At 38.4% G+C, this 288,358-nt stretch overlaps 4 protein-coding genes and 3 long non-coding RNA genes across 19 annotated transcripts in view; 5 read left to right on the top strand and 2 right to left on the bottom strand.

The window, feature by feature from the left end:
- The window catches only part of SOX6 (SRY-box transcription factor 6), a 363,778-nt gene extending 298,147 nt beyond the window's left edge, over window positions 1-65,631 (bottom strand). For 4 of the 5 annotated variants that reach the window (XM_058421042.1, XM_058421046.1, XM_058421045.1 and 1 more), the window contains exons 1-2: window positions 65,488-65,631; window positions 15,982-16,052 (exon numbers count right to left, since the gene is read on the bottom strand). The gene's annotated coding sequence lies outside the window, so the exon portion shown is untranslated. Of the gene's footprint in view, window positions 1-4,968; window positions 5,040-15,981; window positions 16,053-65,487 lie in introns of those variants that run through there. The other variant, XM_058421043.1, reaches the window with a different exon arrangement.
- Window positions 65,632-66,688: 1,057 nt separating this feature from the next.
- LOC120754383 (uncharacterized) lies at window positions 66,689-71,035 on the top strand. Its single transcript, XR_005701413.1, has 3 exons — window positions 66,689-66,750; window positions 67,152-67,205; window positions 70,174-71,035. It is a non-coding gene; the product is annotated as an uncharacterized LOC120754383 (long non-coding RNA).
- An 11,782-nt stretch (window positions 71,036-82,817) lies between these two features.
- Window positions 82,818-88,234, top strand: LOC120754482 (uncharacterized). The gene is made up of 3 exons (XR_005701453.2): window positions 82,818-83,156; window positions 85,888-86,163; window positions 88,160-88,234. It is a non-coding gene; the product is annotated as an uncharacterized LOC120754482 (long non-coding RNA).
- Window positions 88,235-103,702: 15,468 nt separating this feature from the next.
- Window positions 103,703-109,263, top strand: C6H11orf58 (chromosome 6 C11orf58 homolog). The gene is given in 6 exon segments (XM_040067204.1): window positions 103,703-103,808; window positions 103,993-104,073; window positions 105,317-105,377; window positions 106,856-106,965; window positions 107,741-107,839; window positions 107,841-109,263. Coding segments are annotated over 6 exon segments (522 nt in total). The 5' UTR covers window positions 103,703-103,748; the 3' UTR covers window positions 107,952-109,263.
- Window positions 109,264-119,379: 10,116 nt separating this feature from the next.
- Window positions 119,380-119,946, top strand: LOC120754224 (uncharacterized). The gene has a single exon (XM_040067577.1). The coding sequence runs from the start codon at window positions 119,380-119,382 to the stop codon at window positions 119,944-119,946; it is 567 nt and encodes a 188-aa protein (XP_039923511.1).
- Window positions 119,947-128,568: 8,622 nt separating this feature from the next.
- PLEKHA7 (pleckstrin homology domain containing A7) lies at window positions 128,569-275,445 on the bottom strand. 9 transcript variants are annotated; one of them, XM_040066014.2, is made up of 27 exons: window positions 275,332-275,445; window positions 275,151-275,227; window positions 274,964-275,021; window positions 190,539-190,622; window positions 183,140-183,251; window positions 177,337-177,441; window positions 175,503-175,575; window positions 174,148-174,248; window positions 167,672-167,850; window positions 165,355-165,843; window positions 159,629-160,145; window positions 157,517-157,603; window positions 155,216-155,269; window positions 150,857-150,925; window positions 150,612-150,692; window positions 149,665-149,814; window positions 148,556-148,657; window positions 145,062-145,170; window positions 143,931-144,169; window positions 143,344-143,532; window positions 142,953-143,070; window positions 142,017-142,096; window positions 141,423-141,623; window positions 138,179-138,331; window positions 135,524-135,657; window positions 134,566-134,708; window positions 128,569-130,034 (listed from the first exon to the last, which is right to left on the bottom strand). In XM_040066014.2, the coding sequence occupies exons 1-27, from the start codon at window positions 275,412-275,414 to the stop codon at window positions 130,012-130,014; spliced, it is 3,810 nt and encodes a 1,269-aa protein (XP_039921948.1). In that variant the 5' UTR covers window positions 275,415-275,445; the 3' UTR covers window positions 128,569-130,011. The 9 variants fall into 9 exon arrangements, with proteins under 9 accessions (XP_039921948.1, XP_039921944.1, XP_039921945.1 ...); XM_040066010.2 differs by lacking the exon at window positions 128,569-130,034 and adding an exon at window positions 131,155-131,379; XM_040066011.2 differs by lacking the exon at window positions 128,569-130,034 and adding an exon at window positions 131,155-131,379 and having other exon boundaries at window positions 143,934-144,169.
- LOC131378572 (uncharacterized) lies at window positions 232,496-240,675 on the top strand. The gene is made up of 4 exons (XR_009207917.1): window positions 232,496-232,591; window positions 234,244-234,316; window positions 235,689-235,838; window positions 240,662-240,675. It is a non-coding gene; the product is annotated as an uncharacterized LOC131378572 (long non-coding RNA).
- Window positions 275,446-288,358: the final 12,913 nt, after the last annotated feature.

Below are 288,358 nucleotides of genomic sequence, written 5' to 3'. Positions count from 1 at the left end.
GAAACTTTAGCTGGAAAGAATTAAGGAGTGGCCTTTTCAGTCATCATTTTACTAATGCATGGAACAGATACTAATTTCTCCTACTGGCAGAGTTGGGTTGCTTTCAGGAAGCGATTTTAACACAGGAAAAGTCCACTATGGATGATTAAAAAATGGGCAAGAATATGTGCATGTTCCAGTAGCACATGGGGACAAATAGTCCCAAGAATGCTCAGATGATATTTGACATTTCCAGCACAGAAAACAGACTGCATTATATTTAAAGATAAGAACCAGGATGACATGTCTAAGCTTCCAGAGCTCTTCATGTTACTTTCTCACTTAGCTTCTAGTATCCATCCAGAATTAACCTTAAGGGTTTCCTTGTACAAGTGTAAAAATAGGAGAAAGAAAGAACATCAGCATATTTGATCCCATGACACCACTGACACTTTACCAATTTTATGAGATGAATAAATGAAAAGGGTGACTTCAGAAAAGTCACTTTGATATAGTTTAGAGGTAAAAAGCTAAACTTAGATTAGGCAAATCAAAATAATTCTATTGAACTTGTACTGGCAATACCAAACACCCCAGGAGTGGCTAATTCATCTGTTTGTTGAATACAGATGTATCCTGCTGGGGAAAAAAAAAAAAAAAAAAAAAAAAAAAAAAAAAAAAAAAAAAAAGGAAAAAGGCAACCTAACTTATAATTTCTGTGTCTTTGACCAGTGTCAATATAAGATGCAAGAGAGGATTTTCTCAAAACTCTGTATATGAGTTTCCATTCCAGTCCTGACTGGGAACTCTGATAAAGCTATCACTTCCCTCCTTTTAAATGATCTAAAATTAGCATTATTTAAAAAAAAAAAAATATTGGAAGATATGCAGATATCATGATAATGGTAGCAACAGTAGGTACTCAGAGATTGTTATCAAGAAAGTTAAATAGGCTTATTGACAATTACATAAGTTCTTTTCAGAGTTTGTCATCTCACACAGGAGAAATTACGGGGTGGAGATGTGGAAAAAATACAAAATACCAGAATCTAAGGGGGAAAGGGAGCTCATTGTCTCATTGTCCTCACAAATCAAAATTTGAAATAACACTTAGTTTTAGAGCTCCCTTTTTTTTCTCCTGCAAAGTGAGTATTATTCATAACTATCTGAAACCTACCAGGTCAATGTGAGATATAGTCAACAGAGAGCAACAGAGAAAGACATTTTGGAGGGACACCATTTGCTGCATGTTCTTCAGTTTTAGCTTAAGCCAGTTTGATCTTCATTCCTCTCTCTACTGGGTATTCAGAGAGCCAGAATTGGGTTTTATTATTCCAGAAAGCCACACATCTACTATGTATGGCAGAAATTTAATCTTAATGGATCCCACAGCAATTTCATCAAGATACTAAATAAGAGCAAGGGAAAGCATAGGGTTGCCAAGCACTACAGATGAGTGCTCTGGGACCAAAGAACTACTCATCCACTGTGTGTCATGAGCTTTTCAACATACTTCCATCTTTCCCTGGGATTAGCTGAAGAATGGAAAGGAGAGTTTGGCAACCAAATATATGCCTCTGCTTAGAGAGAACTAAGCAGAATGAGGACGGATTACTTCCCTTATTTCATGGGCAGGAAAAATCATTCATCAGAATGACAAATGCAGTACCTTTATAGGCTCACAGCCATTCTCTGAGCAATTCAGTGGCGCTATTGTGAACCCACTGCTCCTTTCCAGTTAATCTGCTTTAAAAACTCCAACTGCTGAGGACACCAATAATAATGCTTTTAGTAATAACCAAACATGCACCTAGAGGAGCCCTCCAATGTCTAAACAGAGGCTACAAGAAAGCCAACAAGGAATTTTTTACAGGGGCATGTAGTGGTAGTACACAGGGGAATGACTTTAAACTGAAAAAGGAGAGGTGTAGATTAGATGTTAGGAAGAAATTCCGCTATGAGGGTGGTGAGGCACTGGAACAGGTTGCCCAAGAAGCTGTGGATGCCCCATCCTTGATAGTGTTCAAGGCCAGGCTGGATGGGGCTCAGAGCAACCTGGTCAAATGGAAGGTGTCCCTGCCTATGGCAGGGTGTTGGAATGAATTCATCCTAAAGTCCCTTCCAACCCAGGCCATTCTGTGATTTGAATACCTTAAGGTATAAGTAGGTTGACTCAAGCTCTAAAAGAGGGGAATGGCACAGAAGGCCCTGAACTCCGGTTTGTGTTTGTAGGACTACCAACATGAATGGATCAGACAGTTAAAAAATGGATTGTGTCATGGGGCTCCTGAAACAATGAATGACCAGAACTAAAGAGTAAGCAGGAGTAAAAAGGAATTCTTATGTTTGCATTGAGAGCTACAAACAATTCAAAGGCTCAGTCAGGTACAAAGCATGTAAAAAAAAAACCTCATGTGGAAATATCGGGATATTTCCCAATATGCTGTTGGGTCAGGGATGTTTTTCCAGTTGAGACAGAAGGGCAGGAGGGGAGTGTTGGCATTCAAATTTACAAAAACATTGAACCTTATGATCTTTGTTGCCATATTAAACTGCAACTTTAGTAACTTCTCTGAGAATTTTTTTGTGTTAGAACACTGTAGATTAATAGGATGCCCAAACTAATCTGGGAGTCTAGAAACAGGACTAAGTGGATATTCTCAAAAGACTGTGTTTCAGTAGACCTCTCACGCACTGGAGCTTGGATAGGAATATAATGACTACTCCACTTCATCATCTAATATCTGTTAAAGACATTTAAATACTTCCTTAGTAATATTACTTCCTCTGGTTACAACAACTGCAGACTGAGACGTCCTGGGAAAATATTCTCTTATCTATAGAGCCTCTGTTTTTCTGTTACTATGAAACTTCTGTCCTTCATTAACATTCAAATCACCTTCGTTCTGTGCAGCTGGTGGTGAGGCACTTCACTTTTTTTGTCCTAGCAGTGATATAGCAGAACCTTTAACCAAGGACAGGATGTGTCTGGGATCACCTTTAAAGTTTGTAAACTCCTAGGTTTTTTAGAATCTTGACAGCAAAATGGTCCAGGAAATAGCTGTAGTTAAGAATCATCCTATTCCTTCTTTTCTCCCTGTTTTTAGAACGGTTGTTTCAAATAATCTGGCCTTAAACACTGCATAAGGGGCTATTTCACAAGGTTGTTCTGGTAAGACAAGTATTTGCTTTCTTTTAAAAAGAAGTCTCAGAAAAATGCTGCTTTCCCTAATACCAGACAACCTCCCCTTCCACTCACAAAAATACCAAAAATTGTAATCCTACATCTTTGGGACAGCAGAATTCAACACTTCTTTCAGCTTTGTTAGGCTTAGAAAGTGGTTTTGCAAATACACTTTTGCAACACTAACAAAGAAATCTTTGGTCAAATTTGGCAGAGAAATTAGAAAGCAAGTTTAACTCAGCTAAGTAATCTAATTTTCACTGTAAAGAGCTAAAGGCTAAAAGTATAAGATCCCTTTAGTAATATAACTTATACCTTCCCTGGACAGAATTACATATTTGTAACCTATTTTAGTGACTTTTCATGTGCATTACTGAAAGGGTAAAAATACTTGTCTTAATGGCTCTAGCCAATTATTTGGGAACTCCTAACCTGAAGGTTAGGAGTTTTTGAGCATTATGAACAATGAATGCTAAATTGTAAAGACAAAGTTTATTATATTTATTATAAATATATTAAGTAATGTTTTAGTCTGCAGCTGGATAAAACACAAAATATTTCTAAATCTTGGAACTTATATTCTACTACTTATATCTATGTTCTGTCACCAGTGCATCTTAATTTAATAAGTTAACTCTTAATTGTCAGTTCTAATTTTGAACTGCAAGAACAATCCTCTTTTATTCTGTTTAGTTTGTAAAACTGCATTTTCCCCTATAGTTATTAACTGTGATTATATTAACAATGAATGGTCAATTACTTTTTACATCCCTGCTGTTTTTCAGTTTATAGAATTAGTGTAACAAATTAATAGCAGAAGGAACTTATTTTGGTACTCAATTTTATAGTTACTACTCTGGAGTAAAACAAAACCTTTAATTGAATCAGAAGCAGCCATTTTAAAAAGATATCTTATTTTTCTTTTTAATATTTTTGTTTGATTATGACATTCATTTGTCATATTCTCAAAATGTATTAAGGCTCCAATGTAATTAACTTACCAAATATGACCTAAAAAACCTGTCACATTTTGAAAGAAACATCAAACTACTGTGTTCAAGGTAGCGAAACCATTTCTTTGATGAACACTAAATGCTCTATTGTGCTAGATGGGAAATGTATGAACATATCTTACAACAACAACAACAAAACACATAGCTGTACAGATTCAATATTCTCTAAAATTATGATTGGCTGAAGAGGATATTTCTACAACTAGAGCTTAGTCTGAAAATAAGCCTTTGGCATATATTTATTGAAAAATGGTTAAAAGGAAAGAAACATGTATAATTTCTATAATAAGTAGAACATGGAGAATCATGTACTATTTAAAAGGAGTAAGATATTTCCTTGTGAATGTGGGTAGCTTGAGAGTTATTAACGTGTCAATAGTTTTAAACTGTCCCTACTGAATGGCAATACAAGTAGTAGCAGTTCTTACTACAACTACTGTACTTATAATTGTAATAATTGAAAGCAGTGTTACAGCTATTTGTGGCTAATCTCTCTTTTGGGCCCCAGAATTTGCCATCCCTTCTAAAATTAGAGTTAAAAAAAATTATAAAATTATCAAAGTTAAGAAAGGAAACAAGGATGAAATGAGCGGCTCAGAGCCATAAAACCAGGAGCAATAACTGCAGGTCAACCCGCCTGGACACAAACATTGAATGACCTTGAAGGGTTTGCATTTCCTTAGTTCATGAAAACTTATGAAAAATATCCTCCCTCTGCACCCAGACTGGAAAGAATCTAAATAGCCACCAAGGAGAATGTCTAGGAAAAATATATTGGAGCATGGTACTTACCCCAGAGACTGGAGACTGGCACTAACTCTCAAGGAGAAACAAGTGCATGGAAGCTGATCCCTCCCATCTTTACCAAGTTAAACCACCAAATCAGTCTCGAGGATATGGCCTTCCTTCCATTTGCAGGTGCTGCTTCCCTGAATGCTAATGTCGATCACATGTGCTTACAAAGCAAAGAAAAATCCCCTACATTTCATTGGGCTGGACAGAGCAATATTTCAAAAAGCAGCTGTTGTTGGTAGCGTTCAAGTTCATTGGCAATCCTTATAAAACCACCCCCCAAACACATACTCTGTCTCATCTCATGTGAAGAAGGCTTTTCTCTAAAGAGTATTGAATCACTTTAATGTAGATTCTAATGCTGCCTTACTCCGCTTTCAAGGCAGCCAGTAAATTCAGCTTTACTACAGTATTATAAAGATGTGAAAGAACTGTAACAGCATCTAAAAATGAGCTGTTGCCACTATACTGTTCAGTTTAGAAAACTCTAAACAGAATACTGATGAAAAATGTTAATGATAGTTTGCTGAGTTGCCAAGAGAAATGAGACAAGACAATTCACTATATGTTTGTTATAAAATGTAAATTATAACATCCTAAAGAATCTGCCACAACTCAAAGAAGGACTAAAAGGAAGATCTAAACAACACTTTATTTCAGTAATTTAATTTTTAAAAAGAGCTATCCAGCAGCCATACTTACCTAATCAGTACAATCACAGCAAAGACCTCAGTAGTCACAGGATTTTAATCCCTGTGAAGTTCTGTCTATTGCAATGAAATATATCAAAGTACTTAAAGCACCTTGCTGAATTAAGGCCTTAATCACATATGTATATACCCCTGAGCAGTTTGCATTAGATCACCAATACAATCTCAATAGACTGGATAAGTAGGGAAATTCAAAATGCTCTAAAAGTGTCAAGGGAAGTTTAGGTTGGATATCAGGAAAAGGTTCTTCTCCCAGAAGGATGGCACTGGAACAGTTCCCGAGGGCAGTGGTCACAGCACTGAGCCTACCAGAGCTCAAGAAGCATTTGGACAATGCTCTCAGGAACATGGTGTGGGTGTGATTTGTCCTGTTCAGGGCCAAGAGTGGGACTCAGTGATCCTTGTGGGTCCCTTCTAATTCAGGATATTCTATATATGATTCTGTGTGAAATGTGAGAAATGCACCCTGAGCCTGTGATCCTTTAGTTTTGAGGCAGTGCCTTGTCTCCTTTATCACACCCATGTCTCTGACCCTGAGTTTCAAGACTGAAAATGAATACTGTCTTTCTTCAGTAGTGATAATGAAATTATTTTACAGCCCCATCCCTTCCCCAGACTCTGTAAACTAATTCCATGGCATGACTTCAGTCCTACAACTCACAAATGGCACAGAAGGTACAGAGGAAAGGCAGAAAGGAGAGGCACTGTATCCCCTGGCATCTCTGCATGGCAGCTGGTGAGACAAAACAAAAAAAAAATCAGATCACTGCCTAGAGAGTCTATTGGCAACTCTCAGTTGCATCTGGGAACAATGAACCCATCAAAGCTAACTACACACTGTTAATATCCCTACCTAATCCAGGCAACAGGAAAGAAAAGCACAAAGTACCCTAGCAAATCCTACAACCTTCCAACTCACTCATATCTTCATTTTCCTGAGTCTGGTAAGCATATAAACAATTATTGCAGCAGTGTCCCCAGTGCTGCCATAAACATCAACTGGGGCCAGGTTGGAGGTGAGGGTGTATTCACTGCTGCCAGAAGGTATTTATTCCATAGTCAAAAAAAATACAGGAGGCCCCATTTCATGCTTCCACCTCACTGGTCTAGGAAGAAATTAATGGAGTGCAGAACCTCCCTACCGTGATATACTTGGGTCTGGGAAACATGTTTCTGAGGGCTGGATTATGATTTTTGAGATGAAGAATTTTCAAGCTATTGGGTTCTAAGCCGGCACAGTCTTAAGCTTGCAGCTATTGGCATGTTTGACATTTTAAACTATGAAATACCAACCTATTTTGAAATTGTCCAAATCATTAGTTGTGGAATTTTCCTAGCACTTCATGAATACCACTGTTAATTGGGCAATTAACTCGAAACTACAGAATATGCTGTGATGGCATGATATGATATAAGCCATGTAAAAGAAGGAACAGCCAAGCAACTCAGTATGTTGAAAGATATTAATGAAGTGGCAAAATCTGCCAGAAAAATAATAATGGGTGATTTTAACTACCCCAATATTAACTGGTTGAATAACACATCTGTACATGGTTTGGAGAAGCAGATACTATAAATGGCTTCCTTTTGGAGCAGCTCTTTCTGGAGCACAGAGGAGGAGGAGTTCCACGCAGTTATTAATTTGTGTATGTGTTTGTGTAGAAAGCAAGCATGGGTGTTCTGCTAAGCAACAATGGCCATGGGACAATGAGTTTGAATCTCAATGATGAAGTATTTCAAGTGGTAACCAAATAGTTAATGGCAGGTGGGTGGGTGAGGGAAAACCCATGAACAGCAGACATCTCAAAGGGATGGCTGTTTTGGAGGAATGAAGGAGTTTATTCACACACAAAAACAAAACACCAGAATTGAAAAGAGAAGGGAGGAAAATATATTTTAAAAAAAGGCTAGGTTAGCATGTTTCTGCAGTGAAGTACAAGAATCTGAGCAGTCTTTAAAAACAACTCTCTTTGAATATGTGAACTCTGCCTAAATGTTTGAAACAGTGCACAACACTGATTATTGTTACAACTTACTGCTCAATATTGCACAAAATGAAACAAAACCATAATGCAAACTGTGGCAATGAGATTGTATAAATTCAGTTTAAAAAATTACAGAAATTATATAATTATTCAAGTTGACCAGTGAGTAGGACATATATATGTTATCTAATGTGCAAATCTGGAATCAGGAGTAAGAGCATACAGGTCTTCCAACTGTTTTGAGGAATTCAGCGAAAAAGATAATTGAATGTGTGTGGTTATGTTCTCTCATCGTCCTCTAAAAGTTACAATTATGTGCATAGAAAAACATCTTTAAAAACAAGGCATCAAAAACCAACTAACAGAAAAATTATACACAAGCATGATGATCATAATAGTCATCTCCCAGGTGGGATTATTTAGGCATGGGGCTGCCAAGGATCAGAAATGCAGCTTGTTTCTTTGTTTCTTTATCACATTTCAAGACCCAAAAGTTTAAGAATATATTAGGTTGCCATATTGATTCAGAAAATCTTGGAGTGGACAGCAACCAGTATCTGATATTTCTGAGGTGAGTGAATATACCAGAGTTTGTGTCAGGCAAATCTTTGGGCAAATGGTCCCTTTCAACACAAATATATATTTATCAACACAGATATACTTCTAGGCTTTAGTAAACACTGTAAGGAAATCTACGGACTCTTTGCTATGGCGGGGTGCTGCCTTAATGCACAATCAATTAAAAGGTTAATAAACTGGCAATGTTAAAAAGTTGCCCAAGTAAGATAGGATCAGAGTTCTAACTGCTCTTTAGTGGATATAGGGCGTGGGGGAGTTTCAATACAGTTGTAGGGTAAATGGCTTTTTAAGAATTAAAATTAAAATCTGTATCTTGATTTGGAGGAGGAAATGTTCCATAAAATTAAGACTTCCTAAAAATGTTTTAAAAATATTGAGTTAAGAAGCTGCAAACTGACATGAAACCTTGTGGTGACAAATAAGAACTTGTATCTGAGAAAGAAAAATTTCAGCTATTTAATTTCACTGCTGGATTTTACACAAACTATAATCACTTGGTAAAGGTGGAACAAAGAACCACAATGTCAAGAGTACAAACAAACCCTAAAGACATACAAAGGAAAATGTCCTATTTTAAACAAATTGATAGTGTGTGTTCTGTTAAGGTAGGGCACTGTAGTCTAAAATATCTCTCTGAAATACAGGTGAAGCAAGAATGAATTAATGGATATCACAGAATTTTTTAGTAAACCAGGTAAAATCTGGAACATTTTCACTTCTCTCTGAAAGGCAAAGGGCTGCTTGATGTGATGGTCATAAAAACGCTGCTGAAATAGATTCAAGAATTAATATCATACACTTTGAAATTAACGACATTTCTGATCCCCTGTGCCTGCTGTAGAAACCCCTCACAAGTTTTAGGTAGTTAGTTATGAGGGTTGAGGGGGAAAACTTTTACTTCACTTTCACCTTACTAAGCTTGGCTTCAGATTCCTGAGATTTACTCTGATCAGTTCAGCAGATCTAACCGTAGCTGTGTCACATCAGTGACCAACTATTTTTTAAAAAAATGTTATATTCCAACTAGTAAAGCATTTGAGTAGAAAAGATATACTAAAGTAAGAATTTTCTATACACAGCCAATTTGCTAGCTACTTATTCTTCTTCACCCTGCTGCCCTACAAGACTTTAGGTCTTTTGCAAGACCATGTGGCTCAGCTCCTGGAAACAAGAACTTCAAGGGAAGTTTTACACTCTGTGAATTGTTTCATTGGGAACGGCTGAAGTGAGTGAAAAAACTCATGTAACCTGCTTTGTTTTAGCATTGGAGAATCGGATTAATTACTCCCTGGGGCTTTTTGGATCCTGTAGGGAGCATCTTTGAGACCAAGTTTCAGAGCCAGGATTATATTTACACAAGTAAGTGTAGCCTTTGAATATTTTATGATGCACACTACTGAACCCATCACATGCATGTATTAAGAACAGAAGCTGCTCGCACTTACTTCAAATTGATTTTGTTCAATGTTTTGTTAATGTAGACACACAAAAATATCAATTCCTCATCACTGTGCATGAACTTAAACTACTAAAAGAAAAAAATTAACATTTTTGCATTATTTGTATTTTAATTATTAATGGAAAATATGGCCAAGAAGAAAAAAAAAATTTATTTTTTAATGCACTTATTTTTAAAACTGATCTTTATACTTTATCTTATTTTTAATATCTTAAAGTAACATTTTTAATGTGGGCTTCACTTTGATCAGCTCTTTTTATTTAACTTTAGAAATGTGAGTGTTTTACAGCACAGTATTTATCAATTCTTTTATTTAGCTATTAACACTTATTTTTCACCTTCAGCAGACCATTATCTGATTTCTATCAAGTCAGGCTTTGGTATATACCAAAGATCTTGATACATCTAGCAAGCAGTTAACCTCTCACCCTGCTCTCTCTTGTAACTGTGATTATGATGAATGAGTGGTTAGTTTTAAGCAATTCTGTTTTATGTCAATAAACGAATCAAACAGCCATTGGTATATGAGCATTAGGAAGACAGAGAGAAAATTAAGCTGTCTGTGGGCACCTTATAACCCTCACCCTTTTTAAGTAATATGATTTCAAAGTTAATGCTGACATCAACTGTTGGTATCTTTCATACTGTAGAATAACATGTTCTTTGTCTTATTTACGTAAAATGAGAAATACTGTGTATAATTTATTATTCACTGCATGGCTTACAGAAAGTTCTCTTTACAGCTTTCCTGAGATACCGCATTGTAGTTATTAAATTACCAGAAACTTTGGGTTTGTGATGAACAACCATTTCTTCCAGAAATATTTGGTCTCTGTAAATGCTGATCCCTTGCTGAAAACTTGTCCAGGTATGGACTCGTGCAAGTACTTTGCTTCCACATTCTGAATTGGGCTTCTTAACAGAAATACTTCCTATTCCACTCTCCCAAATATTGCATGCAGGTTCAAGAGCATATAGAATTGTTTGGATGAGGATTTGCATTTCATTGCTTAGCACTTTTGCAAAGGAGTTTTTAGACAGCAGATGGATCTAGTGCATTGCACAGATCTCATCCAGCACACATATGGAGCAGCAGCAGAGCGAGGAAGCCCCACTTAGATACAGAGCATGACAACTCTTTGAAAAAGAAAAAGCATTTCTAGCAGCAGCTTCACTAAATGGTTCAACTTCATCAGAAAGTAAGCAAAGACAACGTGTGGCCCCTGTCTTTGTGCAATGTGTCAGGAGCTGGTTGGATTGTGCTCTTGCCCACACTGGTGTAGTCATTCCCATAACTGCTGAAGAGTCTTATAACCTGAAACCCCTTGGGTTTATGTGAATTAAAACTCTTATTTTGTGTATATTCCATTGTGCCATACATTTCATTCTTCATGAAGAACTGAAGGAGATTTCTGTGCTATGCTAAATATCAAAATCCCAAAAGTAGTGTAAGTGCACTATTTGTTTATGGTAAGAAAAATTGTCTAAAATGAATACAATACTTTCACAATACAAGTATTCTGTGTACCCATTTATTTGTTTACTTATTACCAAGAAACAGGCTGCATGGTCAATAGGGAAGCAGCCAAAATATCTGCTGCATTCGGAAGGTAAACGGAAACTCAGATAAGAGCAGGTTTCTGTGCCAACATCAGGCACAGAGCTATTCTATTAGAATTAAAAGTCCCTAGGTGACCTCCCACAACAACACAGCTTGACAGAGAACCACACAAGGGAGTCCATCAGACATCCCAGCTGGAAGTACAGGCTGGGGAGAGAGAACTTCAGATACTGAAAAACAAACAGAACTTTTGGTATTTGAGTTCTGTCCTGTTCCTAGCAGAGGGTTGGACCAGCCACCTTTCCCTCCCCTTGAGTCCTTTCCCCACACCTTCGTCTCTTCAGGTACAACTATAAAGCTCCAAATGGATGCAACAATGCATCTATCAGATCCTCAATGGCAAATGTGTTTGGGCACCAGGTTTTAGCTGAGTATAAAGAAATGTTTTTCCTGCTTCCCTTTTCTTTCTACTCAACTTACTGTCTCTTAAGAACATCTAAAATATATATATTTAGGAAATTATTCTCAGACAAAAAAATTCTTCAAGGCAGATGTCTTCTTTTTTATTTATTTACACCACATGTTATATACTGGAAATTTGTTTCCTACTAGAAAATTTGTGTGTTGCAACCCTTACAAAAAACCAGCAAGATACAGTTCCACTAAAAAAACAGCTTATATTCTCCATTTATAAAATAAACCCAGGAAAATAGAACTTCAAATTGCTGACAGTCTAGTTAAATCATGGTTCGATGAGATTATTTTACATTAGCATGTCAGCAGGAAAGGAGGCAGAGGAGGATAAAGGCCTCTGATACCTCCAGCACACACATGCCAAAAAAGGTATGGATTTTGCAGCAAACAAGTCAAGCATCACTTTGCTGTCTTAATTAGAACTTTGAAACACTCAGCTCTTTATAGAAAGAGGTATGTGATAAGCTGGCAAACATCTCCTTGACCAAAATGCTGATTAAGAGCCCTGTCTTGTGAAGAGAAAAATGGAGATCAACTTTTTGAGACTTGGGTTCAGTATATCATTTTTGTGGAAAACAGAGACCATATATTTTCCCAAATATATTAACTGTAATTCAGTAGAACATCACATTACCAATGAAACTCATCAGGTAACAGTAGCAAAGACATATGTCATTTGCTCCAAATAAGCTGCGCTTTCTTTGACTTTGTTATACAAATATTCACAATTAAATAATTTTCTCCTTTTAAACAAGCTGATATAAATACAAAGCACAAATCTGTATGGCCAGATGCTCATGGTGTAAATAGAGTCCAAATCAAACAACAACAAAAGGATAGATGTTGCCTTAAAAATGAGATTGGGGAAAAATATTAAATATTGAGTTTGAAGCAAAGCATGCTTCTGTTGATATGCTGGTTAGAGTAAGTGTTTGAAAAGATAAAATTTACCTATCCACAATGTCAGTTTGTTGTGTCATAATGTGTGTGTATGTGTGTGTTCCCTAAGTGTTTCTGGTTCTGTTCTCAAATCTTCTTAAAATAAAAATCCCACTGTTCATTTTTAAAGAAAATTGATATTATTCCCAAATACAATGATATTTTTTCACCATGTTTTCAACACAGGTTTTTTACTGTAGATCTCAAGACACTGAAGTTTCATGAGCTTTAACACCCCTCATTTCAGGTTTTATTTTTCTCACTCTGTCACTACTTTCACATAGTAACAAGATGTATCTACTTGCTGATGTACAAGCAAAATTGTGTTTCAATGCTGTGTTATTAAATGACACTTATTTTGTCATTTATATCTTTAAATAACTATTGCAGCTTACTACTGAACAAACATACTTAAGAAGAACAATTAAATAAATTAAACCACATTCTTGGGGGGGGGGGGGGAAGTAACCTTTAGTTAGGACAATTACCCTGTGGGCATAAAACAAAAGCACAAATGTCACATTTTCCATGAAATTTACTTTTGCATGAATCATCAATCCTGTTTTCCCCTGAACAAAACTAGCCAAATATGACAAAAAATTCCCAAAGTTGCCTGAACCGGATGATCCAAGTAATTACATGTTACAGCAGAATGCATCTATGACAAAACTTTCAAAAATTTGAGGAAAAAGTTATTATAGCCCCTGGTTGAAATAGCTTTGGTATAGACCTATAGCAGCATTTAGCTGATCTTGCTGTATTCCCATATAAAAATATGCACAGTTTCAAAGATTAATCTTCCCAGCGCTGATCTGCACTCCTTCCCTTTGGAGTACAGATCAAACAAACATGCTATAAAAACATGTCCAAATATTATAGCATAACATGAAAAAGGTATATACTTCTCATTAGCATTTTTTAAATGCTGCTTAGAATTTATTCTCAAAACTCCTTATACAAGCAAACTTCTTTTCCTCCATGCCAACCCCCAAAGCTCCCATCTCCTCCTTTGCTTGGGGTCTATTTGTTCAACCTCAGGCCCCAGTCCCAAGTCCATTAGCTTCTGCGGTGAGCTCATGTGCATAAGTACCTGCAGAAATCAAGTCTTTCAGTGGAAAGGTACCTCAGGTCACAATCTGTCCTATTAGTCTATTTTATCAGTCTCATTTATGACACTGTACATAGCCCTGTTACTGCATAGGAAGACTCTGTATCTGCCTAACCCATGTACAGAATATTTGTAAGTTTGAGGAGGTACGACAGAGATGATTTAAGAAGACATAAACCTGTATTACTGTAGAAGCTGTCCTTCAATCTTTTTCTCAGTATGTGAGGAAAGACAGAGCTGAATCCATCAGTTGTACCTCCTACGTTTTATTTTATTTTCAGTTTATGTGAACTTAAGGTTAGCATATGTTTCTAGATATATAGTGCTAAACACTAAAATGAGTCGTTTAAGCAGAGAGGAACAGTCAGCATGGTGTTGGCTTCTCCAGATATTCATGTCACTGTGACTGAAGTCTGGGTTGCAGAGGACGCCAATCACAGACCAGGCTGTGGCTCATCATTTCATGCAGCCATCAACTCAGCTTTGTTGCTCAGGCTGCTGAACCACGTCCCACCTCTCTTGGTCACGATATGTCAAGCATCTCAGCTGTACGAACAACCTTTCCTGCAACAGCCAGCGTGCAGTCGTGTGATCAAAACACACCATACCTCTCATGGAAGTTTAAATACTTACTTGACTGACCTAAACACAAGGATCATTTTCAAAGTACTTTTTTACGTCACTTTTGTTTACTGCAGTTCTTTGTTTTTGTCAGCTGAAAAGAGCAGGACTCGGACCAGCAGTCCACAATACAATTACTAAAGCCCTTTTTATGTTTGTAATACCACATGAACATGAACTGAACAATACTTACAACTTCTCACTCAATTAGCTTCGTACACAAAAATTTCACTGTGAAACTATCACTGAATTTATTCCATCGCTTTCCTTGGAAAGTGTGCTCTACATTGAGGTATAAATTGACCTACTCTTTGTATAGATTAATATATTAGTATTTTCATTTACAAAAGAGAAAAATGAAGAAAAGGAATTAATTGCTTAAAAAAAAAAAAAAGCAGTAGCAAAGCCAGAAAGAATATAACAAATTCCTCACTCTCACTTCAGTAATCACTTTATATTGCCTTCTCAGAACAAGTTTTTAGTGGTAATACTTGGTTTTAAACTGTTTATCTTATTTGATAATATTTTCTTTTGCTCTGACTGAGAATGTTCATTAAAAAATGCTGACCTGTAAATGAAAGAAAGTGCAAATAGAACAGCAAAACCACATGTGAAAATGAACATTTGTAGGGAGGAAGGGTTGGTACAAATTGAAAACATTTCCATATTGAGAGGAGAACCAGCCATATTTTTTCCCTGATGAATGCAGTTTTGTGAACATCTTTTTCCACAAACGATTGAATAAATATTTATTCATAAACTATATTTGTGACTTAAGAGAACAAGCTGCATAAATTGGTTTCATTTATACTTTATCACACATGAGGTATTGCAATAATTTATCTCATACTGAGTCTAGGGCCCATTAGATTTTCCTTATTATACTTGACTAAAGCTGAAGAACATCCAAACAGCAATTCTGAAAGCTTTCTGTTGGTTTCACGAATAACTGTCTTCCTCCCAGGTCCTCTCCTCTGGCTTTCCCTTTCTCAAAGCATTTCTGTTTAGGTGTAGTCCCATTTAAGGTATTTGAACTCAAGCAGACTCTCAAACATGTTCCTGAGCTGTGGTATCAATGAGCATGGTTTTGCTGAAACCAGATTTCTCCAAGGGCTATAAAAATGTATTCCTAGTTCAGCAGATGCTGGTTATCCTAGTGTTTCCTCAATAACACCAGACAGCATTTCCTCTAAAAGTCCTGTCTGTCTTCAGTCACGGCCTCAATTCTATTCCAGAAATGATTTTCATTGCAAAAACATGACACAGTGGTGTCGTTAGCGAGTGCCACCATTGATGTGCTACTGTAAGCTGTTTTCCCATCATTGTTATTACTATGAAAACCAAAATAAAGCTTGAAATAATAATATTTACTGCTAATTCAGTATTTGTAGCTCGTCTGAGCAGAAGAAGCATAAGTTGGTAGCAAAAAAAATCTAGCAAAATTTTAAAAGTAGTGAGGTGAAATTCTTGCTAAATGAACATGTGATACAACAGTGACATTTCAAAATTGCTTCCATTCCCCATGACAAAAGAGTATTAGAAGGATGCACATAACAGGGAAAAGAATAAATACTTACAAATACACAAAAAAATCAGCCCCAGCTCCCAGAAATCACTGGTAAGTTGCTTTTGAATTCATGAAACTGACCTGAAAATATAAAAGGAAAAAAAAAAAAAAAAAAAAAAAAAAAAAAAAAAAAAAAAAAAAAAAAAAAAAGTTGAAACAAAAGAAAGTCCAGAATGTTACTTTTTTATTATTATAACATAGTTATGATTTTTAACCGTGAAGTGAATAAAACAGAACACAAGAGTGTAGTCACGCTTTCAGCCAAGTAATTTACACAGAATTTGTTTCCAGGAAGCCAGTACCAAGAGAAACAATTATTTCATTGTTCTGCATCTCACACCATAGCAACCCAGTCCATTACGGCTTCTAAGAACTGTCATAAATGCAAGCATGGTTATCTTTTAATAAAGAAAATAGCTGTGAGGGGGTTTCTGGCTTGGGGATTTTTCTTTTTCTTATGTTCTCAAGTGTTACAGAACATTTATTACTTTTTTTTTTTTAATTTAATTAGTTTGTTTACAGCATTTTCCAGCTTACCTGGTGTAAAATTATCATTTAGGTCACTTAATTGGAAGCCATCTAAGGCAAAATTTATACAAAGAAGAAAGACTAACAATTTTGTTCTCTTATGGTCTAGATCCCAGTTAGAAGCTTAGCCTAAGTACAATGCAGTCACTATAAGGCATGATTAAATCCAACATTCTTTTTCCTGCATACCCCTCAGTTCTAGTTGGAAAGGTAACAGATGCAACTCAAACCCACAGAGCTTGCCTTATAAAATTCTTTAACTAGCACAATGACTCACTTTATGCCTCTAAATATCCATGGTTTCCTCTCTCCAGAACCCTCATGCATTAGAAGGTAGTTCAGTAGTTTATTTTTATTGTTTGGTCTACATACAGCACATTTTTAGTTCTTAGGAAAACAAAGAAACTTTGTTGCACAGCCCTTGTTTTCTTTCCAAAATGTGAGGATGGATATGAGTAACATTAAACTGCAAATAGTAATGGAGCCTGGGCAACTAGTTTAGATCAAAACCTTTTTGTTCTGTGGGAGTTATCTGATTAATTTGCAGCTCATAAAACAGTGGGTGCAAGCTCAGTTTAAAAACATGTAACTATATTTAGAGATGAAATTGTCGTTTTTGTTAGCCCCCAGTAATCTTTAAGAAACACCTTCCCACAACATTTCTGTATCCTAAAGTGCACCAGCCAGTACTGCACAGTGCCTAGAGACAAGGAGAGAATACCAAACTTATCTTGATGCAGAATATCCTCCTTATTTCATACACCCACCCTGAAGTGCATATTATTCATTCCAACCAAGCCCTCCCCCGTCCTGAAAGTATACATTTAATTGTGTCTTCTCTCCTGTAATACCAACAGAGTCAACAAATCTCATTTGCTCTACCAATGCAGTGTTGTTATTATATATTTTAAAAGCAAGTCTGAATCTCATTATCAGCTGATTTATGCCATTAGTGTGCTTTGGAGCCACCAATTAAACAAGGACAGTGGTTCATAAGGTCACAGTTAATTAATCTGAAAGTATAAATACACTTTAATGCACACCACCTCATGTTGAGAATTTAGGAACAAAACACCAAACCTTTATTCTGTGCAAGCAATTAGGGGGAAAGGTTAAACATACAAAATTTCAAACTTAGCTTTAGCACTGTGGTAATCTACCAGGGAAAAAGTTCAGTTTGGTAGAAAACCCAGCAGAACACTGTATATGTGAAGCCTTAATCCTTACAGCAACAGTGCAAGTGAGGGAGAAGGCAGAACAGGGCTAAGTGTACCCAGTGATCCCCAGGAAAAGAAGGCTTGTTTCTCAGATAACACCTCAGAACTGTGAATCAGCTGCAGGCTTATCCATTATGGAGCTGGGCAGGGTGGGGGAAAAAAGCCCAACCCTGAAGAGCCCAGTCTGTTCAAAATACACTCATCAGAGCTGGGGTGTCTGTTGCTTTTAGCAGACAGTACCAAACTGACTTTTCATTCAACCATTTTCCCTTAGTGAATTAAATAAAATAATATTATCAAGGAAGGGTTCAATAATACCCATAGTCTCTCAACACAAGCAGAGTGCAAGGAAAATGCTGAAAACAGTCTAGTCTGTCAGAAACAGTTATTCACAGTGACATTTCAAATATGAGGTATCTAGAGTTTGCATGGAAGAAAATACCTTTTTCTTACTGCCTGGGCTCATTTTACATTGCACAGTTCTCTGCTCAAAAGAAAGACAACATAGCTAACACACAGACACATGAAAATTAACCACATGACCTAACTAGATGAAGCAGTTGCTAATTACATTTTCTTCTCTTACACCTGTATTCCTATATTCTATAGCCTCCATCACTTTTAATTTTTTTAGACTTTCAAGCACTTTTTCCCTGAACTGAAAATAAAGCCTATTTTCTTATCCGCAGATAAAACTTTCTGTCCATCAAATACTAACATCACAACATTAATAAAAATTTATTGTATTAGCTCAAATCATTTACATTTTCACTTAAGATGTTTCTAGTTGAACTCCAGGTGACCACACAGGTGAAGAGCTGTTGCATAACCATATACAAGGGCAAAGTTGTCTCCAAAGTATTCTGTAGTTTTAATTGGTACAAATCCCACCAGATTTTCACTCAGAAATTTCACTCAGATATTTTTCAGTTTAATTGCTTTCAAACTGTTCTGAATTCCTGCAATTTCTGCATGTTTAGAAGATTGCTACCATCCTTATTAAAGACTTACTCTCTCAATACTGCTATGAAAGGGGGATATAAAGCTCTAAGAGCAATTTACACTCCGATTTCTGGCACCTTTACTAAAGAGTGAGTAAAAGTAACCACTTCTCTGTGGTCTGACTAAGAATAATACACAGCCATCCAACAATTTAACAGAATCCTTCAAAATAGCTCAATTTTCAAAAAGCTAAGCTTTGGCTTGTCTTGCAAGCACATGTTGACAACACCAGGAATAAAACAGATTGTGAACACCACTAAATGACAGTAGGACTCTGTTTATCCTATGAGTTATGAACCAAAGAAAATTCCATAAAAAGCCAAATATCAGTTATAAAATTGTCATCTCTTAACCCAGTCAGCTCTTAATAATTCCCATAGGTCTCAGTCTTTGGGGAAAAAAAAAACCCATCAGTTTTGGAAAGCAGAAAAAAAATTACTCATTTTAAATAATCCGTAATTAAAATATTCTGATTCGTCTAAGATAGAGCCTCTACAGGTAGCCTGTATTTTCTGTGCACAGTTAGCAGTGAGCAAGAAGGAATCCTGGAAGCAAAAAATGGAAGCAGTCATTTAGTAAAAAGCATGGCATCATATTATATCATTTGAGAATGTGGCCTATCATTGTGGGCTGCTGGGACTAAAATATGTATCATTTAAAAACTGTTAAAAAACTATTTTCAGAATTACAGCATGATGTGAAATGAGAAGAAGAAATAATACAGAAATGGAACTACACATTTAGGGCCTGAATCACACAGCAATTTCACACCCTTAAATGTGTATTAGTTCACAATTAAAGTATCATTAATGACCTGTGTCTAGACACAATCCCAAAAATGAAGGAGGAAGTAGGCTGATTGTAATGAAAACCTTTATACTGGATTTCTAAAAATCTTCCTTAATTCAGGTAAAAGACACTTTTTTAAGATGTTTATATGAAAAATGTTTTACTTACACACAGAATATTCTTCATAAATGATCATTTCGAAACAGGAAGCAAACACAGCAATTAACCACTACAAGCAAATTCCTGCTAGCTTCCCTTTGTTTCACTTCTGTTCAAACACTCAATGATTGTATTTTACTGCCTTTGCAGGCTTGTTTCTTGATATCTTTATCCATTAAAAAAAAAAAAAAAAATCCCCAAGCCAATAAATAAAGAAAAAATCCAACCAAACCAAAGTAACTACGATATTGTTTCCCTATCACTTTTCATTTTGAAATAGTCCTTAAAATAGTGATCTTCATTTGGATTTCTGTACTCCCTTACAGACATTGCAGTCAAGTGATGCCTCAAAGAAGGACTCAGAGCATGCCACCTGTTCCACAAGTGATCATTTTAAAACACAGGTTGCATTACGATGAGGTAAGAACAACACCACAGTGCATACAGCGTAAAAATTGGTCTTCAAAGCTCTGTAGTCAGTTGCTGCTTTGGTTGCAGATTTTCTGCTCAAACTTCAGCAGAAGTTTCTTTGTGCTTCTTAGTTCCTTATACACAAAAAGGAGCCAGTATGTCTTTCATCTGTAGCAGAGGTTCTTTACGATTCTATACCCCAGAAGCTGTGATGTCATTATTACAGACACAATGCTCAAAAGAAGTACCTAAAATAGGCTGCATCTCTACAGTTTTGCAGGGAGATATGAGCCCACTCTGCCTACACTTGGAAATGACTGGCTGCAAACCCACTCTAATACAGTTTAGCTCTGGTTAGCACCCACATAAACAACATGACTTCCAGTTTAGAGCAACTTCACATCTGCTAACAAAAAACATGTCAACAAACACATACAGTGATGGTGTTTCTGTAAACTACCTCTTAAAAAAACAAACCCCATAAACATTACCACTTTTGCCAAATTCCACAGACTTCCTGTCTTTCCCAAAAGGGTGTCACTCAGTAGTGGCACATTACCTGGTGGTGTTACATTATATAACTGGCTATTAAAGCTCCTTATCATCTCTTCTCTAACAAATAATTGTGTTAAATATCTTCAACAGGCTATTCAGGAAGGTTTCTCTGCTGTCAGCTTGCAGATTTATAAAGCATCCAATCATTACATGACGTGAACATAGAATACAAAATATATGTAGTATTACTTCATAGCATAGCATCAGCTGAAGTCTAAAAAGAATTTTCATGAAAAAGAGTATTCCACATCTCCAACAACTAATTTAAATGTATTATTACATCTGCCACTAAAATTACACTTGAAAACACAAAAACATCCAATTCACTGTGCAGATTAAAGAAACACCTAAATATGCATTTATTCTCTCATATAAGAGGCAGGGTGCTAGCATTCCAGATCTGATAAGCTCTGTGTGCATACTTTTGAGTAGATAAGAACCACAAGACATACACCACGCTGCTTGGAACGCTGAAGGGAGAGGAGGAACTCCAGTTATAACTCATCGGCTGCAGACAGCAAAAGCCTCCTCTGCTGCCCAGGGAAAGGTGGTAAATGCTGCTGGCTCCCTGCTCCCACATCAAGGGACTCAAATTTCCCTAGAGTTCCTGCACCAGCCCACTGCCACTCATGCGGTGTGCTGGGACACAAAAACCACCTCTGAACTTCTGGTGAGCTACATGGCGTTTTCACAGCCACAGGCTGGGTCATTCCCAATCAATACGACTGGATTACAGAAAACAGAGAAAGCTTTCACAACGGGCCTGTTTATATAGCATTTACATGTGCAGATCCATGTGCTGAAGGCACTACAAGGTAAATTAAGCCCTGAAGGAAAAATTATAGCATTATAAGCCCCAGGTAGTATGACCGAGATTCAATCATAAGAAACCCTTGCAGTATATGGTGCTGTTAGAGGGACGTAACGAGTACAGAGAGAGCTCTACAGCCAACCCAAACCGCATTCCCAGGGTTACTCTCTACACCTGGAGAAACCATGGGCTGAAGAAGACACGTGGCTTGGAAGTGACACCAAGGGCCACTCTATAGAGACTCACTTTTGTAACGACCCTGTGGAAATCAACCATTCAAGACCGAAAGGGCAGCATTGGCATTGACCTACATTATAATATCTGGCCTTTTTTTTCCTCTTCTCTCTCCCTCTCTCTCTCTGGGTCTCAAATATACTCTCATCATGTGAAATGATAGTTTTTTAATCTCTTCCTACTGGCATACAGGGACTTGTAATAATAGCAGGGTCTCCTGGCACAACTGTAATGGAGTCTCATAAGGGTCCTCTAGATGCAACTTTAACACAAAATAATAACATTTTTATTCACTATATAATACTAGCTTTATGCAACAACATGCATACCAGTTAGCTTATCAATTGGATGTAATTTTTCTTGCCAAATTGTACTAAAATTTGCAATATTTTCAGTAGTTTTTGGCTCCCTTTATCTTTTAAATATATAATGTGTCCGATTCCCTTCTCTTTCATATGTAGACCAATGTTTAAAAAAATTTTGCTGAAGAATTGGCTTACTATGTTTAAAAGAGGGTGTGCTCTTTCAGCTAGTCATAAGATTGAAACCAACAGTATAAAAAGTATAAAATACTATTCAAATTGTATTTCACCATGAAGCCAAGTCTCTTTAATGAGCTTCATAAGCTCTGAATTGGACTAAACTGAAATTCCGTTATACAACAGAATGGAATTGCATTGACTTGTGATACAAATCAACTGTTTATATTCACCTATTTATCCTCCATTTTTTAATATCTATTACCTCTACATATTTTTATATTTTATGTATAATCCATGACCTCTTCTAAGCAAAAAGAGAAGGTCTTTCTGGGAAGAAAAATACAAACAAATTCCTAAGTGTATTTTCCTTGCCCAACAAAGCATCAAGAATTATGTAGAGTTGAGAATACACAGAGTTGAAACTTAGCTTGGGAGGCTTCGAGTCACTGAACATCCTTCAGTACCTGATGCTGTCGCACTCAGGCCAGAGAAAGGGTTTAGGATATATCTTCATCAGGTTCTTTGACTGCAGTTTGCCTTAAACACCTACTCAACTGCACTTGTGCTACATTTACCAGATGCAAACTCCTTGGTACATTTTTTTTTTTTATAGTGCAACACCTACATAGGCATAGACAAGGCTTGGAATAGTAACAGGAAACTAAAGCCCTTGAGCAAAGATTTATTATATCTAGAGAGAGAGAGAGAGAGTTGGGGGGTAGGGGGAGTGATAATTCTGAAAGCCCAGTTTTACCATTTTACCACTATTTCCAAGAGCTGAAAATGGTAAGATAGCTGAAATGTTTAGCTGATAATTTAGAAGTATCAACAATAATACTAGTGCACGGGAACACATCACCATATTCAAGATTCCAGCATAATTATCCCACATAGCACATGGATTTGATGGTTCCCTGACAATTGGAGATTCAACTTGCCCTGACTGTGGTGTACTTAAACAACAACAACAACAACAACAACAACAACAAGACAAACAGAACAGAAAAAGGGAAAAGGAGATAAGTCAGCTGTACACAAACTAAATTTTTCTATTTTGTAATATGACAGTATAAGTGTGCCATTTGTTCCCATTGAAATTAATATTAATAGAGACAAAATATTGGGGTTCTCTATTCTCTACTGGAGAGTCCCATGTAACTTAAGGTAAGATTTTTCAAAGCTAATTAAGTAGGACATAAAAATCAATTAGAAGGCCTTAAGAATGGCTGCCTTCAGGTCTACTTCCCAGGATTCCTTGAGGGACAAAACCTTACTACATATCTCAGAATTCTCTTTCCCTGAAACCCTGAAACATAGTAATTATAACTAAAATCCTTTTTTTTAGTTAGTCATACACTAACTTCCCCTCTCAGCTCTCATTTTTAAAATTCATTTATCCTTACTCTATAATCAGAGAAAAGGAAGTCCAGGTTCTCTAATTTTCATTTTATTTTAGGAAAATAAGTAAATAAAATTTCTTTCTTCCAGGATCCATTCAATTAGGATCCCACCTTCATATGCATCCTCTGTGGGAAAACTGTTCCCAAGTATGTGGCACAGAGCACTCCAGCAAGGATATTGCTTTGTATTCTGCCCAAAGGACCTTTCTATTTGTGATTATCTACAATTAAGTCCTAAGGATAATTAACTCCCACCTGCTGGACAAATAGATCACATCCAAAAAAAAAAAAAAAAAAAAATCATCACATTATCTCATCAAGTCCTCAAAATAAAAACCTTTTGGCCTCCTTTCATTTTCTCCTAAAGGATGGCTAAGTCATTGGTTAAAAACGCAAGAAAAAAAATGTGTTGATTAAGGAAAGAGTACAGAAATTTGAAACATAAATTTGCCTTTAAAGGTAAAACTATCTGTTTGATAATATTTCACCCCTTGGAGACTTTACCAGGTGTAGCCTTAGTTTCTTTGGATTTTTCACTTATGACATCTCTGTCAAAACCTGAACTGACATTTTGACAAATACTTGTTTTCCATCATCTAAAGATTTGGATTTCCTATTGTTTCTGCAAAATTCACCTCTGCAAGATATTTTGAAACTAGAACTATGTTCACCACAGATAGAAATTCTTGCAGGCAACACTGCCCATCAAAAAAAGATGACTCCTTACTCCAATTTATTTTAAGCACAATCCTGGGTGTTAAAGTTAAAGAGGTTAAAATGCTAAAGCATTATTTTTTATAAGTCAAAAAAGATCAGGGTTTTGTTCATAGTGTTTTTTTTTGTGGTTTTTTTTTTTGTTTTGTTTTTGTTTTTGTTTTTGTTTTTGTTTTTTTTTACTCTTAATAGGAAACATATATTATTAAATTCAGAGTCAGAGTTACCTTGCACTTTAGGACAGAATGTCCCAAGCCACAAATTTTAAGGCAAGTTTGGGGGAAGGGTTGAGTTTCTCATGTGCCTAAAATGATTTAGATAGTCATAGCCTTTTTAGATAGTCATATAAAACTATATCTCCAGGCATTTACCGGCATTGCTTGACATCTCTGAGCCCCAGGCTATCTGCACCTGCCCTCAGCAAGATACTGACAGGCAGCTATGGAAAACTAATGGCTAGAAGAGTGGTTACTAGGTGCTTTGTATGTGATATTTCAAAAATATAAGTGGAATACTGATCTTAATTTTTTTAAAAAAACCCACAAAAATTAAAAAAAAATAATTTGCACTCAAGAAGTTGGTGAACCTAGAAGTTTCACCAAATTAACTCATCAACCTGACATGTCTCATTACAAGATCTTATCACTGCTTTAACTAAACAAAAGAAAGGAAGGAAGAAAAGAAAAATATACAGATAATAAATTACATCTCTCTAAAAAGAAAGTTCTATGGGAAGGACTTAAAATGTGTTTCTGTCTTGTGCTATAATGAAGCTGGTCCTGCTGTGGAATTTTATGGTGGTGTTTTATCCGTTTTCTTTTTAACAAACACCAGAGTGAACATTAGAGCAACATCCATCAGAAATCATTAGGGCACAAGTTATAACTATTCCCTGGCACCCATGAAGTATGTAGGTTTTCTTCTGTTTTATTCTTTATTATTATTGTAAAATTTTCCAGATCCTCTATTTTACTTTGACTCGATGCACTTTGCTTCTTTGAGCTAGAAATTTCCCTCTTTCTAGGTGACCCTGCCCTGTTTTTCTGGCATTTGAACCCTTTAGAATGCACTGCAAAGTTAACCACTTCTGTATGAGTAACCTTATAAGAAAAATTTCTGGGGTATCAAGAAAAGAGAAAATGTTGAAATTCTATTTTCAAGAACCAAGATCGTGCTCTTAGAAGATATCTCTGACTTTTAATCCCTATTCATCTCTTCCTTATTCTCCTTTCTCTTCATTAAAGAAACTGTAAAGTGCTAGTTTGAGTTCCAGTGGTCACATTTACACTTTCAGTTATTTTATTGCTGACTACTCCTTGATTCCAAATAACTTAATCCACATTCTTTCCAGCTAAGGGCGTCAGGGTGATGCTGAGGATCAAATTATGTCCAAGATCCCATTGTTCTCATTGGTGTGTAAATTGTCACAGAGAGACTGAAAAGTCTACAGTTCTCAGAGGACAGGAAATTTCAAAATATCTGCAGACACACTATTCAGTGTGAATAAATGTGGTCCCTCAAAGAAATAGAGCAAACCCTAGGGATTCCTCTGAATTCACAGGGAAGCGTGGCTATTTTGGGGACACAGGGTTAAAACCTCCTGTACTTGTTTTATCACAATAAATATTTTAATGCATCTGGGATTTTGGCCTTTATTCTTTCATCCCAAAGAGGGAATGAACTCTTAGAAATTTCTAGAACCTGACTGAATTATAATTACTGGGCAATTCACTGCAAAGTCAGAAATTACTATTGTTAATCACCACAAGAATATATTTTGCACCTATATAAAACTTCCAAAAGAAATTTTAAAGTACCTTACAAGAAGATAAATATTTGAAAATACTAGAGTTGGGTGACATTTTCCTCTGCATAGAGTGCCAACATAAAGCTTGTGGAACTTTCAAGCCATCATTTGAAGACCTAGGAACACACATTTCTATTTCTGGTGCCCTATAGTAGGTGAAATAACAAGTCAGCTCCTTGAAAATCGTAGAATAAGATTCTACTTAATGAGATCAGAAACAGCAGAATCCCAATCTAAGCCGTGTAGAGCTTTGCAAAACTCAGTAAAAAAATACTATTAAAATATTTTAAAAGTTTTAAGTTTAAAAAAATTGTATTACTTTCAAAAGTCAGATGAATCCTCTGTTTAACCATGCTGACTCTGGTTCTGAGATGAACTCATCACAAGTTGCTTAAGTTCACGTACAAAAATTAACAGACAATTACATAAAAAGTTTGGAAGGTGGCTCAATGCAAATAAGAGAGTCTCCCATCAATCATATATGATACTCTATTGATATCTCTCCCTACATGGAAAAGCAGCTGTGCTCTGTAGCAAGTCCCAACAATTTTAAAAACCTGACTCCTTCAGACAAAATAAGATGGTCTGAAAGTATAACCAGTTAGGCCCTTCCAGTTTTACTTGCTGTTATGTGGCAACATCAGTTGCAGGATTCTCACATTCTAGTGAATTGAAATTTTACAGCACTTCAAAGATACAGTCTGATCCTACAGAAGCCAAAGTACTTGCATGGGGTGAGTGATGGGTGCGCTTGGCCTCATTAGCCCAAATATGCCTCATCCGAGATGTATTTCAACAAGTTGACCCTCTAATCACACTGCAGTTAATGGTGAAACTTTCCATTATTTCAGCGACATTAACAACCAGAGTTTCAGGCAAGGGTAATAGTATTCCTGTGTAAAAACTGGGAGCAAATGTTACCATCACTAGGACTTAGCAAATATATACAAATGCAGAAAGAAAAAAAAAATGCACATGCAGAACATTTCATTCAAATACATACAAAGCCCCCTGTGATTACAACACACAAGTTACTGCTATGCTGTTACCACCCTTGAATGGAAGGTATTAAAATTAAAAGCCAAATTTTAACACTACAGAAACAAATCAATCAACACTTCCAGCCTGAATGGACTCACTTTATGAAATCAAGCAACATTGCAGGAGTTAAAACGTGTGCTATGTGATCTGCTATTTAATCTTTTCATTTCTTTGCTCTAAATGTGGCCTGTCCAAATTCCTCCAATAGGAAAATTTTCTAAAGGAACAGACCACTCTTGAGCCATTTCAGACTAGATGTGGAAAATAAACAACACTGCTATACACCTGAACCCAAAATGTAGGATATATTGATATTGTAGGAGAGCTACACATTAGCAGCACACCATGAAAACTGGGCATGCTGGGAAAATATCAAACTATTCAAACAAAAACAGTATTATTCATAACATAGTTTTTCCACTTTGGAAACATAACTTGGCACCATCTCTATTAGGCCCAAGTATTTTGAACTTCAGATACTCCTACAGAGAAGCTAAGTGAGTTTTATTCAGCTATATGCAAAGAAATATAGTTATTTCTTTTCTGTCTCTGAAAAGAACTTGTCCACTCCAGTAAAAAGTATGCTGCTAGAGAGGTTGGTAATTAAGCTTTTGGAGTTTGTCATCCATTAAAACTTGATGATCCCATCCAAAGTGCTTCATCATCAGAACCATCTGGTGCTCTTTCTGCACAATTACCAAAATACAGAACATATTTTGACTTGGCACTTGCATTTGGTAGACACTTTAGTCATTTTATAAGCAACAAGGCAGCATCTTGCCAAAGCAGGGCCTCAAAAGGAATTTCAACACACCAGAATCTGATTTCTATCCTAGGAAGTTCAAGGGTGGAAAGAAGGAATGTCTTCACCTTTGGCTGATGTCCTCACCTTCACAAGCAAGATAGCTCTTACCAAACTCATTTCTCTGCATTACCTCCATATGTTGATTATTCAAAGCATTATCTAGGCTATCTAGGCTAAAGTGAACTGCCTCTAGTTTGGAAATCACTTACTTTGAAGATTCTTGGCTCTGAAATCAAACAAATGATCCACCAGAAATCAAATTATTAGAAGTAAAAGGAACCAAAGGCACTTCACAATGATACTCTGAAGAACACTATCAAGAATATTTCACATTAGACTCTCCTACCACTTTTTCTTCAGTGTCTGCACATACTGCAATAGTATGAGCACAGCTCTAAATGTAGGAAAGCCTGAAAAACAATGGGAGAACTAGGGAATGAGGACTAATCTTGAATGATACTAGACTTCTTTTTTGGCTCTTAGTTTCCAAGATTTTCTACAAAAAAGAATACATGATGAGAACACTTCCAAAAGCATTAATAAGTGTCTTTTGCAGATTGCCTTTAATTGATTTTAGTCATCTCTGCCAGAAAAATTTGTAACAGAAGCTGAAAATTTCTATGCAGTAGTGATGTTATTCGCAGCTTTCTCTGGACAGCATTGATAACATGAAAAACAAAAATCAGAGAACTCAATACTGCAGTGATTCTCAAATCTAAACATTTCAGTTACTCTTCATAATTCTGAGGTCTGAGTAGGTCTACATTTAATGTCCCTCACCTACAAGCATCCCATAAGCAAGAATACAAAATGAGGCAAACCTATTGGAACATATACTCTAAGGAATTTACTTTATATATTACCTCTGGTGAAAATAAATGCTCCTCCAAAGAATTCTGTTTATTGAACATACAATTTTTAAACTGCTTGGCATCAAAATGGGTCAGCTGGTCCCCAAGTAGTGAATATATGAAAAAACCCAAACAAGTAGACATTTTTAAACAAGGCAGCATAGAAATACATCCCAAGTGCCAACTACAAGTTCCAGAGCAAACAAATAAGTGTTGTACTAGATGGCTTGGAAACCAGAAAAAAATATATACACTAGAAAACACAGGATTTCAAATATAGTGTTGATACCAGAACATGGATTTACATCCGTCAAAGTTTTCACACATATAAATTGGGAAGCTAAAGAAATAGAAATGACAGATAAAAGGTGGATAATTAACAGGTAAGAGGATAAAATATTGAATAATTTTACACACAGAAAACTGGGAAAAAAAAATCATGAAAAAAGTAGTAAAAAAATTCCTAAGAAATTTAGATTGAAATTAAAGCTATTATTGCAAGTAACATTGAGAGGATAGTCCCTGAACAAAACAACATCCTGATGGAAAAAGTTCCATGAAATTACAATAGCAAAATGCAAAAAAAGAGATGTATAAAATATGTAATCACACAAAAATATATCTGCACAAGAGTATAAGTGAGAAATTAGAAACAGTCAATTTGGTGAAGAGATCTATGGGCGCACAAGGCAATCTGAGGCATCACAATCACATTCATCCTTATTAGACAAGCCATCAGACAGCAAAACATAAAATATGAGCAAGTAAATAAACATTTGACTACATAGAGTGTCATCCTCTTTGGGTGACACTCCAAAGAGTCTATATCTCCCTCTTGGCAAAAACAAACTGCACATTACATCCTTATTTTTATACAGGATCTCGGAGCAGATTTCCTATCATCAGAGATTTAAAAAACAAATAGAGCTTATTTATTTCCCATAGCTTTTTTCCCTTTTAATTTTATCACAGCCAACAATATTGTAACAAGTAGAAAATTGCCATCAAGTCATAGATACATATTTTTTGAGTGCCAGCATGATTTTCTTAAGTCTCTACCAACATGTGAAAAGATCAAAAGTATTTACTTTCAGGAAGACTAATCAGATTACTGCTACCTTACAAAAGCATTATGGGGTATTCCTGTTATTCCAACTTTTTCATCATAACGACGTACCAATCACAATGTGGTGATAATAATACACCAACCCCAAAAGGACCAATCCAATCAAAATGCATAACAAGAGAGAAATCATTCAACTTACACCCTAGAATTATGAGCAACTGCTACAACATCAGAAAAAACTCTGCAGGGAAAGATGCTGGTGCTTTCAGGCCAGTGGAATTAATATTTGGTTTTAAATTTCACAGCATCTAGGAAAGGCCAAACCCAATAAAGCAGAATCACCAGTGTGTTACTTCAGTTTTCTTATTTCTCAGAAAGAGTGGAGCCTCATTTGCTTTGATACACAGTAATTAGATATAGAGTCTACATTAAAAAAAGAGACAACCTAATATCTCCCCCTCACTTTAAAAGTAAAACAAAAAAAAAACATAAACGATAGATCCTTACTTTACCTATTCTAATAAAACTAGCAGTTTACTATTTATAAAAGTGACAAATTCTGGCATATTTTTGATCCAAATTCTGTATAAGCAATGACATGAGATAGTAGTAGACCTAATTTCCTTCAACATATTGAGTTTGAGTTTCCAGTTTTAAAAAATGGACATTTTTTGCTAAGCAGATGAGCTCACCATGAGTCCAGTGCATCATTGTTCCTACAATTATGTTCTAATGCAACTGAGAAGCTGGTGAATATAAACAGAGCAAGATATTTCATCTGGCCCAATTCTTGCCTACCCAAGTAGGAACAAGACCAGCAGAGATTTCCCAAGTCCCTTCCATGCACAAATATATTCATTTCTATATGCTTTGGCCTTCAAAACTGTGAATCAGAAACCAGGATCAGACCAGAAATAACTGCAGTCTGCTTTTCACAGAAACACAGTTTTCTTGTTATGCCTTGCTATAGTTATCTATCTTGTAATGTTATTCTTGTCACATCCTAAAAGTCTGCATCACTTTTTTTTTTTTCTTTGGGATGAATTATGCCTTCAGCTGCAAACCTGGAGTCCCAACAGAAGCCACAGTGGTTGTTCACTGTACCGGGAAAAACAAAACTTGCACCTCCATTTAATCATCTCCTACTTACTAACAGACTTTTATAGGAATATAATACACACAGTTTACATCGTGATTTAAGAATTAAAAACTAATCACATGTAAAATTGGGCCATTCAAGAAATAACTGCCAAGTAAGTTGGAATTAGAGCTGTATATGAACCACTCAATGCTTGCACTTGCGCCATTGAACTGGAAAAGCTCAGTAAGCCAGCAAGGCTTAGGTAGAGAAGCTGGCACTCCAGCAGCATCCACAATCCCCTCTGCTTTAAACAATTAAAACAATCCTGCCATTTAATGGCAAGGAGCAGGGAAGGAGGAAAGAAGAAACGAAGGATAAGGAAAAAAATCCTTAGCAGCATAACCCACAAGGATCAATTTTTTTCAGGGTCTGGTCAAAAATTATTCCATACTGTTTAATTCTGAAAGCAAGTTCCTCCTAATAATTAATTACAATACAAAATTATGTGGGATAAAATAACAGTTTTTTCTAATCTGTTAAAAAAAAAAGAAAAAGCAGAAGTCTGCTAGTAAAAATATATATTTATTCTATTCTAATATGTGTTTCTCAACTTCCCATGTACTTATTAGCAAGCACTTTCATCATTGTCTGGCTGAAAAAGTCTGTATTGAACAAACAATGTTATTTTTCGCCGAACTCAGTAGTGATATTTTCCTGGAATTTAAACTGCAAATCAGTCACATGACAAAATAATTTAAAATATCAATTGATCCATATATGATCAGGTTACAGCCAGGCATATTAGTCTTAGCAAAATACTGTGTTGCTCATACTCTGGCATCAGCAGTCTTTATTTTTCTAGCTACTTGGCTGCCAGTTAGAATGAAATTTTCATCGGTTCTTTTGATGAACAGCAGATATAAAAGCTGAGCTTTATCATCTATGACAGGCCAACTGCTTTTGAGGCTATTATTTTAGTTAACAGACAGTATAACTTCAAATTATAAGACATGTTTATATACATATATTTACATTCACAGCCAGCCAGATGCATACGGAGTACTCCTGAACTGAGAGATATAAAAATGAGAACATATCTGCTTACCTTTCTTCAACTTTTAAAATCCTATGGAAGTCTATAAATTTGGGGGTGAGAGTGGGGGTGTCTAAAAGGGGATTGTCCCTTTCTCTTTTTTTTCCCCTCCTTTTTATTAACAGAAATCCTGCCATACCAATACACTTTTGGCTAGACTATTGCATACAAAATTCCCCTTTGGATTTCAGATACTGTTTCTAATACAGAACAAATATGACAGATGAACAGAAGTCTGTTCCTGTGGAACAGTGGAAGACAATGTAGAGAAACAGGGACACGGGGAATCCTGAATATGCAAAAGGAAAAAATATCCAAGTCTTTCAAGGAATAGAAATCTGAAATCAAATTATACATAACTTAACCAAACTGCAGCAGCTATTTAAGGGTACTTAAAATGAATCTGCTCTTAAAGTAGTTACTAATTCTATAAGACTCCATCTTGAGATGACCCTGATTTTTCTAAAGATGGTGCCAAAAACTTGTTCAACAGAGTCTCGAGTTCAGCTCTAAAAACAAAAGCACACACAGCTGCTTTTGCATTGAAAATGTTGACATTTCATAGCTTGTGAACTGCTGGAAATATACTGAACAAATTCCTTGAACTTTAACACTAGGTAATAGGTATAACGAACAATCAACCACTATCAAATTAATTCAAGCAATTTTAGCATAGCTTTAAAGAGAGAAAAATGTACCCTCTTATAAAAGGAGAGGAAACAAACAAACAAACAAACAAACAAACAAACAACAACAACAAAAAATATAACTGACACTAAAAATAAACTGGGTTATACAATAAGCCTAAGAAATAACAACATATAGTAGTATATTTGGCCTGCTTTAGGCCCATATCAAATTTTCATCCTCTAAAAAATGAATGGAAATTCACACATTCAGGCAGAGATAACATCTATATATTTTTTCACAGACACAGATATATGGAATACAGTATCTAAATATCTGTTTAATTATGAAGGAGAGAGCAAAGGGTACTTAACAAATCGGAGAGATCGAAATCTTATTGAAAGACCCTGTTCTTCGTGGAAATCTGGAGTAGCCAGATGCTGCTGCATAAATGGATTAGCTGTTTGTGTATGCTACACATTGGGGATGGTCTGGCAGAGTAACAGGGCTGGTAGGGCCACAGCCCTAATGAGAGGCCATGACTGAGGACCTGCAGCTTTGGTAGCTAGCAAAGACATAGAGCTCCTGCATAGATTGCAAGAGACACAACCCAGTCCATCCTCTGATCCTGTTCTTGCCAGGAATGCCATGGAAATTCATTTATACAGTTCCTGGCAAGACAACTCTTATTTGCAAAGCAAATCTGCACCAACATTGCTGCTGGGAAGAGTTGGAATTATGTGCAGGTGATGAATTTGACTTTCCATCCTAAATTGCACTCAACTGTGACTTGTGACAGTGAGGTACCTGAAAGAATTACTCAACAAACCAAGCTGAAAGAGCAAGTCAGTCACCTCACCCCTATGCAAACAGATGAGAGTTATCCACACATATGGAAGATGCACCAGAACTCCAAGTTAATAGCTTCACAAGGCACCTCTGATTCTGTCTATCATTACCCAAAGCTGTACCACAGCTGTCTTTTAATGCCTAACTTGAAAGACATCTGAAACCTCCTTAATTTACACAGCACATCATGAGTACTCAAATAACCAGGAAAAGAAGTATTTTCACAGTAAAACACCACAAATATCAAGCCAGGTGATGTTTGAAATCAAAACACTGATGCTTACTCTTTCAGTCCCAATAAAACGAAAGATAAAATTGCTGATAGTAGTCCAACACAGAAGTGCTTTATTTTCAGACTTAAAGTATGCAAGACTTCTCTTGCAAGTAGAACTTGCGAATATTGCCACATAAAAACTGCAAATAGAACACTTGTGAATTATGAAGGTCCTTCCTTTTTAAACAAATTTAGAAAATGTAATCATCCTTCACAGGTGAGATATTCTGTTTATTCTACGGAGAATCATTTCAGTCTAAATTAAACTCTTCAAATGTTTTTGATGATTGCAATAAGGACACAACAGGGAAAAGATCTGGGAAGAGAATAACGTGTTAGATGCATGGCTGAAAGAAATATTTCTAGTATAAGAAAACCATCAGTGCTTTTTAACCAAATAACAGTATTATTTTTTCAAAGCAGAAAAACTAATCCTGCTTATCTGTCCTAAATAAAAATGCCAATCTGCACTCTCTTTTTGAATTATCTTCAAATTGTAGTGAGCATATCAAAGAAAAATTAAACATATAGATCTTTTCAGCATTCAAAAAATCCCACCAGTGGTACAAAAATACCTTCCAAACACCAGTGTCAGAAAACCCTGCCCATTCACCATATAAAAATGAGGTCTTTTTGGTGTCTTGACCTTAAGCAACTAGACACAGGGCAGAGTGAAAATTACTTGTTTGCTAATAATCTAAGACATAAGTCCTGCTACAGATTGCTTAGAATTTATGCAATTCAGAACATAAATCAGATTATGATAAGACAAGTAAAGACAAAGAGCAAAGAAATATGTTAAAAATGCAATATATGGCATTCTCTGTGTATTCTGACCCTAACCTCACACTTTAAAAACAGAAAGAACATAACCAAATAGATACCTAAAAAAACTTGTGGAAAGAATTGTTTCATATATTCCTCTCTTCCAGGCTGTATTTACACTCATACTTGTTTAACAGTGTGATTAAGAACAGTACTGCCAGCAGACATGGAAAATTCTAATATGAAGTCACAAAACTACAGCATTACCAAAACACACGTGCAAGACGTCCTACTACATATTTGAGGACGTTTTTGTAGTATATGACATGCTTGCCAGTTCATTACTTTAATTTTCTCAACAGTAAATGTTTTTATAAGAGAAATCTCAAAAGAATAACCAGGAATCCTAAAATACAAGTGACTTAAAAGCTGTGTGAGACATCCTATAACCCGCCTCTTCAAACTATATAACTTGATCATCCTGTTGCTAGCACTCTTATTTCCAAGGAATGCTCAGTGATCCTTCACACATTGCTCAAGGTGAACTGTAGTAAAGCTCAGTTTGTCAAGTGCCTACTGCAAGAATCATTTGTCCTCCTTAAGGACATTTGTCTTCTGTAGCAATGCACCTCCTAGAGGCTTCTTGCACACACCAAGCAGACAACAAATGGACTCAAGAAGGAGAAGGCCAAGAGAAGTTCATTTCACCTCCCTGGAGGATGTTTCCATGGAGACTCTTTACAAAAGCCAATGGAACTCCAGACTACACCATTTGCACTTTCAGCCTCCTCTGCAATGAAAAAGTCTCACTGAAACCAAATTGTTTCTGCTATTGGAGTTGCAACAGGCACACTGACAGAGATCAGATTCAGACACACACAGTTTTTGCATGGCTCAGTCTGCTGCTGGTCCCAAGAATTTTGCCAGGTTTATGGACGAGATCTGAGGTGTAATATACAGTGTGGTCCCTGCCATCTTCATTGTAGTAAGATAATGGGGAATGCAAGATATGAGCCTGTTGTCAGACTCAGAGCAGAAGAGCTGAGCTGCAGCTTAGGCTTAGACCCTTAAGAAAAGAGAAGAAACTGAGGAAAAGGACCTGGGGTGTCGTTCTTGCTAGTGGGTTACTTTGGGATGTGGAGATTTTGGAAGATAGGTAGTCCAGCCTCCATAAGGGTCACAGGTGTAAGGTTACCATTGTACATAATGAGGCAATAAGAAGCTTATTACGTGCCCTCGTAATCAAGGACTTGTTCCAAAGCCTCTTTAAGTCAATAGGAATCTTTCTATTGACTTCAAAAGGGCTTTTGATCAAGCCCTGCCTACTTAGTAGGATACCTCTCTCCATATGTCATAACTAAGCATTTGCTGTCAGGAGAGACTCAAACTGACAGGCTCATGGAGCAACACAAAGGTGCTGCTGAGAGGACACTTTCATTTAAAGACATTTGACCCCCTTTTGTAACTTCGGCCAGCTGCGGATCTTCAGTACCTGGGACATTTACTGGATAAGAAGAGAAAAATAATCATGGACTTGAAGGAAGAGGTAGCACTGAGAGATCTCCTATGTTCATTTGATCTAATTTTTCTTGATGTATGTAGAGCCACAAGAATATTGCAGCAGAGACTATTGCCACAGAATGGACACACACATTTCTTAATCCAAACAAAAGAAACAGAGGAATTACCAAGTTCCCACTAATACACATAATACATTATTCACATCCTTCCCTGATCATTAGGCAGTATCACATAATAATCATTTATATAGTTCCATACTTCTACATACATATTAGTTCTGAAAATGCATACTGTGTGGCCACACTGTAACTTGTCACTGACAGACATTGTGGAAATCCCCCTTATTTCATGGATCATTGATCCAATGTGTAAATCCTTCTTCGCTTGCAAGCCATTGACCAGATAAGCCATAAGGGCTCCAAAGGGAAAGAGCCTTTCTGGTCTGTCAAGCAAATTCAGCAATAGCACATGTACTTCAAACCCACATGTGAAAACCTCCTTGAAATTAGGGTCCTGATCCTGCAAATCCTTATCCCATTACCTAGAAGCCATCCCAATGAAACCCTCATACATTTATCATGCACTCCACTCTAGAAAAAGATCACTGTGTTACTCAGGTTAAACATTTGTATTCAGAATCAAGACCCAAATACAACCTGAAAAATTATGTCTAGAACAAATCAGCCCTTTAAGGTTTTCCACTCAAAATAAATACTATGCATTACGTGAAACAGGGAAAAAAAGTGTAATTTTTTTAATTAAAAAGTGGGAAAAGTTGCATCTATATATACTGACCTTTTAAATTTATGTACTCTTGCAACTTTCAAAAGAGCTAATTGGACTTTCCCACGATCTTTGATACTATTAAAAATCACATATTTTAAGCCAGTTCTGCAGATTTACAACTATAATTCAGCAGCTGAATGCCTTTGAAAACATATCTGCTAGTAACACAGGCAATGCTCTTACAATAATATTTTGCCTTGAAAGCAGTTTGTTAGATAACCTATATTTTTCCTAATTTCAGTTCTGAGGCAAATGCAAATTCAAAGTACAGAAACACAAATGTTGTTTTCTGTGGTGCTGGCACACTGCTACTTTCCAGATCACCCTAACATGAGGTAACTATTATCGATTGTGAAAGCACAACAGGTGGGTCACATGAAAGGTCACATTAGTTTTGTTCACAGGGCCAAACAGAAGGTTTTCATTATCCTTAATAAAAACAGAAGCAAGTAATAAAATATATCATTGCAATAACATATCTCTCCATTCATATGCAATAACCTCATACATTAGATCCTACCATTTCAAAATACTGTTGTTGGCTCCAACAGCATGATTATTTTTGTGGTTGCTACTTAAAAAAATAATATTATAAATCATTGTTTGACTTGCAAATTTCCACACTGTTCTTTTGAACTGCTTTTTGAAATGTTTTTCTGGACAAAACTCCCAAAAGCATGAGCTCGCTTAGAAATATTAAGTACTCTAAGTGGTCAATAAGGCAACGAAGATTTTTAGTAATTCCTGTCATTCATGTAACAGCAAATCATGGTTTCTAGAAGTAGTCAGGCACCCTGTTCAAATCCTGATGGTAAGTTATAGTAGACTCAGGTGTGGTGTAAAAAAGTCAGAGCATATCAGATCTTTTCACAAGAGTCTTCAGTACAAATGGAGTAGCCAGCTCTGTTCTGCTTGTGACACATGTTGATGTACACAAACACATCTGTGAACCAGCACGGACAGCAAAGGTTCACAGATCAAAGTCAATGTAACATATTGCTGCACCTACTGAAAGCAGATTTCATTTTTGTCACATGGGTATCTCACATGGATATCTTCCATTCTAAATATATTTCAGTGCAAATTCTAGAAGGCCTGCATTTAAAACATCAGTTAGTCACATTTAGCATCTGTATAAGAGCAAATGGTTTATGTTTTCTGTTTAAATATACATTTTTAACTTAAATTTCACTTTTATTTCTTTTTAAATGATGCCTAAATATTTCTAGGCAGAGTACACGGGCTTTTTTTCTCCTGCTTTTTCCTAATTTCACTATTCTCCAACACCTTTTTTTGCTGCTGTGCATCCCCACCACATGATGAATATGACTGGATAGTACATAAAATTGAAACAAAAAAATATAAAATAATTTGTATTTGCCTAAAACATTATTTCCCAAAATAGCGTGGGATATAGGCAGCAGTATTAACAGTCTGGTGCCTCCCCATGATACATACTGCAGCAACAAAGAGACGGCCTGCTCCCAAAAGCAGCAACTTGTTATCAGAGAGCAACATGTGTTATTGGAAACAGTAAATGTATGGAACAATGTATGGATATCTGCACACAAAAAATACCGCTGGGAGAATGACTTTAGAGTCTGGTTCCAAAAAAGTGAGCGGCTTATCAGTCTGTCACCCAGCTGTACAAAGCTCATCCCTGGGGCATGTTGTGTCTGCAGAGTGCCCGGCATTCCGGCAGTGCAGGGCCTCCCTCCCCACAGCCCCCAAGTTGGAGAACAATTCCTTTCTTTTCAGAGCCACACCTGCTGCCACTTCTGACCAACTATTCTGTCACATGCTTCCTTAAGAGGTTTTCAAAATCTTTCTCACGATTCGAAAATACAGAGCCGCAACTTCACACTATTTCACGCCTTTCCTCCTCCCCCATCGCAGCTTGATGTGCTAATATTAAAAATCCTAGAACATAAATCAGTAAGTATATTTCCATGTCGGGTGAGACAAGGGTGCAGAGCATCTCAAGCATTTTAGGTCGGGGAAAAATTCTCCTCAGTTACCGTCTATCTGATACAGACACGCTGTGTGGTATTCTCCAGTTTACAGGCGGTGCTAAAACATTTCTCTTTTAAAAGTAGTGGCAGGTAAATAATTAAGATCTGAAAAAAAATGCATCTTGAAAGCATAGTTCGTCCAAACAGAATGTGTTTTATTATCTTTCTGCTTAAGCTGAAAATTTCAAGGAGTTACTGGATTTATTCCAATCAATTTAGATAGCTAAATTTATATTTCATTTTTTGCTTGCATTTCTGTGTGCAATGTACAGAAAGCATTTTTCAAAAAGAAATATAATTCAAAATAAAACAAAAAAAAAACCTCTTGTGATTGTATCTCTGAATTTTAGAAAAAATTAGTATTTTTTGGCAAATCAAAACTGATTAAGTTTGGCTACCTCCCATATCCTAGGAAATTGTGAAGCTAAAGGAAGCTATGTAGCAGCCTTTATGTAACAAAAGCTTACTGTAGAAAATTTTAAAAAATTGAAGGAAAATTTTCAGTGTCAATAACATGATTTACATGATTGATTTACAAGAAGTCAGTAACTTCTGGACAGTGTTTTGAATGACTTACAATATTTACAATTCAGCTATTCCTATATCTTTCATGGTATCAACACACTAAATTGAACATTTAGCTTAACCACGGCTCCTATCAAAACATTATATGTGTTATAGACAAATTGGAGACCAGCTTACAATCAGGGATGGTCCCCCATGGACATGGAGTATTCCTCTGGGAATCCATGAGTGACCAGCTTTGTTAGAAGTCCGTAGCAAATTAAAGATTTTGCTATGGTAGGACTGGCACCCATGGGAGCCATTTCTAAAACGTAACTGTTAAAGCAGCTCAAACAGGAGCACCTAAAGCAGGATTCCTAATCCTAAATTAATATTGTAGACATTGAGTCAAAGGTGGTTGGATTTTGGAGGCTCTTGGCAAACATCTCTGATTCCAGCAGCTTTCAGAAGTCTATCACACCTACACTTTGAAGTGTTGGAGTGAATCATAACTCTAACTTTAGACTTTCCTACTGAAAACATTATCCCAGCGTCCACATGATCATGCATTTGGTCAGTGGTTGGGCTTGATCTTGCAGGTCTTTTCCAACCTTACTGATTCTATGATTTTAGTAAGACTTCCCTAAACAGAATTCGTAGCATATGATTGTTTGTCCCCCTCTGAGACCTTCCCTGATCAATACATATCATGGCAGTCTCATTTCTGCCACCATTCCAACCTCCCCTAACTTCATACAGGAGTTTACACTTTCCTGTATTTAGCGTGTTTCTGATCTGACACTAATTGGCTTTTTTGGCTTAGCTTTGAATCAAGCTACTGCCTAACAATAAACCTAGCACTTCCTTCAGGATCAGACAAATGTGCATACATCCATGCAGATATTTCTGATGTATATATACCCCTTTGTAGGGAGAAAGGCAAGCTCGCTCCAAAAATATATGAAAACAGATGACAGGCACCTGTTGCACTCAGTCCTCCTGTAGCATATAAGACACAGACTGGAGTGCTTCTGTATTGCTGCTATTTGTCTGCCCACATCACACTGAAAGCTACAGGCATGAATGGTTAGTTTCAGAAATAACATTATTTTACATCTAACAAAGGGAACTGGCAGTTTAGACTAAAATTTCCAAAAGGTCATGAAAGCCTGGAAGAAAGCCAATGCATTCCACACTCCAAAATTGCAAAGCCCTTCTAACAAATATATCCTCCTCTCTCTCACTTAAGCGTTGTTCTTAGGTCTCCAGTACATTTCTTCAAAAGCAGTGAAAATATATGCTAACACAACAACTTTTTCCAGCTGGGAAAACCATCTATGAGACCAATTCAGCAGGTTAACCTTTTAATTTTACTTGTTTGATTAACACGTAGTATCTACAACCTTGATAGCAGTCATGTGCTATTAATTAATTTCACTAATTCAGGTAGCATTTCCATCGACTTGAGGAAATTTCAGACTTTGGTCAGTATAAGAAATTATATTACATCCTGTGGATGATGAAAAAAAGGAAGGAAAAATCTTTGTACCTACCGAATTGAGCTGTTGTGATTTCAAATCAGTTGTTCTGCACGTACGGATATAATGACAGGAAAAAAAGTAATTATAATTAGGTGTCTATTTTGATTTTTCTCTTCATAGTATCCGTACTGAATGTCATTTGATTTTAACAAACTCTAAAGTCATTTCAGGCAGGCACTGTATATCCTTGCTGCTACCGGTCTACTTGGAGTCTGTAGCTTATTTCTATGAAATTTTCATATGCAAGCATCTAAACACTTTTATTACTTAAAAAGAGAATACTTAAAGAGTAAATTGGTAATCTAGAAAGGAAAAACAAATCTGATCTGAGCAATGTATTAACAACTGTTTTCAAGGGATGTAAACAGAGAAAAAAGAAAGAAAAAGAAGGAGGGGGAAGAAAAATAAAGACAGAAAAATAGAAATCAGAGGGGGGAGGAACAATTAACAGTCTGATTTGACAACTGGAGCTACACTACAGTTGAAGCCCCCAAAAAAGTTTTTTGTGACTTTAACGGGACTCCATTGCGCGCCTAAGAGACTGTAACTATAAAAAGGACATTCATTAGGATTTAATCCTTCATTTTCAACAGAAATCTTCACTGAAATTAAATTTCTTCAGCTAAGACGCCCAATTTGCTACTCTTACTTGCCTGGAAATTTTCACTAACAACAACTTCATTGGCAGTGGAATAAAGCTACTCTCACACTCTCTCATTATCAAGAAACTGATAAATCATATAAAATGATAATTCTTATCAGGGAATATTCACACCATGTCAGATATCTTGTGCAAATGCCTAAATGAGGAGCTAAGGCTTTTCATACAGTTACCAACGTTCTCAGAATCGTAAAAGCAACATGAATAAGAGGCCTTTCTCTATTCTGCATAAAGGGGCTTGAAGTTAAACTCTCCATACTACACAGAGAACATTTTCATTTGGAAGACAAAAAGTTTCTCCAGGGGGAAAGAAAAAGATATCTCAGGTTAAATGGATGGAATATTTATACACAAAGAAAATCCAACACATGAACAGAGTTCAGGAGGTGTCTAGGAATTACACTTCAAGAGAAGTCAGACTTGGCAGTTTCAGTAAGTTTTAAATGCAGATTTTCATCACAGGGTGTTCTGATTAATACTGAAGATTCATCACTGGAGAAAAAAGTTAGGTAAAGGAAATTAATTCAATACTGATTAAACAGATTCTGATAATAAAACCATCAACACAAGGAATGTTTTCCCAGAGATAACAGTAAGAGTCAAAGAAGTCTGTGGATCATTTAATAATATACTAAAGGTGATTTTAAAAATATATAGGGATTGCAATAATGAAGAAATATTTTTATTATTAACTGTGGAGTGTTTTATTAACTTCAATTTGTTATGGTAGTACAAATGGGAAAAATATGTTTTTTTAGCCACTGTATTTCAATAGTACCTAAATAGTAACAAAGCAGTATGGCCTCTTATTGGAAATACAAGCTAGTTTTAATTTTGTGGGCATACAAAATGCCATAATTTGTAATCCTGTACCAGGCTTTCTGCCATCTGAACCCAGAAATTAATTTAAAATTTCAGAGCTAGTACCCCTGAAGGGAGCACTGGAGCTTCCATTTGACACTTCTGTATTTCTGCATTCTTCTCAAGACCACAAAACCACCCCACAGTAACCTGGGATATCTGTAAACAATCCATCTTTATGTGGACACGAAAATTAAAATTAAGAAGGTAATATTATCTTCATATCAAGGCAAATTTCAATGCCACCAGTTTTATAAGTGGAGGCCATTCACACAAAACTGTTTCAGAATCACAGCCTTAGAAATTGTGAAGTTTATTTTAAAAATGTTAATATGGCAAGATGTAAACTTACTCCCTATCTCCCTGCTCTGTTTGTTCAAGTTAAAGATTTTGCTTCTGTTCCTACCATAATCCCTCCTTAAATGCATAATATCACAAGATTTCTAATCCATGAGAGACTTCCATGGCAGTAATAGTGCATCTCAAGTGCTGGACTTGCATTAGTTAAAAGGCAAAAGCATTTACAGCATAATTTTTCTTCCTACCCCACCTTCAGTCTGATATCACCTTCATTTATTCTTTCAGACCAAGCCAATCACTTCCTAAATGCTACACCTCATTTTCTTCTCTAGGCAGTTTCCAAGAGTCCCTGCATTGAAGGAGCTGTGGAACAACACTGAGGACTCAGACTGAACATCCTCAGCAACTGAATATTTGCTGTCTGCTGACATCACAGTAAGGAAGATTCTACCTCAAGCCTCCTGGGTGAAAAAATAATTTTGGATTAGAAATCCTGAGCAGAAAATTGCAAGAATCCTTTTTGAGTTCATGTCCTGTATTCTTCTCTCTTTACGAAACACAGATTATCTGACATACAAGTTTCCTTCTCCAATTGTCCTGTCTATCCTAACAAAGAAAATAAAGTTGGCTCAGTGTTTTTCTGATCTCCTTGTCTCAGTGCTGTCTATCCCAGTCCCAGAGAAAAAGCAGTTGGAGTAACCCTAACCTACTTCTCTCTACTACTTTTTTACATGGGCACCAATTAAAATATTGAATCTGTGAGTTAAACAGGAGGTGTCTCATTCAACATCAATAACAATCACACATAGCTGAAAGTTAAAATACATCTCTTTTAAAAAAAAATAGTTTTTTAATATCAGCAAGCGTGTTAATTGTAGTAAAATGAACAATACTGAAATTGTTTGAAGACAGAATTAAATTTAATGAAATTCACAAACAAACCCCTTTTAGAAAGTAACAACAGTTTTTTGAACATTAAAGAGAAACTCATTATATCAAGACAACTCCAATGTAAAAGGCAAACCGACTTCAATCACTGCATATCTGCATGTTAATGAACTTGCTGTGTGCAGCAGGGACTGAACAGAGTAAGTAATGGGAAGACTGTCTTAAAGCATACAGTACACTTTAAAAAAAAAACCCATCACCTTTAATCAATGAAACACATTTTCATTCGTACCTTAATAGAAACTGAAATGATTTCAAACGTAACACAAAGGGAAGATGATACTTGGTAAAGGTTTCTTTAAGACATAACATTTCTTGCACATTCTTTCAGCATTCACATGCTGTCAGCATCACTGTGGCAAAGACTTTCAAGTTTCAGCAGATACCGCCTAGTACAAAGTCTTTGTCATAATAATTTCATTGCAGCCCCCTGATCAAACATCTAGACAAATCTGAGACTGAAAAGTGAGAGCTAACCAGTGACCTTTGATTAGAACCACAAGCACCAGTTTTAATAAAATGCCTCATTCATTGCCTTCCACTGCCAACAAGGAAGGTGTGTTTGAGCCTGAAAAATGTAGTCAATATACCATTTACACCCATATAATGATTCCTATTATTCACAGTTAGAATTTGTGACTGTAGCAAGTGAAACATAGACATCTTAAAATAGCTAAATGAAAACACACTGACAACATTCTACCTTTAAAATATATTCAGGAGCCTGCCTCTGCCTTTCTGTTGCCGGCTGCTGGCTTTCATGTCTTGCTGATCATATTGTAATAGGCTTGGCTTTTTCCCCCCACAAGCCTTCTTTTACACAATGTTTGGTTTGTTACAATTTCTCAAAAAATCTATGGCTGTTGGCAAAGTCCAATTTTAAGGGGCCTTTAAATTTGTACTTCACTTAAGAAACAGTGTCCCATTCAAATATACGTTTATAAAGCTGCCTTTTTGTATATTATACATGAATATTTATATATTAAATTTTGAAAATTCAAATTGTTTTTGGAACTGAACTTCCCATCTAACTTTGAGGGAAGGTTGTAAAAAGACCTAACAAACTTTGCAGTTGGTCAACACATGTTTTTGCTCAAAAGCATCCAAGTTGCTGGTCTCTAATACAGAAATGCAAGGAAATACAATTAAAATCCATTTCACATATTTGTGCATGTCAGGCAAGAGGACAGAAAGGGGGTCTTATCACATTTATTTCCCACTTGAAAAGCGAAAGTCTTAAGAAGGGTAATAAATATTCAAATGACTTTGCACCACTGAGCTACCATATCAAGCTAATGATCTGTAGTCTGGAGCTCTATAAAAAGAAAGCTTACTGCCTGCCGTCACCTAGAGGTGTTGCTGTAAACACTGTGGGGGGATATTCTCCTCTCAGTGTGTGTGCATGTAACTACATTTAATGTTGTTTTCAAGACAGAATATATTGCTGAGTTGTAAAACAGAAAGACGGGATGAAACGCACGCAGGAAAAGAAAGCGAGGACAAGACTAATTGGAAGAAAGTTGCTGGAGATTTAATTCAGCTTCATTCTTCGCCGTGCTCTGAAGGAGCGGGTTTGTATTTCAGGCCCCACTTGCACAGCCACAAACAGGAAAGATACAGATGTTCAGTCATACACAGGGTGGGAGCTCATGGCTGCGTAACTAAGAGCAAGAGGAGCAAACTCCACAGCCTGCCAGAGCCTGCTGCAATCTTGAATTCACTGTAACAGAACTACTGAGGCACTAAAGCTGAACGACCCACTGCATAAAGCAACAGACCCCTTCAGGCAGGAAGAGGAATAAATGGCAGATTTTTCATGAACACTGCATCCTCCCTAGAGCATGGATCAAGCAGGCTTGTGGTCCATCAAAAGCCATGGAGAAAAGGAGCTCCGAGTATATTAAAGAACCATTTCTAATCACATATCTAAAGGTACATAAAGTCTTATCTTTATTAAAAAAAATCGCATAAGAAGGAGAGATGGTCTGCCATTTAAGCATAGGCCTGGAAATGAGCCATATCTTCCAAATTCAAACTCTGGCTAGGACCCAAACCATCTTGAAACCTTCCTGCTTCAGTTTCCCAACTGGAAAAGTGAGAATAAACATACTTGCCTATGGTATTTCTCTCTCAAGAGTGGAGGAATAATTAAACACAGGGTACTAGTACCTTGTCTATTTGGAAGCTCCAACGCCCCTTATCACCTCTAAACAAATGTAAAAGACAGACTGCAATTGTGCATCTTCTCTCTTGCATTCACTGTCTTAACACACAAGAGAGCTTAATCATGGTTACATAGATTATTGAGGCTGTCCAGAGAAAAAGAGAGACCGAAAGAAAACTGCATGGAAAAGGCCTACAGAATCAAAAGTAAAGATCCCCCAAGGTCCATATTTACTTTCCTCTGAGTCTTACTCTTATAAAAGCACTAACCTTCTTCTAAACCTGGAGGAAAATGCCTGTCATTAGAAACCCTCGGGTTTCTCTCACTAAAGCCAGCACATGACAAGTAACCTGGAACTGGCTACCAAGAGAGAGTGAAACAGGGTTTTTTTCTCCCAATAGGGTGACATAAGCCAGGTTTTTACTGTCTCTGCTTTTTGTTTTTATAGATTGCATGGCAAGCCATGCTGGCCCAAAGGTGGATGGATAGTGGTGCCTTCTTGTCTAACATATATTCTAAGCTTTCCCAGTTCTTTGGACTTTTAAATCAGCTGGAAGAGACAAAGTTCTGTTCAATTATAAAAATAATATATTATCAGATAGCAACTTTTGACCTATCATGATTCCATCAGGTTTACTCAGCAGACATTCAAACTCTAAGACTGGAATGACCCACATTTTCTCCCATACACACAGAAAAGTTCTGTTCAGCCTCTGTAATGAATGATGGTGTACACAGCCCCTCACAGCTTCCTTCCAGGGCCTCAGGACCTGCCTATAGTATCTCTAGCACTGCTGGCATCTCCAAAAATGGTCCATTCTCCACTGACTTTTTATTTCTGGCAAACAGCCCTGAAACAAAACTGTGAGAAAGGAAGTGAGTCCTGACTTTGTGAACGCAGGTAAGATGCTCCAAAAGAATGGGAAGCTAAGACATCTAAGACTTCTGTTGCATCTAAAGGACCATTGTGACACTAAAAAAAAAAAAAAAAAAAAAAAAAAAAAAAAAAAAAAAAAAAAAAAAAAAAAGGGGGGGAAAGGAACCTTGCTATCTTTCATTTGAAGGATAAAAATATCTCCCCATCAGTATTTTAATTGTAACTCATGAGGTTTGTTTGTCTTCCAAAAGCTACCTTCTGAACAGTCCAAGCACACAAGTCCAGCTCATGCACAACAGACATTCAAACATCTCACAGCTCCAGAATCTGGCTCAAGGAATTTGATTCTGTTTACACTCAAAGCCCAAGTGACCCCTGGATATATAATACAGGTTTAAAATCCTGATTCATTATCTATTTACCAAAGCAAAACTGAATGGCTGAGAGAAGAAACTTTATCACTTTCTACTGATACTCCCCTGATTGTATTTATACATTTTAAACATGCAAGAAGAGACAAAGACAACTTCTCAAAAATGTTTTAAGTGCTCTGGAGTCTAATAAAAGCTAGAGAAATCTAGAGCTATCTATCTGAAGCTGCCAAGGAATACTGTCTTACTGTCTATGTGTGTACACCCTATACCTTTAATGACTTGGCAATTCTCTTTCATTCTATAACAAAAAAAAGCTACTGCTAGACTGACCTATCAGAAGGCCAGATTTCCTAGCATTTGTTATAGGGGTTCTGCACAGCCATAGATTTTAAAATACCTTTTAGATTAAGAACAGAAATAGCCTTTGTTTCCTCTAGATAATTTAAAAAATGCTTAATATCCATTCACACACTAGATATTTTTTCAACTTTTCAATTACAGCTAACCAAATATAATTACTGCTGTAATACAATATAATACTACTGTTTGTTTCTTTCCTAGAACTGCCTGGAATTACATGACTATTGCCACCAAAATGGAGCAAAGCAGACTGTTAAGCATTAGCTCTAAGTGGTAACATGATCTATTTAGTGACACACTTATCAAGTCAGTTCTGCTGCTGTTTATTTAAATAGAAATTGAAATATTAACTGTTCAACAAACTCCAGGCATTCTGGGCAGGAAATTGAGAGGACTCTAGACCTTGCTATATGGAGAGAATTTTTGACAAGCCTTCCCTAAACAGTTTCCTATTGTGAAGTACAGTAACATCTCTAATAGTTAAGAGAAAAAAAAAAAAAAAATATATATATATATACCATAACAAAGCTGGAAGAAGAAAAATGTACTCAGGGCAGACACAGTGCAGACACATCCACATAATGATGCTTTCCAGGGTAACAGTCCTTAAGCTCTGCAATTACAGCCAAAGTGAAAGGATACTCTATCCAAAATCGTAAAAGTCAAATGGATTCCTGATAGTACACACTGTTCATTAAAAATCTGTTTTAAAACACAGCGTTACATCACGGAGAAATCTACCTACAATCTTGAGCTCTTGAGGGCATTAGAACTACTCAACAAATACTTTAGCCACAGTAGACCTGATTTTGTCATGTACCTTTACAATCACTTAAAAAATTCTCTGAAAGATACAGTTTCCTAGCCACATTTTATTTTAATATATCTATATATACACTTTAAATGTTGTGATTTGAGATCATAGAGCTAAAGGATAATTTTGTATTCCACTGTTGCCACCTGTCAGCAAGTATTTCCTAAGAGTAGTGCCACTGTTCCCAGAGCTTCACACATCCATACAAAGGGCTGAGTTTTTATTCTAAACTATCTGGCTCTGAATGTTCAGCCGTAAAGATTTTGATTTGCTGATAAGAGTGTTGCAATGCAGCAAAACCAAAGGAGAAGTCAAGCAACGTTATCTAAATAAACTAAAATCATCATGCCTGATCAAATCTACCGTACAGCCAGCTTTGGACAATCAGCATAGCACAAATAGCATATTCTACTTCAAGATAAACTTCAAAATTCACCCTGCAAGCTTTCAGTGAATAGAACAATCCCAAAATAATCAAATTACCTGAGCAAGAACTTCATAATCATACACAAAGATTTCAGAGAAAGAAAGAAAGAAAGAAAGAAAGAAAGAAAGAAAGAAAGAAAGAAAGAAAGAAAGAAAGAAAGAAAGAAAGAAAGAAAGAAAGAAAGAAAGAAAGAAAGAAAGAAAGAAAGAAAGAAAGAAAGAAAGAAAGAAAGAAAGAAAGAAAGAAAGAAAGAAAGAAAGAGGTACATTCTTTATGTATTTTTTCTCATGCCTGAAAGTATTAAATAGCAAAAATTACACTGGTGTCTTGTGTCTTATGACTAAACAGTATCATTCTACTTTTAGTTGTGGTGATTTTTGGGGTTTTTTTTCCCACTGGGAATGTATTACTCTATTGTACACATTTTCATTTTTAATGGATGATTCACTTGCTTGATACTAAAGGGAAGAAATGCCTTAGTAACGTAATCAAAAATATGCAGGCATGTGTTTCCAAAATTAATTTTGATATTTCCTGTCACTGAACTTGCCTCATCAGAGCATAATAGTAATTTTATAGTTGTATCAACGCTGATTTCACCACATAAGAATCTACAGGAATATTTGAAGTTACGCATGTTCAAGTTTTTTTTTTTTTCTGTCCTGAACAGCTACACAGTTTCAAATTCCTATCATCTTCCCAGTAAGTCACACAGAAATTGGATTCAAAATTTCCAAAGGGCAATAGTTGATATTGCAATCTATGTGCAGCTACAGCTCCTCTCTTATAAAAGGATGGAAGTCTAAGTGACCACTATTAAGCATTTGCTCACCATTTAAATTGCTTTCCTACTATTTAAAATGCGTATCTCAATCCTTTTAAGTAATTAAGCAATCAGAAAAAAAGAAAGAATTTGGGCTATTACAGTTATTGTTCAATGGTTAATTTATATAAGCACTGCAGGGGCTATACTGAACACCTATTTTATAAAAGACCTTTCCCTCCTGTTTCACACAACATTTTTCAGAAAATAAGCAGTTGCACAAAAATGTTAACATATGGCAGTATTTTCAGAACTGCTATAGAAATTAAAGGCAATAAAAATTGCCTTGGACAAGAAAGGACAAATAGGCCAAACCAAATAATTGTTCTTGCAGCTTTCTTTAACCACTAAGTCCATTTTATATGCAGTTTCCGATCTCTCATATTAAATCTGATCATATATATTTAATTCCATTCTTAAAAATTTCAGCAGACAACTTCAGTGCTAACCTACAACTGCCCTGTCAGAAAATCTTTGATGTCACAGCATAATAGCTCCTGAAAGAACAGCACTAATACTTAATGTAACATGAAACCAGGGCCCTGCAGTGGGGCTGTCTGCTGTCAGGAACAAACAGTTTCACTGCTGTTCCCCAGAAGTGACAAGATTGAGAACTAACAGGGCAGCACCTCCTCAGTGCTACAGGAGACCTGTGCACCAGAGTCACTGGCAAATCACACAGAGCAACATTACTAAATTACAAACAAACAAAAAACCACACTAAATAAAATGTCCAGCACTGCAGCCATAGATGTTCTCTTCAACTCTTGCAAATACAGTTGATGTGAAGATGAATTATTTCCATGCCACAAATGATAAAAGAGAAATCTCTTTTATGTGGAATTTCTTTACATTTCATGCTTGTAAATAAAGATCCTTGTGCTACGCTCTGCATCTTAAATTCTTTTCCAGAATTTATTGTTTTCTCTCTATGATCTTTAGATCTCTTGAGGTTTTGAACTGAAATTTTAAGACTGGAAGTATTGATAGTTGGCCTTCAACAGAAAACAGAAGACACTTTCCTCTGTTGGTAATGCAGGTGCTCACAGGTCCACCTATGAACTTATTATCCGATTTCTGACTAATGAAAACCATTGCACCCATTGTCAGAGAGCATTGGAAAGATCAGATTCCAAAATCTTGTGTGCACCCTGTTCTGAATGGCACCAAATATCTCTTGCACAGTGCCCCTTTCCACGGAGCTAAAGGGTCCCAGAGGAGGGATGAGATATTCACAGAATCAAGTCCCATATGTGTCTGCTTTGTGCTCCGTATTTTTATGTCTTTCAAAACGTTTTTAAGATTCACATGTAACATTGCTTTAGGTTAACATGTATTACTATACATGAGAGTACCAGGCTTCCATGTAAATCAGTTCCATTGCTGGATTTATTTTCTCTCTTGGAAAGCTGACTAGTTTATTTTATAAACTAGCAATAGCTGTATTTTTAAAGTTTATAAAACCTGGCCTCTGGCTAACTTGTAAACATAGGATATATTATCCTTTTGTTTGTAAAGCTTAATCCTACAACTGTCAAGCTGAATAAACCTTTAGAATAATAGCAAAAATATTTAAAAAATAGTAATCACTAACAGAAAATTGAACTCAGATTGAGATAAAAATATCAGTGGCACAAGTTTTTGACACATTTGGCACTACTCGTAGAACCGGGAACACTTTTACCTTTTAAATTTCTTAAAAGCCTTCTTGGGCTATTTGATTTTAAAAGTCATAAGGTGATAAATGTTTTTAAAAGTATCTATGCTTCACCCTCCTCCTTCAACGAATCTCTGGTAGCTGGCAAAAAAAAAAAAAAAAATCATAGTGGTTTAAGTGTGTAGGACTTTATTGACACTGAATTGGAAATCATGTTCTTCTGGTGGATTCAGAGCACATGTCCATACAGCAGCATTAAATTTATCTGCTCATATATTTGCAACTCTTAGCATTTGCTCCCAGAACACGCTTAAACACACTAACCACGGTGCAAACACTGAGCTAGAGACATTCTTTATACCTTGTAGTCGCAGCTGATTGCACAAGAGGAAAGAAGGGGACTGTGAGTAAAGTAACATGTCAGTAATCACGGTCTGTGGCAGCATCAAAACAATCGATAACGTCGGGTTCTCCTCCCTCGCCCTGAGCGCTGGCGCTCACTGCTCCCCGGGCTGCATCAGAGGCGTGTGCTGTTCCTCCCCCTAGAAGTGCTACCAGAACTGCTCTCCCTGCTAGAACTGGCTGTCCTTCCTCTCAGACACTCCATGGTTTGAGCTGTGGTTTCAGCTAGTTCCCTTCGCCGCACAGTGACATTGCCTTTGAAGCAATCACACAGTCATTTACTGCACCTCAGCTGAGAGGCAGGAAAGAGGAGCTAAACGTATGATTTCTTCTGTCCCTCCAGCTAGACGTGCAACAACATGCCTGTCTATACTCTAATCTAGGCTATATAAATACTTTACCTCAGCTATTTTAAAGATAGAGCATAAAAAGAAAGACAAACAATCAAGATTTAAGCTAGCACTTAACTGTAGCCCTATTCCATCCTGGTGGGAGCAAGCAAAATCTCTTACAGACAATGAAAGTCTTTTCCCTCAGAGATTTGAAAAGATCAAGGTTTGTTCCTGCTGAGGAGAAATGGCATCCATCACCTTTGCTGGAGACATCTGGGATTTTCCCCCAGCTTCCTTTCTTTTTTTCTTAATTCGGTTTGTTCAATTGAGCTTTTGTGATGCTTGGTCAGGGGTTTGGGGAATAATGGATAAATATTTATTTAAAATTCATATATAATTGACAGCAATGGCAATCATACAGTTACAGAAAAAGATTCTCTGGCTTCTTTAACACTACTGAGGTCATGCCAAGATTATGCTTCTTAACAGAACAGGTGAGAGGAGGAGAAGGAAAACAATTAGAACCATTACCTTACATGGCCAAGACATTTTGAGTCAAGACCAACTATCTGACAGTACTGCCTAGAGATCTCAGCTCAGATAAAACGCACTGCTAATAAATGTCTGAAGAATGCTTATTTGGAACAAGTTTGAAAAATGGTAGTAGGAAGCAGAGAGACCTTGGAAACAGAAAAGTCAATATAAACAAATAATTTCTTTTTGGAATTTTATATACTAACAGGAGACAGGCATTATTAATTTCTGCAGATAAACAATAATAGTTCAAACAAAGAAGAAGCAAAATCTGGGTCAAATGTTGGTCTCCTGATCAAAAATCTTAGTAATTTCACATTAAATATAAGTTGATTATAAAGAACATATTTATTTAGCATCAGCAATTATGTAAAATGAGCCATTCCCTCTGGAGATTATCCATAGCTTTCTAGACAAAACAAGCCCCAGAAGTTTTTAATCCTCACCATGTTGCGGGCTGACCATTAAACAAAGGAGCAGGTCAGTGAGGAAATTCATAAGCCAAAAAAATATATAAACCACCACTAGTGAATAAGGATTCAGCCCTCCAAAGTGCTAAGCGTGTTGGCCCCAATCCAGTTAAATACTTAACAACATGCTGAATTTTAAGCACATACATAGTCTCATTCCCACTGAGATTATTCCTGGGCTTTAAAGCTCACCATGTGCTTGTATAGTTTTTTGAACTAGGACCAGAGTACTTGGTATCTTCAAGGACCTGAAACCTTGAATCTTAGGAGCTGGACTTGGAAGAACTCAGGCATGAGTTTTCTACCTGTCTTAGTCAATAACTCTGAATTTCATTCTAAAGATGTGAACCATGCAGAAATTGTGAATTCAGAATTTGACACCCCTAAATAAATAAATAAATGCATACATACATAAATATATATTTTCCCCTAGGTCTAGACAAAGAACCAGAACTCATCAACTCCTCTGTCTGAGAAAACACATGTTCCACTGAGTTCAGTTGTAAGAATCAATACAGGAAATAAATGCCAGCTCTCTAACTCGCCATTGCTTTTTATTTTAATACAAAAATGGTGAGAAGAGGCAAACGGCTCTTCACACTTTTGATTGTAGTCATTGTGGCTCCAACACCAGAGAACTGACAGCCTGTGGCTGTCAATGGCTTCTGGCAAATGAAAATCTCTTTACCCAGCAATTGCCTTCACCACAACTCTGGAATTCACCATGAGGAGAGGGAGGCCCAAGTGTGACACTGAGTATGCTTTTGGACAAGCAAAATACCAGAAAAGCAAAATGCAAATAAATTAATTTTGCACATCAAACACATCATGGCTAATATTAAACAGTCTTTTATCTGCATGCAAAAAGGGTTGCTTGTTTAATGTTCTGCCTTTTTTTTTTTTTTTAATTTCAGGGCCCTATTCATTGCAAAAAAAAAGGGGGGGGGGGGGGAAGTAGCCCTGAAATATCAAATATCTTTAAATACAAGTAAAGTCATTTTATTAGAATCTGAACTTTTGAAAAGCTTTCTAAGATCCTGACACATTAATCAAGTGAGTACTTGCACAGAGAAACTTAGAGAGAATAGAATGAACCACAAGCACCTTTATGTCAGAAACAAAATTTAAAACAAATTGTGGAAGGCTATTTTGTGCAGTGGCTGCTGTGCCTCATTTGGACAACTGCATTACACTGTGGCATAGAAATGAAATAGTGAACATGCATAACCAGTCATAGAGAGATCCTAAAATAATCAGACAGTCGGCTGCAACGATCTAGCAGCTTTAACTAGATGGAACACTGCTGTGTAGATCCATTTGCCGGTCCCCGGCATTCACCAAGAAAAAGCATTAATATGCTCCATGGCATTTTTTACGTGCTTAAGAATTCCAATGAAGCCACAGTAATGAATGATTTTGCTAACCCTGGGCACCCATAGAAGAAACATTGAGGATATACGGATCCTCCTCTGGAATTGTTAGTGGCTCAATGTTTCTCGTGATAAAGCTTCACATTTCTTGTGTTTTTGGACTAGCTCTCTGCTTGTTACCTCTGAATCTCAGTTACTGAAACATGGGCCCATCCCAGCCTACCACACACAGCTGGAAGGCTGCAGGCCATGGTCCAGTTCTTCTAAAAGAACTGTCTGCCACAGGAAGTCCAAAACAACTTCTTGCTAAAAGTACAATGACTGTGCTATTTTCCAGAAAGCTGAGAATATAGAAAAACTCTTTCCCTTTTACATAAAACAATATTCACAGTTCTGGAGGTTGTACATCCCAGTTATCAACAGCTGTTCAATCATTACTCCCCCTCTAACCTCAATTAATAACTCATTTGATTGTGAGTGACAAAAGTACTGATTTTGATATTGCTATCCTCAGCTCTTGGAAAGTGGAAGAGCCTAAACAAAGAAGGAGAATAAAGTAATTAGGTATTCCTTGAAAGGCTGCAACCACATATCCTAGGGTTTTTTCCTGTCTGTCTGCTTCTCATCCTATCCCCTTTCTTTCTTTTTTTGCCTCCCATTCAAGTATTCTCCATCCCTTCCCATCCCCAGAAACTACTTCAGACTCTAAAATACCTATTTAATTTCTGCTTTGCTTTTAGCTAGTCTCAAAACCTCATCACCAACAAGATCAAAAGGATACAAAATAAAATCTCATTTCACATCCAACATTCAGACCACAGACTGGCATGCAAGTGTATTGGGATTACTAATTTACACTGATCATCTAGAATCTGCTAATCCTTTCAAAAATATTTGCTATCGACCAGCTATCAGAATGATCAGTAAAACACAAAAATGTTTACAATTCATGCTAACCATTCACAGACTGATCGTATACGTAATATTTATGTACGCTCCTAAAAAACACTGATATGCCCAAACTGATCCACTCAAACCTTTCCCAGAGACCTACATTTTCTTAGACAGCAAGGACAGATAACTTGCATCCCAAAGAATTTGCTGTGAATAACTTGATGAGCAACAGAAAACGAATGTAGAGTCCAGTCTTGAATACCATAAGCACTAAAGGGACTTCTTCAACCTCTATATGTCATCTTCTTTAAAAGACAGCATTACACCACCTATATAGAGAAGTTTTAAAAAATCACATATATCAAGCTGTATCATACCATGTCACTACAGAAAATCTCTATTCATGTTCAACAGGAATATGAGCAGTACAGTTGCTGTTCAGTTCAATTATATATGCATTCACTCACTCTTCCCTCCCATGTTTGTCCTTTCATAGCCCTTCCCCTCCTCTTCCTCTCCCTTTGTTTTTTCATCCCCTTCTTTCTCCCACACACTTTCAAGAAGGCCCAATTCAGCGCAGTGTGGCATCAGCAGAGACCAGCAACAGCTGCCGTTCTAGCTACAACAGTGAGTGTATTTAAAAAAAAAAAAAAAAATCAAGGGACAGCTTTAAAGTTTGGGAGAGCTGTTCAAACTGAATATGTAATAACTCTACTGAGGATTTGGACTTTAGCTCTGCTCAATAGGGGTGCTTCATTACCTACTTGTGGGAATGTCACTTGTCTGTGGTGAGGTCACAGCCTCCTGATTCTGTATGTGCTGTTTAGCCCAGTCAGCTGAAAACAAACTAGTAGATGCCACCCTGATTTGCATCCAGCTACTATTGATACTAAAGGGACAACATGCGGAAGACAGGAAGTATGATGTGGGAGCCACACTTCACCAGTGTGAGGGGAAACGAGCTTTCACCTTCTTTATCAAATCACCCCAAGCAGAATTACTGAAATAGAAAAGCCTTCCACAGCAGGAACACGGCAATCAGAACCAGTTTGGGAATACATTTGGCTCTTACTGGTTTATTGGCTATAGTAAGCATTTCTGTGCAACTTTGACTGGGGTGGAGGCAGGATTCATCAGAAAGTAAAAGCAGCAACAGCTTAAACCTTGATGTTTGCATTTCTAATGGAAATCGCCCATACAAGCGGTTCAGCAAAACAGTTTCCTCCTGCTCCTTTGGGGTTGGGTTATGTTACACTCATATTGTGAAAAAGTGAATTCAACCTGTCCAAGGAAAAACACAAACATCCACATTTTCTCTTCTTGAAACGACTATAAAACACTCACAGCACTCAAAGTCTTTCACTTTTACACCATTGTGATGAGTTTGTGTTTGTAATTTGACGCCATTCCGTTGCAGAGCACTGTGCAAAATGTTGCACACTGTGCACTGTGCAAATTGATTTGAAAGGTGCTTTCAAATCAACCTTTAGCGGGCACACCCATGCAGCCCGTAAAACACATGGCAGCGTGGCTGCAGTAAAATACACACCGGTGTAGCTGCACTGCCACTGCTAATCAGAGCTTTTGTTACATTCTTAAACATCACAGATTGAACCATTCTTGTCTAGAGGGGGTAGAGAAGTTAAAAATAATGAGATTTTCACTGACTGAAGAAAACCACAAACTAGGAGAGAAGACTCTTTAGACCAGCAAGGAAAGAAAAGCCTTTTGGCTTTCACCAAAGGTCGAGGGAAGATCTTTGAAGCAGGGAAAAAAGGCCCACTGAACTGCATGGATAAGCAGCAGACTTGGCTCCTTAAAGTCCAGGTTGAGCATTGAGAGTAAGCAGAGAGACATGAGAATGAGGATATGCTTTGTCTTACTTATTTTTCTAGAGCATTATGTGGCAATACCTTTCTTGCTTGGTTTCTTCTCTTTCACATTTTTCCATCTCACTGCTCTTCTCTAAACTGACTCCTCACAGTCCCATCCTCACTGTAGCCATCGTCCCATCCTAGCACCAGTCTACTGCCTTCTAGCTCATGAAATCAAGGTGAAAAGCAATTATCTCGTCAAAAAATTGTTAGATCATGTCTAACTTGCTCTGAAATAAATGAAGATTCCGTTGTTACTTCCAAAGAGAAACACCATGGACACCATAATTTCTATTGCAAAGAATGGGTAGCATAATGGGAACTAGGGCCTATAGAAGGCAACCAGAAATCATGAAAGGATTTTCCTGAAATTCATCTTTGACCTTTTGGTTAAGCAATGAGAGTAGATACAAACAGCAGAATGCAAGAATGCATGCATGTCAATCAGAGGTGAATACACAATTTCACTCATAGGGACTACCATAACAAAATCACTACTAAATATATGTGGAAACACAACTACTTAGGGACATTAAAAAAATGTCATGCACATATCTACATATATTTGTACTAAAGCTTGAATAAAGTATATTCCCACTGCAGTGGCCTAAATGAATCCCTTAGCAGAAGAAAAATATGAAAGGACCTACAAGAAGTTAATCTGCCCTCAGCAGATCAGGTCTGAATGAAAGAAAGGGGGGGGGGAAAAAAAAAAAAAAAAAAAAAAAAAAAAAAACAAAAAAAACACAGCCACAGTCCCCAGTTACAGGAAGCTGGCAAGCCAGCAGGCAGAATTCCCACATGCTGCATGATATACTGCACCAGAAGACCTGCTGGAGATAGATATGAAGATAGATACGGAGGGACAACTGGTCTAACATGTAGTTTCTATGAGGTGAATTCCTGTTAATATCATCCTAAAGCCATAAAAAAAAAATCATGTAAGCAAACCTGATTCCACAAAACCTCTCATGATTGACACAAAATTATTCTCTACAGTTAATCCAATGCAAACAGGGCCTTGACATGCCAGTCCCACCCTCACACAGTCACAAAAAGTTCTTTCCATTGAACCCAGAAGGAACTGCATCCTGGCCTAAGGAATGTGACTGTAGTAAGAATAAAAAGGTACCCTCCTGCTTAAGTAAACAGAGTTACACTGGTTTATACCAGCTGAGAATCCGTCAAATACCAAATTATATCAAAATAGTCCTCTAAAATAGCTCAGCTTTCAAATTCCATATACGTCAAATCCTTCAAAAAGCTCATTCTAATAACAATAAGCCAGTCAGACTGGCTTATATGACACCGCTCTTCTCCAGAAAGCCCCCAGAATCTGAGTCCTCATCTAGTTCCACCTATTACTTCAACAGGTGGATCTGGGTCCTTCTGAGGTAAAATGTTGTGACTGTCCTTAGCGCAACTACTGCACTGAGGAAAGGAAGTGAGGATTCATCGAGCCAGTTAAAACTGTAAGAATGTAGATGGGCAACTCTATCCCATCTTAGCTGGAATTAGGTCATGACATTGAGGTTAACCCTCCACTTCTGCAAAAATACCATGGGTTTTCACTAACCACAAATGGTCAGGATCTTGGTGGAACAAGCCCATCAGCAGCAATCTCACAAATGTCAGGAGCAGCAAAGCAGTCTCTGAAAGGGTGGGATTCCATGGATGCATCCATCAATCATCACTTAAAACTGGACAAAACTACACATGGTTCCAAGATTTCTGCAATAGAATCCCAGTCCAAACATCTGTTTAGGCACAAAAACTTCCTAAAAGCTTCACCTCACTAGTTCTGGAGCATTAATGGAAAGAGCCTCTGTGGAACGAGCATCTCTGAGTAATGAAGAGGAAACTCGCAGAAACTCTTTGCCTCCTCCGCACTGGGACCCTGACCAACACAGTTTATGAAGTAAACAATTCAACAGCAGCCCTTCCGGAACAGCTCAGGGTGATCCACTCAGGAATTAAAGTCACATTTATTCCAGAAAAGAGTTTCCAGATAGGGAGCACCCTGCAGTATTTTATGTCAATTTTCCCACAACGGCAGGTCCTTGGAGTAATGTATAAACTCTCCTTATGCTGTGTAACAGTTAGTTGGAATTAATAAACACATATTGTTTCATTAAAAATATTATGTTCCAGCACATGCATTTAATTTGCCGTAAAGTATAGTATGTAAGAAATCACACCATTTGCAATAAATCTGAAAAGATATTAGCATTTTTGTTTCTAATACAAGATATTTTATGCAAGTCGTAAAATTTCAGTGGTATATGGAAGGGGTCTTAGCAAAATACACAAAAAAATATTACTATAAACAAGCCATCATTCTGGTAAGAGGAAATACAAACAACCAGAATAAAAATAGTTGATGCACAAAAGCCATAATGAGGGGGTTGCTCAAAAAATAACTTCTACTTTGAATGGTTTGGATGAAATACAAATTATCCACAGAAAAGTGTGGACTGGCATAAATGTTTGTACAAAATTATAAGTATATTTCTAGAAGTATGCAAGAGACAACTGACTGCCTGCATGCTGCACAAGGTCCCAACAACGCTCTGCGTAAGTGCTAGTGCACAGAGTCCAAACCACTGCATTTTAATTACTATGCAGCCTCAGATATATTGCCTTTGATATGGAAATGTTCTTGTTCTCTCATCTTCACATACGGTCTCATGCACAGAAATCTTTATCTGATTCATAAAAAATAAACTAGAATCCAATCTCAACACCTGACCTCAGTGCTTAGAAGTTTTTTACTAAGCATGGTGTCACTATAAAAAGAATGGGTAATACTGGTGTAAAGTTAGATATTTGGAGCAATGATATGAAGGATTTGCAGTTAGGAATCAAATCAATACTGCATCTCTGAGGTTTTAGAGTTTCCTATTGCCTTTTGTCAGTCTACCAGTGACTGGAGACACAATTGACTACACCTCTCTGTCTAGCTCAAGAAGAAAGAAAAAATATTCAAATGACATCCTGTCTTGCCACCGATGAAGAGATGCAACTCAGCCACTTGCTGAGTGGAATAGGTTCTGAAATCTAATAAATCACTAACATCAAACTTTTCACCTTTTTTGTTTTTCTAAATTTGGCTGCTACATTCTTGAACATATTTTAAAGGTATGCAGTACAAAATTTGCACAAGAAGAAGCAAAACATTTCCCAAGCTTTACTTCAACAAAGAGGTAAAATAAACATAAAAATACTTAAAATACAAACCCAGTACTTTCCTGTATCTTATATTAATATATACTGCCCATAAAAAGGCTAAAAATTTTGCTTTGACAAATTCTACTTGTCACTCTGAAAAAACATCACATATTCAGACCTATTTAGGTAATTCTTCTAGCTCTATAGAATTACATTCCCTTTTTCTAAAGAATATGATCTCTGTAAGCTCTCTATAGATGATAATGGGCCATCTGTAAATCATTTTGTTGCAAGTTATCTGGTTTTTATCACTGCTAGTACCTGTCTGTCCCTGATATGATACCCTTAAGCACATTAACTAGATGGAATGTTTTGCCTGACTTAAAAAAACCCTATTGATCCATTCTGAACTATAAATTAATTACTCTGATTCACCTAGCTTAACGATATACCTAATTTTAGCTTATTCTTTCCAATTCACAAGAATTCAAGAAATATTTGATTGAACTAATTTCCAAGCAATGATTTTCAGATCTGGGATGCTGGATTTTTTCTTCTTAATTTAAGAAGACAAAACAGTAAACATAAAACTGATATGAGTATTTTAAAATATACAAGAGAAGGAGAGAAACGTCTGTGTACTGATTCTTGTTTCTTTGAGAGAAAATCCATTTTTCAGGTTCCTGTTGTACTAATTGAAAGAGAATTATTTAAAACTTCACTGAATACTTGAATATACGATGGGTATCTGTAGCCGTTTCACGAGTTCCAAAGAACTCTAGACTTTCTGAAAGACAGTAAACTAAAAATTGGCAGGAAATCTCTTACAATGATGTCACAAATATTTGTAGTTGCCACAGAACACTGTTTTAAAAGAATACCTACTTCTGTGCTGAAAAGGCTTTGGGAACATGTAATTATGCAGTTTTATCACTGCAGAAATGGGCTGCTTTCCAGCAAATACGTCTATCAGATCTCTCTCTTCTGTGCAGAACTACATTTAAATAAATATACACATATTTCAGACAGACCTCACACCAGTCCAGTACACGACCTTACTAATGAAAGGATTTTATGGTGTTCTGTTATTTTCATAATATAATGTAAAGGCCTGCAATGACACATGTATAGATACATACTGTGGGAGAATCATGTGTCTAAAAAACTCCAAATGGCTCATACAAAAGAAAATTCAGTTTCTGTGGTTTGGTAATTAAGTCCCCTAAAAGTTCCCATTCTTGCTGTTCTACCTGAGGAAAAATAGAAAGTTGTGTAAATAAAAATTACACAAAAAGCCACGGAAAGAGATGAACAGAAACCAGCTTGCTACAGTACAAACCTGAAATGTGCACCTCTGCGTGTTTTGCTGCTACTTGACGAGTTCTATGTGAAACTAGCGAACACATCACACAGCAGCACTTCTCTCCCGGGATCTGACACCATGCAGAAATGTCTCTGCCTCTGTAATTTAACATACTAACTGAAATGTTTTTAAATGACATCACTGTATCACTGCAGTTGACATAGTTCACATTTACCCAAACACCCCTATTTACACAACTTTTGAAAACTTTAGCCATTACACTCAAGGTCTGCCAGACCAGCTCACTGATCTCTAAAGTGACACTGTGGAAAAAAGGAAATATACAACATCCCATTGTATGGGATGGAAAGCAAAGTGCATCCTGGTTTCTCTTGCTGAAGTAATTTTTGTTCAGGAAGTAAATAAATAAACAAACAAATAAATAAACAAATAAATAAATAGACTGAAGCTTTTGGAGTGTGATCTATACACTTCCAAGGGTGAAACTAACACAAGTGTAAAAGATTGATGGATATGCTTCCTGAAGGGGCATCTCCCAAGGTGATCACAGTGTTTAGCAGAACATTAGAAACATTCTAATGCCAACCGAGGGGGGGGGGGGGGGGGGGGGGGGGGGGAATGCGGAATTATTGCTGTCATCATGCAAAGCTCCGGCCTTTATTGCCACAAGATATTTCAAGGCCTTCAAGAACTGCAGGGATATGTGCACAAGATATTTCAAGGCCTTCAAGAACTGCAGGGATATGTGGATACTTTGGACTAAAAATACGATCAAAGATGCAAAAACCATGTCCAAAGAGGGTTTTTTTTCCTGTTGAGCAGCAGTTTGGCAGGAAATGACCATGAACAGTTGTTGGCCCCATATTAAAAACCACTGGCAAGGGAACAAGCACTGGCAGCTCCCACTTGTGAACAGAATCAAGCTGACAAGTGAAGGCAACTAACTTTGGACATCAGCTAGTATTTTCTGCAAGTGTTTTCTACTGGTAAGGCACTTGTGGCCTTACCAGTGAAACCGATGGGCTCCACTTCCTCTCCTGTTGCTTTCCCCGGTGTAAACACAAAAAAAAAAAAAAAAAAAAAAAAAAAAAAAAAAAAAAAAAAAAAAAAAAAAAAAAAAAAAAAGGCAGCAGTTACGTAAGTTGAGTGGAGAGTCGGAGAGTCGGGAACGTGCAGGGAGAGACAGCCATCTGTCTCGCTCTCTTTATGCTGTGTTATACACATGGCACTGGCTTGCACCCTGCCATCTAGCCGAGAAGGAAACTGAGGGAGCGCTGAGGCAGCCCAGTTCAGCCTCCCAGCAGAACCCAGACGGAGAACTGAATTGCAGGGAGGAAGGAGGAAATAATGCGTTTAGCAGAGGATGCGAGACCGCCGACCGAAGGGCCTCTTACGCGCTCATCGCTGAATGAATTAAAGTTCCCGGGGAGGAGGGAGGGGGAAGCGGGGCGAGGGACACGAGAAGCGTGGCAGCAGGGAAGGGCCCGGGAGCCGCCAGCCGGGACAAGGCGGGCACACGCCGGCGGCCGGAGCCCTGAGGGGGCGCGGAGACCGGGGGCTGCGGGGGCCGGCCCGCCCCCGGGGATGGCTGTGGGGCTGGGCGCTGCAGCCCGGGGTCCCGGGACAGGGCCGGGCCGGGCCAGGCTGGGCTGCCCCGCCGGGCCTGGCCCCGGCCCCGGCCCCGGCCCCGGCCCCGCGCCCCCTCCCCCGGCTGCGGGCGCCCGGCGCGGCCCGGGAAGCGGCCTGGAGAGCGGCGCTGGGAGCGATGCCCAGGGCTCACCTTCCCCTCCCCCCGGAGAAGCGCGCTTCAAAATGGTTTTGCAGGCGAGGCTGGCCAGGCTGCGCTCGGTACAGGGCTTCCAAGAGCAGTGCCTGGGTTGGTTTCCGTATATTCTTTGGCTTTTAATAGCTAGCTGAGGGAAAAAAAGAAAGCATTATTGTTTTCTTTCTTTCCTTCTCTCATTGCCTATTCTAAATTTGACTCCAAAGTTTAAGCAGTTGAATTGGCTAATTCTGAATACAGTCTATTGAGAGACCAGACACAGCAGTATATCCCTGTATAGCAATAGATACAATGTGCTGAATTGGCAGTCTAATTATAAATGTGGCATTTGGACCTCCTTTCAGACCCAGTGCCACCTTACCTTATGAGGGAACTTCAACTACAGCAACTGTTCAAAACAAAATGCCATTACAGGATCAGCTTCACCCAACACTGGAACCAGCCAGGGGATTGTTTTACAAACAGCCTTTCTCACTTAACACAAGAATGTATTATAAGGAAAAGTTATGGATAGTGCAGAGTCTGAAGAAAACGCATATGTAGTTTCTGCCAGGTGTCGAGCTACTTCAAACTGCAACATACTCCAGATGACCTCATTATTTTCTTTTAAATGTACTCACTATAAATAATTATTCCTTAGTTTTATAGAATGAGCTGCTAGGTACGCTCGCTGTTTATATTCCAACCGTAGTGTGCATGTAATGTCATGATCACAAAAACCCACAAAATATCCTGGCTCAGAACAAAAACCTGCAATAAGATCTTGCCAAAGAATCATGGGGTGCTGAAAAAAAGTTTTTTAAAGGGTCTTTTCCAGGGAAATATTTGTATATAATGGCAGGCTACATGCACATATCTCACATTCATTCTTATTATTTACTTTATGGTATTATAATGGCTTAATTAAATGAGTGGGCACAAGCACGTCAATAAAACAAGTCAAGTCAAGTCGAAGTCTCAAAACAGGTTTCAAAATTGCTCCATTACACGAATACAGAAAGGGAAATTCGTTAATTTTTGGACTTCAAACAGTTTGAGGACTGGATAGAACAGTTATCCTGTCCTCACGATCAGCACTGAAGATGGAAATGACAAAAAATATTAAGATGAGGGTAAAAGAAAGCAGTAGGAATAAAGTGCTGGGTCGGGTGCCGAGAGCTATTTAAATTTGCTTAATAAACATATACCTTATCTACAAACAGCAGGCGAAGATATATTACTTTATCACAGAAAGTTTCACCTCTCTGTTTTTGGGAAACACCCCTAGGACAGCAGTAATCTGCCGTCCCCAGGCTCCCACCGGGCTGCCTTTCCCTGCGGCCCCCCTTCCCCCCACCCCGGCCATTCAGACACAACACTAATTGTCCTTTCACGATGCCACTTTCACTCCTTCCCGTCCTTTCACAAATAACAAAACCGCAGCAAGCCCCACGGTGAGACGGCCCGCAGGAAGCGGAGACAGCGCTGGGCTGGACAGGAGGGGTGCCTGCGAGTGACCTCGGGTCCCTGGCCGCACGGCTCGGGCCGCGGCCGGGGGTGCCGGTCCGGGGACACTCTCTGGCGGCTGGGCTGGCGCTGCACGCCTGCAGGTACCTGCTCGCATCACGCCTATCTGCTCTCCCTCTCCCCGACCGACACCCAGCCGCGACCCCGCCGCCGGTACACGCGTGCATGCATTACACGAGCGGGCAGCGCCGGTGACCGCTCCTCCCCGGAGCAGGGCAAGCCGCAGAGGCACACTCATTAGCTCCCACTGATGATTCCTTTCAGGATCATGAATGGAACAATTGTCAAAAACTGCGGGAAAAAAAAACAAGCCCCGAGACTATTATATACAGACGCAGCTTGTGTGCGCGCATGTGACAGTTGCAGGCAACCCAGATTTGGCCATAAACTCTTCAGCGTTATCCGAGATAAAACATCAGATTGCTTGTACGGTAAACGAGGCTTCTTATTCCCAATTAAAAAAAAAATAAAAAAAAAAAAAATAAAAAGCTTCTAAGGTAGTGAAACCCAGGAAAAGAACAAGCTCTCCGCAAGACACACCTTGCCTCGCTCGTATCCTGCAGCACCGCCTGTAAACAGCCGCGCTAGCTTGTTGCAACTGCCACTATTTTATTTTAAAAGAAAAATAACAGTAATAATAGTAAGTGAAATACTTCCTGAAAACTTACTTTGCATTTAGTTTAGGCACTATTCTTTTTTTCAGCTCGCAAAGGAAGCCGTTTTGTCCAGGTTAGGTATTGTCTACTTATGGATCAGCCTCTGGCTAAGGGTTTATTTTAATTTATGGCTTATGCATTCTTTTAAGGTCGATTTGCATGACCTCCGGCAAAGAGCTAAGGCAGCAAGAAATCCCAAGTCGACTGTTGCCACAAAGCGGCACGCATCGCCCCTTCCCCGGGTGTAAACAGAGCTCTCTGATGATGGACTGCCTCCTTCCCCACTCCCTGTGTATCACGAATTAGGGCGCGATATCGATTTTAAAGTTTTCGGTATAACTTTATCCAAAGGCTCTGCTGGGAGATAAGGCGGCGGCGGCGGCTCCTCGGGACAGCGCCGCGCCGTGGCCGAGCGCGGCACGGTCGCCGCCGCTCCCGCAGCTTTGTGTGCTCCCCGCAGCCGTCCCCGGCCAACTTCAAAGCGCTCACCCACCTCAAACTTAGCGCAGAACACACAAGCACCGCTAAACTCCCTTCGCCTTCCTCCATCCCGCGTCTCTCGGGGTTATCCGCCAGGAGAAACCCACGCGAGCACTTCGGAGCAATGACAGCGGCGCTCCGCTCTCAAAGATTTATTTCGGATTTTATTTTTCCTCTCTTTCTCTCTTTCTCCCTCTCGTGTTAGTTCCTTACGTACAATATCTTCCCGCACCATGTGTTCGCCTGCCGTGGGTGATCTTAAAATACAACGCTGATCTGTCACTACATTTTAAAATAAACTCTACTCGGGAAGGATGAGAAAGTGTTGTGATTTCAAGGTACTGGGGTGCCTTAACGTCTCGGAAACCTCGGGATTCAAACAGCCCCGGAAACTCGCACGGGGACGAGATTATAACTACTTTTCCCTAAAGAGAAGGAAAAACACACACACACACGCACACACACACGCACACACACACACCAAAAAAAAAAAAAAAAAACAAAAAAAAAACCCAAACAAACAAAAAAACCCAACTCGTGATACTCGTGATATAAAAGTAAATAATCGTGCAGGGGGAGGCGGAGGAAGGGGTGAATTCAGCAATGTTAAAAGCTAAACAACAGTTCTATCTCCGGACGCTGCTGCTTCACTCAATTGCAACTAATAACCCATTAAAGACAGCGCAGGGGGAACCGAATTCTCTCCTGCAAAGCGACATAAATCCAGCGAAAGCCCATTAAACCACCGCCACCGCCACCAAGCCACGCAGCACTACACACCACAGCAAACAACAGGTATACAACACAATAGGGCTGGTTTTCCTGGTTACCTCCTCGGGATCCAGTGTGGCACAAAGCACTGGGAGAGCCTCCTTTTTTTTTTTTTTTTTGCAACGCGCTTCGGTAATTTTCATTAAAAAAAAAAAAAAAAAAAAAAAAAAAAAAAAAAAGAGAGAGAGAGAGAGAAAAAGGGAAGGGGGTGAAGGCGGAGGAGGGAGGGGAGGAGAATAAATGGGTAATAATTCGGCAAAATAAAATAAAATAACAAAATAAAATAAAATAACTAGAGTCTGCTGGTGTTTCTCCGGGCCATGGATGTGCAGGATCCCGATCGTTAGAAGTTTGCGGATGGGTTGCCTGGAGATTTGGTTACAATCAGGTTCATTTTTTTTTTTTTTTTCCCCTCCTGAAACAAGTGAAGGCGATGGTTACTGCTGTCAATCTTGGCAATCAATGTGAGCGGCCATGTCGTAAGTATTCAAAGCATTTCCCGTCGTGCAACATCAGAAAGTGAGTGGCCAGGGCATTGATCTGAGGAAGGCAAAAGGAGGCAGGGCTCCCCCGCCCAGACAGCACAGGCAAGATGAGACAACACAGGGAGAGAGAGGAGGGAGAGGGGAAGGGAGGGAGAGAGAGAGAGAAAGAGAGAGAGGCTGGGAGCGAGCGGGGAGAGCAACAACTGCGGAGAAAGTGAGCACAAAACAGAAAGTGAAATCGGCGCGGGCTGCCAGCCTCATCCCCGCGCAGCTATCACCACTCACAGGGCCATTAGACACATGAAACCCTACACCGCTCTGCTCCCGCTAATGACCACTGATTGCCCGGAGTGGTGAGGAAAGGTACTAGAAAGTTACCGGGGAGGGGGTGCGAGGGCGGGGCGGGGGCCGGAAAAGGAGGAGGGGGAGCGGGGGGGTCCCGGGGGAGCCGGTTCGCGGGGCCGGGGCGGCGCGGGGGGGGCCGTGCCACACGGGGCCGGCCCGCCCTCCGCCCTCCCTCCGCCCGCCGCGCTGCCTGGGGACACACGCGCCGGGAGAGTCCCGCCGGCTCGCGGGACACGCCAGAAAAATAAAATTACAAGGGGAAGGAAAAAAAAAAAAAATTAAAAAAAAAAAAAAAGGCTGGAGAAAGACGATGTGCAGGAGGAGGGAAGGGCTGGCGGCGTGGGGAGGGAACGGGGCGACGAGAGGGAAGCACTCAGCAAGCGCTTAGTGACAGCTGATAAATGGGTTTCTGAAGAGCCCGATCCCAAAGCACAGCCGGGAGGGGGAAAAAAATAATAAAAAATTAAAGAAAAAAAAAAAAGTGGGGGGAGATGAAATGGAAAGTATAAATTACACCAGAGATGGGAGTCCAGCTACAGGGACCCAGGGGAGAGGAAGGGGAGAGAAGGCACTCAGAGTCCACAAACTATTTAGTGATGGATTCAGCAGAAAGGTGAGAAGTGAGTGCAGTGAAAAGGTTATGGCCGGAGAGGAAAAACTGATTTAGGACGGACTCGAGCTGAAGTTGGGATTCTCGTGGCGACGACGAGAAATTTTAGCAGCGGCAATATATAAATATCCCTCTCTCTGCCTACCAAAAGGCAACAGATAAGGACTGGAATATCAGCTTGAATACCAATTTAGGAACTCACGCTCTCTTGGAAGTGCTAATTGGGGATGGGGAGGGTGAGGGGGGGATCTGGGAGAAAGAAGGGAAAACTATAAGGAGCTGAGGAGAAAAATCAACCAGTGGCAGAGTGCTGCAAAACCCAAGAAAGTCTCCCTGCTGTATTTTTGCATTCCAAAGGTAAACATAAAAGAGTCTTTCAAACTGTCAGGGGCCGCAGTTCAGGTGGGCAAACAGCGCTGCACAGCGAACGTCTCCCTCTTTTGATATTATTCACACCTAGGCTAAACTGTTGTTAAGATGGGAGTGCGGAAAGCAACCCAAAGCCCACAAAATGAGAGAGAGAGAGAGAGAAGTTGTTGATTCATCTCTGTATTTTTGGCACTTTCTCCCCATTTTCCAGAAGGCGCCTGGAACAGTTAGTAACAGACAAACTTTTAATTTTAAAATAGCTTCATAACTTATAGAGGCCAAAAAGACGAGGAGAGAGCCTGATTTCTCTTTCCTTTTCTCTCAAGTAGAAATTTACACACTAGGTTAGACCCAGAAGCACACTCAGCCCCTCTGCGAATGAACCTGGCTTCAGCAGGATGTGATGAAAATTGAGCATTAACGCGATGGCACAGGACAGATATGACCTGGCTCTGATTCATTTTGTTAACAAGCTGTAAAACTAGACACACTGCTGGTGTCATGCATGCTGCATCCTCTGCCTTTGCTATCCGAGGTGCTATTGCCCCTCTCAAGCCGAGTTCAGGGAAAAGGAGTTGTAAGTCAGAACCTCCTGGAATAGTGGACCTGATTTTTACAATATTTTTGGCAATTCCACTACAATGAAAGGAGTAACCAAGTCCTATCCGGCAAGTAGCAAGCACCTTGAAATAGAACTTTGTAATTATCTAGTAAAGCTTTATCATCAAATTAGCTGGATGAGGGCATAGTAGCTAATTTCCATGCATTCTTTAAATTCTTATAAAAGAGACTAAAAAGGTGAAATTCAGAGATGAGGGGGAATTGCGTGATTGTAAATACTGAATTTGTATTCACCTGCATTCGCCTAATTCAAAGTATTCACCTTGCCGCAGTTACCCTGTGTATGGAATTAACAGCAGTAAATAGCTGCCTTTCGGGATACTGCTCTGTCCTTTTTAATCTTTAATTATAAGAATTCCCGTGATTGGTCACTAAGGCTTTCCTTGTAACACATTTAAACCTGCTGCAAGTAAAGGACATACCTTGTGTAGCTTTGGCGCGCAAAAGATTTAAAAAAAAAATAAAATAAAATAAAAAAATTAAAATGAGCTATGTAAAAAAAAAAAAAAAAAAATCAACGTAAATCAGAATACAAGGAGGAATAGTCTGCCTCAGCCTGCAACTCTAGTAATTTGTTACTGGAAGTTTTTTCTTCCAAGAAACAGAAAGGAAAAAACAACCCAAGCACTCCTCAAATGTGCGCCTTATTAAATACGAAGAGAGAATGGGACAAGAGATAATTAAAGCATCAGATAAATCTAACCGCCCACCTAGCTCCAAATCGGGCGAGCATCCCGCTGTACTCCCGAAATTCCGGTGCGGAGAATGACACTGGGTTCGGGCAGGACACGGCAGGGATGCGGCCACGCTCCCATGTGGAGCGCAAGGAACGCTCTCCAGCTTGTTGCTTCTCCTGTGTGATCAATTAAGTTTACAGATGTAACTCACAGTGCCGGAGAGCGGCAACTTCTCGGCGGCAGGGAAAGAGGATTCCTTGGGCATTGTATGCAAATGTGCGTGTGTGTGTGTGTGCGCGCTGCACGGGGATAATTGTGATTCCCTCTTTGTTTGCATAAGTGAACACCCGCCGTGAGGAACCCTATACACGTCCCGAGAAAAAAGAAAACGCTTTCACTTGGAGTGTTACCCCACGTGTAGAAACCGCGTTTGGAATTGCTGCCCTTGCTTTGGCTGCAGGAAGGCTAAAGGCAGGCAGATGTTGAGGAGGGATGCTGACCTGCTGGGGCTCCCTGCACAGGGAAGAGACCGCAGGCGCTCACATCACGTCAGGGCACTTACCTGTGCACAGCTGTCACGGCTTTTTGCGCCGTGTGTCTCACTAAATGCGTTAAAGTAAAGCAGTATTCAACAAGCGAGGCAACCTGTATGTGTGCTAAGTCGTAGGTACCGCATCTTTAACCTGAGCAGTAAACCTGCAACTCCTGGAGAGTTGGCGAAACAGTCCCAGAAGTTTTGGATTCAAAGGGCAAGAAATTTCACTTTAAAAGCCATTCACCCACTTCTAAGCTGCCTTCTCACCCCAGTTAATGCCGAACACTTAAGAGGCATGTTTATAAATTCCCTGTGCGGACACTGTCCGACAATGAAGGCTTGTTATAGATGTTCAGAGAAACTTTTGCGAAATAATCAACAACATCTGAGAGAAAGCTAAAGGAAAATAAGTTAAAGCCTGATAATCCGATTGGGGAAAAGTTTTGTTAAGACTAGATAGAAGCAAATTGCTGTACGTTTCTTCAAAAGCAAACCCATCAGCTGATACGAGTTCTCCTAGAACAAGAACCTCTGGCGAATTTCTCCAAAATTAGGCGACGTTTGAATTTTATAACACTCAGAGCTAAAGATCCGCCTGAAAACAAAAACTCTGAATTCCTTACAGCGTCATCTGCCAACAAAATGTATTGTCTTGGCAGAAAGAGGATCAAGGAGATTTTAATTTCATTTTAAACTGTGCATCATCTTGATAGCAAAGGAAAAAGCCGCAGCAACAATCTCCCCGCTCCACGCCCCCGCCGTTAAAAAAAAAAAAAAAAAAAAAAAAAAAAAAAAAAAAGGGGGGGGGGGGGGAAGAAGAGAGAACTGGAAAAACCACATAAACTTTTACAAAGAAAATAAAAGCAAGTTCGACATGAAAACCCCTTCCTGTCTCGGAAAGTTCATTTTAAAGGTCCCCTCTGTAAATCTAAAGTGCAAACACCAGGCTAAGGTAGTGAGTGGCTGGAATTTGCATGCTGATAAGAGAAGGCTGTTGTACTTACAGTGACAGAGGGCAGGCTGCGGAAGAAAAGCTGTTTGTGTTAGCCTGAGAGTCACCCAGGGCTGCAATGAGAGGAGAAGAGAGGAGTGGGAGTGCCAAGCTGGATACACCTTCACCGCATCTCATCACATCTGCCAGCCTCTCTCTCCCTCTCTCTTTCATTTCCACATTCCCTTTGTTCCTGAAAAAAAAATCTACACGTCACATCAGTCCCCAGATGCAGTCTACACCAAAGAAAAAAAAAAAAAAAAAAAAATGAATAATTCAATCAAAGTGTGCATAGTCTCTAAGGCAATAAATCCATTGCACTTAAAGAAACGAAGGGTAATTACCGCTATAGAATTAGAATAAGGCCAGAGCGCGCAGGGATCCCAGGGTCTGTAAACTCCACGGTCAAATAAAGTTTCATTTATTTAATATTTTGACAACCCCAGTGCAAACTAAAGGGGAGGATCAGAACTTATTCCGGTTGGGTTTGAGAACGCTTGAAGTGAATGTTATAAAAGGAGAGCGCCCGTGGTCTGTGACAAACACAATGCAGGGGAGTAGAAGTGTTTCACTGCATCACCTCCAGGGTCCGTTCCCCCCTCCCTAATGAAGAGCAGACCACACTCCCACTTCCACCGGCTCCTGCTGCTCGCTGCAAGTGCAGCGGGGATCGCTGGCAGCCAGCAGCCGCCTTACCTGCTCCCGAGCGCCAGCACAGCCTGACAAAAAACTCAGGGGAACCGGCAATTTTGTTCCACGCTCTGGCGGAGAGAAGCCTCGGGGGATTTGCACCGGCAAGGATTGCCTCGGAACGGTGCCCCTGACTCGCGGATGTGTGCGGGGCTGAGGCGGGGGACTGTCCGCCGGGGGCGGGGGGAGCCCGGCGGGAGCGGAGCCCGGCGGGGCGGGTGCGGCGGCGCTGCCGGAGCGCGGTGACGGACCGGCCGGGGCGGGAGGCAGGAGACGCGCTGCTCCTGCTCCTGCTCCTGCCTCGCAGGCTGCTCCCTCGGCTCGCAGGTAAGATGACTCTACATCGTGTTTGTCCCCCCGCGGGTACCCCGCGTACCAGGGGCGCGCTGCTGGGCTAACGAAGGCGGCGGCTCGGGGCTGCGGCTCAGCTCCTTGTGCCCGAACCGAGCCGGAACTTAACATCGGCATCTGCTGCTTTACACTCTCCATCACGCTCTTCGCAAACTTCTCGTGGGGGGCTGGGGGAGGAGTGAGACGGAGAGGGGGAGGGGGAAACTAACCCCAGGTGAGACCGCGCTCTTCAGATGCCGCAGACGCTCGCTCCGACGTCGCCGGGCTCTGCGCCGACCGGGGAAGCTGAAACGCCTTCCGCCGGCGCGGAGCATCGCGCACCTCCCGTCCCTGTGCCGCTGTAGCAGCGGTTTGATTTCCCGGAGACATTACCGGCGCTGTTATTCCAGCGCAGGCGGAGCGGAGCGCGCTCCCGGCCGCCCGTGCCCGGGCCCGTCCATGTGCTTACCGCGCCACCGTGAGGCGGCCGCGGGCCCCGCACCGAGAGCCCGCCGCGCTCCCGGGGCGGCCGAAAGTGCCGCTGCCGCGGGGACCCCGCGCAGGGCGGACGGGGGATCGGGCTCCGCCGCGGGCGGTCCGCAGCGCCCAGGACTCCGGGACAGTGCATGCTACTGCCTCCCGCCCGCTCACACGGGCCGGAGAAAGACGGGGAGAATTTAAGGAAGATTGAGGATGATGGGAATACACAAAGCTAAAGCGTCACACCGGTGTTTTCCTTAACCCCCTGCCCCGATACTTTCTCCCTCCTTTGCCTGTCTCGCCGTCGCTGGGCGCTCCCCAGAGGACTGGGGTGAGCAGGGCAGAGCACATCCCGGCCCGCTCCTCCCGCCGGCACCGCTCCCTGTAAATCCCCTCCGAACCCCCTGCTGGAAGGCAGCGTCCCCTCGTAGCGTCTGCCAGGGAGCACTGCTGGCTCCTCTGTCCATCCTCTTTCCGCCCCCTTCCCGGGCCAAAATCAGGCCAGTTACACTGCCCAGGCTTTCCTAGAAGATTTTCCCTCTCCAGTCTTTTAGTTGATTTCAAGTTAGAGGCTTTGGTTGTATTTATATTAATGGAAGGGAATAGAAAAAAATAAAAATAAAAAGGAAGTGCTGTCAGCACTCATGGACAGTACCTGGGGTGACACTGCTAAAAGCTGTGGACAAGGCCCAGCACAATGACTTTCTTAGACATGCTTCAAGCACAAAAAAGCACACAGCTATGGAAAGGGATCTACTGCAGGAGACAGATCTTTTTATATAGGGGCACAGCACATCACTTACCTCTCACAGCACATCACTTACCTCTTTAACCCAGAAGGGAGTTCCTCTCAGGAGACTTTTAGCAGCTGGTGGAAAGCATCCCAGTTACTGGAAAGCATCCATCATGTCAGGACATCCTGGCATCCAGAAAAGCACTGGCAAGGTGGAAGTCCTCTTAACTCCTACCTACTAGTTGCACTGGCACAGTAAGCTCCACACATGTACCATGAGAACTCTAGTAACAAGCTCCAAAAATTAGCAATTAGATTAAGCTGTGATTAGGTCTTTAAGATTGGATACCTGATGCTTTTCATGCGTGGAGTAAAAGCAGAAAACCATTAGCGTGACAATGGAAGGTGCAGATATTTCTACTGAAATGCATCTGCTGCTCCTAATCTGGGAATTTCACCTAAAGACTGGATTTGCCTGTTTTTCAGCTCCCATCTCTGTAGAACAGGATGACCATAAAACACAGCTAACATACAAAAACACAGCTCAACATTCACAGTGATTTTAAATGTACTTTTTCAGAAGCAACCCAAAGCCATGGCAGAGATGTTTAAAGCAATCATCACAGTCAATACAAAGGCATCTCTTCCTTGAGCATGCACCTGTGTAGCCTCACATACTACACCAATTTTTCCAGCTTCAGCTGGGAATACCAGAGCTTGTCGCAGGAATGAGCGGGGACAAGAGGGTCTGTGTCAGGTAGAGCTATAACCCCACACACATTCGAGGGGCTGGGAGGGGACTCATGCTATAGAATCCCCTTACAGCCCCACAGCAACTCTATTTTATATTCCATCTTAGACTAAGCTCTAGGTTAGTAGTGTAAACATGGAAGTTGCTGAGTGTCTTCCCCTAGAATCTCAGTGGCAGACAAGCCCTTGCTAAAGCATGATGCCTGCAAACCCCTATTCAGCATGCCACCATGCTTTTATTTTCTCACTGGCTATGTCCCATTCTGACAGCACATGCTGGAATTCAACAGAGCATGTATGGGCTTTCTATTGTAACACTGCAATTATCCCATCAGTTTTTGTTTCATACCCACCCCCCTCAAATAAAAAATAACCCCACAAGCAAAGCACAATTTTCAAAGACCCTGACTGAACTATTGTGCTACAAACATATACTGAGTAAAAAAAAAAAAAAAAAAAATCCAAACAAACAAACAAAAAGACCCAAATAAAACCAAGGGAAAATATCAAAAAACAACCACAACCCTGAAGGTTAGAATAAATAAAAAAAGTTGTCTTTGACCTGGAGACTGGCCCACACTGCAAATAAATGCTTTACCACTTAGTCACTTGTGCATACCACATTTACAGAAATAAAAGGAATCCTCAAGATAGGGCAACAATTTTGTATTTCATATTACTACCACTGTGCACTTATAAATTGCATTGGTTTCAAGATATTCTTTTGGATTTGTGACAATATGGCCTAATTTTGTAGGCTCGTATCACTGCCAGTTGTTTCATCCAGAAGCTCAAGTCCAGTGCATGTGAAGTACATGCTTCTTATAAAGAGACTCAAAATGATGACGCTGCAAAGGATTAATAGTTTAGAAAATACCAAGACAAGAGGTTAAAATGTCTACAAAGATATTTTGGGGTAGGGAGTTGTTTCAAGCTGTCCAATTTTATTTGGAGCTTGTAAATATCATGGCATACCCCACACCATGTCCTCCCTCCTCTTCAAGCGCTTCACATTTTCTTACCCAAAAACTTCTTGCAACCAAGTTGACTAAGAAGCAAATCACTGTATAAATCTTTCAAAACATGTTTAAATATAGCTTAGTAAACTGGGAATGTTGGGCAGAAACTGCTGAAAGCATTCATACTGGTAAAACTGAAATGCGATGTGATCTCAATGTATTCAAACATTCAATTATATGAAACGTTTTTCCAGTGTAATATCAGATTTAAGACTGAAGTGAAGCAAATGTGGTTTGACTATTTCAGAATCTTCCTAAGACAAATGACTGAAAGATCAAGGTGTTTTATTTCCTATTTGGATCAATGATCAATAAGTCTTATACATGAGAATCACACATTTTGAGTAAGAATACACATTTCTTCAATAAGTACAAGTTAAAATGAATAAAATTACTATGTTTAGAGAGCAAAGCTCACTATTTTTTAAGTCATTGCAATCTATATTATTATGAAGTAACTTGGAAAAGGCATCTTACATTGGTCCTAAATTTTTTACTCAAGTAAAACACCCATTGATTCCAATGTGAGTGTTGCCTGAGTAATAGAGTTCCCTGTCAAACTGTTAAAATCAGCTAACTTCTAAAAGCCTTTAGATTGATGGAATAACGTGATTATACTAAAGGTATGTATTTAATATGGAAAAAAAAATCAAGTTACCAGGCAAAGCCTTTTCACTTTTCACATTTACAATAAAACTAGGCAGTAATATAAGCAAATATTTTTAGGGGGTTTATAACTCTGTGCCTAGTCATGAAGATGCTTAAGCTTGTGATTTTATTTATGTAAGTCATGCCAGCAAATCAGTACTCTCATGTCACAAGCATTTGAGGTTTAGCATCTAGGACAATAGAAATAGCAATAACCTGGCTTTAAATATTCCGCTTAGCAAAACAACACTGCTTTTTGCCGTGGATTGCACTGTAAGAGTTACTTTGGAATGTCGTGTTTAAAAGTTTGTGAGTGATGATATACATTCCCTTTGTTTTTAGTGAATAAGCCTTTCATCAACATAATGTAGCAGAGTTAGATTTTAAAAAGGTTCTCATAGAAAGCCAGAATTCCTTCAGAGAAAACCAATATCAGACAAACAAAAAATACTGACATACACCTTTTCCCTATATTTTTTTAATGAAGTATTGAAAATTTGATTCTAATAAGAATATTAAGTAAACAAATGTTAGCTCTACTGAGTGCTATTAGCATAGTTGAAATAGTAGTTTATAAATTTTTGAGAGCATCAGCATCATGATATGGTTGTCATAGAAACTACAACAATATGTCATTTCAATTAATTTTACGTGCAGTGATGCTGAGTTCCGTGTTACAATTCTTTTAGGAAGTTCTAGAAGTAAATATTGAATAGCAGGAATAAAAACATTAATGGTAATGGTATTACTTAATTAACAAAACAGGGAGAAATCTAAATTATTCTAAAATAATGATTGTGCTGGAGGAATTAGTTAAGCAGACTTTGACTTCAAAACACCAAAATTAAAAGACGAAAGCTACGGAGACATTCAAACTCTAAGTGAAAAAAATATATTTTCCCAAATGAAACAGATTTGAAAAAGGAAAAAAAAAAAAAAGTAAAAAAAATTATTCCTGTCTACGAAGTATAAAACATGCAATGGTTTTAAATCATCAATGTTCCTTTTGTGTGTGCAAGAAGCAAAAAGTCAAATGTTACAAATCCAAGACCATAATACAAGATTTTTAAAAAAGCTTTAAAGGTAGGAAATGTAACATGAATAGATTTATTTTTCCTGTATAATGCAGCTACTGTGTGTTATGAGTGCTGCCTTAAGTAAATCATAGCCAGACACACTCAACTGACATTAATGACTTGATTATTAGAACAGAAAAGCTAACCAAAATCAAGGCAATGTTTCTAAAAAAATAATTGTATTGTAGTGTGATTTTTTTATTTATTATTTTTATGTTATGTATGAACATATACTTCTGTTTTCTTACTGCATATGTATGATATGATACCTGACCTGATAGTTTATATATGAAAGAAAACACTGAGCAGATTGTAATGAGAAAAAAAAATTAGATTTTCAACACATTTTATACAGCAATCAATAATTCCATAGTATATTTTGTTTAATTTACTGAGTTGCCACACAGACTAGAATGTGCAAGACCTTTCAAACTGAGATGTGAAATGAACTGTTTGTAAGTAAATAAAAGCTATCGATATATATATATATTAAAAAAAAAAAAAAAAAAAAGGCGCCCCCAGCCTACGGAAGCTATCCACAGTGAGAAAGGAGAAGCATCTAGAGCTCTCCTTTCTGATAGGATTAAGGAATGCTACAAAAGAAGCATTTAAATCTCCAGTTTTCCCTGAAAATTAACAATGAAAAGCAGATGTTTACAAAGCTATTTTACATGCTCATTTATAAGATGCTAAAAGATGGTTTGTGGATGGTAAGAAGGAAGAGCTGGATAACTGCTTGTCTGGTGTATATTTAAAAGCATTTTCATTGGCTCAGTTATTGTTAATAATGAAAGAAACATTTTGTGCTGTATAGCTGTGACTATAGAAAACTGCCGTCGTAAAGTCCTCAACAAACTCTTAAGATGCAATTTACGAAGATAATAATAACACAGAATTATTTCACTTCTCTGAATGCTACACATTTGCATACCAGGACTGTGTACAATATACTCATAATGCACATTCATAACAACAAGAACTTCTTAACATTGCAACCGCACAAGATCTGTGCATTAAAAATCTACAGTTCCAAGTTTTCCTTTTTGGTGGGAAACCATTTGTATAAACCAGATGCTCTGCATCTACTCAGAGAAAGCTCACGTTTAGCTCTACACCTTTATTGAATGGGATCATGTGAAGAAAATTACAAAACACTGTAAGGTAGCAGCAATATTAATAAATCCCCCCTCACAGAGAAACATGGCCAATTAAGTTTTCACACAAATTTGAGCAGAAGTCTGGTATATAACTGTGAGTCAGGAGATGTGGGTTCTATTCCTGGCTGTGCTACAAACCTACAGAGTGTTTCTGAACAAGTCACTTACGCCAAGTCACTTGAGTAGAAAAAATGCTAAGAATGCCTGCCTCAAGCTCAGTTTAGACAGATCCATATCTGCTTCTATGGATGCGTGCAAATGTGGGCATAAGTCTCTAAAAAACTGCGGCCTACCCTTTCTGGACTTTGCATCCTATCCTATTTCTCTACCTGGAGGGAGCCTGTTGGGGGACTTAATTCATGAAAGACTCCTCACATAGTAATTATATTTATGCATAACAAGATTCCCATTAAAAGCGCCAGCTTGTTTCACACTCACATTTCACTTCACACATTTGTAGGAGTCCCATTTACTCTAATAGAATTATTCACTCTGTATAATTCTGGGCATCTAAACTTCTGCAGTATCAGGAGCTAAGTTAATAGAATAAAGAATGTGTAGAAATGAGCTTCAGCTGTCACAATTAAAATCCTGCATCATATTTGATAGGAAGATTTTTAAGTATTGCTATTACAATGTCCTGGTACAAGTAAGACAACTTGACATTAAAATTTTTTTAAATCTTAGCATATGTACATTTTCAAAACAAACAAAACTCTCTTTGCTAAGTGTAAAATAATTCCAAAATCTGAAGTTCTAATCATAAAAGTCACTTATAAATCATCTGTGTGTTGCCACCATCCAAGCTACTTTTTGGTTTCTGCCTCAGCCACTGAATAAATTCCAATTTTTGTTAATGCTTATTTTATTTGTACTACTTCTCCAGTTGTGAATGAATATATTACACTAAAGTACAAAAATATTTAATTCATATTAGTTGGCTAGATTTAATTTCCTTGATGGACTCTTCTGCACCTCAGACTTCCCATCTCCGGGACACTCTCTTGGACTAAAATTGTGCTACATGCATAATGATATGCAAAGTAGGTCAAGTTTCCAACATGCAGCTACAACCATCCTTAACTTCACCCAAATGGATACTGCTCACATGGTGAAAACTAAACATATATAGAAATGATTACAGAATTGGGGCTGAAAGTAACAAACAGTCTTCCTACCTTAGATGGATTTTTACCATAACACAAATTATTTACACAGAAATCTAACAGCAAGGGATAATTGAAAAGATTTTTTCTACCTTTCAACAAAACACCAAGGCGAAAATACCTTCCCAGCAGCTGTATTGGTAATGCAGAAGGGGACTAAAGAAGGAAACAGCTTCTTCCTGAGTCAGTTACAGCCTGCACCGGTGCTGCACTATAGCCAAGTACCAAACCAGTTAATAAAACACAGCTCACAACTGCCCAGTTTTTCTAGTACCACATTCCCCAGCCCAGAAACACAAAAGGTATTCTCCCTTCTCCCTCCCCTCCTTCCCACAGAAATTATACCCCTGGATGGGTCTTTGACTGCTGGCCTGCCACAACCACAGAGGAGGGGACACAATTTTCCTCTGTCTCAATATTTTGCCATTATTTTAATTTGAAGGTATTTTAATAATACAGAGTGGTTAGACTCCTCAGACTGAAATGTTGGTGACAAAAGGTTCTGTTCTGAGAAGGTTCTTTCCTTTTTTTAAAATTTTTTTTCTTTTCTTTAATTTTTAAATTTTTTAACTTTTCAAATTTTTAATATTTTTCTGGTTTGAACATTTCTTTCAATTAGCTTTCTCATTTAAGCAATAGAAAAGTTAGAATTATAGGGTTGGGGTTTCTTTTAAATTAACTTAGGAAATGTTTATGGTGTTCATCAAAGGAGCCCATGTGCCTGGAAGTTGGAATTAAAAGGAAAAACATGTTAAGCAAAAAGAGAGTACTTTAGAATCAATACGATCACACATCCCCCAGATCCCCAACTTGTATAGTCAGCAAGCAATCATTTCTTTAGTATGGCAATTTTCCACTTAAGCACTGAAACCTCAACCTCGATTGTAAAGCAATATTCAGGGGGTCATAGCTTCTGTCTGCATTTCTTATCCTTTCTACGACCCAGAGTTGCAAAGAAATTTGTCATGTTATGGTTTTTTTTATGTACAAAAGTGGGGAGAGCTGAGTGAGGAATTAGCAATGTATTGGATTTTATCACAGCCAAGCATGACAAACCTTTTCTAGAACATCTTCCACAGTCAGGTTCAGCACAGGGAGCAATTCCTGAAAAACATCACTAAATTCTCTGACATACTTCCTAAGGTCCTGGGTCAAAGGAAGAGAAACAGGGATTTGTCAAGGTCTATTTAATGAGTCTGAGAAAGGAAAACACTCAAATCTGTGGTTTAAATATAATACACTGTACCAAATAATTTTTTTCATTTTGAAAAAAACTCATCCCTCTCCTATACAGTATTTGGCACACTTGTTTTCCAAGAGTGAGATTCAAACTTTTCAAAGCCCTTACATAAGAAACTTGCTTCTTTTTGCTCAAAAATTAATGAATTATACAAATCCTTTGATTTAGAGAGAAGCTTTATTTTGTGGAGAATATTAAGAGATTTTACTGTTGATATTTCCACATTAATATACATTATTTATCTCCACGGGGTGGCGAAAAAGAGAAAATTGCAAAGACTTACTGGGTGGCAGGAAGTGGGATTCACTATAATCAACAGCAGCAGGGGACTCTTTGAGGTTGTGTTGCAAGATATATTCAAGATTTTAGCAGAAAGGAAATAATTGCATTTAATACTGTGCTGGTGGGAAATAACATATGTTCAATCTTTTCCAGCTTTTATACTTGCATTTAGATTTAGACTCTTGCCCTTTTGATGCAGAGATATTACTCCTTAAAATCTGGATTTATTTTTTTAATTCTTATTTTTAACCACCCTTCTGCAGAGAATATCCTGTTATTAGCCAGCAAGATTTTTATGATACTTGCAAATTTTACTTCAAAAATTTACTAAGGTTTCATGAGCATACTCAGTGGACTAAATAAATAGCTCTATGTTCAATAAGCAAGCTATTGCCAAAACACAGTAAAGTTTCCAGCATTATTTTATTTTAGATTTTTTTTTTAATGTAAAACCCTAAGATTATATATTTTCCCTGATATTTGTTTAAAATTTCTTTCTGGTTCAAATCACTACGTTTCTTAGAAATTCAGAACTTCTTAAAAATTGATGCAGCTCTTTCTGTGTAAAGAGTAAGTAATAAGTTGATGAAATATTTCAGTTAGCTAATAAAAAAAAGCTGACACTCATATAAAGGTTTTCCACACTCAAAGGGATTAAAAATTTGTGCATATGATAATTGAGCTTCAATCTTTGTTTATAGCTCATAAAAGTTCAGGAAATTAAAAGTAGCTGTCTAGTATAAGCTAATTGTGCAGAATTCCTTTATAATCAAATACATACATACATACATACAGAGAGGTATCACCATAGCACATTTCAATATTGCCCGGTTTGCCCATGAAATAGAAGAGAAACTGGTACTGGAGAAGTCTGTCCCTTTCTCCCACTTTATAAAAGACCTAGAAAAAATCAGTTTAGGCTAGATACCTATTTTTAGAGACTAAGGCAAGTGAGATGAATTCCAGCTTGCACGATAATTGCAATTCTTATCTAGTCTTACTATTTACCTTTAGTCATTCCCTGCTTTGTGCTACTCCAGAATGGGTATCTCAGGGCAGATCATCATCAGTGCAAAAGGCTAAAGGAACAGTCATCATTTAGGCCAATAGGATCAGCCTATTCCTTCCCTATGAATTTAGTTGCACACTTCAGGGAACCATGTGAAATTATTTTTCAACGAAAATATGTTAAAGTTGTTATTTTTTTTTTCCCATAACCCTATTGCCTTATTGATTTTCTCTGTAAATACATGCATATGTGTGTAAAAACTCATTATGGATTTCTGGAATATGAAAGCTGCCAAACCTGTACTTTATATTGACAGGGGCTTACAGGTAGCTACCAAAAGACTTAAACTGGGAGTTGTGAGTGGGAGAAGGAGGTAGGGGAGAACAATCTTCCATTCAAGAACAGTCTTCTTAAAAGTCATGTCAAGGCTAAACAGGCTGTTTCATCGGTAAAATGTAATAAATACATACACATATACTTCACAAGCTGCAATTCCACAGTTACTTTACATGGCTTAATGACTGGCATGCACTTTTTCTACATTTTTATTTTTTTTTTTAAAAAATGTACTTTTCTTGGTCCACCCTCACTGCCAGGAGTAGCATCACATGGCTCCATGCTCTGTCAGCTGAAGCAACTGCTGTGTTTTTGGGGGACAGGGAGAGGAGTTCTGTTGTGGTTTGGAAAAGTGCAGCTACACGAAAAGTAGTGCTAGCCCCAGAGGGAACAGCATCAGGGAACGGCCAGAGAAAAGGTGGAACTGCAGCCTGCGGGTGGCATCCGATGGCACCTTAAAGCCACAAAGAATTCGGGTCGTTAGAGTCTCATCTACCAACCAAGGTTTTCTATTCTTTCCCTTGCCTCAGCATTAACACCTACGGACGTGTTCTGGAGCCAATCCAGGGAGGCTGTTCGTCTGTAAACTAACCCACAGAAGTGAACAGAGAGGGGAAAAAAAAAAAAAATCTACAACGAAACAAAAAAACTTTTCTGTCAGATCTGCTCCAAGAAGAGGTTCACAGAAGGATCAGACAAGAGCCAGTGCCAGCGCAGTGCAGAAGGTGGAAACACAGAGCCAGTGCCAATAGAGGAGAGGACAAGGCAGCCCAAACTTAGATCAACTCCAGCTGTGATGGACCCAGAGCCGGAGTCAGCCTGAGCACTTAGAAGCTTTCGAAAACCTCTGCATTTTTTCTAAAAACACTGACATAGGATGAGTAAGTATACACAGTTTAAATTACTGCGATACCAAAGAAATAAAATCATGATGCTTACTTGAACACTGAATGGGTCAAGAAGCAAGAAAAAGCCCTCATGGTCCTAAAGGTATATAGAAAAGTTTCTGTAGGGTGTAACAGGCCAAGAAAAATCCTTCCTGAACTACACAAATCACGCCTGTGAGTAAATTTCTCCTTTCTAAGTGTTCATTGTAGATGAGAAGATCAGGTAGAGGCTGTTTGACAAGGATTGAAAAAGATTGAAACCAATAAGAGTAGGAGCTAGCAGTTAGAAAACTAATAGTGTGGAAGACGGCACATTTTTTCTCTCTGCCAATATCTAAATTCTGCCATCCCACACCCTTAAATATGAATATTTTCTTACTTGAGGATATGTAAGTTTTTAGATTTATCTGGCTATTTGTAAGGGCAATTACATACACATGAAGAAGTGTTGGAAAACTGAATTTAAAAGAAAGGAGAAAAATAATTAGGAGATATGAAGTCCAGAACAAAAATATTTTTAATATTACACTCAGTCTGTAAATAAAGCAGACAAAGTTGAATATGTTGGTTACATATTGTAACAGCAGCAAGAAAAAAAGCCTCTGTAAAAGATCTATTTGGAAATTGCAGACAAAAGCTGCAGGGAAGCTACATAGGATTAGTGTGTTGTTTCCTAAGAGAGAATAGGCTGTCTGGAAGTACATAAATAAACAGATATTAGTAGATTTACCTTTCCCATTGAAGATTGTACTAGTTGAAAGGAAGATGAAATCTGTCACTGATTTTGGGGAAAACACCTAAAAAAAATTCAGAAAAGTTTATATTGACCATATACTTGGCAAAAAGGCCCAGAACAAAGAATTCTAGCAGACAACAAGGTGACACGTGGATGGTTCCCAGATCTACATTGACTAGCAGGCAGGTCTTTGAATGTAACTAGACTAAATCAGTATTTACAGATACTTTTGTACTCCCACTTCCTGTCTTCTACTGATAATTTAGTAAACTAGTATAAATTATTTACAGACAGAGGTGTCCAAAGTAAAGTAGGGTCGTCAGGGTATGAAAGGTTAACATTAACACATTCTGGAGGACTGCACTGGAGAGCAGCATGGAAAGAGTGTAAAGGACACTTCAAGAGGAAAATGCTGAAAATCAGAGGAATTCAAAGAAGAGAAAAGCAGGCTAAAGTAATTCACAAGCAATCAACACATTTTCAGATTTGGAGAATTATTGGATGACAGATTTCTAGAAGTAAAAGTTTCTCAGAAATAGAAGTTTCATGTGTGATGTCCTCTGGTCCTATGTATGGCTATTGAGGAGATTAAAGGTAAGGAACTTGATTTTTAAAGTTTTGTTTATTGACCTGCCCTGGCTGAAACAATACAAGCAAAGTTTGGTTAATCCAATTTGGATGTGTATTGATTTGTTGTTGTTGTTGTTGTTAGCAGCATTGCTCTGCAGTACTTTCCGTGTCCTTGGGCAAACAGGAAAAACCTGGGAAGGGAGAAATATGTGGCATGGGGAAGAATAGGACTGCATCCCTGAGGCTCAGAAGATGTAACATGGGTTTTTATGATGCAGCTACAAAAACACATGTAAATGCCATTTCTTTCTGCTCATCTTTGTTTGTACACATTTGGTATATCCAGTCCTCAAAACTGGATTTTTGTTAGTCAAGTAGATCAAGTCAGTTGAACTCAAACTGCCTGTAGGAGCACAGCTCAAGGATTCAAGGACACTTAGTGGACGGGCTTAATTAGATTCAACATCTGATTCATTAGATTCAACATATTTCCTTAAGGAATTTTTCAGAAACAAGACATTTTTAATTGTTATCAAAACAAACAAACAAAACCCCAAGGGGGGGAAAAAAAAAAAAAAAAAACAAAAAAACCCACAAAAAATAATGAAGCAGAAGTTTCTTCTTAACAGTAGACATATGAATAAGAATAGAAGGACAACAGAATGCCTTTCCCATGTACATTAGTTTAACCTAGAAACTACAACTCTTGTCTAAGCCAGTCTCCACAGAGTGGAGTGCCCAGATTTTGACAATATTCTCTTTAATCAATATGTGTAGATATACAACTGTGTACCTTTAGGGCACCTGGAACTGCTGTCGTCAGAGCAGATGATGCAGGCAATGCTTGGCAATTATCCCATGCTGTGTGCCACAGGGTTGTTCAATCCAGCATGCTTCCTCACAGTCCTGCCATCCCAACAAATTATGATATAAACATAGAAAACTTTACAATAATACAATTATGAGCCAACCACCTTAATTCACTAGAGCACATACAGTATTACAAAACAGTTACACATTTCTTACCTTAAAAGGTTATTATGAGTGGGCAGAAATCTTTGGTCTCCCTTTGTAATGAGTTCATGATATAAAATGCCCTCTTTATTGAATGTTGGTCAATGGGAAAATTCATGGGTAACCAGTGATCTTTTAAGATCTGCTGGATTGTCACTCATCTCCTGTAATACCTTAAGAAATATGCCTATGCCTGCTTAGATGTTTTGGTACCATAAAAAGAAAGTAATAAAACCCCTCCAAAACACAGTGAATTTCAGATCTGCAAATGAGTGTCAGTACAGCAAATATAAATTGCCTTATTTTATTAGCTGCCTTACTTAAGTATTATAAAGCTATAAAGTAGTTAACCAGCACACCAGGACCTGAGAAACTAAGGCTGTCTTTTTTTTTTTTTTTTAACAGATTGAAACCATCTCAATTCACCCAAAATCTTAGCTCTCCTGTGGAAAGACAGATAAAAGATTAAATCCTTAGAGAACAAAGAGAAATCCAAAGAAATTCCTCCATCCTAAACTGTCACCGGGATTATAAATCAACTAATTACAATGCAAGAATATGAACTGGGCTGCTTATAGGACAGTGTGCAAGTTTAAAACTGCTCTACACTGAAGGGGATTTAATTTATTCACACTGTCCTGGACTAGAACCTCATTTCCCGCACAACTATTAAAAGTACCTGTAAGTGTACATACACTCTGCATGTTTTTCAAGAATTACAGATATGAACAGTTGAAATTAAGAATTTTTAATTAAATTATAAATAGTTTACATACTATATTTTGGTGTCTTTTTTTACAATTTCGAAGTTAATATACAGTACTTACCTATTTATACATTGAAAAGTTGTACTTTAAAATGGAAACAGTTATGGTTCCAATCTGCTACTCATAACATACAAAAATAACAGATATACATAATTCCAGTAGGCACTGTAATTTATTATTTTAGCCTTTACCAAGGAAAACATTTTCAAACTTTTTTTTGACCAGAAGTTTATGAACTAAAGTTGGAAAGGTGGTTCTATAAGCCAAGTAAACAATTTCACTATCAATGACTTTCTCCCTTGCTTCCAAGTATCTGTTGCACACAGAGACTTCATTAAAGCAGATTTAAAAAAAAAAAAAAAAAAAAAAAAAAAAAGGTGCAACGATATTTAACGATATTTGCCTTTCATGTTGCAGCTTTAATTTCCTTTAGTATGTTATCACACACTTCCAAATAAGTAACTTTTGATTTAGAATTCCTTACTTTTTTTCACCACTACACCACCAAAACTTTAAAAATAATTGTTCTTTTAATATGATAAATATTCATTTTATTGATAAAAAATAATTATATTGTTATCCAAGAACAACAAAGCCACCGTCAAAGATAAAAACAGCCACTGTCTGCATGTTAATTTCATTATATATAGAAATTACATAAAAGATTGTTATTTCTGTTCAGTTGCTCAACTGCTCAACAGTCAGAATTCATTTTTATCAGCCCAATAAAATAAATTCAGTTACTTTTAGCTGTGATACAAAATGACCAAAGAATAGAAAACCCAACTCAAGACTGCATTCCATTCTACTAGGTACTACTCATAGACAGAAGATACACAGTAAAAGGCAGAGTCTATCCCAGTAAGTCCAAAGTTTAAAAGAAAGAGAAAAAGCAGGCGTAAAGAAATAATGTAATACCTAAAAAAATGTGTGGAATTGGGGAAAAGAGAAGGCAAGAAATGGCTATGTGGTCACAGCAATTACATTACATACACTTGTATTCCTAGAGATAGATACTTTTATAGATATGGAAATTAATATTGATAGAGATATAGATGTATATTTATATGCATGAAGACATGTGAAGATGAATATATACATAGAAGATGCACAATGATGATTTTACTTCCTGAAGAAATCCAAACATCTTGAAAAACACCTTGCTTGACCATACTCTTTACTTGTCAATGAGCTGCTATTTAAGACTTAGCAAAATTCATGGTCATAAATTTTACTATAGACCTTTTTCCCAAGGAAAACCTTTGTCCAGTAGATTTCTAATCATACAAACTAATTATTTTTTGTTCTATCTGAAGAATAGGTGTATCTTTTTGTGTGTCTTAGAATTTAAAATCAGAAAGCAAAAACAATTCACAGCTTTCTAACAGAAGTGAAATTAGTGCCTACTATAAGAGAAGCTAATAGGGGCCAGCACACACACACACACAAATATATATATATATATATTTCTTTTCCTTCATGGTCTTCCTGACATATCTCTTCCTATGCCAGACTGTGCAATGCTCTCTTTCATTGGTTATTTCTCTAATCCTAATCCTTGCCTCCATGACAGAAGACATGAGTTTTGAGTTTTGTAGCAGTCAAAGCAAAACTGATCAGTAGTACAAGATGTGTGTTCAAACAAGGTCAAAACACTCGTGGAAATAGGGAAATCAAAGCCCACTCCGAGATCCAGCACCACCCTTCAACAGGACTTCAAATCTCCCCTGCTCTCCTCACTGCTGTAGTCTTTGACCAACATCTCTGTCCCACTTCAAACACACACAAGTATCACCATGACAGTCACCAAGCTGCTGCTGAGGCCACAAAGTGATAGTTTGAAATAAAGGCAATACTGTTTAGCAGAGATGCTAAATGAGACAAATTATGTATTCTGCTGTGCTCCACAGAGACGTACTAGCACCATGAAAACCTTGAAAGGATTCTGCACCCGCTTAAATTCAGAACAATCTTCCAACAAAAGGTAAGATCTTATTTTAGGTGTAACCTATCCTTTTTCTTCTGCTGTATTTCCGGAAGCATACTTCCCCACCATTTTACATTAACTATCACCAAATTATATGGTTTTTCTTTTGTACAGCAGATATTTTGTCATTCTTATTGTTGCCTGAGGACACCAGCCAGAACAATAAACAGCTCCAAATAAGTTCCTCTTACAGCCTCAGACATGGTAAAAACTCACTTGCTAAAGTCTGATCACACATCAGTTGTATTCAAACTTTTTCAGTCCTTAAAACAGAAAGTTTTCATTTATCCTGACAGAAACATGAGGAAATATAGATTTAAAACTTTATTAAAAAAAAAAAAAAAAAAGATGCATCACTTAAACACAGACCTAAATGTTGTATTTCATAGTGGCAGTCAGTGAGAACACGCTGAATGTTCACTTAAAACAGAAAGTAAATATGAAATATATACATGAAATATAATGTACAGACTTGACAAACAGAAGGAATACTATAACAGCACATCCAGGGCTCTTTTTTTACTTTCACTAGTCCACAGTTTTCCTGATTCGCATTAACAAGACTGCTGCCACTGATAGGTTTCTTTGCATTTGACATGAAAACTAACAGAAGACTAATTTTAGGAATATTATAAACATCTTTCTAGAAGTATATCAGAGGGGTTTTTTTCAATATGCAAAACATTTTCTGCCTGAATACCAAGGAGAAAACAGACATTTATTATCTAAGTTCCTCTTCAAAAGTATTTCTCAGTTTTAGGACAGCTGGCCATCTGTAGGGAACAGAGTGAGTCATTGAAAACCAATATAGTCATGGACAAAGACCCTCTAACCAATTAAAGTTAGAAAGTGGTATGTTTATTCACCGGCGGGCGGCACGGGATTCATCTCCGAAAGGCGTGGCCGCCCCGAACAAGGCTCTTTGCTCTCTATTTATTTTCCAAGATCTTACATACAATACATATGCATAACCCCAGCACCTCCCATCCCCGCTCTGTATTGACATGAGGCTATTAGTCCTTCACACGTGCGCAATTCTTCTCTTGAATTGGGTCGGTGGTCTCGAATTGGGTCAGTGGTCTCAAAGGATGAAGTCAGGAGAGTCTTCATCAGGTCTCTATGACCCTCTGGCACGATCCAAGGTCTCCTGCCTCGTGACTGATTGATATCAAGTCCAGGTGCTGGCCATTGTTCTTAGTGGTTTCAATCTGTTCTTATGACTGTTCATTTACTCCATTTTTTCTATAAACAAGCTCATAATATAACAGTTAGCTCTAGTTTAGGCATCTAATAATCATTAACCTACCATTTACTAATCTAACTTACATCTTGATCAATATAAATTGCTTCTAAGCCTTAGCTAAAATCTTAACTCTTTAAAATCGTTTCATTTCCCCACTCCTTCTTCAAAGTTAGGAAATTCTTTTACTAATATGCAAATTCTTCTTCATCTAGCAAAATTGTGAGGTAGGGGTCCTTTAAAACTGTACTATATGCTCTTAATGTTAAAGTTAAAGCTGCTAGTCGCTTCAGCATTCTCCAATTAAAAAAAAAATTAAACAAAATCAAACTTATACTAACTAAATTAAACAAAACAATAATCAAATAAACCAAGGTATTGAGCAAACCGGTTGCAGCTGGTAACTACCCAGAAAGCACATCCCACCAATGATGGGATGGGCCTTCTACTAACTTTTAAATACTCTTTGTATGGTCTCTGTGTCATGATGCATTGCAATCAAAGTTCTCTTTCTTTCTAATTTTTTCTTCTTTTCTTTAATCCATGGTGTTTCAATAATTGTGCAACTAAAGTTAAGTTCATCTCTATAGGCACAGGCAATATTTCTTGAACAGTAGTCAAGTTTACCTTTATATGTTGATGGGATACAACAAGAGGGCTGAAATTGTTAAAATAATTGACAAGACACTGTGCAGACTCCCAAAGGCTTTCTGGAATGGGTGTCTCCTAAATCAAATACTAGAGCATTTCCCTGAGTTTATGATATGTGTGATATAGTACAATGATTTGTTCATTAGAGTAATTTGCCTTCTGTTTTCAATTTCTTTTTTTCTTTTTGGTACACATTTGTGTCTATTCCTTTTAATACAGAATATATATTAAGAGCTGTCCAAGAAACATTTTATGGTAAGAGATTATCCAATAAACACTGTTTTAAATGTCCCAGAATAAGTTACACAGCTCACAAGGCACCCAAAAAATGGTTATTGCATTGAAGTGTTTAGCACTTTTAACACTGTCTACAGGAAACCAAAGTTGTCTGACCAATTGAAAATGCAGAGAGCAGCCTATATTGGTCCATTTCACACACAACTGCTTAAGCAGCACGTCTCCACTGTGGCTTCCAGACTCACTAAGCAGAGATTCCTGAAACACATCACTTTTTTGGAAGAGCAGCATTGCCCATTATGAAATGTTTTTCAAATCCCAACACTTAGGGGAGCCATATTGTACCTTCAAAGGTAACTACAGGCACCTTTCAAAAATATTAAAGCACATCTTGTAACAGGCCACTGAGTGCTGCCAGTAAACCACTGCTGTGTCTACAAGCGCTGTACGTACGGAGAAGCAGAGATACAAAACAAGGACTTGATTTACCCCATACACAAAAAAACATCCATCACATAACTGCAAGAAAAACTCTGACCTCTCAAGTCCCTATCCCTTAACCACTTGACCAGCATAGACACCCACACACACTCCTTAGTAATTATTTCCTAAGAAATAAACATAGCATAGTTGCAAAACTGTAGCATAGATAGCGTGAAATAGTTCTTCAGCTGCTTGTACTTGCAGATATAAACAGTACACAGCTCATAATCCACCTGCAGTTTTCAGAAGGTTTTGATGTCAATGCTGTTCAAACACATCCTCTAAAATGCTGAGTCTATAATCCCGCAATATGTGTCAGATAAAGGATTTCTTATTGATTTGAGGTCAGGATTTCAGCATAATGAAACTCATGCAAACTTAAGGCTTTTTATGTTGTTTCCTTTCCTTTGTCTGGCTACTCCCTTTCCACTTTTAAACACGCAATCTGTGATCCACAAGACTTAGGAAAAAATCCAAAACTGTTTTCCTTGTAATTCAGTACATCCAGATAAAACCATGCTAGAAGGTTATTATTGATGCCTTGTTTGCTCATGATATACTCACAATCTATTATATATAATCCCTGGATAGTCTGAAGAATCATTGCTAGAATTAAAGAACCTTTGTTTGAACTTAAAGTTTTGGTGAGTGAAAGGCATCTGTTAATAGAAGACAAGTTTGGAAAAAAACTGCTGAAAACTATTTCCTTACTACTTTTGCAAACTAGACACAAAAACAGCATCCAACCTCAACAAATTGGTTCAGGTGCCTAAGGTTAATATTCACAGTGTTTTCCTGGGACATATCTTGCCCTCCTTAACACATCCTGTGTTGCATCATTAACTCATTAAGTTTATTTAAAAACCCATCTCCCTGTTTGCATGATAGGCTGCAGCTAACAGCCTGTTTTGTAAACTGAGCAAGTTTATTCTTGGTCTGTGTTCATGCAATGCTGAAGACTTGTCTACATACAAAAGTTATGCCTAATTACACTGATTTAATTTAATCAGCTCAAGCCCTGTACTGTGATGAGATCATAAGGTTGCTTTCCACATGCGAAGTTCCTCATTGGAGAAGATGGACATGACCCTTCTACGCTACTAAAGTTGCAGCCACATGCTGGTTACACCTGCACAATTACTTAAATAAAACATAACATGCACAGCCAAAGCATTTACACTGCTCTAGAACCTGTGTTTCAAACCAGAAACACATCTGAGAGTATATGGCCCTTACAAATTTTGGTATGAGATTTTACCAGGAATTAGCTTCTTTTTTTTCTTTTTTTTCTTTCTTTTTTTTTTTTTTTTTTTTTTTTTTTTTTTTTTTCTTTTTCATTTGTATTATTTGAGAGCTGATGTAGTTTCACATGCAATAGTCAGTTTCTGGTCTGAGTTCTGGCAGAACCAACTTCCTGAGCTTCTGTGGCATCCCAGAAGCTGAGAAGGTGTTGCAGTTTTCACTGTGAACAACCCCTAACTTTGGATGATTTTAAATAGCATTCAGATGCATTTGCATTTGTTGCTTAGTAAACTGAAAAACTGAAGTTACAAAGTCACCTGAGCCAACATAACCTAGCAAACATTAGAAATTTCAAAAAGTGCTGAAAATATTTCAGACTTTTTATCAACTTAGGATGAGATTCTTTTCATTAGATTGCAAAATGAAATGGCTCTTTGTTCCATGGTAGCATGGAACTATAAAACAATGTAAAACATTAACAATCTTGAATTCTATTAGTGGAAATACTTAATAAGAACCTTAATAATTGATGACATTGCTGTTTTTATAATTGAGCAGGAATCTCTATTCTAGGGCACTAGGAGCTGAGGAAAAATAACATTTAAGTATTACAAAGCCCTAGAATATGTGGCTTTAGTAATAGAATTTCAACAGATATGTTTTATTAAACAGATTGTTCTGTAAGCAGTGGAAATGTTCATGGTGTGGCTACCATGTGACTAGTGCTGCAAAGCAATCCTCTATGTCAAGAGTATAAAAACATTATTAACTCCATGGATATGATGACAGAAACATTTTAAATGCTAGCAGACTGTAAAATCAGTATGTTATAGACTCTTGGATTACAGGGGACAAGGTTATGGAACACCCTATATGAGTTTTCAGTGTGCGATAAATAACATCATTTGCATGTGGAAATTTTTAGGCATAATATTCTTTCCTCACAACATTCCTGTAGATTCATAGCAACAAAAATACAACAAAAAGTGAGTTCTATATACATATATATGCAAACCACAGACTGCACAAAAAATACTATGTGCTGTTACTCATGTATTATATCAAGATTATAGATGCATAATCCCTTATGAATTGAGTATCTCATGAAATTCAGTGTAAGTTAATGAAAATACAGATTGAGTGTTTAGGCTTCTCACTCAAATTACTGTTACTGACCGTAACGCAAAAACAGTCTGAAATGGCCAAACCTGTCTACAACAGATACAGCTTTTTTTAGCTGGATAGATGAAAGATACACACGGCCCAAAAACTTCCATGTTATAAATCACTCCAGAAATAATGATGGATTTATAGCTCCCTCTCAATACTGCAGACAAGCACTACTCTGATCCAAACCCTTGGGATCAGGCAGGTGGCCTGATACACCCTCACTCCAGACTGTTTGGATCCAACCAAGCACCAGCACTGAAAGTTATTAGCAAGGCATAAAACATTTGGAACTGCAGCATATTTACCATTGTTCACATTTGAAAGGTTGGTTTAAATATTTGGTGACTATCTGGTGTTTTATTGAGGAACATTTGTTGGTTATTAAATCACTCCCCCACCCTGTTGCTCTACAGAACAACACTTAACTCTCTTGAAGGCTTGGGTGGCCCAACAGTCTGTGGCTGCTCTTGGACTTCCCTTCCTAGATATATTTACCTTACTCCTACCATTTCATATGGAATTATTTGTTGATTTCAGTCCCATTCCTTCCTCTGAGGCTGCACTTTCATCTCACTGAATTTTTATCTTTTAGATTAATTTCACCTCTTCACATATTTTCTCAATACAGAAATTAAGGAAATTATTCCAAATGTAACTTCCTATGCTTCCATCTCTTTGTGATTAGGAGGCACATTCTTAAAAGCACAATGATAGATTCCTTTGTATTGCGATTTCTCTACAGATCTCACAAATAAGCAACAAAAAAATTCTCATCTAATATGGAATTTCAGCTTAGATGGTCACAAATTAACCAGAGAAGGGTGTGTGTTAGTTTAAACAAATTACTCACATTTTCCATTTTTGGTCTATAGCACAAGAAATTAGATAGTTAATTTTAAATGCAAAACTTTGTACAGCGTGCAAATCATGTCTGTGTGTCAAAGTAAAATAACAAACCTAATGAGGAATGTTAAAAAAGCAAGACCCATTAGTTTAAAGATACATGGAAGCAGCCAAAGATGACAAACATGCATAAAATTCAAAACATGATGGAAAAAGGAACAGGCACTGAACCACATAAATCAGTGTTTTGAATTCTATTTCTCTGTGGGTATAATTGTACCTTAGTTTCTTATAATGATTTATTGAGGTAAATAGTCAGTATGGTTTAACAGCTACAGCTTCAAAGTGTCAGGCACAGACTCTCCTTTATTCATGAGGCAGCTGAGTATTGGGATGTGAATCAGCTTCTGTATTCTGGGACTTGGCAAAGTTTGTTTTTAAGGTCCTTATAAAGGATTCATGTTGATGCAGCTATTCAAATGTGAAAAACACTGTGCTGTAATGGATGAAATAGAAAAGCTTTACAGTAATTCTGGAGGAAAAAAGTAAGAACACTGAAATAAACCATTCAGAATTACCTTCAGGAAAAGAAAGGAACATCCCAGAGTTAATTTTAATACTTACATCATTAGGGGGAACACAGAAGAAAGCTAATTTCTTGATGAAGCACAAAGGTGTGATGGGATTCCAGAATTTACTTTTAAGTTAAAACAAAATAAAGTCCAAGAAAGAAATGGTAGAAGTTTAAGCTGTGACATTCGCATTTTGGGTTGATTGCCAAACCACACATTCTATTGCTCTCAGACCAGGATAAACCAACCATTAACTAATCAAAAGAATCATTATCCATGAAAGCTATGATGGCATTTTAACAGTTCTTAATCTATTAATAAGAAAGAATAATTTGCAAAATATATTCCCTCTTCTGTTTACATTCACAGGGCCATTCTTAGCAGAAATTATATGTAGGCTCCCATGGTGTAGAAACCCTATGAAAGCCATGAAAATTCACTAAGCTTCTTTACGTCCCGTGCCAAGATATTCAGCAGGAACTTTGGTCGTTGCCAAGAAACACGTGTGTCTCAGATACAGAAGCTCTGCATGTACCGGTATTTCAACATTCCTGGAGAGAAATGTGACCCCTTGATGCATACACTGGTTTGCTGGCATGCTCACATTCCTTCCCATCTGTCAGAGTGGCATGCTGCCTTCTCACAAGGTAGAATGCCAGTTCTGGAGCACAGGTGCCAACCAAATATAGGTTTGGACTAATACCCTGCAAAATGTGGCAAATGGCATTTCACCTGCAAGAGGACCATCCTACCTGTGGCCCATGCCAAATTAGGATTGCATGCTTCATTAGCAAAGGGGGTCATCAGCTGAAAATCACAGGCAGAACCAGAAATGCTGGCTTTCTGGATAACATCTCCTAGTGGAGAGCCTGCAGCACCGAGGTTTAATTTACAATATGCCAAATTTTCCTAACATTGCAGCCATATAGCCCTTTGACGCAAGACACAGCAGACCATGGACAGAGATCTGTTGAATTCATCCTCCCAGGCTCATTTCTGACAAACTTCAAGATTCTTAAAAAAGGCAAATGAATTAACAGTGGGGGGAAAGCATAAATAAAGATTTGTGTTTCCTCTAAGGGAGTTTCTAGCACCGCAAAGAAGCTGTCAAAAAAACCCAAAACAAAACAAACTAAAAATAAAATTATTTTCAACCAAATTGCTCATATAATTCTAATTTCTTAAAGTCTATATATTTTCATAAATATTGACATACAATATAAAAAGTCTTTAATTTCTAGTCTTAGAATTTATGTATACGTGAAAGTCATGAACAGCCATTACACAAAAATCATTCAACATGCAGTGACAACACTGGATAGCAGTAAATGCTATTTCAATATCCTCAGAAAGAAGTATAGTTTGAACACTTTCATTAATAAAAATATTCCCCACTATATTAATCTAACAAGAGAAATTAAATATTCTGTTGATCAATAAACAAAATAGCCACAAAGTAGTGTTGGTTTTGCCTCCAAATTAGCACAGCCTACTTCATTTATAAATGTACAAAAGAAAAATGAAGCGTCTCTAGTCCAAAAAAATTACCAGCTTTCAGGAGATAATTTGCTATCCTTTCTTTGGTAATTTACCATGATTTCTGTAATTTATTTATCCCAGGATGTACCTGATATATCATCAGCTTTAGGTGGTTTTGTTAAACTGGCTATCCAAAAATGAGTCATATTATGCATAATTCTGCATTATTTAGGCTATTCAGAAGGCACACCACTGCTATTCCCAAATGACAAACTCAGAGCTATTAATTCTTACAAGCACAAAATTATAACTCAATACATTGAATTCTACAATTACAATTCAATACACTAAGATGCAAAGTCCTGCCTCTGAGATGGAATAACCCCAAGCAACAGTGCAGGCTGGAGGCCAACTGGCTAGAAAGACTATTTTCAGGGAAAAAAAATGGAGGTCCCTGTGGACAAACTGATCATGAGCCAGCAGTGTGCCCTGGCAGCAAAGGCAGCCAACAGCATCCCAGGCTGTTATAAGAGAAGCACTGGCAGCAGATTGAGGGACCTGGTAATTTCCCTCTTACTGGCATTTGAGAGACTGCATCAGGAGAAATGGTCCAGCTCTGGTCTTCCCAGGACAAGACAGATATTGAAACAGTGAAGCAAGACAAATGGGAGGCTGCAGTGTCATGTACAAATAGACAAGAAGCTGAGAGATCTGGGCTTGCTCAGCCTGGGAAAGGGCAGCTGAAGGTGAGAGCTTATTGCTGCCTGCAACAGCCATATAAGAGGGTATTGGGAAGATGGAACAAGACTCCTTGCAAAGGTGCACAGGGACATGACAAGAGGCAATGGACACAAACTGAACTATTCCAATTCAATATAAGGGGAAAAAAAATTACCTTGAGGGTGGTCAAGCACTGGGCTAGGTTGCCAAGAAACACTGTGGCATCAGCATCCTTGAACACAATCCAGCTTGACTGGAGATGGCCCTGTGTAACCTGCTCTAACTGGATCTGCACCAAGCAAGAGGTAGGACTGGATGGCCCCCAGGTGATGCTTTCCCATCTACATGAAATATGTGCTAGGATTTTGTATGATACACATCCCAGTTTGAATACCATACAGGAACATTTCAGAGTATCACACTCCAGGCAATCACTAAACTATTTAGGGACAGCAGCCAGCCTTACATTTGCATTTCTTGTCTTTTCTTTCACACAAAGTCTTCAGTCTTTCATACAGAACTTATCTCTAGTAAATGGATAGCATTAGACATGGCATTTATGCTACGCCTTCCCACTTTGGATCCCAAATGCTTTAGAAATTATGCATTACATAACATAGAAACAGGCTCCTGTTATGCCCCCAGCAAAACAAGGAAGGTGGCATAAAGTCAGTAGAACAGCATATTTTTCTTCCTGGCACACTGTGCCTGTGTGTCACAACCACCATCCTAATGTAAAGGAGATTGTTTTGCCCACAATTCCATGACAGTCTTGGGCCTGTCATAAATACCACCATATTAAGTGAACATGCTCTTTCATGCCTAGGTAAATTTATTTAAAATTTATTTTTTCAGATTAAGAAAAATATCCTGATGCTTGGACTACAAATTTCCATGCTCAAAGCCAAAATGTACATAAATTGCTGCAGTATTGCACCTGCAACTTACTGTCATTTATTATTAGAGCATGAATATCAGATTGGTAAAGTCTACTTTAGTACAGGCAGAGTGTACAGTAGGTTCTTGGCAATGCTGCCATATAGTTTATAGCTTATTAATAAAGTGCAGATCTTGAAAAGATCACTACATTAATTTTAAAAGCTTGATGTAATAAATAAGATGTTGGTGTTAAACAGGTAAGAGTAATGGATTTCCCTTTTATTTTTGTGCTTGCAGTCACTCAAAGCCAATTGGCTGTGTCTGAAACACAATTAATAACCCACAAGCCCACTACAGGGATAAAGCAAATATGTATTTCTATGTCCTTTGTAGAGATCTTTCAGCAGCTAAGAGGAGCAAAAATCAGCATTGCCAAGGAGACACTGCCTGCGTTTTGAGGAATACAAGTTGCAGAACACATCCAAACTGGCTAAATAAGAGGGGTAATGAGTGATATACATTTTAAACAGATACTGTAAGAACACAAATTAATGACACCATTTTTGCAGCAGGAAAAATCTTTCTGATGCAGTGGCAGCAGATTGTATTGTGATATAGCTCTATCAGGGAGGTGCAGATTTTGACAGGAAAAAAAAGTCCTCTGCAGTCTTCAAAGGTTATTCGGACACTGGATACATATGCAAAGTCTGTGTGTTCTACTGATGATGAAAGTTATTTTCAAAAAGGACCCTGACTTGGGAGCTGTGCAGATACATCAGAGCTTTAACACACCTGTTTTTTTCACACTTTTAAAACATTTCTCTAAGGATAAAATGAAACCAGCAGGATAAAGATACCTGGTGCTATTTCTTTTTCCTTTCCACTGACCATTTCCACAAATGTTATGGAAGTCCCTAGGGAGAAGAAATTACTACAGTCATACAGGGTTCTGAAGGAGAATACACAGTCACAGTTTTTCCCACACCACTTACATTTCCTTCTAATTGTTCTTTGTTAATCCAATAAAAGATTCCAAGGTGTTAGAAATGGAAACAGTTACATGAAGAGAAAAAAATCTGTTTGCAGACAATTTTCAGCAGGCTTCCAAGACTTTGGCTTACACAGCACTGTGAGACTCAAAAAAGGACAATGTTAATTTTGTTCAACCTTTTCCAACAGAGTGTTACTCACTAGAGTATGTTAAGGAGTGGTTTGTCCACATCATCTTCAAATTATTCATAAGTTAAATTCGCCAAGACAAACAGAAAAAAATGTTAAGATTCTCTTTCCTCTAAAGTATTCTAATTTACTGTGGATGGATGAAACTGTACACCAAATGAAACAGAAGATACACCCAAGGAAGGATCTACAGAGTTACAGATCTAAACAAACAAAATTCATTTTGATAATACTGAAGACTTTCTCCTCATTCAGACTCATGGTAGAATAATTGAACTTGGCAGATACTTTCTGTGAAATGTTTTGTCTTTATTGCGGCTTTTATGTGCTAGCAAGCACAAAACAAAAAGAAGGAAGGAAGTGAGATATATAAAGCTGTATCTTCATTGCAATAAAAATGATTTTTACTCAGGTATGGCATTCTAGCGCTGTACCCTCTGCAGTGGTAAGTGAAGAGGCCTAGTCAGTTTAATACAATGTAAAATCTCTAAGAAAGCAAACCACTGTATTTCCTTATTTTGGGGTAGCTGATACACATCAACTCCAAGTAGGAAATACATTGTTGGCCTTGCCTGGCTACGCTGATATAAAAACTACCTGGGAACTGTCTGCACTAGGACTGTACCAAAACAAAGCTTCTTAACATACCTTTTATGATGTTAAAAAATGGAAATTTTAAAAAATTCTTTGTAGAAGCCTAGTGCATGCAAGATTACTAGAAGCCTGTAGAGACCTAGGTTCAAGGACATAATCTCTTCATTCTTTGTTTTCTTCCTTTGTTAAACTGGGGCAATAATTTTTTTTTTTTTTTTCTGTGGTATTGAATAATGGCCTTTTCTGTTAATCCAGAAATAAAAGTAAGTGAAGATAGTCTTTGTTTTGGTGCACTGTCTTGTTTATAATAGAAACTACTTTGGTTTTAGATGGGAAGTGTTCTAAAAAAACTTTTACAATAGGTTCAGAAATATAAAAGCCATTTCAAGATGAGGACCTCTCTATCCTTTATTTTGTTAGTCCTTGAAAGAGCTTTTTAAATGTTAACAGCTACAACTGTCTTCACTCAACTGATGCTCCCTTCTCAGCAATCCTTCTGTTGACATCTCTTGCTCATAGCTTGTCTCTCCTTCTTCCCAACAACCCCTTAAAGGAAAACTTAACAGGAGGTTGGAAATGAACTTTTGGCAGACATAGGGCCACTAAAACACACTGAATAAGTTTGTTGGGCAACTCAGATCTCAGTAAAAGAGTTTCTTTCCTCACTTTCAGTGATACACAGAATATTTCCCACTCTTCCCTGTGGTACCCTCTATATATTGCAGTGACAACTACTAAGCAAAGTTGCTCAGAAAACAGGAAGCATTTTCAGCTTAAATAGCTGAAAGAGATACAAAGGTAGGGTAATGTCATGTTTCTATTTGATATGAAATAAAGCTTTTTGTCTGAAAAAAAAAAAGTAATTTAAACTGTGCACTTAAAGTAGGTGCATGAGTATACGTTTGGGTTTTTTTCAAGGAACAAAAAAAGAGGCATTAGTTTCCTTGTTAAGCTTTCATACAGACAGGTACTGGCAGCATTCCCTGCCTCATGGTGGTAGCTACTTTGAGTATCAGAAGTTCATTATTAACAATTAAACATTCTACAGCACTTGAGAAGAGGTTGATCCTATTTTATAAGCCAACATCAGTGAGCGTATTATAAATTACAGTAGTCAAATTACTCTACAGCTAATATTTAGCACTTAAACTTTGCTTTGAACACACTCTCTTGCAACTGATAATTAATTCTTAATGCTGGCATGCAGATATATTATCCTAATTTCACAGATAAAGAAGAAAAGCAAGATAATTTGCCAAAAGCCACTTAGTCTTGAGTGGAGTCAGGACTAAGCAGGGGAAGATTCAACCCTACACAGCCTCCAAGACAGGGCTGACCACTATTCTTGACCACTATGGGACAGTTTTATTATTGCAGCTTAGTCAATCACTGCATGGCAAAGGCATCCTTATCACATTATACTATGAGAAATTATTTTGGCTGTCAGATCTGGCTCTACTTTAATATATCCTACCTCTACCAACAAACAAACAAACAAACAAACAATCTAAAACTCAATTAAGTAAAAAATAATTGTAGAAGAATTTGTATCCGGACCTTCACTCATGGAACTTCTTCTACAAGATCTAGTTAGGTCTCAACTTTCCCACCCCCATCCCTTTCCATAAAAGGAAATGAAATCTCATTATTTCAATGAGGATCATTTCAGCAAGTTCAGTTCAGTTCATTTCACTGCACTTTGCCTTGTGCCATTCCATCTAACTGTTTTCACTTAATTTCAGAATTTTCTTTTTTTCCTTAACAAGGTTTTGTCTGCCTGAAAGTTTTTATAATGCAGACTACTGAGCTTCAAAACTTGGAAGCTCTTCATTCAAGTGATTCTTCTGGTATGTCCTGTAACAGAGCTGGTATGCACCTGCCTTGCACCTGCAGAGATGGTTCCCATGCACAGACTGCAGCTCACCAGAGCAGCACCAATATATTGCAAAGTCTAAGGGGATAATTATACATGACAATAAATAACTTACTTGTCATTTCAGCTCATCTCACTCTTGTCTCTTTTAATGTCCAACAATTGTTCCTCCCTCTATACAGGCAGCCCTTTGTTTGAGGTTCTGTTTCCGCATCATAGCCAGTTTGTGCTTCACAACAAAACCTCACCTCCTGTGAATTGAATGTTAACTTCAGGACAGTGTCTTCAGAGAGACCATGACAAAACAGTGGAAAACTCTCAAAATATTGCCTAGAATCCTTACCAATTGTCTTGTTTGTATTTCAGAACAGCATCAGAGATTGGAGAAGACATGTTTCTTCTTAGAAACTCCATGTCCCTTGTCCTGAGAATAACATTTCTCTGTTGCTCAAAAGAATACAGCAAATATAACACTGAATCCCAGCATGACAGGATTTTCAGAACTCCTTTTTTATCATTTATTAGTGTTACTGGAATTATATAAAGCTCATGAGTCACACATCCTCAGACTTATCTGTAATATCTGCAGGAAGATAAGCAAAACCTTTACATAACCATTATGTTACTGAGAGCATCCACATTTTTGTAGCATTCAGATCACTCCAGTTTTAAGTGATCCCATAGGCAGATGGCTGCCATTTATTGTTTAGGATGTCTTTGTTTGTTAAGATACCTCTTCTCTGCAAAAACAGAGCATTTTAAACAAGGGAGCAATAAACTAAGGGAGAAAAAAAAAATTGTAAAAGCCTCTCACTAAAATATCAGCACCACATCATTATTCAAAATGTAAATAAAAACAAAATCAACAAACTATTAATCTGACACATAAACATTAGTTCATTTCAGTTGTCCTGAAAACGACTTGAACTTAACAATAAGCCATAACTAAGACACAATTATAATAGCTGATTTGAGCAGTCTTATCTTTTACACCTTTTTTCCCCAAGACAAACCTTGTCTGTTTGTCCAACAAGGGAAATATAGCCATAAAGTTAAAATTTCACACTTTTTTTTAAATTGAGATACAGGTCTTAAGGCATAATAATACAGAAACACTAATAACTTAACTTAAAAAAAGGAAAAAATACAGTTTCACTGGTATTAGATTACCACAATTCTTACTAAGTTAAGCAGACTAAAAATGTTGCTAGATACTATAAAAAATTTGAGGTTTTAGTTTATAAAGTAATGTCATTTTCAGGGTTTTTTTTTGTAATTCTACTCCTCTTGTTAGAAATAATTTTTAAATGCTAACGTTTAAATTGATCCATTACTACAGTCTCTATATAATTGTCTGTATATTTAAATAAATGAAATATGGTTAAAGATGCAAATATACAATTCTCTCAGATCAGTTATTTTTCTGCTTTCTTCACTGTTAAACAAGTACCACAGAAGCTGTAGAAAGCAAATGTAACAACTGTGCCTTTCTGATTGGTTTTGCAGACTCAAGCAGAGCAGCAATGCAAACATGAAATAAAACATCAGTATCCTAGTGTTATTCTATATAAATAGCCGCCAAAAATAATTACATTTTACATATCACGTCGTATTTCCTACCATATATCATTTTATAATCATAGTTTGGCTTGGAATGGACCTAATCCACTCAAAAAAAAAAAAAAAAATTTTGCAATCGTTTGTTTTAAATGTCTTCAGAAAGGGAGATTCCCTGGACAGCCTGTTCCAGTGCTCAGTGCGTTCCTGTTTATGGCCATTTCTCCTGGTCCTGTACCACTGCGAAGAGTCTGGCACCACCTTCTTGGCACCCGCCTTCCTGCTATTTGTATGCTTCAATAAATTTGGGGGCAGTGCGTGAATTTGTGCTTTGTATGCGTGTGGGAGCGATGGAACAACAGTGGAGGCAAACAGCCAGAGGCGCTGAGGGTTAAATGGGAACACCCGGAGCTCCGCACACACGGCTCCACGCAGGGTACACGAACAGCAGGACCGGAGGGCACTGAGGCGAGCCGAGCAGCGGGCAGGGTCCCCGCTCAGCCATCCCCGCTCCCGAGCGCCGAGAGAAGCGAAAAGCGCCAGGAAGCACCGAGAAACGCCGGCACGGATCTCGCGGCACCGCCACCGCCCACCCTCAGGCGGAGCCCGTCCCGGTCCGCCCGTCACAGCCGCGGTGCCGCAGGGACCTCTGGGACGCGTAGTCCCCCCGCCACCCGCGCCGTGCCGCCGCCGCCCGCCCAGAACTACCGGTCCCGGCGCGCCCCGCGCCCGACCCCAAGGGCGCGGCTCCGGCAGGAAGGCGGCAGTGCGGCCCGGTCACCCAGCCGCGGCCATGAGCTCAGCCAGGGAGTCCCACAGCCACCACGGCCTCAAGCGAGCGGCCTCCCCCGATGTAACCGGGCGGGGGGCGGCGGCGCGGCGGGAGGGGGTTGGCGGCGCGGGGGGCGGCGGCAGGGCCGCGGCCCGGCGGTGGAGCCCCGGCGGGACGCGGGCAGGCCGCGGCCCGCCGGGCGGGCTGCGGCGGGGCGGAGAGGCCGCTCGGGGCGGGCGGGCGTAGTGAGCGTGTGCTCCCGCAGGGCTCCAGTAGCTGGGAGGCGGCGGACCTCGGCAACGAGGAGCGGAAGCAGAAGTTCCTGCGGCTGATGGGCGCCGCGAAGGTGAGGCCGCGCCCTGCTCATCGACCCCACTCGGGGGGCGGGCACAGGGACCGGGGTGCTCTCAGCGGAGCTCGGGGTTCTGCGGGGCGATCTGAGCCAAGCGACAGCAAGCCAGAGCTGCCGGGCTTTGGGGCTCTCCTTCCAGGAGGATTTGGGTTTCACCGCTGTTGTGTCAGCAGCCGTGTTAGACAAAACGTCGCTCGGAAGTTGCCGAGTCTCTGCACCGCAGCTTCATCCCCACCCCACGCCTTAAATGCTTTCTGACCAGCTCTTAACCTTTCTTGCTGACGCTTCCGATAGAGTAACCTTGTTACAAACTAACAAACCTACGTACTAGCGCTGTAAATTTTTCTGTCACTAGAAATAAATCAACTTTGAGAGAGTGGTAGCTGATAAGACTAAACCACTAAAGTAGTAGACCTAGGGAATATCTTTATAGAGAAAATACACTAAAATTAAATTTCTATTACACTTGCTGCAAGGTGCTGCACAACTGAGTAAATGTAATAATGCTTTTTTCATGTATAAAATGTTGGTTTAGTATTGCACTTTTACTTGCTTTCAAAAAAAGTTTTTACTTGTATTAACTTGTTTTTCTTGAATACAGTAATTTTGTAAGCTAAAGTAGTTAACTGTATTAAAGAGGTGAAAGTTAGAACTTTGTAGTGGATAGGGATACCAATGCCCCATTAGAGCTTCCCACTACCACTAATCTTAACTTTTGCTTGTGTACTTAATGCTGCTTGCTGTGTAATGCCAGTTCTTGCCTGTTGGGACATATTTGCTATTGAGCAACTACTGAGCCAATAAATTAATTATCCCTATGAAGGTCTTACCTGACACTGTGACCAGTCTAAAAGCGGGATCATTGTAAGATGGATGGCCTGAACTGTTGCAGAGTGTTAGGGAAAGGGTAAATGGTCAGAACCTGGATAGACATCTGTCTAGCATCATGTAGTATAATTTCGTATCAGTGGCAAGAAACAGTGAATTAGAACTATCTCTGGGGTCTGGGAAGAGCAAAAAGTATATAGTGGTTGGGGTTTCTTTTTCAGAAGATTCAGCAAAAGAAAGATGAAACAAGTTCACCTAAAGGCAGCAGCTGTTAGCTAGTAAAACTTCCCAGTCCTACAGTTGGGTGGCAGGGTTTCACAGCAAACCTTTTCCATTCGAGATGTCCAGGATGTTGGCAGAGCTGTCAGTGCATCCTAAAGCTCCAAAACAAACTGCCTTTTTCTTTTAGAAAGAACATACTGGCCGCCTTGTTATCGGAGACCACAGATCAACCTCTCACTTCAGGACAGGTCAGTTATCCAACAGCTGATACAAAGTTGGAAATCTAACCCGTATTTAGGAACATTCCAGTGCTCTGAGCTTGGTTAGATATGGCAGGGAGGGATTCAGGTTTCTTGGCTGCAGCTGAAGATGGGTCAGGCTGTGGAGTTGTAGAAGTTCCTTATTTTCTTAATCACTGACAAATAGTTTCTCTGACTGTACTCACTTGCCTTTTAGTCCAGTACATGCCAGGATAGCCAAACTTAATTGTACATAGAAAAGAACAGGGGTTAATTTCTCCCTGACCTGGTTACCTATTGAATAGAAAGATCTCTGCCCTAAAGCAGTGAGGTAAAAGCTGAAAAATTCTGCAAGGTCATCTTGACTATCAGCAATATTTGGCTGTAGGACCATGGTAACTCCTTATCCTGCTTTCTTAGGAAGTCAAAATCTGTGGCACCAAGCTGGGTTGGACTGCACTGCCTGAGAGAAGCCTTGTGGAATAGCAGTTGTCACCATTCCAGAAAACTTTCCCTCATATTCCAGAAAGCTTTCCCTGATGCGCTCCACTGATCATTTTTCACGTGATGAAAAATTATCTGTGGATCAAAATAAGCCTGAGGATTGGTTCCAGGTGCTGCTGCTGTTAGCTTACAGAGACTGAAAATCATTCCTTCATACCTGAATTTCTAGAAAGGAAGTGATGCTTCTCCTTGAAGTTGTAAAGAATCAGTACTCATTTGTTAACAGCAAAAAGTTAGAATGCTGGGGTTTTAACACTTCTTTGTATAACATACAGCTCTAACTTCCAAATGAGGATTTGTGATACAACAGATACAAGAGATACAAATTAAAAGCTAGTGTTGTAGGCCTCCTGGGGAGAATTAGAGATTCCTACCTTTTCCAAGTACATAGGATCCTTAAATATTTTAGACCACTTACTCAAGTAAATAAAGGGGCTGTAGAAGTAGCTCATGAAAACTAGTTTTTCTGCTAATTCCTAAGGATGGAAAAATGCAGAGCTGTAGTAACTACTCCTTATAATCCAGGATGCATGAAACAGTTTCCAGCGCAGCTCAATAAGCAGGAGTGGTGCTATTGTCCCAAGGCGTGATGCTATATCTGAGGGATGATTTAATCAAGGTAATCCCCTGTTACGGAGTGAAGGTCACAAAGTTTCTCCTTGCTGGGGCATGTTGCAGTGTTGGCTGGAAGCACAGAGAACTCACCCTGATTACATTTACCTTGTTCTGTGGAACTTAACACTGCATAGTGCAACTCTGGAATGCATCAAGTCTCAGGAACTTCCCCCTTTGTATCAAAGCCATCCTGCTTGCACACTTGCTACTGTTGCTTTAAAGTCTCATGGTTTGTATGCAGTAATACTGGATCCTAGTTTAGAATGGTTATATTTAAACTTCTTGCCTCTGAAAATATGACTTTCTGTAATTTGGTTTGTCTTTGTTAACTTGAATGAACCATAACCAAAGTACCCTGGACAATGCAGGGGAAGAAGACAAGAAAATGAACGAGGAGTTGGAGTCTCAGTACCAGCAGAGCATGGACAGCACCATGTCGGGGCGGAACCGGCGCCACTGCGGGCTTGGGTTCAGTGAGGTACTGAGTTCATTTCTGGAATGACTTGGCTTTCCCTTCACTAAGACAAGGTGGTACTGGGTTTAAAAGTCCAAGCAGACTTCTGTGTTTGGGTTAAAGGACAAACCTAATGCAGGCACTTGATTGCTGTTTGTGTACACTGTGGTGGCCATTAAGGTGCTCATAAATGACTGATGCTTCTCATTGTTCTGAGAAGTGATAAGAGATGCCTTCATGTTCCAGAGCAGTCAAGACTGATTAGGGCACAAAGTGACAACTATATTAAATCAGGTTGTTGCTGAGGAATACATAATTAGGCAGGATAACCATCTGCATTGTTTTTAGCAGTTATCATTGGATTACTTAAACATTCCTCATGCTGCAGTTTGCCAAGTGTCCTTTCAGAGATCAGTCACAAATGTGAATGCTTGATGCCTTTAGTTCCATTATGTCACACTCTGTGACAAGTATTCTAGTGTCACTACTGCAATTACAGAACTGATGTGATCTGTAACTTCAGACTCATTGAATGATGTCTTCAGAATTTCCTGCTGTAACTAAATAAACCAGTGGCTGATGAATCCATGCATGTCAGCTGGTATGATTAACCACTTCAGGGAGTTGCTTTCTGTCTAATAATTCGTGTCTTACAGGCCTCCATTAGCAACACGGCCCCATTTTAGTACCAAAATGAAAGGAGCCATTAAGTGAAACAATCTCACTGGGAAATTTTAAAGGCTGCGATGGAGGTTACCAGGAAATAATATTCTATCTCTCTCATAATCTGAATTTACAGTTCCAGGAAGATGAACAAGAAGAGGAGGCAGCTGGACACTCCTCTGATGAGAGTTCAGAGGATTCTGAAAGTGGCTCTGATTCAGAGCAAGAGGAGTCTTGCAGAGGAGCTACAAGCTACTGAAAAACATGATGAAGCTGAGGTTCCAGAAAACAAAAAAGAAGCAAAAAGCAACTATAAAATGATGTTTGTGAAAGCCAGTGGTTCATAACTGCAGATGTAACAGCTTTGTATTTAAAGTACAGTAAGCCTTATTGTTACAGTGCAAAGTGGAGGACTGCTACAGCACAAATCTTTGTATTTTGATTTTAAAAAGACCCTGTTAGACGACAAAAAGTAGTAGTAGTGCTTTCTGTTGCCATGGATAACATTTTTATGGGCACAGTGATATTACTGGTTTTTGTAAAGTGTATAAAATCCTGGATGGAGAAATAAATTTGTTTTGTTCCTGCCCAATCTTTACAATGTTATCTGAACTATCCCTTCCCTTATTCCATGCCAGATAAGGAAGCTTCATGTTAGTGGTTTATTCAGTTAGTATCCCAGTCTTGAATTTTAACTATTAAGATTACATGTGAATTACGTGATGTTGCATTAGTTGTAAAATACCAGTATCAGCATTATTCTGTGATGTACTAGAGCTTTTAAAAATTATTTTGTCTATAGCTGCTAGTGTTGGCAGGGCTGAGGAGAAATTCTTCAGTTTTGTGCAGCATTGATCACTGTATCCATCTGAAGTCCTACAGCAGTTGCATAGAGAATATGTTTTAGAAAAGCGTAATACAACAGAAGGCTCTAATTGCTTCTTTGGCTTTCTAACGAGGGGAAGGAGCTGTAGTTGTTTCTACCTTTCAGTAGAAAAGAGTGATTTTTTGAATTACTGCTTCCTGGCTTAGAGCATGGAGCTGTTATTAAAAATAACACCTCCCAAAGAAACCCAGTTTACTTTGAAAGAGAAAGTATACTTTGATAATGAAAAGGATATACAATTCATTTTAGCTTTTTTAAAATATAGAATAAAGAGTTAAGTATGCAAGCCCTTCTTCCTTTTCTCCCACACACATCACTTGGAGGTCTGAGTCAATTAGCACAAGGCTGTACCTGTCAAGTCAAGCTGATATGCCTAGAAAGCCAGGAGTTCAGTAACTCCTTCCCGCAAGAATTAAACACATCCATTCCACTGCAAAGTCATTGCATTCATGTAATAAATAAAATATCAGAGCTTTTTAGACTTTTTCCTCTTAGTGCATCAGACAGATCTCCTGGCTGGAAGAACAGGACATCTGCCCTGTACCTCTAGTACTGCCACAGCAGTGTTCCAGGGGACACTTCGGATGCTCCTGGAGACTCCATTTCTGTGTACAATTCCTGATGTGCAGACAATGCTTCAAAGCCAGTCGGCTGAAGGAAAGCAGCAGTTTGTACTATCATTGCCTAGTTGAATGTAAACCCTGCAGCATCAGCTATTGAGGGAGGACCTGGAATAAGTATGGAAAAAATAAAAGTAATATTGTAAATAGAAACTGAGTGTAGATTTTAATTATTGTGTTTTATTGCATCTACATTTAATACAAGCTTCTCCACTCATTCCATTTTAAGAACAATGTTACAGTAGCCACTAACATTCATTTGTACTTGATTTGCATAGATTTTTTTTCTTGTTTTCCCAATACTGCAAATTTCTAATAAATAGAGAAAAAGTTTAAGTTGCTTGTACATTGTGAAAAGAAAAAAACTCACCATGACTTAGGAAAGAGAGATACCTCCCTAAGAGATCAACTGATTATCCATTCCAAGTTTTCCTGGTTAGACACTCAAGCTAAACTCAAACCAGCATTTCACTGTTAAAATCCTTAAGCTGTGGCTGCCACTCATCTCTCTGCCTTCTCCATCCCAGCACCGCTACTCTGAGCTCTCCCACCAGCATGCAGCCATGCAGGGATTCACGCTGGGATCTGGAAAAACACAGGAAAAGCAGATCCAGCTGGCCTGCCCAGCGCAACTCTACTGACAGACCCAATGAGGGGCCCTTCCACTCAGCCTCTTGCCTCCCTGATTAGGCCATCAGTTTCAGTTATAAATAAACAGAACACACAAAGATTTAAAAAACAAACAAATAAATAAACTATTCTAGATACAGCTCTGACCAGGAAAAAGAAAAAATCCACAGAACTTCCATTCCCCAAAAGTGGAACACCAAATACGAACATCTGAAGAGGTTTGGGATAACATCTGTGATGCTGACCTAAGACTCACTGCTCAAAATAGGGAGAGTTCTACACGGTCTTGTCTGTTTCTGTCTAACATTATAAACATTCTAAGAACTTGCAGACTGATCCACGAAGCAGCATAAGCTTCTCGCTACGTACCATGAAAGGCTGATTTAGCTCAGTTCGTGCAGTGAAGGTTTCAATTCAGGACTCAGTTTTAGCAACATTTGATACAACAGTATCAGCAGCAATGGCATAGATAAGAGCAGGATATGGTTTCAGCTCTGGAGACGGGGAACATAGGAAAATCAAAGTCAGTGTCTCAGTTGACTCCAGTTAGCCCTTGCTTTTCAAGTTGGTATGGAAGGAGCTCACAGAGATGACAGCAGAACACATCATAAGCAGACATTGACTAATAAGAAGGGCAGCTGCATTTGTCTATGAAAACAAGACTTGTCCACTGAAATTCATCAACTCAAAGACTAGTTAACTTCCATCTCAATAGAAAGGCAGGAGTCTGCCTGTTCTCCTGTACCTCAGGGAAGGACATAAGTTAGGCCACAGAGGGTTGTCACAGAACAACTATCACATCTGGTAAATTTTCAACCTGTTTCTAAACTACACATGAACATTTGTTCACACAAAGAGCAATACAGTGCATTCTCAGCACTTGGCTTTGGAAGACTGAAAACAGCTGAACAAGGTCAAATGCACTGGTGTGCCTGTTCCTCTTCCATTTTCCTGGAACCAGGAACCCCTCCAGGTGAGCTCCATCACAGCCCCAGTGCCCACAGGTCCAGCAGTCACCAGAGAGGGTGCTTCTAAGCCAGGTAAAAAGGGGATTCTTAATATCCTACAGGAATTCTCCGAGGCCAAGGAAACCAGATCTCTAAGTCGCCCTGTAGTTTCTTGCAAGTGCTTTGCAGTTTATTCTCTCTTTCTTCCTGAAAGAGCAAGCTGACAACTTGATTCCTGAAAGCACAGTTTATAGGCCAGCTTCAAAGCAATAGGTCCCTCTAAGGCTCTGGTTGGGGAATTCACATGAAAGACGATGTGCACATGTTGTTCTGATGCCAGAAAGGATGGTTGGTAGAAATCTCCATGGATTTGCTACAGTCCTCAGCACAGGGATTAAATTATGCACTGAAACTGTCTCTGTAAACTGCAGGAGACAAAGAGAATAAGTGGCAGTGCAATATCTCATAATCAAAGGCTGGCATGGCTCTTTGCATCAGTCTCTTGGAAGCTGTCATGGGATTAAGAGAAGGGACATGTGTCAAGGTACCCTCAGCAGAAGAGACAGAGCAAAAAACTGGTTTTGTTTGCTTTTAAGCCTGTCACCTCTGCACTTTTCCTGAGAAAAATATCTTCGTGCAAGAGGTGTACAGCATCATGATAGGAGGCGAGTTTCCTTAGTTTTTGCACAGCATTAAAGAAACACAATACTTGATGATTTAACCCAAGATTTTGATGTGCAGGTGCATTATGAGCTCACACTTACAGTTTGTGTTATTATCTATCCAAACCCAGTACCATTTTATGGTGGCCCATATGAGGATCCAGTGAGGAAAAATAAAAGGGAAGACTGAAAAGAACTTTAGATGCTGTCTAGGAACAGCACAGCAATCGGCAATAGGAAAGACAATTGTCCTACTACCAAAACACTACCCTGAAGTCATTGTTGATTCTCCTTCATACACTACTACCATCAACATCCCACTTCCTTGTGAGACATTAAATTTGAAGAATTAGGGATTTTAAGAAAGTTAGGATAATAGTTGCTGAATTAGCTGAAGTAGCTAGATAAACTTTGCTTGCAGTTAACAGATAAGCTATCCCGGATTAGTAACTCATTGCTTGTCAGCTTTATGTTTATGTAGCTGTGCTTTGTAACAAAAAAACAAAATGCAGTAAATAAGATATACGATAACTACAGACTTCCTGCTTAAAGAACACATTCAACACAGCAAACTATATGTTCTACCAAGGACTCATTTATCACACATTGAAAAGTAGAAAACTCAAGACGAGGAAGACTCATCTTACTTCCTCATTTTTGGTGACTCCTCCCCAGAATAGACCCCTAACTCATTTTAGGAAACAAACTACGCATGCATAATAGCCTTTTTGCCAATTAGCATACGAAGCAAGGGATGGGAAATGACAGGAGTATGAATATGTATTTTGAGTATTCAACACTTCTGTAAATTAAAGGCTTTGTAATTTGTTGTAGTGCATTAATCTGGTTTATATTGTGTTTCATCGGATTCGTAATGTTTTTTCCCTGTTCCCCTTTTACTGTACCACGTGTTTGTTCTGCTCGGCTGCCCCCATCCCCACAGTGGAAGGTAACCCAACTCTGTTCCACTCCCGCCTTGTCCCTGATTGGATAGGGGCTTGTCCCTGCCTCTGGGCCCGTCCCCCCCTGGGGAAAAAGCCCCGGAAGGGGCAGAGCCTAGATGACTCTGGCTCCTGCATGGACAGGAAAGGAGCTAAAACTAGCTCCTGGGCAAATTAAAGCAATATTTTCTTCCCACCAGACAAAGAGCAGGCTCTTTCCTTTTGCCATCGGCAGTCGTCTGGGTCTCATAAAGAAACCCCACATCCCACATCTGGCACCAATGTGCAGCTCAAAGCCACAAGGGGCTCCCAGAAAGCTGGAATAACCACTCGGGGAGCACATGGCCGAGGAATCTCACGCAGGTACGTGAGTCACAAAATGTAGCCCACCCACGCAAAGACACAGACCCGTCAGGCTTGGCGTTCGCTGTGGAGTCTCCGAAACACAGGATTCCACGGGCAGGGCTGCAGTTTTCTCCCTTGTACTCAAAATACCCATCAGAGTGCTGCGAAGAAGCCCCCCAAATGGCAAGCTGCTCCCAGGGAAGGTGACCACATGTTCATGGAAAGCTGACCCTGGGAACCGAGACTGGAAGCTCTTTTTGCACCAAAAAAGGTCAGTCTCAGGCAAAAGGAGTGATTGGGAAAGAAAGGAAAGATTTGTCTGAGCGCTGGATTTTTGGTGAGTACCACTTTGGGTTTTCTAAGGGAAAATCTTTTTAAGAGGCAGTGATCCTCAGGGAAAAGGGTTTTTTCCTTTCGGGGATGGTTTTTGCTTTCAGAGTAAACCTTCAGGGTGCTTTTAATAGCATGTTCCTTTCGGCAGCCAGGTGGTGGAAAAGGTAACTCTTTCCCCTTTTGGCTCCTTTTTTTTTTCTCTCTCCAGGGAGGGTTTTTTTTAACTTTCAGTTTCCCAGCCACAGTTAAAAGGGACACAGAAACTTAAAATCTGAGCCAAAAATGGGTGCTAGGCTGTCTGTGTCTCAATAAAGAGTCTACTATCAAATTTTAAGTGCCTCAGATGATGGGAAAAACCCATTTTTCCAAGAAGCAATTAAAAAATTTCCTTCAGTGGTTATTTGCTCAATTTCCAGATGTATCATCTGAGCAAATAAGCTCCCCAGAATTTTGGGTAGCTGTTGCAAAAAAATTGTCTCAATCAAGCTCCCCTAATGATAAGGAAAAAGCAAATTTTGCTCTTTGGAGCTTGCAGATTTTATTTGCAATGCAAAAACAAAATGAAAGAAAAAAAGGTGGTTCCTTGTGGGCTTTCCCCAGTTTCCTCAGTTTCTCCCTATCCTGACCCCAAAATCTCTTCCCCAAAATCAAATATTCCTCAAGAAACCCCTAAACTTTCCCCCAAACTCCCTTCTTTCCCAGTTTGTAAACCCCGGGTTCGGTTTGCAGGCAGTTCGAGTGCACAAAACCCCCATCTTAGTGAATCCCAAGCTAGTCTAGTTCGGAAGGGGGCTAACAAGATGGGGAGGACTCCTGTGTTTCCCAAAATGGCCGAAGCCATGTGCTCACGAGTCATGAGGAGCCTCTCTCTTTGTCTGTCCCTCCTTCCCACAATCCCTTTCACAATCCCTTCCTCTCCCCAGACCCCCCCTTCTCTTCGGTGCCGCCCCCAGCACTGCCCTCTCCTCTGACTCTGCCCCTACTCTCAAACCTCCTCCCTCCAACTCTGTCCCTTGTGACTCAAGCCTCCAGCCCCTCCCTGCCCCTGCTTCCCACGGTTTCCTTGCCCACAGTCCCAGTTCCCATGCCCCGGCAGGGTGGTGGGGTGGAGCCTGGAACCCAGAAGCAGGAAGTGATCCCAGCTTTTCTGCTACCCCTGTCAAATACCGACGGTCAAAAAGAGGGGGTGCTGTCCACAGGAATTGGGACCCCTTCCCCCAACAAGTGATTCAGGGTTTATGCAAAGCTCAGGCCAAATTTGGACACGAAAGTGAATACTTTCACAGCCTTTTAAAAGCAAATTTAGCAGGGAATCCTATTGTTCCCTTTGACCTCCGGCAGCTTTTTTCTGCCCTCCTTTCATCCACACAGTTTAGGCTTTGGGACTCTACATGGAAAAAAAGATGAAGAGATTTACTCCCGGAGCTTTGGCAAAATCCTGAAATGGCTGTTGATAATAATAATTTGCCAATTCGATTAGAACATCTATGTGGTGATGGTGAATGAGTCGCAGCACTCAAGCAGGTTCAAGAAATTCCTTTAGCTGTTTTAGAACGCATTAAAGAGGCTGCTTTCGAAGCCTTCTTTTCAATCCAGCCCCATGGGTCCTTCCAACCTTACAGTAAAATAAAGCAGCTTCCATCAGAACCTTTTGTAATGTTTGTGGAGCGATTAACCCAAGCTATCGAGTTACAGGTTAAGAATGAAGGAGCCCAAGAACAGGTCCTGGAGGTGATAGCACTGACTAACGCAAATGAACAGTGTAAGACAGCCATCCTCAGCCTGCCCATGGACCCGGCTCCAACCTTAGATGACGTGCTCCATGTATGTACCCAGAAGGTCCCTTTCATGACAGCTCACTGTAATCACAGTCCCAGAGATGCATTCAGACCACCGCAAAGAGCTGCCGCTGCAGACACCACAGCCCCTGTGCCTGTGCCACAGCCACCACCCAAGAGAAGAACGATGTGTCTCCTGTGTGATCAGGCTGGACATTGGGCATCTCAATGCCCTTTAAAGAAGCAATTTCTAGACTTTTGGGACAATGGGGACGGGAGGTCTCAAGGGTCCAAAGGGAATTTTTCAAGAAACTAAAATGTCAGTACTTGCTTGCCCAGCGTGTCGACGTAAATAGGGCAAATCCAAGGAGGGGGGAGAAAAAACTAGAAAATGCAAATGCTAAATTAAATAATCCTGCTATAACCGGTTCTACCTTTCAGCAGAAGTCATCAGATAGGGCCCTTTCAGATCCTGACGTGAGCAGACCCTGTCTAACCACAGAATGTCTCCAAAAGCCTTCTAGGTTGCAACTGACAGAATCCTTGCACCTAAGTGACGACAGACTGGCATTTAGGTTAATTGGATCTACACGTGCTAGGCTCCTGGCAACATGTTGGCACTAAGTATGTCATTCTTGGGGACACCAAGTACACACCGAGAGAGATTGAGATCCTTCCAGGTCTCGTCTCATCAAACCCTAAACAACTAGTTCTCTGGCTGCGCTGTGTTCACCCACCTTTGTTTCTTCTGCCTAAGGGGCAGATAATAGCTTCAGGCAGTTGCAGCACCTGATCTGTTCCCTGAAAAAAACAGCACAAGGAACAAACACCTTGATGTTTGCCCCACACGAGTTGTTGGGAGGGACAATAGGGTGTGAGGTCCGTCACAGTGGGGAAGTAATAAACCTCAAAGGGGTTTTGGACACAGGCGGGATATAACGATTGTAACAGAAAGGATGTGGCCCTCACATTGGGAACTGCAAAATGTGGCTGGGAACGTAGAAGGTGTAGGGGGGATGAAATGGGCAAAAAAATCAAAGAAGTGTTGTGCAAATTAAGGGGCCAAACAGACAATTAGCTACACTGCATCCATTTGTTTTAGATTATTCAGAGCCCTTGTAGGGGAGAGACCTGATGGCCCAGTGGGGGGTCACGATTGGCATTCCAGATGCCCCCCTGGTTTTTCAGGCTGTGGCCACTGAAGAATGCCCTACCCAGAAACTCAATTGGAAAACTGATTCACCAGTCTGGGCTGCTCAGTAAAGAAAAATTGAAGGCACTTCAGGAGCTAGTGGATGAACAGCTAGCTAAAGGCCACATTGTGGAAACCACGTCTCCGTGGAATTCTCCAGTCTTTGTTATAAAAAAGGCAAACAAAGGCAAGTGGTGGCTCCTCCATGATCTCCATCAAATTAATAATGTCATTGAGGACATGGGTTCTCTCCAACCAGGGATGCCATCCCCAGCGATGCTCCCCCAAAATAGGAATTTGGCAATTATTGATTTCAAAGATTGTTTTTTCCAGATCCCTCTGCACCCTGACGATGTCCCACGTTTCGCCTTCTTGGTCCCTACCCTCAAGTGAGAAGCCCCTGTCCTGGTTTTGAAAAGACAGGTGTCTGCTAAGGAGAGGCAGGCCTCTCTAGGAAATGAGGAATTTGAATCCTTCCCTCCGTGTTATTATAATTTGGAAGATTAAAAATAAAACTTTTCAGTCAGAGCTATGGGGAAAAGGAATAACAGTCCTTTACTAGTAAATATAACAGGACAGACAAAAACCAACAGCAATTATAACAATAGTAGAACAGAACCAAGAACCCCGAGGGCAAACGGTGGAGGCTCCGGCGCTGATGGCTGGAAGCCGGGCGCGGTGGGACTGTCCTCCGCAGGCAGGGGGTGTCCTCGGCAGGCAGAGGTGGCAGTGCCGGAGAAGCCGCAGCGGCGGGACTCGGGCTGCACCCAAAATCCAGCAGGACAGCGAAGAAACTCCGAATTCCTGGATACTCCAACAGATGGTAGAATTCCCAGGACCAGACTCCTTCGTTAACTGTGGACTCCAACAACCGTGGCCCGCTTGGTGCTCCCCCCCGGAAGAAGAAAAGAAAAACCGCGAGATCCCCCCACCCTCCGCTCTCTCCGGGAGCTTTTTTCCCTCCCCCAAAACTAAGTTATCAGTTCTTTTGTCCACGTTAAGCACTCAGCACTTAGTCTCCTAGCAACTTGGGAGGGGGGAAAAATTCTACAGGAGACTCAAACCCCAACAGCCCCGAGGAAAAGATACCACTGGAAATTTCTTCCCCAAGGGATGAAATACTCACCATCTATTTGTCAGTGGTACCTCTCTTCCCTGCTGTCCCCAGTGTGATGTGTGACTGGGGGCACACACGGATGATGTGCTTGTGTGTGCCCCCAGTGATGACTTACTGTCCCACGTGCTTGACCTGACAATGGATTCTTTGGTTGCTGCAGGGTTCAAGCTTCAGGAGGAAAAGATTCAAAGGATGCCACCTTGGAAGCACCTGGGTCTTGAGACTGGTAAGCGGACCATTGTGCTGCAAAAATTGGTTGTCAAAAATAACATCAAGACCTTAGCAGATGTCCAGCAGTTGTGTGGGTCCTTAAATTGGGTATGACCTTGGCTAGGTCTGACCAGTGAGGACCCAGACCCCCTCTTTAATCTTTTAAAAGGGGGAGAGGAGCTAAGTTCTCCTAGGACACTCACCCAAGAGGCAAGAGCAGCCCTAGAAAAGGTACAGGACTGTATGGCCACCAGACGGGCCAACAGGCAAATCCGACTTGCCATTCAAATTCATCATTTTAGGCAAATTGCCACACTTGCATGGGATGATTTTTCAGTGGGAAAGAGTGGAAAAATCAAAAAAGGACAAAGACTGTAGGGATCCCCTCTTAATCATAGAGTGGGTTTTCCTCAGTCACCACCGGTCCAAAATAATGACCAGGCCACAGGAATTGATAGCAGAATTGATCCGGAAAGCCAGGACCCAGATCAGGGAGTTGGCAGGATGTGATTTTGAGTGTATTCACATCCCAATCGAGATAAACTCGGGCCAGATCACAAAAGCAGTGTTGGAGCACCTGATTCATGAAAATGAAGCTTTGCAGTTTGCTCTGGATAGCTACACAGGTCAAATTTCAATTCATCGGCCTGCTCACAAATTATTTAGAGAACAAATTCAGTTCAAATTGTCATTAAAAAGTGTTCAGAGCAAGAAGCCTTTAAAGGCTTTAACCGTTTTTACAGATGCATCTGGAGCATCTCATAAATCAGTAATAATGTGGAAAAATCCTCAAACTCAGCAGTGGGAAAAAGATATTGTCAAGGTGGAAGGATTGCCTCAGGTAGCTGAGTTGGCTGCAGTTGTTAGAGCTTTTGAAAAGTTTCCTGAACCATTCAATTTGGTCACAGATTCGGCCTATGTAGCAAGGGTAGTATCCAGAGCTGAACAAGCTGTACTGCGTGAGGTCTCCAATTCTGCACTTTTCAGCTTGCTCTCAAAACTAGTAAATCTGATCTCCCACTGAGAGCAACAATTTTATGTGATGCACATCAGATCACACACCGATTTACCAGGATTCATAGCTGAGGGCAACAGAAGGGCTGATGCTCTTGCTGCGCCTGTGGAGATGGCCCCACTCCCAAACATCTTTGGACAAGCCAAAATCAGCCATCAGCTTTTTCACCAGAATGCACCAGGCATAGTCCGCCAGTTCCACCTAACTCGGGAACAGGCTCGGGCAATGGTGTCAATGTGTCCCTCGTGCCAGTAACACACACTCCCAGCCCTAAGTGCAGGAGCAAACCCCAGAGGATTGAACAGCTGTGAGGTATGGCAGATGGACGTGACACACATCATGTCCTTTGGTAGGCAAAGGTATGTCCGTGTATCTGTAGACACCTTTTCTGGTGCTGTCTATGCCTCTGCCTGTAGCAGGATTTTTGGAGACAGACACAGAGAGCCTGACAATGCTGGGAAAGTTCTGTTGTTTTAGCACTGTCAAGGACGTTGAGCCTGAGAACCAGGACACTGAGCCTGAGAACCAGCTTTTTCCCTCAACAAAGTGTAAACAGGTAACTGCAAAGGAATGCTTATGCAGATAACACTAGCCAATAGCGAGTAGTAAAATGCCGTGTGAACAGCTTATGCACAAGAATGATATATGTATATAAGAACCCTGTGTACCCTCAATAAATGGAGCATTCACCACTACTTCTGTGAAGAAGGTGTTTGACTCTGGCTGTTCCCCGTGTTTTTGTTTTTGTTTTGTTTTTTTTCTTTTCAAAAATCACCTTCAATTGGCGCCCGAACTTCGGACCTTAGGGTCCGACCCAGAGGAGAACGACCCAGGGTGACGACCCAGAGGAGAAATTAGCGGTGGGACGCTGAGCGGTTGGACGCTGAACTCGCCGACAGATGCAGCTGCATTAAGGTGAGACCTCCGGAAAATAGCGGTCAGACGCTGATCTGCCGAGAGATGCATCAGCATTGAGGCAGAGGCTCGCCATCCTTGCAAAGAGTGCGAGGCTGAGTTGGTAAGGGGAACAGGGGGCAGTTTCTTGAAAAAAGGTGGAAGGCTCGAGTACTCACTTCCCTGCCCCATTGACGAGGCAAGCATGGAATGCGAATTTGCTGCCACATTGAAGTTATTTATTATTATACTCTCTGAGAGACGAAAAACAGTAGCGGAAAAAGTACTGCAAAAGTTGATTAACTGGGCTCACGGAAATGGACATTTAACAACTCCGCGGCACTGCGAAGTCAGGGAAGCGCTGCGGGACCCCTGCCGTGCCCTCTGGCCACCGGCGCCCCGGCACCGTCACTGGCCGATACCCGGCTCGTCGCTCCCGGCCTGCGGCCCGCCCCCGTCCCTCCGCGGCAGCGGCTCCATCGTGCCCGCCGCCCCGCAGCAACAGGCAGGACGAGGAGAAAGCGGCCCCCGGGAGCCCGCACCGGCCCCCGCCGCTCCCAGTGCCGCCGCTCCCACAGCGCATGCACCGAGTGCCCCCCCGTTCTCGGCTGTGCCCGAAGAGACACCGGTCGACCAAGAGAGGGGAACCCGTGACCCCTGCTGTCGACCACCTTCCCCCGACAATGTTCCGCTGCCAGACGAATTAGAGGAGGACCCAGTGATGGAGCAGAACCCACGGCAGAATCCACAGCAGAACCCACGATTGGTTTAAAAGAACTGACTGATCAAATTCAGGCAGTGATGCAACGCCTGTGTGAGCGAGCGCATGCAGCAACGAAGCTGCTGCTGGAAAAAGCCCAAGAACTATCTACAATAAATGCTAAAAATCAGGAGGAGCCAACATCATTCAGCTCCCAGTTAACTCCAATGCACAGCTTGAAATCTGAAAAGTGCTCAAACAATGTTAGATTAGATTCATACTGCAAATATCCATTCTCCAGCCTGGATTGCCCCCAATCTGATCACCATCATCAAACTGTTAATAATATATTTACAGCTCTGTTATTGGTATGTTACTGCTCCAACAGCTTCAAAGGCAGGTACCTTCCTGGACATTCATTGCTTGTGCCTGTGGCATTCCAGTCCCTGAATGCTACAGATGGAAAACAAACAAGAAGGACAAATAGCAGCACTCCGTTAAGAGAGCTTTTTGATCATAGCTGTGATTCATTGTCCACAGTCTTTGTGGTTTTAGAAACTTGTATTGTTGTGCAGCTGGACACCAACCCTGACTGGATGTTCTTCTGTTGTTTTGCTGTGACATGCTCTGACAGACATATGTCTCAAGAACGCTGCGCTTCGGCATGATTCATGTGACTGAAATACAAATCTTCATAATAATCATGAATTTACTGGCAGTGATAGGAGGACCACCTTTTTAGCAATCTCAGATTCCAAGACCTGAACATTCAGGTGAAAAATACTCCCAGCTCTTTGTACTGTGGCAGGAACCATATTCTCCTGTGCAATAGGAGTTGGCAAAAAAAGGGATCCACTTTAGCAGGAACAAGTTCCTCTCACCTTTTCTTCATATTGGCTCCATTGATTGCCTCAGCTGCAATGATCTACAAGAAATCTACTGTGCAGCTGTTTGAGAGGCATCTCTGCCTCTACATCTTGACTTTTGGCTTTGTGTGTGCCAAGATCACAAATCAACTGGTGGTTGCCCACATGACCAAGAGTGAAATGTATTTATAAGACACGGCATTCATAAGCCCAGCATTGCTGTTCCTTGACCAAATGTTTTAACAGCTTTATTGATAAGTATATTTTCCTCTGGATTGCCCTGATCCTGTCCCTGTTTAACCTGCTCCAATACTGTGTCAGCGTGTGCAACCAGAATTGCTGCCCACCTGCACATCCACATGTTCCGCATCAAGGGCTGCCCCATGCCCTCGAACCATCACTAGGGCTGGGAGCTGCCACAGAGGAATGGGGAAAGACTTAGGTTTCTACAGGAATGGATGAAGACTTGTAAGAGACAAATGCTAAAAGCAAATGAGAACAAAGTAATTTATAATAATCAATGTTGTATAACTTTTCTTCTTTATTACCAGTAACACTTCTTAACTAGTCTCCTGCCTGAGAGTGAATTCCAAATTCACCCTAGTCAACTTTCCATGTAGTCAACTCTGTTGATTCCAAGCCTGGAAAAGCTTGCAGGAAACAAATGCTCCGTCTTTGTAATTACCTTGATTACTGATTTCTCTCTATATGGTGAATGGATCCCCACCAACTGGAGTTTCTAATGTAGTATAATTACAGCTGCAATCTGACTTGCTTTTAACATTTCATCATCTCTTAGTGAAATACTTATTGTCCACTTGGAATTTATTTACTAAAGAATTGAGTTGGTAAAAACCCAGAGATACCTTACTAAGTTGTGTGGCTGCAGCAGCTGCCAAGTAAGAGCCAAGCTGGGGTTGTTTTTCACTCGTGCATTGCTGACAAAGTGGTTTCATGCTGAACAGGGTCACAGTAAGCCTTCTGCACGCAGTGAACACCGCAAGCCCTCTGAAGATAAAAAGCCAGATGGTCAGCTCTGGACAAGATAAGAGGAACGCTTCTGGTCAGAGCAGCTGATCTCAAATTCGTCCCAGACTGACAGATCTCCAAGGGCCCTGGAATGTGTCACTCTGAAACCTGCTGGTCAGTGACCAGGACACCTCTGAGGCGAATTCGACAACAGCTGCACCCAAGCCTTTGAGCCTTGCATCTGGGCCACAATGGGTACCGAGTAAATGGACTCGGCCAGCAAGGAAGGAAAAGAAGGAAGAAGGATCATCAAGTCCTTGCTGAGACAGCTGGTGGTTGAGGCCACTGGTGAACAACGCCCTCCTGACCCAGACTGGGTTGTAGCATTTTTGATCACCAAGGCCCCTTGGGATTGTTGGAACTTTCCCAGGACTTGCATGAGTGGCAAGAAAAAGAGTGTCCTCAGTGTCAGGAAGTAATAGTTATAGAAGTGAGCTGCGGAGTTTGTGGTGCACAATTTGAGAGAGAGACACCAAAGCTTTGGCGTGAGGTGGTTTGTGTGACCACTGCTATAGTGGTACCCTTGGTGCCTTTTATCAAGCAGCACAGGTAGTGTTGGGAATACCTAACCCTGTTCCTGATGATTTTGGTGGAGTAGCAGATTGGAAATTTGCGCAGACAGTGTGGGCCATTAAGAGAGAGAGATGGTAGGTCCGCATGGTAAGACGTTCTCGCGTGTTGCGTGCCTTTTGCTCATGGTGTCAACAAGTGTTGCAAGATCTTCTCAACTAGCTCATCAATTTTCTAAGAGAACTAATGTATGGGTGACATTTGCCAATGTGACTGGACAGGATTCTAATTGCCTTAGCCTGGCCAATCCCCAAGACCCATTCAGAACTTGTTTGATAGGAACACCCCTTTGGAGCCCTCACAATTTTAAAGGTTATGTGAAAAATGAAACAATGCTGAATTTTACTGTGGCAAACAGCATGGTGTGAATGTCAGGTTTCAGCCGCCCAGGCTGATGGAGGCTGGCAGTGAAAAATTATAGAGCAACTTAAGGATACACTTACTTCACCACCTGAAGAATTAGACCTCCTTGGATGTATGAATGCCAGCTCTACGAATAGAAGTGAGGGAGGTTGGGTGTCCTTTGAGCCCCCCACAGAGCAGAGTTTAAATATACATAGCCAGAAATGGGCTGCAATAAATTCAGCTTGACTATCTAGCAGTGTACACCAACAACTCTATTCCAAATGTAATTTGACTGGCAAACCAGCACCATGCCTTCCACAAGGAACATTTTTAATATGTGGGGACCACGCCTGGAATGGAGTTCCAGCCAGCCCACATGGGAGCCCATGCTATTTAGGGAAGCTTGCCCTGTTTCACCCTAACATAACCACATTGATGACTTTAGCAGAAGTTACTCGGAGAAAACATGCCATACATGAGTTGGACTGTACAGACATAAAAGATCCTAAATTCTGGTCCCAAGCTAGGACAGTGTTAACATCCATGTTTATACCAGGAGCAACAGCCGCCAGAGCAATGACCACATTAAAGCAGATGGCATGCTGGACCAAATCAGAAGTGATTTTAACTAGTCAAATTTTAGGTAAGCTATCAGCGGATGTTACCAGTGTTAACCATGCTGTTTTACAAAACCGTGCTGCAATTGATTTTTGCTTTTAGTACATAACCATAGGTGTGAAGACTTTGAAGGAATGTGTTGCATGAACCTGTCTGACCATTCTGGATCAATTCACAAAAAAATTGCAATTAATGAAGAACAAATTACATGATTTAAAAGAAAGTGATGATGCATTTAAAGATTAGTTAAGTAGCCTTAGGATGACAAGATAGCTGAAGTTTGTTATTAAGCGTTGGTTATATTATTACTTGTAAGATTATTAGTACTAAGTTGTGTAATGTCATGTATTAAGAATATGTTGTATAAGACAATATCTAATGCTTAGCTTGTGCAAAAGAAAAAGGGGGAATTGTAACAGGATTTTTGGAGACAGACACAGAGAGGCCTGACAATGCTGGGAAAGTTCTGTTGTTTTAGCACTGTCAAGGACGATGAGCCTGAGAACCAGGACACTGAGCCTGAGAACCAGCTTTTTCCCTCAACAAAGTGTAAACAGGTAACTGCAAAGGAATGCTTATGCAGATAACACTAGCCAATAGCGAGTAGTAAAATGCTGTGTGAACAGCTTATGCACAAGAATGATATATGTATATAAGAACCCTGTGTACCCTCAATAAATGGAGCATTCACCACTACTTCTGTGAAGAAGGTGTTTGACTCTGGCTGTTCCCCGTGTTTTTTATTTTTGTTTTCGTTTTGTTTTTCTTTCTTTTCAAAAATCACCTTCATCTGCCCACAGAGGGGAGAAGTCTAGTGATGCCATGAAACACCTACTACAGGCTTTCTCCTTCCTGGGCATCCCCAAATCAATAAAAACTGATAATGGACCCATGTACACATCCAAGGAGTTCAGAAGCTTCCTGCAGCAATGGGGAGTAGAGCACAAAACAGGCATCCCCTACTCCCCGACAGGTCAGGCCATCGTGGAAAGGACCCACCAAAATCTCAAAAGGGTCCTCAGCCAACAACATCAGTCTCTAAAACTAGAGACACCCCAAATCCAGTTGTCCAAAGCCTTGTTCAATCTGAACTTTTTAAATTGCACGTTTGAAAATCTTAACCCACCAATTGTGCACCATTTCAGAGAGAACTGCCAACTGCAGCTGAAAGCAAAGCCTCCAGTAATGGTAAAGGATCCAGCAACCAGGGAAACAGAGGGTCCTCATGATCTGATCACCTGGGGTCGTGGGTATGCCTGCGTGTCCACTCCCTTAGGTCCCAAGTGGGTGCCAGCCAAGTGGGTGAAACCTCTTATCCCTAAAACTGCAAAGCCACCTGCAGAGGCCCCACAAGTGGCCAGTGCTGCCTGGAGGAAGAGAAAGCGCCGAACCTTCTCCTTCTAATTATCATCTTCCCTTAACAGTATTTTTCTGAACAGTTTATCTGCACTAGATGTCATTTTTTCTTCTCCAACTTTAAAGGTACTCAAGGTCCGAACTCTGAACACCTCTCACAAAGTGAGCCTTCCTCCTGCTCAATTTAATAAGAAAAGGGGAAATGTTGTAATGCATTAATTTGGTTTATATTGTGTTTCATCGGATTCGTAATGTTTTTTCCCTGTTCCCCTTTTACTGTACCACATGGTCTGTCCCTGCTCAGCAGTGCCCCTCCCCCACACTGGAATGTAACCCAACTCTGTTCCACTCCCACCTTGTCCCTGATTGGGGAGTGGCTTGTCCCTGCCTCTAGGCCTGTCCCCACCTGGGGAAAAAGCTCCGGGACAGGCAGAGCCTAGATGACTCCAGCGTGGATGGGAAAGGAGCTAAAACTAGCTCCTGGGCAAATAAAGCAATATTTTCCACCCCCGGACAAAGAGCAGGCTCTTTCCTTTTGCCATCGGCGGTTGTCTGGGTCTCATAAAGAAACCCCACATCCCTCAGTAATTACCTGTATATTTTGCAGCACATATTAGGGAGCTATCCCGTGTGCTGCCCGGCCGTAATAAACATACACTTTCTAACTTTGAACTGTTAAAGGGTTTTTGTTCTTCACAGTTGGGTATCAATACTAGATCAATACCCATATTTCCTTAATAAGTCGCTTGTTTAACTCTTTCATAAGGTTTTTTTGTACTAGGACATGAAACATTCTCAACTGCCAGCTATTCCTTCTTACCTTCTCCACTACAATTTAGGCCAAGTCCTTTCATTGAAGTATTTTGCTGCTGTCCAAGTCTATGTATTTCAGCTCTGCATCTTTTTACTACCCCTCACTTCCCACCACCAGGCTCTTCTCCACTATCACCTTCTTTCTTACACCTTGCTTGCAGATACATCTCTGCCAATATTTTCTACCATCTCACTACTCACCTCTGATTTCTAAATCACTTCCTTTTTTTTAGTGCTTCCTTATGCTACAGCTCCTGGTAAAAGGCTTCAAGAACACATCATTGTCCTTCAAGTTTACATCTGGTAACACAATTTCACCAACAGCTGCTCCAAAATTGTTAATTATTAGGGTTTTTCTTTGGAGGCCGTTTTCCACTCTCTGTAAGGCAACCAGGAGCACTGACAAGTAAATAACAAGTCAACAGCACTCAAATGTGCATATACTTTCTATATGCACTTTTTACACATATTCAATACTTTCTGGTTTTATTTACTTTATAATTAGCACTTGAAGTTTTCCACCATCTCCCAGTGATTTCACAGCAGCCTTTATAATTTTACCTCCCTCCTATATTTACCTGTACTTCAACATTCCAAGCGTGGCTGTTGCACAGGATACCTCAACAGACTTGTATTAAAAATGCTCTTTAAAATTCCAGAGCTTTGAACTAAAGAAATATCTCAAGAAGTTTTCATGGAAAGTTCATCGCAGTTGGCTCAATTCAGCTGCAGTTAGATGCACCTTTTCAAATAATGGGAAAAAAAACCGTAAAGGGGTCAGGTCCAATCAATACAGTTGTTCAAACAGAATTTCAGGCACTGTGATGTGGGGATTTTTTTGTGCTCTTTCTTTGTACTGCTCCACTATGAAGAAAGGTTGCTTTTGCTAGTAGAGCAATAAAAATCTTAGCCTTTTGAATACAGCCAAGTAACCAATGGGAATCTTTACCAGGTGTGGAAAATATAGCAAATTTTTCATGTTTTTCTTGTGCATGGCTTTGTTCTTTTTATAACCATACAGTACATGGACACACAGATGCATACACAGCACAAGCAAACACTTTAAAATGCCCACACACAAACATAAATCAGAGGGGCAACATCACACCCTGCCTTCTGCATCTTCTAAGTTTTGACACCAAGTAAATCCAGTCCTTCCTTCACAGAACATTCAGAAGTTAATTGCTAAGACACCTGAGAAATAAGAGGGGAACAGATATAAAATACATATACATATATTTGAAGATCTGGAAGTCAGAGGAGTAAATGGTGCAGGGGGGAAAAAAAATGAAGTACCAGAATGGGTCAGGAGCACTCTGCCTTCTCAAAACATCAACCCCTCCCTCCAAAGGCTGTGGGGTATCCAAGACCACCCTGATGGGCTTTAAGAGCTTTTTGAAATAGCAGCATCCTTCAGTAGCTTTTCCTTCCACATGTAAGATACTTTCCAGAAGAGAATCTCTCGCTAGTTTCCTGAAAAACCTTTTTATCTACTTCTGTTTGTGGGGGGCTTTTTGTTGGTGGTGGTGGGTTTTTTTCTGCCCAAATATTCCAAAACAGCCTGGATTCTCTAAGTATTGCTTGCCTGCCCAGTCCTTTAAAACAAACAGCATAAATACACATGCACAAAGACAAACAGTGCTATAGCTCAGCAGGATTCCTTGCAGCCCAGCAATGCACACAAACTCAAAATAATAGTGAAAAACAGGGGTGGGGGCAAGTCCAAAAAGATGAAAGATGTGCTACTTAAAACTATCAGGCTGTACTTTTATAAATGCAGCTGGGCATTAAGTTTAGTAACTTTGGCTGAAGAAATTGGAAACAACTGTATACGGGAAGAGACATCAGCCTGCAAAATTTTTGTTTGGTACAACATAACAACACACTAATTAAAAACAAGCACCATCAAAAGAACTGACATGGCTTTCTAATGATTGAGTTCAATTAGTCCCAAACACTTCACTGTTTAACAGGCAGAAGGGAAAAAAGGCTACTTTCTGACCAAAATTATATTGATCTGCAAGTTAACATACTTTTTTTTCCTAGTTTTAATATTAGAAAGTAGCTTGTAAGATCCTGAAAAGAGCATGTCGATTAAAAGAAACAGAACAGAAAAAGGAAATTAACCCAAACCAACCACTCTATGCATAAGAAAACTAGCCATTACTATTTTAAAACTACACCAATCCTTACAAAAGATGGTCAATAAGAACAGCATTTCATATATTTTTGGAAGAAAAACTATCTTGTATTTTTTTCCAAATATGGGATTAACTATGGAATGACCAAAATCCTTCGATCAAGACTGGTTTCATTGAAAATGTTAATGTTTAGGGCAAAATCCTTCTCTTCCACGCAAGCTTGAATGAGCAATTTTGTGTGTGCAATCAAAGGAAGGAGAGTGAACATCTCCCCTAACCTGCAGAGCAGGACTGTCTGTGCTCCTTTCCCTTCATTGCTTTGTTGTGCCCCACAAAAACAGGATGAGCACATGCTAAGCAGCTCAGCTCCCAGTTTCTGCCACTCACATTCAAAGGCCAAGGATTCACAGCTTCAAACATTCACCCTCGAGTTTGTGCAGTAAACACTAAGCCACAGAAACACTTTTAACTGCTTTTTCAGAAGAATTCAACATTTCCAGTGCTCTCCATCAACCTGGTGTCTTCTGAAGGAACTGCCAGAAAGTCAAACGCTGCCAGTGAGCTGCAGCTTTGCCAGTGCCCACCACCTTCCCCTCAGCCAACACCCCACTCCTGCTATTGAAGAATACTGAAAGATTTTATCAAATGCTTAGAAAACATTTCTGAAAATGAAACAAACAAAAAAATCAACTAATAATCATCATCATCAAAATGCAGAATTGGTGTAGAGAGAGCCCAATTCAAATCTCAGTAAAATAAGTGCAAAACTGGGGAACTTCAATGGGATTTGAACCAAAGAAGGGCAAAATGTGATAAAAGCACAAATGACTCCAACTAGCTGGATACTGGCAAGAGAGCAGACAAGACAGAGGCAATAGGAGGCAGTTATGTTAATATTTTAATCTGTACATATACCATTTTCCAAACTGTTACATTTTAAATTAATGTTTTCTTGTAAAATATTCATTTATGGTTTCAAAACTTTTTTATAAAGGCAAAAATAAATCATTATTTTGGCAAAAGGTTTTGAAGTTGATACTGGCAGTATTGAGGTAAAATAGATTGCATTAGCTAAATATATACTTTTAAGAATATTTCTGCGTATAGTGTTAATATAATATGATTTGTCTTACAGTCTGAAATACAGTTCCAAGGGGTTTTTAGCTTCTACTAGAATACAGAGAATAAAAAAAAGTTAGTGGTTTCACAAAATACTGCAGAAGTATTTCTCAGTTATTTCTCATCCAGAGCTGAACTCAGCTACTAATTCCATAACATTGGGAAGCTTTTGTACGTCTTGTATTTGATGCATACACAGGGTTTTTTAAAGTATAGTTGCAGCAATTCATTTAACCTTATTTTCTCCTTATTTTAACCACCTCACCCTTTGCCCTATGCATAAGTACCGCACAGAATTTCAAAGTTTGGCAAAGATAAGCACCAGGTGAACATACAAAATTAGCAGGTGCCACATTCCATTAGTTTTGCTGTTTCCAGGATATATACTAGTCAGTACTAGTCATATTGTAATGTCTATTGAAAACAAAAAATCAGAAGAAAAATATGTATTTACTAGCCAAGAGACACATTAATTTTTTTTTTATTGCTTACTTCACATATTTTAATTAAAAATCACCTTCTTTCACATCTCAACTTTCAAAAAAATAAAATTTGTTAGCTGTTCATTATAGAGGGGCAGCACTACTGCCAAGGGCAACCTAACAAACCGTGGATTGATAACAGCAAGTTAATCATCTGGGATCAAAAAAAATTGGGACTTAAAAAGGCTTTTGTTGTGGCTTTCTTGGGAAATTCAGCTATACAGTGGTTACTAATATTTAGAAATTCAAGCTAACAATTCTTGCAATGGATTATTTAATGGCAAAAGGGTGGGTGATTAACTCTACAAAAATATTCAATCTGAAACACCCTTTCACCAACCTGTCACCTGTGCTAGCTCTATCCATACCCTATCAGTGTGCTTCTAGGTTTGCTCAATTTGTGGGCTTTTTTCCCAAAACTTACAATGTGCATCTGAGCCTGAGGGGGAAGTAACAGCATCTTTTAGTATCTATGCAAGACGTGTCTTTTAAATTAATTCAGCCCTTGATTTTAAAAAAAAATCTGAAATACGTCAATCTAAAAAATACATTGTCAGTATTTTACAGAGTTTATTAAAAGTGCCGTTTATTCATATAAAAAGTGTGAACTAAAATGAAGTAAATAAAAAAAAGATCTGCAGTTCTCTTCATTTTCATAGAAAATCCCCCCTATCATTCTCTGAATGTCATTCCAGAAGAAGGTATCATCAACCAGTGAGTATCTCCAAGAAACATGAAAAGAATGTCCTCTGTCTTCCAGGCGGTGTCGCAAAGTGAAGATTTGCCTCAAGTCTCACGTCAGTGTTCACTTACTGCTTTGGCTGGTGTGAAGGAAAATAAAACATGATTAAATTATTGAAGGGAGTCAACCAGTGCCAAGCAGTAAGAATTGCTGGAAACTTTTTTTTAAGCTCTTTGCAGTTTGACAGAAGGAACAATTCATACAGGCACATTAAGCAAACAGTTATCTCCTGATGCCACTGATGCTCAAGTTGCTGCATCCTCAGCACATCACAACTACTTTCTTTTTCTGAAGAAGAGGTACCTTTATATAAATATAGATCTTTAACTGTATATCTATGTGTATGTATTTGTAGAGACATGCGCTAGACATGTTTTTAAGTCAGTCTGGAATCACAGAATGGCTGGGGTAGGAAGGGAGCTCTGAAGGTCAGCCCCAGCCCACTGCTTGAGTCTCTGGCACTGTACAATTATCTGAGTTACTCAAGCAACCCTCCTTCCTACTTCATCTCTGCTTTATCTTCTTGTTCAATATCAGACAATAAAATTAAGCCAAAGGAAATCAGAAAGGTAAGAATAATATAAAAGAAAAATATGGATGCACAGCAAGTGTCTTAACTAGGGGCACACTTAGCAGTTGAATACAATATTTACATGTTTTCCTGCTTCCAATGTCAAACAGGGAAAACTCTGCAAATCCTACCAAGAAGAGATACAAACACAGACATTTCTTTGTAAGGAGAACAAAATTATCCCAATTTTAATACTTGAAGTGGCAAACCAGAGACAAACCTAACCAGAGACAAAACCAATCCTCTGTAACATGATCCAATGAAAGGCATGGTCAAAGGTCAAACACAGCGTTGCAGAATTAGTTACAAAGGGCTAAATTTTCAGCTCACCTCACCTAAGACTCTGATGCCAGCTCACGTGTAGGATACCAGCCACAAAGGAAGCCCCTGCTTGTACAAGGGTGCACTTTGGATTCTCTCTTTGTACGCCCTGAGCAGCCACCAGAGTACAGAAGGCTGCTGAAAACCTGGCCCCGTTATCCAGAGCACAGATGTTTCCTCCCTTCACCACAGTAGGACTGAGGAAACACCTCACCTGCAGAGCAGCAGCATTTAACTGAAGACTTCATCAGCCCACGTGTTAGCTCATTAGAAGCAATATTTACACGAATAAAAGCTTTCTGAAAAAGTAGCTGCATGCTTTCATTCGGATGTAATTCTGGTTTAGTAAAGAAGTTAAAATTTAGCAAGCCACAGCACAGGCACGATGGCAAATCAGACATGCCGAGAGCAGTTAGTTCTTACTTGGAAGGTGTTTAAACAAATGTGTAGTGAAATCCATTGCTTAGGGGGGAGTGAGGTGGCTGTGGTACAGAAGGTGAGGGTGCTTTGGGTGGATAAATCAACTGCTGAGCTAGAAGGGATCACACACAGGAATTAGGCTGCATAATCAAACATTCACATCATAAACAGAGTCACCTTAATTTTCTACCACATGAATAGGAAACCTTGTAAACTATTTTAGTCACATGGAACACAAGGTAAACAACATTTCTACTTTTTTCTTTTTCTTTTTTCTGCTTTTTTCTACTCCTTGCATAAATTAAACAAATAAAGATTCCTCTTTGGATGAGAATATGGACTACCCATCTCAAGATGAAATTTCACTGGAACATTAAGAAGGCACACAACACTGATGTACTTTCATCAGCCCTACTTTTAAAGCTTTTGAAGATCTGGACCAGTATCTGTATTTGCTAATTTGACTACCAGACGTCACTGAGGCTGTACAGGTTTTCAACATTTCCTTTGTTATATGCCAGTGAGCAGAAACCAAAATAATATATAGAAAAATGTTTACAAAATTACATATAATGTTTTGCTTAGTGTCATGATACAGTAAATAAATTTTCATATCTCAGCTTCAAAATACAGGATAAAGAATACACTGATTAAGACTATCCTTGTTTATAAACTAGAGTAGTGGTATAGTATTAGAACAATAATCATAAAATTGAAGAAATTTAAACTCGGCCTAAATTCTACTTTTATGTTTTGGAGGGCCAAAGCACACAACATAGGAAACAACTTCTTAATACTCTTGTATTTGACTTTAATCTTCCTGATTCTTGGCATGATTTCCACTCAAAAGGTTGATTTCTTATTAGGAACAGAGCAAACTCTAAAGTGCTAAGATTAGATAAATGTACAGCTTATCTTAGAAGATTTATATTAGCACAGTATCCTAACATAACTGCTTGTCCCTGAAAAATGGGCAAAGTTAAGCTTCACAGTCTTTTTCATAAACAAATCTTTGTAAAACAATCTACATAATTAGTTTGGGATTTTCAGATGTGGTCTGCCCCATCATCAAGGAGCAAACAATAACCCATACTTCAAAAAACAAATTACAGAAATAAGAATGTGAAGGAATCTGTAATATGAAACTAAAGAATGTAAAATCAGCTGTGCAAAGTGTCAAGTGCTTTTTTTTTTATCATTTAGATCATCAGAAAATAAGTCATAACTAAAAGACCTGAACTCTTTTCTGGTTTGTTGATTTTCTATTAAAACCAAACCACTCTGGCTTTTTTTTTAGAATACTGTGAAAGGTGTTTGCTTTTAAAAGAGTAAGACAAAATTGAAATCAAAGCAAGACACGTTTCAAGAAGTGAGTTTTTGACATACAAGTGTGGCAACAAAAGCTGTGCACACACATAAACATTTGGAATTCCTTAAAAACCTTAGGTTTTGGCTACTATGTTAGGGTTTCTTTAAGTGTCTGAAAGAAGCTGCTATGATTCACAAAGAAAATTAAACTGAAACCTATCTCACAACTCACTTCAAATTTTCTGAAGCAGGACTTAAACATTTCAGTGCCAACACACACTTTAATTCCCTCTTTGAGGAAAACTAAAGAATTAAGATTTTTGTGGTTACATATACCTGAAAAAGTATGATGGATCATACTTTTGAGGCCATTAATTATGAAACATTAAAATATAAAAATAAAAACCTATAGTAATGAAATGTATACTGAATTCACTACACAACATTTTAAAAAAATCAAACCTATTTCAGTAGTGTACATTTGTTACAAGTTCAGGCACACCCAGAAGTAACTTAACTGACCCCAGGTAGACCTTTGAGTAGGGGAGGCACGCTGCTCTTGCTGTACAAGAATATTCTTCTTGTTGACACAGAAGAATAATTTTAAGTACTGGCTGTGTTCATCTGGGCTGACCTTAGCCTAGATGTGTGATCTTTTCCCAGCAGAAATTAGAACTCAGGTGGCAAAATGCTCCACAAAAAAGTTCCCATGCCATAACTAAAGGACTGGAGTACCTGTTACAAGGTTCTGGTCACTAGAACTGGGACCAAAGAACCTGGGGAAAAGCCCTGTTGATACAACAATGGCGTGAAGAGCCACAGGTTATTACTGAAATCCTCCCATGATTTTACAATTCTGTTTTTCTGTTTGTTTGGTTAAGTTCTGTAATGTCTGGCCTCCTCAATGAACCATTTTGTCCCTGCCAGTGAGTTAAATTACCCACAGAAACTCTCTGAAGTTTCAAGGTTCCTATCTTAGAAATGTATTCCATCCCCTCAAAATGCCATCCCCCTCAGGTTCAGCTGGCACTGCATGCCTGAGTGTACAGCCACATTCAATCAACACTGTTACTGCAGATGCACGTTATGCATTCTGATATTGGAATAATCTGTCTTTAATGGGAAAGTCTTAAGGGCTGCTGTGGCAAGAGCCATAACTTTAAACTGACAACTTCAGATGAGAAATGTGCGTATTTTTTCTCCATCACAGTTGAAGTTTCCATTATTTCCATTCTCCAGTGGAACAGTGAATGGTGCCAGTTATAAATGGCCAGTCAGACACTTGGGGAAATCGCTGCTGCATGTATTACTGTGTGATACAAATCTCTTGACATTTCTTGCTTATTTCAACTACAAAGCAATCAAGAGTGAAATTATCACTTTTAGCAACATATTGCAAAGGATCTATTAATTTCCAGGCATTGAGCAGAATTCCTGCACAGCTGTCTTGCTGTGACCTCTCATCCTGGTCACCAGACAGAAACATGCCAATCCCCATTTTACAAGGTCTTTTTGCAGCCTGTTGTCACAAAGCTCAAGCTGCAAATGATTGGAGCCTCATTTCAATCACTGGATCAGGGAATTTTTCTCTTAAAAAAAAATTTTAAATCCTCTTTCCTTGATTTTTTTTTTGAAGTCACAGATCAATTTACTTTTAAAAAATGAATATAGAAACATCTGATTTAATATGATTATAGAGAATTAAAATGTTAAAATTTTTAGCACTATTAGTTAGAGCAAGCTTCCAAGTTCTGAACTTATTAATCATACTAAAGAAAAGTTAATTTTGCCCCCTTTATCCTGTCCACTGGAGGCCAAATACTCAGTGTAAATCATTAGTCCCTCTCCATTTGTTACCTATGCATACTTTTCACTATTTTGAATAGGAATGACTAAAACTTTCTCTTATGCCAGGAGTTCAGCAACAACCCCATACAACTTGAGAAGCTGGTAAGAAATAGGTGTTATTTTGTAAACAACTAAGCATTACCTGCTACTTCCTTGCTCCTCTGAGAGGCTTCAGAAGCCAGAGCATATGAAATGGTAATGATGCGCTCCTGCTCCTGCAGCTGTGAATCTAAATCAATCGAGTTGTGTTTGTCCTGGGCAACAGTAGGCTGCAGATTGTGCATACTGGGGGGAAAGCAAAAAACAACATTAATATTTGCAAACATAAAGAATCCACCATGCAGATAAGAACAAGCTTGGTTTCAGACAGCAGTTTTCAGATCTCACCTATCAAGCTCTGTATTTTATTGTGTTTTTTTTTTAAATAGGGTTGATGTTGTATGCAAATGCCTACAGCACACAAGGGAAAACGACAGAGCCACCACACATTCAGTCACAATTTCTGCACAGCCTTAACAACATCTGAAAGTCCTTTTATAAAAATATGCTTAATGAAAGCACTACGAAAGTGCTACTTATTTGAAATTGTTAGCAAAATTCCTTGCTAGTGCTCAGAGGAAAAGGAAAAACCTGGTGGTCCTCAGGCTGCACTCCTTCCTAAGAGAGAGCAGGTACCTGACATACTGAATTCTGGAAATTGAATGTTTCAGTCGACTCTACGTTAGCTCTAAGTAGCCAAAATGTAGTTTCACAACTCCAACTCTCTGCCCACAACAGAAACTTGCTCTCATGCTGACTTTCTGTCTGCTTTTGGCCAGATCTCTGCCTTTCCTTCCCGCTCACTCTCATCTACAAGTTGTTTGGTAAGGACTCACTACTGTTTTAGGACTCCCTAAACAAGAAAATGGACATATACAAAATTCATCATTATGTCTTCTGCCTTGTTTTAGGAAGCAGTATGCCACATAAATTCTGAGTGCATTTTCTCAAAGCTACCAGTTACATTCAGGTAACAGAAATAAAGATTGTTGTATGATGTTAGTTCTCAATGTTTAACATGAGCACCTGTGTAAGATTTGGAAAAAACCCTAAAACCTAACCTTGATTTAGTAAGAATATTCTTTATCTTTTCTGCTTTACGCTGCCTGGCTGCCAGTTCTTCTGTAGAAAGAGGCTCTTCTGGCTCCAGTTCAACATAACGTTCTGGAATTACAACCTTCTCAGGTTTTGACAACTGTAGAAAAAAAGCAAGCATCAAGTTTTCAATAACAAAGACTTAAAAGAAATTGAGGTAAATCCTCCTCAATGGGAGAACACAGTGAAAAGAATAAAGCATGGATTTTCACAGTCAGTACATGCACTGGATGCTAAACACTTCTTCTGGATATCAAGCTGTTGCCCTTTCAACAGTGTTCCCTCTGATTCTCTTTACTTCAGAAGACAGATTGAACAAATATTTAAAGGGATTGCAGAAGAAATCAGAATCAACAGAAAACCTTTCTTCAGCTCAGGCTTAGCGCCCAAAATAGGACACCGCCTAAAGCTCTCACAGTAGAAGGAAGCAATCACTACAAGACTGACTAGACAACCTGAGATATCAATGTCATGATATCTGTGTCATGTCAGCCAGAACTTCCTACATCTGAAAGGAAATACTACTGAAAATTTTAACCTAGGGTGCCATTCATTTGAGACTGGATAATCTGTGAGCAGCAGAAGGGAAAAAAGGCAAACAGAAATGCATGACATTGTGCAATTGTGACAACCCATTGCATAAATTAATTCTGTAGATTGAAAATTTTAATATGATTGCATGAAAGCTAGAAACATTTTTTTGCTAGGATAAATTACTTTGTGGGAAATTTTTACTCCACCCAGTGAAAATACAAACAAACAATTTACAAACTTTGAAAATCAATTCTTATTATAAGGAACAAACAGCTTTTAAAAACAAAAATAGAAGATGTGAGTAAATGGAAATCAAGTAAAGGAGAACTTTTTTTTTTTTTCTTCTTATCAGAATTGTGTTAAAGCACTCATGAGGCAGTAAGTTTTTAAAATTTAAAATTCTCAATGAAAATAATCCTAAATTTTTTCTCCACTGACCTTGGTTCATACTAATTCAATGGATTATGTAAAGTGACCTGACCTAACCCCTAGTGTTTCTAGGCTGAGTAATTCACAGGATATCTCATGCCAAGAACACACACTGGCATACTCAACCATATTAAAATCACAACCTCAAGATTTTATACTTCCTTCTCAGGAAACCCAAGGCCAATGCTTCCAGGAAAATCCTCATTTTTCCACTACACTTCCCTACTTTTCAATCCAACTCCTCTCTGGAGGTCTAGCTATAGACATATATACTTTTTTTTTTTTTTTTTTTTTTTTTTTTAAATATCTCCATCTCCATATGGTATTTAACCTACATTAGCTCATCCCTTCACTTTCAGAATATCAAACCCACTAATCATCACAACAGCAGATGGAATTCCTTAAAGATACAAGTGAGTATATTTCCTCTGAGGCACAGAGGTACCTCAAACACAGAAGTGCCTGCCAGGTGAAAAGAATAGCCACATGAAATGGAAAAGGACAACAAGGCCAGGTTGGATGCAGCTCTGGTTCAGTGGAAGGTATCTCTGCCCATGGCAGGAGGTGGGAATTAGATGATCTTTAAGGTGCCTTCCAGCACAAACCTATGATTCTAACCTGGGTAAACTGAGAAAAAAGCTTTACACTCAGAGCTTCAGACTTATTTCAGTTACTCTGAAGCAGGACAGAAATGCCTATGAGCAAAAAATGTCTCCTATCCAAGGCTTAAAGGAAGTACAAAGTGATTCCCATAGCCCCAGGGGCCTCCTGGAAAAGAAAAATTAATAGCAGAGTGCAACAAGAAAGGCAGAAGAGCAGAAGCTGTTTCTGAAGTTTACAGAAGCGCTGTATTTTCTGTAAAAATTATACAAAGATTAATTGAAAGGGACATTCATTCATAGAGTTCAACAGATAACGACTCACAGAGTAAACCATTTACAAATATCTCTGTCTGTAAAATGATATACTCTGCCAACAGCTTTCAGAAGAGTACAGGTGCTTACTAGTCTAATTATCATTAATAGTTTTAGTGGTTTGCCATCTCCCATGGCATTTAACACACCACAAGGTAACCCCTGAACACTTGCTGTGTTCTCTCCTTCCCACCAGATGGCTCAATCGCATTTCAAACTGGCATTTCCTCGGTTACTGGAGCTGAGAAAAGACCTTGTGCCCAGAACACCGACCGAGTTATTCCAAAAGCTGACAGAAATATGCTTTCTGTTCAAGCCCAAATAAAGCAGTGCTTTCTCTCCTCTATCATCATTTGCCATTCAACATGAAAAGTAGTAAGGTAGCTCGGGGGAGCTAACTTTTCCTTCATTCCCGTTTCTCATTTTTAAATACTCATCACGTTGTCTTCTTGTCTTTTTTTCCCAATTTATAGAACTTTCCCTAACTTAATCACTCTTCCCTTTATAAAGCCCGAGATATGTATTTCAAAGAGTAGAGGCAACTATTCAATTTCTTCTTTCCACTAAACACAATATGAACACAAACCTTACAAAGGTGCAAGGTCATGTTTTCAGTACCCAAAAGACTTTTAGTTCAAACTTCCAGCTAACTTTCAAAAGAAAAGATGAAAATTCACTGCCTAAAACTTAGAAAGGTTATTATTTTGGGATAGAGAATAGAAGGCATAAGATTGTGAGCGTTACCTCTCTGCTGATATCTAAATCATAATCTTGAGGCTCCAGGTCTGTCTCTGTCACTGCTACTGGCTGAACTTTTAACCATTCATTTTCATCCTTGTCTTCTCCACGAATTGCCCTCTCAAGTAACTGCAAATCAAATTCTTGCTCTCGTTTCCACTGGTAACAGACACAAAACAATTAACAGCATTCAAGCATACTGCCAAACTCACCATATAGCAATGCACATTACTACAGCTGCAAACGCTACACTGCTGACAGAGTCAGCGGGGCAAACCCCTGAAGTGACAACAGAAAGAAAATAAAACTGCATTTCTTCGTTTTGATCTCTAGCTGTGCTGTGAGGAATTCAGAGTACTGTATAATTTTACATGTTCAACAGTATTGGCATCTAAGAAATTTATTAATCCAAATTTTACACTTGCTGATTAACATGCAACCAGCTACACATGGAACACAACTTTTGGAAGCTCAGCTGTCATCACCAGTGAGCCTACAGACTGACAGAGTAGTCCTTGGCATTGTAAAGAGGCAGTGCTGTGTGGTTCTGAATCTCTACACAGAAAGGCTATTTACAGTGCAGGTTGAGAATCACAACTTGAAAATTTTATGTATCTTTTTAGCATAATACCTACTGTTTAAAGTTGACGATATTTTGTGTATTAGCGTCAACTTGTCTTGAATTAAGAAATAATTGACTTTTAAGTTATTCAGACTTTACTAAAAGCAGAGTCTAGGTACCTGCAAAAATCTTCCATACAGTCTTTAAAAGGTAAATATTTAGCAATATAAATCAGAACTATTAAATACTTATTGATATGTATTTTAGCATATTTAAACCAAGCTGCATAATGTAGAGTACCCAAAATCACTGCATACTAGTCCCTTCACAACTTTACACAATACAGGTCACACTTAAGGACACTACCAATACCTTTTTGTTCAAAAAATTAAGTTCAGTTGTAGCATCATTCCATCCAGTAGATCCAAGCAACTTTACCATACATGATATTAAAAACAGTAGGAAAAAGAAGGGACAAAAAGAACAACAACATAATTATCTCCTCAAGGTTTTGAGGGAATCAACAGGAGAACGTGCCACTTTTGTGTTTCTTAAAAACATCTCCAGTATTTCTGGTACAAATCTTTGGCTTGTTTTGGACGAAGTTTGAACTCCATGTGAAGTCCTAGACTCCATTATGTCACTTGCATTAATAAATCTAATTGAAACCTATTCATGCACAAGCTCTCATTATTCACTCAGAAGATAAGCATCTTCCATGTATATTAAGAAGTTAAGTAGGTAAAAGGCAATTATATCTCAAATATTTAATATATTACAGAATTCAACAGAGAAAAGAACATTTTCTCATATGGGTACTCCAAACTCATCCTTCTACTCATATTCGAACCAGGCCTGATTGATATAGTATATTTTAAATACACAGTATCATATTCAAGTTGTTGTTATATAATAGGTAAGAAAAACATCAAACCATTCTTACGAAGCAGTACTTTTATTGGCTTTGATGTTGCAACTTTTACATTAAAAAGGCATTGTATATAACAAATGAATTCATGTACTGTGATCAATACTTAAAATGCCATCCTACACTTGAGAGCTGACCAATTAAAAATTAGAATTACACATACAATGTATGTTTAAAGCAAAAGTTACACACCGAGCAGCACTTCAATTATACATTTAACTGTTTGCCACTGTGTCTGCTAAATAATTGTAATGCTGTAAGTAATTGTGCTATCAAACATGCTTTTGCATATCAAAGCCCTATAGGTACAAGAGATGGTACCTGTACAAAACACTACTAGGGCTGAAAAACGCTACTTTAATTCTTTACAGCAAGAAAAAGACCAAGATGGCACCTAAATTTATAAATTAATTGTTTGCCACAAATGTTAATAACGAGTGTTATGAAAAGATTTCAGTTTGACTTTACGTTACATGAGTCAGAAAACATAAGAAGCTCAGATTTATTTCTCCCAATAAAGTATGAAAGTAACAGTGGTACTACACTACTACAGTTCCCAAACATTATGCACTGTCTTTAAAAAATTTGTGATTGCAAAACAGAAGACAAAACAGATGAATGCCTCCAAGCAGTGCACTCGTATTTACTGGGAAAGTAAATACAAACAACTGGCTGCAAATTAGTGCTACAGTACAGCGGGAATGAAAAGCTGAATATTATAAGGTTTTTTAATGCCAGCAATTGATGCACGTGTACTAAATGCAATTAAGCCTGGTAAAAATTGAGTAGTCCAGTTAGAAATTTTAAAGTAACTACAAAATTCTGCAAATTAAAAAAAAAAAAAAAAAAAAAAAAAAAAGAGGCATTAGGTATGATGAGTGACAAATTTAAAAGCAAGAGATCTTGTGCAATGAATTAGGTAAAACAATGTGATCATTCTAAAGCTCTAGTGGACCAAATAAAAAATAAATTAAAAGACCACAGCATAAGTGCAATTACAGTACAATCCTGGTTTAGCACCAAGTGAGCAACTGGGTAACTTCACCAATTAGAATTGCTTTGGTTAGTATCCAAAATGTATCATTATAAACTTATCATCTGCGCAGCATTTGCTCCAGAAAGCAACAAAAATACTTCTCTTCAGCAGCCTAAATTTGAGCCTTATTAGAATATTCTACATTTTGAGCTTTAAAGAATTTGTATAAATTAAAATACATTCGCTCTCACATAAATTCCTAATCAGCACGATTAGATTTTAAAACTGATTATCCATTTATCATCTTTTTTAAAAAGAACAAACAAGCACCACCTTGGTCTGGTATTACCACTGACTATCTTGCAGGTTAATTTATGAATTAAAAGGAAAAATACCCATGGTGAGAAAGAATATTCTAAAAGGCCCATTCCATTAAGAAGCAGTTTTAAAACTGTGCAAGCTTCTGACACTTTCTAATACAGTTCCAAGGTGGGGGATAAAAAAAAAATCATGGCTCTGAAATCACCCCAATATACTGGGATCTCCACTCATCACTAACCTCTGACCAACTTACCTGCTGAACCTTCTACATTTACTTTAACTACAAGTAAAAAATAATCTGTTCCTCACACTCCCTGAACTCATTTGATACCACAGAACACTAATTTAATTGGACTAGAAGCATCACGCATGCTCAAGTGAAAGTGCTTGCCAGGAGGGGAAAAGAAAATAATAAATCCAAAGATATTTTTAGTTTAGTCCTTTTAAGGCATATCTAACATACTGAGCCTACGTCTGCAGACACGGGCCTGATGAAAGACCGAGATGAAACAGGCTGCCTTTCTCCTTGGCTAAGAGTTCTCTTGCGCTCCCGCACTAACGCCTTCTGATGTCTCTTCATTCTTTCTAGCTGCTCCTCTGCACTCATCTTGCCTCTTTGGTGGTCTCCAGAGTATAAACGTTCCAAGGCACTCTTTGGTCTCTCCTGGAGAAGTCACAAGGCACACGAAACACATGTTGTAATTAATTTATAAGAAGGCTACAAAAAAAAAATTTTAACTCCTTCTCCTATCTCATTACTAAATTTTATTCTATTAACTTTGCACTTCTTCGCATATTTCAACTCTGTATTTCCTATTTGTAGCGCTGATTTTTTGTTCTAAACCTTGTTTTATAAATCTATTTGAAATGCAGTAAGTTGTTTATCTGTTTTCCAATTCATTTAAGAAAGGGAAAAATCGGAGACTTCGCTAGATCATAGCTCTTGGTCCTCTCCCAGGCTACTGCAATCCCATCTCCTGCCACACAAAATATACTCGAGGCTTAACTATTTCAAGCAGTTCAGACAATTGCCTTCAGAAGTTTATTTAAAACTTACCTTGGACCTATCCCTTCGAAGTGTTGCAAATGATGAAATGGTAGATGACTGGTGCAATCTGGAAGTTGATCCAGACAAACCTTTATAAGGAAAAAGAGGATGCCTTAAAATCAAATGACAGACAAAATAATACAAGTATCAGGTTATTTTTTTATTTTATTTTATTATACTGTTTCTGCGGCACTCTGATCACTATTTGAGCAGATATTTTGCAATTCAGAAGATCATAAGAGGCACGAAATTTAATTTCAGCCAAACATAATGCAGTTGAGGTCACTACTGATTGAAATCCATAAAATCTAGAAAATTTAGAAGCTTACATTAAATGAAGGATAGGTTGAACTCAGCTGTACAAGAGTAGATAGAATGTACAAATACATCTATTAAGAAAATAAAGCCTTATTCACAGTTAAAAATTAAGAAATAAGAAGCAAATGGCTAAGAAATTATTTGCTTTCGGCCAAAATATCATCTCTATCCTCATCTCCAAAACAGTTACAGGACCGGAGCACAGCGGAGATGGAGTGTCAAGTCAGATGTAATGTTTGGAGCTATATTCCTATGAATATCACTATGAACTGACTTTATTAGTTACATTTTAATGGCAATATATGTGCTTTAAAAATACTTGGAGTTTGCAAAAGATAGCACAGAAATTATGAGGAAAAATAACTCTGAATATAAGAGACATTCTAATAGCCAATTCCATGTTTTGCTACGGGGTTTTTTTAAGCCTTATACATAAAAGTTGCTTTGCCAAAGGCTGATTGTCTGTAACAGTGCCATTAAAATGCACAAAATTTCTAAACTTCCACTGACCAGTTAATCTAAAAACAGTGATCTTGTGATAAAGTTCATCTCCGGGAAATCCTACAAGAGGAAAGCTCCTATACAGATAGTACTGTTAAAGATCAACTCCATAAATTCCTGGCTTACCACGGGTAGGTAATGTCTGGTATCCACTGTCAGGGCTTATTAAAGCGCTGGAAGGGTGGCTGAGGTCACCCCCTATCATTGCTAGCTCTGGTTCACTCATGTATGAACGCAGTTCCACCTATACAGAAAAATGCTCATCAGCTCAAGTGAAATCACAGACAGCACATTTTAATAATCCTAAAACAAATCCTAAAGCTATGTTTCTGGATTGCTACATCTCTCTCTGCCATTGTTATATGTCATAGATCATTATTATGTCATTATTATCTCTGCCATTCTATATCATGATTACTTTAATAAAGACCAATCTATTTTACAGAGAGCAATCATGTATTTTATTCAGGGTTCCCACGTCTTTGAAGTGCATGTGTACAGGTGTGTGAGTGCTCACCCTGTAATCTCCATTTACATACTGGCCGAGTTCTCTGTCTCTCTTTCTCTCGTCCGACTGACGCTTCAGGCCCCGCACCGAGGTGTGTCTGATGACAGTGGCTTCCCTCGGGAGGGGTGGGACAGCTGGTGGCTGATCCTCAGGACTGTACAGCTGAGGGAGAGGAGGTCTGGGCGGTGCTTCATCTTCCTGGGAACAGGAAAGCACAGGGATTTGGCAAAGAGCATGAAAACAATCCGGCATACACTGTAAAATAAAGGTCAGTGCATTATATGAATTATTTGTGACTGCTTCAGCATGCTCTCCTCTGTCCACACCAGAAGCTTAAGGTTTTAAAGCCCAAGCAAGACCAAAGAAATCAACCACAAAGCATTTCCAAGGAAGGCTTTGAATGTTATTATGCTCTACACTAGTCTACAATCACTATAGCACAGACTCCACACGCTGCAATGGTTCCAACACAAACACCCAAAGTGCCTCCCTGTTGTGCCCGCACACTGCGTGTGCTCCCCAGCCATGACATTTCCGCGCTCCTGACAAGGGAAATGGAAATACCGCTGAATGGATCTCACAAGTGCAGTACTTACAACCTTTGGTTTGAGCTTGACCAGTGACTGAAGAGGTGGCTCAATTTTTTTCAGCATCTGTGCTTGGTGCTGTGTCCTGGTCTGGAAATAAGGCTGTGGATACAGCCTAACCTCCAGAGGGGATTTAACTGGACTGCGTGGAGGGCTCTGTGGGACTGAAAGTTTGCTCTCCACAGTAGCAAGGGAAGCTGGTAAGGAAGGCACTGAAGACTGAGAAAACGAAGGCACTATTTTTCTCTCTAGGGAAGAAAGAAGACAAAAAACATTTCTTGATGAGGAACCAGCAAATCCTTCAGGCCAAAAGTAAAACCACACAGTTCAGTATCATCCTATAAAATTTCTGGTGTAGTGCAGCATGAGCAAAGAAAAGGAAAGCCTGGGAGTCACATGAAATCAGTCCATAAGCTGTGTCTGGCCCCATGCCACAGATTCCTTAAGTTGCCCACAGATCTAGATCATCTCAGAACTATTTTATCTCTGTATGTAAAAGGTGAGGAAAGATACTTTAAATACAAAGTGAATTTTGCAGTAGGCATTAACAGTCTCCTGCTATCCCAACGCATTAGGTCCTGTCTTTGAAACATAATAAAGCCTCTGCAATGCAGACCACACACACTTTCCCTTCCTCTCTTCCAGAGCTGATGTTTCTCTGCCCACCAAATATCTGCCTGAACAAGGAGGGGAAAGGCAACTGCAGCAAGGGCAGCTGGGCTGCATCCAAGGGGGGAAAAAACTCAGAACAATAAACCCACAAAAAAAAACCACAGAGAAAAGCTCCTGGACAGGATGCAGAACAGATACTACACTGGTAAGGGCCAGGCATGTGACAGAAACCCCTTCTGCAACTTGAAGAATTTAGCCCATTATTATTATTGTTGTTCCCTTTGTTTTTAATGGCTTGTTACATTTTAGCACCATCAGTATGTGAAAACAAACAACAAAAAACCTTTTTGTCACCTCAGGCAAAGAAACACCAAGTTAATGCACTCAATCAGAGATTTCTGACACATCCAATAGCAAAATTAACTGGATTTTCTGCAGCAGAACAAACTTTCACATTTTTTATTTGCACAGACCTGAAGACTCAGCTGCATTGGTATATTTTTTATTTTTCCATCATGCTCTCCTTACCAGGATTCTTTATAGAGTCTACTATGGTTTTGTAGTTTGCTTTATTTGCACTTAAGCCAGCTGTAACATCTTCAATCCTCCACAAGTCTTTTTGTATTTGTGTTTTCTCCTGTTGTTTGCAGTAAAAGAAAAAAAATATATCAATGATACCTCATTTTGAATTTATTACGGGCATTTCCTTCTTTTGATACCACCAAACTACAATTTCATAATTTACATGAAAACTTAGGAGTTTAGAAATTAGTTAAACAATTATTTTAAAATAAAAACTTAAAAAGACACAACACCAACAAACATATCTTGTCCACAACATTTATTACAGCATTTTCTGACTCTTGGAAGACTTCCTATAGAAAACAGGGGAAAAGAGACAAGTCTGTATTTTTCTAGAATATTCTTCAGATTACAAAAACAGAGTTTAAATGTTCTACATAAGATGACCTTCCAGAACCTTTTAATTTGAACTTTCTTCTTAAATTCTCTACCTATCAAACTTAAGACTGCTAAAGCAGCCTTACAAAACATCTTATTACATTTAGGGGAAATATCCAGTATTAAAAAAGCAAAGAAACAAACTCAGAAGTGTTGACATTTTTAACTTCCGCATATATTTGAGTCGTTGGCCTACTTGTCATGATGTATTACAGGTTAAAACAATATATTGCTGCTCCAGGACTTGCTCTCATCTTGCATCCTATTTGCTTTACCAAGGCTTTCCAGGAGGAAAGAAAGAAAGGGAACCTTTGTCTACAGACTGGACTTTGCCTCGAGCTGCATCCCACAGACTGGCTCCTGAAGCCACCATTTCAGTCATCTAATTAATTAAAGCCTGGTAACACTGATCTCAAGAATTTGCATCAAGAATAAGTTTAATAAAACCAATACCATTAAAGAAAGCGAAGGCAGTGAAACACTTAAGTAAAGAATTGCTTACAAACTGCTCAAGAACTCCAGAAATTCATCACTTGCCCTGAGCTGCAAAATAGCTACTAATTAATCCTGTAAGGCAAAGGGTGGAAAAACCCTTCAGTAAAAGCTGTTACACCTCATAGAGCTAAGGAAGGCATATAAATTGCCTTCCACTTTCTGTCTTAAATCAGGAAATATGTTCAGCCAGGTTACAGATCAGCAAACAGGGTGCCAAGAACACAAACATTTAAATGATGGAGAATGTTATTTGCCTGTAGTAAACTCACTCGATAGATAGGACATATTTTGAAAGATTGTCAGGACACAAACTATAAATTTGCACATTTCATTTCATTTTTCTGAGATTAATCATATTACAAGGAACCAAATGATGGATTTACAATAATCAACTCTCAGAACTGGTGAAAAAACCAGTATGTTGCACTGATAATCCTGCTTCTGAAACCATTCAGAAAATGCTTGATTAGCAATGTAGAAAAGTCAAATCTTTTAATATTATTTCTTCCCTTTACTTAAATATTGATGTGAAGAGAATATTTTAGATCTAAAATGGACCTAGGTGGAACAATAAGCAGAAGAATTAATTTTAAAATTATGAAAGCCAAGAACACTGTTTACAGAGGGGTATAAATATGCTTTATTGGCGAGCATGAAAAGGTAACTTGGAGAAAAAATTTTATTTCTCTAACTTCCTTCAAACAGAAACATAATTTAGAATGACATAAAACCAGAGGAGAAACACTTACCAACTAAGAAGTTATCACAGATAAAAAAACCCTTCACAGTTAAATTCAGCATGCCAAGATCCTCCCCAAGCCTTAAGCTACCTTCTAAAAGGCAAGATTTAGTCTGACCAAGCTGCTTAAACATTAGGTTTTAACCTCTTAATTAATGCTACATAGAAACAACATCAGTGGTCTCCTACAGCAATCTGAGCCTGCAAATTTACTGAATTTTTAATAATATTCCATGAAGACTACATTTTTAAAAATATAGTCTGTATTAATTTAGTGCTATAGGAAAATGCTAGATAAACAATCTTGAGTCTACCTACCCGTGGTCAGAGATCAAAAAAATTCTAACTATTATGGGTACTTCAAGTGAGATTTTTTTGAAGGAATACAGTTTTTTAGAATATTCAGTATTTTCTGAAAAAATCAGTTCCCCTTAGAATCTTCAAAATAGGTATTCAGAAACTTTTTTTTTTAACTTAGCCAAACATATCTGTGCACACTTATATGTATGGAGATATATATGGATATATAAAAGTATACAATTGTGTGTACGCTTATGTCTGTGTGTGTATTTATAATTAATCACTTATGTGATATGAGATGATAATCAAACTGAATTAACACTTTTTCCTGCGCAAACCACATTCCCTTCCATATGTATTGGTGAATCCCATGCCACACATCCAGTATCTTAAGCATATTTAATGCCTAACTGGAAATTTTATCTCAAAGTATTTTAAAAAGTTATATTTTGATTAAAGGTGTAATTTGCCTTTGTTAAACTAAGCATTTTCATACAAGCACCATTTTATTCTAATATTCCCCTGGGATTTTTTTCCTGAAAGTATTTTCAACAGCTGAGCTCAATTACATATTCTGACTCCAAACGGAATCACTTCCCCACACCCCAGAAATGAAAAGTAAATGGAAATGTACTTGAAGATTGATGCAATCAAAAAAAGGTTTTACAACTCTTGCTTTGATACAAAACATTTAATCATTAATCGTGAAAATAAACAGGCTTCAAATTATATCTGATCAGATATTAACTGCAGATAAAAAAGCTAAGAAATTTAACTAGTGAGCTCTTTTGGTCCAGGATATTTGGAAAAGTAGACTAAGATTTGAGAAAAATGTATACATTAACTGTGTTCTTTGTGTTCACACAAAGGAAAAGTAATCCAGTATTCCCTGAGAATAAAGTCACCAGTTGTAAGCAGGTATGTAGAAATAATCTGGTATTCCACATCCATTTCAGCAAATAAAATAACTGAGCTTCAAACAAAGCTTCTGTTTAAAATCTGAAACGGAATAATTTATTTTAAAATGAGATGTCTTTCAATTACTGATGGCTGTTAAACACTTATTCCACTTCACAAAACAATCGGCAGAGATGAATCTTCCATAAATAGAAGTACATGACAAAGAACAAGTGATGACAATAACAACCAGTGACTGATGTTCTTAAAAATGGATAAAGAAGCCAACAATGTCAGATCAAATAAATGGAAGACTAAGAAGTCCTGCACAGTCTTATAAATTAAATACGTTCTCAATGTCAAGACGTCAGCATGTAATAAAAACATAATAAAATAATGACAAATTTGCATAGACAACTTATGAGAAACTATGGCATGTGCTGCAAGACAATGTAGTGGTTTTTTTCACTGCACAGCCATGCTGCTACAGTGTCTGAACTCTGCATAACAAATTACCTGGCAGCTGAATGCATGGTAAAAATGGCAGAGAAAATTTCTCTTACAAAATGGTAACCTGAAGTTCAGACTAAATCATCCTCTAAGTATTTACCTCGTCTGGAAATGGACTCACCTGAGATACCAATGAACTGCTCATTTGCTCCTGTAAGGCTTTTTTCAGTTGGCTCACATCCTTTTCTAATTTCAGATATTCATTCCAGGCATTTTCCATTTCCTGTTAACAGAAGGAATACTCTAATACAGTGCTGACTTCCAAACCACTTTCTCCATCCTATAACTGAGCACCAAAGTGTTTGGAAGTTACTGTTGTTCTATTATAAAAAGAAGTAAAGAGTCCACTTTAGGCTAAATTGTTGCTTAGACTGGATTACACACCTGAAAACACTTTATAGCTTTCATGATCAAGTCAAGAACCTATAGTTAAAAATCTCTGGCCAGCTTCCTGACACAAAACCAAACTGGCATGTAGCAGAATCTCTGCACCAGTACTGCCCTTTTTACAGTGACTTGCTATTTATGCCCACAAATATATTTTAAATGCTGACTGTGAAAGTCATACATTTTCTACAGACACAAACTGACTAGATACATTTAAATAATACTGTCATTTTAGTGATCAGACCTTATTATAGGGAAGGTGTTCATGCAATTCTAGAAACAGTCTTACAAAGAGCTAGTCTCATATTCATGAGGAGATAGTAATAATAGAGTGAAAACAATATTAAATTACATTTGAATTTTACTAAATTATAATATGAACAGTAAATTTTTACTGAAATATCGACAGATTTTTCCAATTCCTTTTACCCTGGAAAAACATCCTGGAATCACAATTATATTTGTAATTTTCTATATTATATATATATATTATATAGATTATATATATATATAAAATCTATATATAATATAGCTACTATATTATATATTATATATATAGCTGAAAGATGTGCAATTTAGGCCCACACTTAACATAACTTAACATTGAAAAGATTAGGGATTTTTGTTTGGTTTGGGGGCTGGGAGGCAGGCATTGAAAAGTAAAGCTGGAGAGATTGTTTATTTTTTTTTAATCTGTTAATTTTTTAAATCTATTTTGAGTACCCTGTACCTTAACCCAAACTGTTCAGAACAAGTCTTAACTCCACTTTCCAATGACCAATACAGTTTCAGTCTAACAGGAATTTTAATTATGGTTTTCTTGAAGAAATCAAAACCACATACCGTTGAAACTTTGGATATTTCAGCCCGAATATGTATAAGGTCCTCTTGCAAAAGTCTCTGCTGATAAGATATTTTTTCTGCATGTTGTGGTTGGTCTTTGTACTGATCCATCTGCCTGTGTAAAACCTCCAAAACAGACTCCAGCTGATCCTAACAAAGAAGATGGGAGTAAGTTTACAACATTTACATGCAAATTTATGCATCTACTTGCAGGAATATGAAAGGTGTTTTCCATGCCCCAAGTCTTCCCTATAAACCAACAGAGGTTAGGACTGGCTTCCTGTTTTGGAGACTCACACGTAAACAAAAACTGCAAGAGCCTTAATTACCTACTGTATCCAAAATCATCTGATATTTTCTATTAAATCTTCCCATTAAGCAGCCAAAACCGTTGAAAACACAAAGCAGTGAGAGGGGAATTTTTCTGTTTACACACTGTACAGAAGTATAATTTACAGTTTCAGAAAAATTCCCTTAAGCAGTATAGAATTACGACAGCCCTACCACAGCCCAGCATGAGCTGTTTGTTCTAGGATGGGTTCTCATTCACTGATATGGGTAAAACATGAAACAGGTCCAAATCATTTAGTCAGAAGCAAGTAACACGGAATTAATTTTGCACAGTAGCTCTTCCAAAAGACCCATCTTAAAAGTATTTTTATTTTAGAAAACATTTTTTTCTGAACCACCTTAATTTATTGACAGCTACAGCTCACAGGCAGTGAAGCAGATAGGTTTAAAATGCTCACTTTCAAAAACATGTTTTCTTAGAATGGGTACTCAATCCTAAAACAAAACCAAATTCTTGTTATCACAGAAGTATATACACACTACAGTGCAATCAGCATCCATTGATTCAATTTTTTGTTTATATTTTCCTGTTTTATATTTTATGATTAGATAAAAGTTTCTATATTATTTTACTAAGCCATTTTTAATCTACTTACTTTATTTTCCTTAAGGGCTCTTATTTTGTCCTCCAAGTCCTGCAGAATTCTGTCCTGCTCACAGAAAACACTTAGTTTCACCTGGAAATGAAATCATATATATATACATAAGGTTAGATTTTAAAAACCAAGCAGAAAAGTATCCACTTGTAATATTTCAGCCCAAGGAGCATAATAATGATCATGTAACTGTAAAACACAGACAAATCAATGCAAGAGCTGCTGAAGTGGTGTTTGATACTTACATCAATATCACTTTCTGCAATCTTAACCGGTTTTGTACTTCTTTCTTTCAACGTGTCACGTCCTGTCACCTAGGAGAAACAGATTTTCAAAATGTAAGAAATTTGCTGCAAACTAAAATCTAATTATGCTTCAGCAGTGAATTAAAAACTTTTGTTAAATATTCACTTTTATTAAGAAAAAAATTAATAACATTTTGGATACAAGTACTTTCAAATCTGGCTTTAGGTTTTGAGAAGTGTTAACAAAAGGGATTACTAGTTATATTAGGCTATTTAGTAACTCTTCCAGCAGCTTGAAATTCTGTACAAAACAGCATAATCCCACTTGTCTGTGGTTACAAAAGTCCTTTTCCTGCAAAATCTAGTAGTTTTAATGCTTCTCCTCTAATAGCTTTATTGAAGCCAAAGGAATGGAATTTAAACGGATGGTTGCAACGGTAGGAGCATTCATTAATGACTACAAATACAACTTTTGGCAAGTGTTTCATTCTACAGAAGGCAATATCTTCCTCAGCACAGGGTGGATTTTACTAAAGACAGACTGCTATAAAAATGCTATAGCGGAATTAAATGTAATTAATCTATTTTGACATGGCTGTCACATACCAAATCTCTCACTCCATAAATCACCAGTTTCATACTCGCTTTCAGGTGAGATTATCTTCTCACATAACACAGGTATAGAATCAGTACCAAAACAATACTCAATTGTACTTCCAACCTTCACATCAACCTTAAAAGTTAAGGCATGTCTGTGTCTGTAGAAATGTTTATTATTTCCTCTGTCTACACAGGAGACTCTTTGTGAATAAATGAGGTTAAGAAAAGGGCAATATAATAAAGCTCATAAATAATACATCTTTTAAAAGCCTTAAAATCTAATGATTTAATATCACGTCTTTAGAATACTTTTAATGATTCATTAGAGTAAATACTATCTTACCACAGGACCACCTGGTGATTAATAGTATTCATATACAGCATATTCTTATTCATATACAGGCAAAAATTTATGAAGAAAAATTCACATCAATATTGTCTTCACTAATATCAGGGGAGAGGTTTTGAAACAAAAGCTGAAGTTGTTGGCTTTTTTAGTGAGGTAGGAGGGGTATAAAGATGCAGTTTGCTTTTTTACCAACTGGCAATCTCCAGACTTGAAGCTACATATTTTACTTATTAACCTAAGAGTCACCCACAGGATCATTCATGTTGGCTTTTTAAAAGTAACTGAATTTTAATCTAAGTGGGGTAAATATTGCTTTCTCTCCTCCAGTGGCAGACTCCATTTAAACGCCTCACGTACGTTTGTATGGTGGAATATTACTTCACCACCAAAATCAATAGCATTTATTGCCTCTAGAAGCTTACAAATTTTTGATTTTTTTCCAACAATTACATGTTATATAGAAGAAAAACCCCTGTCTTTCAAAAGTATTAATGAAATTACTTAAATGCTAAATCCTATATATAATTGTAACAATTACGTATAAACCTAAAATACCAGCATATCAAAAGTAATAATTCTGCATATTTAATTACCTGCAAGCAAAGACAATGCAAAAACCTTTTTCAAAACAACAGAATTAACATAAAAACATGTCTACTGAATTTGGGGATACTTTAAATTATAAAATCAGAACTGCAGGGAATTTGTTAACTATCAAGCAATCAACATGACAACATAATGAAGATTAAGCATGCTTTCACATTTTCAAAATTTCGCACAGGAGTCACTACTTGACACATTCCTTTTCAAAAGATGATAAAATGAAACCAAACACTGAGGTCAGCCATAATTTCGCATACAGACTCAAAAAAAGGGGAAGGAAAAAAAAAGAAAAAAAAAAAAAAAAAAAAAAAAAAAAAAAAGGGGGAAGTAAAAATAAAATCTTAGAGAAAGCACCACTGTGTACCGAAAGACACCTGTAAAAGCCAGAACACTGACTGCTGCTTGAGAAAGCGATGGGATGAGCACGTTTCAATGCAAGCAGTCTTACATGTATACTGGATAGTAACCCTTGTGCTGAGTTCTTTAGCACTTTGTATATCATGTTGATCAGAGGTCCATTATTTTCTATCTGTTTCAAACAAAAGTTTAGTCATAGCTTGTTACAGACGTCAAGATTTAACCCCCCCAAACCTTACAACTCAAAACTCCACGAGCAGCAGTGATCACACGCTCTCATGTCACACCTAAGTATTTTGCAGGTAATTGCTCAATCACAATTCCATGTTGAAAAGTTCTATCTCGAAACCTCTAAGAAAGACCTTCAGAAATAATGGATCTAGTGAAAACTCCAGTTCCACAATGTTCAGTCCTAACTGAAATTGTTTATTCAAGGTGGGTCTAATTCAAAGCCCAGTGAAGTCAAAAGCGAGACTTGAACTAATTGGCTTTCTATCTAAGTCTCCAGTGTCTTTAATGGAAGATATTACATACATTACCTGGGAATTTGCTATTACTAAAATCTGTATCATTTGCTTCATTTCATGAAGTGCACTCTTCTTTTTTTCCTCATATCACAAATCAAAGCATTGCTACATTTCGTGGCAAAACACAAATACAACCAATACAAGGACACCTTCTCAAATTTCCCATGGTCTCTTTAATCTCTCAGCAACCTGACCTGAAATTTTACATTTCTGGACCACGAATGAAAGAAGGTTATTAAGAAATACCCATTTTGAAAATTTACATCATTCCTTTAGAAACACACTTTGACATTTTGAGTGTCAAGATTTTCAAACGGGAACCAACTGGCATTAAGTTTCTTTTCACAAAAGTATCAGGTGCCCCACACATTTTTCTTTCTGGCTGCTTTTGTTAGGTGCTACAGGCAGCAGGAGGGCACAAGGGGCACTCCTGAGAGACCAAATATCTCCTTGTGTTCCAGATTCCAACAAATTAATCTGGACAGAATCCACTAAAAAGTTAAAACCCCTCCTAATAATTTTGCTAAGCATATCACATTCTCAGAATCTTGACCTGTGGTCACTTCAACTATGAAAATTACTGTGTTTTATAATGGACAAAACACTGGTTATTAATAGTCTCTCACCTTGTAGGAGTTTTTAAATTGTAATTTGTCATAAAATTCAGCTGATGGCTTGGGCTGCAGCTACACTTGGCAAAGCCACGAACAAACCAAGGACAAGGCTTAAAATTAAATGTGTCCAACCAACTTTAAATGTGTATATTAATGATTCCAACAGTTTACATATTTGATCATTTAGACTACGTACACCTCACCTATATTATATGCTAAATATGCTACATTATACATAGATATATTTATATTATACATATATCTGTTTATATATATGGTACTATATGTATGCATAGTATGTATTACTAATATTTTCCATTTATGTATTTGGTTATATATTCAGGAATTCAAACATCAGATAAGACTGAAATACACATCCTCATAGGTGCAGTCAGCTCACAGACAGCACCCCACGGCATCAGCGAACTCTGTACATGCAAACCAGACAGACAATAAATTGTCAAATTTCCCTTCACCTCCATTTTCAGGAATACCACATGATTTATATATGGCAAGACATCCTACACACTATAGAAAGTGGCAAATGACTTTGCTAAGCAAAACAATTATATATTTTTGCTCTTTTTTTTTTTCCCCTTCAAACCTGATATTAAGAATTCTAGATTGCTTTCAAATTGCCAACCATCAAGGGTATTAGATACAGAAGTCATTTAGACAGCTGATAGGACCCTCGGTATCATATTTAATTATTTGTTAAAAAAAATACCTCCTAACATTACTTGATCAGATGCTATCTATGGATGGATGGATGGGTGCATTTGAAACCTTTTAGCTGTAATAACATGAAAACAAGGACAGTGCTAATTAATCACATTTTCACAAGAACATATGGTACATTATACAAATAAGGAAAAAGTCAGTTTAAGAAGATTTAAAGGGGAAAAGCTGGATTAAGAGAACATGAGTTTTAACTTAGAGGTATTGACTTCATATTGGTACTAATGCTACAGTAGAGAAACATTTACAATCTGTTTATCTGATTTCCCTAAACCCACGTATCATTCATCTCAGTACCAGTAACACAAGTCGTTCTTACAAACTAAAGCAACCATATTTTCTGCATTTGCACTTTAATCGTACAGTCTCTACTAAAAAGACACTCAATACTCACAGCATAGCACAATACACAAATATACAGCACAGCACAATAGACAAAGCACAACACAGCCAAGAGAGTTTCCATCTCAGACTAGAAAGTTACTTTGAAATTTGCAGGTACAAAGATGATACAAAAAAAGACAACTGGGTTGAAAAAAAAAAAATTAAGTAGACTGGTCTAAAATCTTACCTTTAGATCCAAATACTCCAGATCCTTTTTCAACTGGATGTAAGTGTCATCCACCTTCAGGTAAGTACATAGGGGAAAAAAAAAAGTGCAACATATTTGAATGTTTGAAACATTTCAGAATAGTTGGATTTGCTGTATACAAGAAAACAGATGGAATAGAAAACAAAATAACAGAGTAGGAGCACATTAAAAAAGCACATTTGTTCCACCAGTATATTGCTATTTACAGCTAAAAAATGGGCAAAATATTTCCCAATAGTATTACTACCTCTTTACCCCCCTCCAAACATCTAGATTTTTGTTTCCACCTCTAACTGGATACAGAACTACCTGCAATAATACATTTTCAAAAGCTATTTTTTCAAGATCAATTTCCACTGACTAGCCCTTCACAGAAAAAGTTACAGTGGTGTGACTGAATGTCAGATTTTAACTAGAAGACATAATATATCACTAGAATACTTTTGATCACAATTCATATGCATTTTAAGCTATTATTCCTTTATTCAGGGAAAGCATGAAATAAGTTTTGTGAATAGAATTCTGAAAAATATCTCACTTATATGATTAGGCAATCTATTTTGTCTTTTAAGTAACAGCACTCAAGTTGATCCTTATTTTTCATTGCCTCACCTGTAATTGCTATCAGCTTAATTTTATAGTTACACTCATCTAGCAATATCTTTATTACAGTCCCTTCAAGGAAAAAATGCACAGAAGTCCTAAGAGAATTATTTCTCCTCTCTTGAAAGGAGATATTTGCAATACGAAAAAAAGTTTTAACTGTTGTAAATGTGCTACTTGTAGTTGGCCAAAATGCCCAAAACTTCCTAGCATTTTAACTGCTATTTTGTCAGCATCTCATATCCTGGGTGCAATTAAATTCAGAATAAAAGAAAAACACAACTATACCTTTTCTCAAGTTTTGAGCCAGTGAGAATGTGTAGTTAGAAAAAGAAAAGAAAAACCCTTTACACCATAAAATCAATAGATCACACTTGCATTCCTTTAGAAGTGTTCACTTACAATTCTTGTCAGATCAGCTTGTAAGACTGTCTGAAGACTTGGCTAGAAAGTCTGCCCATTTCTGGAGAAATCCCTGTTATTACCACCCATCTTAGTGCAATTGTTCTGTAGGTGAGGTAATCAGGAAATTAAACTTCTTCAATTCAAAAAAATCACTTTCATTTTGGGCCAAAGCCTTCACCAATTCCAAGAAGAGTCACCAGATTTTATTCCCAGGTGGCTCCATTTTTGAGGCTTTAATAGGAACTGGAGAACTCTGTGAGTACATTTGTTTGACTTCACATTTACAAGTTTCATAACACCAGCACAATCAAGAGCACTGTTGATGATCCAAGATGCTCCTGAGCTTTTAGGAACCAATGTTCACTGCAGAACTGACACGGTTACAAGCTCATATGAATGTACAGACTGGCTGATGCATTTCAATTTGCAGGTGACAGAGCATGTGGCATGGGGAACCAACCCCATCATGAAAGCAGCACAAGGAAATGGTTTTGCTTTAGAATGAACTTATACAGGATTTTAACCCACATTTCTGAAGATGTAGCATTTTCAGAAATGGTATAAATACACGGTATAAAAAGGAAGTAGACACTTTGAAACAGATGCACTGGTGCCCTGTAACTTAAAAAATGCTCATCTTTTATAGCAAATACAGTAAGCAAAGAAAAACCACGAACAACCTGGACACTAGAATACCAAAGAATGGGCAAGGAAGCACAGACTCAAGCATGCCACCAATGAAGCATTTGCAGAGTCACAAAATGCCACAGATGAGCCACGCAGCAGCTAACCTGATAGGTGGAATTAGTTGGCAAGTGCTGCAGTAATTGAGCGATTGTGTAATTTCTTATACTAGCCAACTTAGCCTGATGTCTCCTTAATCGAATGAGAAGCAATGTTAGCTCTTCGGGCTGCAGGTATTTAGACATAGTGTAAAGAGGAAATTAGCAGTCTTCAGGGAGAGGAACTATAATTACATTTTTCACCTCAGTGCCCAGAAAGCAGTTACTTGACATGACTAAGCAATTATTTAATTAACGCTGAGTTTGGTCAAATAAACATAATGAAACTTGAATCCTGTAATAACAGACAGCTCATCCCTGTTCATGTTGCAGATAAAGGCAAAAGTCCTATAGGCATTACTGGCTTAAGATTAAGTTCTCATTCAAGTTACTTATGCTTTAACTAAAAAAGTTAAGATTAAAGACTATGGATTTTCAAACTCAGGTGCAGTAGTGCGAGGACACAAGAGGAGCTGTGCTCTGCACTTACCGACTTGCCGTGCAAGCTGGGCGCGCTCACCGTGTGTGTCATGTAGCCCATGGCAGGCATGGAGCGGCGATCCAGATGAGTGGAGCTCTGTAAGAAGCCACAAGATGTAAGGATTGTGTCAAGTGGCAGCTGTGTTGCACCTGAGGGCAAATTCAGTCTGCTCCTCTGCCACAGATTTTCTATCAGAATTCATGGCATTAGATCAGGGTAATGCTCACAGGCCAGCCTCATCCTCGGAAGATTAAAAACTTATGAATGAACAAATGCAAATTCAGCACCTGTGATGCTGGGCAAAGCAGCAGATTGTGGCAACGTGAGATGCTTCAGCAGAATGTGCAATGTAGCTTTCAGCAAATAAAAACAACGTTCATTAAGTTCCATCCCCCCACCCAATGTCTCCCACGAAAGGTTTGGTTGGATGATGTCCTCCGACAGCAGGCTTGTACTGCACATAGTAACAACTGTGAATGCTCTCTTCTAGCCAGGGAACATGAAGCTACTGACATGACTGACACATTGTGGCAATGGCTTCCATCAATACCAAGGGGGTTTTTAATAATCATCCTTGATATGCCCATTTCAGCTTACAATAAGAAAGCCCACTGCACACTCATTCTCTCATCTTTCTCTTAAAGCCAAACTTCTATGGCTTTCTTCAAGGCAGACTAAGTGTCTCACAGTTTATTTTTATTCCTGTCTCTGAATTTCACTGAATGCCAATTTGTTGTGCCTCTCATGCCCTGATTTATTTTAAGTGCAACTGGATGGAATTTAATAAAGTGGTACAGGGAGTGTAGAGTATCATGGATTTATGCAGGCACACACATTTAAATGTAGAATGATGCTGTGTGTTTATGAGTATGAGCATTTTTCTCTATAAATTTTCAGTGAAGTTCCAGAGATTTTAAATTATGAGGAACTGTGTTTCCCAACATTGGTCAAGCCAGGATGCCGTAAAAAGAGCTTAAAATTTCTCCAGTTACATTGCACAGGAAAGGAAAAGACTGCTGTACATGCCTTTGTAAGGATGTAATGCTCCTTCAACTTACATATAGAGAAACCAATGTGTAGTAGAATATAATGAGTTAAAAATATAAATTTCCAGTGCTGCAAATCACTAGACTATTTCACACTCTGGACAGAATATTATAAACCTATAAATGTTGAAAGACACCCAACAGCTACACTACATATATACCAGGAAAAAGATCTAAACAGTGCATGAAGATGCAGCCTAAAGTTATGGTCCTAAACACACACTGGGTATCTGGATTTACAGGTCTCTCTCTTTGCAAATGTTTTCCCTATCAGAGTCCATGGCTGAGGTAAAAAAATTAAGTGAATACAGAGGCTTTCAATACCAATTATTCCAGATTGACCAAGACAAGTCAATCCTTCATTGATTCAGCACGAGTTTCCCCAAATTCCTTAGGCAAGGAGAACCATTTGGAGTACTGAATAGCAAAACCTCTGTCACCCCTGTATAAGGGGGTAGAAGAGTCCCTCCAAAAAAATCCACACTGAAACTATGCAGAAGGTTAAAGTTTCAGACCAACACTATTTGATTTTGTTTAGCCCAATGCTAAAGACTCTGCAATAGACCCGAACTATTAAATGCATAAAAAATTATACATTTTACAATAATAATAATATGGGGCTCACTATAACTAAAAATAGAATCAGCTCTAAGACTAACTACAACAGCAACATGTAAAGAAAGCAGGCATGGCAAACACAATGCTACAAGCAGAAATAAACAATCAAGGAAGATTCCATCCTGCTGAGTTTTATATTTTTGCCTTCATACTCTCTATATTAAAATACTACCATCTGTATACTTTATACATGTAAGCAAATGCCTGCCAGTTTTTTATTAAAAGTATTCTAAACCTATGTGATATGCCACCAGTTTTCCTCCCCTAAACAACAAAAATTAATAAATCTGATCAGAATGGCAAGAGCTTGAGGAGAAAAATATTCCTTGTATTAGCTTTTACAACTTACAGGATCTTTCATACACGAGGAGGGATGCAATGAACCACAACAAAAATCAACTCCCCATGCACGACACCAGGTGTAGAATGGTTTGTAATCAGTTAAACGGATACAAACCTTTATAGCACGATTCCGTATCTTCCTGGGGGATCCAGCAAAAGGAACATCCACACTCTGTCTCTCATCAGATGGCTTAACAGTGAGCCTTTCTGCAGGAGTATGTGGTCTCCGTGGGAGAAAGTTTTTTGGAGGTCCGGGTGGAGGGATATCAGATGGAGAGGGCGGAACAGATATTGATTGTGGAACATCTAATGAACTTTTTGACTTAGCACGATCAATAAAGTCTGAAGAACCTACATAAAGTGGGGCCGTGGGGCTGCCATGTTTGAACTGCTGTCTCTGCTGCCACTCATACAGCTGCCAAACAGTTCCATCCTTATTTGCTTTCCTTTCCTCCTGGGACATCTTCAAGTGGCTTACACGATCTTGTGCATATTTGTAGTCACTCGGCAGATTGCGGTTTGGTGGTGGTGAGCTCCCTGAAGGCTGCCTGGTATTCTTTGGCAAAGTGTGATAGTTCTCAGGAAAAGGAGGATTGGGACCCTGACGTGTAAGAGTCTGATCAGAAGTGAGGCTGTAAAAAAAAGGGAAGAAAAGGGAAAATTTTAGCATACACTGATAAATGGGAGTGACTGATAAAAAAACATCTCTAATGACATAAGCATAGGAGCTACAAGATGTATAAAAGACATTTTAAAAGATTTTACAGAAATATTAACAAAGCAATATTAATGACATCTATCCTGCACACAAACACTATACTGTATAAATACAGGATTTTAATTTAATGTTTAATCTAGGATGAACTACTAGAAACAAAGTTAAGGAATGGCAGAATCATGTACTTAAACTTAAAAGACAGGCAAGAACATGAAGAAAGGAATTACTGTCACGTTTATCGAGCGAGTCCATAAATTAAAATACTCCTTTTCACAGAAAGTGTGCTCACCACTAGGTGGTGCAGTTTACGAAAACAAATGCATGTTCAATATAAATCTCTTTAAAAGCAAGAAGAAATCCCACCAATCCCAGAATATCTCAGATAGTTTTTGTTCATGTGAATAAAGCAAAAAGAAAGAAAATGGTAAGAAACTGCTAAAAATCCCCAGGTCTGTATGATTTACTTTCACCTAACACTACTGGTTCTACTGATAGGAGCAACATGAGACTTTCTACAAAGGTCACTGACAAATCAGAATATAAAAAGAAGTATTACATCCTGGCTTTAGTACTGCATCCATAAAGCACTTAAACTATACAAACTAGATATTTTTGTAGCTAATGTTAAGACAAAATTGGCAAAAGTTTTGACGAAGTCCAGTTAGCTTCCTGTCCTGCTTTGAAGTGAAAATCTTTCTGAAGCCTCATGCATAAGAGCCCGCCTTTCTAATTTCTGGTTCTTCAGTCAAACATCTGGGGATTTTACATTTGCAGTCATTTGCCCATTAATTCAGAATCTCTAAAGAGAAAACCATTCTGCTAGGCCTGCTACAAAGCAGCAACACAACCAACCAACCAACCAAAAAAAAGGCACAAAATCACACAAACATAGAAACTCTAAGCATGTTTTCATCACTTCACTCGCTAAGTTCCACTCTCTGCATGAGAGAGAGAGACCTCATGGTTTGGAAAATGCATGAATTCCACATGAAAGAAAGGCCAGGATGGAAAAGAACATCTTTGTTCAGGATCCAAGAATAACTGAAGCAAGGAGGAAAGAACTGCTACCAGTAACTGCTGCTCAGTAGTTGCTACCATCTCTTTTTGCTTGCAGGATTTGGCACTGTTGGACTGCCTTGAAATACGGATACTCTCAAGAGGATACATAATTGCTCACGCCAGCAAGCAGAATAACTGCCCTGCACGGCCTGGAGGATTACAATTCTGTAAAGGTTCTGCTCTTTCATACCACAAAACCTTGATGTTACCTCGAATTTCAGAGTGAAGGTTAAAGCAGGCAGGTAGTATGAACACAGGCAACTCAAAGATCAGCAAAGATCAGCGGTCAGACAATCTCTTAATTCTCTAATTTCATTGCATCATGTGCACTTGGAATGTCCTGTACTTCACAGCCAATTTTTTCCACATGTGGTAGAAATGTATTTTCTCTAGATAGCAATAAGAACTGAGAATGCTTGGAGTGGATAATGCTTCAAAAGGACATCTGAGGGAGGCATGAAGCTAAGACAGATTTCTCTGTGCAAAAACAGAGAAGAGATTTTGACCACTCCTATACTCAAATTTAATGGAGACTTCACAAAGGCAGTCCCTTCATGGACGTTGCAAACCACCTGTGTGATTATTTTCTAACTGGGCATTAAAAGGCAGAGTATTGAAATCAGCTGGAATTGGTGGCAATCAATGAAGTCACCAGGGCTGGCAGCTTTAGGTCAAAAACCAAAGTTTTGTTGGGGACAAGGGGAATCATGCCTTCCTTCTGGAAAAGGATGAGTTTTTCTTAGGAGAACTAAAAACTGTTAATTTGAAAGTAGTACATGGAGCAGCTGACATGAGCTGGTTTCAAGCAATACTTCAGCCTGCTATAAAAAGGGAACAAAGTTGAATGTGTGTAACATTGCACAGGCAAAGTCATATTCAGAGCTGAACTTTGGAGGCAACTGCCTACATACAGGCACATTGTGTTTTCTCAGTATCTGAAGTAGGGAGAAACCTCAAGCTGAGATGACAGGCTTTAAACTGATGGCATCTCTACCCATACAAGAGTTGAGATGCTTAGAGATAATTTGCATCATACAAAAATAGGCTCTGAGACAACACACCAACTTCTAGGTAAAGACCTGTGTCCCAAATGACTCAGTCCAGAACAGACCATGGACTATTGCTTTCTCAGAGATCAAGAGCAGAAGTGAGCAAAAGCAGCTGCTCTTGAGAATCTCCCTCATCTATAGACAATATAAAAGGAAAGCAGACATTAAAGAGTGCATAAATGGCCTCATGTCCTATTATGTGACTATTGGCCATGAAAATCATTCAGGGTCTGCCATGGGAAGCAACCACACAGAAGATATCATAAAAGGAGAAGATAGATGTTCAAAAGACTACAAGTACTATTATTAGAAACACTGTGCTCATTCATGGGAATGCAGAGAAGCTAACAAAGACAAGTAATGTTTCTTCCTTAAGCAAATCAGGAAGGAACGGAAAGTTCTGCATAACAAGAAAGGTTTTAACACTATTCGCAAGAAAGGAAGTATCTCAACATGATTGCATTTAGTGGGAAAATATTAAGCTTAATTGGATTTATATTTTTTAAAAATGCAAGTAAACTGTTAGAAATAGCAAATTCTTCAAAATTATGCATTGACTAAGTTTATGCAGGTACTGGAATCAGATGAAAACTTAACAATTTCTAAACAGCTGCCATTTGATAGTCTTGACCTTCACCTTTAATTACTTAAACCCAAAACCTCCCGAAAGCCTCCTTTCAAACCTTCCAGTTCTTGAGATCTCTCTGAAAGGCTGGCATGAATCTTACCAAAGCAGGTACTCCCATCTGGTGAGAACCCAGTGGGATTAGATGGCTTCACTGGATGTCACGGAGTGCAGCTGAGAGGTCATTAAGAGAGGTGGATCTCCAAAGTAACATTTACAACTCAGCAAACTGAGTACTTCATTAAAAGGGGAAGTAAAACATCTGTTTGAAAGGTCTAAAGATCTATATAAAAGGTGCCATTCCCACAAATGGTCATATTGGATTTGTGTGAACCCTTTATCTGAAAGAGTTCTCTCTTGTCATAATCAACTTGCTGACAAGCACTGCAGCTGTACACACCTGAGCCAGGAAACAAATAAAAATGAACTCATTCTGTGTTCAAGAATTATCCAGCCTTCTGAATCCTCAGAGGTTCTCTATTTGTAATAATTCACCTGGAATAGCAATCAACATGGAGCTTTAAAAAATTAAGTGGTCTACTACCACTTACTAAAATCAAAATGGAATGTCAATGAAATTATCATCTCCAGCTTAAATTTCTACGCCGTGCAATCAGGAATATATTTGACAACTAACATTCCACTTCCATCCATCATTTGACTACAGCGCGGCAACCTCAGCGGGCTAGGAGAAGGCGCCATTTAAAAGATGACTCTATTCATAATCTTTGGGATGGTAACATGCAACTTATTCTGAATGCAGAGAATATAATGGTATTTGTCAGGAAAAGGCAAAGAAAACAAGGTCAACTGAGTCAAACCAGACATTTTTAGAGATATGAATATGCAAATATAAAGCTATATCTAGAAATAGATACACACAGATATACATATATATCTATCTTTATTTTCACTGAATACTTCGCAGCACCACCTGAGGCAGCTGGTTTCTTCTAGAGCAAAGCCTGGCACCTGCAACAACACTATCTTAACTGCACCTAATACACACCCCTAAAGTTAATTTCCTGGAAAGAATAATTAGGAAGAAAACCATACTTATTTAGCTATCAGTCAAGCCTGTCACTGCCAGGACTTCTGATCTTAAAAACATCAAGAGAAGCTTTTTAAGCATGAGCTCATTAGTTTAATCTCATTTTCTGTATTATTTCAGGAAAATCAATGTGCGTAATAAGAAATAACTTTCCAAGTACTTTTTTTCATTCAAGTCATATTCTTTCGGGAAGGACTGATTGATATCCAAGCAAAAAAGATGGAAGTTAATTGTCTCTAGCAGTCTAAAAGAACACTAAATAATATTAAAAAGTAAGAAAGCTTCTTCAAGAGTAATTTCAAAGATAAAAGAATAGAAGAATGGACTTCCACACAAAATTAGCAAGTCTTGAACTTTTTACTGGCTCCAAATTGACAAATGTTAGCTTAAAAAAGCATTTTAAAAATTCCAAAAATGTTTTCTCCGTCCTAAAAAACACATGTCAATGTCTCTTGTTTGTTTATACTGTAGTTAGATTTGAGCAGATTTATAAAACACTAATTCAGTAGAATAAGCATATTTGAAAAATCCTCACAAGTAGCATCAAGCCCAACTGTTTTTTCTGCCACTTGACACAAGGTGACATTCTGAACAGATGCACATAATTCATCACTTAATTTTTTCAACTGGTACTTAATCTGAATTTGAAAGCAAAACAATTCTGAGAGTTTTCAAACTACAGAAGCATTCCAGTGTGCACTTCACCTATTGGTACTATTTATGTAATTTTCAGGGACAGAAAATGAAAAAGAGAATCCTGGAGACCATCCTAGTATGTCTTCATTACCTAAATGAATATATGGAGACCTTTCAATATGTGATACACCGTGACTCTGAATGCAGTGATCTGATAAAGAGGAGTGAATACTTGGCTCCAGAACAGAAGAGAGAAGGAAAGTAATGTGCATTCTACACTTTTTCAAGTGGTAAACAAACAATTACCTCTAATTTATATTGTGAAATTGTTTATGAATAAGAGGTAAGTGAAGCTTGCACTTCACTTTCTGGCTCTTAAAAATTTAAGCAAATTTTAAGAAGTTTTAAGCATCTACAGTGATTAAAAGAAGAAAAATAAAATAGCATGCTAATCTCACTTATTCTCTTTGCAATACTGTGACAACATTAAAGAGATTTGATTAGCCAATCCCATACTGGCTTTCCCAAGAGATAAATGCCTGAAAAATACCATTCTATACTGAAAGAAAAAGTAAATTTTCTTACATGTTGTCTCTGTAAAATATTGTTCTGATTTGCCCCAAAGATATTACTAACACACATTTTCCTCTAATTTAAGAAAATACCACTGGCCATCTATTTAAAGATGGGCCTATTTACTAACCTTTTTGTATCTCCTTTCTGGACTTTTACCCAGTGCTCCACTTGAGCCAAGTTACTTTTCCTTTGAAACTGCTTATCTGGATTTGTTCTGGGAACAAACCCTCTTTTATATGAGCCAGTACCATTCTGCTCCACTAGGCCAGCACTCATACTTAATGAATTAGGAAGCGTTCCATTCTTCTCAGCTGGTTGAGGCTGAGCTACTTGGGACCACGATGCAGCATTCGTTAAGTCTGGAAATAATGAATCAGCTTCTGTTAACGCATGCTTAGCCTTTCCCCTCTTGGTTTCCAGAGTTTCTTTTCTGTGGATATAACGCTCCCCCTCCTCCTTTTCTCTTCTTATCTCTTCACGCTTATTGTATCCAAGCATTTCAGCTGATTTCTGATAACTTTCTTTTGTGTCTGTAATCTCTGCCTTCACACACTCTTTGCAGGCATCCACATGATTGACTTGGGGAACAGCTTGTTGATCCACTTTTTCAGTTTCCCTGAAAAGAAAATGCGTGTCAGTAATGAACACTGCTTAATTGCGGAAAGTTGGTGTGGTCTTGTTGCTCTTTCACAAAGGATACCCACAAAATCATTGTCTGCAGACTGTGATAAATTTGACATGTTACAATATATATGCTCAGCAAAACTCAGTTGCTATGCCAGTTAGACAAAAGTTACCTTTATTGTACTGCCAAGGAAACAAAAATTACTAACACACATCTGTAAAAATTACTGAAAATACTAGTATTGTATGAAAGAAGCGTTCAGCATAACATTATGCACAAAAAAGCAGTAAATAATAAAAAAAATAAATCTTCCAATCCTAGAAGGATAGGAAAAAAAAACAAAACACAACAACCAAAACAAAGCTGCCAACTGCTCATGGCAAATTATAAAGAAAAGTCTGTCACATCTTTGTAGATGCCTCAGGGACTAGTCACTTCTGGCCAAGAGGATATTTACATTAAGTCAGTACTATTGTTCAGGGAATTTCTATCGTGGAGCTACTCCTGAAGAAAAAATTGCTCCATGCTGCAGTGCACACTAGTTTACTTACTTACCTTATTGCCTAAATAATATCAGAAATCTTGATTCTAAAATTTGAGCACACTAAAAAATCTCTGTGTATTCCAAAAGTTTTATCTTGCTTTTGACACATAACATACTTCATTTGCAATTTTCTTCATCTCCTTATAACAATAAGCTTCTCAACAACTTTTTTTTTCTCTCACAGTGTAATGGGTCCTCACTGATCTCAGGGTAGCAACTCATCTCTGAAACCAAGTTCAGCTTCTATAAGGCTTTATGGAAAGTATATTCGGACTAAGTGCCAAGACAAAATTCTTTTCACTTTGGTCTAATTAGAAAAGAATAGTCTACTTAGGAGTTAGGACATTGGATCAATACTTCTAATGTGCCAGACTTCCCCAATTTTTCTTTCAATTATTCCTGTCCTTACAAAGAAGTTAAAGAAACAGGTATCACATTTCTTGAAATTTAAATTAAATCTAGAAAGTCTTAACACAATATCATATAGGAAATGAAGCTCTGGAAGAGCTGATGTTGATCCTTTGCTTATATTTGACTGGCCAGAAGAAAGCAGTGTGAGATACCCAGAGAAACTGCACCATAACATCTCAATCCTCACAGCCCACAGCGGTTGAAGCAGGGTTGTCTCACAGAACAGTCTTCCTTCTCATGGAGGAGTAGGGAAAGAATCACATTTCAAAGTCAAAATATCAAGAAGTCTACATCTATTTAAAGAAAAGAAATAAACTGGAAGCACATTTTGGCACAGCTGAATTTGTTCACTACCAGTTCATACCTGCATAAATTAGTTGATATCCATTAACTCTATGCACTCATGATTTACCCATCTTTAGCATTCTTTTCCCCTCAACAGCACTTCAATCCTAGTTCTAAACACCCATCTGAAACAACTCATCAAGCTTCTGTTCTTTCTCTTTTACTTCTCTCTCCCAAAGGCTGCAATTGGCTGTTGCGGGTGTATGAATTTGCCCACAGAAACCGGAACGTTTTACCTGAAATTCCCTAAAATATTATATATAGAGAGAAATTAATCCAGATCACTAAATGTGGGCACACCACTTGCATGCATACAAAAAATACTGAACACCAGGTTTTCTTAATGCAAATCAGTTAACTGTTTTGCAACAGAATACAAATTAAAAATAATTATTTCTTTAAAATGTGGAAGAGTTTTATGCACATATCTACAAACAGCAGTGTCAGATACCACTCTGGATGCAATCTGTGTAAGATGCATTAAATTTCTTTTTTAAAAAGCTCCAGAGTGGAACTTGCCTCTTCAGTGAGGAGCGTGTCTGCATGAGAGCAGCCTGGTTCATGGCCCGGATCCAGGCGTTCATATCCTCCTGGGTGTCAGCACTGAAGTAGTACGTCCGCATCCCTGTGTGCTCTGCCTGAGAGCCAATGACAGAATTCTTGCTATAAATATATGCCCGCATACCTGTGTGAACAGCCTGGAAGAAAAAAAGAAGAAATAAAAGTCAGACAGCTCCTTTACCTTTTCGCTCCCAAAAATTAACTTATTTTCCAACTCCTTGATTGTTTCTTGAATTTGGGGTGAATTATTACACTGCCACAATGGGCTGTTAGTGGAGTAAACTCAAAAGGCATTCCAATTTTTACTTAAATTCTTCTGCCTTTTTCTAGAACTATTAAGCTGAAAGTCCAGTGCTTATGATTTTCACAGTGGGAAATTTCAGCTTCTCTTTTCCTTTTAATTGATACATTTCTTTTGCCATAAATACTACACTAAACAAATTGAAGAAATCCCTATACTACACAAATTTAAGAAATTCTCAATAAGATATGCATCAGCAAGTCAATTTTCCCAGCTCGTTTAACAAAGAAATTTATTCAGAGAAAACACAGACAAAAATCGTATTTTAAGCATTTAAACTGCTTATTTAAGAATCTATTATAATGCATGTTAAGATCTTTTGGTTAAAGCATGCACTTGAACACGTATTAGCTGCAAAATCACAAGACTTACTGATAAAAGTTAGTAACACTGATGGAATTATCACATAAAATATTGACAATTATCTCTGCACACCAAAATACTCCATGAAATTCCACTGTGAACTAGAGGTACTGGGCAATTTCTCTATAAATATATTCAAAATTCAAATGGATTCAATGTAGAATATCTTTGTAACTCTAGGCTAGTTGAATTTAATCAATTCTCATTCATATTTGTATTAGCAATACTATAAATATTACCAAATCATCTAAGTCCTGCAACACTTCCAGATTAGCAGAGAGAGATTCACCTCCTTGCTTTCCAAAAAAACTGAAGACAGTATACTCTGCTTGAAAGCTCTTGCAATGATATTAAAATGAAATTAGTAATTTAAACTTATTTTTATAAAATTAAGCCTGTTATCACACACAAAAACTAATAGCACTGAATACTGCTGACACGGGGGGTTTTTTTAAGAGAAAGAATTATACCAAATTTTTAATTTGGCAATTTGGCTACATCTCTTTCTAAAGGGTAAATGTATTTTGAAAATCCTGCCTAATAATTGGTCTTTTTATACTGATGAAATCCTCTTCCCCTCATTATTCTAAATCAAACTAAAAAAAAAAAAAAATATTGTAGAGAAAATCATAGATGGTTTCAGAAATACAGTCATTTTGACAAAACCCAGGCTATTTAACCCAGTGCAGCCCTTCCTAAACATTGTAACGTCAGTTGTTTATCTAGAATTTCCCAAATTACCATGATCTTAGAGACTTGTATCAACAACTCCAAAGAGCAAAATATGTGCTTGCTATCACAGTGCTTTTAAGAAAGTTCTGTGCAAAATTTCCTCCCTCCCTATGGCAGGCTGTTCTCCTGAATGTGTGAAGTGTGGCCTTTTCCCTTCTGCGCCTCAAGCAACGAAGCCTGAGTTTGTTTTGAAAACTGGAGACTGAAGCAGAACAGCCAGCTAGAAAAAGGAGGAGGAGGAAAAGGAAGAGAAGAAAAGGTTACATAAAGATGTTAAGACTCTCTCCTGCTGAAAAGAGTCTCTACTTCCCAACAACATTAGCCGAAGAGGGAATACAAGGTGTTTTCTTCTCAATTCCCACCATTCCCACCTACCTGTACACAGGAAAACAGGACTTACATTAAACAATAGCTCTGATCAATCACATATTTAGAAACCAAAGGACTTTACTCATGTTTGCCTGCTAGACTTCTTTGGTTTTTCTTTGTTGTTATTTTTTCCTCCATTTTCAGAACGTGAGAATGCTCAAAGCAAATATAATTTAGGAGCATTAATTCATTGTAATTTACAGTAACCGTCCAGTGCATGAAGAGACCAAAAACTGGCAGCTCCAGATATAAAGGAAAATGGTGATTTTAATGTGAGACCTTATGACTACAGAGCTCTTTCACGGAGCAGGTTGATCCCACAGAAGGTGTTAAAATTCGAAAGTGAATTTATTCCTGCAGCAAAGCAGACTATGCAGGTCCCACTGCAGATGATGCAGTAGGACCCAACCATTCACTGGCTCTATACTTGCTTTAAAAAAAAAAACAACAGAATTTTGGGTAACTATCTGCATACCACACCAAGAAATGGATGTAACAGCTGTCTTAATTGACCTGTATGCCCTGATTAACATAACCCTTCTCTTGTGTTTTAGGTTTCTCTTTGAACACAGCTGCAAGCACTGCCTAAGAGGCTGCAGCTGAAAACAGTATCAAAATGCAAACTGTGCTGTACCACTTTCACTTGAGAGACTGAAGCTCCCACAGCCATAAACATTCCCAGCTTCAGAAAGGGATAGTGGAGATGGTATGCGATTATCAACAAACACAATATCCAGAAGCTCACGATATGTAACACTGGTTAAGGGAAAACTCAAATTTATTTCAGTTATTTATTAGTAGTGTGTTTTATATGCAAGAAAGCCACTTTGTGCCAATGTCCTGTAGCTGTCCCTGCTGGCAGACAGAAGCTAGCAGGCCTTTTGGGTTTGGGATTTTTTTTTAAAGCCAAAGCTATTAAGATGGCTACAGCATACTAAAAAGCCTAGAACACAGCACATGCTCACATGTACACCATACACACAACGGTGAAAAAAATAATATTGGTACCTATTCATGCATTCAGATGCCTTAATGTGGATAGATTGAGAAGAAAAGCAGTCTCTCTCCCATAGTGCACAGTAGGAGAAATGGACAGTAAACCCCAAGAGCATATCAACAGGACAAGACAAGGACAAAAAATTAAACAAGTTAAAATCACTGAAATATTCTTCTTTTTTAAAAACAAACAAACAAAAATCTAAAGAAAACAAAACAAACAAAAAACCCCAAACCCCACAACTTAACAAAAGACTCTACTAAAAGTAACTAATGCCCACAGCTGCTATGTTCACCTTGGTCAAAACACCTAAGAGAAAAAAGCCAGCATTCACAGAACAAAGGGATAACTAAAGGAACAGTCTTCTAATAACTGTAGTCTCTCCAAGTTAGTTCTGTCAGTAAGCTATAATACAGAGAAAATTCTTCCTTCTCCTGAATTTTGATATTTATGAACCCTTTATCAGCAAAAATTGATACAATACTCTGAGCCTTCACTGCAAACTCAACAACAGCCCACTACAACCTAACTCATCTTTCATCCTTAAATAATATTGAGCTTTTTGAGGATTTCTAAAAGCTTGAACCCTCCCCTCCTCCAAATTCAAAAACAGCACCTCTCAAATTTACAACCCTTGGCATTTTTTCACCTGACTCCCCATTTCCAGAGCAATATGGGACCCTAAGGAAGCACCACTGATTCAGAGAACATAAAGGAACAAAATATGTTAATTTTTTTTTTTTTTTTTTTTTTAGGAAAACCAGTGAGATCAAAGAAACAGATAGGAAGTTTGTCCTGGTCTCAGTGGTCTAAGCAATGAACAAATACTTCCATTAGTAAGATCAATTAAAAATAATTACCATGTTTGAGGACAACAAAGCCTCTAAAGAGACTGTGATGACACAAACCTCCATAAACTGATACTATTCCTGTCCAAAATTTTTGTATTACTACAAAGTTCAGTAATTTCTCTGTTAATTACAGGAAGTATTTCCAGCTATACATTAATGTTTTACAAGCCTTTTCACATTAAAATCTAAACATCCAATCTGTGCTCACTCATACTGGTACCAACAAAAAACCTATTTTTTTAAAATGCAGCTATTTGATTAACTAAATATCCTTAAGATGCAAAGTGCTGAACTAAATATGAAGTAAGGATCTTGAGTTCCAGGCTCACACACGGCTTAGTGACAGTGGCTTTCAGCTAGCCACAGCACTTTTCTTGGCACAAATAAAGGAAGTGAAAAAATTGTCAAGAGTCAAAAATTGTATCAAGATATAGACCTAAAAGCACAGCTTCTGAACAAAAAAAAAATTAAATGCACCTACTGTTCTATTTCAAAGTAGGGGTTTGATTGCATTTCAAAAGCCTGTACAGAGTTCTGCATGCCTGTAATTGTTAAACACCCAAAGAGATGCAAAAACTTAAGCTGGACCTCAGGAATGATGAAAAGAAAAGGATTTTGAGAACTCCTACAGGGCACATTTTAACATTTTGCAGGGTTTAACACAGGCCCCAGTGAACATGCATTTTACAAGCCTCCTTCTAACCAAATCATATGCAAAAAGCACCCATGTATTTGCTTAGCAAATTTCCTTCCTCTAGTTTTCCAAACAAAAGAGGTGAATTTTTTTCCCAGTTTTGCTGTTTCTCTAGCTTCCAAACTCATTGCCACTTCAAATGGGAACCAATCCCTCTGTTTCAACAGATTTACAACAACCTCAATAAAAAACCAAATGTAAAAAAACCCAAAAGGCCAAATGTAAAAAGTGCCATGGCACTTTCTCCTACTCATTCAGGTCATAAATGCAAAAAAAAATCTTATCTTTCTTTTGGGCTTAATCGGCTTGTGTGTTCTATTTCTGGCTGCGCTACGCTGCCCAGACAGAATGTCCGTCTACACTCTGGGTCTCGAGGTGCTCTGAAGAGATGAGATAAAGGTAATGGCTGCTGAGTGGATGCCAGCATAGCTGTGCTCCTGCTGTGGGGCGCCCACAGCCGACTCCGTGACCTCTGAACATCAGTGTTGGACAGGGTCCGTACCACGGGAACCGCACAAAATCCTCCTGCTGACTTTGGAGCTGGGTCAAAATAAAATCAAACTGCAGCATCTAGCCTGCAATCAATCATCAAACACCTAAAGCAGAGTTAAAACTAGCCTGACAAACTGATACATAAAATGTTGATTTTTTACCAGAGTTTTCTAGCATAAACTTTCTTTTGCTATCAACACCCTATTTCTAGCTATATCAATCTTTTAGTAACGACCTTGTGTTGAAAGTCTCAGGTTACTGGCTGATGATATTTCCAGAAGACTCAGATTAAATACCTGGTAAATACCCGCTCATATAGATATGATAGCCTAAAAGGAACAGGGGAAGTCTGCACTTGTTTCTGGCAAGGTTTAGCAATGACCAAACCATGGATTCCACTTCACTTGGCCAGTGGTGACCTAAGAGTGTGTGTAAACACCATTTGAACAAAATCAAAAGCAGGGAACCCTAGAAGAGTACATTGAGTTTCCCTTCCACTACGTGCTTCCTCCTAGGAAAAGGGTCCAGAAAAGGAGGGCTTTATGAATCACACTCAGTAAATACTGCAGGTGGAATGTTTTTCTTAAGCAAAGATTTCTTTGTAGCTTTACCCTGATAACTCATGCTCAGTGCATTTGAAAAAGTACAGTAAACATTTCCACAAAGTGCACTGGGTCTTTTTTAAACACATTTCCCAAGTTAATATTTGTTTAATAAATTTCAAACTATTATCCACTTGAGCACAGAACTGAAAGTAATAAAAGGCAGTCTCAACTTTAAAACGCCTCAAAAAATCAAAATGCAAGAGAAATGTTCAGATGTTCTTCATAATTTCAGCACAGAAAATATTAAAGAGATTCCTTCTGGATCTCCTAAAGTATGCCTGATCAAAACCTGATTTTTAAATTACTTTTAAATTTACATAGCTGATTTGCTTGATAGAAAACCAAGTTCTGCTCTGACTTTAAATCTGCCACAGGCACCGAAGTTTCTAAACTTTGCCTAAGTGCGGCAGTTTTGACAATCATTTGGAGTCAGTTTTTTGCACTATCAAGAAGAATATGTTTTATTTCACATAACAAAGACTAAAACTAGAAATTATACAATTGTATTTATTTTTAGCTAAAGAAAAAACCACAAAACTATATCAAATGAGAAATTTTTCCTTTAAAAAGTCCATACCACTTAGGATGACTAAGTGTTGTCATTTTCTAACTGTGAGATCTGAGTCGCTTCTTTTCTTTTTTAAAAAAAAAAACAAACCACAACAAAACCTAACAGACATCAGTCCATTATGAGATCAAGTACTCTATTACAAAGTAAATAAGACAACTTTTCTTCCAATTTGTAAACAGTACTGGAGCAACTTGTCAATACTAATTTCTGATTTTAGAAACAGGCTCTTTACTCAGAGCTCATTAAGCTCTAAGGACACTTACAAAGTAACAGACATGAATGTCAATTCATAAGGAAAACAAAAAGTGCTGTGTCATGTTTGAACAGGCAGTCAATAAATCTGGCTGCTTTAAAAACTAGTAACAACTACAACAGGAAAACAGATGATGTTCTTGTTTACAACAGCAGCTTTTCTAATGCAAATAAACTATGAATAGCTGATAAGCTTTACAAATGTACCTTAAAAGAAAATTTGCGATTTATTCGATCTTCAGGTCCAACTGGAGATATTACATAACTAGGCAATGGGATGCTCCCCAGAACAGACTCTTCTCTGCTGTCTGTGGAATAAAAAAATAGAATTAAGCTCCCTGCATTGTTCAGTGGGCTAACAATATATTCTCCTTCATGGACATAGAGAAAACAAGTATTAAGTAGAAACAATCGTGGTTCAGACTGAATATAAGGAAAAGCATTTTCCCAAGGACAGAGCAGCAGGAGCACAGACCAAGTAAGAAGCTGTGCCATCTCCATCCTTGGAGCTTTTCAATGCCTGACTTGATTAAGCCCTGAGCAACCTGGGCTGACTCCTTTCCTGACCCTGTTTCACCAGGCACTGGATTGCGACACTTCCCGAAGTCCCTTCTGATGCAAATTCACTTATGACTCAACACCAATAATACATGCAGAAAAATGTTTTAGTTTTACAGAAAAAAGATTGGAGTTTGTTTTCTTAACCAGATCGGGGTTTTATTGAGGTGGATTTTTTGGGGTTTTTTTTTTGTTTGTTTGTTTTTTTGGGGGGGGGGGGTGGTGCGGGTTCGATGTTGCTTTTTAGCTACAGCCAGAAGAATGCACTTCAAGAATAAATCTTATCATGCCAAATGAACAGTGACAAGCTGCAAAACATGATGGACTTTCCATTAAGCACTGTACATCTAGGCTAATTGCTACAATTAGGAAATCTCTCTTACTGCTGGCTCCAAGTGATCAACAGCAGAAATGCAGCACCTAGAAAAATGAATTCCAAGTCTGATATTCTGTAATGCTTTCCAAAATTGTAGCACGTGAAGTATTCAAAACTTAAAAATAACCATAATACCTAGTTTGGTCTAAGATCACATCTAACCTTTTTTTTTTTTTTTTTTTTTTTTTTTTTTTTTTTTTTTTGGTAGAATTACTAGATTCAGAAGTCCTCACTCTTAGTTTGTCCCTTGGATTAAAACTGAACTAATGTCTTGATATGGCCATAGTGCATTCTCAAAAAGCTCAGATGTCCAAGTGCAAGCTAGTAAGTACCAGAACACAGATCAGAGATGGCATACATCTTATTTATTCCAGTCAGATGTTCTGCAACGTAAACCGAGGCATATACCAAACATAAATTGTGTGAAAAAATATCATACAGCATCCTTTGCATCCCCTACTCTGGCCTAGAATTTGCTGTGCATGTAAGATGCCTGGCCAAGCAGTCATTTCACTGTTCACCTCAGAACAACTAACTGTATCTGAAGAGTTCAGTTAGTTCATGCATTCACCACGATTTGTACAGGTGAACTGTTCAGACTAACTCAAAACAGCTAATATCTACTCACCTTTGTAATAAAACAAACAATAATCAGCAAGCACAAACCATCGTCTCTTCCATAACCGCATTCCAGAGCTATCCTGAAATGCAAGAAATGCGGTAAACTTTTCATTTAGGGAAAGTTAACAGACACAGTGCTGATCCAGGGAGTAGTTTACTAGAAGTTTACCTAAATATGACTGCTAATAGCAAAACAAATGGCTTATATCTTAGCAAAATATTGCGTACTAAGAAAGAGGCAAAACATCCAGCTATAAAATAATGAGGGCAGAATATTCAAACTGCTGATTTTCATTAAGTAATTAAACCTTCATCCTAAACAGCATTCAGATTAACCTTATACGCAACCAATGCTTATTTTATCTGCAATAAAGAACCAAAGTGTGTTTCTGGATGCCACAAATTCCATCAAAGATGGCCTGCAGACCAAAATGAAAATCACTACACAGCTGTGAAGTATGACCTCACATTTCAGGCAATGATATCCTATAATTCAATCACCATATGTTACCCATGCCTAAAATGTAATTTAATCAAATATTCGTTAGGAAATAAAACCAGATGCATAATGTGCAAATTTTAATGAAGTATAATATGCCTGTGGAGGTAGATTAGATAGATATAGATGATATAGATGATATAGATATAGATGATATAGATAACCTTATCAAAATGAGTAACATTTGCATTGAAATTAATTTCTGAAGCTTTTTAAATTCTCAGACTATAACCTAGGCAAGCACAACTTCTTCAGCTTGGGTAGGCTTTGATGAGACCAGCAGCATAAGAAGCACCTTCATGTTTTAAGGGCTTACAAGCAAAGGTTAGGGGACAGAAAGAAACAGGATATGCAACATTGCTCTAGCAATTTCCCTCCTCCTTTCCGCAATCAAATTAAGTATGGAAGGACTTTCTTCCCTTCCCATTTTCATGCTACAAGGCTGGCAACACACTCTGTCTGAGTTCTGATTCAATCCTAAAAACTAATGCACTTGGGTAGTGGATGTCAATAGAGCTGAGAGTGGAACACAGCAGAATTACAACTCTCCACCCAGGAGGAAGCAGACAGCTGTCAGCTACTTCACTTTCCTGTGCATGTAAAACCATAACTCTAAGTCTCAGATCTCAGCCTTCTCCTGCCCACCCCGAAATCTAGCTGTTGGATCTCTGGTGATAACCTGGTAGACAGAGGCCGCCAAATGAGAAGCAGGGGTATTATTCTCCTACAACAGCTTTATTTACTTATTACACTCAAAGATGTGTCAGCTTCAGAGTTCAAGACATAGCAGCTGTAGAATTCTGTTCATTGGATGAAATTCTATAACCCAGTCTCTGCTGGCTACTGGTCTTGGTGACAGCAATGGTGAATGGGTCCCCATTTCCCATAATTTTCTGCCTCCTGCTTCTGGAGAACAAAAAGGCATAGGACCAGAATTAAGCCTTTGATCAGGGTAGAAGGGCATAACCAAGTAGACAAAATAAGGCCTTCACAGCCAACCTCAGGATGTCTCTGTTCTGAGGGAGTGAAAGATCATCCTGACAACAAGCCAGCAAGATAAACCAGGGAAAATAACCAGATTTAGGTAAAATTATAGCCTCAACATTGAGCTGTGATGGTGACGTCCATTAATCAGTTTCCTTTTCTGAATCAAACCCATTTGTAAATCTTGGTTTTCTTTCCAAGCATGAATTCTTCATCATGGAAGTCTGTGGAAATACTCAACACTGCCTTGTGATACCAACACTCAAGCTGCTGCTTTCTCATTTCCATGGAAGGTACTGGCTCTTCCTTGATAATTGCACTGAAGTATATGAACAGAAACAGGTGATCAAATGCATACTTGTTTGTGCAGCCAGCCTCTCACTATCACAGGAACATTGAGATTCCTCCTGATCGCTTGTTCCCTCTTTCCAAAGCTGTGAACTTTGTTTCCAGTCTTCACAACCTGTAAAGAAGTATAAATGCAGCAGTGGTTTCTAAACTGTACTGAGACTCATTTCGTATTACAAATACTCACGCTGCAATAACTTCATTACACAGCAACAAAGTATTCATGGCATTTTCAAGGGCAAGTAAACAGGCAATGATATTTACAACAGAGCAAAGTCAATCTACCACTCCATCAGGATGTTGTGCCAGCTCCTGCTGAAGAGCAGCAGCACTGGTGTGTCAAGTCAGAAAGGCAGAACGGTGGAAATTTTAGAGTGCCTGGGAAGTATTTTTGAGAGCTGCATGCAAGTCTCTCTGGACAGTATTGCACAGGTCTCTTACACACACAGGACTCTGAGCAGATGAATCCTACTCTTGTTCTTCTTTGTTTGGGCTTTTGATGTTTTGTTTTGGGGGTTTTTTTTGTGGATTTTAGTTTTTCTTTCCTGTTTAAAATCAAACAACATTGATAGCTTAATAAAATGCTTGGATTCTGGCCCTGCAAACAAAAGGAGAAGACAGTGACGCTACCAGGGAAGAGACCCACACGGCAGTCAGTGCAAAGCACAAGGACTAGGTAATGATTTGTATCTTAGTGAAACCTCAGTTTTGACTCACATGGGCAAAACTATTGCTATTTCAAAAACAAGCAAGGCCAATCCACCTGTGAAAAAGCAAGAACCACTCAATGAGTAATTGGCCTGTTCTTTTCCAGCCTCTGCCCAGTTTGCTCCTCCAGTTGCTTTAGGACAGACTACCCTTACAGCTGATGCCAACCTCTCCAAGGAAAGAGCTGTCCAAATTCTTTCCCACAGTGTCTCTCTTTTTAATCTCTGAGCTTGTCAGGGTACGGATGCTTGGTGGGCTGCAGGCAAGCAAAGCTCTGGGAACAAGTATATTCATCACACACAAGGGATAACATCAGAAAAATATCTCTGTGTACTGCTCCTGCCAGTCAGGCAATATCTGGACTAGAAGACAGTATATAACGTAAACAACTCTAGCAAAATACTCTAACTTTAAATGGATTCTGTTGATTGGATTGGTGAAGGCCAGACTTTACCAATCTGCACTAAATTTCCTGTCTTAATGAAGAGTTAAGACAATAGCTATGATCAGTACGAAAAAAATGCAATTTTTTTTTTGGTGCTATAGCGTATTAAACAATAAGGTTGACTGAACAGTTGTGAGGAGCTGTCAAAGGACAGGATTTCCCCAGCAGCTCAGTGAGGGTCTGCACAAGACCCACCAGTGCCCCAGCACACCACAGATGGTCACCTGAGGAAAAATCCTATGCCTGTCCACCTGAACACAGTTGTTGGGAGAAACCCAGCAGAGCAGGCTGTAAAACAGGTTTCTGAGGAGGTGCTCCTGCCATCCAGCTGGCAAAAACCAATTGATAGCAAAAGTCAGGTGAGGATGGTACCACTGAGATTTCCCATGTCATGTCTCTGCCAGACCTGTGCTAAGGCACTCAGCTAACAGGCTGCAGAGCATTGACTTTGGGCAAACAAAGACATACACAGGCTTTTTTCAAGAAAAATGAGAAGTAAGCAATACAGTTGAGTTTTTAAAATCTGCTGCCGAATGTTAAGACGGAACAGCTACATTAAAAAGGTGATGAAAAATAACGAGGCCCAAATTTGTTAAAGCTCTAAAAGTAAAAAAAACCTATTTTGATTTTGATTTTGCTTTATTTATACTCTGCAGCTGAAGAGAAATCATTTTACAAAATGTACAGAATTCAGTTTCCTAATCTTCTTCTCATGCAGATCTTTGGAAGGATGGAAGAACTGAGGAGCAGCTGAAGTGTAGCTGATCTAGCCTTACAGCAGCATTTAAATGTGGGGTGGTTTTTTTTTTTAATCAGATCTTTTAATCAAGCACTTTCTCTAATAGTAATCTTTTAAAAATGCAGACCACAATGTAGAAAACTCATCCTTGGACTTGATCAAAAGACCAAATGATTTCTGTGGCATGGGAGCAGGAAATTCTTCCAGAGGCTGTGTATTATATGTCAATCCAATACCCATAATGGAAACAAAATTATCATTTTAGGATACTTTATGTGATTAAAATTTTCATATAACCTTCAGTATTGATCATCTCACTCTGCCCTGGAATAAAACAGATACCGCATGTCGTGCCTTGCTTCCACTGGCTAGACTAAGAAACTGGTTTAAAAGAAAAGGTGTATTTTTAAACTATTTCTCTACACTGCAGGAGTCTTTTCCTAACTTAAATTATTCTGATATCATTGTCATGAGTTTAAAAATGCAGGTCAGCACAGCTATCTGTATCACTGAACACACCAACGTCACTTTTGACTTCAGTATATTTGTTATGCTGACTTGCTTGTGAATGACTGCTAAGTTTTTGCAACAAAAATCGAAAATGTCAAGAGCCAAAATTTTCAAATCCCTTTTCATCACTGCCTCTTCTTCTTTCTTACAGTAGCTTGTAGCTGAGAAGGAAAGTTGCTAACTTAATTACATAACTTTTTTCTTTCTTTTAAACAGGACTGACAAAAAAAAATACTTTAATTTGGAACTGATTTTTTCAATAGTAAACAGGAAGACTGTATTTTGGTCAAAATATGCAAATACATATGCATAATAAAACATGGAACTTTCAACCTAGAAGGAATTAAAAAAAATCAACCCATAAAAAGCCACCTGTTTAAGTTACAAACCCTTTAACTCAAAAAATCTCAGTGTTTAGAAATGAACTTATGAATCCTTTCAATATATCTACGAAAACGATACAAAATCCTTATTTTTCAGATGGAAAAAACTGAAACTCTCCAAAAGTCCCGGTCTTAATTTTGAGCATTCACATACAGTGGCTGTGAATGAGACCGTGTGCTCCACTCCAGCTCCAGACAGTCCCAGAGCTGGCACATCACATACCTGTCACCACTGCTTGTTCTGACAGCTAGACCCACTCTTTACTTGTATTCCTCACCAGTTTATCTCAGAGAAATACCAGCAACTACCAGTGTCATCAACAATTCAATGACTTCTGTTATGCAGAATCCATCTAAAACAAGCCCTCAAAATGTAGATAGTACATACATTCCCTACTATCCTTTCATTTTTGACTTGGCCAAAGTCCTGTGTGGCACAGTAACATTTACAAACTTTCATTCACACCATCAGATGTTTTAACAGACTAAATTTCAAATGTACCTTACTGTCAAACTGAAACAGTTCCTTTTTCCTCCATAACTTTAATTACTAATCAATATAAATGGATTTTAATACGGTTAATCATGTAATTGAATTGGCTTAGAACAAGCAGATCTTTGGGACAGGGAATAATTGCAGTTTATCAAAATGCCCTTTTGCTTTTCATTTCCTCAACTCCGTACCCCTCAAATGTCAAAGAGTAGGATAGACTGCATTGGTCTTCAGTCTTTAGATTACTTACTCAGACAGTTCCTGCATCAAGATACTGGCCCCAAATTTGCACAGCTCTACAGAAAAAAATAGTCTGAATTTGGCCAGGATTCCAACATACACCATTCTGTGATGGCATTTTCAGAACCAAATCATAGAAGCATTTTATAAAAAAAAAAAAATAAATAAAATTAGCCATGGCTAAGTAGAGAACATGAACCTGTCTGGCTTCATGATTGTGCTTCATGTCTGCATCTGGGAACTCGCTCTTTGAAAGAATGATAACGGAATTCAGGGAAGAAAGCATTTAGAAATGGATGGAAGGACCTTAAAATCTACTCTCAACCTGCCAAAAATCAACCTCACAGTGGAGGACACGGGTTATTTATTTTTACAGCTTTTTTTTCTCACTGCTCATTCACTTGATATAATTTTTGTGTTAGGGTATGAAGGAACTCAACAGATCTTCTGACTCTTCAAAAAGAGATAAGTTATTTCAAGCCTGTTAACACATGCAAAGATCAAACGAAGCATATGTAAGAAAGATCTTGGTTCATCTTAATTAGAACTCCAGTATTTATTAAGGATCCAAAGTAGAATGAATCTTATAAAAACAAACTTGGTGGAACTACTGGCAAAGCCTCTGTGAGAGCTTCATTCTAAGTCTAAAGCTGACACGTGTTAAAAAAATCCACACCTGGGAGCCCACCACAAGCATGCATAGCCACCCTCACACTGGACTGCAAAAAGAATAGAGAGACCAAAACCAAAACCAAAGTCTTGGGAGGTGATTCTGGATACTCTCTAAGCTGTGATGAAAAAAAGCTTTACCCTCCCATTCAGCTGTGTGACTCTGACATGCCCAGAGAATTAGCCTTCAGCATGCAGGTGGCCTCGGAGTGGAATCCGGTCCCCATTTTTGATCTCTGACTGGATCAGTGCAGGCATGTGACAAAGGCAAGCAGTAGGAGCAGGGGTCAGAAGATGCACACTTTTTGGCAGAAGTGTGATCCTGGCTAAGAGTTAAAGCCAGCTATGTCACTGGAGAATTCCCCAGCTCAAATCACCCTATCACGTCCCCAGTAAGTTTGCTGGTTTAAAGAGGGAAAAAATTAGCTTTCTGCCTCTAATGCAGACTTTAAAAAAATCAGAGTAAGGAGGGTAAATATGGTAAAAACAAATGCTGACATACTTTGGTAACTTCAACCCTTCAAAAATCAAAAAGAAATGTTTCAACTAATTCAAGTAACCTACTAAGCTTACTGTTTGCAGTGATAATTTCATCTAGCACTTTAAAGAGAAACATATTCTTGAGATTTGATACGCCACAATCTTTGTGTTGGTCCAATAACTTATACACTTATGGTAATTTTTAAAAAAATAATTTTTAACTTCTCATCTCCTATAGTCAAACATATCAAAATATTAGTAAAAATATTTTAAGTATTCCAACTAAATAAAATATCTTTGCAAACAATTTGGTGAAGTCCTTTCTTAAACTCAGTTACATAAGAGACTGACCACTTTTGCGCTGCAAAAAAAAAAAAAAACAACCAAGAAGTTTAAGAACTGCAATCAAAGTTAAGAAAATTATCTTATCTCTGCTAATTCTTTCAATTTTGCTCTATCCCTTTTTATCCACCTATTTCCTTTCTCACTGTTCTGTAATTTATTGTAAGGTCAAAGAAGCATTAAAATAGATGGTGACACTTCAAGTGCAGCACTATATTATATTTTGTTCAATAATGGACACAGGTCCTTTGTCAATGACAAGTAATGGACTTTTCTATTATTAAACATTATGTGTGTGAACTTGGTGCCTGCACTGTTTGTGAGCTGCACTGGTGGCAGAAAAGGATTTAATTGCTACTAAGAGGAGGAAAGACAGTAAGATTTCATGAAAAAGTAAGAGCAGCAAATTCCTGGTATCATCCATCACTTCTTGCCATATACACTGGACCACCACAACACTTGCTGAAATGCTAGTATTACATATATTTACTTCCATTGTAAGACTCTCAAACTTTCTATGTCACAATAATCACTATTAGATTATTATTAGAAGTGTTAGAAGTTACCATTCAATGCTATCATGTGTGTATACCGTGCTTCTAAAAGAGCTGTAACAGTGCTGTTACTACTGTATACAGTGCTGTTAAAAGATCTGTGTCTGGGTAGATGATGTTATCGCTTCTCTGAGGTCTTACTGGACTTCTAGGCTAAATCCACAGTCCTACTGAAATAAGCATAAGAATACTGGATTTAAAATTAGAGAAGTTCTGATCAACAAGCTGAAAAACCAGAATTTTCCTCTACCTTAGAGCCAGGTTTTGTATCAACAGCAGATGTAGTTACTGCAGTGGACGTTTCACTGACCATGCTTGAAGGCCTTTGGTTGATTTGGTGGTTGGACATAGATGAATTCTGTCTAGAAAGCAAACAAAACCAGATAATCCTAAGCACATTGTTTCAAACACTCAGTTTGGCATTTTTATATTTAAAATTCACAGTGTGCAAATGAACTACAAGTTAGTCAAATATTTCCCACGCATCTGCCAGTTCCATTGCACCACTCCTGTTATTTTGATTTCAGGTCTTTCTCAAGCAGTGACATCTGATGACTGGTATTTGTCTATGCATCAGGAGGGAGAAACATGACAAATTGTCTGCAAACCGAAGAGAGAATCAAGATATAACAAGGAGTGTGGTAAGAGAGAAGATAAGGCCTATGCAGTGAAAGCAAACTGTACCCAATTTAGAGACTTGGCCACAGTCTGGGAAGCCAGTACTGGGAAGAAAAGGACAGGAATCAGCACTTGGCAATAACAGGCTTTTTATTTAAAATCAAACTGAGTCTAGACTACTGTTAGATCTTACACTAACTTAATGCTGTATCTTTGAATCTGCCCAAAATATGATTCATAGCACAATATGAATTATTAAAATATATTTTATGCAAACCGGTGCAATTCATGGCAGATAATTGTTAGAAATGTGTAATTTCTGAGTCATCCTAAGATTCCAGAAATCCTGATAACTAGCTCAGATATCCATTTAAAGCATAAGTGAGGTCAATCCTACCAGAAGAACCTGTTCAGCAGGTAAGAATTCAGTACAGCCACCCAGATGAAGAATTGAGAGGATAAATGGAAGGGCAAAATAAAATCCTTGTGAAGAGAAGCTTCAGCAGCCAAGCTTGACACCAGCATCGAATGAAATTAAAACCACAGGTGGCATTTTCAAAAATCACTAACAACATAATTTAGCAAATCACAAGTAGCAATACAGTCACATCAGAAAACACAACAAAACAAACAATTAATCACACATGATTTTCCTTTTCCCAGTCACCAAAGCCATTAATTAGAAAAACTAAAAATTATATATATATAAGCTACACCAAACATGGTTGCTGCTAACCACTGAAATCCAGATCTGAAGACAACAGGGAACAGAATGATTCTGAGGAGTTACCACAGTTATCACGAGAGAAGAGTCTGTGATTTTAGTAGCTCAACACAAGTTTTAACAGAGGACAAAGCATTTGCCACCACTGCTCTTCCTCAGTTACAGCCTGAACAATTATCTGTCCAAAAGCTTGTAGAGGTGGTTTGGTGTCAGGGAAAGCATATTTTTCCATTTGTGACCAGGGTTTCAATGAAGCTTGCAAGTAAATAACACAACTTAGGTCTCGTTTTATTTATACCTTGCATATCTGGCATAAATTCCTTCTTTCTAGATTTCATACATAACCTCAGGTCCAAGATATAAGAATAATCTATAGCAAGCCCCTAAAATTCCTGGCCATCCTTTAAAGGAAGAGAACTTAATCATGTCAGTTTGAGTCAATTTTCCTCACCGCTTATGGACCAGGTACCTTACTTCAGCATTTTATCACCTTTTAATCCAGTCTCTGCAAAATACAGATTAAGAAACTTCCCATATATGACATTGCCTGACTAAGCTATTTCTGTTGACAAAAATGAAAAATACAATTTAAGTTTTGACAAATTGGAATTAATTTTTCCACTAAAAAAATTAATGAAGAAGGAATAACCCCAGAGTAATGGTCTTAATTTAAAATTTCTACTCTGGTTTAACAGATTTTCATTATTCTACAAAATACTGTTTCACAGCAGGTTAAAAATACTGCACGTTCAAAAAAACAAAAAAATTACAGGGGAAAATAAGCTATATGTTTAACAAGACCATCATGAGAAAATTATAATGCAATAGAGAATGATAAAAATGTAATTTCTAAGTATTTCTAATGTGATCATACAGTGATTTTTCTTCCACCTGCTACTAAAAGTGATCACTGCCAAGAAACCAGGCTTTCCCTTTCTAGTAGTATCAAATTAATGACAATCTTCAAATTCACAAGCAGAAAAATGCTTTTTAAAAAATATGAGGTTGTTGCCATGGAAGAATTCAAATAGCAAGCAATAGAGACTTCAAGTCAATTGAAAGAGAACATACATTATTATTCTCCTTTAAAAAGTCTTCGGCAGCAAACACTGGTGATGCAAACTTGCCGCACCCAACATTTAACAGAAAACACAAAACAATACTGCACATTTATTTCAATATTCATATATAGTATTTCAAGGATACAACAGATTTTTTGCATGAAATCAGAACATAAAACTCAGGTAATTCAAGTCTCTTAACAGCTAATCAATATTGTCAGTGTTTTTAAAAACAAATAAAAATTGGGAGAATATGCAGAATTACCTGAAACATCCTGGCACGTTAAGGGAATTAACATTGTCCTAATAGCAGCATTGACTCTGTGCGTTCGGAAACATTAGTTCAAAGTTACTATTACAAAAGATGTTTGATAATATCGGTTATCCAAGCCACCCCATTCTGTCTTTGTAGCGACGATGCTTTACTATTTTCAGGCTAGTTTTCTTACTGCCTCCCACAAGTTTGTGAATACACACACAGGATTCCAGTGTGTCCATTTGGAGCACCAATACTGTGTAAATTTTTTTAAGTACTTGAAAATAACACTCTATACAATATCTCCTGTCAAGCAACTTCCTGCTCTACTTAAACATTGCTAGTATGTCTCCAGAAACCATATTTAAAAGCCAAAAAAATTACACAGACAGCATTATGGTTATTAAAAAACCCCGACACTGAACAAGAACAATAAAAAAAAAAAGAGTACACCATTATCCCATATTGAAAATGCAATACTCACGAGAGATCATAAAGATAAGTCGACTTAGAAGATCCACATTCATACCAGCAACTTAAAAAGTTTATTTGTTGGAATCAGACATGATGCAATAACATTGTGTCAATGTAGGTTTATTACTAATAAATTTCCTAATCAGCTTGATTTAAAAAAAAAAAAAAAAATTTAAAAAACCCTAGCTCTCCGAGTGTTTCTATATACACAAACAAGGTAGATATTTACTTTGGGGTTGTTTGGGTCTCCTCTTTCCTCTCCACCTGATATTTTTGCTGCTATAGTAACCAAATGCAATAGATAAAGTAAGATGGCTCTCTCCCCAGAGGTTATACACAGGTTTTATCAGGCACACAAAAAAGGCAAGAAAGAGGATAGCACTCGTTGGATTAAGCACACTATTATTTTTTTCCCCCATACGTCTACATTTATGTTCAGGTCTTATCTTTCTAAAAAATACTATCTTCTCATTTGCAAATGCACTGCTATGACAAATATCATACAGCTCCTAATACACAACTAGTAGTGTTTAAAATCAGTTACACGGCTGCATGTGCCTGATTCTTCCTTTCTGTCTACAACTACTTAAAGAACTCTTATTTAAACAAAGATATGATATAAAATATGATATAAAGCTAATCCTAAATAATTCTATCATAGATTCTTACCAGAGAAATGCAGTGTAACAATGCAGTTAACTAAAACCCTAACACCTGTCTGGCAGTCTTATCATTAATTCTCACTTTTCCATCAGCTGCGTAAGAAAGATCCCTTCCTGGATTAAGGGTTCATTAAAAACATAAAGCAAAGCACAGAAATCAAGGGGCAGTTGTGAAATGGAGGGGCTTCCCATACAGCAAGATACTCAGATTATTTCAATGTGATCCTAAAAACTGCAAGGTGAACAAGTCAAAAGAAAACAACAATTATTCTAGACAAAAACTCGAATGTTGGCAGAAACAGATAGAAAAATAATGTTCTGATACAAGCAACCATGATGCCAAACTTAATTCAATGCCAACAACAGAAAAGTAATTCAAAGGAGGAAGAAATAAAAAAATGTCTCTGCAAGGAAGATTATTTTTAAATATCAGCTCAATGAATAACAGCAGCCAAAGCATGTTAAGAATTATTAGTAAAGGAATAGAGAAGGAAAAGTACAATTAAATTATTATAACAACGACCTCATACGATCAATCTTACAGTCACCTATGATCAATCATTCCATCAGAAAAAAAGAAACCTAAAAGTGAAACACAGAAAAGCTGGCTCTCAAGCAGAGCTAGTGAAAGGTACAGAACACACGTCCCACACACCAAGTGACCAAAGCTGCTAAGCTTGGAAAAACAGAGTACAAGGCAGGGATTTGACAGTGGTCCCAGCTAAGAATGTTTTAGGAAATAAGGAATTACTAATCATTACTTAAAAGAAAAAAAGAAATCTAAATTAGAACACCTTTAGGAAGAAGGAATAGTACAAGGATCAAAAGATAATGTAATTCAAATGTCACAGGTTGCACCCACAATGGAGTTGAGAAGACCAGATTTCAGCTTGAAAAGCAAAATTGATGTGATATTGTTTAAATGCCTTGGGAAAAGACTAGTGAAATACATTCTCAGCCTTCTACTCAAAGTGTCCATTTCTCATTTGATCAAGCGAATCAAGGGCATTCGGTTCACAACTGAGTCACGATCAAGCTAGGATTACATCACTCATTGGTGTAATTTTCCAAAATTTGTTCCCAAATCTTCTTGCCAGAACACTGCTTCCAGAATGAGGAATGGCCAGAGCAGTCTCCATATTCATCATTTCTACATGACTGTAAATTACTTTTCTGAAGTAAAATGTGTCCCTTTAAAAAGATATGTGTGTTGCAGCCTGAACAAGTTTGTGCTCACTTCTCCTCACTAGCTCCCAATCAACTTCTGCTGACAACTCCTTGGCCCTAATCTTAAATTAAAATCAACCAGTCAGTAATAAATCATGTCACAGGAGGACTGAAGAACATATCACCTTTTATGAAACCCTTAAGAGTGCTACTGCTTCAGATAGGGTTCTTCAGCTATAGGAAAAAGTAGTCTTGTTCAAAGGATCCCACACTGGAAAGTTTCCACAGACCATGCCAACACAGAGACTGCCTCTCTGACCAAGTCCTTCTGGTGGAAATCATTTCATAGCATGATAGGCATCTACAACACTGATTCCAAACTGATATACAACCAGTTCTAAGAAATCTCCGATGCCTGAGGAAAAAGGACTGAAAACACCACACAGCTCCATTACAGTTCCTAGGCCTTAGGACAGGGAGGTGCCAACAGCTCCTCTGATTTCACCAGACACATCCGCATATGTCAACATCATTGCCTGACAGGAACTCACAGGACCATGGTGAAGAACCCGCACTGCTGCACAGAACTGATACAAAAGGAAACCAGAGCATCCCACACATTCAAAAACACATATTTAAAGCAATTTTAACTGACAGATTAAAAGCCTCTGGTTTTAAAAACACTGTATATTCTTCAGGCCAATAATAAAGCTTAAAGAAACACTCTTGCAAAGACTGTTTCCTGAGCAGTGACTAGAAACATTTACTCTTCTCTCTACCCTTCCAGTCATTCCCTCTTCTTTTAGAATTAAAGCACCTCTCTCTACTAATTCTGCTACAGTGTAAGATTTTTCCTGGTTTTGATACCATTTCAGTGTGAGTAACTAAAGTCTGTATGTTCAGACTCCCCTCCAAATATGCACTTCCATTTCTCTCCCAATAATGTTTCTAACATACATTAAAGATCACTAAATCCATGTATCACAAGCAAGTACTTCTTCCAATTCTGTTTTTAATATTTTATCAGCTACCATGACTACAAAACAAAAAACAGCCTAGGCAAGAGTGACTAATCCAGCCAGGCATCCTAAGAGGTTATCCAAACACCTATTTTCCAGTACATATGTTTAAATTCATATTAAATTTGATAGAATCTTTACAACAGATAAATTAAAAAAATCAATTAACGGATGGAAGTTGGAACACAAGTTCAGTGGCCATACTTTCTGTGAGACTTGCTGATTTGCAGCATACCTGTTTCTCCTCACTAGGAGAGTGAGGTGGAGCAGCTTGTTTCATACCTGTAAATGAGCTAAACTCAGCTGGGCAGCAAAGCACCTGCACGCCATGGGACAGCTGGGGTAACCTCCAGCTCAGCAGCCATCCCACAGCCTTCATATCTAATTCACAGTCCTCTCCTACAGTGTTATATTTCATCTTAGTTCTCATCAGGCAACATAGGATTGGCCTTGGCTTTGCTTTGTCTTGGGGGAGAGCAACTGTTTAGATGGTGGGGTTTTTAGGGGTTTTGCTGCTGTTGTTGGTTTTGGTTGGTTGGTTTGGCTTTAAAACTGTTTGAGAAGTTCTTCTCAGGGCTGTATCAGAACCTCTGAGCTCTACAGCCACGTTCTACTTTTCCAAGTCACAGGAGAAGACATTGCTGGAAAAGGCTCAGTCTCCTGAGAGTGTTGAACGGCCTTTCTCCAGGCCTCGTTTTTCTCAATGCTGTAACTGCTTTAAATAGCAGTCCTACCAAAATGTAAAGCAAATTAAATGTCATAGAATTTGAAATGTAAAGAGCTCAGAACTGTGCAGGCAGCCACACAAACCCCACATCCAGGCCATCACAGTAGGATGCCCAGACTTTGAGACACATGAGGGGATAGAGGCTCCTTGAGAAGTGCTGGAAAACTGGCACGGAAAAGAAAAACTAGCTGGTGTTGTCACATTCTTCTTGCCGTTTGGTTTTAGAAGTGATACAGAATTTTGTCCAAGACTGTTTTCTGTCTAGGGAAGGTACGCAGTCATTCCATTAGAGAAGGATTGCAGGACCAATCTTGCAGGCAGCCAGCATGACAAGGAGGAGCTGAAGCCTACAGAGAAATGATGCACGATCCAATCCAACACCAATCCAAAGGTGATCAAATTCACCAGATTAAACACCTACATTTCTTACTTTTGTTTGGTTTTCATCAGACAATCAAGATAAAATATGCTGGGAATAAATATATTCAACACCATTTTTCTAGAACAAAGCAAAACAGCCGATCAATGTAAAACATCTTAAATGTAAGAAAACCAAGGAAATACAATGGAAGCTAGTAGTATTTTGTGTATTTCAATTTCAGTACAAACCTTCCAATAAGCTCCAAAAGCACTTTACTTTTATGTTCTGTCTACCTGATACTTATGTAAGACTAAAGCACTATCATTTAAGTATATTTTGCAATTTTTTTGTTTGTTTATTCTTGAGTTTGTCTGGGGTTTTTTAAGATTTGATAGTTTCCCTCAAGACCTAGCATGGAATCAAAAACATACATCACAATGAGAAGCAAAATTTTAAGCACAAATCTCAATTAAATTTTTCTACAATATTGGAAGAATTGTCAGTAAATTAAAGTACTAATCTACTGTAGATAAATGTGTTACTGTTTTAGATCTCTTGACATGGGTATAAAACTACTTACTCTTCTTGCAAAATAAATTCAATATTTTCTGGAGAAATCTGTCCTGTCACAGGATGTCTAAATGACGTGGTCTGCTGATTATGGCTGAAAAGAAAAAAAAAAAAAAAAAAAAAAAGAAAAAAAGGAAAAAGAAAATTAATATTGCTATACTCAGTAAAATATTATCTCCAAAAGGCAGAACTTTTTATACTGATGTTTTGCTGCTTGATTTCAGAAATTAAACATATTTCTGAGGTACTTTTCAAGTCTGAAATGTTTGCAGCTCTTCCTATGTTCTTATCGACTTTGCCAATGGCACACTGTACCATTTAATTATTAAGCAGTTTAATGTTTTAAAAGTAAACTAGTTGCAATCTTTAGTTAATGAGACACACTTGAATTTACGTTTATTTACCTGGCTGTTACCAGATGATTTAGATATAACATAGAAATTACACAACATAAATTTCTGATTTTTGTTTCCGTAAATTTCACAGAATAGAACCAGTAAAAGAACTTGAAATGCTGCTGGACAACATTTAACACAATATTTATTATTTAATGAGGTCACAGAGAGAAATTATGTGGAAGCCATTTCTTGCATGTTTCTTTTTCCTCTAATATGGTATTTCTCCAAAGATTTCTCTTTACATCTTTTCATCTTGATGCAGAAGCACACATATAACCTTAGCTGCGCACCTGCATGGTCTATATAAAACAACATTACTCAGTATTTCATCAGAACTGAATTAAAATTGAGGATTTCTATAAACTTTCCCCTCAGAGTACTATCTAGTCATTTTGCTATCCTCTGTGAAACTTTTTTTTTTCATTAAAGATAAATATATCATCTGTCTGAGAACCAAGCACTCATTTATTTAAGATTCTAAATTTTTCTGGGTTTATTTAGTTGACAATTCTTAGGTAAACAACATCCAAAAACCAGAACTCACATCAAATGCAGCAAAATAGTAACACACACTGAGTATATTCAGAAAGTAAAAATAACAAGGCCATTCAAAGAGGCAAAAATGAAAACTTGATGTGTTTTCTTGTTTAAAGATTTGGATTTTTTCCTCTTGCAAAGCCTATTTGGTTTCAAGCATTACAGATTTGACCCTGGTGTCCAGCATACCAGAATGTCCCCCAGCACAGAAGAAGGCATTAAGAAATAAGTTGAGGTGTCAGAGTAATGAGTTCCTAAGAGATAATACTGCTTACTAAAGGACAGCTAACAATCAAACAGCTCACAAAGCCATAACATGCCAATTTAAACAGCTCAGGACATGTCTTGATTTAAAAAACAAACCCAAACCAAGCAAAACAAAACCAACCAACCCCTAACAACAACAAAACCCCCACAAACTGCTCATATTAGGTCCCACTCAGGCCATAAACACAAAAGATGTTTGGTGTGCTATAAACTTTTCACCCTTTTCAAACACACTTTGCTACAACAAGTCAGATATAAAGAACCTATATAAGAACACTTCCAGTGATAAGCTGTAACAACTTATGCAATACCAGAAGGCCTTTTTCCAGCCTCACCTATTACAAAAATCCACCCTAAAGCCACTGGAAACTGTGAACAAGATATGGGCCCATCAATTCCTCTGCACCAGGGATGGCCTTTGCTCCTTAAACTACTTAGAACTGACCTATCCTACAGCTGTGGGTTAATAAAGTTTCATAAAGGTTAATAAAGTTTCTAACTCTTCAGTTTTTCCATGAAATCAGAGATCCAGAGAAAGTATGTTCAGTAAACACACAGTGCTAACATCTACAAAGCAACCGGGATCTATTTCCTCACAAAACCACTGAGGAGTATTTCCTTAAAAAGCATTCCTATGTGAGATTTAATTTTGTATCTACATCAAAAGAGTGGGATAGGAACTTCAGATGTTTTAAAAGAAAACCATAAATAAATCATTTATAACCCTGACAATCCAACTCCATGTTTGTCACACAAACTGGAGTCCAGTTTTAAGTTGAAAGCCTTTCCTTTCAAATCAGGCCTGATGCAGTCTGTTCAACCTTAGATGCTTGGGTTAGGACTGCTACCAAAACAGGTTCAGATACCTTGTTAGCTTACAAAAGTGAAAGTACCTTGCCAGCCATATTCTCCAGGGGCAGAGGAACTGCCAACAAGCACTCATCTGCCGGCTCTCAGTCACTAATAACACACTCTTCAATTAAGACTGAGAAAAAGGACTGTATTCCAGAAGTGCTCTGGGAAGGGAGTTTCCCATTATACCATACTAGCACAAATGCTTTATTCTGTCTCAGGAAATAAGTTCACCAGAAGATGCATTAGTCCTTTTAGTTGCAAATAAAGAGCAAGTACATTACTAATAAGACTACATATTACTTACTAATAAGTAAAGCTTTCAGCTGGAAAGTAAACACTTTTTAAAATATCTGAGCAATGCATTTTAGGACAAGTTTTGCGTATCAAACAAACACTATGAGCAGAGAAACAGAAGGATGGCTTTGTTGCTGCATAAAATGCAGAGGGTAATTTCACAGACAAGGAGAGGGCACGTAAACCCAAAACTTCCCGCAAATCTGCAGTTTCAATCCGTAGGACTTCACCGGGAAGAAAGAAATGAAACCCCCGCCACTAACAATTAGTTCTGCAGAACACAGTGGTTTATTTGAATTTGAAAAGTGAGAGTTTAAGTGTTTTGCCTCACAGGACTCATTAAGACTAAGCGATACTATTCAAAACAACCTATACAACAGATGGCTAATGCCTTGCAACAAGGAATTAGATAGCAGGGAGATTTTTGTTCACAATGAGAGCAGTCAAACATTGGAAGAGGTTGCCTAGCAAGGCTGTGGAATCTCCTTCCTTGGAAACATTCGAAATGTGGCCAGATAAGGCTCGGAGCTACCACAAACTTTCTAAGTTGGTTCCAACTTTGAAGCTGGTCTGGCTGGACGTGATGGGGTACAGAGCTTCCTTCCAATATAAATTATTCTGTTCTATCATTCTCTGCTGCTCCTTCCAGCTTTTCTCTGCAAATACAATTTAATTCCTATAATACCTTTGAAGCTTTCCCAGTATTTAAATGCATTTACCCCAGGACTATTAGCATTACCTTGCTTTTATCAGGATGAGAGAAATTGAAGAGTTAAATTTTTAGATGATGGGTTTTTTGTTGTTGTTTTCCTATTTTTAAACATTTGCTTAACAGTGATATCTGTTTACACAGCACTGATAACAATGACATCGCTAGTCAGTGCTCTAAACTTGTTGCAGTGCAAGTTTTCTCTCCTTTCCAAGCACAGACTAAGAAAAGACTTGGCACAGTTGTTCTCTGGACACATCAGCTACCCTAGAAGTAGTTAATCACCTGTATTTCCTCCAAATGGCAACTACTGAATGTGTTTCTATTGTCCAGAAATCTAACACATAAAACAGGCACAATAAATGTGCCTTAATAAAAGGGCATGATAAGCTGTTGCACTCTCTGCGGCCTTTTTATTCTTTTTTTTCCCCCCACTAGAGAAAGATGTAATAGCAAACAAAACTGGGAAAGGCTTACGATGCATCACCTGTGAATTCTGAATGCCTCAGAGCTTGCATTAGTACAACACCACACATTTGAAATGCCAAGCTAAGTTTTCTAGCAACACTACAAATTTTCTGTGTGATCGATTATGGCATTTTTCTCCTAGCAACCATCTTTTAATTTTAATAGTTTATATTATTCTGATTTTGTACAGATGCTGGTAATCAGAGTCATGAAGGCAAAACAAGTATAAAAACATGAAAAATCCACAAAAATTTCATTCATTACTAACCTACCACCACCAGCATTATTAAATTACACTACAGACTGTTAGAAATTAGTCTGAATTTCGGTTACAGAACACCACTTTCCAAGGCTAGTAATAGCTAAGACTCAGACTCTTCATAAAAGAATCAGAATTCAAAACCCATTTCTTTCTAATTAGACACTGCATCACAAATTCCATGAATTCACAGCATGTATACACAACTTTTACCAACATAAGAACTGAGTCACCCACAATCTTAAGACAAATGCAAACCAGGCTCTAACCCTATAGTATAATCTCCATTATACAGGCAGGCATTTTTGCTTGCATGGATCCTTTTGCAGAACTCGTAATTAATATAACTTCGATTAATTTTGTATTTGAGTCAAGTCAAAGCCAAGTCCTAATTATTAATTTTTGGACATGGCTGATGCTGATGACCTTTCATTTGAAGTCAAGCAAGTGCATAGATTGTCTCTGGAGTAACTTAAATGCACAGGCAGCTGAAACTTGAAATGTGTGAATCAACCATTGATGGAGTCTACATCACATTAACAGCAAATTTCCAAGCCGTGAGAAAAATTCACACTGTCATTGGACAGATGCCCTGTAAATTAGTACAAGCCATTTCTACAGCATTTATTTTCCAGGCAGGCTGACTCCTTTACACTTACCTATAAGACTAGATAAGTATCAACACCTTGACGTTGAATAGCCCAAATGGTGATGACAGTTACGTGTGGGCACCCACCCACACTTCTATGGGTGTTTTAGGTGTGGGTGCAGCTGACAGAAGACCTCGTGCAGTGAAGAACTGTTCAGCCAGTGAGTTACTACTCCAAACAGGAGAAAGTGCTTGTATCTAACCAGGAAAACAGCCAGGAATAGTTTGCTTTATTTCATAACATATTTCTGAAATACATCAATGGCTTCAAAATAGTTTCAGTGCTGTCTTCTGAGTATTTTTTGGATATTAGCTTTAAGAATTGGTTAGAACAAGTACCAACAAATAGTCCAAGAAAAACAGTGCCCTCAAAGTTCTGCAAGCTGGAAAAAAGATACAGATATAATTTGAAAGGATTAGGAATACCAGCTAATTGTATTACTCAAGCAAAAGCACCTACTACAAGCTGCACGTACACAACTCCATCTTTTCAAGACACTGAACATGATCCACCACTTTAAAATAGTAGTGTCTCATCAGAGTAGCAGTAATATCCTTGTCCCACTGTAATCAGTGTCCAGGAGACTAGGATACGGTCAAAATTCCACCACCCCACCCCCCCCACTGAGTTTAATTAGCATCTTAACCTAGAAACTACTCCATAAATATCACAGAGTGGAATTGATTCTCTCAAATCTTACATCCTACTCAGATGAGAATTCATAAGTGTTTAGTTGTTCAGTCTGAATACAATTCTGTAACTAGCAGCAGTCAACACAAGAGTCTGGGCTTTTAAAGATAGATGAAAGGGGACAAGATGGCCTGACATAAAATTTTATCATATTTTCACTTCTGGTGGAAGCTTGCAGATAAGAAGAGTTTGAACCAAACAGTAAAGTGACAGCTATGCTCTCATGTAGCGTCATCCCTCCACCCAGTTCACTGATGATGAGGTTAAATGGGAACTGCAAGTTTCCTTGGAAATGAAAAGATTCTCTTTTCTTGTCCTAATGAACTACCAAAGATAATTTATACTATACAGTAGTAGCATCAGCAGGAAAGATTTTGTTAATGAAAATGCTTTTAAAAACAGAGCTAATAAAACAATGATAAGCTAACATGGAAAATGCCATGGAATCACTGCAAATATTTTCATTCATTAAAAACACAGGTAAGAGGATGAATACACTATCATCACAGGATCAACACAGACTTCCATGAGTAATACAGGCTGAAGTAATCTGCTGATTCACAAATCCTTTTGAGGCATATCATGAGAAACCATCAGGGTTTTATTAACTCACAAAAACAAAATGCATCCAGAGAACTAGAAATTAAAGGGAAAAGGCATCGTAGTCTTGAAGACAAGGAAGTCTTTAGAAAAGAAGAAATTGATTCTATTTCATTACTTTTGCAGTTTTATAAAAATTGCAGTCCATGCCTTCAAAATCAAAAATTAAATTAAAAACCTCTCTATAGCACAGATAAATAAACTATTAATTCATTCTCTAATAAAAAATAAAGTGGCGATATCTTTAAGTAGCATGATTTTAAAACCCTAGGTAAAAGCAGCCCACTCATATTCCAGTATCAACCATAATGTAATGAGTTTAGTGAAGAAGCTGCCCAACAAGCAGTGCCACATAAAGATACTATTTTGGGAAAAGTATTTAAGGGAAGCTTTACACAAAAAAAAACGACAGATCTCAGGTTTTAAGCCATAACAAAACTGGTTAAAATAAAATAGGTGTTCACATGCATAACATGGTAAATCTAAATTTACCAGAGGAGGCTGAAAACCCTCACTAGTGCTATTTGAACCTATTAAACTTTGATGTAAAGACATCATACATGTAACAGACAACAAAATCCACTTTGTTCTAAATATCAAAGCAAATACAAGCTTTGCAGCATCCAGTTTTCATCTAAGTAGCAAACCATGCAGTGTAGAAAGTTGAAACAATTTAACACAACAGCTGTAAGAGCTGAATAAAACCGATTTTGAAAACTTGTTCTGCTGCCACATAAGGCATATAACCTCAAAACATTTTATCTTCATTGGCTTTTTAATAGATAAAATAGATTTTAACGTAAGAAAAATTCAGTTCTGATTAATTATTTATTGAATTTAATCCATAATACAAAAGAAGTTATTATTATAGGACAACACTGCAAACCTTGCTCTGTGTGCCCTCAGACAATGTGGAAACACACTGCCCTTTTCACCTCTCCATAAAATGGAAATTCTTTATCTACCACCTCTACCATGGGAATGGCATTTTAATCAAATACAAAATCACAAGTGTCCAGGATGGAATGACGGAATTATAGCTGGTATCCATCAAGCTGTCCCAGGGCTACAGTCTAGAATACTGAATCCAATTTCGGTCTTCCTCATACAGGAAAGGCATCAACAAACCAAAGTGAGTGCAGCAGAGGGGCACTAAAATGGTCCTGAACACCTGTGGGGAAGAGAGAGTCAGGGAGCCAGCCTTGCTCAGCTTCAGAGGGTCCTGCCAGGACTAACCAAGAAGGTTCTTCACTGTGGTACCTCATGGGAGGAGGCAAAAAATGAAACAAGAAACCTTCAGACTGCTTGGAGAGAAGCTTTTTTCCCTCGAAGATACAACAGCGTACAGTAGGGACAGCAAAGCATTAGAACAGGCTGCCCAGAGAGGTTGGGGAGTCCCCACCCTGGAAGGTTTTCAACACTAGAGTGGAGGAAGAACTGAGAAACCCAGTCTCACCTCACCACTGATGATGCTCCGTGCAGAAGGTTGCACAGAAGACCTGAGGCTTCATCCAATCTAAGCTGCCCAACTATCACAAGGCTAGCTGCAATTCCTATTTCTATCACAAAAGGCAAACAAAACCCAAAACAAACTAGCAAGTCTCACGTAACAGATTTTGCTATGAGAAAAATGTAAAAACTCCTTATCATTTAGGGAGGAAAACTCAAAAGAGCATTAAAATATGGTTCCTTCCTTCAGTCTTTAATAACACCATTAATTAACTCGTTCAGCAGCTAAATAAATCTGAAGTCCATTCACAATCAACTCATAAATATTCCATTAAAGTAGAGAATTTATGTGGGCTGGGTTCCTACGCTTTTTATCTGCTAGGACACAACTTCCAACCAAAGCCTTTCCTAGTTAAGGTCATTCAAAATACCCATGGGTCTGTCTCAGTCCCTCTGTAGCCCTCCACATGTCCTCCACAGCTTCACAGTACTATTGAGGTTCTGATCATAACCCTACAAACCCCCTGCCCTTCAGACAGCAGGCTAAAGAATAAACAAGGATATCAGCATCGTATTAACTGAATTAATGTTTAGTATGAAGAAGCCACAATTCCCACAGAGCACACCTATTCTTATTGGTTGGCTGATAATGTTTACTGGCATATGTATTAATACAAGTTCCTTCATTAGTAACAAGCTGTTCCTGACTATGGAAGCCTTGTGGTTAATTCTGAAATACTTCAAACTCTAGTATCTGCAGCTTAGGCAAAACAAAAGGAAAATATTACAGCAACAAAGTTATTTCTTTTGGTTTGTGTGATTCTTGACTGTTTTAAAGGAGTCCCTCCTTCTCCTATCTCAATTCACTGTGGTGGATAAAATGCAATGCATCTCGTCCAAAGTTAAGTGCATTGGTAAAATGTTTTTTTCTTATCGAATCTTAAGTATTCAATGGACTACAGTACTCCCAAGAGGCACATAATACCAAGCTTTTGCTTGAGAGGAGATTAGCAATGCAAGATCATCTTGCCTAGAGGAGCAGGTAACTAATGGAGCTTTTCAGGCTAACTCTTCGGAGCAGTGAATTAGATGCCTCGTTGTTACTTTCCTTTCCAAAGAAGCCCAGCACCTATAGCATTGAAATACTGGCACGTTCTAAAGCCATGACTTTAGATGCTGATGCATCTGCTCCCAGAATGCTACACCAAATCACACACAGAGCCAAGATTAATGTCTTAGAATTGGAACTGTCAAGCAGATATGGAAGAATCTCTTTCTAGATTATGCACAGTTTATAAAGTACATAGAAATATCTTTGTGATTCAACACAAAGCTCAGCGTTACAGAAAAAAAAAAGGAGGATTTATTGCTCTACAGCTATAAAGATATAAAGCTCCCTGAAGTTGACTATTTCAGTATAACTTGCCCAAAGAAATAACCTAGACCAACCTGTCCTTACGGTGATGTAGAAACACTCAGTAGCCCCAAGTCAGACAAGCACAGAAACTCCTCAGATATTTCCAAACACTCACAGAAATATTCCTATAGTGTTAAAGTATTTTCTTTGGCATCTACAGAATGAAAAATACGCTAAATTATACACAACATTACTAGACAACATCTGTACAAAGAAGAAAAAAAATCATTAATACATTAGCCATTTCAACACTGTACTAAATAATTCCAACCTCTAAAACATCTCTGGTTTAATTCTCATTATTTGATGTGAATGCAGAAAGCCGAACAAACTTTTGAAAATTAACTACTTTGGTGTGTGTAACTCCAGAATTTTCTTTTCTGAACACAAACCAATTAACTAATTCTCCAGAAATACCACTATTTTCAGTCATTCAGTGCCACCACCCAAACCCCCAACTCCCCACTATGTAATCAAAGCAAGTCAGGTCATAATATAACCTACAGCAGTTGGTTAATAACAATTTACATTACTGGCATAAGTTATGCTGAGTTTAGTGTACTGGATGTCATATTTTTTACATACACAGTTTAGTGTACTGGATGTTCACATTTGGTATGTAAACCAAACATAAATAAAACTGAAGAAAATTCTCATATAATTCTCACATTCTCTGCTACATTTTTGAGTCAACACATTGCACTGTCAGAAGGTGAAAATTTGAGAAACAAATAATACAATAAAATACAATGACAGGAGGGGCACTGGAAACAACCCAGCCACAGAGAAAATATTTGCATTTTCTTAACGTCACTAAGACACACTAACAGTGCCCAAACAACCAGTCCAGAAAAAGTCCAGAGTACACACAACTGATGACAATATGTAGATCTAGTGGCTAAGGAAAATAGCACAAGGAATGTATCAAGAAGCACACTCTCTTCCTGTGCTTAAACTAGCAAACACCCTTGTAAAACAACTTCGTTAGTTTTCTATCAAGCGGTTCTGAGGTTTCATTTAGATTAGCAAACATCTATATGCGTTATTAGATAGGATGCAGTCTTCTGGGGACATCATGAGGCTTCAAAATTGGTTCTGAATTACACTCTGCATGAAACCACATTATTCCATTGGAGAAGATAAAAACCCCTTCCTTAAGCATGGAGACTGCTATTATTTTTTAAAGTAACTGGAAAGATGAAGCAACTACCACCTTTCACAATATGACTGGAAGTGAACAACTACAAAGGACAGCCAAAATGCCAACACAGACAAAATCAGGAACCCCAGCTTCAGGAAGCAACACCGCAGCATAACCCAGCCTAAAGCCAGCTCTTAGCACATCACTATATATAGGGGAACTATCAGCTACATTCCTCCTGGGCCACTTGAGCAGCGTGTTGTGGCCTCTTGGTCTGGTTCTTGTCCTGTAGCTCCACGGCACCGTGGTCCCAGCAGAGCCCTTCTTCGTCACCGGAGTGAAGCCAGGACAGAAAAATACCTCCAAGGGCACAACAGCACTGCTGCTGCTGCTTTGTCACCAGGGGATGTCACACAGCCTGCACAGCTCTACGACACAGCTCACACTGCTGAGCATCAGAGACATATGCCCTTACACCAGACCTCAGCCAGGGCACCTGCAGTAACACCCACCTCCCTCTCACCTCTGCAGCACAAGGACGAGTTCTCTGCCACGTCCCCAAACTGTGAGGACAGTCCCATGCGGGTCCACTTCCTGCCCTCAAGGCATCCCCCCTGTTTGTTGCTGTCAAACAACAGGTCCAGGGCAGAGCACAGGCACCACTGGGACTGCACGTCTCTGCTGGGCTGGTTCCCCCTGGCAGCCCAGGCACAGGCAAGGGCAACACTACAGCAAGAGAAGCTGCCAGCAGGAGAGCTCTCACGTTGCTGACAAGGCCTGGGGTGAGGACGGGATTAGAGATTCAAAGAAATTCCAAAAACTTCTTCAAATCCTACATTAAGTCCTTTCAATGCCAAGAAAGCCTCTATCAAGCATGTGACTGAAACTTGGCAGCTAAGGGGGTGAAGTAACTTCAAATGAAATAATATTTGTTCTTCAGGTAATTATTTAACAGAACATATGATGTTAGAATGCCTTCAAAAATGTGGATCTTTTAACTTACAGAAAACTTGGTAGTCTCTTGAAAATACATCTATTAAATAGTCCTTCACCATTCAGGATGTCATTCTTTTTTCCCTTTCAGATACAGTAAGAGCAGAAATAAACTGCTTCAAAGCAAATGGTTGAACAGAGCCAGAATAAGAGCTAGACAATGTTCTTGGCACATTCAGAACAACACATAGTAAAAAGTGTAAAACTTTAGGGTTAAAAAACAAAGTAAAAAGTAAAAATTCAATGCTATTTTTTAAAATGCAAACACTCCAAGTACAGCATGACAAGTATCATATGCATGAATATTTAATCAAGAGGATTACAAGCAACACAATACCTTACAATGGAACTACTGAAAGCATGGAATTTTAATTTGCAAACTACAGAACTGTCACAAATAACTTCTCTGTATATGTGCTGTCCCTGAAATAAAGCTTAGTAGACTACAATTGCAGAGTCTAGTTTAAAACAAGTAAGAAATTTGAAAGTAGCACTGAATAAAGAAATCAGGTGACTGATTTCTGCTGAATAAGTCTTCACTTAAAGTGATTCTGCTTTGAAGTTATATTCATCAATTTTGCATTATAAAGTTGAAAAAAATTGAATTTATGACATGATGAATTTCAGTTATTTTGGAAACTGGGCTGGGACTCTGAAACGTGTCTTTACAGAGAAATTAAGTTCTCCCACAAGAAAAGTGGAAGAAGTGTCTAGATTTGTAATACCTGAAGTTTATCTGCATCATTAACAGATTAAAGAAGTTAATGGCTTTGGCACTACTACATTGGGATTTGAGAGATCAGGACGCAGATTTCAGCTCTGAAGCAGATATAGTCCTCTTTTTATGAAATCATCACGTTATTAACATTTAAGACCGTCAAAAGAGAGAAAAGATGCCCACCAATTTAGACTCTTAATTTGCAGCTTTCAGGATGCTACTGAAGTATATACAAGGAAAAACATTCATTGTTCTTCAACAGCAGAAAGGACTACTTCAACCTTTCCAAAGAATTCTAGCAAAGCTGGGAAGCAAGAACAAGTTGAAATTCCTGTATCTAGATAAACAAGACACACTGAGCCTTCCAGATTAATTGTTAATGGATTTATAGAAAATCTCTCCCAGTGCCTAGAACTTTGTTCTTTAAAATATTTTCATCCAACATAAAATCATCTTTATTCTGAAAACAGCATTTTGGCAATATCAGAGCTCTTTTCACTTGAAGAACTAATTGTATGGATGTGGGAAGAAGGTGGTTGCTTTTCTTCCCCTCATACTCTTTCAGAGCTGTGAGGTAACACTGTAAAATAGGATACGACTGTACAAACATAATGAATCCTAATGCATTGCAACACCCACAAAGCAAGTTCAGCAAAATTATTTGGCAAGATTAAACTGTCAGTGCACTTCTTCAAAACTGAACCAGTTAACACCACCTGAAAACTTGGATCTCCAAACATAAGTCTCCAAAACTAAGCTCGCTCTGAGATGAACTTTCCTATATTACTTAAAATCATTCTGCTCAGTTACTTTCTAGTCCCTCTAAATTCACCAAGGTACAACTTATTTATAAGTGTACTGAAACATCAAGTTCAGCCTAACGTGACCCAGAAAATATTTGCTTCTGTAGCATCATATGTTGTAATTTTATTACTGTTCTTTGAAAACCTTCTAAGAATCTAAATCTATGCCAGTGATGTTAATACAACAGATTAAACTCCAGAAGTGATGAGTGGCAATACTCATTCATCTCAAAGTACAACACTAGAAAGACACCGCATTGTAATGCAAATTGCTGTCAAATCAAAGTGAAAGGAGGGAAAAGGTCCCATTTCTGAATACAAAGACACTCTCAAGAAAAAAATAAAAATAAATTCATTGTTCTTAACTTGTATAACACAGACTTTGTTTGCTATCCAGAATTCTGGAGTCCTCATGTTATATGCCGTCACTTCAAGATTTAATGCTACCATCAGAGAGCTCAAAAATCCTGCAAAGATCATGTACATATTCTACATTCCCTGGATGTGAAAAGGTTTGCAGAATACAACATTGTATTCTAAAGACATAAAGAAAGAGCAGCTTGAACTTTTTGGCACCTCAAAATGTTTGGTTCTAGATTCCTTACATACTTGTTTTCATTCTCACCTACTTCTATTGAAATAAATGTAAGCATGAGAACTACAAAATAGACAGAAAAGCTGCTTTGTAGATGCCTTAGAAAATTACAAGTGAGAGTTACTGTGGGAAGGAAAAAAACCCACTGAAGTTCTATTTGAAAATAGGCAGTGTTTTGGAAATAAGAGTTTTGTTTTAAGTAACAGGCTCTAAAGAAAATAAACAATGTAACTGATTGAAGTTCCAACAGGGATGTTTGTGACTACTCAGCATGCCCTGTAGGGACGGACAACAAAAGAAAGATGTCAGCCAGGTACTTTGCTATGAATTGTGTGAGAGCACTTCTCCCTGCATCTTGTACTGAAAACCTACTGGAAGAAAAAGAAAAAAGAGCCTTGACAGCAGGACCAAGAATCACGCTGTTTCCTAATAGTCTTCCCCAGAAGTTTACCCAAAGTAAGAAAAAGGATGGATGTACTCTTTATATTAAGTGATCTTACCCTACCCATAAAATCATAAATGCAAGGATGGTGGTTCAATTTTGAAGGTATTTTCTGCTATAGCTAAGAGCAAATTCTTAAGAGAAAAGAAATAATCCATATCCATAACATGCAACACCAACCATTTCTGGAGGCAAGGAACCTTCATCTAATGCCAAAGTGGCTTGTTATCAAAGACACATGCAAGATGCCACATTTCTAACTGCTTAACAACAGAAGGATAGAAAGGGCATTAATAAGCTAAACAACAAATACAAGGGAATAACTGAACTTTTTCAAGGACTGTCCTGTAAGTTGCATTAATATTTTATATAACCTGACCTCCATTACATGCTTGGAGAATTGATATATCTGTGTATTTGGTAGGCTAGGTAAAGAGGTCACCTAAGATGCTAGAAGTACGTATTTGCTCTATTGTTACTTTACATAACTGTTGAAAAGCTAGTGCACTTTTCAGCTGGTTCCTATTAAAACAGCCTTCAGCTGAACTACTGGGATGCTTATCCTGTAAGTAACGTCGTTCCAGTGTAATTATCACAGAATCAGAATGGTTTGCACTGCAAGAGACCCTATAGATCACTGAGTTCCAACACCCCTGCCGTGGGCAGCACACCTCCCACTAGAACAGGTGGGTCAGAGCCCCATCCAACCTGTTCTTGAAGACTCACAAGGATGAGGCATCCAAGACTTCTCTGGGCAACTCATTCCAGTGTCTCACTACCCTCACTGTAAAGAATCTCTTTCTAGTGTTTAACCTAAACATGCCCCCTTTCAGTTTAAAGCCATTGCCCCACACCCTTTCACCTCACCCCAATAATGAAACTATCCCTACCTATAAGCTCCCTCTGAGTACTCAAAAGCCACAATAAGGTCTCCCCGGAGTCTTCTCCAGGCTGAACAACCCTTCTAAGCCTTCCCTCGTGCAGGAGAGGCTCCAGCCCTCTGATAATCTTCACAGCCTCCCTTTGGACCCACCTAAGCTGAAAAACTATCATGAGAACCCAGAAACCAACTACTACATAAAACCACCATGAGTGGGTGGACTAGCATAAAATTATACATCCTTCATTAGGCACGTGGTATTGCAAAACACAGCTCAGGTCACAAGACCTTCCCTTAGGCAAACAAAATTCCAGCAACTAAAGAAAGTGACAGAAACACTACAGGGATTTTCCTTGCTTCCTAATCCTTTACAACTGAGATGTTCTCTGCTGTTCCTTGAACTCCCAACTGTCCCCTGGGGCTCGAAGTACAGGTAGTTCCAGTTCTTCATAGAATTATTGTTGCTAGTGGACGTAAGTAAATACCCACAGATTTGTCTCCACAAGAGGAAAGCTGAAGAAGAAAAGAATTTATTACAAAGACTTCGCTTTTATAAGTTTTGAAGAACGACCAAGGATTGGGGAACAAGGCTACCACCTCTCCATCCCACTGGCCAGGCTAGAAGTCCATCAGTTGACTATCATCAGAAAGGAATGTCAAAAAACAAGATGTTTACATCAAACAGCTATAGGAAAATTCAGTCAGAGCTATAAGCATCTCACAAAAGCTCACATAATATAGCAACAAATTATCCTGTCCTCTTCCTCACATAACAACTAATGTATAACAATATTATAATCAAATCATAAACATATAGATTATATTAATGTATAATTATACAATATTTAAAATCCAGATTACTTTATACTCATAAATTCATTAATCAAAACCAAAGTGTTAACTGACCTATGAGATTCCAAATTGAGCAAACTTTTTAAAATGCAGAAAATTCAGAATGCAGAATGTGGGACATTAGCAGCAGCAGTTGTATCTACAAATTAAATCTCAATGGTAGCAATTAGCAGAGTTCTCAGGAAAAAATTAAAATGGGATTCTCAATTCAGTCTTTACAACACCACTAACAGCAACCTCCACAATACGATAAAGTCTTGGAAAACTTTTCATTTTAAATCCTCTCAGGGCCTGTGTACTTAGAGTATTGTTTTTCAAATATGTTTCAGACGCTCCTATCTCCAAATATCGTAGCAACACTGTGCATGTATTGCTTCAGGCTCTTCCACCCCCAATCTCTCTAAACTATTCACCCTCCAGCAGGATTTTCCCTATGCATCACTTTTAATCCAAACAGCCTGTCACAACACAGTGGTCACTACAGAAATCCTGAACTAGCAGCACAGACAGCAGACGCATTTTATCTTCCAAAAACCAGCTGAAGTTCAAGACGCATCCATCCCAACCTTTCTCAAGAATATTTTCTACTAACTTTTTAAACTCTTCATTCATAGAGAACTATCAGCATCTGCAACACGCTGACACCAAAACATCAAAAGAAAGTTAGAATGTAAGCCCTCAAGTTACAAAATAACACTGCTCTGGCACACTTTCTCTTTGTTACTGTATTTTCTTCATCTGTCCCATTTCACTTATTGAAATGTTTCCATTCACAACCATTTTCTTGTTACTGAAAAGTCAGAATGACCAAAGAGAGAAAACTGTGCTGCAGCATCTCTGTATTCCCATTGTGGAGTTTCTAAGAACAAATTTTAACAGCTAATACTTTTAAGAAGCATGAATAAAAAAAGCACTTCTTGGAACAAAAAACCCCATAGAATTTACTTAAACATCCACAATACCCTGAACTATAGCAGGTAATACTTCCTAATCATAAATTAAGAATTACTACAAAACAGGGAGCAAAGTACAGATTAAGGCCAAAGTTGTAAAATGCCAATTTTTCTTGGCTTGTGCATGCTTTTGCCCATCTAATACTTTTGTAATTAAAAGTCTAATCATATTATTTTAACTGGCAAGAAACAGAGTACCTGCAGAGGACTAAGGAATGAAGTATGAGTTACAGACCCTTATTACTATTTTCCAGCGTGAAATCTGATTATTTTACACAAAAGACAGAGATCACATTTTTGGCTTACTGGATCACAAAACAGTTTCACCTCATATTGCCCATATTCATCACATTTTTAAAAAACCTATTTTGAAATACTTCCATTTATTTTTCTTTAAATTACTAACTTCTGTAGGCATTCTTTTCTTGTATAAGAGAACAGAATCAGCTACTGTGTTTTCTGAACCAGTACTCTGTATGTTATTTGAATGAAAACACCAAGAAATGACTCATCACACTAAAAACTCCCTCAATGGAAAGTAATTATAATGGTCAATATGACTGTAGTATCAGAGGTATTTTTGCTAGTAAGAAAACAAAGCACACTACAGTTCAAAACACAAACCAGTTTAAAACAAACAAACTAAATATTGTTTAGATAATTAACCAGAAAGTGTATTATCTTCATTAGGAAGGGACAAATTTCTGCAGGGACAGAAGCCACAATTTCCAAGGAACAGCGAGACTTCTACAATAGTGCAATAATAATAATACCCTTTGCATAGTTGAGACACATTAATGGTATCCTAAAAGTCTAAATTACAGCCTTGGTAATATTTAAATTACTTCACAGACTAAAATAAATCCATACAGATGAAACCTGAAAAAAAAATGAGACGGCATTAACCTAGTAAAATGTAAACACTGATTATAGTTGTAACCAGTGATTTACCTACAACAGTGTAAAAACATGCCTTAGTTCAAACTCTTCAAATGGGAGAACTCACGTTTCTCAATGTTTGCAGAATTCAGATCAATGGACACCAAGCAGTACATCTCTTTCTGTCAGTCTGTTTAGGATTCTTACATGCCATTTTTGCAAAAAGACATCTTAAAAATCATTACCCCCAGGAAGAGTTAAAACAGAGTGATAATCTTGGGACGTGTAAGTCTGCTGAGAGAATATATAGAAAATGATACCTAAAACTTGTATGCAGTAAAAAATACACTTCATTGCTCTTAATGTCATGTACTTTACCTCATGTTTAAACAGTGCTTTTCATGTAAGAACATGTTCTGAATCACTGAGCTCATAAAGTCATGAATCAGAAGCAAACAGAAAGAGAGGCTTTGAACATCCTCAGCTCACTTACTCCTTAGCAAATGAAACCAAATCCTGTCAGGGTTTACGAAGCAGAGAATGACGCTTCAGATCTAAGATATGTCATCACCTCTGAGAAAAAATTGACCAATCTGGTCAAATGCACAGTTATGGAGAAGAATTCATTGCATAGTTTCAGTGGAGTTTTTCTCCACAAACATAGCAGTCCTTCAGCTCCTCAACTATTTCAGTGACGGTCTATACAAAACTAGTTTTTCCTGAACTACTATGTGGCCCAAACGAGAAATTAAAATTGCACTCCCTCCCACCCCCCAAATACATTCACAGGTACCTTTTCTTCTACTTTTATACATATATATGCAAAAAGAAACATACATGTAAGATATGCACGCATATGCCTACATGCATACTTGAGGTTCTACCTTGAGGCTGTAGCCATTTCTGAAGTTACACAGGTTTCCTAAAGATTAAAGTTCTCAAAATGCACAAAGCTGATCTTTTATACATTTAGCAGTAGCGTGTAGGTTTTGATTATGACGTCTTCCATGTAATAAAGGTATCAAAGCTGTCAAATTGCACCAGTGAAAATCCAAGAGAAACCTTCAATTCAGCTGATTATCAGAAAGCTGATATATTAGTAAGCTAATATAATTTAATTCATGTCTCATATTATAAAAAGAACATGAACTCAGGCAGTCAGCTGAATGCACAATAATGATGTTTGGGAATAAAAAATTTCCTCTAAGAACTCGAAGAAAGTATCTTATATTTGAAGAAAACCAGGTATCTGGTAATGAGGGTGTGTGTGACTGAATTACTGTTTGGAATACAAAGTTTTGAGACAAACACAAACTTCAGTGCAGCACTACCTGATGTAATCACAATTTACAAACACAATTGTACCTTGAAAATCTCACTTCCCTTGTCATCTTTAAAATCATGGAATTTACAGGGATAGAAGCACTGTAGAGACTGTAAAATCAAGAATGCAGAATTTCCCTTGCTGAGTGTAAAATGTCCACCATACATTTTTGAAAAGCCAGTAAAGAAGTCCTATTTTGTCCTAAAATCCTTTCTGAAATATTGCAAATGTTCATAATGGAGCTCTCAGTAGCAGTGACTCACTTTTGACTTGTCACTCAACTGTCACCATGACAACAAGAAAAACCTTTTCATGCCTGGAGAAGACAATAGGAATTCTAATTACTGAAATTCATTCTGTTGACAGTTTGAGCGAAACTATACCTTCTAACAAAAAATTAAAATACAAATTTAAAATTGCAAGAATAATAGGATATCCACCCCCCCGCCCCGTTGAACATCCTGCTCTTTGTACTTATTTCCTCACATTCAGATTTCATACTTGCCATTTATCAAATACTTTGGTGAATATGATCTTTAGATGGCTGGCAGAATATTTTTCATGTCAATGCAGACTAAGTTTTGTCATTCACTTCAGCAGGAAATCTCAAATGTTTATCACGGACTGATTGTCCAAGCCAATATCCCCACAGATTGGTTGGTTACTTGCAAAGGAGTGGAGGCAAAGCTGAGCGCAAGACGTCTCATGTTTTTTCTAGTCTTGGGGAAAAAAATAAATCATAAATGCAGCTGTGGGCTTTTTAAAATACAAGGCATTAGATACTGTTTAAAAAAAAATATTAAAAGCCATCATGTTTTGAATCCTGCAGATTTTTAAACGTAAGTCTCTACCTTGACAGGGCTATTCATTGCCCACAGCATGCATAACCAATCCTGGGGATTAGAAAATATTTTCAATTCCCTGCTAAAAATATTCAAGGGGATAAAAAGCAGAACACTTGGTGTTAATTCTTCTCCATGCTACTACGAAGTACAAACTACAGCAGTTATTTACACAATCACATAGCCATGATTTTCTCCAACAAGCTGGCAAATGGATACACCTTGATAATGTCATAATTTGCTGTTATTTGTAGCTGTTCTGTACTATAGCCTATCATCAAACAATAATATTTAAAGTAAATTCTGAAGATCAATCAAGTAGCAAAGGACAAGAAGTGAAGTTGACTATTCTCAGGAGATAGGTATTTTTCTACCAGAAGCGTGCCCTTGTGTGAAGTGTTGGATTAACAAAGAAAAAGCTTGACTTCTTGGCCTATATCCACCATGACATGTCCTATCAGGAAACATAAAAAAAAAAGAAAAAAAAGAAGAAAGTCCTATGATGCAAGAATATACGTGTAAAGATAAAAATGCAAAATGACAGTAAAGCTAATATTTATACATGCTTCAGAGAATTTCAGTCAATTGGGAATGTAGATAGATTGCCTGGAAAAGAAAAAAATCCCATGCTCTTTTGATGTAAAGGATATTTGTTCACACCACAAGGGGGGAAAAAAACCCCAAACTAGACCACTAAGCATTCAGTTTTGATTGTGCATACAAATTCATATAGATTCAGAATCACAGAAGCAATTATAGATTGGAAAAGACCTCTGAGATCATCAAGTCCAACATATGAGCCCCACCATGTCAACCAGACCATGGCACCGAGTGCCATGTCCAGTCTTTCCTGAGACATCTCCTAGGATGGTGACTCTACCACCTCCCCGGGCAGCCCATTCCAATGCTCAATCACTTTCTGTGAAGAAATTCCTCCTGATGTCCAACCTAAACCTTCCCTGACACACCTTAGGACTGTGTCCTCTCATCTTGTGGCTGGTTGCCTGGGAGGAGAGAGCTGGCTACAACCTCCTTTCAGGCAGCTGTAGTAAGTGATAATAAGGTCACCTCAAAAGCCTCCTATTCTCCAGGCTAAACACCCCTAACTGCAACAGGAAGAACAAAGCAGATCAACAGAAGAAAAGCCCATAGGAACAAATCAAATTTCCTGATACTACAGCGTGTCCGTATGAACTGTGGATTCAACCCAGAAAAGACCTTCTAGTAAAAGATTTGCAAAACAAATACTGAAGAACACTTGGAAAGCATAAATTCCTACAAGTTTCATATACAATGGGGAGAACAAAAACATGTTCCATAAAGGGAGAAAGAGTAACTTTTTTTTTTGATCAGTAAGACCCTGACATGACCGAGAAGGCAGTGTTACATGGAGAATAATGATTTCACTATTGATCTCTTCAAAGTAAATGACATTGCAGGAAACTTAAATTTTGGGACGATGCATAAAATTGAGTATTTGAGGAATTCATGTCTGAAGCAAACAGCTTCACTAATACCACAAATAGTACTGACAGCACTGCATTCAAGCCAAGTATTTCACAAACATTGCAGAAGCCTCCAAAACGTCTAGAAATAACTTTTTCACAGGAAGTGATTTAAACCACAAAGTCATTAGAAAAAACACAGATGGCAAAAGAAACACTACACATTTAAAAGTACATGGCTGTTAGATATAATACATAAAAAAAATATTTCATCTTAGTATTTAACTTCCTATGTAGCTCAATGGTTTGGTTTACTATTTTTTCTAAGTCAAGTGCAGTATTTTTATTGTCATCCAGAACTCATGAAGGAACTAAATGAAGTAGCAAAGTGCAAAAAGTAGACTACTCTTAGAAAATAGTACATACTTTTTCTACCAAAAAGAAGTGTCCGTCTATGAAGAGTTAGTGTTGAATTGCTTATTACTTCATGGGCAAGAAGTGGTAGGGATCCAAACCCTTTATTTCTGCTTATCGTTCCAAACTGTGATGAAGCAAGGGTGCTGACTGCCTTTCTAAAATTTAACAACAGCAGGCTTATTCACACAACCTAGCAAGTTCTACAGGCAGAATGTTCTAAACCAACACCAAAAAAAATTCTGGCATGTGTACTGATTAGAAAAATCAACTTTAAAAAAATCCATAGCATTAATAACCTGAATTTATTTTGTTTAAGCTGTTATACTGTAGAAGTTAATAATTAAAACCAGTAGAGACTTTATAACCAACACTGATTTCAATCAAATTTCCTACAGGAACCAAACAACTCAGAAAGGCTCCCTGAATTATTGACATCAATACCTTGAATACAGACAGGTTTGGATAAAGACAGCAAACCACTTACACAGTGTGTTAATTAAGGTTTTTATGAAATATTAAGGAATTCAATCCTTTTCACAAAAGCTTCACTTGATAGGAATTGCCAGTATCAATTGAAAAATCCAAGCCTTTTTAAGAAATGTCAGACCCAGCTATTTGTCTTACAGCTGATCACTCATAGCTGTGCTTTTTAGGAAGAAACACAGATGTGCAAGTTATTTGTACTACAATATATCTCACCTGCTAAGATGCAGTGGATTTCACTTCAGCAATGGGTAAGATTTTCTAGTGCAGCAAAGAAAAAAAAAAAAAATCAGAATTCAAGATAAACAATCCACAGTGTGACAGTGCTTCTAGAGTAGTATCTTTAGAAATAACCATTAAAACAATAATAAAAATAACAAGTTTTATATACACACACACACAAACTCATTGTACTTTCCCTCCCACAGTAAAATTTGATCCTATGTTACAGCTTAACCACTATCCCAAGTCGGGTGAGAAGGGAGCAATCTTAGCTCCATGGAAATCTACTATGGTCGTAACTGAAGACAAAGCATCCCTGAAAGTCAAATCTAAAATAAAGGAATAAACTTCCATCCTGCCAGCTACCTAATTATTACTTTAAATCACTCTATCTTTGGCTATCTTTAGCACTCTAACTTGCACCTCCATCATATCCCATCTACATAATACATAAAAGGGATAAGAAGAACGATCCTGTTACTGCAGTCTTTGGCCTTCCTCCGTTCTGGGAAAGAGACTTCATCTATTAGCAATAGCTAATTACATTTGTGCTCTACAACACTTATGTTGGATTCCTTCTATTTTAAAATTTATCGATAAAATTATGAAGTGACGGAAGTCAGTATCAACTACCATCATGAACTCAAAATATTAAACTAAAACAAGAAGAGCCAATAAGCCAATTCCAATTTTATTTGTTGAATTACAAAGCCCTCATATTTGGTAATTTCTCAAGTACAGTGAATGCTTCATAGAAGTTTGTTCTATGCACAGAAACATTTAACTTCTGTTGATCAGAATAAAAAGCACTAGTTTTACTAGTAGAAATGGGAAGTGACTCAGGAACAACAGCTTCCCAACATCAATAGTATTAATTATATTAATCAAGCTACTGGAATTATTTCAATCATTAGCTCATTTTCCTAAAGGATCTTAAAGAACTTCCAAAATCACAAACGTCTGGATATATGTTATAAAAGGCAAGTAACCTTTTAGGAGCATTTATGAACATTAGATTTTTAAGGATACAAAATTTCAGCCTGTGCTATATAGGGAAAGCAAGTTCCAAGTTAAAACTTAACCACCTCTTCCAAAGTAGGAAATAGAAAAAAATGGACATTTTATACTCCGCTGTATACTTACAAATTTCTAACATTTAGAGAAAAAGTTCTCATTCATTTACACCACAAAATTATTTGCCTCAAAACTGTACTCGGACATACCAGCTGTCACTCTCATGTAAATCTCATTTGTCACTACAATCAGATTTAAAAATATCTTCTCTTCACTAATCAAACAACAAAAGAAATCCACAAGGAATTAATCCAGAGATACTCGTTAGTATCCCTAGTGATTATTCAGTGACCATGCATCCATCAGATTAGATTCCTGTGTAAATTCATGCAAGCACCAAAACACAGTGATCCAAACAGGCAGCAAACAGACAACACATTTTTCAAAACACACTGCAGGGCACTGGTACTTTGCAAAACACAAGTGTGTTGTACCTTACCGAAGTAAGGCTCAATGATTTCCATTTTCATTTAAATACAAACAAACAAGCACCCATCAAAACAAAACAGAATAAATCAAAGAAGGGTGGCAGAAGGCCAAGCTAGATGGGAAGCATGATGGTAGATATAGTCAGGACACAGGGAAACAATCTTCATCTCTTCAAGCACCATTTGTGTGACTGCTGCTGATCTCACTACTTTGTCAGCAATTTTCCAGAAGAGCGCAAGACATCTGCTTAGGCAACTACTAAATTACCAATCACATCTGACAGAGGTAGGAGAACTACAGGGGGTTTTGTGAAAATGTTAATTGATGTGCATGCGTAAGTTTTGCAGTTGTCTGATATGAATATTGAGAAGTCACCTCTGTCCTATGGGTATCTCCTACTTCTGCTTTCTGTCCTGGCTATCACCAAAGAAACTTCCTCAGTTTCTGTGTGAAAAATCTCAATGGAGCATAGCACATCACATCATGACCCAAGTCCTACCATGACAACTTTGAAACCAGAATAAATCAGCAGCTGAAAGAAAACCAAAGATGCCATTTGGAAACAAATTATGTTTTGGACTCAAAAAGATGGCCTTAGTTCTGAGTACCATGGTGGCTGGCATGGCTCTGACTTTGAAGCTTTAAAGGTAAATATTGTCTTGGGTAAGGAAGCTGACAGTAGCATAGTGGCCTAGGCAAAGCAACTCTCACATTCCAACCAGTTTCTGCAGACTCTCACAGGACAGTTCACGACATTTGAGCTTATCAATTTGGTCTACGGCAGTTTTTCTTTTCATTGTCCAGAAAGGGTTTCTTTCTTTGAAACAAGTAATTCACCCATCTGAACTAGACTTCTAAACTCGAACCACGATTGCTTGCACAACACAAGGTGCCTCTGGCTGGGCTCCAGTCAAGGTTGCCAGTATTTCATCAGAGTTCTGTGAAGTAAACACACATGGCACGGCTTTGATCCGAGACACATGTCCCAACACTTCCAGATCTCCACTTCCAAATCAGTGCACTTAACTGTGATCAGCAGATTAACAATGATCACTCTACCAAAAAAGTTCTGTACTCAAGCAGGGCTTAATATGCTATATGTGATGCAAGGAGAAGCTGAATAAACTGTCAAGACTAATGTGCAGCATGAGGATATTCACAACTGGAAAAACAACCAAGGAATAGGTAATAGTTTAAAAACAACAGAGCAGAGAATAGACTTCTGTATTAGGACACAACTGCTTAACAGAACTAGTTAGGCATCAGCATTGCTTTAAAGAACTTCAGCCCAAACTCCGATTACAGTTCCTGAACATCCTGTATTCAAGTAGGAAAGAATAAACGCTGCCATTGACTCTCTATCTGTAATGCTTTCAACTTCTAAAAATGCACAGTCATAATACAAAAAACAGAGATCATGGGAGTATGTTTGTGGACTTTTACAAACCCCACTTTACCTAGGTTTAAGCTGAAACCGGAAAGAGAATATTTTAGAATACTATTTTAATATACATGAAGACTGATAAAGCATACAGGAAGTTTCTTTCAAATCACTGTAGGTAGATTATCCAGACTTAGAAAATACAAACATTCAATGCCTTAATTGTTAGGAAAATTTAAGTACTAAAACATGCAAAATTATGACATTTAAGCAATTGAGGTTTTCAGAACAGCTTGTACTTCAAAATAAGGGGCTTATCTTCAGGTGCTTTTAGCATCTGAAATACAGCACATCATGACGCAGTAGGGTGAAAGTGGGCAGAAAAGAATACAGAGAGAAAGTACAATGGAGAGAAATCAAGCCCCATGGTGCAAAGCAATAGAAAAGTTTACATTACCAAATGTAAATGTACAAAGGTACGTTTGCCTAATGTTTTCAGCACATGGAAGTAAAAGCAGGCCCAGCAGACAGCAGCAATAAATCCATAAAAGAAAAACATTTCAGGCAGGAAACATGAAAGACTCTTAGTATGCATTAATAGATCCATGATGCTTTTCTTTAATTTAACAGTTCTGAATTGTGAACAGAGATTTTCATATAACGAGTTGATACAGGCCACATATTAAATATTCTGTATTTTATCCATCTATGGTAATACAGAGCAGGGAGAAAACAAACCTGCCTTTAAGGTTTCCACATGAACAGCCAAAATCAGAATGAAAAAATTGTTTTACCTTCCCCTATGTATGTATCCAAACCTATGTATCCAAAAGCTATACAAACACTTCCTACTGTTCTTCACAGATACGTAACAGCTCAGAAAAGCTGGAGTTAAAACACTAGAAATACCTGGAGGACACACATGAAAATCATTCTAAGTAAAATCCAGTTGATTTGCAATACAAATACATTTTTCTTATCAATGCACACATGCTGACTTTTCATAAATGGGAACAATTCACAGCAGAGAAACTCTTGTGAACAGTATTTCTGGATCTGTGAAATCACCTCAGAACTCAACCTCTCCAACAGAAGACAAAGGCACAATTAAAAGACTCCACAATTATGGATAATGCTATAAGTTTTCCTTTTTTTTCCCCTCAGGCAACCTTTTTCATTTTTTAAGGGCAATGGAAAAGATCGAACAGCTTTAGGAAAATGAAGGGAAACACTCTAGCTTTTACCTGAAAGGGGAGAGGAAGAGGGAATGGAAAACAGTAAAAGGCAAAAGAAGCTGGGAAAGACCAGACAATTACATTTTTCAGAACCGTAATAAATAAATAACCGACAGTTATTAATTCTATAAACCAGGATGTATTTCAAAACCAGAACTCTTACCTGGTAAACAGCATACAGCAAGTAATTTTTATCACATCCACTTCTGAATAGACTTAAGCAGAGGGAGTAACCTAGTAAAAAAACCAGAGTGGGGACAGAGCTAATGACAGGTCTTAAAGCAAGAAAGACAAGCTTGAACTTGATGCAGTTTAACAGGAGAGCCAAGAAACGGATTTTTCAAACAGATGATGTAGTTAAAGCAGCAGGTAAAATGTGGATTACTTAGATGGGAATAGGAAAGAGGAGGGGAAGAGCTACAGAGCTCCAAGAACTTTGCAGCAGCCCTGCAGAGAGACAAGGCCTCTAACAGGAGACTCTCCAAAGCCAAAGGGAAAATGGGCAGGTCTGCAACACTTTAGGGAGAGGGGCAGCAAAGTGCAGAGTTGAAATTTGGAAGTGAAAGAACAGAGCAAAGATGTTGTCCCACTGCAGGAGAAAGCAGCAGCCACAGGGAACAGAGAACTGAGCCAGTGAAGTCACAGCAAGCTAAGTTTAAGGGTACAACACCTAAGAGTTTCCAAGGCAAGAGAACATGCAACAATGTCTGAAAATGACACAGGCCCTAATTTCAGAGGAAGAGCTCTACGGGATCAAATTTTTCACTGGGGGCAGGTCATAGCGCAGACAGATGTATCAGGGAAGCAGAGTCCTCATGTAGTGACTTGGCACCCTCCCCACATGTGCTCGTAATCTCAGCCATTACAGTCCTCTCCACTGTAATTGTTTCAGCCGATGATTATTCCTCACCCAAAGCCATGAGTGAATGAAACCTCTTGCAGGAGCTGAAAACCTGAGGTAAATTTTGAAAAGGCGAGCACCATCAGCATTATCTGCATTGCAGTCATCTCAGCAGCACAGAGGCATTTCCACGTCAACAGGACCAACCATCTGCTTAAATAAGTGCCTTATTTAAGATGGCTCTCCTCAGCCTGTGAGAAAAAAGTAGTCTGGTTTTCTGCAAAAAGCCTAAAAATGGAATATATAAACAACGATTTTCTAAGTGCTCAAATTTATTCTCCTTTTCTGCAGGAAGATGTCCTTCAAATGAATTGCAGGACTCATGAAACTGGCTTAGCAATGTCATAAATCACACACCTGCAAAAATAACAGCATAAAAAGTGAGACTAAATATAACCTACATCTGATTTGAATAGATACAATCTATATTTAACAATTTGTAATAACTCAAATATTAGCAGACACTTATTCAAATAGCAACATAAATCAGAGCATTAATTTTAATTTTCCTACAGTTAATTGTTTTAAAAACAACTTTTAAGCTTTAGCAATGCCCTCATTTATGATTTAATAAGTTTTGAATTTGCATAAAGAAGAAACTTGCAAATTAATGCTTCACAAATTTTTGCCAGTACTCCAACTTTTTTTCCTCCAAACCAAATTGTAACAAATTCCTAGTATACATTTCTCAAATTATCAATTAAATGCTTCACAAACCAGGTCCACTTCTAGGACCATCATTTAAACTGCAGGATTTAATACAAGCCAAAATTTCCTTCATGGATACTGGAAAGAACAGTACTTCTCTATAGGCTCAATTCCTAAGACTCAAACTTAGTTTCCATATTTAATTTCAAAACCACTGTATTAAGAGCATAAACTCAGAGTGTTATGGGGTGATTTTGTGACCTTCATTTTATCACTTAACCTGGACTCTCTCAACACTCCAAGTAAATCTCAAAAACCCTCTAGACACATCCCCATAAGGATTTTTAAAAAGTAATCAAGAGGTATCCAGGCACCTCCAGCTCCAATAGAATCAGAGTAGAAATCTTGGGAAGCACACTTCTAAATGAAGATCTGTGATAATTCATTAACTTAATGATGCAAGTAGATTAGTCAACTGTTGAGGCAGAAATGGTAACAGAAAGAACCAAAGAGAACTCAGAACCATCATCATTCACAAAACCAAGTCAGCATACATTTATGCCAACACCGACAAAATTTTGTTTCAGAACACAGAGTCAAATTCCCCTAAAACAACAGAAATAATGCATAACGTTCCAAAAATAAAGGAACAAACCACCACTTCATGCTGAAGTCCTCAGAATAATGAAAGTACAAAACCTGTTACATCTGAATCTCTAGTTACACTAGAATTTTTCATTTCTTCATAATGTGTTAGAAAACAGCAGTTAAGAAAAAAGCCACATAGAACTTGCTGTAACTGGTTCTGTCACCCAAATATCAATGTCATTAGAAGAACTGCAATTACATTTCTGTGAATAAGAGCCTGAAATACCTGAATGCACAAAGTAAACAAGAAGAAATATTCAAAGTTTCAGTCAGAATTAATTAGAAAAGTAAGCAGTCCACATCAGAGCTACTGCTTTGCACCATTTGCAGTTTATTCTTTTGCTTCCTTTTAAGGACACTTAAGAGATGACATTATCACATTTTTTCCTCAGTTTCCTCTTTCCTGACAGAATGATTTATAATGAATTGTTGCAATCAGCCACTCAGTCATCTGATTACACCCTTGCCAGCAACTGTAATCTGAGCCACACTTGGAATGTGCACAGAGAGACCTGAGGAGTCCCAAGTGATAGAGGTGCCTAAAGAAGGCAATGACCAATGAACTCAACAGAGGCGAAACAAGCACTGCACCATTTCCAACAGTTTCACAAGAGCTCAGTTAAACAGCAGGACAGCATCAGCTCCACAGCTGGTCCAGCAGGGAGCCACCGGCAGGACTGTGTCCGTCTCCTGGTCACTCACACATGGCAGCTTTTCATTTCCAATTAAGATGGGACAAAATGGGGAGAGAAAAAAAATATGGAAAAAAGGAGACTGTTTTAAAGAGAGCAAGGCGAAAAGGGGGACTGGCAGGAAAGCAAGGGCTAAGAGATCAGGAAGAGCAAAGAGATTTGCCATATCAGAGGCATTTTGTAATAGATGCATTCCTACCAGCTCCACTTTTCCAAGGAAGCAACTGAGGGAAGTTGTGCAACACCACGAGGAACCGCAACACCAGCACACACCTTAATCAACATCTCTCACCATTTCATACTTCTGTCTTCTGGACAAAGTCAGAGATGATGATCTTGAAACCTGCCTCATCTCTAACAGTTTTCCAATCCTTTTGTCTTCTCAAAGAGCACCTTGTGCTTAAGATTTATTCCCTGCAAGCTGAACTCTTTTTTCAAGTCCAACCTTGTTTAACAAGTTACTTTTTATTATGGGAAGCTTTTTTATGCATTGTTTGTTCTGTCAAGCCCAAATAACTGCTGACATTCTAATCATAAGGCCTCTTAGAAAAAAAATCTTTTTCTTAAAAGCAATCTTTTCATTTGCCTATAAAGCAATCATATCATGCTTAAATAATTTTAATATAAAAATGGCCTGCCCACATTTTAAATATTGCAGAAGATAAAATACATAAAACTGTCCTTTTAAGATTTTAATCATTCTTTCTCTTACTTAAATCTGAATTTAATATATTCCTATAGCACCAGCTTCCTTCAGTAGTTCTTCCCAAGCCCTGAAGAAGGAATTATCTTTCTCAAAACCAGATACCAATCTCCCTTTCCTAACATGAAAGCTACATTTTGTTGTAGTCATATATAAAAATCAAATTCTATGGGGAAGCAGCTTCTAAGGCCAGCCTGAATTTAACACACCATGTTCTTGCACATATTTTCTCCATTTAGTTAAAAACCTCTGCCCGCCCCTTTCTCCTTCTCTTCTCCCTACAGCAGAAAGTCAACAGCTCTGCACCAGCAAAGAACATAAAATACAGGAAGTTTTGCTCAACTGATCTAGTTATTCCAAGAAAAATGCAACTGTAAATCCCTGTCATACAAATGCTTACTGCTGAATATTCAGAACAGCAACATTAAATAGCTATCCAGGACTTTCCCTAACACTAACAAACAAATGTTGTAATATGATTTTTGTTATTCTTAATTACTATTTGCCTGGGCACATTATTTCTCAAGAGATTTTAATTTAAGTAAACTTGTCAAATTATGCTACAAAGAAAACTGAGTAAATTTGCTTCTTTACAACCGTTCACTGTCTTCTAACATGGCACAACATGGAAGTGATCAAGATTTATTCCTCTGTCTAAGACACAGCAGCTTTTTCTTTTTTTTTTTTTAATTTAAGAAATGTATTCTGAAAAAAGGTAACATTTGAAGTGGGCAGTGGATCCCTCTTTAAAAAAAAAAAAAAAAAAAAGCAGTGGCTTAATACTGCAAAATCCTTTCTTATCCCTTTCCACAGATAAGCCCTGTCCATTTGTGGCTTAGTTTCAGTATAGTAACTCACTTAGGCTATTGCTATGACTGGATGTAATTTGCATTAACTGCATTCAGAATCAACTGCACAGGTGAAATTGACTCAACTTGAATTCACAAGATTACAAGTTTTCATTATCAACAACTGGATAGCTATGTTTTTCCCCTTTTCTTTACTGGCAGACCAAAGAGGTACAACAGCACGCGCGATTCCAAGACTTGTTGGGAACGTGAACTGACCTTGCTGGAAACAGGAATTCTGGTACTACACAGGGATGCAGAAGGTTCTGATTTTGGTTAGGACAAAGGGGAATCTTCTTGTGAAGGGTACCACAGTCCACCAGCGAAACTCCAACTACGTCACCAAAACACCAGTAATTGCTCCATAGCTGAGACACAGTTGGGTTTCGTATTATCTCACATCTCCACATGAGGAAAGAGATGTAACTCCTACGCAAAACTGCGTCTGAATGTATATTTGTGAAGCAAAGAAAAACTACGACTGTTTTCTAAAATGGCTACAATCTGCTGATATCCCAGTGGAGCTGAAAGCTCTGGCGTCCCCCATAAAACATGTCTAGGATACCAGATGTCTTCTCTTTGTCAAAGAAACTCTCACAAGACTACACTCTTCTTGTCTAGCAGCCTAAAGCAATGAGGGATACCAATAAAGTTTTTACAATAAACAACTCTTGCCATACCAGGGCAACTGGGAGAAAGACACGAGTGCAGCCTTTGTTCTTAACATCTACTGATTAAGTTTATGAAAATCAAACATGGTAAGACTATTTTGAAAGACTTTTGAACAGACTTCCTTCTACACCATATGATATACAAAGAAAACCCAACATTACATGATAAAGCAGGTGAAAAAAATGCAAGCTCCGTGGCTGAGACCATACTAGCCAGAGTAATGACAGGTTTACTTGAAGGCTTACTTTGGCTACCATTTAAAATTTAACAACAAATTCTACATTTGCTGCTACCCATCTTGAAGCACATGAATTATAGATAGAAATTATGTATTTTCGCTGAATTTCTACATCAAATACCAAACCTAGAACAAAGATGATAAATTACTCCAAGTGTTTTTCAATCACATGGGACATTTTCTAGAACTAATATCTAGATCAGATCTCCTTTATTGTGCCCTTGTAAAAGAAAAAAGGAGGTATTTTTTATCACACTCAAACTAAATTATATTAATCTCTAAATTCTGTTCAAATGTGGAAAAGCAAGAAACACCAATTCTGCACTACCTGAATACCAAAAATGAATTACAATAGGGCTCAAAAAACATTGTCCCCGAGCTGAACTCCTGATTTATGCAATGCCATAATCCACACCCAACCAGGAAGGCTCTGAGTGACCCAGTTTTGGAGACAGCATCTTGGTCATCTCCGAGATAAACAATGCCCTGAGCAACCTTAGAAAACTCTAAGCAAACAAAACACTAACTGTGCATTCCTCCAGAACAAGCTACCATCAATACTTCATCCACATTTCTACAAAAATATTATTCCAAAACTATTATTCTTTATGGGTAACAGAAAGCACAACCCATTCTGAACACTAAGCAAACCCAATGACAACTGATCTGTGCAAAACTAGTTTTATCTACAAAAAACAAAAAAAATTCCTGAAGAGAGAGCTTTTCCAGAACTTTTATGCCATCTCAGTACCAAGCCACAGTAGATTTAATGTCTCTGTCAATATACAAGTTTAACGTAATGTACACTAACCTTCCCACTAGAGATCACAAACCAATAATGATCACAAACCAATTATGATAAACAGTAGTCCCACTGCCTATTTATTTACTGGGAGAAGTTCACTCACTAGAATATGACAACTAGAGTGCATTGGAGACTCTAATTCAGCCCTGTCTCTGTAAAGTACATTACCCCCCAAGCAAAAAGGGATGTATGTTACTACTCTAAAGAAAAATTCTGCTCTGAGGATGAGCTCTAAAAGGACTGCAGGAATACTACTTTTACAGTTATCACTGCTTGTAGACAATGTAAGGAACTTCTCTTTTTAGGTAATGAAACAGAGTTGCAAAATCAGAATGACTTAGTCATCCAATGAAGTAAGTCCACCCAATTTTACATACGTAAAACAGGATCTTAATAAGCTCAGCTGCATATAACTGAAACTAATTATCTTATCTGAAAAGTATTAAACACAGACTTCATTGAAATGCTATTTAAAACCATGTAAGAAACAGAAAGGGGAGAATTAAAACCAAAATGCAGACAAGCAACAGGGATACAAAAGTTCAGGAACTTTAATCTCTCTCTTTTCACAACAGAGGACTTGGAACTCACTCATGAGACCTTCATTCTTGCCCAGAAGGTCACTGTGGAAACTCAGGAGTTGGGTTGTGGCTCTGGACATTCTGATCTCAAGGAGCAGGAATGAAAAGCTGTGACTTTGACTAAGCACCTAACACGCGGGTAGGAAGAGAAGGTTTTCACATCAGCTGCTGTTTACTGAATTTGTTGTCTAATTTCCAGCTTATTTATGCCTTTTATCACAAAAAATGTCCAGAAAAGAAAGAGAAAGGTTACTAGACTCCAGCATCCACTACAGTAAGGCCAAAGGACAACCAGCTGTAAGGAGTCACTGTGATTGACCTCTCAAGGGCTAACTCTGGTACCCTTGAGCAAACACCCCCAGTAGTGCTACAGAGACACAAATATGTGAATTTATTTCAAGAAACACATAAAAAAAGTGTTTCAATTAACTCTAAGCAGAACCACTCTTGTTTCTACTCACAAGTGACCATCACTGCAGCCTTACCAAACTAACCGATACCCATGTCTATGCTGCAATTCATGGAGATTGTCAGATTCATTCTCTAGATCTGAGTATGTTAATTATTAACTTATTCTCTTATACTTCTCTTCATATGTCTCACTGAAATATGAGTAATAGCACAAAAATCCTGTCCTGACTCCCATTTTCCCCTCCCTCTGTTATTGTTGCAGGGACTTCAGATTTAGACACAATAAACAGGGATTACATTCTGCATTAAGGTGTGCCAGAAACCTGAGCTCTTTCAGCCACAGAAGTACTGTAACACATTCCCTCTAATTATAATGCAATATTACAGTCTTCAACAGCAGGAAGAGTAATCTCATGGTTAGGATCCAGCCCATTCACTAGAGAACTGTTATACAGCACTTTCAGAATGAAGGATTATCAATAAAGCAGGACTGTTGAGTTTAAAAGATAAAATAAGAAGCTTGTATAATTTAGCTTTACCACAACACTCATATTTATAACCTTTACACATGTGCATTTTTTGTGAATTGTCTTAGAAGCAAAATTTCAGTAAGTACTTCTGGGTTTTTACCTTCTGTAATTATACATGAAAAGGCATAAAATCATTAATGTTTTAGAAATCTATATAATTTCCTTTTCTCGACACTGTAGATATCTGGCTCTCAATAAATGACAGAAACATCTGAATACATAACTCACTTTAAAAAATCTCCAAGGTTACAACTTCATTTTTCCAGTTAGAAAACTCTGAAAATATTTAGTATGCTTAGAAATAAAAATATTTGCTTTGAATAAAAGTGAACTTAACTATAAGGTCAGGCACATAGCATTCTAAAATAGTATTTATGATTTTCAGCTTAATTCTCCAATTTCATAATTTTTTTCTGAGAACAAAGAAATGGGAAAAAAAAATCAGTTAACACACTCATCATGGTACAGCTCTATATGCAACTGCATTAAAAGGTAAAACTTAAAACACTATATACCTGCATGACACCTGGTAGAATGGATATCCTGGTGGAGGAAGAGAGTTTGAAAATCCAGATGGGCTCGACATTGCCTTCAGGTATTGTATCCACTTAAATCTCTTCTATATTCCATATGTTAATTCCTTACTAAAAAAAATATGTACGTACGTATCCATCTGTACCTTTGTTCAGAGCTAACTAAAAAGAAACCAAGTGCATATCCGAAGGTCTCGAGGATTCTGCCTGCATTTCAAACTGCTTCCTCAGTAGTGAAATTCCTAAAAGCCAACACCCTCATGACATCACATACTACAAAATCATAAACACGCAACTGAGAAGCAAGGACAGCCCGTCGGTTTTGACTCTACAGAGAGCCCTGCACCGCATTCTTCTTGCGAGCACAGTGCCTTTCAGGCAGAGACCTGCTGCCTGGAACAGCAGCCCTGCTCTGGCAGGCAGCCAGCAACCAGCACAACTTACTGCCAATGCCGCAAATCCCTCCGACCGGCTAACGAGGAGCCACACTGCAGGTGAAACATCGTTTCAGCCCTTTACAAGGATTTCTCTCCAAATGCACGGGATACATGACCTTGAACTTGGTGACAAAAACGTCATCTAAACATTTCAGTTAACTGCACGCTGCATACTATTGTTTTGTAAGCAGATCAGATTGCACTGCACACCATGGTAGCATGAGAAATCATACTGAGCTTCCCCTGCTAAAGAAGAATCCTCTAATGCTACACCCCCAGCTATGGGAAAAGCAGGAGGTAAGGAGAGGAGATGGAATCTTAAAACACATTATATTTAAGCTACTAAATATAGATATAAAATTATGTGCATGCCTTCCTGCAGTATTTTACTACTGCTTAAATCAAAGAAATATCAAAAAGCAATGTTTCTTTTGATATACAGTACAATGATAAGTTCCATTGAAGTTATTTGGGCATGCCTTCCTCAAGAGACAAAGACTACTGGAAAGCAGGAAGGCATGTGAGTAGTCACAGCATTGCCCCGTGGCATGACTAATGTCCAACAGACTTAAATGATTATCTACCTATACGACTCTTAAAGAAGGTGTACAGTGCCCTCACACATGGATTTCCTTAATTTAAGCAAAATTTTAAATAAAAGAGATTTTTTTAATTACTTCATTACCTATGCTAGCTGCACTGGAAAACTTTAAAATGTTGAATTTAATACATCTACCCCATGACATACTATTTACTTTCATATTATCTTGTCTCAGTTTTGGAAAAAGAATAATCAGTTTCATCTGGTTTATCCCAAGTTTATAATCAACATTTCCATCATAAGTAAAATGGTACAAAACTTTGTCACTATCCTAGGTACTTTTTAAAGTATGACTTAAAAGACGTAAGTCACCACACAGGGCTCCAATTCCTTAAATCCTATAAAAGTGCCAGGATAATAAAGAGAGCACAGTCTGCCCAAAAAAAGTTTTGGTGGTTTTATGTTGTTTTAGATTGTTTGTTTTGGGGTTTTTTTGTTTGTTTGTTTTCTTTGTGCAACTGCTATGCCCTGAAAAACAAAGAAGCTTCTGGGTACACCATTTTGCATATATGTTTATCGCTCTCCTGGCTGTAAAGAGAGAGCCTGAAAAGGCAAATCAAGCACAAATAATGCTGTGGTATCTGCTGAAATTTTACAAACACTTTAAAAAAAAGCATAATCTCTCTCATTTTCAGTACTGAGCAATCACTCCAAAAATTCACGAGTCTCAAAAACCACATGGGTAATACCAAAGAAAGTTGTGTGTATGTGAGAGGAAGAGAAAACTCTACTAAATCTGAGTCCCCTTTGCTTAATCAGGGATATTAGGACAAATACTGGTAACTTCCATCCCCATGGCCACAGCTGCTGAGGGACGTGCCAGCGATGCCTCTGCACTGCTGGGGCTGGCCCTGAGGAGTCCCCTTGTGTGCACACCCCTGAAACATCTTAATACTGCGTATTTACTCATCTTCTATTTGGTGTCTTCTCGACACTGACAATGGCAGCATTAGCACATTTATGCAGTAACTCTCATCACAGAATAACTCCTCCTAATCCCAGCCAGGATGTTTCCATTGGCCTTGCCAGCTGAAAATGAATGTTATATCGAATCAGCAGATTACAGGCTTATAAATTAGGAGTCTTAGAGGTTGCCAGTGGCTTGCCACGATGTTTTACAAAAAATCACATAGTCCCTTAATGCCTAGCTTATCCACATAATAAAGAAAATACTGCTTGACAGCAAAGGAATGATGTGAAGTTAATTTTTTTCTGTAATTAAGTATTGAAATCCTGTGATTAAAGATTTATGAAGGGATAAAACAGCTGTAGCATTTGAGGGTAAGCTGTGTGGGAATATCCAGAATTGAGCTTTTTTTCTGTCTCCTGCTCCTAGCTCTAACACAACAGAAGCATTATTGCCCGGAAATTCCAATTTAAATATAAAAGCCATTTAAATTTTAAAATATCGTGGAAAGTGCAGTTTTTAAATGGGTGTACAGCATTCCACAGCATTTAAAGATATACAGATGATAAAGATATATTAGATGATAACAGGCAGACAAAAACTGTATATAGGATGATCTTTACAGAAGCAGAATCCTTCACTGGTAGGCATCATACCATTTCAGTCATTGGGAAACAGAAAGGGAAAGTGTGGCTTAAGACAGAGAAAAGGGAAAAAGAAAATCTGATTAGACCAAAGAGAAAGCCTCCCCACAAAAGAAACCCAACAGTTAACAAGTGTTCCTTTTATTTATTCCCACAAGCAGGCTGGATTGCAGAACACAACTACTTTTGGGATCCAGACCTAACTTGCCAAACACCACCTACACTGAAAGAGACAAGCAGGTTTCATTCCAACTGCAGTCACATCTTTTGGAAACTTGTTTCCGTGTTTTGGAGCCAACAAACTCACTTAAAAATAACCACCTTAGTACTGTTTGGCACAGTATGCCACGTAACACTTATTACTCTGCTGGAACAAAATTAAACCAAGAAAGTTTGAGAGACAAATACTGTTTGCTTCAGAATTTATACTGACCTCAGAATTGAAGGAAGTGACCTTTTAGAGCATTTAATGCTGCTACTTGAAAATGTATGAAATACTTAACTGAGATCTAACTGCAGTTCAAAAAGCAAGGACAGGCCGAAAGACTGGAGAAGAACAAATTCATGACTATTTTCAGCTATTTCAAACAAGTAGCATCCTTGGTAAACTAATTGAAAATTTGTTTAAAGCCAAGTCAGGCTGAAGAAGAAATAGAAACTAATCTCATAACTAACAATCAATTCCATCAAGTCTGGAACTGAGAGCAGGCATTCTGCACACAATTATGTGATTGTATATCAAAATGCATATAAAATGTTCAGTATAAACAAATAGAATGAAGTGTCACACGAAAAATTATTGTAACATCAATACTGTAAATCAGTAATTTACTCCCATCTAAAGTGTTATACTTGATATTTTCGCTGCAGGCTGTATTAGTGTCTAATAAATTAGACAGTGAATTAGAACAAAAAAAAAGAAATGTAAAATAAAATTACATGGAGTTTGAAAATAACAGTATTCACAAGGAAAATATTACAAAGATATTCAATATAATGAGCAGTATTTAGATGACATAACAAAAAGTCTTTCCCTCCTTTCTGTACGAAACACAAAAATAAATATTCAACAATACTAAAGAATAATGGCAAATGAAGAAGTACACTGTCACTGGAAATTCAAAACACATCCAGAATTAAAGATTACCTGGATATTTATATAAGGAAAAACAAACAAAATTCCCAAAACCCAAACAACCCAGAAGTGGTGGCTGGAAGGAAAGAGAACTTATAAACAACGTCAGTACTTTGTGAGAAAGCCATCTAACCTCAGTGCCAATGGATGTCTCTTACTCTTCCCCAAGACAGACTAGTGGGTTCAATGACAATGCATAACCTCTGCCGCACTCCTAAACTTGCCGGTCAAACAACTCAATTAAATGTTGTTTCTTTCGCTAATAAGTAAGTAACCAATATAGTTCAAATCTCACATGTGGATACCAAGGGAAAAGTTGATCTCTATTTTTTTCCTTTTTTTTTTTTTTAATTTCCCCAGTACTTTTTCGTCTGACCTACCCGGCCTTTCACTGGCAAACAAGGGGCCCAACTGCAAATTCAAAACTCCTCCAAAAGGAGATTTCACATAGAATATCTTGAATTAGAATGAACCTTAAAGATCATCCCCCCTGCCATGGGCAAGGACACCTTCCACTAGATCAGGCTTCCTACATCCCCAGTCAGTCTGGTCTTGAACACTCCCAGGGACGAGGCATTCATAGCTTCTTTGGGCAACCTGTGCCAGTGTCTCACTACCCTCACAGTGAAGAGAGGAAAGCAAAAGATGAAGACATCCTTTTCAAGGTAAATTGTCAAGTCATTCCTCCCTGAAATCACACAGGCTGACAAGACTGATGGAACTCCATAAAGTAGAAATAGTAAGAGGCTTGAAATATAAAGAGTCTGAAATTTAAGGAATTTATTTCCATTAAGGATTTGTCCTTTGAGGAACAGTGAAGTAAAAGTAATGGGAAGACAGAGCAGTAGGTTATATTTTAGATACAGACACATTTCTGCATCCAGAAGCTTTATCTTAAGATCACAGAATCATTAGGTTGGAGAAGGCCTCCAAGATCAGTGAGCCCAACTGTGACCAAATACCAGCTTGTCAACTAAACCACGACACTCAGTGCCACGTCCAGTTGTTTCTTAAACACCCCCAGGGACAGTGGCTCTACCACTTCCTTGAGCAATCTGTTTCAATGCCTGACAACCCTTTCAGCAAAAAAATTCTCACTGATGTCCCACCTGAACCTCCTCCAGTGCAGCTTGAGGCCATTTCCTCTCGTCCTGTCACTGGCTTCCTGGGAGGAGAGACCAGTCCCTACCTGGCTACAGCCTCCTTTCAGGAAGATGTAGAGACCGACTCCTGTATCTGAAAAAAAGGTCTAGAATTTAATCTAAATATCTGAGAACTCAAAGTGGAGTAACTAGACTTACATGTCTGCTTGCTACCTTAGTCCTTCCAGACTTACTTGGATTAAGAAATCATACTTTTAGTCCTTTTCCCCGCCCCCCCCCCCCCCCCCCCCCCCCAATCTGGAACAAGAGGGGAGGAGTTATTAAAGTCTTACCTAAACAAGATTTATTTTTAGGCCAAACATAAAACTGCTCTTAACTACTTTACTAGAAGGGCAGTAAATATGTTCAGAGTCCAACACCATCACCCGGACTTGCAAGGCCACCTAAACCAGCATTACCCAAAAGCCATTCAGCCACCGGGAGTTACAGGACAGCCTGCACAGCGCCTCCAGTGACCTGACACATTCCAGTAACACATCAAGCCAAAAGTCACCTTTCAAGCACCATTGACACCATTAATACTAAAAGCACACCATCACAGCCTTCCTGCCCAAACCACAGGTGACACGTGTCCCTCTCTTTCCTTTTTCACTCTTCCTGCAAGTTGGCGCTCCACATTTATCTGTAGCTGAAGGCTCCATTCCTTTTACTGTCCTCTGTGTGCTCAAGAGACAGCACCTTTCCTCAGGCTTTGCACATTAATACAGCCATCATCACTGATTTCAGTTACTCTACAGCTTAGGTAACTTTTACCACCAGATGTTTCAGCAGTCAGCCATGAATTCGAAAAATTCTCAATGGCCCTCACACATATTGTGTGATACCAAACATGGGGAAAAATGATGCACTGGAACTGAGAATAATAAACTGCAATCTGGATCTAGATGTCAGATAGCCAGTGCATGTTTCTTTACTGTTTAGCAAGTGTTCAGGCGGAAGCTAAACAACTCTTCACCGTGGCCAAAGGTTCTCAACTGATTCATGAGTAACTGAACACGGCTGGCATCCTGCCTGGCAGAGAGATAACCCTGTCCTGTTGAACTAGAACAGTGAACCCTCCTCCCTTGCACACCCAAAGCCACGGTGAGGTTGCTGTGCAACCAGGTGTTCTCAACCAGGCCATTCTGCCCTGCAGCTGTCTGAACCAGCCTGTAACAATCTAAGGAACAAGAAAAATTCTTGTCAGCAGTAAAACATCAGGATGTCTTCTGGGGCGGGAAAAAATACCTGAGCTGTAAATTAACCTCCCACAAGTCATGAAACAACACAGACATAAAGCCATTGACCATGACCAAGACAAGAAGGGTGAAGGACCCTGCTTACAGCCTTGCCCTCCTCTCCAACTGCAATTCCAGCTGAAACAATTAGCCTCAAGTAACCTGCAACTGGAAGCTAACTTCCAGGATTCACCTGATCACTGGTGACAGTCTGAGGCACACACACATTAGTTTTTCTGTACCTGGGCACATCAAACAGCCTGTACTGCACGTCTTTGAATTCTAACCTAGGTAAACCTTGGGGGTTGATCTCACCTTTAACACTATAAGGAAACATTACCCTCAACCACCACACATGCACTCTCTATCATCCCCATGACCTTTACCCAGGAAACAGAGCAAACAACACCTGGCCACACACTCATTACCAGCATGGGGGAAACTGTTCTTCCAGGAAAACAGGAGATCCACTCTACAGAGCAACTATTTTAAATGCCTGCACCTTTTAAAGAGACCCTTTCAGAGTGACAGTCCTATTTTCTGCTTACTGCATTTGTAAATACAAGAGTATAAATCTTGTGCGCTGTAGAACAGGCAGGTATTACAGATTTCAGCTCAAAGATAATGTGAGAATCATATTACAGCCTCACGCTGTACGAAATAATTACATATTCTTAAATATGAAATTAACTTTTATTTAAAAAATAGCATTCATGAAGACATTACAATATTATATAGAGAGAAGAAAAAAATAAATACGCAAAGCCAAAAAATTAATTATACTGGATCAATTAATTAAAAATTAATTATACTGGATAGAGACAAATACTTCCTGTCAAGTGACCTGAAAATACTCAACAGAAAACCAACTAAAATGATTGAATTGGAAAAAACAAAACAAAACAAGCAACCAAAAAACCCCACACACCAAAACTCTGAGTCAGCCAAATAAACTTTAAAGGAACTGACTTTTGCTAAAAACAAACAGGAAATCTAGTATTGCATAATTACTGAGCATGCATGCAAGTAAATTGGACTGAAGTGACTTAATTGGAATAGTCACCACAAACACATGTAGAAGTCAGAACGCTGATATTATAAGCAAATATTTAAATTACTTTGAATTTAGCAAGTAAGGTTACTATCTATCATGGCACAAATATTAACTTGTGTGAGCTACCAGAACACAGTAAATTTCTCAATCCATAGACACAGTTTATTAATACAAACTAAACAGATGCCTATTTAATGGCATTCAACTTGCTGGCCCTTGATGAAGCTCCAGAATAAATAATGTACTTCTTGTAGGGTTGCAAATATGGACATGGAGTCTATTTTTGTGGTTCAGGATAAATCAAAGTCTTCTGCACAAGAGGGCCATCACACAGTGTGCTTTCTAACCAAGACATATTTTAGGTTAACAGCCCTGATAAATTCTTAGCTGTAATAATAGCCTATTCAAAATAGCAAATAAATGTAACTACAATGCCTTGTAAATGGTGGAAATCACCTATCAGGTGACAGAAAAGTGTTTAAAGTAGGTAGCACTGTCACCTCACTTTTAAGCTGGCATTTTGTGTAATTCAATGTGTCTCCAAAGAACAAAAGTAAAAAGAAACTGTTGGGTGTACAGACTCCTGAGGTCAGGGTGATAAATGAAACCACTTCCAAAGTAAGTTTTCCTAATTAAGGCTTCTAAACCAGAGCTGGCTTGCATTCAGTTATTACCACTGTTATAAGTAATCTGAAATATTCCTGATAAAATATTTTTAGCATCAACACCAGCATATTAAAACCAGTTGAAGGTCATAAGGACGAAATAAATAAAAGTTCACACTCAGGAAAATATCAAATTTATTCCTAAAGCTACACAGATGTGTTGTAAAAGCTCCCTATTTAAATAAGTTGAAGATTTTTTTTATAGTTATTGACAACGTATTATAATATGTGCATTAAAGAAATGAAACAGCATATCCATCCATTCTTGGATTAAATCTATGGGATTTTACTTATTCGCCCCCACAGGCACACCTGAGCTACTAAAAAGGGTGAGTTTTCTTCTATTTAAAGACAGAAACTGTTTTAATCAATTTTATGTCTTCCTAGCCTCCCTAAAGAAATATTTAATTTGCTTAATTAGACAGACGCACTTTTTATTATACTTGTATTTGCACTTAAGAAAATTAATTTGCATAGCAAAATTTTTATTTTCTAGGTCAATTCATGTGCCACTGAATGACAATTCAGGACTACGAACAACAGTATTATTAAATCTATTCTCTGAAATGTAAATATTTCATACTAGTATTTTTAAGCAGTGAACAACCGAAACTCTTCATTCTGTGTTGGTATACAAACTTTAATTACTTTTGGCATATTCTTCTATATTAATCTACGTTAATCTCCATTAAAAAACAATGCTAAAGAATCCTTTACATCTCTTACACAGGAACCTGTTACATGCTTACTATTTTCGTATTATACCCAATCTTGAAGTGGAAGAAATTGAACTTAACCATGACATTTTTTTACACACTGCACATCTGACCCACAGTCACACTGTCAAGAACTGACTAGACTACACAGAATTCTAAAAGAACAATGATATTTGCAAAAAACAAACAAACAAAAAGAAATATCTAAAAGCACCAGGAATAGTAACACACAAGGTAACAGGGGCCATGTGCTTTCAAGGGCAGAAGATGCATTTCTATGCAAAACAGAGCAGACAAACAGGACATCCCTTAAAATGTACACCGACTTACACACACACAAAAATCACTAATTATATCTCAATTAATCTTCTGAAGCCTGTGAAATGATTCATGTTTACAGCATCTGACCACCTATCCTCAGGCGCCTTGTCAAAAGAAAAGGGCTTTCTTTTCCCTCTCCATAAGAACAAGGAGGATAAAAAGGTGAAGGAGAGAGACTCAAACTTGGACAATCAAACCTATGACTCAGCATTGCAAGAAAAAGCCAAGGTAAGGCATGATTTGATTTGCAACTAAGCTTTGGGTTGCTACAGCAACTTCATTACTTCAGAAGATATTAGAAATACTTCCATTCTTCCTCCCTCATAATAAAAATCTGTTTAAACACTTTGGAAATAATTCAAATACTTACCTTCTTTGGTAAGAATTAATCATCAGTTTGAAGGCTAAGTCTACGAAGACTAAGAAACAACCAGAATTTTTCACAAATCTGGAATGTAACTACTGAGAGAAAGGTACGAATACCTGACATTCACTGCCCTAATTATTGAAGATAATAGTGCTCAAGCTTCAGACAGGTATTCTAATCACAGAGCAAACTTTGCAAAACACTCCATTAAGTAAACAGTTTCAGGATGGAAAACTCAAAAGGGTTAGCAAGACATCAGTACAAAATCCTCCTATTACCTCAGGCACCTAGCACACAACACACAGGAAAAAAGACAGTTTCAAATTAAACATTACAAGTTGGTGGTTTTTTTTGGCAGGAACTGAGCACTGATACATACCTAAGACAGCACCCTTTCCTAACACTGTTTTACAGACTCGTCAGCTCCAGTCAGCCACTAAGAGTTCTCATAATTAAGCCTGAAGCATTCATACGCATTCAAAAGTGAAGCACAGCCATTAAAAAGGACCATGCTTGCACTCTCCCTATTAGCTGGGGAAAAATTCATTAATGCCTTCACTCCTCTCTTTCTGCCCAGGGAAAGAAAGAAAGGGGAGGGAAGAAGATTAGAGCAGAACACTGCCTGCAGTGTCATCATTTCCTCCCAACAGGTCAGTCACACAGAAGAACAGGACCAAAAATGGTCTCCAAATTGGCTTCAGTGCTTCAGACTGTCTTAAGAGAAACAAACGAGAATTAACTTGATTTATGTAACTGATGTAATTTACATGTGGCCCTGCCATGACCACATCTGCTCAGTGCCATCATTCTCTCGTGTGTTTTGAAATAAAGGCAATAAATTTAAATCAAGATATATCAAGAAACCATAATCATATTATATCCCAGGTGATTCCTAAATCCAGAAAACAGATGTTTAAATGATGCATCATTTTAATTAGCTCTCAGCATTCTTCCCTGGCCACACAAGTTCTGTGGTGGAGATCACAGCAACTTTGCAAAGTTTACAGACAACCACCTTCTGGGTTTCCTCCCATCTAGAACAAGTTAATCAGCTTGTTCTGTAAAGCCAAATTAAATACATTCTTACAGGAAAATACCCTTACTCTCATTAATTACTTGAAGTAAAGCACGAACAGTTTTTGCACACATGATTTTAATGGAAATTCTTATAAAACTGGAGCAATTTACGGATGGGGAGATTATACGTGTAAATTTCTCCTCAGACATATGAATTAAAAATCTCTGCACTTTGGTGAGGTATGAAATTTATTATAAGAGCATTGACATGTTCCATGACTCCTACTTCAAAGCAACTAAATTACCAGGAATTATTATGTTTTATTTTAAAACTGCCTTCAAAATACAAAATTACTTCTGGCCTAAGTGCTTCAGTAAGTTTAAGACTTTCCTGTTACAAACATCAGAAAACTCATTGTTAGTGCTCTTGGAAACTAAATTGTGTCTCAACAATATGCTGTGTTAAAACAATTACCTAACATGTTTTGCTAATGTAAATAGGTCACATTGTTTCAATTAGATTTGCCTTTAAAGCTCTTCCTAATAAATCTAGTTGCAAGAGACGTGCTTGCCTTATTTTCTCTAAAAAGTCGTTAATTTAAGCAACCCACAATCTTTGAGAATCTCAACACATTGCCTGCCACTTACATCAAAGTGTATTATAAGAGTTTTGTTTTGCTGCAAATACACAGAGAAGCCTTTGTCAAAATCCCATCAGTTACAAATGTGTGACTGAAATTATTCCTGCATTTCGGAGCAGAAGGGGGCTCAGGGGGGTGTCATTTGTCACCAAGTTGCTGTGACTTCACTCTCATTGCTGAATGCAACACAAACAATAAAATGCACAACTACCATACCTGTTTCATTAAGGGACATAATTCCAAAAATAAGATAAAATAAAATAAAAATCTGTGAAACTGCAAGCCTTGTTTCCTTTCCTGTTCACTAAATATAGTGTGAGAAATTAAACCTTTACCTAAGCTTATATTTTCCTCATCACCACAGGATCAAAAACTTCAAAAATTTGGAAATAATCCAATTACTCCTGACTTACCTTATAAATGAGATATGAAAATACATGCAAAGAAGTGGTTCTAGGAGCAAATGCTATACAAGTACCTCCATTAAAATATACCAAGAGGTGAGATCTAGCAAGTAAGTGACAAGCTATCCTAACTCAACATTTGTTTTCAATTAATTTACATTTAATTGCAGGTGCTCACGAAGTTTAAAAAAGATAACATTGATCTCTGCTCACTGCAGAATATTTTAATCTGGAATCATAATATTAGACAGTCACTTAGACAGTAAGTTACTTTTGCTTTGAAATAATATTTACATAATAGTACACCAGCAAACAGGTCCCAGACAGCTCTTCCCAAGGCTGTATTAGACCAGAAACAACCAACATCAGGAAGAAGCGGCTGCCTCTCAGCTGAGCTGACAAACTTTCACTCTTCAACTTTATACAAATGCAGCAGTAATTACTCACTTAACCTGACACCAGTTCCCACATTGCTCGTTCCCACAGACTACATGGGCCAGGAGGGGATGAATGTCTTCCTGCTGTGCTACACGTAATTGCTGACACCCCAGTGTCCCTCCCGGCCTTCCAACAGCTTTACAGGACCAACCAAAAATGCCTTTTCCACACAGAGCCACCAGTAAAATCAATGCTTACACTCCCTGACTGAAAGGGGGTTTTGCCAGTAGGGATGTTTAAAAAACATTATTTAGCAGCTGAGTTGATTAGACTGCTCTATCCAATCATTTTGGATACTTAATCAACCACTTCTCAGACTCCTCCAGTTTTCCCTTCACCATCTTGGTGAGTCACTCCTTTTCTCCTCCATTTTCCAAGACTCCTATTGCGTCCCCTGTCCCTAATACCTTCTGAATTTAGGAACTGTCTATAGTATAAAAACTTGTGGTCATATCCAGGCCTCTGCAAACCAGATTTTTTTTTTTTTTCCCATAGAAGACTATGATATTCTGGCTATTCCTAGTGGAACTATTACTTCTCAACTTGTTTTGAGTTTTATTTTGGCTTCGGGGGAAATACTCTTTCCTATCTTCACCACTCCTCAAAAACCAGAAGAACTGTCTCATTGCCAAGAAGAACACAACTTTCTACATGCTAATTTTAAATTCTAAAAGGGAATAGTTGATGAGTATACTCAAAAGAAAAAAAAAAAAAAAGAAACCCCATGAAACAAGACCAACTCTCTTCCCATGGCATTTAGATTACACAAGCTAAAGATCGGAACCTTACTTCATGGTTACTTTAGTACACCCAAACAGTTTTCTTACTTAAAAAACTGGAATCGAAGCGGAGACAGATTAGTCTTTAATGACGAAAAAGGAAGTATTAAGTATAAAATGAGACACAATACTTGAACTTCCAAAGGATTACTATAATAAGTTAACAGGTGGGAACATCTGTGTTACTGATGACCTTTGAAAAGAGGAGGTCAAGATTACACAGAAGATGCCTGATGATTTCTGGACCTAACTTCCAGCTCTGGTACATCATCTAAAATGGAATAGACACAGGATGTACCAATATGCTAAACAGATTTTCTGCACAGAGAAACACTCTGAAGCCCTGTGAAGCTGTCTGAACAGTTTTCATTAGGTCTACGCTTTTGGCACAGAAACTTAATTCTATAAGAAGCTTCAATTAAAATCATAACAGCTCTACAAGTATTTAAAAACACACAAAAAAATCCCTTCAATGGATTCCTCTAAACCAAGAAAACATAGCCCCTCAAGCATGATGTCTGGTACTATAAAGAAATTAGAGATGGAATACCAGAGACTCTGAAACTACTACCCTCTAAGACTAGACTTTAGATATGTCAAATTGTGATCTATTCCTATCCAACATCCTAAAATGTCGAAGCCATTCCCAGGTTACTTGTCTTCTAACAGATTTGTTTTGCCATTTAATACAGAGAAAAGCACTGCAATTCTACTACAGAAGCTTCCAAGTGTTTGTTCAGCCTAAAGACAGACCATAAACCTCACAGTGTAAGTGATGTGGTATTATAGAAGACTTTTCCTTCTGCATTGCAGACTAAAAAGAGCATAATAATGATCTGGAAAACTACAGAGGATGTTCTCTGGGTTTTAATTCAAAATGTCAGACGTACGCTGCACGTTTCACCAGATTTCTTCTAAAAAAAATTAATTAGCAAAGCGTAGAAACACCAGATCGCCCAAGATTCATTTTACACCTCATCTTATTTCCAAATGCTTGAGCTTGAAAGATTCCTTAATATTTTTTAACCGATTTAATTATCTAAAGTATGCTACTAATTCTGTAAGCAGGCTGAAAAACATTTCAAAGGTGCTTCAACAATCTTAACTAGGAATCATTTAAATGAACAAGTATCACAGTGCAAGAGCAGCTAATTGTAATAAAATTTCCTTATGATGGCAGCATAAACCATTCTTATGAAGCACATCCCTACAAATACAAAAGTGAGACCTCAGCTCCTCTAAAAATTGTGTTCACCACCTTTTTTCGCCTGTCCACACTGTCATTTTTACACTACTTCACAGTCTTCAGATTTAGTCCCCAGAATTCCATGGGAGTATCAATCACCTTTACACATGTAATTTATGAAGAAAGATAGGGTATTACCCTCCAGAGTATTTTGAGAAGGGATGGAGTTTCATGCAGCTTCCCCATATAGTCCACTGGGTTTTTTTATCACTTGTATATTCTACTTTGGAAAGTTTGCAACTGCATAGTCTACATATCTGTGCGAATCACTAAGTTCATGCTTCAATCAAGATCTATGAAGTTCTTCTGAAGAATGACCTTCCACCGAGTTCTTTTGCTTCTTGTGTTTCTGCACTACAAAGAGGACAATACCATGACTTGCAAGATCCCACTGCCAGAAGGATGCTGAATATGCAGTACTTTGTCTTACCAGCCCTCCACAGTGTACAAATCACTAAGATTTATAGGCAGTTGTATACTTTTATAAGGCAAGAAATTTACTGAGTTCAAAATCTGCATAGATTTCAGCTTATGAACAAAGTATAACAATTAAGTCTGTGTTGATTAAGAATAGGTTTGAGATTAAAAAAATCATCACTATGCTTAGAAAGACCTTCATTTAAAAGCTATTACAAGTATAAACCACTCTCTTTAGACTGCACTGCAAGCACAGCTTTGCTGAGGCTCCTACTGCCAAATCTCATCACTTGAGATTTAAAAGGTCATGCAATGACCCCCTTAGGTCAGTCACCACAAGTTCCTCCTTAACCGAGTTCTACCAAAATAATCTGACTTTTTCAAACCATACAGTAGAGTATAAAGGAACCCAGATCACTGAGACAGCAGCTGATGAAGAGACAACATAAATAGTTATGTTAACTGATCCAAGGGGACAGTAAGCTCCTGGAAGAGTAAAGACTGACCAGTAAGAATGAGGAATGTCCCCAGTCTGCTGCTCAGTTACAAGTTTCATATCTGTCTATAGCCTTCAAAAGTGCACTAAGCCCTCACTTGTTTCTTAGAATGCCTACACAGAGTTTCAAGACCAGAAGTGTATTTTGATTTATTTCACCTTTATGTTACTGACTACCTCTGCTTAAATATACCTAGAAATCTTCCCAATTTACAGGTTTACACTCTCTCTGATTAATTTCCAACTACTTAAAGAAAACAATCTTGAGACTCCATGAAAATTAAAATAAACAGCCACTCACCCTACTTCTAGATGTTAACAAACACTGAAAGAATAAACATCCATAAGGAAAGGAAAAATGCAAAAATTGCGAGTCTGGTTTTGATAGAACAGATGCTAGGAGAAATGCAAATAAAACATGTCTCTAATCCATGAAATACAGGACAGATATACTTGTTCTGGCTTGGCATGCCTGGACAGAGCAAATATTGTTGCAACACCCAAAAGCAGCAGAAAAGGCTATTTGGCTGTAGTTAAGCTTTTCCTATCTCTCTTCATGTCTCAGGAGTTTTATCTGCACTGTGGTAAGAAGGGTGGTTAACACTAATTTTCTCAAATCTGACCCAGATTACACTGATTGAAAAGACTGGCCATATCTTAATTTGAGGGTTTACAATGAGAAGATTAAAACAAACCAGCAGCATCTTTGTTTTTAAGCACTACACTCACTGAGCAGCAAACAAGTACCACGCTAGAGAAAAAGTAGCTGTCATTACACCCCAACTCCCAAACATTTATGGTTTCTAAGAGAGTTACCATTCCTCCAAAAACGTCCCATTTTCTTCTCCATACACCTTTACACTACAGCTATTTTGGCCAAGACAGGAGCAGGGCTTTACCATATTTCCTCTTCTTAACAGGATTTTTCAAAAGAGCAGCAAAGCCTGGGAGCAGCTGGAGCTTCAGAGGAGGATTGTCTCATTATCAGTAACAAGAAGCAGAATAGATGAAGCAGAGCAAAAAGCCAAGTTTTCCATCTGAAGGGACAGTTCCTGGGTTTAAAAATCACAACTTAAAATCAATACTCCATTGCTGGTATGCATATCTGTGTGTATTATTATATAAAACAACATCATAATAGGAGTCCTATATGAATTTACAGCTTTTTGTTCCCTTATGTAACATTAGTTTAATTTGAGAAACATGATGGCAATTGAGTTATGTGAAAGAACTACCTAGATGCAATTAGAAACCACCACTTCCACCAGTTTCAGCAAGGCACTTCAAAATATAATGAAATATTCATGGCCATATTGTGACATAAGAGCCTACAACCAGCTTAAAAGAAACAACAGGAATTTCACAACAGCCTGTTACTTTAAAATGAAAAAAAAAATAATGAAAATGTGTATTTGGCAAGACAAACTTTCCCTCCCCTTTTTTTTTTCTTTTACTCTAGTCTTGTATCTCATTGTTAGAAACTATCAGAAAACACTAATTTTTATGCAGATGTAACATGCTAAATACTCCATGGCCAATTTTTTTTTCAATTATTAGATGAAAGTTTTCTTATGAAAGGAGATAACTAGTTGAACACAAATTTAAGGAAGAAAAAGCCTGAAGTTTTAAAAAGCAAGAGAAATAGAAGATTCAGAGTTAGATCCAAAGCATGACCTAACAACTGAAAGGAGAGAAATGCAGAGATAATGCATAATGAATGTCCAAGAGTAAATTGATCAGCAAGCAGGAGGTACCCAGCATAAGTCACCACTGTAACACAGCAGTGAAAAAGACAAAATTCAGTGCCAGGATACATCATGACAGGTATTTCCAGAAGAGACAAGGAAATATTTTAAGCAGCCTTCAACTGTATTTCAGCAAGTCTTAATCAAGACTATCATGCTACATTCTAGACGATACACATTTAGAAACCATCAAATAGGTGCATGTAAAAAGGGCTTTGTGTACCTGGGGAAGAGATCAGGATACATCAAGTACAAACAAAAAAAACTCAGATGCAATTAATTGGTCCATGAGACAACAATGTGGTGAAAATCAGAAGACACAACTTAGTCAATAATAGGCTTGCAGACATTAGAAATAAAAGGCAATTCACCAGTATTTCATAACATATATAAAGAATATGTTACTGTGTGTAAATATCAATAAATATTTTGGATTCTACTACACCTCTAACACCATGAAACTTCTCCAATTGTGCAAACACCTACTTGTTTCAAACTTCAAAACTTCTGAATCAAGAATTCTCAATAGAAGTCTTTCATCTGTAACATATTAGAAGATAATCTGTAATGAGTTTATCCTGCTAAGCTACTATGCAAAGTAGATTTAACTCTTCTTTTCTTGTGTCCTTAAACTGCCTAGGTTCCAGCAACAGTACTGGAATCTCCTCACTCTCCCACCAACCAAATGAACGACAAGGGCATCTTCTTCTTGCTGGCAAAGTAAGAGCTCAATTTTCATGCAAAATTTCATTAGGAATATACCTTCTTCTGATATGCTCTTAAGTCCATAACATCAGGAATCCCAGCCTGCTCTGGATTCATTAGATTGTCCCAGAAGTAGAGACCCATTTTGTTGCTGTTCAACCTGTGCAGCCAGGATGTCCAGACTACTGAGACACGGATGTTAAAAGCTTCAAATGATCTAACTAAATCTAGAGAAAGGAAGATATTCCTGCTTCATCCATAAAAGGACAACAGCAATACCCAAAATCTTGCCCCAAATTAATAGGAGGAAGACTTTGTAGAGTAAGCCTCACCCTTTCTCAGTGATGAATCTCAGGGACACAGAAAATCCTAAATCCTAGACAAGAAGAGGCTTCAGGCAATCATCTAGTCCAATCTTCTGCTGAAAATTAGACTTTAGATGATCCAGGGTCGTCTAAACTGAATCTTGAATACTTTCAGCAAGGGAAATTTCACCCCTCCTCTAATCAACCTACTCCAATATTCAACTGTTCCCAAAATGAAGAAATCACCTTTCTGGACTGATCAAGGATGACAGTGAATGCTTGGGAATGCTATACTTGGATGGAAGAGTGTAGTGCTTTTACAGCCCCTTCAAGCCCCAAAGAATATAAGCATGATCTGTGTCACACAGCTTTTCTTAGGTGTGCATTTTTCAAAAGGGAGGAGGGGGGGGTAGAGGATGGATTTGCTAAGCTCTTACTTATGCTAGAAATAAATATTATGTTAAAATAAACATTCATGTATTTTTAATCAATAAGTACTAGACTAGGCCTGACAAGAACAACCACACTGGAACGTATCTGGCTAAGAGGCACCTGCTCATTAGCACTCCAGCAAGAAGAGTCAAGCAGAGTAGCATTAGTCAGGGAAATACACAGTTCCAATACTCAGGGCCAGCCTTGCCTTCAATCCAACAAAAAGCTTTTGGAAGGCAGCTAAGAGCTGCCATTTGCAAACAGAGGTGGTATTTGACATCTTTACTCAGACCGCAGCTCCTGGAATCACGTAATGACTTGAGAATGCATGCTTTCATCTTATAAATATGGTCCTAATATTCATATTTTAAGAGGAAAAAAATAGGCCCTGAAAATGCTCAGGAAAAAAAAAAAAGGAGATAAATGTGTAAATAAGGAAGAAGAGGCCAGTAAATCTAGAAAATGTTAAGCAATTCTCAAGCAGTATACATTCCAGACATTCTATTACACACCACAGATAAATTATAATCAGGTGCACAATTATGTTTTTTTCATTTTACTCAGAACTTGCTACTAACCCTAACAATTTCCCTTGTATGTTCCTTTCCGTACCCTCCACAGGAAAAAAATCAGAATTTGACATCATAGAGACAACAGCTCAAAATGAATTTAAATGAAGCAAAACCAAGTACAATTCTTTGGCTTTACTATTCCTCAGCTGCCCCATCTATCCCTCATTTCTATATATCCTTCTAAAACGAAACAAGCCATATAAACTATTGGCATAAGTGGCACCAAAAAAAGTTCCATTCAAGTGAATTCCACAAGGAAGCAAAGGCAATTCGGTGATTTTCTCATAAAGCTGTTGTAGCTCCTCACAATGAAGATCAAAGTAGCACACATGGAAAAGTAACCATCTGAACCAAGCAGAGTGATGTCCTAAAGAAGAATTAGAGCAAGATAATCACAGATGCCTGCACTGACATTTTTAAGTTAACTATAATTGGCTTGAAGTTTTGCTACAGCATCACTGACAGTAATGGAGTTCTTCAGTAGCAATGGTTTGATTGAAAACAAAACAAGGTTTTAAAAAACTTACATTTACTCACAAATATTTTAGCTCATCCACTGAAAAATCACAATAAACAATGAAGATTTGAACAAACATCTCTCTTACAGAGCTCTCTACCATTCTTTGAAAAAACTCCAATACAACAAGCACTCCTCTTCTGGGTTTGCCAAATTTATGAAGTCTCATAGTTGTATTATGTTATTTAAGCAAACTGAGTCAGGATAGATAAGCACTTCATGCACATAATACTCATAAGGTGCTAAAATTCAGGCTTGCCTTTAAGGGTGCTTTACCGTATACAACCACTCTTCACAGCATAGAGCTAAAAAAGGAAACCAATGCAAAAGTCAACCAAAAGCCAAGCTTAATAAGCCTTCTAAGTTTACTAAGGCAGTTTTAAGCAACACTAGACTAGAAGCTATGTAGAGCTGCCATCTGGAGGGTGAAGAAATGCTGACAGAAACCTCATTACATCCAAGAAAGACAAATGCAGGCTCATAAAATAGAAAAGGCCCATGCAGCAAAGGCTGGAGACCAACTGGCTACAAAACTGCTTTTTACAAAGGGCTCTTACAGGTCTTTGGGAAGAAGCTGAACACTATTTATTTATTTATGACACTATTTTCCTTCTACATCTTGACCTCTTCACTATGTTAGAGCAGGGAAATGTAGAAAACAAACAACAAAAGAATCTATACCAAGAGTATTACACACCTTTGAGTCTCCTAAGAACAAGCAATACCAGGAAAGCAGGGTCAGGAACAGACAGTCCTTGTCTCAAAACCAAGAACTAGCATATCACAATAAGCTGGTTCACTAAAAAGGACTGAGGGCTCCTGCAGAAAAGTACAGACCGACAAAAATAATTATGGAAGCCTCAACATACTTTGCCAACTGCAAGTTCCTTGTCCCCATCACCTGGAAACACGTCTGACAAAAATCAGTTTCAACAAAATTCAAAAAGACCCTCCTCACACACAGAGCTCCTTTGGTCCTCTGGGTGCACTCCCCAGAAGACTAGACACTTCTATTACTTTCATGAAGCTGAATGTTCTCACTCTGAATAAAGATGAAGCTTTAACAAAGATAGAAACGGAAAATTACACCATTGATGTTCATTGTCTCTCTTAGAGAGATACAAACACTGAGATTTTTGAAGTAAGAACTACTTATTCCTATTTCTATTATCTATTCTAAACTTATTTCTATTTTAAAAATATATGACATTCCTATAAAACAGGCCTTTATATGAATGGTTTCAAATTACATTTTATTCCTGTATTTCTGCTTTCCCGCTGCCTCAAGAATACTCACAAACGTAGATATAACCTTACACCATAGATACAACCATACACCATTGTAGTCTACAGATTCACAAGGAAGTTTTCTTGACTTAAACCGGGCTTCTTTAAAGCATACATTTAAACATAAAATTTTACACTCTTCCTGCCTGCCAATTCAGAAGAGAGATTTTGTCTAAATCTGACCAACCTGTGCCTTTCTCAATTTCATTGAATTCTTTCTGAACTACTTTTGTAATTCTGAAAATTGTAGCCCTTCATCAAAATAGAGACACCTAAAATAACTGCCATCTTGCATTAACTGCAATCTGCTATTTCCAGTGAAGAAATGCAGAGAATCAAATGTGTGACAAGCCCATTTTAAAGAAAATGCCTCAATCCTACAATTTATTTTTCTTTTTATATTAAATAGTATTCTGTTATTTAGAAATCCTCACAACTGATACACTGGACCTTAATTTTGGAATTATTTCTCACTGATTATATGCCAGAATCACCACTACATTCTACCAATATAATTTCTTTTTGTAGATAAAAAGTTACTGTTCCAAACTCTCCCCCACCTAAAAGGGCGAAAAGAAAGAGCCATACTTGATCTGATAAAAGTCTCAGGGCTTAAGAAATATTCTAGTAAACTTTGTAACAAAACAAAACACCAAAACCCAACTCACAATTCCTCGGCTCTTTGTTGGATTTCATTACAAAATAGATGTAGGACAATGTTCAAATTCACCACCTCAAGTTAAAAATATGAGTTTGTTTTGCCATCTGTGGAAACTACTGTGCTGGCTTGAAGGGAAAATCGGCAAGAAACTCCAAGTCAGGAAAAAAAAAATTAATAGGCGAGAAAAAAAGGTAAAATAAAATAAAATAAAACAAATGCAATAGTACAAAAGATCACTGACAGAGTCAGAATACAACCTGAAACTGTGGTGGTAGCAGTCCAGATGAAGTGGTCTTCTTGAAGCAGTGATCCTGCAGAAAGGTCTGGCAGCTCTTGTCCTCCGGGAATCCAGTGGGTAAGGCTGCCTGTGCTGCCCCAAATCCCAGACTATATCCAGGTGGGAATGCTTGGCTCCTCCCCCTGGGCAGAGCATCTCACAATGGGCTGATATCATTCTATGAGTCTTGCAATGGGTCCTTGATTGCCCATTAAACAGAGGTAGCTCCCGGAGGGAGTCACCTATGAGTCGTGCAGCAGGGCATTGATGGGCCATTAAGAGAAGATAGTCTGGAGGGAGGGGGCAAGGGAAACACTGCCCAACCTAGTTTCAACAGCTCATGTAGATGGTGATAGAATACATACTTTGGGCACATTTCACATTGCAGCCTAGGACAACTATTTTTCTGGCAGTCAATACCAGAAAGATCAATAAACCCTATAATGGATTTCCTTCCCAAACCTTTGCAAAATAACTCCATATTAGCATAAAAAGCAGACAGCAGAAGATTGCAGATTAGCTGCAGTTTTCAACCCGACTACATAAACATCTGAAGAACAATAAAGAATTTATCCTATTTATTCAAATGAATCACTTCAATTTGCTCACCAGGATCTATATACAGACAGGTAATCCTTCTGCTTTCTGTGATATAGAGAAGTGTGCCTTCTGTAATTAGGTTTACTCCACAAATACTTCAAGAACGCTGTCCAGCAGCAGAGCCCCACTCCTTACATTGTCAATAAATGCCTTCTGCAGAAGTGTGAGGAAGGCATGCCATCTTGCATGAAAGGCTCCCATCGCACTCATCTTTACAATTTAGCTGGCCTTTCTTGAAGCTGTTAAGCAACACATTTTGTTAAATGTCACACCAAGTGCATTCCGTGAGATGGAATGTGCCACGGTGTCCCCACAGAAAGCACATCCTCCCACCATAGCTGTAGATTTCAATGCTTCTTTGTATTCCTTATTTTGAAAAAAAAAAAAAAAACCAAAAAAAAGGACAAAATTATCAACTTTTTTACAAGTAGTAACTCTCTATGTACCAAAACAATAGCTCAGTATTCTCCAAAGTTCTTGAAAACTTTGAAGTTCCCCATCTCAAAAAGTAGCAACACAAAGTACCCCACCCCCAGGAAATTCTACAAACCTAAAGTACATATCGGAACACATCAGTGATCTAACCTGGGTGTCTGCATACCCTTATATTCAATTTCTATAAACAGTACATTAAAGCCTAAACTATATTAAAAGAATTCATATCTATATTCTAAACTTCACAAGACATTCATTGTCTATAAGCATTGGTAAAGTGCCCATTTTTTAAAACAAGGGTTTAATGCTCTTCCAATAAAATTTTAACAAAGGCATTGTTGAACAAATTGTTACTTTTTCCTACCCCTCATTTTTGGCATAATAACTTCATTTTAAAGCTCACATGAAATCCAAGGTAAGCTTTCATAAGTAAAACTACTTAATTTTAATTATCCATTGTTTTTATTTAACTGGAGCTATTTTAGTTCTGCTCACAGAAGTGACAGGCATAAAAAGCAAACGCTAGGTAAGAGGGATCTAAGAAGATTAATGTAATAAAAAGTAAAATAAAATTACTGCAGATAGGAAGCGTATAGACCAAACTTCAAGGACAACTGCCAAATCTCAAGAAATGTCTGCTCTCCTGGGAGGTGAAAATCTCCCAGTTGTGCTCTACTTGATTCTCATCTACCATGCAGCTCTACTCTCAAATTTTTCTCCTGAGATTCAGGTGGTTTTAGAGTCTTTTTGCCTTCTGCAAAGCCCTGAGCCGGACACAAGAAAGAGACGGAGTCTTCAGGTTCTGATGTTTCAAGGTTGTGCGCATTGTTTATTGTTTCTTATCTTACAATTCTCTCAGTGCCCAACTACGATCTGTGCAGCAGCTCGGGCATCTGACGACTCCCCCCACACTGGGCTGTTGCTGCCTCTTATACTAATTGTTATGTACTCTTTATTTATCATTATTTGCCACTACCTATCACTTACACTAAACAGGTCATCTCTACTTTGACCCAATCTCCTTAAACTACTTTGTGCCATCGTCACTGCAGAAAAACGAATGAGGGAAGAAGAAAGAAGAAGCAAGAGACAACGCCCAAAATCCTCCATCCTGCTCCATCTACTTCCATACTAAAAACCCCAAACCACTACTGTTTTTCACCCTGTGATAAGCTAAACTACTATCTTTCACACTCTTGTGGCCTGTAATTCATCTTGCAGTGTAGGAAGCTCTCCCATGGACTGAGATCACAGCCAGTGTCTTCCTGGGCTCTGTGCCAGGGTCCCAGACCCCCTGTCCAGGTCTCTGACCTTCCAGGGCAATCAAAGGAATGCCCTGTGTGATTGCAACACGCAAAGCAACCACACGGAGACAAGAGATTTGCAGGGCAGAGATGTTCCTCAGAGAGAGCCCAAGGCTGAGCGAAGGCCGAGGGCTCCTCTGCCTGTTTATTTCTTACTTTTTATACATTTGTGGGTCTGGCTGTGGATTGGCCTCTGGAGTTATCACCCCCCCAGCCAAATGGCCAGACCAACTGCCAGTTACAATTGTTTTCAGGTTAGAAATATGCAAAGAAAGGACAGGGAATGAAAAACAAAGGATTTGTTTATGTTACATGTGTGAGAAAAAGCAAAAAACTGCTCCTAATATTGTACAGAAGCTAAAGAGACTGACTCCATCTTATGAACAGTCAGAAGGCTTTAAAACCTCAGAAAAACCAGCGTGACAGCCCTGGACTCTGACACTCCACTGAATGTGTCATTTTCTAAAAAGCTAAGAAGGCCAACAAAGATCCCACTACTACTGAAAGGAACAGTACCCCACTTCCTGCCTTCCCAATGGTTCCTCTGCACTGGTACTGGTGCCTGTGCAGCCCTGCAGCAAAGAAAAGGGCAAGCGATTCAGCTGAAATCAGTCTCCCAGAGGATGTGTTTCTAGCTAGAGCAAAGAAGTGAGCTGAAGCATCAGGCTGCCAAACAAGCATTCCAGGACTGGTCAGGAAAGGGCTGCGAAGGAAAGATATCACAGAAATGTCGGCATTCCCTCCATTGACAGCTCACTCTTGGGTTAATTTAAGCCCCACTGAAATTTATTAGCCAGACAATTCGTGGTGTGCTCATCCACAGCCATCAGGAAAGGACTTTACACCTTTCCCTTCTAATGAAATTGAAGTTGTTGAATTAATTTGCCTCTAACTCATCCAAAGCTCACTGAAATCAGCAAGCTTCAGATTAGACCTTGAATGACCTAGAGTGGTGAAAGGACACAATTTACTTCCTTTGTCCTTTGTTTCCCAGAAATGCTCAGAAACAGGCACATGTTAATTCCTTTGCCTCTTGCACTCCCACACAACAGCTGTAAGTAGCCCTCTGTCCAGTGGCAAAAGCTATTTCAAACAAGCACATAACACCCCCCTAATCAAAAGAGCAACCCAAGAAAGAAATTCCAAGTCCTAGGAAGCAACAACAAACCTTCCAGGGCACCATTTAAAGCCTCTCAGAATACACAAGGCATATGGCTATGATGGAGTGAGGGGACTCGAGAAATGGTACCACACAGAAGACAAAAGTAAGAAACTACCCAAGGTCACTTGTTTTTAAAAAAAGTCTTGGTTCTTCTCCCCATACATTTTATAACCTAAAAAAAGGTGAAGATCTACTGAAATAAAGGGAAAAATAATATTTTTTTAATAATATAACCTTCAAAATAGGTACTGCAGTACTCTTAATGATTTATTAATGGATTTTCTGACTTACACAACTACAGTTCTTTGTCTTTCACTTAGATACTCCCGTTGACAGTATTTTGTTAGCTGTTAGGAATCTGAAAGCTCACAACAGCTATTGTCACAAATGAGAAGCAAAACTAAGTCTTTGTTGAACAGCTTAATTATATGCAGGCAGAAAACATTTGTGGGCCAAACTGAACACGGAAAAATAGTAAGATATCTGAGTCTGAGTTCAGACTCTATTTAAAATGAAAACTTTGTTTAATCCCAGAGTATCTAGACTAAATAAGAAAAACCCATGAAATGTTACACCGCAGAAACAACCATCCATTCTGAAATAATACTCTGAATTTCAAGAAAGACAGCATTACTAATTTCTTTTATAAATATTTGTTATTCCATCAGTCCCAGACTAGTAGAAATCTGAAAACACTGCACAGCAAGGAGAGTGCTCTCCTTTCTGGACCCAAATCAACAAGGACAGCAGTTAGCATGTATTAATTTCAGGATATTTATTGAAAGCATTTAAGGAAAATTCGTTACCCAAGTAAGTGACTTTTCTAGCCCTGTTCCAAAAGATCCAGCATCAACCAGGTACCAGCTGCACAGTGAATTGGTAGAAAGCAGCTGCACATTAAGTTTCTACATAAGACACATTCTTGTATCTCTAAGCATCAATTGCTGAGCTAGTCACTGCATTGCAGTCCCCTGCATTTCACAGGGGAAAGAAAGGAAGTTTGGGGGAACAAGTCACCTATTTTAGATTTCCCAGTTGATGGGCTTCAAAGAAGAGCCATGGGTGAGCAGCACACTCGACAGCAGGGCAATCATAAAAGAACGAAGTCCCCACAAGACTAAGTGTGGTTTGACAATGGCACAGATTTTAGAACACTTTGTTTTGCACACTTATCCTTCTGGCAGCTGAAAACACACAGTCATATCAGGACACAAGAGTCCCAGACACGCTCAGCGCCATCCTTCCCCTCTTACGGGATAAGAAAATCTGTAATTCTACTAAAAACATGATTTCAGCATTCTTAGTAAAGACAATTCTAGAAAATAACCCATGCAAAAATGTCTTTAAACACAATATTAGTGAATAAAATACCGTAAGAAATGACAGATGCTAAAAGGCAGAACCAAAACAACACTTCTACTGAAGTAACAGTCAACAATGTAAAAGCACACTTAAAAGCTAATCCCACTTAATTCTTCATGAATACTTTGTTTCTTTTTCTTAACTAAACTACAGGGCAATTAAAAAAACATCTAAATTATTTGCACTTGTATTTATGAACACTACTGTAAAAATGTTTCTAAATGAAAAACTTTTTAATGGACGGGACAGAAAATGATTTTGGAATCAATTTGGATTTACATTTTAAATATAACTGTACCATATGGCTTTATATACGCACATATACTTGTATTTATATATATATATATATTATATTTTTATATAAAGTGTTCTGCCAATACATCTGTTCATTCTAAGACCAGACTGAAAAGATTTATAAACTATTAATTACCAAAGTAATTTATTAAATGAATAGCTATTGTTCTTCAGCCAAGAGCAGCATACTGCTGAATATCTCAAGTCACACAGTATTTATTGAGATACACATGGAATTGTGCAACTTTTACTGAATACTTGGAAGTTTCTCTCTCATAAAACCTGCATATATAATACAAAACATTAAAATGAAATATATATTAAAAATGCTGTACAGCAAGTGCTATCACAGCATTTTTTTCCAAACAACTGTGCCAAGAAAGAAGTTTGTAGAAATAGAATACAGAGATACTGAAAAGAGTAACTTTTAGATTGGAGCCTTCAGGATCAGTTACATTAAGAATATCCAAGAACATAAAGGAAGTGAACAGTTAGAACCAATCTATGCTAAAGCTGAAAACACAATTAAATGGCTGAATTGGTATCACAATAAAGTCTAGCCAAAGAGCCTTTTTCCATTTTCTAAGACAGGACTGCAGCTTGTCCTAGATCAGCCGGGAGTAGAGGAGTCATGTGCAGCAAGACTCTAATTTGGAAATTATTTTAAAAAGGAAGGCATTGCTCATTGTGTAACTTCCAAATTCACATGGGGAGACTAGACTGAATTATAATTTGTCTATTTGAGTCTGACTGTAACAAAGTTACCCAGAATACTTAAAGGAGTTAATTCAAACTTCAAAGTTTGGGGGAAAAAAAACCAACAACAAAACAACCCAATTCACAACATTTAATCATCACACTGAAGGAAAAGATGACTAAATGCAACCAGTTTGGAATTACATTGTTTAAAATACTATTAATCAAAAACTTTGGGTGAGAAGCAGACAAGGAACATGAAGGCAGAGAAACAGAATGACAGGAGGAAAAAAAAAGAAACAAATAGGGAGCAACAAATGCTCTACCTGATAAATAAATCTAATCCTGTACACCTCCCGCTTCCACTTTAGTTTTCAGGTAAAGAGACGCATAAAAACGTATGAATGAAAGAATTACAACTGCCCAAAGCTTAGCTAAAAGTAACAAAATATTGCTTTTAAGACAGTTTACCTTTTTGACCTTTCTGTCCTTTTTTCCACTTCCAGAACTATATCAGCAATCATAGCCTTTGCCGTAATTTCTACACAGCCTGAAAGCTTAACTCTTTATCAAAATGTCTGCCTAAGTACAATATTTTCTATACAGAGAGAAATTATGTTTCTTTAATCAAAGTATCCTGTTTTAAAATGCAGAATTCTGACAGCCCTGCTTTCCCAGTTTTAATGCATTCCCTAGAATACTACAGAAAAAGTTAAACTGCAGGACAGGAGAAATGCATGTCAGAAATGCAACAGCATGCAAAAATGAATCTATGACAGGCCTGGGGTTTATGAGATTGTAATTACATTAATTTTTGAGACATTTCAATTTTTCCCCAAACTTGAGTGACCCATTACGTAACATTCCTCATTTTCCATCCATTAAAATTTCACTTATGAATACTTCTGACAACTGTCAGCACACTCAGCTTACTCGAAAGGCTATTGTTAAAAATGCATATAAAAGGAAACAATAAAGACAGATACTGTGAATTGTACCTCAGAGAGCAGAAAGTTTCTGGAAAAAGTCAAGGCATGATATTTAAATCTGGCAAAATAAAGCCTTCTATTATTTATCAACGATCAAATCTTCTAAGTAGGCTAACTTAAAAGTGTGCAAGTACCATTTATCCTTCAACGTTATCCTGTATTTCATACACAATTTTTGCCTCCTATCTTTTCATATATTTGCTAATACTCACTATTTATGGGTACTTTGGTAGAAAGCCCATCATCAAGGATGATGCACATTCTGGCCAAACATCACACTCAGGGAGGACTCACTGGAGGTGAGGGTCATGGAATCTCAAAAGCGTAGTTCCAAATTCAGGACCTCGGCTACAAGCAAGATGTGAGGCTCTCAAACTGCCAGCTTGAACTTCTAGTTAAACAGGAGCACGTCAATTATTTTAGGAGAGCAATGGGCACATCCACAGCTGCAGAATTAATAGGAAAAAATGCCATACACCATCATCGTACTCCCTTACACTATTACATTTCCCATGTCTTTCATCCCATATGTAGTTTCAGGCCAACGCTGTCCTGACTTACTGATACTTTTTCTGTCCTTGCTGGAGTCTCAGCTCCCTTGTCCTGGAGTGCTACTGCACGCTGGCTCCTGAGGTCCAGCCCTCCCCAACACAAACCACACCACTGTTTACACATTCCTACATTTCTTCTGCATGGCTGGTGAACACAGGAACTCCACCACTTCTTCAGCTGATTGCAACTCAGATAACTGAATGGAACTTATGAGGCACACATAATGAGAGTTAATTATGTTCACATGATGCAACTGAATTTATAGTCACACAAAACCTCAGCTACTCTGACAATTACACAGACCTAGCAAATCCTCGTGCTCAAGGCAACAAGTACGCTACACTGACTTCAGAAGAGGTAAGACAGGACAAGCATGCCCAGGTGTACTAACCCAAACCAAAGCAGGATGGCTTACCTAAATCTTCCACACAAAATTAAATGTGTGTACATTTACAAAGTTTTAGGCTAGAATTTAACTACCTAAGAAACACATATTAGATTGTTCAGAAATAAACAGCAACAACTATTTTCTTACTTTGAGTAGTTTAGCTACATAAATTTGATCTTTTTACGTACTGACAGAAGACCAGCTCCAGTAGGATTCAAAAGTGTGAACATAAAATCTATCATTCAATTTCACCATGAAGCTTAAAAACAAAAGGCCTCAACAAATGCCTCAAAAAGGATGGCAAGTTTGTACACTAAGTGCTGAAGAAATTTCATTTTCTAAAAAGGCAATCTTCAAGGTCACCAGCTAAATCATCACCAAATGACCTTTACATTAATTAACCAAGTCAGACATCATCTGTTACACTTCAAGATTTTCCCCCCATAAAAACCATTAGTGAAACAGGCAGTAAATGCATCTGCCCAGCCCTGTAATAGCATATATAACCAGCACAGAGACAGTACAGACACCTGATTTCATACCAATTATAGTAAGTGATGCAGAGATGAAGCAGAAAACAACCAAATACATGTGCTGAGTAATAGGAAAAACAAGTCCTATTTGTTTTAATAACTTCATTTTTCTCCTATTCATTAAATAGTTGTAGGACAAACTTTACAAACAAGCAAAGCTTTGATATGCGTGGTGCCATTGTTCTGGTCTTGTTCTAGTACTTTATGCATAGAAATTGCATACCATTCATATATTTGAGGAATACACGCAAAGATACACAGTTCCAGTCAAACAGATATTCTCTCCAGCTAAACTACAAGTGTTTCCCCTTTTCTTTGATCTTTTATGTCACACACAGAGGATTTTACAAAAGTATGATGCCTATGTGGAGGTACTGTATTCTCTACACCAAACAATTCTGTCTGCAATAGAATGGCAGCACGTGACATATTGAAAAGCACTGCAAGCATGCACATGTGCATCCTGGCCAAATTAACATTCCCAGGATTTGGCCCTGGCTTTAAACCACAAATAGACATGTTCTAGTTATATCCTGTAATGATGCACTGTTTGTTTTCATAGCTACTGTATTTTTTCCACACCAATTCAGCAATCACAGAAGTAAAATGAGCACTCAATGTTTCCTCGTTTACTGACTAGTATACAACTGAGTAATCTCCTAACCATCCTTGGAAAAGCTCATGTCCATTTATATAATTATAAATACAGCAGCTCACATTGTGTACACATCCCTCCACTAACACTTTCCCTCTCCTGTTATGAACTGCAAAAAGTAAAAATTTCTTGGGCAGCACATAAACACAACCTTCACTCTTTCAATGGCTCAAAAACAAAGCATTTATAGTTTAAAATATTTTAAATAAGTGCTTCTTATTCTAGTGTATAAATAGAAAACTACTAAGAAAAATATCCACCCTATTCAATAACCAACCACCTTAACTGAAGATAATATTTTCCAAAGCCTTTCTGAAGACACCAGAAGTCATAAAGAAGCTGAAAACTTACATCACAAGTATGAACAAAAGCAATTGTTGTTGTGTCTGAATAAAGCTGACTACAAACACTTTACACTACAACAGGCCCTTTATCGTAAAATCCAAGAACTTTAACAATTTAAAGTAACAATGACATTTTACTGTAACAATGACATTTTACTGGAACTTGCCTGGAACTCCCTGATTTGCTGGATAGCTCTCCACTAGAATATTTACTACACTAGCAGCATCTCTGTAAAACCTTCCCTTCTGACAAGATATTTAATGCTTATTTTCCACACATCCAATATGATTTTTACCTCACTTGTGTATGAACACAAGTTCTGCAGCTCCGTGCTGATTCAAATTTTAAGTCCTGCCATTTTTCTGTGCATATGTGGGAAGAGGGAGGGTATGTTTGTTTATAAACACAGCTAGCATACCTTGTCATACTTCCCAGACTCTAGATGGTAAGAACAAGGTTTTAGAAAGGTGGTTTATTGGCAGTATGTATGGGTTTCAAGTCATGCACGCATCTGCAGACAAGCACATTTGTTGCACAGTGGTCTACCTTTGGACTTCTACCAGTTTCCCCTGCAGTTCAACACCAATTTATAGCAGAATTTATAGAGGAAAACAACAAAGACTCCATGAGTAATCCATGCCAAGCCCCAATTAAGACTTTCAAAACAATAATTACTTGGTGTCAATTGTGCCAGCACTTCTTATATGAGCATGTTTTAAGAATCCAAGAAGGGCTAGCCAAAGACTGCAAACACTTTATTAGCCTTTATTCATTCAAGAGAATCACTCTAAAAGCATCTACAAACCCAAATCTGCAACAGCTGTCTACATTTTTTATTGTAACCCTCAGCACTGTGAAAAGAATAGGCTTTTAGTTCGGAACTAGTTATTTTTGCATTTCTATACAGAAACACACTAAAAAGACTTAAAAGAGACATATGTTAAAGGTTTTTAATTGCCATCCAAGCATTAATAAACTCTTTTTAATGACTGAAACCCTGTTCCTTAAGAGTAAATAATAGCAGTTACCAACACATTCACCTTCTCATTGCAAAAAAGACTCAAATTCTGTAACAGCCTCAAAATGAAGTTGTTAAAAGACACAGGAGCACTACAGAAACCAGCTGCATGGGGTTTCTTAAATACAATATTAAGGTTATCCTTTCTGTCAGCACATATTTAGTTTGCCACCACCTCTTTCAAAGCACTTGCCTTACAAGAAGGTTTTCATAAACTTCTTTTTTGGAGCAAATAATGAATCATGCTAAATCTAAGTGGATTGCATTATTACAAGTTATTTAACTGATGTTTAGAAATTACTGGTGCCAACATACCCCTCCACATGAAGTACTCAGGCAGCTTCAGATATCCTCTAAATAATCATGCAGAGATGCTGCAGAACCAAATGACAAAAGCACGGCTGTCTGTTTTCCTGAGGCAGGGCACACCACTTGCTAACTTTTAAAGGCACAATTTCAGTACAAATTTGATTTATGGAGGAAAAAAAAAATACCAAGTGACTGAAGTAAATAAAGCTAAAGGTCTTTCCCTAACTTCAGTTTTTATGGACAGAGATCAGATAGTAACTTTAAATTTAATAATGCACAGGTTGGCTATTAAAAAAATACGTTTTTTTTTTTTTAATTCTAAATGTGAATTTGGTGGTGCAAAAAAAATCACATTAAAACTATCCAGCAAATTTCTCCTGCACACAGAAATTTTGTGTTTACTTTCCAAGCCCTCAGTGCTGTTCTTCCAGGATTTGGTAACGTCCCCATCCCAAGTCAGGCCCACCCACCAGAGAGCATGACCAGCAGGTTTGCAAAGCTTAAATCCCCAAATTAAAAAAAAAAAAAAAAAAAAAAAAAAAAAAAAAAAAAAAAAAAAAAAAAAAAAAAAAAAAAATCCTACCACAACTATGTTTCTGCATTCAGAGAGATTGGAAAGCCCCTGAAGATTAGCTGAGCCGGCAGAAAAACCCAAACCTGCCAGAACAATTCATCTGGCTTAGATGTTCTTCCTTGCAGTCATATTTCCTGAGGAATGCTCAAACCCAGATGTATTTCAACTTGGATAAACTCTTCTGACATGCTGCTCCTGTGACTCTTCTATGAGTAGAACCCCCTCAACACACCAGAGGTTTGGGAATGGGGATGAAGGAGGGAAGGCAGCCTCTCACCTTGAGGACATCATGCCAGGACTCCTTCGTGCTGTCGGGAGGATGCACGCTCCCAGGGAACAGGCACACGCATATCCCAGGCACACCATGGAGCGCTCCCATGCAGACACCCCCAGCTCTTCCAGGGCTCACTGAAAAAAGCAGTGCCTCATCCCACTGCAAAGGGTGAGCAACTCCCAATGAAATGGCAAGTGAAGCTTTTTTCCTGCCATTTACAATAGTGCTGATCTTCGGTGATTAAGTGCAAACTCTGTTAAAATGTTTGCATAACTTGGTATCTTCCAATATTCAAAGTACTGCATGTTGCTGTGTTTACAGTACACTACCCTGTTTTTACTGGCCTCATACGCCACATAAACAGAGGAGAAGGATACACTGCTCTTATTGTCACAATCTCCCACACTGAACCACATTATTTTAAGTTACTGGTCCTAAAAGGAAAAACAGTTCTAGCATTGTTATTTGCTTCAATTTAATTCCTTGTAATCAATATTAGGCAGATCACTTAAATAAACTTTACCAGACACAAAACTCCAAATGTACAATTCTACCCTGAATTATCAGGCTTTCTGTAATTACAGAAATAATTTAAAAATCCCACATTATCCAGGAAAACAAAGTTATGAAACTATGGTGGTTAGAGAAAAGATGCATCATTTCAACTGTTTTTCAAGACTAATTAATCCAAAGTGAGACATTTAAAAAGTAGATTTATTCCTTAACAGTCACGAAGTTGGCACAAAAAATGCCCTCTTGTGGTACAGCAGAACCCTGCAGAGCCTGCCACGGGGTTTTCCAACTCAGCTTTTTGAACAATGTGAGACTCAGGGCTTTAGTTTTGAAACTAAAATGAGATAAGGAAAGCAGGTTATAAAGTAAACTAAAACTGCAGGTACCATTCAGAGTTTGAATTAATGCTTGCACCCAGTTTCTCTATGTGACTCTTAAATTTTTTTTTTTTTTGAGTGTTAATCTAAGTAGTGAGTACATCTGGCCCTCCTATAAATCTGAGCATAATCCAATTCCTGGGGAAAGCTGCTCTCTGCTTGAAACAGAGCACTTCAGCAGATTCCTGAGTGGGGAGTTTTCATGCTGCTTGGAACTCTTTATTGAGGAATATGTGTAAAAGCAATTTCAACATCTTCAACAATAGGCAACAATTTCCAAGACGGCCTCACTCTTCCGCATGTCAGACCATTAATTCTTAGATGTACCGCTGATTGTGAGGAGAACAACTGATAGACAACTACAGTCAACAGATCTTTCTCTCATGGAGCAAAGCTAGCACAGTACACGTTTTCCTGTTAAAAGAAATGTGGCTGCGACAGCTTCAATTCCCCTACTTGGGAGCAGCATCTTTCACACAGGTATTATTTTTCCATCTTTTCTAGCTCTCAGCCTGCCAAAATGATCTTAAAAGTAGTGGCTCATTTGCAAGCAAACAAACAAACAAACACCAAAAAACAAACAAACAAATTAAGAAGCCCTTTAAACTGAAGTCAACTCTCCATAAGCGCTAAAATCCTGAGGTTCCTCTCCCATCCTGAGCCTACAATACAGCAGAGAGCACATTCTTTAACACATCACTCTCTTGGTTGCCTCTGCTCAACCAATGGCAGTTTGGACAGCCTCCCAAATTATTCATTTTATTCCTGAGGACAGTCCCCAGTAACTTGGGTCCCTGACTCTGCTCCTCTCCAGTCTGCAGTGAGAGGTGTTGCTCTGTTTTTCCCAAAACACAGCTCAAGTAGGAAGCAGCTGTTTGGAGGCAGGGAATACCTTATTTCAGCTGCCAGCTCACCTGCAGCAGCCCACAGCAAGGTCACACTCACTAAGGTGAGCTCATACCAAGTGCTCGGATGGAGCTGGCAGCGGCGGGAGAGAATGGGCAGGTCTGACAGTTTTACATGCGAGACGAAAAAGAAGCATTTTGATCTTTTGCTTCAGCGCAATAATTCAAAAACAAGAAAAAAAAAAAAAACCTACCACTAAACAGTTTTCTAATCTACTACAAACCCTCAATAAAGCATGAAATTTTAGTTAAAGTATTAAGACAACTTTAGAACACAAGACACTTTCATTATTTGAGTATCTGATACTTTTTCTTTTCAGACACAAGGCATCCATGTTTGGTTTTGACAAAGGCATTTTCAAAGTTTTCAGTTAAAGTTCCAAGAATTTTTTTAAAATACTTGTTATGAAACCAAAGCATTTAAAAACGAAGTTATCGTTTAATCCTCAGTGAAATCACTAGGTCATTTCACCTGTAGGAGCACAGATGTAAACTCAAAAGAGTTTTAATCTTTTTTGAGTTTTTCTCAAAACTTGGTTTGTATGTAGCTGAGATGGAAGTCTCCCCACAAAGAACAGGATGCACACACTATATTTGTAGTGGTCTGGCCCCCCCAGACAACAGAACACCTACAAAATGGTTATGGAAACACACACATGGCTGGCAACGAACACCAGAGCAGATTCCTCTGGACAAAGCCCTGCCAGCCATGCTGCAAAGTTACTCAGGCAGTTCAGAAACCATGCAGGATTATGGTGACAGAGGTTAGAAACCAATGTGACAGCAGGGGAAATCAGTGGGATTGAGATATTTTTCATCATTTTGCTCACCCACCACTTGCAGTAAAGATTCTCAAATCAAAAGTCATTGGGCTGCATTCTTCCAGGTGGAACAGTTCAACCGCCCTTTTCTTCCTAAATACAACTGAGCTTTTCATCACTTTTGAAACCAATAAATCAATATTTCCTTCCAGAGTTATCCTCGCTTGTGTCTATTTTCTACATCCTGGTCTTGCTAAACGGACAAGTTTACTATCAGCCACTGAGTAAAACCAAGCCATAGGAAGATCTACAAACCACTTATCCCAACTTATTAAAAGCTGCCATTTTTCAGACAGTTGTATATAGTCCCCCTCCAGTGCTTACAGAATGTAAGCAATAGATTTATGTGTGTACATACACACATAAAAGGAGATAGGCTGAAGAAGGAGAGAAAAAGACATCACAAGTGTCCTTATTACCTCAGAATGGTTGTTAAACCACACCTAAGATTGGAAGAGATTAAATCTCCAACCAGTAGCAGGCTTCCTCCTCAACCAGCCCTCCTCAGGCATATCATAACAAAAAATTCCTCTCTCTATAATTTATCCCAGATCACTAACCTGAGTGCTGTCCCACGATGTCTGCAGCTCTCTTTGTGCCTCTGTCTTCTGATCCTGGAAGGAAATTCTCAATCTCTGTACCCACCCGCCTTGACTCAGCAAGTCTCCTCTCCAGAGCACCAACCTACCCATTTAGGCAGAGAGCACAATTTCCCAATCCCCACAGGAAACAACTCCTCATAATCCTTGAGCAGCTGAATGCTAGGAAGGTCTGTCATTTACAACATCTCTTAGTGTATGCATGTTTCAACAAATGGTATCGATTGCACAGGTCACAAGTGTTTCAGTTTTCTTGAAGAAAAAAGCACTTCCCCATCAGCTACACGGCAAGAATTCATCAGACAATTGTAGGTCCCTCAGTTGTTTGCAGCTACTCCGAGCAGTTAAGATACCAAATTATACAGTATATCCTGTATCCAGGCAACTTTAAAAAGGTAGCTGTGACATTAAAGATAAGCTTCTTTAGCAGGCTATCTAAGAAGACTATACAAACACCCCCCACACACACATTATTATTAAGAACATATGAAGCGGCAGCCCATTTGAGTGGGAAGGTGTGCTTTTTTTCCAAGCATTCAAATAATGGCTTTTCAAAACTCGGAATCTCTAAAAACTGTTATTCTTTTAGTATTTTTAAAGTTTATTTCCACAGAAAGATTACATAAATAAAAACCTGTTTTTCATACCCTGCAGAAACTGTTTTCAACACTGATGGGGGAGGGGGATATCAACCTAAGAACTAGAAAGCTTTGAAGGGCACTCCTCTCCTGCTGCATTTCAGATTAAGTACAAACTCGTTCCTCTACCTGTCAGACCTGTTGACAAGCAAATAGTTCTCCTCACAATTAACCACTTTTAAAAATAATAACAAAAAAAAAAAAAATTCAAAACTTCACAGTTAGAGATATCCATAATCTACTTGAAAAGTGAGTCAGTGAAAGGAGTCTTTATCCCCAACAATGGTAAAAATCGACACATTCAAAATGAAGGAAAATGAGCATAAAAACGTCTGTAAGCTGAAAGTTTACTGCAAACTTCTGACTGACCCACCTGAAACAGCATGAACTCCAGGAAAGACTTAGGACAGAATAGCTCCTGCCATTTTACAAAGCTTTTAAAAGAGATCTAACTATTTTTCCCCGAGCATGAAAAAAAAAAAAAAGATACCAAACACAGAAATATTTCCTCAAAGCAATTTTTGTCAGTAAGTATAGTATTTATCGTGTTTTTGGAAGATGACAAGTGCTCACCTCTCAGATTTATTTATCCAGCATCAGATACCAAGAAAGCCGCCACTAGACAGTCTTTGACCTGCTTGAGCTTCAGGAATACTCTTTGCAGGGGGAGGGGAGAAGCTGCTAGCTATACAATTACAAATGTATTTTAACATAAATGCATTTTGACACAAACTGATTAGGAAGAGGGAATAACTTCGCTGTCAAACTCTTCCAAGATTACAGCTCTGCAACTTTCTTAAAGAATGGAAGCTACCACAAAAGTAGTTGTTACCTTAGATGGAATGACACAGAAAAAAGTTCCTTTTTGGGGTTGTTTGTTTGTTTGGGAGGTTTTTTTTTGTTTTAGTGTTTGGGGGGGGGGGGGTTGTTTGTTTGTTTTTGGTTTTGTTTTGGGGATTTGCTTTGGTTTTTTACACACAGCATTCAGAAGCCCAGAGGGATGTGTTTGGTTTTGCCTAGCAGATGAAGTGTAAAGGCTTGTTTTTAAGACCCTGATGCCAAATCATCTCAGGAGCTTTTCAAAATGCATGCACACATAATTATTTCAACACAATACCACAAAAACCTTTCCTATATTATTTTTGTAAACTCTGCACTTTAACATCATCCTTGTTAATTTAATTTGCCCATAACATAAAGTGATAAAGCAATTAATGTATTCCTTAACTACTTTCAAAATTTTGTTTAATGCTTTAGCTTCTGGGCAGGTAGAGAGAAAATATTTCCTTCTCTCATTCAGCAAATTCAGATAACAAGTATGTCAGAAGTGAAGAAAAACTACTAGGAACACACTTGAACCACCTTTTCTTTTTGCAATTTATGACCCACTAAGAGTGGGAGAACAAATTTACATGGCTTTAGATTAAAACCAGCTTGAAAAATAGAAAAGGAAATCACGATTTACTATTCAAAATTAACCTGAAGCACTCAAGAAAAAAGTACTGTAAGATTTAAAAAATCCATTTGTATCACAGACTATTAAGGCAAATTTTATTTTAGCTCGCTTCAGAAGTAAAATTCCAGTGGGACCCATGTATTAACTGTCACAATTGAAGTTGTTTTGTGACTTCTACTCCAGATCACCAAACATTCATTTCTGGAAACACCATGGTGGAGCATGAAACACTCACTGAAAGATTTCATATATCAAATTCAGAACAATCCAAAACATTACCAAAAAACCTACAAGTAAGCAAAATTATTTAAATGGTTAAGCAGGGTATAGTTCATAATCAGAAGTAAATTTTGTTCAGGAAGACAGCAGTTCAACTATGGACAACTTCTGACGCACTACACTTCCCCACAAGAAGTAATTTCTCTGATTGCTATAGAGAAATTGTTTTGTCTACCTCACAAACAGTTAAAAGCTTCTAGAAGGTTGGGTTTCCTTAAAATAATCCATTCCTAAGTGGCAGATTCAGATGTACCCTAAACTTCTTAACTAAAGATCAACCTAAAGAAAACCACAGTCAGCTGAGAGAGAAGAAAACTCCCTTTAAATCAGCAGAACACTAGAGCTTTCCTAACTCTGCTCCTGCACTCCAATTCTTCATATGGGGAATCCTCCCAAACCATAACATTCTCAATTGACACCTTCTCCATATTTCTACTCACCTCCCCAGCGGAGAGTTCTTACTCTGGCAATTTAACATTTTCACTGCAAATATCAGTAGCCAAAATAAATGGAATGCCAAGTTATTGGCATCAAAGAGCTGCTGAGTCAAATTAAGCACAAAAATGAATAACGCACTAGAATTTTTAATATATTTGCAGAGGTCAACAATCACCAAAATTCACTGAGAACAGCACTTCCAGTACACTTTTCTCACTCAGTTTCATCCAAAACTGTTATACAGACCCAATAATAAGTAAAAAACCATGCTCATTATTATTCATGGAATTCCTGAAAAATTAGATTAAAAGAACAAAAAAGTTAATATATCATTAACATTCTGGGAAAAAAACCAAAATTGTTGATGCTGAATGTTACTTTTAAACTCATTCCATTTGCATTAGTTCAACTGGAATTATCAAAGCTCATCCAGTGCATTAACAGAATTTCTTATTCTGCTGCTAATCACAGAAATCTTAAAAACTCATGAGAAAAAAACATTTTGGAATTTTCTTTCTAGAGAAAATAGATATATTATTCACTAGCAGCCTAATATATAGGGTTTTTTCTATAATCCCCCTGCCCACAAAGAAAAAGCAACTGGCCTGTTTACAATGTACCTCATCCTAAGCAATAAAAACTACTCAGGAAACAGCTGTGTAGCAGTCTAAACATAAACTTACAAGCGTTTTCATCTCTATACACAAACAAGGCTCTTCTGCTCATCAATAATTCAAATACTACTCACATTACTTAAAAACACAATTTACAACTACTTCCTTTTAAGATTTCAGGCAACACTTAATCTGATTTCCACAAACCACAGTTTCCTCGAGCTCCTGCTGTCTGCCCACCACAGTGACACAGAAACAGCACACTGGCAATCAAAGGCACTCCCCAAATTGTTAATTGCAATTCCTCTGTTGCACCTATCGAGGAAGATGAGCTGGATAAACCTGGACTCCTGTAGCTCCCCTCTCTTCAACTGCAACTTTTCTGGTGAGGGAAGTCACATCATCCATACCCAGGAACTTCCAATTTTCCTCCTTGATTTCTGTCCTTAGCCCATGTTATTTATCAATACCATTTAACAGTTTATTGCTGACTGCTGTCTCTGATCCATGGGGAAAAAAAACAAACAAAATCCTAGGACTTTCCTTATACGCAATGCTGATACAGCAAATGGTGCAGAAAGAGAACACAGATTTGAAGGGGGAGGGGGGCAGAAGCTGCATTTGAAACCACCCATATTATCCAACCTAAACACTGTTCCTGGCCTTTTCAAGTCCACACTGCTTGCTGTCCAAAATGCTTCATCTCTTTTCAGATTTCAGAATGTACAACACATCCAGAAGTCCACACTGAAAGGATTTCAGTTTACTACTTACCTCGTTTTCCAGAAGTATTTCACATCCTTCCTGCTCTTTTGCTAACTTTGATTCTTTTCCTTACACAAACTCAGTTTAAATAAATAGTGTTTTGCAGCCAGGCTGCTGTAGCCAGGTGAGGGTCAGCCTCTTCTCCCAGAAACAGGCAACAGGACAAGAGGAAATGGCCTCAAGCTGCACCAGGGGAGATTTAGATTGGATATTAGAAAGAACTGCTTCACCAAAAGGGTTGTCCAGCACTGGAACAGGCTGCCCAGGGAAGCAGTTGAGTCATCATTCCTGGGCATGTTTAAATTCATTGGCACTTGGGAAGTGGTTTAATGATGGACTTGGCAGTGCTACAGTACTGGCTGGACTTAATGATCTTAAGTTTTGTTTCCAATCTAAATGATTCCTTACAGTAGTCACTAAAAGGAGTAGATGTTTCCTTGTAGTGCAGAAATCCACCCAGCACCAGGGTTATTTAAAATTTAAACCTCGTGCAAAATTTGAAGACATTTCTCCTGAAATTCTCTGGATCACCTGGCAAAACCAGCCATGTTGTTGCAACACTTCAAATTGCTCAGCGAGAGAGAAACCACCAGACTGTTAAAATCCACATTATTTGTAAATCTCTCAGCAAGGACTACTCTACATCAGTACAGCTCCTGCTCAGCAAATACTGGGTATTATGTTTAAATGCCTTATTCATGTATTTTAATAACTTGTGTTTAACCTTGCACCAGATGCTATGGGATAGCAATGTTAACTGTGACTTCTGCTTCTACCTGAAATAGTTTTTAATCCTTCAACTTCAAGGAGAATGCAGAAGCAAAACCCAGATTTCATGCCCAACAATCTAAATGCCCAGCAATCACATGCCACACCAAGGAAACATACATAAAGTCATAAAAGTGAATGCTGTTTTAATTCTTTCCCAGAGGACACTGTCATAGACAGACCTCAGTAATTTCAATTTCCCTTCCACCATTCTGGTGTTTCCGTATTTCCTTAGACAATACTATATTCTCTGGAGGCAGGGAAATGCAACTCTCCAGAAAGACTCTTGATCCAGAGATTTGGCTGTCCACCTTCTTAGACAAGTTAGCAATAAGGAGAAAAAAACCAGACAGTGACACTGGAAAACATCTGTTACACTGATACACTTCACCGAAGTAAAGATTTATCATTCCACATTTCAACTGAATGGACTAAATATCCTGTGAAATGAGTATATCAAAGCCCAACTTGATACCTGTAATCTCTTCATTTGAAGAATTTCATGTAATGATTTTACATGAGAAATAAGTCATTGACTTTTATTTTTTTTCAAATGAGTTCAAACTGCACCTCGCTACAAAGCCAACTGAAAGAGCAAAAGGAAAGTGGTTAGGCTATTTAAAATTGAATACTGGGAATAATAAAATGCAGTGTTGAAGCAATAAATCTCATCACTAAATTAGACAGTTTTAGGCAGTCAAGCATTTCTGTGCTAAAAAAGTAAAGCACAAAAGTAGCATTTAAAGAATTAATCTATGATTTCCAAGGAAGGAGATAAAAACATCTGCTCAAGCCACTTGACAATATAATTGTCTTAACTGGAAAGCAAGCAAAGACTCTACATTTAAAAAATTACATGTTCATGAATTCCACTCTTTAAGTAAAAAAATTTTAAAATAGGGCTCATATTCTGAGATTGTAACAATAAATATCAAGTGTTTGAGAACTGTCGTCTAAGAAAAATGGATTTCATCATCTTGCAGCTAACTTTTATTTATTTAATTTTAATTTTGTCCAGGAGATTCAGTGTGGTCTTCAATCACCATGTCCACTGTGGAACAACTGTCTACATCTAGATTTTGTCAGTGTTTTCTCACCATGCAAACAGCTATGTTATATTTCCTGATCTTCAGCAAAAGGTACAAAAAATATGACTGCTTTACCCGCCAGTGAAAATTACATAAAACAAATCACACCCATTAGCACAGCTCTGCCTCCAGATGTGTTTAAAAATTTTGCTGAAAAAGATCTAAGAGATCTGTTATGCCAGGTATTAGGATAAGGCCCAATTATTTCCTTTGATTCAAAGTAGGCATGGAACTCAAGCACTCAGAGGGTAACATGAAGAGCACACATTTAAAATATCCAAAAATTGGCTTCAAAAGAGACACATTAAAAAAAAAAAAAAAATTACTTTAGCTTTTGGCCTCTGATTTATGCTGCTTGATAGACAAACACTGCCTTCATGTTTTCATTGCTCTCCTTTATATTGGTACCAATTTCCTAAGTTAATCAAAGCAAATCTTCCTTCTCCCTTGAAAAAAACCAAAAAAGTAACTGCAAAAATAAATAGCAATAAACGTAAAAGTTAAGTGAAAGCTGCTGCTCAAGCATTTTGTTACTTTGAAGATGAATGTGAAAATATGACATTTTGAAACAAATATGATCCTTGCAAAAGGCAATAACTTTTTTTCAGATTAAATAAAACAGAAAATTAACAGCAATTTCCTGCTTACTCGTATTTTCCAGAGTCTATACAGAGCTCCTCGAAAAAATCACCTGCATGTTGCAGAATTAACATATATTTTTTCAAATGCTTCAGTAAGCCCTTAGTTCAGGATATTTGGTCTCTGGTAAGTAAATAAAAATATAATAAAAGCCCTCACTTGACAAAGAACTGTAAATAAAATCCAGTATTACTCAAATGCCTCATTTCAGCAGTGCATCCCAATCTCATTTTAAAAGTTTTGGTGGTTTCGGTTGTACTTTTTATTAAACTAAAGATAAAACCTTTAAAGATACAGAGAAGCAATAAGGAAAACAAGGCTTCATACGCAAAACTTCAGGCAGAAAAGCACATACCTACTATTGGTAACAAGGTTTTGTACCTGTCTAGACAAATCAGGGACATTCTTGCCAATTACTCCGCGGCAGAGAATCAAAAATAGAAGGGTTGGGCGCTTAACCAGATTCTTCTTGGACTTTAACATCTTTAATTACAAATCTGCTTTTAAATTAAAAGTTCTGCTTCTAAGGATATAGAGCAGACTTTGTAAAATAGTTTAATAATGCTGTAGGAAAAGAGAATTAAGCTATAAATAAAATGTCCCATCTTTTACCGTTATCCAAACTGGGGCTTAAAAAAAAAAAAGTTTAAAAAGTACATCTAGGAGGAAAAGATGAAACAAATTAGATTTAGCAGCAAATTAGAGTCTACAGTCACACTGGCTAGAATTGGATGTGATATTAAATAAATGTGACACCACATTTATTTAAGTCGGTCTTTGCAGAGATCTAGCACTTCTATACTGAAGCAGTACACTTAATCTGTACCAAAGAAATGTAAATATTTGAGATAGCAAACTTGAATCAGTAGTGAGATTAAAACTCATTTTAGTATAATCCATCTGCAGCAAGTGGAATGATGGGAAAATGAAAGGTATAGAACACATATATTTCACAGCATACACTTCTCCTTTCTCTGAAGCACTTGCTAAGATCCTTCAGGATTGCCAGACCTGTCTGGGAAAAGGTACTTTTTTGTTTCCTCCATTTATAAAATACATCAACATCTTGCACTATCGGCCTGAAGATAGGTAATCCTATTCTCTAGGTCCAGTTGCTAGAGTTTACTGCTGATAGATTGAAGAAGCAACCTTTTTCAACAAAACATGTGGCATTAATATCAAGATTCTGCTGTCCCAAATATTTGAGATTCTCTTGTTTCTGGCAGATATTGGGTAATTAAGGAAATAAAATTAAAAGTGTTGAATAAATTATCTGTTTCTTCATCTGATGTGACAGGCATATTGCACAGTTGTAAAAGCAGTCTGAAACGTAACTCAGAGTTATGAAAACTACTTTTAAGACTACAGCAATACCTGCCCATTACAGCGGTATGACTGTATTTATTCTTAATCTTTAGACACACTTTCAGAAATATTGAAACCCTCACTGCCATATATACCTTCTTTAAAAAGGCACATACATTCACCTGCACAGATCCGAGGAATGCACAAGTGGACACCACTTTAGGAAAGAGGCTGAATGAATGGATATTTTTTCTTACACATTAATGTTCAAAAGGCTGGAATGTGTAGTAAACAAAATGCGGAGGCTGGCAGCTTTGAAAAACCAATTCATGCCTCTGCACTACAACACAAGGAAGCCACATAACCCCAACAAGAACAAAAGAATGTTGCTCTGTTTCCCAGAAAACTTTGATTTCCAGAAGCTTTCAATGCCTAAGAAAGCATCTCACTCTAAGTGTGTGTTATCCTTGCTGGCCTCTTCAGGCAGTCAAAATTCAGTTTTCCTACCTGTGTGTGTCTTGGAATAAAGGCAAACACAGATTCATGAACTAAGCTAAGTACTTTGTGGTGCAGCCTCACTTTAAAAACAAACTCCAGCACCTTCCCTTATGTTCTCCTCCCTTCCCTAAGGAATGCACACAACATCCCTCTTCATTCACATACCTTGCTGAACCAAACCACACGTGGCGTTTTCCTCACGCACAGTTCCAAGCTTGCTCTTCCAGAGGGCACTCCGAAGTTCAGGCATCGTAAACAACATACCCTTTTCCCGCTTTCTGGAAACTGAACTACAAAGCACTTCCTCTGCTCTCTGCAATTGGTAGCCAGTCCTGCCCAAGCACAAATCCATCAGCATTTACTGCACTCATTAATGAGTGATCTCCCATTTTAACTGTTGTCAAAAAGGATACTTGATTGTTTCCCCAGCTGGAATGAAACACAGCTACTGTATCCAACCAGCCCATCCAATACTCCCAGATCAATTCTGCTCACAATCCAGGACAACAAAAAGTATTAAACAGGCTGTCTGACCAAACCTAAAGCAGGAGAACAAAGGACAGGAAACAGAGACACAGAGAAACTGGTACAAGTAGTGAGGTTTACTTTTACTGGGCATAGTTCTGCTTTCCCCTAGTCCAGACGGAACACTGTCCTTCAAGAAAATTTAAAATGAGAAGAGGAAGAACCGACAGGGTTTTCCCCGGCCTGGCAGCTTTCCTCCTGCTGCCATGAGCCAGCAGAGGCCGCTCAAGACCATGGATCGCTCCCGCAGAACTGCGGGATGGGGACAGCGGCTTCCCGACCCTCGCTTCTCAACACAGCAGACACTTCTGGATTTTTCTTCCACTTCTCGGCTCCACACCCACTTTCCCACCCGTACAAATTACCTCAGTGAAGTCTAGTCCCCCTCAAGGACAACTCCCTACTGCAGGCTATCACTGGTGGCCAGAATTCACATTGCTGCCCATGGTGCTCTCAAGCATACCCGAACTACGTCTTCTACCCCTTGCTGAGGAAACACTCCAGGTTTCTTTCCCTAGAATTTTCCCCACAACAGCCTAGAGCACACAAAACCCACTCATTTCACCAGAGACTACCCTCACATTTTCTAAAGATGGTGTGAACTATCACTTTCAGTGAAGTTCTAACATGGTTCCAGCTACTCAATTTCTCTTCTCTCCAGGAACTCCCCCCAACTTGAACTGGCCATGCAAAGCAGTGACACAGTGAAGTGGTTCACGGGCCAGCTCCTCACAGGTGGGTTTCATGTCAGTTCATACACTTACTTACACATTAACTTTTATTTAAGCACCGGGTCAAGAACCACAAAGGACATCATCTACACAGAAGACCTCATCATGAGGGTAATCACTATGCCTTACAGTAGCTAAGTGCTCCAGTATCTTTTACTTCTCCATCACAGAGAACAGAACAAGAAATAATAATTTATTTACAGCAGGTCAAGGAACACATACAGTAAATTAGTGTTTTAGCCCACCTAAACAGCCACAAAAAAAAGATAGTTTTCAGCATCCTTCTAGGAGTGGGGAAGACAGGAATTTCTGCAGGGCAGAAGAAACCTGTTGATTAAATTTATTAATGAGATTATAAAACAATCTCCTCACATAATCAAAAGGACTGATCTCAATAATCCAGACTGTCTCTTCCCCTTTGGGCTTCTGTGATTAAATAATCATTAAGTGGGTATCATCTGAGCTCCTCTATGGTTTTCAGCGACATTGTACCTGAATGTACATGCTTGGCACAGCAGAATCAAAAAGGCAGACTCCCGCTTAGTGTGCTTTGCTCTTTTGCTATTTCCAAGCACTTGAAATACATACCATGCATATTTCCTACACACAGTACAGGCTAAATACAAGAATTAAAGAATAACAGTTGCAAAGAGCTACTGACTATTGCTATTCCAATTTCATGGGTTTGTTTCTTGTATATTCACTTTGTTACCCAAAGAAAAGGCCAAGTTGAACTAGAAACTGACTTCAGAAACAAATAAAAGGTTAACTTCAGAGATTTAAGTGCTGGATTCTACTTTTTTGTTCCTAATTCTAGGCTACAATTTGAATGCATGGTTACCTTTCAGATGTGCAATACCATTGCAGCTTTCAAAAACAACCTCTGTAGTAGCAGTATGCTTTTTTTTAACATATTTAAATACAAGACAGTTAGGTATATAACACTGCGAGAACAGATCCCTTCACACCCATAGCCGCCTCAATCTTTGAAAGCTGTAAGAAGGTAATAAAAAAGCATTCCACACTTTCCAACTTCCCCAAGTCTTTAGGATGATCAGAAAAAGCAAATGGAAAGGAAAACCTGCTCTATAATGCATATGTACACTGCTTTACCATCATCTACTACCCTCATTTTTATCATCACTACCCTGCATGTCCCATATCCTTCCCCTGAAAGAGTTTGCCAACCACAATCAGTATTTCACATCAGCAAGCCAACCACCAGAAACAAACCAGAGCCAGTACTGTCCAGTCTTCATTCAGTTCCACATATGCTCAGCAACAACCTTTCTGCAGTGAGTCTCCCATAAAGCACTCACCCCACAAACACAAGGTATTTGAAAAACATCAGTAAACAAACAAAAAAAGAGATGAAAAAATGCAGTGCAAGCTTTATTCAGCACTCAAAAACTGTGACAACCATGGTACTTTCAAAGACTACTACATGGAGATCCAGAAGAATCAGTTTACACATCACCTATTTAATGTTTTATTTAGTGATTTCAGGGTACGAGGCAGCACTGCCCTAACTGAATTTGCCACCATCAAGAAAACCTGAGGAATATTTGGAACAGAGAAAAACATTTGCAAAGATATGGATGTGCACAAATGGGAAAAACTGGAATGTAGCTTCCTAGTATAAATTACAGTTCTTAAAACTTAAAGCACTAAAGAAAAAGAAAGACCTGTATGTATCAGTCAGTTGGCAGCATTCGCATGTGCTGTCAGTGTGGGCATCTTCCCTAAATAGGCAAACAACCTAAAATGCAGAAAACTGAGAAATTTTTAGAGCCAAGAAAGCACTTTTGTTGTTTGAAAGCTACACAAAAGCTCACTCCAGCAGAGGATTCTGTTCGCTCACATGCAACAAAGATGACTTCATATTGCAAGAGGTGCAGAGAAGAACTACAGGATAATCAGACGGAGAGCCCTTTTTAAAAGGCTGCACAAAGAACTTGGCTTGCTTACTAGAGCAAAAAAAGGCTAAGAGGGAATGTGATTTCAGACAAGCATCTTGAGTAAATAACCAAAGGGAAAACAGAAACCCTTCAACTACAGGATAGCTACCCAATTACAGAGCAGCAAAAACCATTCTAAACCACAGCACGTTAATTTTGAGAGGTTCTATACAACAGAAGTGGAGTTTTGGAAATTTTCAAACTCCTGTTAGGCAGAAAAGGGGAGAAAATCTTACCTGGTTTTGATATGAAGCTTAACCAGTTATAAAATTTTGGTTTACTTTATGATGTTTCAAAACTTTGTTTTGCTAAATGATGCTTCAAGTTTGTCCGCAGCATTAAAAGTAGCAATAAAGACTGGAAGTAAATGGACATAAGATTTGTTTTTTCCATCAAATACAGCTCACATCCCATGTTCTATCTTATATTTTTATGATTTCAGAAATCAGTTGCAAAAGTGGAGTTAGCCTGTATCTATTTAAAGAAAATGTCTGATTGAAATTATTTGAAACAGAAATATAATTAATTAAATTAATTAATTTAATAATTAAACAGTTAATATTTTTAACTTCATTAGAGAAATAATAAAACTTACAAGATCCATTAAGTGGCCAATGTGGCAAAACTACAATAGGGCGTAGTAATTGTAGAAATTATCACCAAGGGGAAGGAACTTGGAACATTCTTTCTGACACCCTTTAATAAATTAGTAGCCAAGGAGTAACAATGTGCTTGTGAAATTTCTGTAGACAACACCCGACTAGAACTGTCATCAGTACAAAGAGGACTGGGTAGTTATCCAGGAGAATTCATGGGATTTGAGAGCTGGAATGCCAGAAAATGGAATTTAATAGTACAACATGTGAAATCATGCGTTTAGGGACCGGTAACCTTTTCTGTAAGCTGAGAACTCATCACGTGAAAGCAGCACAGGAAGAATGAACAGAGCAGTAAGGTACGGAAATCATCATCTAAGGATACTGATGTTTACATGAGCACAACAAGAACTCAATATGCTCATGGAAGAAAAAAATGAGAAATTCCACTAGGCTCAGGAAGCCTCCGAGCTGAAATTAGAGAGGTTAGAACAATGCTGGGGGAAGTATCACTGCCGAAGTGTTAAAGACTGTATTCCATATCAGGAGGATCTTTGGTCCGAAGCAGTTCAACCGAACAGATTTATGTTAAAACATTGCTTTGTCCATTCACAAAACTTTGTTTGGCTAAAGATGATTGAGTTTATTAAATTGCTTAGTAGAATATATACTCCATTCCTTCCTTCATTTCCTGCAGCAGTTCCAGCCCAAGGTAAAGAACACTATTAGCACAAATTATGAAAATGTAGTGCACATAAACCTAATTCAGTGGATCAGAAATTAAAAGTTTTGTAACTGCCTGACAAACGAGATAAGAGATGGTCTTCCGAACAGAGCAGTTGGGAAGATTTTAAGCTGCTCTAAAATTGCACTAGGAAGTTTCTGGACAGGATAGAAAAACAAATAGATGTATTCCTACACCTAGAAGTTTTTGTATCCATGTAAAGGATCTGTTTACAGTACTTTTACAGACTGGATAATAAGCCATCTCTGGGCTGTGCAACCAGCAGAACTTTTATTTCTTCCTTTCAATGCACTGGTCATAGATAAAGGGTGGCAGCTCTAAGTGTTACTGAGCTGCTCTCCAATGCTTTGCTACTACCTCCTGCTCAACAGTTAGGGCTAAACTAACCGCCTAGCCCAGCACTGTAAGGAATTCTCTGGCTCAGACAAATAAACATTGAATGCCCTTTTTCTCCTCTGTGGGTGAAAAAAGGACATTATAGGATCATCTGGAATTTCACTTAACAAACATCCAACATGTGAGGCATATGTTATACCTTCAGTCAATTGCTCCTTCCCCCGGCCCAGTATGGTTTGGAAGTTTGATATTTACTAAAACCTCATGTTACTCAAAGATTTTGGGGTACGCTCTGCAGGTATTTCAATACTGGACAACTGTGACACTGCTGTCACTAGTGGCTGGGGCTGTACTTAACAATTTAGGTTAGCCATCCCACTCCTGCACTGAAGCAATGAGATAGTCTGAACATTTTCGAATCCTTTTCTGTTGGTTCCTCTAAATTTGTCAGACATTCAGATTTCCGAAGGAAAATGCAAAGACGTCACACGTGACACATGACTCTAGACGTACCAGAGTTTTACTAATTTGATTAAATCTCTGCTTTTATATCGGTGTTTGGCTTTGTAAAAGCCTTATATCTACAATGTTCGAAAGAAGCTCCCTTAGTTATCCTGCTTCACCGCTACACGCTTGCATCTCATAGAGTAAAAGCACCTCAATAAGCAGCTTCTAACTGCTCTCTGAACAAGAAACGCCACATGAAAGATCCCGACAGCAACCACCAGCCCTGGCAAAGCAACTTCATCCGTTCAGCTCCGTCTCTGGGAAATGACACTGGAAGCCTTTCACTTGCAAAACTTCCCGGGGCTGCGTCCACAGCCACGAGCCATTTAAAATAACAAAACCACCATCCACCTCGGCCGGCGCACAGCAAGGCAACGCTCCACCCGCCGCAGATCTCACTGTAAATAGCGGGGAGGTGGGGAGCAGCCAGCTCACAAACACACACACACACACACACAAAAAAGAAAAAAAAAAAAAGAAAAAAAAAAAAAGGAAAAAAAACCCAGAGAAAACTGAAGTGCCGCCTCCAAGGAAACCTGTTGCTGACCAAAGCCAGAGCGAGGCTGGGGGGATCCCGCATGCCGCCGCGCCCGGAGCCAACTTTCGCGCTGGCACGGCGCACCCCGGTGCCGCTTTCGCTAGAGTGGATTATTAATGAAGCCGGCGGACGTGCGGAGTCGGTGCGGGGGCGGCCGGGCTGAGCCCGGGCCGCGGCCAGCGCCGCGCCGCCAGCGCCCCCGGGCCCTGGGCGCGAGGCCGGTACTCACTCGATGAAGTAGCTGGCGCCCTCCTCCGAGAACCCCTCCTCCCATCCGCGGGGCAGGTCTGCAAGGCACGGGGAACGGGGAAAGAGAGAGAGAGAGAGCAGGAAGGGAGGGGTGAGAACTTCTCCCGCGGAGCTCCCCGGCCGCGGGGTGAGGGGCGAGGAGGGGTCGCCGCGCCGCGGGCACCCACCTGAGCGGATCATGTGGCCGGAGTTGACGGGCTCGCCGGTGCGCGGATGCAGCCAAGTGGTGGCGCGGGTCAGGTCGCTGCGAGGGAGAAGCGGAAAACATGCACCTGTTAGCGAGGGCGGCGGCGGCGGGCGGGAGCGGGGCCGCGCTGCCCCCCCGCCGCTCCCGCGGCGGCCCCTTACTCGATGAAGAAGACGCGCCCGTCCCTGCAGACGCCGTAGGACCAGTGCTCAGGTAGAGTGTCCCGCCCCACCGCCGCCGCCATGTTCGCCGTGCGCGCAGCCGGCCGGGGCGGGGGTGCTGGCGGGCGGGCGGGCGGTCGGCGCCCGGCGCCCGGCTCTGCTCGGCAGCGCCACCGCGGCGCGGGCGGGGGGCCACACCTCCCGCCCCTCGGGAGGCCGCGGGCACGGCGGCGGGAGCGGGAGCCTGCGCCGCTGCCGCCCGGCTTTGTCCGCCGCTGCCCCGCGCCCGCCCCCCGGCCCCGCGTGGGTTGCCGGCCCCGGCGCACCCGGCGAGGCGCAGCGGCCCCCTGCGGTCACCCCCGTTGTCAGCCCCGGGGCCGACCCCGCGGTCAGCGCGGCGCGGAGGCCACTCGCTGGCGGGAGTCGCGCATCCCCTCAGGCGCTGTACGCCCGGCGGAGGGACCAGGATTGTCTCGTGCCCCGCTCCGGGAACCCTGGGAGCCGCGCCTGGAGCGGGGGATGTACAGGTGTGAGCGCACCTGGCCGCCGCCGTGCCCCGGCGACGCGCTCGCCAGCGGTCCAACGGTGAGGAGGGACAGACAGGCCGCGGGGACTTTGAACCTCGGGCGCAAGGTACGGGGGCACCAAGGTTAAAACATCGCAGAGAGGCGGCAGCAGCAGCCGGCTGACAAAGCAGAGCTGTCACCGGCATCGGGAGGGACCTCTGCCAGCCCCTGTGTACATCCATGACCTAGAAAAGGCAGAAGGGTAACGTGAGAACCCGCTCGTTGCATTTCAGTGAGGCTGGGCTGTCTCCCAGTCAAACCAAGACCCTAGCTGGTGCTGGTGTGGTGTGTGCGGATTCTCCAGCTAGAGTTAAATGCTCCAGTCACTCAAAATGTGGTTTAGGGACAGAGCGGATGGGACGAGCAAGAAGTGGGCTGCCGTACAGCAGAGTCCGTAGGTTTCTTATTCTCATCCTAGCGCCGGCCAGCGGAGCGAGGACGCGTGCCAGGTGGGGAGTCCTAGCCAGTGCCTTGGCTTGGCCGGAGACGTAGTTGCAGCAGGAGAGGAGGATTGGCAAAGCCAAGGGGTTCGGCGTGCAGAAACGACTCTTTCAATGAGGTGGAGGAGCCAAGCATGGCTCTGTGAGGTTCTTGCTGTCTGATACTGGAGAAGAGAGAAGGATCAAAAAGGCAGGAAATGAGACATTTGCAAGCTTGGCATAGAAGGAGAGTGTTAAAGGGGGAAGACAAGCTGCAAAGAGGAGTGGGAAAGGGTAGGTGGGTCTGACTGGGGACAGGTTAGTGAAGAAAAACAGGAGACCAACTGAGGACACGGCTGTGGGGGAGAGGGAGAATGCCAGCATGCAGTAAGAGTGTAAGCGAGGAGAGTGCTGCAGTAGAGGGAAAATGGTAACGTTTGCTTTTTCTTCTAAACAACCAAAATAAATCATCAGAAGAAAGTAGAAGGCAAGAAAAGCAGCATCAGTCAGGAGAGAGAGGGCTTTACTCTATTTCACACCGGTTTCAGACATTGCAGGTCTGGTGCATCAGGGTAGCTGTGTGTAGACTTCCCTTTTTGACCACTGTTGGAGAAGATACTATTCTTTGTATACATACACTATATATACACTACACCAACATGGTGTCATCTAACAAGCAAGAATGGTCATTACTGTGACACACAGCAGACTAACTGATATTCTCATCTTCCAACAAGCCACAGAATTTGTTTATCCACAGTTATAAATCAGGAGAGAGTATCTTGTAGCCCTTTGTCCTATGTCAGAATTTTGATTAAAGCTTTCAATATTAAAATTTCTGTGCTGCCTTCTTTGTTTTTCAAACCCTTTTGGATTTCCATGGCAAAGTTTTGGAAGGGGGAGGGGGGGGCTGCAGGAGTAGTTTCTGTAGGAAGCTGCCAGAACCTTCCCTTACATCCAACAGAAGCAATGCCGTCCAGCTCTAGGATGGACTCAGTTCTGGCCAATGTATTGGATAAGGGATTTTAAAAGGGAAAAAAGTTATCATGAAGGAGGAATTGGGCCCAGAGAATGCGTGAGATGAGTGAGAATATGTGAGAGGAACAGCTCTGCAGACACCAAGGACAGTGCAGGAGGGGCAGGAGGTGGTCCAAGTTCTGGAGCTGAGATTCCCATGCAGCCCGTGGTGCAGCCCATGGTGAGGCAGCTGTGCCCTTGCAGCCCATAGAGGCCCACAGGGACGCAGAGATCCACCTGCAGCCTGTGGAGGACTCTGCTCCAGAGCGATTGGATGCCTGAGAAAGGCTGTAACCCCATGGGAAGCCTGTGCTGGAGCAGGGACCTGCAAACCCAGGGAGTGAGGAGCCCGTGGTGGAGCAGAATTGCTGGTGGGAGTTGTGACCCTGGGGGAACCCACACAGGAGCAGCCTGTTCCTGAGGGAAGGATCACACCCCATGGAAGGGACCCACACTACAATAGCACGTGCACAACTGCAGCCCATGGGGAGGGACTTAGAGAAGGTGATGGAGAATTGTATTCCAGGGGAGGGACTCCACACTGGAGCAGTGTGAGGAGTTCTCCCTCTGAGAGATTTTATTTCTCAATACACTATTCTGGTTTGATTGTTAATAAACTAAGTGAATTTCCCCAAGCTGAGTCTCTTTTGCCCATGACAGTAACTGGAGAGGAATCTCTCACTGCCCTTACCTTGACCCACAAGCCTTTCATTATATTTTCTCTCTCCTGACCATCTGAGGAGAGGGAATCACAGAGCAGCTTTGATGGGCACCTGATGTCCAGCCAGTGTCAACCCACCACAGAAGCCCTAACAATTCCGAGTCATTCCAGTTAGGTGTGAGTTATCACAGAACTTGCAGTAAGGTCAGTTCTAGTGCAATTCCAAAGTAAATCAACCACAAGTTACTTAGTGTCATTGCATGTTTAGGTCTGTGCAGAAGAGGTTAAGACCAGCTCTTGCTCTGGAGTCACTCATTTGCCATGATGCTCTGAAACAAGTCTTCCATGCTCCATCAGCTGCATGAACTTAATGCATTTAGCTTGTAACTCCACCAGGCTTTGGCCATGACCACCGTAGCAAAATAGGCTTATCCACCTCAAATGAATAGTTACTTCATTGAATAAACATTACTGTGGTTTGGATTTCAGGTCCTAAAAGCATCTGTGCTGGGTCAAACTAAGTGTCTGTTTAGCGTAACATTCTGTCTCATGTACCGAAAGGAACAGGTGCTGGGAAAGAGCATGGGAGCCAGACAGACATAGCCAGCCAGACAGACTCCCCAGCTTCTTTCCTCAGCTCTAGTACCTATGTCCAGTGCTTGCCTGCAGAAGCTGTGAGTTCAGGAAGCTCTTGCTCAAGGTGTTGTTTCCATATCTAACTCATAATGGAACTTTTCTGTGAACCTGTCTAGACTAGAGCCCACATAACTTCTATCATCCAGCAGTAGCAAAGTGCTCCTAATGCTCATCTTACCTGAGCTGTGTATGAAGAATCACCTTCTTTTTTTTCTTTTCTTTTCTTTTGTTGTTGTTATTGTTGTTTTTTGTTGGTTGGTTTGGTTTGGTTTTTGTGGGTTTTTTTGTTTGTTTTGTTTTGAACCCAGATCCCATTTCATTGATTTTCTTCAGTTCTTGCTATGAAAGAGACTGGGGTCACTAGTGCAGTCTCCTGCAGTGTCAGCATTGATTTTAGACCAGGTGGCCCAGACCTTTGTCCAGGTAAGGATGTGAAAATATTCCAAGGACAGAAATTCAACAGCCTCTCCAAGCAACTAGTTCCCAGTTGCCTGTGGTGAATATACTTTCATTATATCAATTTAGAAACTCCCCAATTCAATTTGTTACCATTGTCATATGATAAGGGTATCTTGAGTTGATACATCATGGTGCCTGAGGCATTAGCACATTATCACATCCACCTGCAAATTACATACAAATGCATTATTGAAAAAGCATATTTTCTTACAGTAACTTGCAAAGCTCTATTCCAAATTTAAGATCAAGATGAAAACTTTGTCTAGATTCATAAAAGTTCACAAGCTGATTTGTGTTGGCCTCATCAGGAGGTAGGTTTGTGATTTAGTGCTATGGAGTAACAATGCCTCCAGGCATAATAAGATTACCACATTCTTCTGTTTTTTCTGTTCCTTTTTTCTTTTTCAGGCTCTGGTTCCAGTCCTCCCTGGCTGGTATCAAACATTTTTCTATTACATATCATTCATTGCACTCTAGAGGCATTGTCTGGAAGAAGCTATTTGGGGTAAAATTAGGACCTTAAGGCCACAATATCTGGAACTCCGCTAAAGAAAGTGAAATATGCTCTTCAACAAGGGTCTAATAAAAGCTAGGATATTTGAGGCTCCCTTTGTTGATAATGGGTAATTCAAGGCGACACCATGAGGTCCCTGAATACTGCAAATTTGTACCCGCATTTGACAGCTTTATAGGAATGTGTCACTAATGTTACTTGCTCTGTCTGTTTCCTCTGGGAACAATTTTTTGGATGACTTCATTAAATTGGGAGAGCAGTGACACATTTTAAAGTATGCCAAAATCTGTATCTGCACTTTCATTGAAACAGAGAATCACAGAGTGGGTTGGATTGGAAGAGACCTTAAAGATCACATCATTCCAATCCCCCAGTCCTGGGGGACATGGACACCTTCCACTGGCCCAGGTTGCTCAGAGCCCCATCCAACCTGGCCTTGAACACTGCCAGGGGTGGGGCATCCACAACTTCTCTGGGCAACCACCAGTGACTCACCACCCTCACAGTAAAGAATTTAATCCTAATATATATTCTAAATCTCTCTCAGTATAAAACTATTACCCTTTTCCTATCACTACATACCCTTGCTATTTCCAGAATAAACTCACTGAATATGGACATCCTTTCTACCTCATCCCTTCCTTTTCAGCCCTTGCCCTTACAACCCAACTTCACCCTGGCAGTGGCAACATCCAAATACTCTCATTTCCTCTTTTTCCACTTTCATCACACACACCCCCACCCCATGCACCATTCAGGTTTGCATGTTTCCCTGCACTTTTTCAACCCTTCATATGCTATAACTTTTCAACAAAACATGGCATAGGAATCTGCAAATAATGCAGGAGACACTATATGAGAATCACATTAAAAAAAAAAAAAAAAAAAAAAAAAAAAAAAAAAAAAAGGGGGCAAAAATAAAGGTATCATTTCCTTCAGTCACAATTAGATCCAGTGTCTAGAAGGTTACAGAATCACAGCTGGATTTCAGCACAGTGTGTACTCTAATGATCTGTTTCTTATTTTTCACAGAATTCAATACAATTGAATTTGATGGTCTTAGAGGTCAAAAGCTGCTGCTATTTCAGGAAGCTCAAATGAGGTACAATACATAGAAATGCCTGCTAGTTATGACTTTTTCATCATCACCTGTATATTTCATAAAGGATAAGCAAGGCTTATAAAAGGTGTGAGGCCAGACAGAGGCAGACCATTTGAAGAGTAATGAATCTGAGTTATTAAATCCAGGTTAAAAAAGCTTATAAGCCATAATGCAAATCATGTATTATGCCTTCTAGCATGATTTTCCAGCTGTGCTTCAAACAGATGAGAATTAAAATCATGAAAGGTTTCATGGTGAGACAGATTAATTTGCAAGACAATTTCAGAGCAATTCATTGTCTGATTATACTGAAATATAGGTTGTGCAACGACATTGTTCTTCAGGATTGTGCAGCGTGATTCCCATCTAGCAGTGGTAAGTGCTTAAGACACCAGAAGTTAATACATTGATTCATAGAGGTAGAAGAATGTCTTAATCAGACAATAGGAGAAATAGGGAAGAGATCTTGGCAACTAGGAAGATCCACATTCCTGGAAAATTTCCAGTGCTGTTGCTCTGAAACTGCAACACTTTTTCAGATTATGGAAGAACTACACTAAGGAATCACTATGGTATATTTGTTCAAATTGGGGGAAACAACTTCAGCTGTTGGATTCTCAGACAGCATGTGGAAAAGCCAGCTCAGGAGAACCAACATAACTCTTCAATTTGAAAAAAAAAATGGCCATGCACAGCTAGAGCCAGTGTCAAGCTGTAGGATGAAGAAGCGCTTAATGAAATAGATCAAACATGCAGAAAGATTTTTTTTCTAATCTGAAGTCTTAAGATTGTTTAAAACATGAAGAGGAAAAATTTATAGAGATTCAAGTCCAAGACCAAACATTACCTTAGTGGGTAGTGAAAGCAAACAAGATAACAAAAATATCACTATTGTATTACTTTGAAAGTAAATATAGTTGATTAGATTTTATACATACCGAACAATTTTATTTGTTCATCCATGTCAGGATGAGTAGAAAACAGCTTGATTTATGCCAAGATAAATATGAAGATAGATGATACATAGAATTTTTCCCAAATGTAATGAGCAGTAAAGCAGGCTAAGTAGGAATATCATGGTATTTCCCTTATCACCGATTTCTGAAGGCTGGCTCAGAAGAAATTTCCGTCAGGGAAATTCTAAGTATACTTATTTTTTCTCAGGTCAAGAGCTATGAAAAGATGATCTCACAAGGTGTATTTTAGTCTATATTTCTATGAAAAGAAATGCTGGCTCAAGATGTTAAAGAATTTTAGAAATAGATGGATATCAAAAATTGTCATCACCTGATAGGTACTAAAGAGCACCTTATTGAGTTGCTGTCTAGTTTTTAGGAAGAATTCACAGCAACCTGTTGAATTTAAAGATCTCTGTTATTTACAAGGAGAGGAGGGACAATCCCTGACACAGTTAAGAAAGACAAGCAACTAGCACAATGGTACTACAGATGGCATGACTAAATATAGAGCACATACTCATTCCTAATCTGGAGTGTTTTCTGTTGAACCACACAACCTACAGAAGTCAGGAGAGCTAGACAGAAGGGAGGGCAAGAGCCACAAGATATGTACAAAAATTTGGCACACCATCTGCAATTCATCGCCCATTTCCAGCCTAAGCACTTTCCAGGACAGAAGTAATATATATATATGTATTAATACAATGCCAAATAAATCTTGAGCAGAACAAAAAAGCTATTGTCACCAAAAGATTGTGGTTTACATTTTTATAAGTTCCTGTTTTTTATAAGACATTAAATGAAACATCTTTTACACTTTTTTATGCAGGGCAGTTTGTGCTCTGGGGAAAGTGATGGCAAATTTTATACAAAGTAAGATTTTTGGACCCTACTTTCCTTGCAATAGACTGAGAAGTTTTCCTAAATTTCCATGGGACCTGTGTCACACAACAGGATTCTAAGAGCACCAAAAGATAAATACAGCTGATAAAATAAGAAAGATCAAATAATGGTAAATCTATTGTTGAAAAAGGAATTATTCATTTTCCTGGCCACTGGAAAGAATATAAATAAGTCCAAATTGTGTCCACAGTTCCTTTGAGGAAGATATGGAGCATGACATTGTACAAGAATAGTTTGAGGGTCACTGTCTCCCTGTGCAGCAGGATCTGAGTGGAGACTGCACACAGGCATCAGCCCAGACAGTGACACTGCTGAGCAAGGCAGATGGGAAAATGACATTGAGAAGGCAACACTGGTGCTGCATAACAAATCCAAACTCCTCCTTCCAAAACATGCTGAACTCTCCTATGAGTAAAAAAAAAGGGTAATTATCTTCAGTTAAAAGGTTTTCTTTTCCAAACCGCCACTGGTTTTCAAAAGTATGTTCTCACTGAAAGTACCCTTTGTGAAACCCAGAAGACATCTTCAAAATAATTCAAAATAGTGTTTTCCTTACAAATGTCCTTCATGTTTAAAGACATCCTACTGATTCAACTTCTAGATGCAAACATCTGAATATATTCAATTACCTGTCTCTCACCTGAATATCCATTTGCCCAAAAGAATTATATTCATAGAATCAAGTTAAGCATTTCCCCTGAAATGCACAAAAATGCACACAAAAGCAAAAATGAATTAATGCGTTCCCTAATTACTGTCAATTTACTATTTTCTGTCACACAAGCTTTTATGATTACTATATTTAACATAGTTCCATCTCCTCTTCCTTTTCTCTCTTTTACATTTCACAAAGTCTCAATAATTTACATATCCAGCACCTAGAATCCACACACTAGTATATATTTGGTAATCAAAAATTAAACTAAATAACAAATAATCATAATTTTGTCATGACAAGTCTTATCATTCTAAACAGACGCAGCAATAGTTAAATGTCTGCACAGTGCTCAAGTTGTCTGTAGAAGGGAGAAGTACAAAAGAACAATTATGTGCCAAAGTCACAGGACCATTTCCAGAAATTTAACTTATATTTTAAAATGAACACTTGAGGGTATTTTTTGTTCTTTTTTTTTTTTTTCTTGGCAAAGGACACTGTAAGCCTGGAAGCACTGAGAAACCCTCAGGTCTTCAATTCTGATGTACCTGTGGCTAGCAACATTTGGTTTGTTTTAAAGCAGACACTTAAAGTCAATTCCATATTTATGAACACAGACTCCCTGTCATTCCATGACACCTGAATATGAAGAGATCCTTTTTTAAGAAACGGGACAAATGCAAAGACAAACATCAATGATCCTTAAGACTAAAATCTTCAAAATTTTAAATCAAACTGTTCAATTTTCTGATGTTTCCTCAAGAATTATGCATTTGATTTCTTTCCCCAGTATGAGATACAACAGTTTATTCCCTTCAAAGCTTTTTACCCCAGTTTTGAGTCCACCATTCCATGACTGGTATTACCCTTTTCCCAGCCCTTTTGGCAACTGCCATTTTTTGCAACTACATAGCCTAGTTAGGGCATGCAGAGTGTCACATATTGCCAGCAATCTTCACTAGGACATTTTTTCTGAAGAAATTTAAGACCTCTGAATTCACTTTCCAGGCTCTTCCTTAAGTTTGTGCTCCATTTGCTTTGGAAGACTCAAAACTTCACCCTGGAGTCCCCGCAGTAGTAATAGAAACTAACCAGTTCAACAGGATGTTTTCAAATTTGAATATGTCAAAGATAAACCAGATTTTTGTCTCATCTTTCTTAATACACCCATAAATAGCTCGCCACTACTCTGTAGATCACTTAACACACGTCTGTGCACACGAATAGCAAACCCCAGACATGATTCCGTTTTAGGATCTTCTGCCCAACCTTTCCAGAGATGTTACCTTCTCTGCAGGCTTGTAACCACGGTCTCAGTCGTCTTCCTCAATAAGCTTTTGCCAGGCTGAACAATCTCTTCCCATTGTGGTGTCCCAAATCCGTTTTTCAAAAACCCCTTTGCAAAAGAATCTAGGATTTTGATTATCTGCTTGTCTCCAAAGGGAGGTAGCTGAGGTACCCTCATTTTTCTGGCAACATGAAGTGTGCATACCTCATGACAGCTTTCCAATATCCAACTGCTCTCCAGTTTCTTCCTGCTTTTTGTTGCAGTCCCAGAACATGTGCCTTCTTGACAATCCTCCACATCTCTTTCCTTCTCTTCCTTTCCTTGGGCTCATGCTCCTTCCATGGTTTTCATTCCACAGTCTCCAGCTACACACCGGTACCCCTTCTACTCTGGGCTTCAATGATTTGCAACAGCAATCAGTTTCCAAAGGCAATGTGATAAACCATCTATATGTGAGTGTGACAAAACCAGTAGCTATAGTAACAGGAAAGCTTTAAACAAAACTGGGAAAAAAAAAAAAAAAATCTGAGGGATATCACTCAACTGTTCCTCCATCCCCAAATATTGCACGGTTCCATAAATGTCCTCCTGTGTTCCTTTGCCTGATTGTATCTCCACCTAGCCCAAGACACAGTGAGATAAAAATAAAACTTTATTTTTCTTGCCTTGAGTATAAATAAATAAATAATCACATACAACAAAACTAGGAAAAGGTTGTCTCTTTCCCCACCCAAAAAGTTGTAAGTTGCAAATCCGGGATGGGTAGAATTGTCACTATCCCAGCAGTAAGGCCATGTGTTGTGACCCATCTCACTGTCACACAGAGCTGGAGAGCAATTTGAGACAGCAGAACAAGACAGGTAACCTTAAAAACACAGGTACAAGAAAAAGAACCTTCTGCAGGTTCTTGAGTAGACCTCTTGAATCTAACTGGACTGAGTCAAGGTAATAAAAAAAAAGCTTTTTTTTTTAACTGTCATATATTTTTCATTCCCTAGAGCCTCTGTAGGTGGACTTCCACAGAAAAGACCAAAATACACTCAAGGCTTCAGTTTACATGACCACTCAAAAGTTCAGCAAAACGTTGTTGAATAATTTAGCACACGTATATCTGTGTCATGCCTTTTCATTCCTGTGTATTAGAATATGCATGTCAAAACAGATAAACAGTGCAGAATTAATTTATACAGAAAATACTTCATTATTTTATATAGATTAAAAGAAATTAAACCATCTTCATTTACTGCAGTATTACCTTCAAAAATTATTCTTTCTTATTTGACCCTTCCTTTCTTGTGGGAGTAAGACTCTTTATTTTACTGCATGTCTTTTAAATATATACCAATATGTTGCTCTTCTCAATAAAACCCACTTGAAATAGATTTCCTTTTAATCAGTGAAGTAAGTAGACGTGCAAATCAGGAAAGAGAATTATGTAATTCAGCAAGGAATAGCCTGGTATTTATCAAATTGGAATATTATTTTACCTGATTCAATTTTGCACATTGACATTTCGCCATTGTTATTGATTAATGGTTAAAGCTCTCTAAAGTTGTTATACAACACTGTTATAAATAACTTGTATTATTTAGATACATAATGGATGTGATCTCTACAAATGATGAATTGTATCCCTCTTCTTAATTACAGCATCCTCTGAAATCTAATTTAAATAGTAGCTAAGCAGATTAAATTCAAAAGCAAGAACAACAGCGAGGCAGTTTGCAAAATGATTAATTTATGGGGTTTTTCTCTCGGTGCTGTAGAGTTTTGCCACAGAATGTTTTGTAAAGTATCATCTTCCTCAATATCTTACTCGATCACTGTAATCTGGATTTACATATTGATTCATTCAGTTTCAATGTCAATTAAGACATGAAAATTTAATAAAAAACAACTCTAATTGCTCCTCGGAGACTTAACAATAATTATTCCCATATCATCTCAGTGAGGCAGACGTCTTTAGGATGTTCTGTTTTTCAAGCATAACAATTGTACATCTCTTTTGGGCACTGGGTACTCCTCACATCAGCATTTCACTCACTGAGATGTTGTAGGCTGCCTTAACAACTTATCACATAGGGGCTACACTTGATAAAATCAAAACTGTATTCTGTCAACAATAATTATGTGGGTGTTTTGCTCATTTCCTGCTATAGCTGTCCCATGGCAACAGCGTGAAAACAGCACTCATTTTTTAAATACATAAATGACTGCTTTGATGACACATTTCTGGCTCAGGTTTGGCAAAGGCAAAGGTGGAAACAAAGACTTTTTTGAGAAACTATCACAACTACTTCTATTATATGCAAATCTGTAGGGAATGTGCTAATTCCCAAGTGGAGGGCGCAGCTTTGCTGTAGCAGTGGCAGAAGTGGCCTGAGGTATTTCCAGAGACTGATAGAAGGCCAGCATTTGCACTTCAGGCCATTCTCTCCACCCTCCTTGAATTTCACAACAAATACCTCAACCTAAGGTAATTATTCCACTTAACCCTGCCTTTGGGGTTGCTGCTGCTTAGGCAAATCAGATAAAATCACGCTAAAATTCCACATTTTAGCAGAATTATATCTGTCCAGAGTGCTGAAAAAACAGCTGGTAGTATTTGATGATTGTGTCATACGAACTCTAGTACATGGGAAATCAGCTTTGCAATTTTCAGTTTTAACCATTCTGAGACTATTTACTTTTCTAAGATTATTTTATGGCTTGAAGAAGAATAGGTATTGTACAGATAGTTCATAAAGCAGTCACAAGATGAACTAGAATATTGCATGTTTTACCCTTGGCTCTGTGAACATCCAAACTCCAATGTAATAAGACCTGATGGTAGGATCAAGTGCACTTACAGCTCCAGCCTTTCAAATATCAGCTTCAATGAGAAAAGTACCAAAAATGATACCATTATGGCTACTTTTTTTCCCTAATATGAGCACCTCGACTAAACTTGTTTCATTTAAGTCGATATTAATGCAATGAGAAACATCTGGAAATTAAAAAAGTAGACCAGATTCAGGCTGGATTTTTAGAAGGAACTATTTAATAACCCACCATATGTCTCTGGGAGCATCCTTTCCTTTCATTTTAACATTCTAAAGGGATTTTAAGAACAAAATGTAGCACTAACAAAAAGTAAAATCCATAGATACATGTATTTAAGATAAATCTATGATACGATTCAAAGAATAGAATGGTTTTTGCACTGGGGAAAGAAACACAACTCAAAGTAAGGCAACACAAAATGTCAAGCTGTACATTGGAGTATTAACAAAGCCCAGTGTGCCTGGAATGTCCAGAGCAAATCTTATGCTAGCCACATATCAATTGTCTTTTGTATTGTCCCATGGATGTAAAGGGAACCAGGAGTGCTTGCTATCAACACCTGATTAACCACGGAATTCTAACCATAGTTTTGGAACAAAGAACAGTTTTATTGGATGCCAACCATTGTCTGTGGCAGGGAAATGACACAGTTTCCATTCAAGGAGGATGAATTTTAATTATGATAAGATGTGGGGATGAAATGCTAACTTAAGCCAAATGAATATTCATATAGGAAAGTGAAAATAGGTGTCAAGGACTTGCTGCACTTAAGTCCTGGGTTATATAAAACTGTACACCATTCAACAAAACAACAAGGTTTCTAATGATTACTTTCCCCATATAATTTATTCATCTATTCCAGAGCAGTGTTTCAGGGCTTAATGAGTATTTGTAAAGCTCTGACTGAAATGCACTCTCAAAATGCAAAACATTAAACCATTTACAATGAATGAAGTAGTGTAGATTACTGGTTCAGAAAAGCCACTGCAGCTCATCAACATGTGCATTTGAAGGGTGTATTACTT

The sequence above is a fragment of the Hirundo rustica genome, chromosome 6, assembly GCF_015227805.2.
Source record: "Hirundo rustica isolate bHirRus1 chromosome 6, bHirRus1.pri.v3, whole genome shotgun sequence".
In the NCBI taxonomy this organism is placed as follows: Eukaryota; Metazoa; Chordata; class Aves; order Passeriformes; family Hirundinidae; genus Hirundo; species Hirundo rustica.
The sequence above is the reverse complement of the archived record's forward strand: the minus strand, read 5'-3'. Positions and strand labels throughout refer to the sequence as shown.

Coding starts and splice junctions, on each gene's coding strand:
- PLEKHA7 (XM_040066010.2), bottom strand. CDS start 275,414: ATGGCGGCGGCGGTGGGGCGGGACACTCTACCTGAGCACTGGTCCTAC. Junction 157,604..159,628: donor TACGGAATCGTGCTATAAAG/GTTTGTATCCGT, acceptor GGCTTCTTACAG/AGCTCCACTCATCTGGATCG. Junction 155,270..157,516: donor CCAGCTTGCACGGCAAGTCG/GTAAGTGCAGAG, acceptor ACTTACCTGAAG/GTGGATGACACTTACATCCA.
- LOC120754224 (XM_040067577.1), top strand. CDS start 119,380: ATGGAATGCGAATTTGCTGCCACATTGAAGTTATTTATTATTATACTC.